The sequence below is a fragment of the Larus michahellis genome, chromosome 13, assembly GCF_964199755.1.
Source record: "Larus michahellis chromosome 13, bLarMic1.1, whole genome shotgun sequence".
Classification (NCBI taxonomy): domain Eukaryota; kingdom Metazoa; phylum Chordata; class Aves; order Charadriiformes; family Laridae; genus Larus; species Larus michahellis.
In genome coordinates, this window is record NC_133908.1 from 12,907,143 (window position 1) to 13,148,140 (window position 240,998).

Below are 240,998 nucleotides of genomic sequence, written 5' to 3' on the forward strand. Positions count from 1 at the left end.
TTCCCCTTCTGAGCAGCCCCATGATATTTTCCCTGTTGTTCCCTCCCCCAGCAAGGAGCCCACAGCCAGTGCCTCAGTTTCCCCTGCCAGATCTGGCTGGGAAAGACGGGAAAATGAAATCCTACGCTGAGCTTGCCCGACAGCAGAGAAAAAAGAGAGGAAAAGGGTCTGGAAGGAGGCGAGGGGCTGCCGGGCGCCATTTGGGACGTGTGCTGCCCTTGGCCTCCGCTTCCTGCTGTTCCCATGACCGGTGACTTGGCGGTGGCGGTTACGCAGCGGCGGGTGCTTGACGGCTCAGCGAGGTGAGCTGGGAGCTCTGAGTCACCGCCGCTGCTGGCTCCGCTCATGGAAATCTGGGGGTGCTGGGGGGGGGGAGGTACCGAGAGGCTCTGTGTGTCCCCAGCCAGCACAGGGAGGAGAAGGGTTGCGGGTCTCTGTCGCGAATTGTCCCCACATGGACCCAGCTGTGCCCGGGGTTCAAGGCGAACAAGTGGTGACACCACCACCCCACCCCCCCCGCCAGTGTGGGGCTGGCGCGACCCTCCACGGTGGCATTTCGGGGTGCGGGAACCCCTGTCCCGCCCCGGGCCCACGCAGGTCTCCAGCCCGAGGGTCGGGCACCGGGCGGGAGCGCGCTGCCCCCGCCGCCACCCCCCACGGCTGCGGAGCGGGGCCGGGAAGGGCCGGAGCCGGCTGCAGTGCGGAGGGTGCCCGGGAGAGGGCAGCTGGAGCCCGGCGACGGCTGCGGGACCGCTGCGGGCTCGGCGGGGCTGCGGGGGGGGGCAGCAGCCCGTGGGGCACCCCCTCCATCACCACCCAACCCACCGCCCACCCTGCCCTCTGAAGGGGCTGCGTGAAAGCCAGGCTGAGATTTCTGGGGGGCACTGCCAGCTCAGCACAGACCCCCCCCCCACCCCCCCGTAGCCGAGCATTTCCAGGTGTCACCCCCAGACCCCCTCCGGGCAGATGGAGGGGGGACCCTCATCTCACTGAGGTCACCCGCAGCCGATCGCATCCCACCCGTCGGGAAATGCCCATGTGCCGCTTCCAAACCACCCGCCGCACCCTGAAAACGAAGCGGGCCAGAGGGTGGGAGTTGAAGAGAGAAGTGGGAAGGATGGTTGGAAGCTGCGTAAGGCTTTTACAGGAGAAGAAAGCAGCAATGGTTAAAAGCTGAGCCCGGTGCAGAGCGGAAGGGAAGCGGGGAGCGTGTGTGTGTGTGTGTGTGTGTGTGTGTGTGTGTGTGTACAAGGGCATCTGCGCAGCTCTGCATAAACAAACAGAAAAAGCAGAAGTCAGTGGTAGTGAATTAGCAGTTAGGGACTGTAGAAAATCCATACAGGAAGTAAAACAAAAGAGAAATCTCAGGCCATGGGGGCTGAGGACGCTGAGAGGGCGCTTTTGAAATAGATGAAGCTCATGAAGAAAAGTGTGCAATAGCTGGGACAGCCGCCCGTGGGAAGGAGGGCAGGCACTGGGCTCCACCGACTGCTCGTCCATGCTCAGAAAAAAAAGGCAGAAAGTGCAATTATGCATAAAACAACAGAGGAAGGAATTAAAAAGCAGCTTTTAAGGTAAGATTTTATCACGTCAGCCACTCCCAGCCACTTCCCTGTGGGGTTTGGGGAGGGCTGGCTGGTTGCAGAGTCACCTAGACCCCTGGAGCAGGCGATGCCGAAGGGGAGTGAAGGGCTACAGCCCTGCAGGAAAGCTCAAATCTAGTCTGGGGCATTGTTGGGTCTGGAGCAGGGCAATGCGGCTGTGTCCACATTGGGAGCAGCCCACGGCTGTGGTCTGGGGATGGCCAGCCCTGAGCCCAGCACCAGCGGGGGATTCCGGTCTTTTCCTCATGAGAAGGGGATGGATTGGGAATGGATGGGGCGAGTGACTGGGGTGTACTTTAAAGCATCACCGAGGATGGAGCCAGCTGGTGGTGGCACACAGATGCCCCTTCACAAGCAGCTCAGCATGCCTCATCCCTCTCTCCAAGGGCAAATCCCGCAGCTTCTACCTTCCCAACACCCACAAATTGATCGTGTGGTGTCTGTAAAATCCCAACTGCCACTTCCCTGGGTTTCCCTGGCTTGGCATGCTAGGTGAGCACCAGCCCCCAGGGCAGTGCTGCTTTGCCGTGGCTCCTGCATGCCCGGTGTGAGTGGCACCTGTGTGGGGGTCTGTGGGGGAAGGAGAGCCCCTCCATCCCCTGTGCTGCTGCCGTTTGGGGAGGATAAAGCCCCAGAGGAGCCCTCGGGACAACCGGTGACGCAAGTGGGAGATGTTGATGGGTCAGACGTGACGGTACAGACCACAAACCAGACCTTTCCTGGAAAAAAAGGTGCAGTGAAGGTTTATTTTCCTCCCATGTCCCATGGCTCGCAGGGTGGGTGGCTGCAGCTGTGCCATGCTCCCCTGGGACGGGATGGCACCAGGATGGCAGCACGACGGCTGAGCCTGGCCTGTGTCCAAAGCCCTGCTTGGGACCGGAGGGACACTGCCACCACTCTGTCACGGCTGAAGCCCTCGTCTGTGGTGCAGGACAACTGCGGGTCCTGTGGCCTGATCCACTCCCGGCGGGCGTGGGCAGTGCCCCGTGGTGCCTTTCGCAGCAAAATAATTTCCTCGACCGAAAGGCAGAGAAAAATGATGAGAAATGGGGTTTGAGATGGTGTCTCGCCCACTGCTGCCACCGCAGAGGTCTCTTGGGTCCCAGTCTGCGGAGCCGTGGGAGGCCGCCACCAGGCAGGGACAGGAAAGCGGGGTGTTTTCCTGCACACGCCCCTCCGAGCCCCCAGACGACCTCGCACCCAGGCTCCCTCCTTCCCCCCGAAGGGCAGGGACCAGGCGGGGGCGGAGGCGGGGGGGGGGGCTGCAGTGCCCGGACACTCCCAAATCCACAGAGAAAAAATTGCAAAAGTCATTAAAACTAAAAAAAAAAAAATATATATATAATAAAATAAAACCAACCCCCACGAGCGCAGACGGGCTGTTTATGCCGCTGCCTCCGCGGGCGCGGATGCGATAAGATAAAGGCACCGGCGTGGAGGGGCGGCGCGGAGCGCTGCGCACCCGCGGAGCCGGGGCGGGCGGGCGGGCGGACGGACAGAGGAACGGACGGACGGACAGTCAGACGGCGCAGCCCCTCCGCTCCGCCCCCGCGCAGCCTCCGCCCTCGGCCGCGCCGCTCCGCTTTACATAACCCGCCCGGGGCCGGGGTCCGCGTTCACCCCCCGCCGCCGCGGCTCCGCTCGGCGGAAATGCGGAGCCGCCTGCCCCGGTTTCCTGCTTGAGCCGTGCCGTGCCGTGCCGTGCCGTGCCGTGCCGTGCCGTGCCGTGCCGTGCCGTGCCGTGCCGTGCCGTAACCGAGCTGCCCGCCCCGTCCCGCCCGCCCCGTCCCGTCCGGTTCCCGGGCGCTCCGCCGCGCTCCACCATGGGCGAGCGGCAGCCGGACGCCTTCTCCTGCAGGTAACGGCGGGCGCGCACCGGGACCGGGACGGGCTGGACCGGGACGGGCGGGACCGGGACGGGCTGCGAGGCGTCCCCGGGAAGCGGCCGCTGCAAAGCGAAAGTGGCGGCGGCGGCGGGGTCCGGCCGGGCCGGGGGAGGCAGCGCGGCAGCCGCTCCTCCTGCCGCTGCCTCCGGAGCTGCCCCGGGAGCGGATCCGCTCCCCCTCCGGCAGCGTGATCCCCACGTCTCTGCCAGCCCCGAGCCTCCGGACCTCTCCTCACCCCCCAGTACCCCTTTTCTGCTGGGTTCACGCTTATCCCGGTCCCCTTCCCCTTGTTCCCTCTGACCGGGGGCCACAGTCACCCTCGGGGACCCCTGTCCTCCCAGCACTAGTTTCCCCCGTGGGCACTCCTTATCCCAGGGGCTGTTCCCCCAATTCTGGGGACCCCCATATCTCCAGCACCCCTTTACCTTAGAGCACTCCCTCTTCTGGGGTCCCTGTCCGCCTCAAGGTCCCCCCATTTCCCAGCACCCCTATCCTGGGGGGCCCTGATCCAGGGGTGCAGCAGGCACGGAGCCAGCCCTGACCCTCTCCTCTGCCTGCCCCCAGACCCCTCCAGCTCCTGCCATGGGGGTGTCCCCCTTCTGGAGGGCACGGGACCCTGCGGGGTGATGCCCACCTGCCCCAGCCACCGTTGCGGGGTGTTGCCCTGCCCGGGGGGGCCGTGCCCTGCCTGCCCGCCCCGCTGCCCCCTTCTCCTCTGCCCCCGTGCCCGCTGCGAGTGCCAAGCGGAGGTGCCAGCCGGAGCCTGCCAAGTGGCTCCTCTGGCTTTCTGCTCCCTGCGGACTTCGCTGGCTCGCAGGCACTGCCTGGCTTGGCAGGCACAGGGGCTCGGAGCACAACGCCATGCACCGGCGGGCAGTGTCCTGGTGGCCTCCCCATGCCCTGCCGGCATGCCCAGTCCTGCTTGTGCCAAGCCCCGGCGGGGTCACCCGCAGAGAGCCCGGACCCGCTGGCTCCGACAGCGGCAATAACACGGTCATTGCTGCCGGGGCTGGGATTTACTGTCAAGGAAACCGGGACGAGTTGTCGAGCTGCGATTTCGATATTGTTGTTGCAAATTGATTCAAGATGTTGCTGGAGTTGTGGGCTGGTGGCCCGGGGACTTTTCGAGTTGCTGTGCTTAGGTAGGAAAAGCAGGCGGAGGAAGAGGTTTTTGGCGTGGGGACCCGACGCTGCCGGCTCTCGCATGTCCCCGTCTGCCATTGGGCTGTGCTGGCAGGTTACGGGATTGGAGTTTAAAGGCCTGTGAAATTACTGGCAGGTTTCACTTTGACTTTTGGGACTAGATCAACGCCTCGGATTTCTTTTTAACTTGCATTTGGTGCAGGAAAGCCTTGTTCCCGTTCATTCCCCCCGCCCCCGAAACTGCTTTTATTTTCTCCTTTGCCTTTATGTATTTATTGCCTCTGAAAAGATCCGTTTTGGTTTCACTGGAGCCTGCGGGGCCGCGGCTCTGCCAGCATCGTGCATCGTGACAGAGAGATTTGGGTGCAAGTGCCAGTGGCTTTTGAGGGGTCTTACCTCTTTGTCACCCAGGGCAAACCCTCCCCACCCACGCACCCGTGGGGCTGCCGGGGAGGGAGCCTGGCGCTGCAAAGACGTCGGGACAAATCCCAGTGGGTGAGACGAAGCGCACGAGCTCGGCGCTGGCGGGGTTTGTGGTACCACCAGCGCTGCCGCAGCTCGGCAAGGAGGAAGAGCCGAATCCTGGGGGAGACCGCTGCGGTGGGGGGAGAGCGCCGAGTCGATGGGGGGACGCTGAGCTGCCGACTGCTCCCCCCTGTCCCCGTGGGCGAAGCCGGGGACCCCCAGCTGGCCGCTCCCCCGGGAGAGCTCCCTGCCCCTGGCTTCTCCCACGCCTACACCGCAGCGATTCATTTCGTGCTACAAAACAAACCCTGTCGAAAGAGGCCACACCGCTGCCGGGCTTTTCCCCACAGGCAGTGGGTGTAGGAGAGCGTGATGATGTAAATCGGTCTGCAGGGTGCCAGACACCGCGGTGATGGGCACGCGGGTGAATGGAAGCAGGCAGGTCTTTGGGGAACTGGGCTGGCCACAGTGGCTCGTCCCGGTGAGCTCCTGCAGGCCAAGCAACACTGGAGCTTGCGTTTGACCCGAGATGGGTTTGGGGTGGGCTGTCTCCATCCCAGCTGTCCCGGTGGAGCAATCAGGGGAAAGCAAACGGGTGGATTTCCCCTGGATTTAAAGTGCCATAACATCAGCCATGTCCCCAGAGGTCTGCAGCGCAGCTCAGCCCACGCACAGCCGTAGATTAAGGCCAGCTCTGGCCTTTAATATAGCGAGTTGTGTAGTGCCAGGTGGTCAAATAAGGAAGGGGGGTGTGTGTCCTGTGAGAAACTGGGGATAGGACAGGAAAATCAACTGCCCCCCTCCCAGCCCCAACCTTCTGGCTTTTAACTCAATTTCCTAAGAAAACAGCCTACGTCAGCGTGCAGTGGGGTCTCTCTGACCTGCTCCTCTGTCGCTTTTGAGTTTGTCGGTTCAGTTCAGCTGAAGGAGAGGGAGGGGAAGGTCCCGAGACCCCCTGGGACCCTCCAGCTTGCGTGGAAACAGCCGGCAGGTCGCGGGGAGCGGCGGTGCTGTGCCGTCACCTTCTACAAGACCCCAGAGAATCCACACCGCTGCAGGGGGCTGCTCTCAGAGAGTAGAGCAGGACGGTGCCGGGCAGTTTCTGCCGTGGGTTGTGCTGGCCTGATTCACAAATCGCCTCTGCTCTTCTATAGTGATGCTGTAAATACGTGGGTGCTGTTTTGGGGGGGTGATAGGGGCCCTGTCACCCTCCTTGCCTCCCACGCAGTCTCCATGCTGCCCTGGGTGCGTGGGCTGGGGCCTTCTGTTCTGGTTAGGGGTAAATCAGCAATATTTACCCCCCTGGTGAAAGCGGGCTGGTGGAAGGGAGAAGAGGCTTGGCTGAAGGGCAGCGTTAAAACTTTGTGGGGTTTTCCATGAGCGTGGAGTCGGGGCTGCTTTCCACGGCTGCGCTCGCCCTGCGGTGAGTGCCCAGGGCAGGGGACGTGCCGTGGACACGTCGCGTTGTGACCCACCTCCGAGGAGGGTGTGGAATCGGGGTTGCTCCCATCCATCACCCCTGCGTATCCCGCATCGGGAGGCTGCCAGCCGGACCTTTTCCCACCTCTCCCCCTGCACCAGCCCCTCCTCCCTCGCTGAGCAGCTGCGTCTCCGTGTCCATCCCCAAATGGCCGCACCGCCCCGTGCTCTCGACCCAGGGTTGCATCCAGATGATCCTCCAGCATCCACCGGGGGATCGGGATGCAGAGAGGGTCTATGGGCCTGCACTGGCACCATCCCAGGGGGATGCTCCACACCACCCCAGCTCTTGTGAGCCCACCCCCGGTGTGCTGCACCCCCCCCCCCCCCCAACCCCTGCCCACGGGGACCCTTATCCCCCTGAACTCCCCCGGGGACCCGCATCCCCCCGAGCCCCCCGCACCGGATGCTCTCCCATTGAAAAGTGCTGTTCATTGTAACCCGGCCTTTTATAGCCGCCTCGCGAGCGGGCTGCGGGGCCGTGCCAAGAAAGGCTGCTGCCGGCTCAGAATAGCTCTTTTCATGGAGGACATCCTGGGAAGGAACAATGTTCCCGCTCTTGGGATTGTGGGAACTTTGTATTTTTGCCACTCGGGAAGCCGGGAGCTGCGGGGCTGGCGAGGGCGTCTCCCAGCCCCTCGCCTCGCTCCCTCCTGAAAATAGTCCTTCGGGGTGAATTTTGAATAGCGTCGTGCTTATAAAAAGGAGCCGAAAATGCCGCCGGCTGCTTTTCCTCCGGTTGGGGAACAGTTGTTTCTGGGAGAGCCAACACATAAATCAAATTTCCTATTTACATTGCTGGCGTGCATTTTCCTGGCATGGAGAGCAAGCGGCGAGGAGTCGGGGCCGGTTTCATTTTCGATCGCGGCGCGCTGGCTGCGCTGCACATGCTCCGGGGCAGCCGGTGCATGCAGGCGTGTGTCAGCAGGGCTCGCTCGGCACCGGGCACGGCCACGCGCTTTCTGCTTCCTAACATTCCCCTTCCAGGCTGGATTTGCAGCGCTGGCTGCTGGGGGGTGCCCTGCCAGCCCCTCCGCAGCCCCCTGCGTGGCTCTTTGGTGGGAAGGCGTCCATGCAGCCCCTCCGTGGCATGGAAAACTGCTCATCCTCCAGGAGCGGGCGGGAGAACTGTGGCGCTGGCTCCCGGCGCTGCTCGGTGCTGCCGTCTCCTCTGGGTGCAATTAAACAACAAATGCATCTACTGGGATTTTTGCTACCACGAAGGCGTAAATAACCCATTGCCGGATCCAAGCCATGGGTTATCGTCCCGGCCGGTGCCAGCACCCACTGCTGCAGCAACACTCACCAGGTTGGGCAAGAGTTTAATGAAATCTCCCGGGGGCGGCTCGGCTGCAGGGCTGGATCCTGTGCAAGCCGGGGCTTGCCGCCCCAGCCCGCATCAAAGCCAGCCCATGGCCGGTTGGTCCCATCCTGCTCTTCCTTGAGGTCCCAACCCAGCACCCCAAAACAGCCTTGAGACAGGGCAGGCTGGGTGGCATACAGCTCTTCCAGTGGCTGGGGGGGCATGTTAGCCCCCATCCCAGCCAGCCCGTGGTGTGTCCGAGGGTGGGCTGGATTGGCCGTTCAATTCAAATTAAAGCAATTAGCTGTTTTGACGAATCCTTTGGCTCAGCGGTGACCTGCAGGATGGCCAGGAGCCCCTCATACGGACACATGGAGTATAAGGGATGTGGATGTAAAGTCTGCCTTAAAGCCCGTGGCTGATGAATTCCAGCATCGTGCAGCGTGACGGGCTGGAGCAGGGAGAAGCCCACGCGGCAGCGGGCGCTTGCATCTCTGCGGCATGTCCCTGCCGAGACCTGGGGCCAGGTGGAGGAGTGGGATGCTGCTGCGGTAGCTCAAGCATGGATTCAGCCAGGATAGCCGGAATAGCCATTTCCATGTGAGAAGTGTGCCGGGCAGGAGCAGGGAGGACAGCATCACGGTTTGTACCGGTGCCGGCAGGAGGAAGCGCTGGGGGTGTATTTCCCATCATCGTGCCGGTTGGAAAAAGCATGTTGCTGCCGGAGGTGGCCTTTGGCTGCTTCCCGCCGCGTGGCACAGGCGAAGCCCAGTTTTTCCCACGCCGCAAACCTCTCCCGAAGCTGCCGTGAAGGGAGCCTGAAAACTTGGAAGGCAAATTCCCTATTCTGGGAATCTCCCGCCCTCCTGATGAGCCGTCCGTGTGGGCGTCCCTGCTGCCTTCTGCATTTTGAGGGAGCATCCTGCCGAGCGTGCCGGCGGTGCTGGCAGCTGCGGCGGCGATTCCCGGGTGCTGGAGGAAGCCGGGAGCTCAGGGGAGGATGCTGAGTCACGGGCAGGCTGGCGGCGCTGATAGACGGCCGGGCGCGGGGCCCCGCCGGGGGGTTCGGCCAGGCCATGGGCAAGCGCACGCCCGGCATCGCCACAGCGCCGGCCGGCCCCGAGCCTCGGGCGGCTCTTCTGAGAAGCCGGGCCCCGGCGAGGCTGGCGGGGGACAGATAACATCTCCCCTGGCCTAGAAGCTTCGCAGGACGTACTAGGAAGGGCGGCGGGTGGGCAGAGATAGAGGTCCGCTTCCCGGCGTTATCGCCTCCCTGGCTGCAAACCAGATCCGCTGCGCCGGCACGTTCCGCATTGCCCTGCTCCCTTCCTCCCAGCCCCTCGTATTTTTTTTTTATTTTTTTTTTTTTTTTAAATTTTTCCTCCCCCTGACCAATGCAATCACTTTTCCTCCCCTCCCGGCTGCCGGGGCGCTGCCGCTGGGCAACCGGAGTTTCGGGGAGGCGGCGGTGCCCGTGCCGGCGCGGCAGGATCCGGGTGGGTTGGCCGATGTTTCCTGCCTGAGCGGAGTGCACGGCCCCGATAAGTGCCGCGGGCGAGCACGAGGTTCGGCGGTAAGCAGCGGGGTGCAACCGGGCCAGCCATGGGGAACGCTGCTGCCGGGCATGCCAGGACGGCTGCACGCCGGCCATGGGTGCCATCAGATTGGCCTCGCAGCGAAATCTGCTCGGGGCAGAGATACGGCGTGGTTTGCCAGAGCCCAACGGCCCCTCGGTCCCGCAGGCGGCAGAGCATCCCCCTGGGGATGTGTGCTCACCCCTGGCCATGCCAGCGGCGCGGCCACATCTCCCCGGGCTGGTGGGGCCGGCTGGATCTGGCAGGCAAGACAGCTCCGTCCCTGGATTTCTCCAGCTTTTCATGTCGTTTCCTCCTCCTCCCGCCCCCACTCCGGTTTTATCAGCTCTGTTGAAATAGGTCCCTGGAGGGAAACCCGTCGGCGGGGCGAAGCTTTGGCAGGAGGCGAGCGGATGCGGGCTGGCCGGGCGTCCCCGCGGGGCGGCGGGCAGCTGCGCTGGCAGGAAGCCCCAGAGACGCCCCGCGCCGGGACCTGCCGGCACCCCACCTTGCAGGTGGGGAAACTGAGGCACGGCCCTGCAAGGTGGGGATGGGGATGCAAGGTGCTGCGGCGGGGCTGGGCGCTCAGTGGCTTGCACAGCCATTGCCCCTGCCACGGTGGGGGGTCACGGGCTGTAGCGGTTGCGCGTGGGGCCGTGCCGCTCACCAGGGAGCCGGCTGACCTCGGGCCAGCTGCAGCGTGTGTCCCCATGCTCTACCCAGGTGGATGAAGTATCTTTGATGGGGGCCAAGCTATGCACAGCAAGCCTCGGGCTGCTTGCCCTGTGGGTATGGATCTGGAGCGGTGTGCGGCCGCGCTGGCCGGGGGCTCTCGGGGTAGAGGGGGAGGTATCGGGGCATTGGGGCCACCCTGACGCCGCGGGTGTGCTCTGTCTTGCAGTGCGGCCGCCTCACTGGAGCCACGGCAATGAATGGGCACGCTCTGCCGGCCGGCACGCCAGTGCATCCCCGGGGCTGGCATGAGTTCTGTGAGCTGCACGCCATCAGCACCGCCAAGGAGCTGGCACGGCACTACCTGCGCTTCGCCACCGAGCACCCACACCATGACCTCCTGGCCGCCGAGAACTTCTCGGTGCAGTTCACTGACCTCTTCCAGCAGTACTTCTGCCACGAGGTGAAGGAGGGCTTCGCCATGAACCAGCTCCGCATCCTGCCCGCCGGGCCAGCACGGGATTACCGGGACACGCACCGGCGGCACATGGACGTCTCCTTGGGCACGGTGGCCACCAAAGCCGAGACGGAGCCGGGCGCCCGCCCTGAGCAGCCCGGCCGAGCCCCCGAGGCTGCCCCGATGGGGCTGCGCAAGTCCTGGAGCTCGGAGGAGCTGGCGGGGCCGGCGCGGCGGCCCTTCTCGCTCAGCCAGCTGCGCAGGAGCTGGCGCAGCCTCTTCCGACGCCGTTCCTCGGACACCCTCCCCGGGGACGGGGACGGGGAGGCAGCGGCGGAGGTGGCTCTCAAGCCGGGACTGGGCAAGCGCATCCTGCCGTGGGGGCTGTCGCGGGAGCAGCCCCCCGAGGTGCGCAAGGAGGGGCTCCTCAAGTACGGGCTGTTGGACGAGACCTCCCTGGACAGCGGGACGCGCTGGCAGCGCTGCCGCCTGGTGCTGCGGCGAGCGGGGACGCCCGACGGCGAGGAGTACGTGCTGGAGCTCTTCGACCCCCCCAAGGTAAGAACCTGCCGGCTCTTGCCTGTTTCAGCCAGGGTGATGCTGCGGGTCCATTAGCAGCGCGTTGGGATGCCGGCACATCCCGCCGGGAGGAGCGGGGCCGTGGTGCATCCCTGGTTGCAAGGGTCTCTCACCGTGGGCAATGTCCGGGCCGTGGAGACTGCACCCTCTTTATTTGAGACCTCTGAGAAGGAGAGCAGTGGGCTCGCGTTTGGGGGGGCGAAAGATGCTGTCAGCATGTGCCAAGGGTGGCACAAATGCTAATTGTTGCAGTCACCCAAGATGCAATTGCATTTCTTCCCCCTGGCTTTTCTGGCTAGAAGCAGAGCGCCCGCCTTGCCCTCAGTGCGGAACTGAGGATAAGGGGCTGGTGGCCTCCACACCGCTCGTCCCCGGCCTCACGGACCCGTCCTGGCAAGGCAGGGGGTCGCTGGGTCTGGCGAACCCCAAATTCACCCTGTCCCCGCTGTGCCATGGCTTCAGCAGCCACGGCATCTGCTCGCCTGGGCAGGCTGGGAAAGGAAAGGGAAAATAGAAATTAGGCTTTGTGCCTTCCTCTGTCCCCCGTGGGACCTGTAAGGGAGTTTAATTTTATTTTTTTGTAAGTACTTTTGTGGCTAGAAATTCAGATCCCGGCTACCCCGGGGAGCTCCCGTGGTGCTTAGACGCCGGCTGGAGCGGAGATGATGCAGGATGTGAGTGACCGGGGAGCGATGTGTGTGTGGGGGTGAGCCGTGGTGTTTAATCTTTAAAAAGACAGTTCCTCCACATGGCAGGTCTTACGCAAGCATTATGGGCTGGGTTTTCTCTTTCTTTTTCCTTTTTTTTTTTTTTTTATTTTTTTTTGGTGCTTGTTTAACTTTGATGACCAACCTGTACTTCAGAAGGAGGGAGGCTCGGTAAAGCCGGAGCCTTGCCCCTGCCTTTGGGCTGCGTTTGCCGCTCACGGCAGCGACAGGGCCGGGGGGCAGCTGGCTAAATTCCCGCTACTTCTGTTAAACCACTCCAATATTGAATTTTTTTTTTTTTTTTTTAAAAAAAAACCCCAACCCTAAAAACCCAAAACAACACCAGAATTGTCAAAAAAGTAAAAGCCGGTTTTGCTCCGTTGTGTCAGGGCTTGCAGTTGTTTGTCCCCGTGGGAGCGCCTGTCCCTGTCCCGGGGCACGGGGAGGTCTGACTCCAAACGGCACCGTTTTGGGGCTCTTTGAGGGTGGTCGCAGCAGCCGGGCAGGGCGCTGGCGTGGTCTGGGCCCCAGCTCACCCCCATGGCATTGGGCACGTCGGACCCGGCGGTGGAGAGGGAGGCGTTGGGCTGGTGTTCTCTGAGACCCCGCTCTGCACCCTCGGTGGCATTTGCCCAGACCTCCCCCTCGGGGCTTTGCAAATACAAGCCAACCAAAAATAGAAGCGAAGCGAGGGCGATGCCATCCCGGGGGTGGCTGTGCTCCCTGGTGCGGGGGGGATTTTGGTGGTTGCATCTGAGGGTGCCTCTCTGTGTTCACCCACCTGTGCCCCCCGCCACCCGGGCACCAAGCTCCTGCGCATTTTCCCCCCCCGCCCCGACCATGCACATCAGGCTGCAGGGGATTCGGCCGCCTCCACGCCAGGTGGAATCCCCGGTGACCCGGCACAGCCGTGGGGGGAGCTGAGCCGTCCTTTCTGCCGAACCTTTTGCCCCAAAGGGCACAGCGCGGGCAGCGGAGCCGTCACACCCCGGGCACTCGCGCGCCGCAGCAGCGTCCTTGTCCTGCAGGACAAGCTCTGGGATGGGACCCCGCTGGGTGCTGCCTGCTCCTGGGACCTGGCGCTTGCAAACGCTGCTTTTTCCCTTTTTTTTCTTTTCTCTTTTTTTTTTTTCTTTTCTCTTTATTTCCCCCCCCACCCTCCGTTTGGGAAGCAAGCCCAGTGCACAGCACATTCTTCCTCTCCCCGCAGCCCCTGGCCGGCTTTGACCCAGGGGCGGGAGGCATTTCAAACAGGACATTTTGCGAGTTCCCCCGGCGCTCGGCAGCGTTATTCCTCGCCGTTTGCAACAAATCTCCGTCCCACGGAGATTTACCCGTGCATCCCGGTCGCCGTGAAGGCTGGGGACCCTGCGGTCCCCGAGCAGAAGGGTTTCTCCGCCAGGTCCGCGGAAGGCGGGGGGATGTTCCTCGCTGGATTTCACGAGTCTCCCCAGTAAATTGCTTCCTGTGCAAATATTCTCAGGGCGGGTCCTTCCTTTCTAATTAACTGGGCCGAGGCCAGATCGTGTCTCCGTTACAGCAGAATCAATCCAGCCCCTTTCCCAGTAACTGCGGTCGAATTCCAAGGGTGCTGGAAAACCCCCCATGGTGCTGGTGGGTCCCGCTCCCCAAACCCAGCAAGGAGCAAACCTTGGAGTGGTGGGAACAGAACAGCTTGTTGGTGGTTATCTTTTTCTTTTTCTTTTTTTTTTTTTCCTTTAAAATAACTAAATAATAACCAATAACTTCTCAGGGAAGGCTACACGGAGCCCCCTCCCCTCCATCGTCCAGCCCCGGGATGCTCACAGGGCTTTGCTGCTGCCTTCTCCCCTGTGTGGTGGATCTGCTCCTGATTTAAAGATGCCATTGATCATCATGAAAGATTAATGTTTTTAAATAGGCGACTGTAAAAACAGTCCCTGGGGGCTTTCATCCCTGGCTGGTCTCCCCAGAAGCGCCCTCCCCTTCTCCCTTTCTACAAATTAAATACTATGATGTAAATCGAAATTCAGCTCAGCCTCCCAGCTTTGCAGCATCAAGCCAAGCCCCCAGATATATTCAGCACCTTGCCATGACCTTGGAAGCGCCGGGTCTGTGGGGAATAGAGGGGGTGGCCCCACGCGTGCCCCACCATGGCTCGGCTGCTGCTCCCTCGCTCTGCTTCTGGCAGCTTTTATCTTCTTTTCCCCCAGCGCGCTCCGACGGGGCCTCTCAGCCTAATCCCGTAACGTGCCCGGCATCAAAGGGAGCAGGGCGCTTTGAAGAGCCCTAATCCCATTTACTGCTTGGGTGCCTGCGGCCCGCGCTGTGCCGGGCGAAGGGGTGAGTGCCGGCAAGCCGTGCCGGAGCCGCCGGTGATCCCCGCGGCACTGCCCGACATGGGCATCCCGTCCCCCAGGGATGGGCCGTTCTTGCGTGAGCTTCGGCCGGATGAGATGGGGCTTCCCATCCTTGCAGCTGCTGCTGGGTTGGTTTTGGCATCGCTCCTTCCTCCCTCGAGCGCTGGAAAAACGATGTTGCGAAGGAGGGGTTTGGAGGCGACGGGATCCGGGGCTCTCCCGGGAGAGGGTCACAGCCTCCCGCAGGGCAACGGTGGGCTCAGGGCACCTGACGCAGGGTGGGGGGCACCCGGACCCCCACCCTGGGGAGATGCTGGAGGGTGCTGGCGTGCTGGGGAGAGGAGGGGAGCGAGGATGCCGTGCCACCGATGCTCTGGGCTGGACTCCGCGCTGTGGTGGGGGCATCCTGACGCGCAGAGCGCCTGGAGCAGGGGCATATCGGGGTATCTATAATACCTGTACGTATGGGTGTATAAATACATGTGCCCAGGAAAACCAGTGAAACCCTGGGTATGGTCCCAGGCATGCGGACCACGTGGATTCTCTGATGTCTAGTAGGAGGGCGATGCTCACAAGTCCTCCCTGCTTTCCATGGAGGCGCTAACGGCTTTCTCCCTTTTCTACCGTCTCATATAATTTGTAGGATCGGGGTAGCTCTGAGGCCCCTCCACCTTCATAAATTTAAGCCAAAGCTGGCAAAACAGGTTTGCATGTTTTAGGGAAGTCCTGCGGAGTTTCGGGGCTGTTCATCAGCTGAGCCCCAGCCCTGAGTGCCTCTTACATGGCCAAGTCCTAAACTCCGTGAAAACTGTGATTTGCAACGGAAATGTCCCAGGCTGTTTCTGTTGACCAGATGTTTTTACAGGAAGGGGAAGGGAAATGGGATTTGCATTTGTGCTGGATTCTTTATAGCATTTTAATGAAATCCAGTGCATCCCGTAAATTGATGGCATGCCGAGACAAGCCAGGAAGACTCCTTCCGCTGAAAACCCGTGGTGCCTGTGTCATATAGCTCGTACGTCTTCAGCCGTGGCCGCAGGAGGAGCAGTATTTTTATCTCTGCTCGGCGTGAGACTGCTTTGACTTCCTTTTTTTCTTTTCTTTTTTTTTTTTTTTTTTTTCTTCCCCCTTCCTTTCACCTGAAGCTGGTTTCTGAGAACTGCCACCTCCTGAGCAAGCAGGTCCTGCGCCGCTGGGGCTCCGATTTTCAGCGCCTGGGGCTCTGCGCAGAAGCCGGCCGGGCATCGTGGTCCCCATCCCTGGCTCCTCCCGGAGCTGCTTTGTGCCTCCAGGAGCAACTGGGGCTGCTCCGACGTGACCTCGAGTGACTCAACCGAGGATATATGGAGAGGCAGTGGCGGAGGAGGAGCTGCCGCCCGTTCCTGCCCGCAGGGATGGAGAGGCCATATTTTGGGAAGCCTTGACCCCAGCAGCAGCTGTGTTTGCATCCCTATCCCAGGCAGGGACTTGAGCAAACCCTCCCCCCCGCCCCCCCCCCCCGTCTTTTGCAGCTTTGCTTCCGATCTGAACCACCTTTCCTCTTACTAGTGACCTATAATTATCCTTAAAAACTGGATGCGCCAAGTGGGATGCATAAATGCCCTTCTCCCTGCTGCAGCCCCATGAGCTCCTCTGTTCCTCTCTCCATTCCTGCAAAAAAAAAACCTGATGCAAAATGGTCTTTTCCTCCCAGGGCCACCATGAGCGGGGCAACCGCTGCCCGTGGGCTCCGGCAAACCCCTCTGGGGTTTGCCGGAGCCCACGGGCAACGGTTGCCCCGCGAGAAGGGATTTGCTGGTGATGGGAAGCATCTCAATGTCCCGTCGTTGTCCTGGCCCGGGGAAAGGCACCCTTGTGTCAATCTGGATCCCATTTGGTATCCTCCATCCTGCGAGCCAGAGCGGGCTGGACCACGTGTGCTCCTGCCCCGGTCCCCGTTGTTTGCCCAGGGGCCAGCTGGCTCGCACCACTTTTTTTTTTTTGATTTTTTTTTTTTTTTTTTCTCTCTTTGTTGCAATTAAAAAAAAAAAAAAAGTTAAACAATCCCAGGCTAGCAGGGGTTGCTGCCTTGATCCTCCAGCCAAGAGCGACCCTGTAGGATCATCCCTTAGTGGCTGGACAGTACATGTCTGGAGAGCTGCATCCCTCTCCGGGCATCCCCAGGGACCACATCCCTCTCCGGGCATCCCCAGGGGCTGCATCCCTCACCTGGCATCCTATTCCTGGCATCTGCAGGGGCTGCATCCCTCTCCTGGCATCCTTCTCCTGGCAACCCCAGGGATCACACCCTTCTGGCATCTCCGGGGACTGCATCCCTCACCTGGTGTCCTTCTCCTGGCAACCCCAGGGACCACATCCTTCTCCTGGCATCTCCAGGGGCTGCATCCCTCTCCTGGCATCCTTCTCCTGGTATCTCCAGGGGCTGCATCCCTCTCCTGGCATCCTACTCCTGGTATCTCCAGGGGCTGCATCCCTCTCCTGGCATCCTTCTCCTGGCAACCCCAGGGACCACATCCCTCTCCAGGCATCTCCAGGGACTGCATCCTTCTCCTGGCAACCCCAGGGACCACATCCTTCTCCTGGCATCTCCAGGGGCTGCATCCCTCTCCTGGCATCCTTCTCCTGGTATCTCCAGGGGCTGCATCCCTCTCCTGGCATCCTACTCCTGGTATCTCCAGGGGCTGCATCCCTCTCCTGGCATCCTTCTCCTGGCAACCCCAGGGACCACATCCCTCTCCAGGCATCTCCAGGGACTGCATCCTTCTCCTGGCAACCTCAGGGACCACATCCTTCTCCTGGCATCCCCAGGGGCTGCATCTCTCCCCCAGGGACCGCATCCCTCTCCCAGCAGCCCCAGGGACCACATCCTTCTCCTGGCATCCCCAGGGCAGGAGCTGGGAAACCTGCCATGGGGTAAGAGCCGGAGAGGTTTGAGTGTGCTGCGATTCCCTCGGGAGAGGCGAAACTGCACCCAAGGGTGCTGGGAGCTGCACCGAAACCCGCCCGCAGACTTTCACCGCTGAGCGGAGCGGGCGGCGCATCCCCTCGCTGCTTCGCTTTCGGCGCTGCGCCACTCGCTGTTCTTCGAAGGCACGCGGGGCTGGGCGTCCTTTTGGCTTTTTGAGATTTTGGTGGTGAATTTTTAAATATTCTCCCCCCCCCCCGCCTTTTTTTTTTTTTTGGTATCGGAGGGTGAGGGCACGCAGGGGGAGGGCGATGAGACAAAAGGTTATTTGTCATTTATTAACCACAACTTTTTCCATCCTTGGTCATGCACGGAAAAAACACTTCTAGCAGCGTAACCACAGCCCCGGCGTTAATTGCTGAAGAGCAGAGTTTCTTATTTTGGAAACCGTGTTGCTGGGATGGAGCTCGCCGGGGCTCGATTGGGTTGCGAGGGGAAGGGCGCGGGACGGAGCCCCAGGCTGCCGCTTCCCCCGGCGCTGGGGTTATGGGGCTTTGCAGGAGAGGGGCTCGGGGGGTTTCCTCCCTTTTGAACCCCATCCTTTAAAATCCACCCTGCTGTTGCTGCAGTGGGACTGGGGGGGGATTGCCCCACTGCTCTGACCTCCCCCCCCCGGCCCGGCTCATGCTGGTGGCTGCTCGCGGTCGGGGCCGTGTCCGTTGCAGGGATGCTGCAGAGCTGCTCGGGTAGGAAAGCACCGTGTGTGAGCTGAGAAGTGAGCAAAAAATGGAGATATTAAGTAAATCACAGGAAAAGGGACTGGGGAAGCGCTGAAGGACCGTGCTGCTTCCCCACCAGTCTCCCGCAGCTGGGGGCGTGATGGGCCACGGGGTGCCGGGGGGTGCTGGGTCCCACTCAGCCCGGGTGTGAGATGCCCGGTGGTGGTTTTTGGGTGGTTGTCTCTTTTTTTTTTTCTTTTTCTTTTTCTTTTCCTTTTCCTTTTCCTTTTTTTTTTTTTTTTTTTTTTTTTTTTTTACGGCCCAGGATGTGGTTGTTTCGAGGCTGAGTGCCGCTTCTTTCAAAGGTAAATATTTATGAGAGGCTGCGCAGGCAGCGTGGGGTCTGGAAGGATTCATCCCGGCGGAGGGGGCTCGGCTGGGGATGGGACTCCCCAGGACTCCTCCCTGCCGGGCAGCCGCTCCCAGCTCTCGTGATGGGTGTCGTGACGTTCATCGTCGTCTTGAGATTATGGTAAAAACGAAGCATTTTGGGCAAGATCTCCTTCCTTTGGCCGGGCAGGGACCAGCGCCAGGCAAGGTCCTGCTTTGGGACCAAAGTACCCACCCGGGGGGGGGCGGGGGGGGAGCGAATGCTCCTCCTTGGGCTCTCAAAGCCCTTCCATGGTCCTGGGTGGTGCAAAATCCCGGGACATCCTGGGGACCCTGCGGGGTCCGTGCTGGATGCCCCCCATCCCTGCGGGGCCAGGCTTTGGGGTGACTCAGTCCCCGGCTGCGGCCGGCTCCCGCTCGCACGCAGACACCTTGTTTACTTTCCACGCTTGTTATTTATTCCAGGAAATTATTAAAGCAGCCCACGCTGGAAGCGAGTTTGGCTTAAAATAAATTAAAAAAAAAAACTAAAAAAAAAAAAACTAAAGGGGCTGGCGAATGCTGCCTGTTTACAGATCCTGTTTATAGCCCCCGTCTTCCCTATCCCTGCTGTGACCGTGAGCCGCTGGGCTCTCTGCTTTTTTGGGGTGGTTTGCAGGGTTTTGGGGAGGGAAGGTCGCCTCGTTTGTGCGGATCTGGCGGCCGCTGAGGTTTATCAGTGCACAAAGAGGGGCAGTCAGCCCCGAGGATGGGGTGGGGGTTTCTAGCTGGACCCCCCCCCCCCCCAGATCCCTCCCCACAGGTATGGATTTACCCAGCGGCTCTGGGGGTTGCGTTTTATGGCACCCTGGGTTTAATTTAATAAGAAATATGGGCTCGGTGGGTCGGTGGGGATCCGGGCTGTGTTTTCTTGTGTTGCCTTTCGCCGGCGCTCAGCAGCCGCTCGGGATGGGAACAGAAGGAGCTTTGTGCCCCAGCCGCCCCCGAGCCAGCGCTTCAGGCCGGCACAACGGTGCCTCTTGTCACCGCTGAGCCTGGTCCCCTCGGGGATGGCTCTGTCCCCCACCCGCGGGCTTTGGGGATGCCTCGAGACGGGGTGTCTTGGAAGCTCTTTTGTGCCTCCGGTGTCGGTGGGTTGAAGATGCTGGCTGGGGTTTGGGGTGGGCAGAGAGGGGGTTTTGACGAGGTGATAGCCGGGGTCTTGGCGGGGGGGGGGATCACCTCTCATGGGCAGAGGTGGCACCTCCTATGCCCAGCACCCCAAGCCCAGAACAGAGAACCCCATGATGGCACTCACTGCTGTCAGTAGGTTTCAGAGTGAACAGCCTCCGCATGCAGGCAGAGAGGCTGGAGTATGCCACCAAAGGGTCCTCTCCGGTGAGCTTTGAGGGGGTGAGCTGGGCTGGGGGGCCCTGCAGTGGACGTGGGGTGCAGAAGGCGTATGAGAGGCCGGGGCTGTGCAGGGAAACGGCCCAAATCAGTGGGATCCCAGCCCCTGTCCCCAACACCAGCGTTGGCATGGCGCTGCCTGGGGCAGACCTGTCCCCTTGGGATCAGCCGTGGTGCAAACGCCCAAGGAGGAGCATCGGGATTAGCTGTGCTACCAACCCCCCGGAGCGCTGGGATTAGCTGCCGGAGGACAGATGTTGGGAATAGCTGTGCTGCAAACCTGCGAGGCTGAGCGCCGGGATTAGCCGTGGCGCAAATCCCCGAGGATGAACGCCGGGATTAGCTGTGGTGCAAACACCCAAGGACACATGCTGGGATTATCTGTGGTGCAAAGTCCTCGAGGAGGAGTGTTGGGTTTAACCGTGGTGAAACCTCCCAAGGGCGAACGCTGGGATTATCTGTGATGCAAAGTCCCCGAGGACGAACGCTGGGATTACCCGTGGTGCAAATCCCCGAGGACGATTGCCGGTGCAGCAGACACCTTGCGCCCTCCAGCACCACCCTCGGTGCCCATCCCAGCCCCGCAGGACCCCCGGTGCCACCCCACTGCCCGGCGCTGGGACAATGAGATGTTATTTCCCCTCCAGTTGGCCCGGCATCCCCCCGGGACGGGGCTGCGTGTCTCCGTGCTCCTGGGAAACTCCACAAAACTCCCCAGGGCTGTGGGCACGGGATGTGGTTTTACATCGGCATAACCCGGCACTCGCACGGCTGCAGATTTCGGTGGCTGGCTGGCTGTCCATCCATCCGCCTGTCCGTCCACCGGCAGGGCCGGGCTGGGCTGGGCTATGCTGCAGCTCCGGCTGAGGTTTGTGCCTTGCCGAAGGGGTACAGGGCGGGCTCCGTGATTTACAAGAAGCAACAAATCTCGCCTGTATCCGTCGGGGACTTTGCACAAGGGCTCGTGGCGCTTCCCCGCCTCCCGCGGCGTGACTCAGAGTGGAAGCGAAAGAGCCGGCGCGGGGAAATCCCTGACACGTGGAGGGGCCGGTGACAGCGACCGTCGCTCTCGAAGGATTTTCCCTCTGCCCCGCACGGTCTCGGCCTGCCGGCCCCATCACCGTGGCTGTCATCCCCATGCCACCACCATCATTCTGTGCCACCACCGTCACCCCCACGCCACTGCCATCATCCCCAGGCCACTACCGTCATTGCTGTGCCACCGCCGTTATCACCATGCCACCAGTCACCACCTTCATCACTGTGCCACTGCTGTCATTGCTGTGCCACGGCCATCATCACCATGCCACTGCCGTCATTGCCGTGCCACCACTGTCATCCCCGTGTCACTGCCGCCTTTGCCAGCCGGGGACTGGGTACTGGCCAAATCCGCTGGGAAGGGTGGGTGGCTCCGGCTTCCTCCTGTGTAAACCAGCATTGCAGGCGCTGGCAGGGTTTTGGGGACCCGGCAGAAATGGGCTGAGCCCGAGGGTGTCTGGGTGGGCGGTGGGTGCTGGTACCAGTTGAGCCTAGAGGTGCCCATGGCTCTCCTGGCCATGGGCAGCGTGGCGGTGTGATTGCGCTCTCGTTCTTGGAAAGCTGGCTGCCTTCCTCTTTCCCCAGCCCAAAAAAAGCTCTCCCACCATCTGCCGTGTCCACTGCGCATCCATGCAGGTCGTGCTCCGTACGGCAGCGACTCAGAGCATCGCGGTGAGAGCTTTCCTGGCATGTTTGGGCAGGTTGGGAGGAGTTTTGGTTCAAAAAAGAAAAAAAAAAAAAAAAAATTAAAAAAAATCCCAAATATTCTGGTTGGAGAGGGACCCGTTGTGCCGAGCCAGCCCTCCTGGGTGGTGGTTTCCCCACCGCCGCTCACACGTGCGAGCGGCAGAGGCGGGCGGAAAGGTGCGCTGCGAGGGCTGCCGGAGGGAGGAGCGCGCCGAAAGCAGCCGGCGGCGCCCGGCGGCATGGGCAGCCCGCGGCAGCACGGCGTGCCCCGGCCTGGCGTAAACACGGGGAGTAAAGAAAGTGGCGGGCGAAGGAGCTGCGGCGAGGGCTGTTACCGGGGGGTTTGCAAGGCGGAAACGCAGCAGCTTCTCTCCGCGCCTGCAGCTCCTGAGTGCAGCCGTGACCTTGGCCTGACCTTCAGCGCTCGCGCTCCCGGCACGACCACAGTGCCGAGCTGGCGTCGGGCTCCTTCCTATATTTGGCAGATGCTGGCAAACCCCACTTTCTCCCGGCCGCCCTGCCCTCCCCAGGTGCGTGGTGGCCACGGATGCCATGCTGGCACTCCTCGTGCCGTGCCAGTTCTCCCAGTGCCATGCTGGTGCTCCCCATGACATCCCCCCCCACCAGTGTCGGGGGTGCGGGGACACAGGACAGGGGGTGCAGTGGGGTGTCCCCCGCCCGGGTTGAGCGTTGGGCTCTGGCGGGATGCTCTGGGCTGGGAGCAGCCATCTTCCATCTTCCTCCATCTTCCAGTTTGCCACATGTCCCCTGACAGTGGGGACAGCTCTGGCCTGGCTGGAGCTTTGTATTTTTAAACTCTAGAAAAAAATCCTCTGCAAAGAGCAAAAATACAAATAGTGGGGGTCAGGAGACCGCAGGTGGGAGGACACTGCTCTCGAGCACTAAATTTAAGTAGGCGCTGAGAGCCGTGTGGCTTTTGTCATGTGTCCCCATGGGTGACTCGATGTCCCCAGCAATGCCTGGCCACTGTCAGTCCCTGCAGGGAGAAGGGATCTGGGGGAGCCGGGCTGGATCCTGCTGCCGTCAGCCCTGTGAGCCGGACGTCACCCGTGTCACAGCCCAGGATGGCCGATTTTGCGTGCCAGGTGTCAGGACCGGGGATGCCACAGCTATGGCACGGTGGGGGCTGTGTTCTGGGGGCTTGGGAGTGCAGCTTTGTGGGACATCGTGTCCCCAGGTGATGTTGGGGGACGTGTTCAACCTTGTGCTGGGGTGTCCCCCATGTGCACAGGATCCTTCGGGAAGCAGTGGGGTGAAGTCTCTGGGGTGGGAGCTGGTGCTGGTTGGGCTGCGGGGCTGAGCTGGGGCAGCAAGCTGAGCATCCCATCCCATCCTGAGCATCTCATCCCATCCCTTCCCATCCCGAGCATCCCTGCCCATCCTAAGCATCCCTTCCCATCCGGAGCATGCCATCCTGAGCATCTCTTCCCATGCTAAGCATCCCTTCCCATCCGGAGCATCCCATCCCATCCTGAGCATCCCATCCCAAGCATCCCATCCCATTCCAAGAATCCCGAGCATCCCTGTCCATCCTAAGCATCCTGACCATCCCGAGCATTCTATCCCATCCTAAGCATCCCTTCCCATCCCGAGCATCCCATCCCAAGCATCCCATCCCATCCTGAGCATCCCGAGCATCCTATCCCATCCTAAGCATCCCTTCCCATCCTGAGCGTCCTATCCCGAGCATCCCATCCCATCCTGAGCATCCCGAGCATCCCAAGCCCAGCCGGCAGCAGGGGATACCCAGCCCCACGATGCTGCCGTGGCACCTCTCTTGCCGAGAAGGAGCCCGTGGGCGCCGGGTGAACGCGCAGCCTGTTGAGTATGCAGTTTTGGTTACCGAGAAATCCCTTTCTCGGTACGGGCTGCCATCGAGCAGGGCATCTTGTGGTCAGGTGTGGTGGTTCGGGGGGGGAGCGGGGGCACCGTGCCTGCGGTAGGCACTTCTCCGAAGCCAGACTCATTTTTCGGGCACCGTATCTCTCTGCTGCATCATTTCCTTCTCCCTTCACGCTCCCCGTCTGTGCTTTTTCCCGGGGAGGGAAGCAGGGCGGGGGGGGGCTTCGCCGAACTCCCTCTTTCCTGGAATTTCCCCCTTCCTAGGAAAGCGGGAGGGCCGACCCCGACGCTGTGCTCGGGATGGGTGCCGATAAAACCCGCCACGCCAGCGAGCCCGGGGGACGTGCCGGGCGTCACAACCCACGTACGGGAAAGCAGCCAGGATGGGCCAAAAACCCCTTGGGCTTTCTCCCCGCAGGACTTTGCACAGGACGGGGGTTATCTTCCGAGGATGGCCAAAAAAAAAAAAAGGATAAAAATCCTTCGGGATAAAGCACCGGCGGCTCGCGGCACCCCCGGGCCCATCGGCGACAGTGATTGCAGCTGTAGCTGCAATCACTGTCGCCGATGGGCCCGGGGGTGCCGCGAGCCGCCGCGGTAGCGCCCAACCCTGTTGCACGATGCCGTTCGGTGAGCGACTTCTAAGAACTTTCTTTTCGGCGCAGCTCGGCGCTGATAAGGGCTGATCCCTCTCGCGCTGCGTTTCCGGCCCCGAAAGTACACCGAGTCCTCGGTCGAGAGTGTCGAGGGAGGGAGGGAGGGAGGAAGGAGGGGGGGGATGGAAAAAAAAAAAAAAAAAAAAAAAAGAAAAAAGCAAAAAGCAAATAAAGACAGTTTGGTTGGGTGACCGTGGAGAGGGACGGGTCCCCCAGCGCCTGGTGGGGACCCCCCTTGGGGTTGTGGAGGTGGCTGGGGACATGGCAGGGGTGGCTTTGCTGCCGGCGTCGCAAGCTCGGAGCACAATTAATGTGCTTCGGTTGGCAAACACCATCGTGACTGGCGTCCCCGCAGGGACGGTGGCCGTGGATCGTCAAGGCGGGGAGCGGGGGGAATGCCGGGGCTGGCGCAGGGTGCAGCAGCTCAGCCTGTGGGATGCTGAAGCCACCACCGCGTGAATCACAGCCAGCCAAAATTTTGTCGTACCGTGCTGGCAGCAAGCCCAGCACCGGGGCGGGGGGACACGAGCTTGCCAGGCACATACCAGCGCTGGCTGGGCTTTGCTGGGTTGCACGGGGCGGCTCGCTAGCCACACGCTTGGCTCCGGCCATGTGGATGAGCATGGAGGGATCAGCTCCATCGTCCAGGACCGATGCAGGGGTCCCCCAGGGGCATTTCGCATCCAAGGAGGGTCCCTGGCACCCCGGATACAGCCCAGTCCCGGCGGTGGCCGGGTGGCTGCCATATGCCGCACGCAGCCTCGCGGCGGTCAGCGGCTCGCTTGCCAGCGCACGGGGCACGCTGGGCGGCGGCGGAACCGAAAGCTGCGGGGAGGGGTATTATTAGTCTTTCTGGAAGTGTTTGCTCAGCTTTTTGTCATGTGCCTGTGTCAGCGCCAGACCGGCCGGGTGGGCGCGGGGAGCTCTTGGCACGCCAACCCCTGAGCGCGCTGCCGACCCCCCCCAGCCCTGCGCCCACAACCGGGGTGCTCCCTGCCCGCACCCCAGTTTCCCCAGCGGTGCACACAGTCTCCCCAGCACACGCTGCCACGCTGGGAACCCCCTTCTCCCTCCTCTCCTCCACCCATCCCTCCGCTGCCAGGTCCTTGGGGGGGCCACCAAGGTGGGTCCCCACTCCGGGCACCACTCAGCCCCCCCCCAACAGTGCCCTGACAGTGCCCCGACAATGGCCGGGTAGCGCCGTGCAGGGTATTTCCTTGCCACATGGGGTATTTCCTTGCCGGTGGGGTATTTCCCTGCAGAGCGGGGTATTTCCTCGCTGGCTGCCATGCCTCGGGTGGCTCCCGGCAGGCTCAGCCCCATCCCGGCAGAGCAGCGGGACGTGGGGTGACATTTTGGGGTGCAGGGGTGTTGGGGCTGAGCTCAGCCGCCGTGTTCCCCTCCGCAGGGCTCCAAGCCGAAGCTGCACGCCGCCTGCTCCGCCATCCAGGAGGTGCGGAGGTGCACGCGCCTCGAGATGCCCGATAACCTCCACACCTTCGTCCTCAAGGTAGGGCCCGGCCGAGGGGGTCCGCAGCCGGTCCCGAGGCCTTTCCCACCCTCCGGGGCGCACGTGGCTGCCGAAATCTCCCGTGCCAAATTTCGGTTCCTCTTCCCAACTAGGGACAGGGTGCACGGGAGGATGCGGCATTCGGGTGGGGGATGCTCTGCCCCGGCCGGGGTCAGGGTCGGTCCCCAAGTGCAGGTGGGTGGGAGGGGGATGCAGATCTCTTTCTCTCTCTGAAGCCTCCTTGTCCCTCTCTCATGTCCCCCCAGGTCGCCAACGCCACCGATGTCGTGTTCGAGGCCGGGGACGAGCAGCAGCTCAGCTCCTGGACGGCCGAGATCCGGGAGTGTGCACACAGGGGGTGAGCGCCCGGCGGGTGTCCCCGAGCCTGGGGATGGGGACAGCCACTCCGTGTCCCCCAGCACCATTCCTGTCACCCACCGCCGGTGCTCAGCCTGGCTTCTCTTGTCCCCCGGCAGGTCTGACATGGGCGACCCTGAGCTCCTGGCGTGCCGGCACCCCGACCCTGCGGCCACCAGCCCCGCTACCAACACCGACAACCTCAGCCAAGGTGAGCAGCAGGGACGCCCGGGGGACCCTGGGGACAGGGCAGAGGTGCAGGGGACATCCCTCGCTGGGGGGGATCCCTGCCATGGCATCCCCGAATTGTACAGCAGGGGGGCAGAGCCAGAGGGGAGGGGACCGGGGGTGGTGGGCAGGGGTCCCCTTGTCCCTGGGGCACTCATCCCTGTGCCATGGCAGGGGCGACGCCAGGGGGCCCGGGGGAGGCGGCGGGACCGAAGATGGAGCAGTTCCTCTCCTCCTGCCCCTGGTTCCACGGGCCCATCTCCCGCGTGAAGGCGGCTCATCTGGTGCAGCTGGGGGGGCTGGAGGGCCACGGCGTCTTCCTGGTGCGGCAGAGCGAGACGCGCCGCGGCGAGTACGTGCTCACCTTCAACTTCCAGGGCAGAGCAAAGGTACGGGCGGGAGAAGGGGCTGGGGCAGGGGGGGGCGGAAATCTCGCAGGAGTCCCTCGGGCAACCTCCCCACCGCAGTGTGGTCCCTGTCCCATCCCACCCCGTGGAGATGCTCTCCTTGCCTGGTGGTCACAGCGGGCTGGTGGCCCCGTCCCCGCTCCTGGCGGGGCAAAACACCCTGCAACGAGCAGGGCACCGCGGGCTGGGGGTGCAGCACGTCATGCTAAGGCCATTTGTCCCTTCCCCACCCCAAATATCCCTGTGTCCCCCCATCATCTCCTCCAGCAAAGGAGCCGGTGGAAGGGTAACAGGTCCGTGCTCCTCCCCGCAGCACCTGCGGCTGGCGCTGACGGAGCGGGGCCAGTGCCGTGTCCAGCACCTCCGCTTCTCCTCCATCGTGGAGATGCTGCACCACTTCCATCGCTACCCCATCCCGCTGGAGTGCGGCACAGCCTGCGACGTCCGTCTGTCCAGCTACGTCGTTGTCCTGCCCCAGCCACAAGGTAGGCGGGCAGGGAGGGATGGGGACGTTCCCGGGGGGTGCAGGGATGGAGGGGGTGTCCCGGCAGGAGGGTCCCTGGGATGGATGCGGATGTCCCAGAGATGGGCCCTTTGGCTGCACGTGGCTGGGGAGGCCGGGAGACGGGGGGAAGCGGAAGCATCCGGGCAGTGGCACAAAAGGTGACTCCCGAGCTCCCGGCTTCCTCTTTCCAAAAAGGAGAAGCTGCCCTAAATCGCCGGCTGCTCCCCGCTGCGGCCAGGGCGGGTGCAGAATGCGCCCCGGACCCCCACCCTGGTACCCGCAGCGGGGGGCGATGGGGCAGGAGCATCCCACCCACCCGCCGTCTCTCCCCTCCGCCCGCAGCTCCCGGCTCCGGCAGCACCGTCCCCCTCTCCCTGCGCGTTCCCAGCTGGAGCCCCGAATTCAGCCTCGCCCCCGCCGGCTCCTCCTGCCCCCGCGGCCCCGACGAGACCCCCCCGGGCCCCCCGCCGGAGCAGATCTTCCACCTGGTGCCGCCGCCGGCCGAGCTGGCGCAGAGCCTGCGCCCCAGCGGGGCAGCCACGGCCCCCGGCCCCCGGCACCGCGATTCGGACTACGAGGTGGAGGCACCAGGCCGGGGCCACGTCCGCGCCATCGACAACCAGTACACGCCGCTCTGACGGGTGCCGGGATGCACTTTCGGGTGGAGAAATCCTAGAGACCTTCTGGGAACGCCAGAAAGAATGTACTTCGTTTCTTCCTTCTGGTTAGGGATGATTATTATATTTTTTGTAAGGAAGGGGGTAATTTTTCACTCCAGTACGGGTGTGCTCCCTCTCTTTGGCCTGTTAAAGGGCCTTTTATTTTTATTTTTTGTTGTTATTATGAAAGCTTTCTCATTACTGTTTACACACGCCGCTCCTGCCTGCCTCCCTGCGTCCCGAGCATCGTGCCATCAGGCTCGGTCTCCCGCCTGTCCCTGACACGACAGTGCCAGGAGGAGCCGGGGTCTTGCGTTACACCCCTATAATTGGAGAAAGGAAAGGGAAAAAAAAAAAAAAAGGGGGCGGGGGGGGTGGTGGGAAAAAAAGTGGATTCTAAATTCATCGACCAGTTGCTGCTCCGGGCTGCGCAACCCGCTGCCGTTGCCAAACCCTCCAGCAAAGCCCGACCTGCCGGAGCTGAGCTCCCGCGTCGGGCGAAGATGACGATCGCGATCAGAGCCGGGGCTTCATTTTTTTTTTTTTTTTAAGATAAGGCAAAAACAGGCTTTTCTTGCTCTTTTTTTTTTTTTTTTAACCTAGCGCAGTTGCAGTTGCTCCCCGCACCAGCCAGACGAATACTTAGCCATTCGCCTTGCTAATCAAGACGTGAACACTAACTGCTCCCTCATTAATAAAGTCACTAGCTGAGAACTAACGCAGAGACTGACAGCAGGCGGCTCCTCCTGGTGATGAAGGTGCTTTATCCCGGTGGTGGAGGCATCTTATCCCAGCGATAGAAGCATTTTAGGCACAAATCTAAATCAGTTTTTCCCCCAAGTACTTTTTTACCTCGCCAGCACAGGTGGCTGCCCCCCCCCCCGCCGCTCTCGCTTGCCTCTTTTCCCGCCCCCCCCCCACCAAACACTGTGTGACCAAGAGTTTGGTGGTATTTAAAGCTCTGCAGCGGCCTTCTGCGGGCAAGGGGGTGCCGTCGGCGTACGCTTCCCTGCCTGGAGAAGCTTTTTCCCAGCCAAATCCCCCTCCCCGAGCCCGCCGAGGGGCTGCACCCCCGCGATGTGCCTTAGGTGGGTCAGTACCCCAACCTCCGCTGCCGTTTCCAGGCTGTGTGCCCCCCCCTGAGCCCCGGTGCCCTTTACCTGGGGCAGCTGGGGCGGCCGCGCCGGGAGAGGAACCGCTTCTTAGAAGCTGCCGTTATTTTAAGAATAAGGAAGGGGCCGGAGCCGTTGCGACAGGCGGGAGGGGATGTTCGCCCCACTCCACTTCCAGATTTCTCAGCGCAGCCCGCGTGGCCTTCCCCGGGATTTCGGATGCAAAACTTGCCTTGAAACGGCCTTACAGGAAAAAAGACTTTAATTATTTTTATATTAATTTTTTTTTTTTTGAAGTGGAGATGCCCTCAGGAGCTCATTTAGGAATGAATTGCAAAGCAAGCAAACAAAAAGCCTCGTGGGGTCGAGTTGGGGTGTTTTGCAAACATCTAAGCCCCTCGGCAGGGCTTTGCCGGAGCCGGTGTGCGGTGAGCCCGGTTGGTTGGCAGCCGCAGCCCGAGGAGCCGAACTCTGCTCAAGGGCAGGAATCGAAGGGGACGATCACGGTGCTGGGGCAGAAAGGGCAGACGTAGCGCAGGCAGGAGCCAGGGGCAGACAGGGCCAAAATAACTGGGGCCAAACGCAGGCGAGGGACCGGCCGTGAGAGCAAATCTGGTTTTGTAAGTCGTAGTCAAAGGATGGAGAAAGCGGACACCATCAACTAGAGAAACAACTTAGGATTTCCATTTTGTGCCTCCCCGTCGCTCTCTCCCAGGCGCTCTCTGTACATTCAGAACAGGCAAGGTCTTTTTTTTCCCCCTTTCCCTTTTCCCCTTCCCTTTTCCCCCTTCAACAAGCTGAAAACGGGCGCACGGGGAGCATTCCCATATTCCGGCAGGGCCCGGCGTTTCCCGGCGCTCAGCGCACACCGTCGCGCTCGCTCTTGAAAGCGGAGGGTGAAGAGCAAACGGCAGCTCCGGCGCTGCCGAAGCCGGACAGGCTGCTGGAGAAACAAAGGCAGCCCTGTCCTCGGCTGGAGCTTCTCCGCCGTATCCACATCCCATTTTCCTTCCCGGACCAGCAAAAAGGCTGCACCGAATGGCAGGAACATATAGCCGGGGCTGGTTTGTGGCCGGCAAGGCGCTCCCTTCGTCGCTAATAACTAATTGCCCCCGGTCTTGCATTTCTAGGGATGAAGAAGGGAAGGGGAGGAAGCGTAGCGCAAGTTGTTGGCTCCTTCAGCTGCTTGCTGCGTGGCTCCCGGGGCACGCGTGCCTCGGAAAAACCCACACGCTAAATCTTACGAAGGTTCAAAGAGCTGATTTTTTTTTTTTATTTTTTTTTTTTTTTTTTGTCCTGCTGAGCTCCAGGCAGTCCCATTCAAAGGGTTCTTTCCCCAAAGGACGAGGTGACCTCACCCAAATCACCCCAGAGCGTCCGCAAGAAGGAACGGGCTGGGAAAAGGGGTTGGAAAAGGAATCGCTATTCATGGCCGGCACAGCCTGTGCCAGATAAATCAGACGCTGCTGCCGCCGGGATGGGTTGTTTTGGTGCGCCGGGGCTTATTGTTCGAGCGCCAACAACTAAACATGCATGCGCATGTGGTATTTTTAACCTGCCGTTTTAATTGCAAAGGGGTTTCTCCGTAGTTTAGATGGAAATCGCTGCGCTTGATTAGCAGAATATACATGGAGTTCATTATCGCCCCGTCAGCCGCTTCCCCTCTGCAAACAAAACTCCGGCGGACGCGAGCTCCCGTTCTCCCCAGCGAGCACTGGGGAAGTGGCTCTGATAAATTATTTAATAAGAGTTATTTCCTTCTCGGACCTCACCACCAAGGTAGCCAAGGGCCGTTCCACCACCCAGCCGCTCCCTGCCAAGGGGCTCGTTTGGTTTAAGCTAATTTAGCCAAGCCCAGAGCTGCTGCTCTCCCTCTCCAGCCGCCCAGCTCGGTCCCCCCCACCCAACCCCAGCTGCACCAGGACCCGTGGCACGGATTCCGGGGCTATTTGCCCAGCTCCTGAAGGGCTGAGTTCGAAATCCCATTTCTCCTAGAAACCATCTGGCTTGTGACCCAGGTGAGAGCCTGACGCGCAGCCCTTCCTCCGCTCCTGCCAGCACCCATCAATCCAGGTCCTCCTCTTTATTACAGCAGCGGGAAAAGGGCATGAAACCATTCCATTATATGGAATATAAGCAACCTGAAGGAATTTTTATATTCTAAACTTAGGAAAGGAGCCTAGGACTCAGCAGGTTTAGTTCCCTGGCCCACGTGGGCTCTTATCGGCTTTATGAAGTAGCAGCATCGAGTTTTGGGAGGAGGGGAAGCCATGGGGAAAGCCCCCGCAGGGCTGCAGGTACAGCCATCTCCTGGGCTCCCACGGAGGAGAAAGAGCCTTTTCCTGGAGCTGAAATAAAGTGGGATGTGACCGCTGAGGGCTCAGCTTGGTCCTGGAGATGGACACATGCAACACGTTTGGAGCCAAGGCGACAAAGCCATGACCCAAGCCCAGCTCTCGGTGCCTTTGGCTGGAGCCTTTGCCCGGTGCCCGTTGGTGTCGCTCCCCGAGGGGAGGCCCAGCAGGGAGGGAAGCCCCATTTCAGCCGGCTACTCAGGACAGTTGTTTTTAGCAATAAAGATGCAAAACGGGCAGTGCCTTCGCTCTCTAGGACAGCAGGGACCTGGTTTAGTCCATAACCTGAGTCCAGCCAGATATGGAAACCACCCTCCCTATCGGTGGCTTTTGTGTGTCCCTACGGATGACGGGTTCTGAAGAAGTTCCTGACGTGAACCAGTATTTCATGTCTTCGTCCATCCCTCCCTCCCTCCCGCAACCCAGCCCTGAGATACGGCACCAGCAATCCACAGGAGGTCACCAAACACTGACACCCCCATTCCCTCACCGATGGCTTTTGCGTCAAAACTATTTTGGGGCAAAGCTTCTAAGAAGAGGTCCAGGTCCGGGGTGAGGCCAAAGCTCCTCATTTCTTAGTCTCCAGCATACAGAACACTGCTGTCATCCAACCAACACAGTTTTACTCTAACAAGCCTACAAAGCCTTAAAATCTTGACTAACAGGTTTGAGTACAATATTCCAAATTTTAATTTAAGCTTGTTCAATCTGAACAGCCCCCGACCTTCACCAGCGACTACCAGAGGTGGGGGAGGCGACTGTGCATTCTCCGCCTTTAGCAGGATAATTAAAGCCAACAGTTTGTTGGATGAAAAGCAGATTGATCCGAGAGTTTTACTTTTCACCTGCACAATTCTTGTATAGTAGGTTTTTCTATATATTGTTTCTGTATGTACTGTACAAGTAACTTATTCTTGAATAATGCAGTTTTGACATAATATAAAAAAAAAAAATCTGCTCTTAATAAACTGTTTTTAGAACTTGTTTCTCACTTTGAATCTTTAGTCTGATTCTCTGTAGGTGCCTGGATATTATTTTAACAGATACTGAATTAATGGCTGCTAAAAGACAGAAACCCTCCCTTAGAAAGGTAAAGAAAGCGATAACCTGCGCGAGGAGCCGTTTCTTCTCAGAAGACTCCTTCCAGGAGTCCTGCCCCACGTCACCATCACGGTCCGTGACGGTCTCATGCCCCCTGCTGCCCACCTCAACACGAATTCACGACATTTTACTGCGCTGCTGGAAGGATTAAGGACCTGGAAGGATTAAGACAGAAGCTGCAGCGGTATTTGTTTTCCCGTGTGTTTTTCACCAAGCCACGCTGGCACGTTAACTCTGCCCGTGAAAGGCTGCACGCACCACGGCTTACTCGTCCTGCCTCTGAAACGCCAACACAGCATAATCCAGTTTAACCAGCATCACCGTTTGGTCAGCCGGTGCGGGATGCCTGCACCGTACAGCACGCTGCGGAAGACCGCAGCACTTCATAGTCAATTATCTTCTCCTATCCTTTTTCCCCATCTTTTTAGCAGTCATTTTGCTAAGGAATGCTTACCCCGGTTCCTTCCCTTCCTTCTCCAGCGGCACCACGTTGTCTACAGTTTTGTCACCTTAAGCCTGGGGGCCCAGCTGTGACGCCTTCGGCGCCACCAGCCAGACCCGTGTAAGGCTGAGGCACCAGGGAACAGATCTGAACACAAGAAATTCTTTTAAAACCTCTACCGAACTCCTCATCTTGAAAGCCTTTGACTTGTTTTTTTCAACAGCCCTGCAAGTCAAACACGAGGGATGTGGTGTCGTGGGACACACGCACACGCGCACGGCAGAGACACACCGCAAAGCTTACCTGGCGCTAAGTCAAACACTCGCTCCCATTCGGAGCGGAAGCTGGAGCACACGTTAAAATAAAATACTGGTAAAACAAGACGCAAACACTAAGTAGGTCAGTTTTTAAAACTTTTTTTATTTTTTAATTTTTTTTTAAGTTTTTATTTTATATTATCTACAAAGTAAAAGTTTTCTTAACTTAAAAGTTACATCACTGTCTCACGATAGTGATTATCTCATCAAACGTGATTTATAAATAATAATTCATCAGTTTGACGATTAGAATTTTTTTTTTTTTTTACTGAACCTGTTTCAAGTTTAGTTAGAAGTAAAAGGGATCTCCAAGTCTTGATTTTTAGTGATAATAGCAGCAAGAATCACTCTTGTTACTTCTTTTGCTAGCTGATGAGTTCATAACTTTGAAGGGTCATTAAAAAATAAATAACTTCCAGTTTTCAGCAAGCAGAGTTGGGGCACTTGCAGGACTCAGATACAGTGCATGGAATTATGGAATAGCCCACAAGTTCCTAAATGCCTCTACTCAGTCCGAATCTCTCCCACTGCAAGATGAACTGTTAGCATTCCTAGTGGATGTTACAAGAAATCAATTTTTTTTTTTTTTTTAAACAAAATAAAATGAAATTCTAGTTTTCTGTGCTTCCAGTTGGCAGAAGCAGTAGAAGGAGGGTATTTGGCCTACAAAAGGTATCCAGCCTTTCAGTTATTCCAGATGAGCCTTACAACTGCTGTTGGTGGTGGGCTTGTACTGTAAAAAAAAAGTTCAAATGTAAATAATAAATTGGCAAGCCACACAACAGTTTGCTAGTAAAGTGGTCACAGGACAACTACTGAGCTGAACTTTTCTTTTTTTTTTTATTTTTCTTTTTCTTTCCTTTTTTTTTTTTTTTTAATAATGAACAAAACAAAACCCTGCATATCAAGATGTCCTTTGGATGGTTTTTTTCCCCTACCTAAACCCTCACAAAGCAGCCTTGTTCTGCTCACACATTCCCCCAGAAACAAAATCAAGGTAACTAGTTCAACTACAAAAGTTTAGAAGCTGTTTGGAAATGAATAATAAAGAAACCTAGGTACGGTTAAATTTAAAGCAGAAAGAAGTCATACAGCACCTACTTTTGCCAAAAAGTAAAGCTGCAGAATGTTACTCTGAATTAAAGATTAGACTTCAGTTGTCACTTTACTTCAGTCATTAGAAGTCTAACAGCCCTACCCCCAAGCAACATTTTCACTCCTATCCTCAAGACCGATCACTTTAAATTTAATAAACCCCCCGAGATCATTATAAACAGGCTACGCAGACAGTCCATCCCCCACAGCAAAACCACAGCAAAACCTGGAAGAACACAGTCCCACAGTGCCAGAGTCTGCACAGTTATCCATTTCTCTACTTCAGCTAGAGACAAGCAAAGTCTTTGCTAAATTAGCTAAATCTCATACGCTTATCTAAGCTCGCATTTGGGCTGGCAACGTATAAATGCGAAATGCAGCAACACTTTGCCTTCAGCAGCCTGCCACTACAAGGACATCTTAAGGTTGTTTTTCTTTTTTTTTTTCTTTTTTTTTTTTTTTGTTGTTCTTTTCCCCAAATCTGGTTCATAACAGTTCTCGCTACTACGACCTGGCTCAGTTACGGTGCAGGTCTCCCGGGCACACACTCCTCACCTGAAGGGTGCGTCATATAGGGGAAATGTGTTGTTGTCGAGACTGGAATGGGCTGTAGTGCACTTTGAGCGATGGCGGCTTGGGGACCACCAGGTGGCTGTGTCGTCATTAGCATCATTGGAGCATGGGCAGTTGGGTGAGAAGGAACCATTCCTGACTGTACATGAGCCTGAAACAAAGAGCTCTTTAGTATAATGGTCACAAGGAGGCATCACTCCTGGCCACATGACTGTCAAGTTTTCTCCAGCTGTACCAGTAAATCCAGAGATTTACTCCATTTTAACTAGATTAGCTACAGGGATTAAGTCAGAGATCTTAACACAAAAAATAATAACTAAAAAAAAAAAAAAACCCCAAACAAAAAAAGGGCTCAAATCCTTACTGCTGGCTCCGAGTCACATTCTCAATTTTAGCCATTTGGACAGTGAGTGCTGGGAGAAACTGCCAGCATTAAACAGTGGAATATTTAAAAAACAAAACAAAACAAAACAAAAAACCCTCAGCATCAGATCTTCAAAACATTACTGTTAGTAACCTAGATCAAAGCACTTCCTATGCAGAAAATGCGGCGGCTACAGATACAAACTTCACAGGCGCTGGGAGTCTGGCACCCCTTCCCCAGCTGCTCATGACACAACTCCACGTTCTTTCATGGCTCCCTGGGCTAGAAACCACTCTCTCCAGTGACCTGTGCCCACATTATCGCTCGTCTAAGCAGTCACCCCTTTACACTGTTAGGTCGGCTTTGTTCTGTTTCCAGTTAAGCTCATCACAGTTAAGGTCCTTGTGTAATCTAAGCAATCATCGTTAAGTCTCAGCGGAAAAAGGAGATTAATCTTTACGATGGCTGATCACCCTCTGGCAAACTTGTCAGTCGGCGTCTTTAGCTCAGAGCAGTTCACGACTCTAGAGGTCATCAATTTTCTGGTTTAAAAAGCTAGTAAACACTAGTTTCTTAAAAGCACAAAACATTAAGGAAATCTTAGGAGCTCTCGGTGGGTTTCTCTTGGGGGGGGCGGGGGGGGAAAGCATTTGTATCTAAGGTTTGCTTTGTCCTTCTACCATATCCCATGTTCAGAGCGCTACGGTGCAATAATCACAGCCTCCCAAGTTTCACATGCCAGTAAAGACAGATCGCAGGTAGTGGCTACAATTTTATTTCTTAAAGACAAAAAGGTTACTCGACTCATCACAGACATTCCTCAAACTCTTTATCAGACTTGCACTGTATTAGGAGCACTCAAGAAGCCTTTAAAGGCAGGAACTGCAATTCAAATCTCACTCTTGCTCTAAAAAAAGGCTTAGAAGATAAGGCTGTGAAACAGAAATACCTTTCAGGATCAGCACCATTTTCACTTTGACAAACATGCTGTTATAGCAGCCATCATTATGAAGCAGATATTCATACAGCAGCTGTATTCGATACACACATTGGATAAAAATTTCTGCTGTGGCTCAAATGCTTTGCAAATTGGCAGCTGACAGTACTCCGTAATGAATTTTGAAGTACTGTTTCTCAAGTGAGATATCTAACAGCTCAAGTTTCATCTGATAACCTAAAGGGAAATGCAGCTGAACCCCTGTGTTAGCCTAACTGAAATTCCTACTACGTGGTAGTTCAGAATTGTGTTCAGAAGCTGGAAATGAGGCTGCTAAGAAACTCTTAAATCCAGCGATTAGTTTCCCCACAATGGAATAATTACATGCGTTTAAAATTTCTTACAGACCTGTAGTTATTCCTTCATTAGAGATTTTTGAGGGAACTACTTCATTTTGAAAAGTCAGTTAGTTTGGTGTAAGTGTCACAGAGTACAGATTGTAGTTTTCATCCTAAAAAATTACAGCAGAAGAGACTGCGTAGGTCAAAAATCAAGGGGAAAACAAGCTTTGCCTGTGATTGCCAAAAAAATCCTGACTAAGCAGTCAGTTCTGACTAAAAGTTGCGTCTGATTTGCTTTAGCAGAGTTTGCTAATTAAGTGCTTGGCACACAGAAAGGAAGGCAACGGTTGCACCCTATAGCACAGGCGCAGGCCTGGCCGTGACGTGTACAGCACAACTCATGTACGGTTTTGCCTTTATGGAGGCCTTGAAACAAACACGTTTCCCGTTCCAAGGCACGGCACTGCTTGCAGCAAGGCCCAAGGGTTGCATGTAAGGCACCCTGAGAAGCTCTACAACCTAGGCATTCACACCGGTGCCATGACAGCAGAGCAGAGCAAGTATCTCATTTCTGGCAGAAACCAGAGCCTGGGAGGACGTTGCAAGACGCCACAGCAGTAGGCAAGTTTGGACATCCTCTCCTTATCCTCCCACAGTACAAAAGCAGAGAAATTAAAAGCCTAAAGGAATTAAAAAGCTGAAAACTCAACATCAGTAAAACAATCCCTAAATTACTATTAATTCAGTGGCTTAACTGACTGTCCCAGGGACCAAAGCAAAGATTTTATCAGAATTCTGCAAGGGACTGGACAGCTATTATACTAACCTCCCTAATTACAGTTATGATATCCCAAACTATTGGCAACCTGTATGAGAAGGCGTAAGCCAGACACCAAGTTCTTGGACTGAAGAAGAAATTGTGCAGGCAAACTACTGATGAATTGTCTGTTCCTTGACAGAGCTCACTAAATCCATGAGATTTAGTAAACATCAAAAAAATCTTTGTAGCACTGCTTTACGCAGAGCGCTTGATTAATCCATCGTGTGCTTCCCTACCCAAAATCCTTTTTTTCGGTGAGTCGACCACAAGAGAGCAGTTAAGAGAAGTCGGTTTCTGATCCTGAAGCAAGGACTGTTGTTAAGTTGCCCAACAATCATCGGGAATCTTCTGTATAAGCAGTTCATTTTGAACCACACACACACACGCACACATGGTTTTCTCTTTCGGCAAGGATTGTCTTGCAGTCATCTGAACTGAATCTCACCTATCTCCTATCGCAGTGCCTGGCTACTCCCTAGTCATCTGGTGTAATATTCTTTACTGGATGTACTTGTATAAATTTGACTGCAATGCAGAACCTAAAACTGCCACCAAAAGCAGCAATTCAGCCTTCCTCCACTCAGCTCTCACCTCCAACCTTTCTGTATGCCAGCTCTTCCTGTGATCATGCAGTGAACCTGAGTAGTGAACTGATTGACTGAGCAATAGCCTAAAATGGGGGTACAGGAGGCACACTTCAGCTGAATCATGTCCCCAGTCTGGTTTGCTGCATGGCCAAACAGTTCTGTGAGCAGAATGGTGGGGCAGGACAAGGGTGGGAGCCGGGAACTGGGAAGAGAGCTCAATTTCTTTCAGTAGCAGTGCCAGCTTAAGATGTCTTCATTAAACTACAGTTGTAGATGCACTGGGTGTTGGAAGCTGAGGTCCAAATATCTTGTAAAATTCTAAATAAAGGCAATGTACAGACAGAAACCTAAATAACACAACAGGTAGTCTGCACTGAGAGGTGACAGAATGGAAATCACTTCAGCAGGCCCGACTGTCCTAACTTTGTGGCATTAAGACATTTAGTCTTGAAGGTTGTTAAACTGTGTTTACCTGGGGGACATGGGCCATGTGTGGCGGATTGGTATATGCAGGTTGAACATGGGAGGGATGAATGGTGAAGACTGTTTGTTGTGCTGTAGGAAAACTATTTTGTGGAGACTGCGTATTGGAGCCTGGCGTCATGGAAGGTGGGGTTGGAGCTAGACCTGCGTGGTAAATTGCCGACTGCTGTTGTGGGTTTGCCAGGTGGAGTGCCTGAGCAGCCTGGTGCTGATGATGCTGCAAAAAAAAAAAAAAAAAAAAAAAGAGAGAGAAGATCATTTAGGTCATGGCCAAGAAGCAAAGACATGTTTGTTCTGTAAACTAGCGTAAGAAACATTTGCAAAACCGCTCTCAATAGTGAATCTTTTAAATGGCAGATCCAAGGATCACTACACCTATGGCCATGAGGAAACTCATTTCAGTTCCACCTGGCTCATCTTCTCCTTGCACTAGGAAGTCATGTGGAGCGGGAGTCTGGAAAATTGAACATAGGCTGCCAGGTGAAAATAAGGAGAACCTGCAACCATGGAGCTGGGTATATGCCACAGTTGCGCTTAGCAGCCCAAAGTTATTACCGGTAGGGAACTAAGGCATGCAGCACTATCATGAGGCCTATTTTGTTTTCGGCTGCTTGTCTTTGACAAAATACAATCAAATACTTCTCAGCATTTATCTGCTATTTCCAGTTGTAGCTCCACTCATACTAAAGCCCCGCCAAAATTATGATCCTTCCTCAATTGTTACACGGAAACAAGCTATACCTCATCCCATGATGAGCGAGAAATGAGTGGCTGGACTCTGATATTGGTCCTTACTAAGGAAAAGGGACTGCAACAAGTTTCCCTGCTAGCTTATCTAACAAACTATGTCATAAGCCTACCACCTTTTGAGTCCTAGCCACAGTAAGCAGAGAAAAATTAAATTATATAGCTCTACTTCCTTCCTTCCTTCCAGAAAACAGGGGGGCATCTAGGCAAATACTGCACGGTATCTGTCACATGTAGTTTGTTTGGGTAACTGCTCCATCCTACCATTTTTCCTCTCAAGGAAACCAATATATTGATGTCAAGCATCAGAGAGATGCAATACCTTCCAGCAGAGCAGATTAAATACAATTTAAAGACGTTCCTTCACCCCCTTGAGTTCTGTTACCTGCACGGGGCTAGGAGCAGGGTGGCTTCCAGCATGTTGGCTTTGCTGCTGGCCAGTTGGTGTGGCAGAAGGCTGAGGATGCGGAGGATGCGGATGCAGGGTAGCATTAGGGTGGGCATACTGCTGAGCAAGTGAGCCAGTGGAAACTAGGATGAAAAAGAATAATATTTAACAACAGATACAGAACACGCATCTCATCAAGTCACCACCTGCACTTGAAGATTTCACTGTATCTCAAACATACTGTAAATATATTCCCTCCCCCTTCTAAAAAATATTTATCTTGCAAATAGCTGAGTATCTTACCTTGCTTTTGTGTAGTTTGGTTTTGCAGGAAAAGTCTATAAATAACCATAATTAGACAGTTCATCTTCCCTAGTTTGACAATGTAACAGATACTACATAGAAAAAAAGCAGTATTTCATCTTTTGTTTTGTCAAACAGACCAGTTTAAAATACCAAATTTATCATTTTCATACAATTTAGTTTTTCCTGAAATATACTTTTCAAAGGTGTTACAAGCCATTTTTATTTCCACCATCCAAAAAATTCTTTGGCCTTATACCTGGCTAACCTCACCATGCTACTCTTCTGGAAATTGCTCACAGTACAGTCAGTGTAAAGTATATACGCTGCACGTATGCTTAAGAGCTGGAGGGACACACAGGATATACGTAACAGCTGAGAAACTGAGGCTGCTTGAGCATCAAATTTTTGCTGAAGCCAGTATCTTGTGCTAAAATAACGTATCTTGCCTCTCCCCTCAGGGCCAATTAGAGAGTCTGTTCTGGATCACCACCATTCCGTGAGCTTCTCAACATTGCCATGAAATTCTTAATTCCTTGAAACAGTAGCGAATAAGGTACACAATTCCAAAAAAGGAAAAAAAACTTAACAACATAAAACTTTCACACCAGTGAAACCACATCTGTTGCTACAGCCATACCAGTCTCCAACAACAAACTAACATCAACAAGTCCTTCCTTGAGGAGCCCTGCTCTGTTCTGCTTCAAAAAGCACCACATCATTTTATTATTTTTTTTTTTTTTTTTACTTCTGATGGAATCCACGAAACTACGTAAAGCCATAGTGATAGCAAGTCTTCCTTTACACACAGAGCGTACAACCGCAAACAAGACCCTAAGAAAATGAAGACGCTTCGCCTATTCCCCTCTATCGCTTTTAGATGTTGTGCAACAACCAGTCCACAGTTTGCCACTACATTCTGCACGTGACAAAGTGCACTTACTCGCCCCAATATTAAGCTTGTCAAGACCAAGGCTAGTTTCGCTGACAATAGCGCTAAAACACAAAACAGACAAAGCAAACTATCAACTTGCTCCTCAATCCTCCCTACAGCCGTTCGCCTAATTGGTCTGGTACCTGTTTGTTGTTCCCACGGAAGTTAATTACTGCTTACCATCTATCCGGTTACAGCTTTTATAATGGGGTTTGTGCCATATGAGGACTTGATGGCCTGCCTGCCGCGTATCTTTAGAAGCTACGGATTTTTCTAGCGCCCTAGTAAACAAACCTGAAAAGCAGAGCACAGGGAGACACTTCGAGTGCAACAGTTGAGCTGGAATCACCTGCCCCCTGTATTCATGGCTGGTGAGGTCTGTCATCTCACTTCAGCAAGTAACTGTTTGCTGCAGCTTCTGAAGAATTCCACTGTGCTGGGCTCTAAGTTCATGAATACACAGAACTGCCCGAGTGTATGTAAAGGATGAAAGAGAAGATGGGTGGAGAAATGGACAAAAACGTACCAGCATCTGAAAGCACAATAGTATTCAGCAAAAGCTAGTCTCAGAAAGACAGCAACCCTACTGTGCTCTGTTAACCAGCCCTGACACACTGCTACCCTGTGCAAATACTTGTTTTCCTCCAGTCTAGCTTGCTATAAAGCCTACAAAGAATAGTTCTAACGTATTCAAACTCACTAGAATACATACAGACAGTATCTTTTTGCCTAATGGAGATCCTTCCCCCCTGCACAGGCCGCTACGAAGGTCTTCTCCTTTAGAAAATAACTGTCTGCCACATTTCACTTAATCCCTCCCTGCTGTCTTGAAAGCTCGATTAAATCTTCACTGAGCAAATGCTCCAACAGTGATGTGCGCTACAGATTCAGGCTATTAATGCAGATGAAATTCATATACCTTTGTAATCCTAAATTCCTGCACTCTGAGTTGATCCTAACATAGTTATCCATGAGCATGTAAGTGTATTCAAGCACGAGTGTACAAGCACACCCATATACTATCAGCGTTTTTGATTGAGAGGGGCTTTGAAAACACCTCAATATTTTCAATGCACACTGTCAAAACTACCAGTATCTTCTACCACAGCACTTCATTAAGCTTTGAAATGCAAGAAAAGCCTTTTTTTTTCCATATCACTACTAAAATTGATTTTGCAGCAGCATCCCCGCCACACTCCTATTTGACTTTCAAACATCGCTCCTTCTTACAACAACTACGTGAAAATTATCGGTGGAAACACTGATCGTTTTTACAGTATGAAATTTACAGCTTCCTACAGTAGGAAAATTTCTCAATCTCATTATTATACACACTCTGAAGAAGGCCAAAAAGTTATTATCTCTGTCAAAGCAACAGAAATAAATGCATAGAGGGATTGACTTGCTTGCCAAAGGGCATGCTACCAGAAACCCCCCTGAGCTCTCATCCCACTGCCTCAGCCACAGAGCTGGCAACGCCTGACTACAAATTAACTTCAACTCCATTCAAGAGGTTTTAAAATGTATATGAAAATTCATTCCGAGTTGTAAGATATTCAAGGCTTCCCACATCCTGCCACACTACTTGTTAAGTGCCCCTAAAATAATGTGGTACTCCGTTAAACCATTTGTGCAATTCATCTTTCATTTCTTTATAGCCAAGAGAATAATAAACTAAGTTATTCTGAAGCAGATATATGGTACAATAAAACTTTACAATGAAGAATTTCTCTCTTAAGAAACCAGTTAAACCGAGGAACAGTTAGATACAGAAGCGGGGGGAGGATCAAGTTTTTGTCTAGTAGCAGCTCTTCCATAACCTTTTAGTATCTTCTATCCATAGCTTTGCATTTAAACTGCCAGATTTTTTATATTGAAGAATTTTTATTTGCCTAGCTTCTCCTCTCCCCCATTTTGTCTTTAACAAATTACTCTAATAAGATCTACAAGTTTGGTTAAAACTAGTTCAGATGCTGCTGCAAATTACATTTTAATAGTAATATTAAAAGTGCCTTTCAAAAAAAACGTTATTTGGACACTTATCTAAATCCTTGTACAGATACCCCATACAAATCAAGAACGGTTCAAGACGAGTGGCAGCCAGTCTGAAATACGTGCACAGATCTTTTTTAGTTCAAAACTGGAGTTCAAACTTCAACTCTGGAAACGTATACGGTTTTCCATGTTCAGCTAGTGCAATTAATAGTTTGCGACAAGCCAAAGAAATCTATGAGACCAGCAAGCCTGTGAAAGCAGTCTGGCAAAACAGTCATGAGAAATTCAGCTGCTTAGCCGCAACTAAAGCACTTTCACTGTGACTTTTTCAAGAACTTTTGCCTGTTCATCAAAACAGCTCACTACACGTACCAAACAGCAAACAAGATAAGACAAGGGGTGAAAAAAAAAGAAAAAAAAAATCACCAATTATCCAACATTTTCCCCCAGTTGTCAGTACTCTAGAGATTTTCCAAATAGCCATCTAGTATCCAAGAAAGTGCTGAGAAAGCTCCAGGAAAGGACGAAACAGCTCTGCGTATATCCCTGCTGCAAGAAACCTCAGCTCATTCCAGCACAAATACACTGTTTTTCTCACCCTTTATGACTCAAGTTGTTTTCCTCCAAAAATACTCCCTGGACCAACCTGCTTCACTTCAGCATCTTTTTGATCAAGTCAGTTCCTAACGTGAAATATTTAACTGCACCAACCTTGCAGGGATACCCAGTGAAGACAAGTGATTCGGTAATGAAGTGAGCAAAAATATCAGATGGATTGAATTACTGAATTCAACTCTACAAAAAGTGCAACCCATTTTTCTGAGAGGCAAACAAGTAGCGGTCAGCCACCAAAGCCACAGAAGGAGCTGAAATCAAAAGAGGTCAGAGCAGCAGAAATCAAGCAGAACTCCCAGCTACAAGGGTATATGCAAAAAACATATAACGTAATTTCATATTTTCCCTGGTAGGAATTTCAGTGCTGCCAATGGTGGTCATCGTTGGTCATTGTCCAAAGATGCACTGAAGAGACTACTTTCAAGAACTGACCAGTGAACAAACTTCAAAACTATTGCCAGACCCAGTAAGATGGTGAGGATAACTACATTTAAAAGACCTGAATGGTAGGAAGCAAAGAAATAGCAAATGTTTCTTTCATAATACAAACATTTAAAGAAGTCATTTTACACAGGTAGAGTGGACTTCACTTAAAAGATTATCCATGAAAGGAACGAGCTTATTAAAGTTATTTCAGTGCACCAAACCAAGACGCATGAAAACAGGACAGGTCAGCATCCTACACCACTAGTTCATGCAGAACCATGTCTGTACAAGAAACACAGGAAGTCTCTTCCAGAAGAGATTTTTGGAGAACAAGTGGTATTTCTCACATCCCTTTTGCATGAGCTAACTGAAAAAACCCAGAAGAGTGCCTGGCATAGGCTGCACGGACTTGGAGACAGACACAGCAACAAGTCTCACTGCAGGACAGGAGCAAGTACAAAAGTACCCTGAAACTGCAAGTCCTCCTTTCCCATGTCTTGGGTGACAGCTCCAGTTCATCCTGCAACCACACCCCCTAAAAACCAGCTTCTTTAAAGCGCTATGATGAACATACAAGGCAGTATTTTTAAGTTATTCGCCTTTCCCAGTACATGTACACAAATGAAGTTTGCATTAGCTGTTGTGTACGGAGAGCAAGGAGAACATCAGCCCCTCTCCCACCGCTTACACTGATGTAGCACACCAGCAAACCCACTCGGGAGCATCGGAGCCAGATCACGTAACTGATAACGTTCAGCTGCCAAGGAGGAAGCATCCGATGCTACACACCGGCAAGGAGCCCTTGTCACTCTCATTAGAGTACCATCAAAGTTCACTGTTCACAGCACTCCTTCAGTGGCACCAAAGTAACTCTACAGAAAGCTTCCTTTGCCTCAGCTGCAACTCAAAGTTATTTCCTCCCAGGGGCTCAGAACTTGAGCCACAGCTTTTTAAAGAGATCAGGCACAACATACTTCTCCTTTTAGGAAGCCAAGTTTTAAAGATCCTGTTTGGACCATGAAGGAAAAGCAGCGAGGCAGTTCAGCTAGGTTTTAAGCAGAGGCTATCCACATGCAGCACTCACTTCTGGTTGCAGACTGAAAGACTGGGTAGTAAAGTCACAAATTATTTGACATGCAAAATACATTTTAAAAAACTGACAAATCAGCTTCCTGTGGTCATACAAATCTGTTCAACAGCTTCACCCCCCCCCCCATCCATTGAAAGGAACCTTCCTGCGTTTTCCACATACTGGTTTGGTGCAAGGAAACTTGTTCCCTCAACACGTCCCATTCCTTTAACATCTGTTCTTTAGAAAGTGCTTTTCTGTACAATCAAAATTAGTACAAAAAACCCAACTCACTGGCAAAGTAGAAAGAAGGGCCTGTCTCCTTGCTGTATGGTATTTTGGGACATGCTGAATTTGGGAAATAGAAAGGTAAATTAGCCTCTTGCCACGTGCATACTTCCCGTCTTCTGGAAAGGTCAGCATCTTTTTTTTTTTTCCTTTTTTCCTTTTTTTTTTTCTTTTTTTAAGATTGTAGAACCATGCAGATATTTTTATTTACTTAGGTGCTATTAGAGCTGGATATTTAGTTTTACAAATGAATGGAGATGAAACAACAAGTCTCGAGTAAGCCTTCCTTCTTAACTGTGACACTGAGGTCTTCAGTTCTTAATTAACACAAAAACAAACTTTATGTCAATTAATGGTCTATTACAGTCGACTGTAATAAGAAGGTTAAAATGTAATTACACTAAAACAGAAATTGGTCCCTTGCTTTTTTAAGCTATATCACTGTCATTCTTAACAGTTCCAAGACACCTTTGGTGACTGGTTCACTCTTAGTCCCTGGAGAATCCTCTGAAGTTTATATTATATCCACCATTGTACTATCAGGGTAATAGAATTTACTCTACTGCTGAGACAGAAACCAGATAAAGTTAGAGACAACACCAGACCAGTAAAACATATGCAGAAGGGGAAAGGGGAAGGGAGAATGGGGACAGGAATGAGAGCACAAAAAACAGGAAATGCATCTGTATAAAACCAAGGTCTGGTTTTACACAAGTTTCTTTTTAAACACAAAAGTTAAGTTTTTCGGAGGACTCCAGTTATCTGAAAACACAGGCAATTCAGCTACACAAGTTCATTGTCACAGGAATGCATATATCCACCCTCTAGTTAGAAAGCCAAATTTTCTACTAACAGCACAAGACAAGTTTGGGTCTTTGTGCGACAGACCAAGCAGTCAAAGCGTGGCCAGCAAACTCTACCAGCCCAGTAACATTGGTATCAGGGAGATCACACAGAGCCAACACTTTTGAGACAGACAGTACATTCGGAAACCAACGTGCAGTTTAGCAGGGTAAGAACGACAACTCCGCGTTCAGGGATGTGCATGTGGCAGTTAGAGGTGTGTGTACTGCTCTGCTTCAGCACTGCCTGCGTTTCAAACTCTCCTTGACAAGAACATCTAAGTGGCTCTCACGTCTCCAGAAGTTACGAGCTGAAGTGTGTAATGGACATTTTTATCGTCTGGCTGGTAGATGGGAAGAAAGATAGTTGCTTGAACATTGTCCTTCCCAATTGTGTTTTCAGCGGAAAAAACCCCATGATTTTAACACTCCTCCTTCATACGTTTAGATGGGTCTACTGGTGACCATGCAGCTCAGCTGCTCGGCTTCTCTTGAGCTCTTGTCAACAGCACGTTGTGAAACAGAAGCAGGACACTGTAACGACTGGCAAAGAAATCCCAGAAGCTCAGAAATATCCCGTTAAACAGCATTAGACAAAAATACTTTTCTTTAAACTGGAAGAGTGCTTATCAAAAAGTGTAGGTCACTGTATGTATTTTGGATTCAGCTGTCTCTTCCCGAGACAGGAAGGAAAACAACCCCCAAACTTTTGGCAGTGAGGGTCGTTCGCTTAACAGACCAACAGGCATTTCTCTTCGCTGGCAGGCAGTTGCTACTTGCCATGGACTTTCAACTCATCCCAAGCCATTAGGGAAGATGGAGTTTCAGATCTCACCAGAAAACATTTCACACCTTAAGAATACTTCATAAGCAGCGCCCCCCAGCCCCCACGTCTCAGTGCAGTTGTCCTTGCAGACATCTTCTTTCTACCACATGCGCAGAAAAAAAATTGTGTGAATTTTGCAAGAATTATCTCAAAGAAAGCACTAGTACCTTGAAGGACAGAAGGGCACTATAGCCCACTGCATCCTGATATCAATGGGGGGAAAAAAATAAATGAAAAAAATAATATAAAAACCAGACAGCAATTTTAAAGAGACAAAAGGAAGTTGTTTGAGCAAGTGCTCCAGAAATCAAAAGCAGCAGTGGTTGCTGTTTCTCAGGAGGTTGTTATTCTGTACTTTCAAATTAGTTTTAAAAGAGGACCAGAATCAATGTGCATTGGTATATTTAGTTCAAAGATACTGTGGGTAAACTTAAGATTCCCAAAATACAGAACGTAAGTTACGGATACTTTCTTATAGTCACTCAATCAGTTGTGAATGATTCCAGCACGTTGTTCGTTAGCAGTGTACTCCATAAGCAGTATATATTTATCACCTTAGGCATATCTATATTTTTCCCAAACGTTCCCGTATCGATAAATGGAAGCTGAAGTGAACACATTACAGATGGACACATTTTGAGGAAACACAATCCATCTAGAGGCAACGTCTTCAAGTACTCAGCACATGGAGGACTTGCAAAAATCTGAATTGAGATAGTGCTGCACTACATCAGAAGTCATTTCGTGTGCAGCTGACTGTAAACTTTGTAGGTTACGGGTACATTTCAGCCAATTCACGTTCACTAGGCAATAAACACATCTGCACAAAAGTGTCTCATATGGAGTTCACGATCCAGTTGGGTTGAACGGTTTCAATAACAAGAATTTCAAGCACTTGATCGTTTACTGGGAAGGCAGGAGAATGTTTAGAAGAGTCCCCAAGTAGCTACTTGAAAAAGCACGGGAGGACATACAATTTCTGGCAAATCAGGTGCTCTTGGAAAAGTTATGTTTAATTACATGGCAGGAAATACCAAAGAATTCTCAACTTTGACCCAACTTAGTTGCTTGCACTGGTAGGTAGTCACATACCTACAACACACAAGCTGCAAAACCAACACAGAATGAGATCTAACGCTTGTAATTTAGAATATCAGTGAAAAAACTACACAGACATCTGATGAAAGCCAACCAAGGGAACAGGCTTGTACTTCAATGCTGTAGAACCCACCGGTTACAGAAGATAAGGATGGTGCACAATGGGAAATTGCTAGGAAGTCACATGCAACCATTCTGAATCAAATCTCAGATTATCTCATGTTTGGTTTTATTTTAATTAGGATTTGAGAGGAGAGTTTTCACCAATAAAGGTCTGAAAGCCTTTGATCGTTCACTTTATCGGAATTCTATTTAATCTAATGAAAAAGCAAACAGAAGATCTGTTTACATGGACACCTCAAGCACAAGAGTTGAAAAGATCAAAGTAATACAATTAGCAAGGACCTGTGAGGGAAAGACTTAATCTCTACAAGTAACTTCCACTTCAGCTTCAGGACAAATGAGCTGAAGTGTTCTTCCTCCAAGCGTCAAAAAAGGTGTCTCTCTATTATTTTTGTTTCTTAGCTATGTCACCATACCACTGCAGAGATCTGACAGGATGTTTTCAGATGGGTAAGACACAGGCTTTTAAAAATCAGAATTAATTTCACACTAAACTTCAGATTCTTAGTCTTTTAAGTTTTCATGACACATCATGGACTTCCATTAAGTAGCAGTGTAAAACTAAGTACCGGAAAACATACAAAGATGTCTAAAGGTAGAGAAAATCTTTTATTAGAATCTAAGTCAATAATATACGTGACCCAATAAAAGTCTTCCTCAGATGCTATAACAAGTATTGAAATGCCACGTTTTCAAGAGACCATCTGCTGTTTTGACATTTTATGACAATTTCCAAGCCTTCTAGCAACCTTGATTCTACCTCCTTCAATAGCAGGTTTTGCAGTGAGTTTTCTTCCTCTGAACTGGGCATTGATTTATCATACATTTATAACGCTTTAGTTGTTCTTTCACATTTTACTTTGTAACAAGGTAACCCACATTTTCAGCACTTCACTGTAAGTGAAATATGCCCATCTGATAATGCTGGAGACCTACTGTCAAAAGTCAGAGCAATACATGAGCTGTTTCATATACTTATTCTTGACTTACCAAAAAAGAAAGGTAAGCAACACAAGTTTTATTTTAACAGCAGTGTTCATACTGTTAATAATGCTAGTAGTATCATAAAGACAGCATTTCACTAGTTGTCAGAACTAAAGTCAAGTTTTGAAACTGAGGTCTTAGCCTTGCAATAAAACAAGTCCTAATTATAATCAAGAAACAATCAAGGGATGTTGTGTCAAGAGCATCAAGAGAACTTGAACAAACTTCTTTCAGCAGATATTCTTTAGCAGCTCCCAGGTTGAAAATTCATCTTGGTCACTGGCATCCTACTGAAATCAGCATACTTGAGTTTTCATTTTAACCAGGTGGCTCAGTTTTCAATGCTCTGCTCATCATCTTACGAAATATAAACCACATTTACTGGTGTAATCTGAGTGATACCCATGTTTGAAGCTTGAGATTAAATACATCCCTGCACAACGTAAGAACTTAAAAAGTTACATATAACACAAAACGTTTCCTACCATACATAGCATGCGTCTGTTCATGCGCACCATACTGTGTTGCAGAAGAAGATACTAAACCAGGCTGTGCGTGTGTTGGTGGTGCCATCATTCTAGCGTTGCCCTGTATTACAGGGCTATAAACATGAGGATGCTGCATTCAAGAAAAATAAGAAAACAGGCAGTTAACTGGAGGACCACCACAAAGAAACTAGTCTCATCTAAACAACAATTATGTATTTACAAACAGTAACAGCTTGGCCTCACTAAAGTGCAGAGCAAACTAAACATTTCATACTATCACAATTATCCTAATTGCTTCTAAAGATTTAAGGACATTTTTTGCAGTAGGCTAGAAACTGAGAAAAACCACTGGCATATCTAATTTCTGCCACTCTAATAACGTAGAAAACTTACGTATGTAATAACATATTTATACAATTACACATGTATATTTAAAAGACTTTGAAGTAAGAGGAGTACAACAAATAGTTTATACTCAGAATATGTAAGTAGGAGATGCCCATGACCCGAAAGGAGTTCTTTAAAGAGCTAAAAAGGTAGTATCCGTAAAAAATGCCAACTTCAAAACTGCCCTTAAAATCTGTTACAGGCTTTGAAGCACATTACACCGCCACCAGGCATGCTCCAGAACACACAAACTGTTCAGAGTGAATTCTTATGACTGGAGACAACAGGGCATTTAGGACTGAGCCACTTACTTATTTCTGGTTTGACTTACCACGTACGCCAAAAGGACTCTTACCTGAGACTGGTAGTGTGGCACATGCTGCACAAGAGGCTGATTAGGAAACTGCTGGGGACTATATGCAACATATTGTGTTGAATAAGCAGGTGGCGTAGCTACAATTGGAGGGCCTGCTGCTGAGGCAGGATGCATCATGGTGCTCTGATGATGTTGGTCTTGCCGTTGCTGCGGCATATTTGGTACTACAAAGTAAAGAGTGCCTCACATTAGAAACACAGGACGAAGAACAACCATTTTCCTGAGAGGTTTTACATTGCAGTGTCACTGCGACCAAGTGAAATACCTCACCCCTCACCTTTAACCACGTATTAGAGCTCTATCAAAAAGGAACAGCATGAAAAGGAGTTCCTCCAAGAAACATTTGGTTTTCATCACTGCCTTTGAGCCATGTATATGGCCACAAACCCAGGCCTGCTTTTTTTGTGAAGGAAGGAAGAAAGGTGGAGGGAGAGAAAGACTGACAAGAATCAGTAACAGAAGAGAAAGGTTATATCAGGATACCTACATTAATCAGATTTGATCCTGTCCCCTTCAAAAGGCTTAATTCACCCTCTATGGGAACTACTCAGTAACTGTTCCATCAACTGGAAAGCTGAGTCTGTTAGAATTACTTGTGCTTATGGCTGAGGAGAGCAGAATAAAGGTCTCCATACAGCCGTAATTTAAGGTATTCGCATCTTTTAAGCTCTGTGCTACCCCTCAGGATAGCAGAAAGCAACTTTTAGGTCCCAGTCCACACTGAAGGGGACAAGTCAACCTATAAGAAGAGGAGGAGGAGGAGTAAGTAGAAGGATGAAAGATTAAGAGAGCAGAGCACTGTAGTGTGGGACTACCTGAGCTATCCTGGTAAGACGACCAACAGAACCACAGCAGCAAGGCACTCAGAACAAACTAATTCAGCCTACTAAGCAACAGGGCATGAGAGTTCAAGGTGAGCTCCAGCTTGCTGCAGTGAGACTGCGACTAAGAACTATGCTAACTCAAGCACCTGTAAACTCCACTGCCGTGTGCAATGTAGACAGACCCCTTAGAGAGAGGAAAGGAGGGAAATGTTGAAGATGTCAGTAAATTCACTCAATTATAATTGTATTTACACTGCAAATCACCAATAGAAAAAAGTAAATACAGGACCTAACTTGAACAGCACAAAGGCACTGAACTTTAACCCATGAAGCTCCTTCAGGACTATGCTGCACACAGAATGGATACGCAGAAAACAAGGAAACGTAACAAAGGAATTCAGAATGGGAGAGTGGCCTCCCACAGCAAGTGAGTCCACAGCAATATATTTCTGATTAAAACAACCAGTGTTACCAACCAGAAGATTTCATGGGTCAGGCCACAGTGAAGTTAGTGTGTTTTAAAACAGAAATACATTGCAGGTTTTTGTCTTCCCTACATTCGTAAAGGCTACTTGTTTATTTCTAAACAGCAGAACTGCTCTTTTAAACAATTTCCTCCTGCAGTGACTGGAGCTGCAGCACTGGAACCTATCCTCATGAACCGCTGAATAAAATCGCAAGAAAGCATGCACTGTGTAGAATTAGAGCATTATCTGAAACGTGACTATAAAAACAAGACCATCATTTTTCTGCTCCTTCGCTGCACTGCACAGAAGAGAGTGCATCTCGCCACACATGTTCTTGTCTCCACAGCCACAGGTGTCACTTGTTAAAAACATGGTATTGTTAGTCCAGCTGTTCAGTTACTGTTGCAGAAGGAATGCAAAATAAACTGGAACCAGCAGCAAGTTCCTTTCAGAAGAGTCGCATAGCATACTCCTTCTGAAGAAATAGCGATTTTGCTTGTTGACAAAAACACCCTTCTATTAAAGCACCACTCAGGGCTCTGCTGTAAACCAGTACAGAAAACCACTACAGAAAGTTCCCTTTAAACAAACCTGTAACATTTATGAAATGTAGAAGATGATCAGCTTACCCTAATGTTCCAAGTAACAGAGATGTTTTCCCATCTGTCAAATCACATTCCAAACCAAGCAACTCCCCATTAACTCAAACTTATCATGTTTTGTCTGAATTAGTTCATCTAGAAGTGCGTTAGTATTTCCACTTACTTCCCCTCATGAAAAACAGCATTTAAAATATCAATCGAAAACAAATTAATGTGGATTAGAAAATACACAAACATTCGTAATTTATTCATGCTGCATGCAGACTAAGAACCAAACAGGCAGTATTATTCTCACCTTTACCTGCTCTATATGTCTTGGCTTGGTTCACTGGCATGGGCGTCATGGGAATAGGATACAAAGGCTGAAAGAGAAGGAGGAGTTGAAGCCATGATATTCCTTTATAAAGCGAGTGTGCGTCTGGGTGGGGGCCCCACTCAGCTTTGATGTGTTTTACTCTGTTATGTTACATGGTTTAGTGAACTCTGCCTAACCTATGATATTTTCTTGGATGACTATGATTAAGACTGCATGTACAAACAACTAAGACCATATGGTTTGCAACAACCAGTCAAGTAACGATACTGCAGCTGCTTCAAGCAATGTACTAAATCAGACGGCTTTATAACAGTTAGATTTGAAATCCTAATTCCAACAACGACCAGAAACTAGTGGGATACAGCTGGAAGCTAAGGACGAAGAAACAGTTGCTTAAAACTTAAGAGAGTAAGACTATGCTTGGAGGACTAGGGAGGAATTCTGGGCAAATTAACAATAAATGTGACTAAGAACTGCTGGAATTTACAAGTGTTTGAGAGTATTAGAACATCTAGTTTGAGGGACCACTGGGTAAAGTCAGCTATGTAAATACTAAAACTTAACGACAATGTAACTGTGCCCATATTTACAACAGTAACATTTCACTGTTTTAACTCAGATCTCCCAAGCCTCCTCAACTTGCTGACAATCATCTGAAAAGTCTTAACAAGTGTGCAGCATACGCTGAGCTTTACCTGCACGCCTGGACTCACTGGAACCGGGTACATCATATTTGGTGCAAAACAAACAGGCTGAGTGTACACTGGGGTTGGCTGCTGATGACCCACCATGGAGGGGCTGGGTTGAGCTTGCGGACGAGGGGAGGTTGGTGTAGTAGAAGGTTTCGGCTACAAACAGAGTTCAGCAATGCACATGCAAGATTAGCTTGATTATCCTCCAAGTAAAAGGTTTGCTTATAAAGATCTACTCAAAGGCAACGTTAAACAGCATCAAATAACTTACTTGAGCAAAAGATCGAGGGTTGAACTCTTTTGCATTAGGATTAAGTGTTGATTTTCTAACTTGCCTAAACAAAGAACAAAAAATTGTATTCAGCATTATTCTTTTACAAGTGTATCGGCAGAACTCCCTAACAATTAAAATTTTAAAGAGATGAAATACCTCATTTCCATCTGTGAGTCAGATTTTTGAGAACTCAAACAACACATGGCATGCAAAAAGCCACTCTTACTATACTTGTCCATAAAAAAGTTTTCCAGTTGTTGTTACTACAGCTCACGCGAGCCAGGGAAACATTTAAATAAGCATTTATGCATGGATTAGGCATCAACAGGACCAGAGTTCTATATGCAGCTTTGCCGCTGACTCATGAGATGACTTTCAGTACCGTCACTTCACCTCTTGTTTTCTCCGCGTAACAGAGAGAACTTCTATCGGCCATATAAACAGTAAGATATTACACATTCAGAATAGCTTTTTCTACAAATGGCTAAATGCTAATAACAAACGTGCTTATTCTAAAAGGCATAATTACTCACTCAGAAGTATCTTTCTTCTCCTCTTTATCCTCTTTATCTTGTTTACTTCCAGGCCCAGATGTCTGTACACCTTGTGAAGTTACCTCAGGCCCTCGCTTTTGCTCAGAACTATTACTTATTGAAGGAGAAATACTTGGACTATTAGGTTTGCTACTGCCACCATTAGAGTTAGTATTACTGCCAGTTTCTATGATAGATTCTTTAGGGGTTGATTCTGTCTTTTCTTTAACTACATCTCTTGATTTTTCACCTTCTCGGGTTTTGTTTAGCAGCTGATCCACTGCATCTGAAGAAGAACTTGACTGTAACTGAAAAAAACCCAAGGAATATATTCAGTAAATTGATATACAGAACTAGGGAAAGAATCTAATGCTATCACATACACAGAGTAAAATACATTCCCACAGGCCTCAATATCTGGAAAACTACTTTGTAAAACACACATTTCCATTTCTACTAGAAAATAAATCTATGAACATTGACAATGTTTCAAGCCTACACTGTGAAAGAAGCTATTTAGCGACTCAACTGACCTATATGTTGATTAGAAAGTGACAGGAAAGCTTAAGACAACCCTCTCGACTCATCCCCCTGTGTGATTTAACAGTAACGCTTGAAAAGCTAACGTGATTTAATAAACCATTGTAACTAGGAAATAAGTAATATGAATTCATCTTCGATTTTCCTCCACAAAACCCCTTAGTTAATTTTGAAACAGCTCTTCCATACGGAGTGTGTAAATGTGATAATAATTTGTACCTAATGATCAGGAAGGTTTCAAGTACTATTTTCAGTGTACAGTCAATATGCACATTTACACGTATTAGGCAATTGTACTAGTAAGAGTCAGCATTGATTTTATAATATCTAGCACGAATTCTTATAGATATTTTCATAAATTAAGCACGAGTAGCAAGGACCTGTTTTTGTGTTAACATATGCAGTGTATTCAATTCATTAAAATAATCTGGATGCACGCGAGAACTATGATACCATTAAGTTAACATTCCAAGAAACTTACCCTAAAGTCATTCTTAAATTTCTTTAAATCATCGATCTGTTTTCTATGTTCTGAAACAATTGGAGATACACCTGCCAAATATAAGACCAACGTTGTCCAAGCATTTCTAATACAAGTTTTATATACAACCTCTACACATTACTGAGTTGGAAAAAAGTTAACGTTTGCATATCCAAAAATGAAATACTGTGATGTTTCAGCTGTAACGTGGTATAATTTCATGAACTACGTGCACGAGCACACAAAAATACTCTGTGAAACCACAGCATTACATAACTGACATGTCTATAGCTCTAACGCATCGTAGCAAGACAGAAGCCCTGAGGTGCAGGGACTGCAGAACTCAGCTGAACACAAAGGAGCATGCAACAAAACCCTCAAAACGTAATGTGCCAGCATTTCAAGACACAGCAAGCAAAGGTGAAACACTGACCAAGGTTAGGTTTACGGTTGGACTTGACGATCTTAAAGGCCTTTTCCAACCTAAATGATTCTATGATTTTAAGTTCAACAACATGAAAAGATTTTTTTTGAGAACTGAATGACAAACAATGCTGCAGAGAAAGCCAGATTTAAGGCATAATACGAAGAAGTACAGTTACAAAAAACTATGCCGATCACAATGCTCAGAAGTATTGTGAGCGTAGCTCTAAGTAAAAACACCCATTCCGTCCAAAGACAGCTGAAAAACAGCTTTGTGAGCAGGGAAAAGAAAAAAAAAAAAAGAAAAAACCCCACATGAAAATAAATCACACCATCCACATGAGCATCTCTACACATTTGGTTGATGAAACGAGTCAAGAAATCCATTTAAAATTCGCAACTGCATGACCAAATTTTCGCTGTAGAACACCCAAGCCAGACTGTCTCCAAGTCTTACTTAAAATGCTAACTAAAGCAGTCATTATAGCAGGTTTAGTGCTTGGAATTCCTACATTACTCAAGTACATATGAAAAGTTTTCAATACAAACCTTTGTTTTCAGGTTTGGGAAAACTAGGAGAAGTCTCACTTGGCTTTATATTCTCCTTGTTTCCGGTTGCAGAATTTTGCCTCTGGTCCTGAAGCCTAGTATCTTTAGCTAGAAAAGAAATTGCCAAAGTTATTCTCTTCTCAAACTGACCAAAGGGAGAGTGCAAGACAGAAACAGAAGAAAGATTTAACCATGTTTAGCTTACGAAAGAAAAACTGTTAAGTTACACATTTTGCGCTACCTAGTTAGGGCCTGGAGGGTTATCCTTCCCCATTCCCCACCAAATGAAAACGTCCCAGTCAAACACAGAACCTCAGCCAGGCTGAAATAAATATAAACTGAGAGCAAATTACCTTCAATAGTCCAAGCTCTTGATACAGAATGCTACAAAGATTTAGAGAGTTCTTAGACATTTCACTGTGCTCTTGAATGTTTTTCCACCCCCCGCTTCCTTTCACTATGGTCAAATATCCTTTGAAACCAGTAGGCTACGTTTCTTTAAATCAGAAAACAGCCAGGAACTCAGTTTGAAAAAAATCCTCAATTAAGTCAAACACCTAAAAGCCCATACTCTTTGAAGTGCATAAAAAATTAAGCACACAGAGTTATCAAAAAGCATCTCCAACCTTAGTGTAACACTAGCATCATGAGAAAAGGGGAATTCACTACACAGTAAAATTAAATGCATCGGAAGTTTTCCCATCATTTAGAAAGCAGCTTTGCTCTTCTACAGGCTTATTCATTGTGAGAGATTAGTGAAAGGGAGCATTTCCAAGCTAGCAAAGGGTACTTACCTTCGCTGGAAGGGGTGACTGCTCTGTTGGATGCAGGGCTGGCAGGTGTAGGAGAGGCAGCTGGAACAGGCATGGCAACAGATTCAGTGGGAATAGTACCAGGCTGAGGAGAAGGCAGAGCTGGTCCCGTGGGAGTGCTGCTCTGCCTTGGAGACCTAGGCCTGTGTGTTTTAGGGGATAATCTCGGAACTAGAAACAAAGAGGAAAAAATAGTTATAGGATAAGTTTCCTCAGCTGCTCAGCAGTTTGCTTATTTTTAAAATGACTAAAAACATGCTTTAAAATACTTAGTGGAACATTATATAGTAATTGAAAACCTGTTTACCTTTCAGGTACATCTCCTAGTTCCTTACAATGCAGCATTTCACATAAGTGGTGTGATTTTTCTGCAGATTGTCCCCTAATATACACCACTGCCCTGCAGTCCCACCATGAAACTGCAATATGCTCCCCAGCCCCCCAGAAGTACAACTACAACAGCTCACATTAACACAGTTTCAGGCAGAACAGAAAAGGTGGCCAGGTCTCCATACAAACAGATGTAAAACATTTTTAAAAGGGCTGAAAAAACACATCCATTTTACAGCGTCCTCTTTTGGAGGTTTGCCAGCTGAAAAAAAAACAACATATCCTATTGAAAGAGGATTATTTGATGTATATTTTTGCCTCTGTGTTAAAGCAGCAAGGAAAGTTGTATATTCTTTAAACGGTAAGTTGTACCTCCTGCTTCCTGCTCATCCCACTGTGGCTAGTTTGTTGCTTTACATTTTATATTAACTTCAAGTGAGCAAGGAGAAAGAGGGCTAAGTCATTTAACAGTCCTACTTGCATGATAATAATATATAAAGTGGGGGATGGAGAGCAAAGATGAATCAGAGATAATGCCAGAACAGAAGAGTTGAAATCTTTTCCACAAGGCAATGGGTCTAGGGGGGGGTCTAATTCATACCTTCCTTCAGAAAAATGCATTCCCACTACACTCTTCTAGAATTCTAGCCCTGTTAAAGAGTACCAGACTCTGAACTGTCACTCACTTCCCCTTCAGTTCAAAAAAGCACCCAGCTGCTGTCAACTCACTGGAACATGGTCCCAACTACAAAAGCTCAAGACTAGGGCCTGTGTCACAAGACTGAGCTTTAAATTTCAAGTCAAATATTAAAAAAAATAAGTTAACTGATTCAAAAAAGAAGAGACACTGACTATATCCGCTACTACAGTACTTAGACAAACACAAAATGACCACTTAAAACCTGCATCATCTTAAAAGGAAAAATACATCCAACTTAACTTGAATATCATTTCATCTTCTCTATTAACACCAACATTCCTCTACCCAAACACCTCCTTCATTTGTAAACCACAACCCAGTTACGCTGCCATTAACCAAGTTCAGTGATGCAATGGAAAATATATAGCTTTCCTTCCTTTCAATAACTTTCCTGAAAATAACTTCTTTCAACAACTAATTCCACATCTTCCCTTCCTTTCTCTTCACACACCATCTGACTTAACTTCTCTGCAGTTAAGACAATATTGCACTTGAAGGACCAACTCACCAACTACTTTACTAAGCTATCTGGGTACATCCTTCTCCCACTTCATTTAAGCAAGCTAAGTTAGCAGACCAGTGTTTATTCAGAGCCTGAATTGTCTAGAAATGCAGTATTCTGCTTAACATTCACACTCTAAAGTAGCCCTGGCAAGCCATCTGCAATAAGCCAAGCTTTACCTACCCCCACTGACAACTGATGACCACGTCCCACCTGAAGGGCTGCCTCGTGCCACTGCAGTAGTAGATGCTTCCCCTGGTGCATTATGAGATACAAATTCTAAGCCACTTGAAATTGTACCCCTACCAGTAGAGACTCTGTGACCTCGAGGGTGCCGTTGTGCCTTAGGAGACATCCGTGGAGGCCCTGAGAAAAAGAAGACAACCCCACACAATAAGTACTTAATGTCCATCACTATCAGTACCCAAACATACCGTTTTTAAAACTGGATTTAATCTATTAACTCTCAATAACGTAGTAATACAGTCAAGCCATTTACACTGACATCGACTAGAACCAGGATCCCCAAGACTAAAAAGGCCAAGCCATTGGTCCAGCCAGAGTACCAACACACTCATCGCTTCGAGTGAGCTGAGCTGTGAGCTGTGACAGCTCATATTCATTGTTAATTAGAAGCTTTATCAGAATTGAAACAGGTATGCAAGTCCTGGATCTAAAATATTTGCATCCAAGCATCCAATATTGCTTACTGCAAGACAAGCCAAAAAGGGTAGTGGCCCGGTTCCCTCCGGATAAGCACAGTTCCAGGCTATCAAACATTCTCCAGAAAAGAAAAAAATTTCATCCCTTTTGTCAGGTGGTCAGTGACACCAAACGTGTATTTACAGAGTAGTCACCACTGGCTGACCAATGCTCTTGGGGAATTTCAGCAGAGCTTTCTGCATCAAGGCTGAATTGCCTGCAGCAGGTCACAATTCATTTACAAGTCAGCAAAACTGCAACTAAACAAGTTACTGTTATCCCAAGGTTCAAGTCATGCATATTTAACACCAGAAGCTAAAGTCATAAGTGAATACAGTAATTCTGAACAGCTTCTACAGCTGCCACAGAACAGTAATGCTCAAGTCTAAGCAGCAATACAGTCTGTACAACCTAACAAACTTTTTCTTTACAAGACCAGACTCAAATGTTGGTATTTCAAAAGGAAAAACTGTGTATGAACAGAAGATAATCTGGCTGATTACAGTTCATTTTTAATGTAGGTCAATAATAGAGATCAGTTCAGATAATGGCTTTCTGGTTTCAGATAAGGTTCTAAACCATCAAGCACCTCTTCTGGTTACATAAATCTTTATAAATGTCAGCCTCTATTTCAACCATGAATCTAAAGTACACTTCAATCCAAATTACATACAGGCAAGTATTTTAAAGAATACACACTTTCCAGCAATCCTCTTCTAGTAGCAGAAATTAAACGTTGCAGTAAGCAGCAGTTCACTGCATGCCTGACAAATCAATCGCAAGCGCTAAAAAATAACTGAATTTGCATGTGGATTCTCAATATCTTACTACATAAAGAAAAGCTCACATCATTGATAAATTGACAGTAGCACGCCACACAGACATGCCTACTACCATCCACTTTCTGGTTATGGACCATCTCGAGCATTTATCAGGCAAGCTGTGGAACAGCGTTACTGATTCAATTAGCGGGACGACTGTTCTCTCCCCCGTGGCTCCAGTGGAGCCAGCTCCAGCAGAGACTGCAAGTTTCCAGTGAGTTTAGTATAACCGGTTTGCATTTTGCCAGGCTTGCTAGACCGTGCTGTGCAGGACAGTTTTTAAGTGCACTTAAATAAAATAAAAATTTTAAAATGTGTTCCTTAGTGTACCCTCAGAGGACAAATAAATTTAGTTCAGATACTTCTGCAGACAGCTACCGAAGCCTCACGGGTTAGCCTTTCTCTGCGTATTATTGACCGCCAGGGAGCTGACTTACTGCCCTGCCTCAATGCAAACAGATCTAACGTTTTCTACAGATTCGCCTTTGAAACAGTTTATCCTACCCCATGCCACAGTGCACTTCTCTGAATACAGCATTTTTAATTTTTATAATTATTATTATTGGCTTTTTACAAAAGGTAATTAAATTATTTAGTTAAATTTGAAACTGCTTTTTGTGAAACTGTATTAAAATATTTGGTATTTTATATAAATTTATATTCCTAAAAATGCCCTCTAAAGTTATCAGGTCCTGCATGTTGCTGTTGGTTAAGTTAAGACACTGAGCAGCGTTTACAAAGCTGAGTTTATTTCGTACCAACTTGGGCAATTTCACAGCTTTATTTTGTTTTTGTAAAGTTCTTCAAATAAAAAGGTTAATAGAAATAGTCTGATAAACTAAAGTTAAACACAAATTATAGGTTAAGTAATGAAGAGGAAAAACAATTTTGTAATTAAACTCACAAAGGAGTTAAACAAAGACAAACAAAAACATGAACAAATCGTGGTATTGTACCTTCTGAAGACATGCGTTTAGGCATAGTAGAGACAGGAGCTGGAGAACCATGAGCAGAGGGGTGAGACGGGGGCCTGGAGGGCCGCGAGGGGGGCCTGGAGGGCGGCCGTGTAGGGGTGGCTGCCCGAGGTGGAAGAGAGTTGGGACCTGACTGGTAGCGAGAAGGTGGGCGAGAGGAAGGAGATGGGCAAGGCGATGGCCAGGGAACACCTGACAGAACAAATGATATGAAGGAAAGTATAAAAACTAAAGAAAAATTATGGGGAAAAAGGTCAACAGAAAAAAAAAGTAAAATATGACAAAATGATTTTTCATGTTTAACCCTTTGGGGATAGATTCGTTTATTTCTGCAACCAATAAAATAGCCTCTGCAAGGTTATTTCCTCCACTTCGGGTCAAATTTAACATCTGAATGTCACAAACTCCCCAAAGGGTTAATTAGAATCTACAAATACTACTAAGGAATAGACAGTAAAGTTTGATCTGTTAGCCTATTATATATATGTTCTACAGTATGCATCACTCTTGACAAGGTCTTTAAATAGCTACCAGAGGTTCTCAAACAGTGGTTCACATATAGTATTCGCTACACAAACTGCTACTTTCAAACCAAATGATGAGCAATATCAATTCTAGGAACTGTATCTTTACAAAAAACAGCGGTGTTCAGTGTCTGAAGCCTGACATTTATGCCTTTATCAGTTATCTGAAGTATTAATGTAGTATTTTAATCTAGGATATAGGGTTCTTTGTTTCCAAAACAAAGAAATTGAATTCACAAGCCATTCTGAATATTTTGTGTATATGATGTTCATTCAGCAGAGTAATAGGATGACAGAAACCACAAATACTACAAACAAATTTCAAGGTTAGCATTGTTTGGGCAAGACTCAGCTGTACACCCTTTATACAGCTGACTCCGTATTTAAAGAGGAAGTCTCACTTACCTTTAGATGTTTCTCAGACTTCCTCTCCAGATAGAGGCACTTGAGTATTACACATTTCTCATTTATTTGCAGCAATCTCATACTACAGCGTTTTTAACTTATAAAAATAATGCCTCAAGGACAGGCTACTGCTGAAATCCATCTCAAAAAACGGTGTTTGGTTTATGAAACACCGACTCCTGCTATACAGTGCCCAGTGATGTCTGTTTATAAATATTACCCATGTGTATAGCAGAAAATACTCAAATAGCTATTTGGAGAGAAGGCTTTTGATTCCTTTTCCCCTAACACTTCTCTTATTTTTCCAACAATTATTTTTCTCCCCACACACATCACTGTAAAGTCAGCAAGTTGCTTTTTTCTTTTTCATGGGAAACAGAATTGATCCATGCAGCAGAAAGGAAGAGTGATGCTTCCGCGGCTGCCACCTCCCTTTCACTAGGTGTCAGCATTGCTACTCCTCCACACGGAGCTTAGCAGAAGTAACGCATAAAGAAATTTTTAATCTTTAAAACTGCATATTGCACCATCATCCGAGACAAAGGTGTTTGAGAAGGAAAACGAGGGACATTTCTGCTCCGCAAAGCTACATACAGTGCAGTCAAATGTGTGTTCCATTATGAGGAAGTTAAGCCCAAAATCAAAATCACAACCTCTGTCTTAAATGATGAATGCTAACCTAGCTTATGAAATACATCTCCTAAGACCACATTCATATGCAGTTTCAACATAATTGACTGCAATTTTATAAGGCACATTCATTTAGACCTCAGATACTTACCTCCGTTAACTACTCTTTGATCTGCTCCAGAGTTAGGATTGAATTCTGAAGTGTGGGATCCAGACCTTGAAATTGGTGGGCCCGATCCAGACTGGCCCATCCTTGGTGAGTTTTGTCTTCCACTTCCCCAGGACAGGACATCTCTATTCCTCTGTCCAGGTGGAATGTATTTATTTTCTCTGAAACACAGCAAATTTCTATCAGTGTTAAGACAGGACTGAAAGACAATGAAAAGTACCTGATCAAGTGCTCTGCCGATATTTTCTATCTTTCTCAAATCAAGCTAAAGGAAAATCCTAAATACTATCAGATGTTGACCTAACATTCACCTCATGAATTGGCTTTTGATACTGACCACACAGTCCACGTTCTATGAGCCCACAGACACTGAATGATTTAGTACTAATGCCTGAAATTCTCCGTGACATACTGAAACCACTGCCCTTTCCTGTAATTTGGTATGAATTCACCACAGTGACATATCAAAATGGGGAAGTCTGTTTCACTACAGAGATAATACAGGGCCAGGCGGAGGTGTACACGTTCACATGAGTGCCAAAAACAGCACATGATTGTTTACCCAAGGTTCCTAACCTAATGAGCCCTGCTGAAAAAGCACAGTTTCAATGAGTAAATTGCTACTGTACCAAAATATGCACATCATTTAAATAAAAATACTATTCACAGTATATGCAAGTACCTAGTGTTCACACCATGTCCTTCTCGTTCATTAGCATTTCTCTGAACAGCAGTATATTTTTCTTCTTCTGTTCTTTCATCATTTTCCAAGGCAACCCGAGCTTTGTATTGGGCACTTGATTCAATTTCCTCTGCTAATTGAGTTGCTCTGGCTTCCCGTTTTAAAAACTCTTCTGAATTATCTCTTTCTAATGGCACCCTAAAAGACAATGGAAAGGAAAAGAATCTCTGAAATGCATTCAAAAGCACAAAGGAGCTACAAAAATTACATAGTGTTAATTCTAACCAAGTCAGAGTAAAAAAACTTGCTTTTAAGTCAGCAGACTCACTGACTCGCTGTAAGTATGTCAGTATTCCTGAACTGGTTTGATATTATATGCAAATTTAGTGTCATTTACCTGCCTGGAGAGGTCAGGGTGCAGAGCTTTTCCATAGGACTTGCAAAATCCCCAGTCCCTAAAGCCATGCAAAGGCTCCAACTTTTAACACAGTTGAGTATATTCATAATAAAAAGCCTTAGTCTGTTGCTTAGATAGGAAGCTACCGTAAAAGACCAAGTTTGAATTTCTTTAGCTATTTACACACTCCGAACAGACAGAAGAGTCCCCAATCCTACTGAAATTAGAGAGTTACATGCTTAATTCTTTGATAATTCCAGCCGTAGAATTTCAGCTCTTGCTGTTATGAATAACTGCAGGAAAGGTGAATGCAGTACATGAGAGCACGGGATGAGAAACCCATGACTTATTTGCCACGTCCAAGGACCTCAAAACCATCCATTCCATGTATCTATATGAGGTAATAGCATATCACAAAAAGCATATGTAGCTCCCTTAGGAAAGCCACCAAGTAGGAATTCAATACATTAGCAATGAACTACTGAAAGAGATAACTAGAGATGGACATCGCACCTGGCACTTCCTTCTGTCCACCCACGTTTTTGGTTTTCACCTGTTCTAATTTTTGTTGAAGTACAGGTTTTATAAAACAACTTTGCGCTTTGTCTTTGATTCTAATTTTGAGTTCCAAGAGTTGTTTCATCCAACCTTACTTCAGAATAAACTACATAAAAATACAGAACACAGTTGAAGCTGGACCACACTACGCTGGGCATTATATAATCACTACTGCACATATTTTGAATAATATAAAAATGAAGAACAAAGAAAGTGGGTGGAGATACAAGCCAAGCATGAAATAATATATGCAAGATTACTCAAGTGTTGGGTCACAGAAGTAGGAAAACAAGTGGCTTTGCCAAATTCCAAGCCAGTGCTCAGCTACTGCATCACAAGTTTTTCCCCCCACATACATTTTTGGACAGCTGGAACATTTAGCAGGACATCTACCTTAACAATGGTAACTGTGAGGACACTAAATAAAAACCTTACCCTTCAGCGTAAAGCTTTGGCTCAAATAAGATACGCATACAAACCTCGCTCGCCCTGTATTGAGCACACAGACAAGAGAGAACACCCAACACATCCTAATTTATTTAAAGTGACTGAAAAAAATGAAGGGATGTATGCAGTAGGACTGATGGCAATCTAATTAAGCAAAAGAATGATTGTACATTTTCTAACAGGGAAAGGGCCCTTAAAGAAGAAACACAGGGCTGGGCAAGATGACATTGTTCAGAACCCTGTTGATGGGAGAAGCAGGTACAGCAGCTGATGAACATACTAATGCAGTACGCTGCTAGAACACAAACCTGTACCCTTGTGCAGTTTGACAAACGGTACCTGCTAACACTTAGCTCCAGGAAGAGAAAACAATCAACCAATAAATCCTTTACAATCCTTCAGCTGCAGATATAAGCAGTTAGCTACACTGCTGCTCGTCACATACTTGGAGAATCAGGAAAAGAGTTTCCCAGTTTAGCAGACTGATACGCCAAGAAGCTGCTTGACTAGGAAACAAGGGAATTTGTCTCTGGCAATTTAAAGCCACCTTCATGTTTTTAATCTGTTTCCATTAATATCCATGAAGCAGAAAGATGGAAGACTAAAGTTCAAAAGTACAAAAAGTACTTAGAGCAGTGAACTATACGAAAGAACAGCTTCCCCAGGATTCAAATATAAGCCGATTAAACCACTTTGATTATCACCATGTTACAGGTCTATTTTAACAAAATAGTAAAAATAAGATCGTTGAACCAGAGACCTGTAGACAAGTGCTCCAATTCTACATAAAAATCAAAATATTCACTGCAATTCCTGGATGTTCAAAAATTAGTTTACGCTTTGGGGGTTAAAAGAGCGGGAAAACATAAAAAACATTTCACAATGGCTGTTGAACATCTGCAATTAATTTGTTTTGCAGTTGCAGTTAACATTATAGCTGCAGACTACTGGGAACAGGTCCACACTGCCAAAATAGCCAGAGCAAGCTTTATACTACTTCTATCTTCAGGTTACTACTACACTGTAACTGAAACTTTAGTTTAGATCTGGAAAAGTCTGTTAAACAAGTTATCCACAGCACACAAGTCCCCCTCAAATATCAACCTTTCAACATTCCAGTAACAATCAGATCAATTGACTCAATAAAATTAGGGTTAGTCAAACTGTTGCGCTAGGTTAAACACAAACTACAGGTATAGCAGCCATGTAGAGACAGATTATAGTTTCACAATTTGGTATTTTCCATCTTATTCATAAAAGATTTTCTAAGAAATAACCATTATTGCATGCCTAAATTCAGAAAATATTGCAATGGGAATGAACTGTGCCCATTTAAGGGAATATATAACGGTTACTACATCTAACTATTCACAGAACGCTGGCAAGATTTCTTAAGCACTATTCATTCATTGCTTTTTCAGTTATTCGATTCCACAACTTCAGAAAGCATGTAAAATTATCTTCAGAATATAAAGTTTGTCAAGCCAGGGAGAACATTAAATACAAATCTAGTAACAAAATATTTTGGAACTTACGTATAAGAAGATAAACTGCTGTCATAAGTTGATACTACACCATAATTTTCTTCATTGTAACGAAACATGTCATTGGGATCCCATCCATTAGACTAGAAGAAAATGATGCTTGTTTTTCAAAATGACACTGGAAACACATTCCCTTAAAATTAAGGGCTGATGGCAGAAGTTAAACCTCTTGCCCTTTTTCCTGGGCCTATGAATTCACTGTCCAGATTATAATAAAGTTATTAAAGCCACAATTTATTTCAGGGAACTTTGTCCGTCAGATGCACAGATTTTTACCTTCAAAAGCCAGTTTGTTGTGTGGTGGTGGTGTTTTGAGTACCATGCCCACCCTGTACTAGAAGATTACTGGCTAGCAAGAAATAAAATACATGAATGCCTTTTCCAGAAAGTGCAAATTGACACTTCTGAACATTTTAAGTGTCCCTCGCTGTGGCAAGTGCTGAACCTTTCCAAATGCACTAATGCAATTATCTGAGACACACACACCACAGGCAGAAGACCCCTGTTGATCTGCACAACTTCCCCACTTTAGTGAAATTGCTATTACAGCACTCAAGCACAACGATAAATGTTTTGAATGTTCTATAAAAGCACTGACAGTATTAAGTATTCTAATAATCTCAGCTGTACAATATGTACACTAAAATTGACAGGATAACTGTTCTACCTAAAGTTAATACGCTCCACAGTAACATGACTAGATTCTCCTCTAATCGGTAATATTATCTTCTTTCTTTAACATACTGCAGTCTGAATACCTTGCTAAAAAGAATTCATGGTTGAGTAAAAGCTGACTTGCTACGATATATCAGGAAATGTCATTTAAGGCCATGTTCCTCATCTAACGATTCATAACCATGTAACTGTGCTTATTAAGTCATGGGTCAGACTTCCATTAATTTCCTTCATCTTAGCTCAGAGACAGTTAGCTAAGCACAATTTCGCCATAATTTCCAAATGCAATGATAGTCAGACAGGAATGCTCTGATTAAACGTAAATCACTTCAGAGTATTGCTGAATTTGGAGTCCGTGAGTCAAACAAGTCCCTTACCACAGCAGCTGCCATTTGTCAACATTTGCCAAAAGCGGCATTTCAAATCCAGCTATTCTTATTCAAATTGTAAAAAAAGTACTGTGGCAGCTGCTAGCAAAGGCTGAACATATATCCATACAATGTAGCCCAGCAATTTTAGTCAAACGTTCATTACTAGATTAAAATTAAGGAATCGTTGCAAGGCATGTCCAGAGAAATCGCTTATTTTCTATAGACTGCCACAGATGATAAAAAAGCGTTACTTACAACATCTGTCTCTAATGCCTCAAGCTCCTCAGTAGCGGTGGTCTCTCCTCCATCCCATGGTTCAAGATCCTTCTCCTTGTGTTCACCATTTACTTTAGCACTGATGGCTGAATCAGTAAAAGCATCTACAAGGGAGTGGGGAGGGATGGGGGTGAAATCAATTTGGTTAAGCACAGAAGACATTGTACACGCTAGTTTACCTGAGGAACAACCCAATACAGCTGAATCGCAGGCACGTTAAATATCATTCACCTTCTCTTGTAGTTGCTGTATTCAACAGGACTGCGTTGGAAAGGTGCCTAGTTCATACTTAGGATAACTATGGAAGTACAGACTAACTTCTAATATACCAAAGAATAGCAGTAATTACTTTCAGTTATTTCAAAATATTTTACACAAACTACATGGATGTTTTTGAAAAACAAACAAATAAAAAACCCCGACTACCTGAGGATCCCCATTCCTCTAGAAAACCCCAGACTTGTATAATATGCTTTTCCAAACAGCCCAGGCAACTGCACGCTAACATATTATGCAAATATCAAAAAAGCATGAATGTAACCCAATCCCATTCCCTAAATAAATGGGCAGAATGAAAGTTTCCCTTCAAATACCCGAGTTTCTTCTCTTTCCACAACTCTTCAGCACACCAGCATGCACGCACACGCTTTTACTCCCTTTGTAGCGTAACTCAATTATCCGTTAGCTTGGTGCACCCGCTCACTGCGAGATGAACAGAGATGTCCTCTTTCCGGCAAGAGCTATTCAAGAAGCAGCTCACCCAAATCGCACAGCGAGATTCTGAAACTCTCTACCTCTTGTTCTCAACAACATATGAAAATAAATACACCATTAGGTGCATTAAGCAGTAAGGGTCTGCTATTTTTTATATAAATTATAAAAAAGTCTATAAAAAAAATAAAGATCATGAGCTTTTATTTTCACTTGTTCATGTTTCATTCAAACCAGACTCAAGAAGGAATAATACTAGAATGTTAAAATGCTGTTAAAAAAAAAAATAATGTACAAAGCCATTCATCAAGGAAGCCAAGCTTTTACATTTGTAAGCAACTAAATCTCAGAGCTGCCTGCAAATTCTTACATTGCTTAAACAGAAGGAACTTTAAAAAAATAAAATAAGCTTGTTATAAGCTTATAAATAAATAAATAAGCCTAAAATAAAAAAGCCTTCAATCTAGAATTTCCTATTATCATTCTACTGATAAAATAAGGAGCAAACATTTCAGGCTTTAGAAAAGATGAGAGGAAACCACCAGGCAGTGCCAGATATGGAAGAATGTGGCTTAAATTAACTTTTGGCAAGATCTGAAATCTTACTAAGAAAAATGAACTTTAAAGCCATCGTGAAAAGAATTCACAACGTATAAAGTTGGCCACTGATGTTACAGGTTTTAAACATTTTTTAAAGGAGACTGCTGACATTGCTTGTTACTCCTGTTTTACCCAATTTCACAGTGAATTTTGCACATATATTGGTATGATCCATCCTGAAAGTTAACTGTGCATAGTCTGTCTAGTAATATGCAGCACTATCTCATGAAATGCTCGCTCAACTCATACACAAAGACCAAAGGAACTATGGGTAAGCAATTAAGCATTGTTAATAAGCTTATATGAAACAAAACATTATAGAAAATGTATGAAAAATAAGATCTTATTAGCTAAACATTCATTTCAAATACAAAAGAATCAGTAAAATAAGAAAAGAAAGCCAAATGAAAGAAAGACACCTAACCAGGCACACCGCTGTTAGGGCTCGTGTGAAATTGCAAAAACCTGCGTCAATCACCTTGCGAGATGTCACAGTCTGCCAACCCAAGCTGTGACAATACCTACACAGCTGGAGGTTAACACTGGAAAGTGAGATTATATTTTAGCTCCTCACTAAATGCAATGCCTTTAGCAGGCACGTTCTGGGATTACTCGTAAATTCTCCTGAAACAGAGCCGTCGTTATCACGGTACTACCTACGTGCTGATGCAAAATTTCAATCGTTGCATTTTCAACTGTTCAGAATAGGTAAAAATCAAGGGTGAGAACAGAAGTCACCAACTAACTGCAAGATAGTCTAAATGATTCTGTGAAGTTACGCATGCATGTTTTATAGTGCCATAAATGTGCGAGCAAAGATATTAAGTTTCCGTTATATATTATGGTAACAAAAGCATTATGAAAGGCAAGATGCAGAGACAGAGAGTGACTGCCAAAAAAGTTACCTGTTTCTGAAGGAACTACAACAGATATGGAGAGAGAAAAAATTGGAAGACGTCAGATATAAATACAGGTGGATTTTTTCACATTATATGGCTGAATTCAGGCAAAGCTTTGAGTCGCTCTCACAGACATATTCAACCTGATTATACATCTCCCACCTCGCAAAGATCATTTTCATAGTAAAACTTCAGGAATGTTCCCACCCATTAACAGCCCAATGCATTTCCCCATTTCGCTTCACAAAAAAACCCCTCCAAATAGCCTGTAGATGTCTAAGGTATACCAACTTCACAGAAAACGTCTCTGTTTCCCTTCACACAAACAGCTTTTAAGATATACTATAAAAACAGAAGATATATTTAAATTTCATCTGAAACTACATAGTAACACAGTTCTACCTCAATCCACAGTTAAGTAGTAACAAAACAGAACATTTAACAGCGAGGCAAGAGTAAAGCACTTGTATTTGGAAACTCTACATTTACCGTACCCAGACCCTGTAGCTCACACTGCCATAACCCAGACAGACCAGTGCTGCTTCTGTGCTTAACATCATTAATTCAGTGTTTCATGTCTGATCCTCTCAGATTTTACACCACATGCAAGCTGGAGGCTGCTTATGTCAGTTAGGAAACTGAAATTTGCCTCTACGCTACTTCATTGGAGAAGAGTTCCCTCTACTGCCAGTGAGATTAGATAAATATGAGTTAGGAGGACTGATAACAGCACCTGGTGGAGGTAATCTTCTGTGTTTCTATTAATTTCTATTAAATTACTTCAGACAAACTCCATACACTACTGGGCTATTTCAGATACCATGAATAAAATACTCAGTTAAGACTCATCTATTCAACCCACTGATTTTCTTATTTAAAAAGCCACATAAACATTCAGCAGGGTTCTTTTAAAAATTATAATGATAAAGATGAACTGGGGGGAAGAAAAACAAGTCAAAACAAAATCTCCACTACCTAATGAAGGCTACAGATCTGAGTAAAGCGTGAACAGTCAATGCTAAGTTTCCCAGTAGGATCCAGTATACCATGGGGCACAGCAAGCTTCACTGCTCTTCCTTTCTCTCTCACTTTAGAATGAAAGTCACAAGTGAGACTGCAACATCAGTTTAACCTCTACAACTCAAAGAAAATCCACTTCGGAGAAATTCAAGTGATAAAGGCAGACTTCTAGTCAGACAATATGGTCTCATGAGCATCCAGGCAAAGTTTAAATGTAGCAGAAGGGTACCTCAAGGCACACATCGCTATTTTCCTGGAACAAACAGCTAGGCAGGCATGTGGCACACCAAGATTAAAAATGCGGCAAGTCAAATAAGACTTTACCAACATTAGCGAGCAAGAAAAGTGAGAACATTTGTAAAAAATAAATTCACCTAATTCCAAAAAAATACTGCTCTTAAGATTATTAGTAAAGTAGCAGCTAAAACATGAAGTGCTGCCACGAGTGCCGACTGGCAGTAATAACAGACAAGATACTGACTGCCCAGGCTCTGCCTCCCCTTTATCTGGTGCCTCATATCTCTGAGCTGTTGAATGAGCAATTCACATGACACCTTGACACAGCCAAATTTTTAATCAATTCCTTTTCTACGTGGTAAAACCCAAGTTAAAGATCAAATGAAAACTGGTCAAACAAAGAGCTTGAGCTGTAACACTCAATTAGCCCCCACTGCCTCTGTACCTGCTTAATGTGACATCTCCTAAGCAAGGAAGTTTAGACATCAAAGACCTTGCTTCTTGTTTTAAAGCCTGTTAACTGGAAAAAAAAAAATCCCAAGGACAATTCTATGCAACAGAAATTCACATTAAGTAAAGGCAAATTAAAAAAACACTGAGAAAAACTCAGTTTAGGCAAATTCTTCAAGTATGTGCTATTAAATGAGTTAAAGAAAAAAATGCCAGAATAGAGCAATTAAGAGACCAGGTTTAATTAATTTCAGTGTTTAACATGTTTGTTTTCGCAAACATATTTTGAGCTACTACTGGTGAAGAGCACAAATATGCAATTAAGTAAAACTCTGCAGTTCAAATGCTATTAAACCAATCGGCGTTACGTGCCAAAGGTGCCCGTGCTGCACACTGCGAGCTTTAATAAGGTTTAGCGTGGCCCATAGTAAACTGAGGTTTCATCTTAAAGGTTTCAACAGTAAACTCTCATTTGTTTTGTAACTACTTACTACTGATTTGAAACATTAAAACCAGTTACAACCAGCTTTGCAGAGCCAACATTTCCTTCCTTTGTTCATAATATGCCTACTGCTATTCCCCTTGCAACACTTTCTCTGGAAGGATGCCACTTTCAGTGCTAATTCAAGGAAAAACTGAAATAGCCAATTCTCTTCTGCCTGTTTTTTCACTGGATTTTAGTATTTTTCTCAGAGTGCAGCAATGGTGCCAAAAACACAATAAAAACATCGTAGAAGCCTTTTACTTTAACAGTAGTTATGATGTTGAATTGTCTTGTCTTTAAAGAGAAGCCAAGAAGGCAATTCTGAAGCCTTACTCAAATTTGAATCATATGCAAACAGGGACTCTCCACTGATCAGTGCTTAGGACTAGAGGAAACACTGCTGGAAGCTTGTTCGGTAGAACACGGGAGAAATATACCCTGTTTCAATCATGCAGCACAAGTAATCTGGCAACTAGGAGATCTAGGCACTTCACATGCTAATGTACAGCCAAGGATTTCAATATGCACATTCGAGTGGATTTTTAGCAGTCGATTCCCACTACCGCAGGCAGAAGACAGTGCCTGTCCCTCTTTAAATGCAGACCGAATAGTCTGAAAGGGGGATGATGGGTATAATACAATTTCACCTGAGCCTTCCAATGCATGTTTCATTCATCAGCCTGCCTGTAATGCAGAAAGCCCCAATCCCACAGTGAGAGACCCTCGGGTGACTCCTTTCCATTTGTTTTGAAGCCTAACAGGAATCTAGATGAGCACAAAGTCTATGCAGACTGACAGAGTTGCAAATAAGGGCCCAGGAAGTAGGGACAGATTGATTTATTAAACATAAACTGTTAGAACGTCCCTATCCATGCGGACATAGTATTTTTTCTCCCAAGCCTTCCAATTTCTACAATCTGGGCAGGCAGCACGCTTTCTCCACTGGTGCGTTTAAAGGTGCCATGTCACACTTGGCACAAGCAAATCTAAGACCGCTGCTTCCAAACGGGGTGGTTTCACCCACCCTGAGCCCAGACGATCGTTACTTCTCCCCTGCACTCGCACCACTGACGTAGCTGCAGGACGAATTATCAGCTCACTGCTCCAAAGCTGCACAAGCCTGATAGCAATGGAAGATGCTTGGCAGGCTATTTCAGATGGTTCTTTCAGAGACAACTGTATTTTCCACTCCTCCCATTCCCTTTCTCCCCACCTGCTGCTCTTTTCCTGTACTCTTCCAGTCTCTCCTGTCTGACTTGGTCAGGCAGGCAGACAATGCAGCTAACACCTCTGCTATTCACGTCTGAGGGCAAGTCAGAAGACCAAGACCCACAGTCAGGAGCACCCTTTGTCCACACTCCTCCAGCTCAGCAGAGAAGCGAATGCCAGAATAAAAATCCATAGAACTCCAGATACTTATTCTGAACCAGGAAATCAGGGTGCACTAAAATTTCCAAAAGAGTATCTTTTGCAGAAATTATGTTTACTTCAAGGCCTCCTCAAGTCTAGTAATCTCCCAAGGGGTAGGAGAAACTATATACAGAGACCCCAACAAATCCTACTGCAGGTGAGCATCTCCTATGGCAAGAGTGCTTGGGAAGTGCCCTTTTGTTTGACTACATTTTTAAGGAAGTAAGAGCAAGATGCCTTTCCAACCAAGTATGTCCAAATTACCTACGAACTTATCTGTGAAAGCAAAAACCCATTGATTTTAAATGCCAATTTAAATGGCAATATGGCAATTTTAAATGGCAATTTTTAAATGGCAATTTTAAATGGCAATTTTAAAATATTTGCTCCTGGGTAAGTGCAACACTGTCAAAATTCTCTGGGCACCAAACAGTAGGCATTCCCAGTACAAACACGGCAAGGAGCACAATCTCCTCACCTAGGAGTTTAGACTCAGCTTTTACTATGAATCACGCAGGTTTATGAGACTCGGAACGATGAAGATTAGGGTTTATTTATAAGAACAAAAGGCTGGCAGCTCCTGCATGCATGTTCATACACTTCCATTCTTTTGAATCCTTGCTTATTTAATTTCCCAAGAAGCAAAGGGCCCTTCATTCCTCTAACTTCCAGGTGTGATCAGAGACTGACTTAACACTTTCAAGTGTCATTTCAAGATATTACATTTTTGAGACAAAATGGAAAGCAGATTAATTTACCCACTACAAGTTATCAAATTTTGCAGCCTTCCAGTTTATCTTGCTCCAAGTCTCTACAGCTTTATTTCAGCTCTCCTCTCCAGCTACTTAAGAGATTTAGCTTCGAAGACATTCCACCTAATAAAGCAAACCGAGAGACTGTTCAACCTGAAGCAGTAATTTTCTTCTAGAAGACTTCCATTGAGTAATTATTCCTAGAAGTAGTAGTATATTCTTCACCCTGTCTGCTCAAAATCTTTAAAGATTGGGTAATGGAGGCCCCAGTTTGCATTTACATTGAAGTGACGTTCATAGCAGACCCATTATAAAACAATTCTCGTGTAATTTAAATTCAAAGTCCCAACCAGAACCCGGAACTTATCTGCATTTCAATGCTACATTCACTCTGACATTATGCATCTTCTTCTGGGAAAAGCAAATTCCTTGAAACAACAAGCCTCTCATTCCTCAGCTTTAAATCAGGCAAGAACATATGCACGTACAAACACAAGGTGAAGAGAGAAAGAGCTCATTAAATGTCCACCAGCCCCTACGCATCTCTAAGTCACCGCTACATGGGAATAAAGCACATGCGTTATAATAATCACAGCTCCCAGTGACTGTCATTGATCAACCTGGAAACGTACACATATGCAATTTCGCTCTGTGGCACAGAAAGCTATGTATTCACTTTTATTCCTTAAATATCCTTAAAAATCCTTAAAAACTCCAGCAAGTCAGGAACCTAAGTATGAAAACCCTTGAGATTTGCCACCCAAAAAATACTAACAATAAAAAAAAAAAATCTGCAGAGGAACTAGAGTTGTCTTGACTTATGAGCCTTTTAGGTTCCAGAAAAATAATTAGGGTCTTGAAGATTAGACATTAAAACGAAAAAGTACGAAGACTGCCTGTAAAATAGTTTAATTCTGACAGTTTCAAGTCATGTCTTCAAGATTTTAAGACCACTTGCCTGACACCTAAGTTGTTCTGTATTTTGGAGAGCCTTACCTATAGATCTACAACGAGTAAAGTAGAAATTAAAAACACAAATAGTGGATTTTCCTAAAGAATTTTTAGCTGTTTGCAGTACTATTTTTAGAGTATTTATATGAATGCATGTTTAGAGACAAGTTACTTAACTAAATATAGACTTCATATATATACCAACTCTGAACAATAACTTTTTTATAAAGCATGTGTGTATTCATAGCTTCTCATATAACATTTAATAGACTAATTTAGAAAGACAATTACAAAAAAAAAAAAATCTCCCACAAAATTCTGTAAAATGTTTTATACCACCACTAAGGATTTGCTTTCCGGACACCTAGAACAGCCGTTCAAAGCGGTGCGCCCTCACAGAGGTTCTGCAATCCATTTTTTGATAAATTACTAATTTTGGGAGGTACTGAGCACCTGCTCTTTCCATTGACTTTAACAGGGTATTTGGGTTCTCCATGCTCATTAAGAATTAACAGTCTAAATGTGAACTTCAGGTTTTGGATTCTAAAACATTTACTTTGAAAATCTTGACTTACGATCTTAAGACATAGAAAACTTTAAAAACAAGTATACCTCTTCTCGCATAATTGGTATCCATATCCTTAAAATGCACCATAACAAAATCTGAAGACTTGAACAAGATACTCTCTAGTATGTCTTCGCGTTTTGGCCCCAAACTGGATTCTGCAGTTTTCCGATGAGCAGCATCAAGCACTAAATCACACTATTAGAGATATAAAAAGAATACGCTACCTTAATGCAGAATAAGCTACTCCATAACTTCACGTACTTACAAAAAACAGACATTTACAATAGTTTGCAAAAATGAATCTGCTTGTGTAAACCTAGACAGGAATAGTCAAAATAATTCATAATACATATCCAGATTTTAATCAAACATTGGTTATTCAGTATCAGGATATTTTAAAATAGAGAACAGCCAAAATGAAAAAAATTACCTTAGGACTGTAGGTTTTAAAAACTCCTTCATATATACCACCATTTTTCACCTGTACTTCACATTTGGATCCCTAAAATGCAAGAAAAATGAAAATACAGCTTTCTACCAGCCTGACAAATGACATTTGAGTGATTTTCTCAAAGATATATCTTTTACGTAAGTACAATGTGTCAAAATACAGCTCAGTTTTTAGTCAAATCTACTCATTGAGTATTTGCCCATTTATAAATACACCACTGTGTTCAGCAGATGCAAACAGCTGGGTGTGTACCAAAATTTGTTCTGAAGGGATTTAAAGATACTCACAGAAGCATATTTGGTACTCACAAGACTCTTGACCAGTTATGCATACAAACAAGTCCTTGTGCAAAAACAAAATCTGTGTATGTGTTGGTACAAATAAGGATGAAGGCTTATCCTGGACTCTAGCAGATGTGGGACGGTCTCTATTACTTCATTTTGGCATCTCAGGACTTCCCTTAAAATTTGGGGGAGAGAGGCTTCCATTCCCTGTACAAAGACTCATTTTATTTATCCATAACCTCTCTGAAGACAGAAAATTCAAAGTAAGACCAGTGTATGTAAGGAATTTGCCCTACCTCTGCAAATTGTATTTGAGCCTTTCCAAGCCGAAAATACAGAATAGCTAATACTGTGATTCTCTGAAGTCCAATCTTGGGCAAGATGCCTACCGTTAAAGTTTAATATTCACTCCATTATATTGCAATTAGTGGACTAGTTAACAATTTTATGTCACTATAGAAACTGTTTACCCTCCTTCCAAATATGAAGACTTACAACAACTGACGTAAGTATGTGAACCATTCTCATGTTTGCATAGATGCCATCAAAAGAAATCTGAAAAATAAAAAAGACACTGTCATGAATATAGGAGAAACGCTTCTAACAATTCAAAAAGTCAATGCTCCCAAAAATAACGCAGGCTTTCATCAGCACATACTAGTTCCTCGAAACACTGATCCAAAAACCTTACTCAGTCAACACACATAGAACTTAGGTCAGATGAGATTTCCAGAGGACCCTTAACCCCTTTTTCTGATCAGTTAAAAGACCGGAACTGCCTTTTAAACAAGACAAACATTACGGAGTGTCCCTAGTGTCACTCAGTAAGGACATTCTCTTGCTGGTTGGGTGAAGGTTGTATGCACAGACTCCTAACTGGAAAAGCTCTGCTAACACCCCTCTCTGGTTTAAGAACCATCAAGAGGATAAGGTACTCCAACTGCTGTAGAAGTAAAAAGGTGCTTTCAGGGCCTGCTGAACTACAGACCTGACTACGTGCATTAACAGAAGCTAAAGTCATCGAACCACAGAACGCCAGAGAGCTACAGAACCTGTCATAAAATTACTCAAAAGTACTTCACTGCAGTATCAGAACCGAGATCCTATCGAGGAGAGCTGACCTAGTATCACCCAGGTTCCAGATAACACGCTCACATAAGCACACATGAAGTGGCACAGATGTCTGTGTTTTGTTGCAAAATCTGGTATTTCTCCTTGTCAACTTCATGCTTGTGAAACAATAGATGCTGAAACATGCAAGGACTTCACCACATTTTGAGCTTTTTAACTGACAACATATCTTTTAAACTGTCAGCTACTTAATTCACTTACTCCTGCATGTTAACCATGCTCCCTGGCCTAAAAAGGCACGTTTAAGGACGTTCCTATGCTCAACACTCAGTATGGAGGATGTAAAAACTAACATTTTTAGGATGTTTAGTGTTTGCATGTGACCTTTTTCACCACTCTTCCTCAAAGCTTCTTTATTTCTACTGAAGTGTCTCGGTATCTTCAACAAACATTTATATAAGTAAACTGTAGTCCTTTTAAACCTTCCTACTTCTGCCCCATTCCCCAAAATTAGTTATCCTTGAAAATCAGGCCAATAACAAATTAGCAAATATTTGATTAGTGCAGTTCAAAGATTCACTCTTTAAATTGAGACCCACGTTGTTAGCTTTGATAAAATTATGTTCTACAAGTCAAGCCACACCTATACTACAACAATATATAGCCTCGATAATAACTAAAGCTGCACATTCAGGTTACTGATAACACTGGGTTAGCTATTTTATAGTAAAGCTAAACAAAATTGCTATTTTTATTTAATTGAATGCTGTCTTACTGTCATCTGTTTAAGGGAGAAGCCAATGTTAAGAGTCTTCAGATAGGAACTAATTCAAAAGCATTGCGTTAAGTTAAATCTTATCTACAACTGTAATTGCAAGAAAATGCAGAAGATTTATATTAATTTAGTCAAAAGTTTAACTGACCCTTCCCCTCTTCACCCTCCCAGGAGACTTAAATGAATGCGAGATGCTACATCTTCAGAAAAGTGTATCTCAGCCTAAAATATTCATCATGGTATCCAAAGGAAAAAATTGAGAGAATATTCCAGTATCTGCTACTCTTACATTGATACTTGAGTTCACTGTATGTAAATTGTTTCCTCGTATCTAGAAGTGGTACAATGAGGAAAAAAAACATACTTACCGTAGGCTGAGGCGGTCCTTTGCCACTGCTGCGACCTCTGAAATTAAATATATACATGGGATATGATTACAAGAATTGCCGAAACTGGTTAATTTCTTAACAAGTAGGAATTCAAAACCCCACCTTAATTTAGTGTCGAGAGTGGGATCAGACAACTACAGAACCCACAGCATTTACCCTCCGAACTACTGACCTTCAAGCAAGAAACATTGGTTAGTAGGCAAGAGAGTTACCTACAATACATTAAAGGACAAAATGAAGAAAATACTAAGCCGATGTCATTATAAAAATCCAAACATACTACCTTTTAAGCAGAATCCTGTAAGTAAAGCAAATTCCAAAACCAAAAACCACTTTCAGGCCCAATCCCTACTTAGCACAGAGTCCCTTCCCTAAGACGAAACACTCAGTATATCATCACCGTCCCTCTGATTAAGGGCCACCCAAATAACTGACCCATTCTGCAAGCTACAGAGGAGCCCTCATTGTCAGGCCCTGCCTACAGAGCTTGCTTGTAACTACCATCACAATCCAGCAAATGAAACTAATTAAGTCTGTCCATCCCCTCAAAAACATTAACTACTTTTAATGCAAATCTGTCAATGTGTAGCACTCAGGACACTTCAAAAAGCTTTTAAATTAACCTGTATGCTCTTAAATATCTTGCAAACTGCTATGTAACACTCTGTGCCCTCCACCTCAGTTCTTGCAGTCCCAGCAGCACCCCTGCAGCCAGAAAGTCCACAACAGCCACAATTCTTCAACTTCACTGGCATGCCTTATTTCAAAGTTACGTCCTTGCTTTAAATATTTCTCACAGTGATTTAGATTTGTATCACAACTTCAGGAGTGCACACTGTAATGGGAGGCAAAATTAAGCCTTCTGTTTTATTTTTAAAAAGTCAATTTTTTTAAATAGACCCACCTTACAGATGCACAACCATTTAATTAGAGAGCCAAAGAATCATGTCTACGTTTCAAAATATCCATTGAAATCTAACTGAATGCCAACTGCATTCAATTGCTTTTGAAAACACTATGCTGACGTTGAATACAACCTTGCTCTCAAAACAACATGTCCTTATAAATAGGGCTCTTCAGTTAGTCAAGAAATCAAAGGAACTTCTCCCAATGAACATAAATATCCCTCCAATAAATTCTGCAGAATTAAGCAAGTCCATCAGAGAACCATGAAAGGCCTTAATGAGGAAAAAATGAAAAACCACTAAACTATCACCTGACTCGTTTAAGAAAACAAGCTTCTGAAACAGAAATGTGGCCTCATACAGCGTCACGCATGCTGATGACATTTGCCGATTGGCAATAACTGCAGATTTCAGATGTCTAGCTGACATTTTCAGAATACTTGCAGAGTACTAATCTCACGAAAAAACCCTACTGCAAATAGCCTTTATTTAATTACCTATCAGCCTTAACTTTCCATACGGCAGCACCACAAGAAGACAAGGAGTCTCACCATTCACTAAGCCTGCCATTTAGCAAGTGGCTACCTACAGCACAGTGAGTCCTCCATGACCCTGGAACATAATTTTTGCATAATATTCAGAAAAATGATCCTCTTCCTTCTGAAAGTCATTTCACAGATGTGAAATACCCAAATGAAAGAGAGGTACAGTCCAGTTCTGATTTTTCCTTTTATTACAAGCAACAGCGTCAACAACATGGTCTTTCAAAGAACATGGCCAAAGTCAGTTCCCTCTGTTGGTCTCAAAGATTTTAGAAGATATTCCTTCCTACATCAGCTACAGAAATGGTCAAAAGTGAAAGGGTTTGCTGTCTTTGAAATAGAAAGCACTCCCATTTTTAGTGACAAGTATTCTTAGAACTTAAATAATTGGGTTGCTAGACTGGTCAGAAAGTTTGGAGTATTCCCTTTAAGCACCAACGTAAGTGTTTTAGATGTTCCATCTCCTACCACATTTCCAAAATTACTGTTCCTACCCACATTTCTTCAAGAAACAACCTGATTGTGTACATACACATTGGCAAGAGGTCCTAACTTCTACATCAGCCCAAGAATAAAGAAATTCTATATACTATTCTGATCTATTCTTTAGAGACCTGACCTCTTGTTTTCCAGCTACAACTGTTAAACACAAACCATTAGAAAAAAGCAAAGACGTTCACCAAGATGAAAAAAAGAGACATTCACCAATTCTGCCAATGCTACAATTCAATCAAAACTGTGTGTATCTTCAGCTAAAACCAAGGCCATCAACTTGAGATTTATATTCCAACGGGCGAAGAATCAAGCTCATACTACCCTTTCATCATACATCATACATCTTTGATGCATCATATGAAGAAAACTAGGACCTTTACAAAAGCAGGAAGTAGATGGTCTTTGCCAGAAATTTACCAAGATTTAAAACAGGAGAGTAACGCTAAGAAATGGGGGTGAGGGAAACTAGAATGGTCAGTAGCAATTTGGCACTGCTACCTAAAACCACATCTTGATTACAGTAAGTACAGTAAATTAAAAAAAAAATACATTTTTGTATTGCAGAAATGTGGTTAAAGGTAAGCCTGGAAGAAGGCACAGCAGCTTGGCAAATCCAACTTGTAAACCCTTTGCTTTGGGGTAGCAAAGCCACAAGTCAGAAAAATGCTGCACCAAAGTAACGACCAAGCAATTAAACTTAGTAGCCACCTCATCGCAGGCAGAGTTACACCTTAAGAGCGAAAGTCTCTGTAAGGGCTTAATCCCAAATGCTGCACAATAAACATTTTTCCCCAGCAGCAACTTGCAAATCTTTTTCTATTTTTATGAGCACTTACTATCCTATTCCTCAGCATCCCTCACCTCCCACCCTAATGTTTACATGCCAAGTAGAGCGTTTGTATAAGAAAAACAAGGTCACGCATTTATATTTTTCCAGTTAAGTGAAAACTAATGCAAGGGACACGAGTCCTTCCAGGATGTGAAAGTAAGTCTCGGGTTTTCTCTCCAGCAGCATCTTCACTTTGAGACTAAGGAACAAATGCAACCATACTGCAATCAATGTCTAGAGCAGAAGTGCAATTACAAAGACTTTAACAGAGTGAACAGATGTTTCTGGAGCACTGGCTGACATTAGTACAGCTTTGAAAACAAATTTACAGGATACTCTAAAGAACTTTCATTGCAAGTGCAGAGAGCTGGTAAAGCTTTCTTCTAAGGGAGAAATCAGAAGTACAAAGTTTCATTTAAGTGCAGTATTTGTCTATATAAATCAAATGAACTGAAACTGTCAAATTAAGATTATACAAGAAGTCCTGCAGCATTGTTTTCTGTAGTTTTTCCCCAATACTGGTATGAATAATGTCAACTCCTGTCTCTTTACAAGATGACAACCTCTGTAGAGTCCCAAGAGGTAAGTAACATGACGCAAGTCTGACCCAGTGCACATCCGTAGCCTGTGGATGGACTTAGTCACTGAAGAATCTTCTCCATGTACACTGCCATGAATCAGCTGTTAAATTAAAACTTAATCAAAAGCAGGTATATAATCTCATACTAGAGTGCATTAAGAGCGATAAGGAGAGAGACCTGCAGTTATCCATTCATTTTGCTCAGCAGTTTAGCACGGTTGCATTAAAACTGACACACACAAAGATGTTAGAACAAACTAGAAAAACTCTGAATGGCACATGTGATCAAACCTCCAGAACAGCCACTTCCATTATATCCGAGCGCCTCAGCACTCGACATTCCCAATTACTGCTGTCTGAACAGAATGGACACCTCTCTTCTGCCCTTTACTTAAGCCTTTAGTTAGACTAATAAAAAAGGATGTCAAGGAAAAAGGAGAAGAGTAGGCAAGAAGTGTTAAATCTCAAAAGCAAGCTACGCAGCATGGGATCATTTCAATTTTAACTCTTCAATGGGCAAAGCCATTTATAAAAGACAGTAACTTACAGTATTCTTAAAGGACTCCCAAGCCCAGTTAGGCAAAAAAGTTACCAAATAAAAAGGAAAAAGACCTTCTGTCACAATTGTAACTAGACATGTAACCATCCAAGACTTGAGTCTGAGGTGTTTTGCCTTCAGGTAAAATAATAATGGGGAAAAATTCATAACAAAAAAGGATGCAGGGCTTGAAAGAATGCTGGGAGGACAGATGCCACTTTCAATAACAGGACAGCTAACCTTCCTGTGCTTGCATAAGGGCAAAACTGAGCTAAACCACAAAAAGTAGATATTAGATAATGTTTTGACTAACACATCAGAGCAGGTTTGTGTACGAGGTCTACGTTTTCTCCAGTTACACTTCAACACGCTATTGGCATCCCCCTACAGCCCCATTTCCCATCTGCCATATTGCACATGCAGTTGCTATTAAACAAACATAGCATTTCACTTAGTGCCTCTTTATAAAAAAGGTATTAATCCTTATTGTTTGTTTTTCTTGAACATCTTTAAAGATACCTTAATTTGTGATTTTTCTCCTTACATAAAATAAATTAATATCATGAAGACAAATATGGGAACGTCTTATTTTTTCACACAAGATTTTACCTTTTCTAATATGAAATGCATCTATCCATCATTATGAAACCACGGAAACAAAGGTAGTGAGCAAAGCTGACCCTCTGCTCATTACCAGATGTAGAAGGACCAGGTGCTCAGCCCAATTAAGTCTTACAGTAATAAACACACAGCAGAAAATTAGGTCCAAGACAGTTAACCATCAATGAGACTTCTATCCAAATCTAAGCCTTTAAGAGCAACTTAGCCATGAAACGTAACATTCTTTTGCATCTCAAGAAGATAAGAAAGAGAATGCTAGTACTGCAGGGAAATGAGCTGCAGGAAGAAAGCTTGTCATAAACTGGAGATGTTTACGTTCCTGTTTAATATAATGCTTCAAACTGAAACCAAAATGCAGGCCAGCTAAAACAAAATTGGATTTTTCAAACAGAAAAGCCACTTAGCTTTTAATTTACATGAACAGGTTTGCAACATGAACCATCTTTGAATCTGCACTCCCAAAAGACAAGACTTTTCTTTAGGACAGCAATAGGAGTTCTCTGAAGGTGTTCCATGGGGCTCCATTAGCCTAGGGACTGTGATTTTGCAGACCTTTCATTCAGAAATAACTTGAAAATGTGATTAACAAAAAAAGAGAGCATGAACACCTCTGAGGGAGCACGCCGGTTGTTTTGCAGCCCTACTAGAACTTCCTAAGGACTTGTGAAGTGGAATTTATCCAACAAAACTAGAAAGGCAACACTGGTAGGAGAAACCCAGGGGCTTTAATCTTAGAACTTGAGAGAGGAATTGAAGCTCAGATCCCCTAATCTACGGAGAGAAGTGCTCACGATCATACTGAATTTAAAAAAAAAAAAAAAAAAAAAGGCAGCTCTAGGTTTTGTTGCCCTTCACGTTAACCTCTACGGTGCCACTGTGTGTTGGCAGGGATAACTGTTTAGCAAAGCACAGTAAACATCATGTTCCATCTCGACAGCCATATGTAAAAACTATTAAACTATTTCAATGTAGTATTGAGGTATTATTGTTGTTATTTAAGCTTACTTTGTGCTTTTCAACCCTACCAAAGCTTTTCCGCTTCCAGCTCCACAGACTGGTAACAAAGTAAAACCCTATTTCCAGCGAGGTCCAACAATGGGACAACTGTAAATTCTGTTTTATTGCCAAATGCACAAAACTAAGGAAGGATAAAAAGTCAAGTTAAAGAGCAAGATGAATAAAACTTGAAATGAAACTGCTGTGAGTGACTATGACCTTCAAAATTGTTACCATCCTGCTCTGATTGTTTGTTATGAGCCCCAAAGAACTGGAAAAATTCACAAGACTAGTAAGTGTATTTTTTTTTTTCCACCCTCCTCTCCCTTAAATACGTGTGAATTTTTATAGCTAAAGCTCTTTGAGCAGGAGCAGGATCAGTCTTCCAGAAGCAGTGTGAGGCACCAGGGCCTCTGCAGCGTGTGTGGGGAGGGGGGTGGGGACATGGGGAACCGGGGGGGGTGACACGGGGGAGGGACACGGGGAGGGGGACCCCAGGCTGCGGCAGAACCCCGACTCCTCGCCCCCCCGAGCTCTGAAGCAGCGAAGCCGCGCTCGGAACTACCATTCACCGCCAAGGCCAACTGGCGCTCCCGCGGCCTCCCTTCCCGCGAGAATTTTATTGCGATTTAAATAATAATAACAATAATAATACATATATTTTTAAAATAAATAAAAATCAAGCCGGTTACGCTGACTGTGCTCCACCGCAGGCGGGCCTGCACCAGGCAGGAGCGCTGCCCCCTCCCCCGCCCGGGACGGCCCCGCCGCCCCCCGGCCCCGAACCCGCCGCCATCGCGGCCGGCACCTTCCCGCCGCCGTCCCCCCGCGCACGTGCGGCCGCCGGCTACGGCGCCTCGCCCCCGCCGCCCCTCGCCTCCCCCCGCCACCGCCTCCTCAGCAGGCGGGTCACGTTGGCCCGGGGGAAGCGGCCGCCCCTCGCCCCCCACCGCAGGCCCCGCCAGGCCGCGGGGGGCTTCGCCCGCCGCGGAAAAATGGAGGTCCCGCCGTGCCCTCCGCCGTCCCCCCGGGCCGCCTGAAGGGCACCCGGGCCGCGGCCTGGCCTCGCGGCCTCGCCCCGGCGGCACTGCGGAACCGGCGGGCCCCTCGCCGGGCCTGCGTCCGCCCCGCCCGCCGCCATGCCCGGCTCCCGCCCCGCCGGGCGGAGCCCCCCGCGCCGGGCCGGGCCGCGTCCCCCCGCCATGCAGCAGGCCCCGCTCCCCCTCCCGGCCGCGCCGCCGCCGCCGCCCATGGAGGCCGGTGCAGGGGAAAAGGGGGGGGGGGAAGGAGGCGGCGGGGGAGGGGGAGCGGCGCCCGCGCCGGGCTCTCCGCGGCGGGGCCGGGGCCGCGGCCGCGCCCGCCGCCGCCACGCACCCACCTGCCCATGTTCTGCCTCCCGCCGCCCGCGGCTGACGGGAGGCCGGGGCCGCCGCCGCCGCCGCCGGGGGGCTTGCGGTTGTTGCCGGCGGCCTGCGCCGCCGCCGCCGTTTGCTTGAGAGACATGACGAGAGGGGAAGAGGGACCGGGGGTGCGCGCCGGGACTGGGCGAGGGCCGGGTCCGCGGGGCCTCGCTGCGCTGGCGGGGCCGGGGCGCCGCTGGCTCGGCCGGTTGCTCCCAAACAGTGCGAGCGGGGCGGAGGGAGCGGAGCGCGACGCGGAGGGATCCGCCTGAGGGAGGGGGGGGAAGGAGGGGGGAAGGCCGGACCGGGCCGGCGGGTGAAGGGAACGGCGAGCGAAGGGGCTCGGCGGTCACCCCCGCCGCCTCTCGGGTACCCCCGCGGCGGCAGCGGGGTGGCGGCGGGGCGGGGGGAGCGGCGGGGCGGCGGTGGCGGAGCGGGCGAGGGGGGCGGACTCTTTACGGGAAGTCGGAGGGCGCCGCGGCGGTGCTGCGGCAGGTGAAGGGGCGGAGGCGGGAGGCGGGGAGGGGAGGGGGACACGTGAGGCGGCGGCGCGGGACGGCGGCGGCTCCCGCCGCAGCCCCGGCCCCGCTGAGGGGACGGGCTGGGACCGGCGGTGCTGTGAGGCCGCCACGGGCGCAGCTTCCCCAGCCCTTACAGCCCGCGGTAGCCGCACGGGCAAACCCGAGCCGGTGCCAGCCGGGCGGACACCTCCGGCGAGCGCTGCGGGCGGGGACGGAGAGAGGGGGAAGGAAGGAGGGAGGGCGGCCCCGCAGGCCTCGGCCCCTGTGGGGAGCGCTCCCCCTCGCCCGGCTGCGCAGGGGCCTGGGTTGCGGCCTCCGCTCCGGGCCGGCCAGCAGGCTGAGGCCTGGCTGGGGCTGGCCCCGCCCGCCTTCCCCCCGCCGGGCCGCCATCCCCCCGCCGGGCCGCCATCGAGCAGGAGCGGGAAGGCGGCGGGTTGGGCCCGGCAGCGCATCGTTTAAAAGAAAGCGGTCATGGAGAGACAACAAAATTCCGGGGGGGGGGGCGGAAAATGGCCGAGCCACCAAGTAGCTGTGAAAGGCGAAATGGAGAACCCCAGCCCCCCCCCCACCCCCCGCCCTCGCTAGCAAAGCCGCAGACCGGCTCCTGCCTTTTAACCACAGAGATACCGAATTATCGCCACTGAACACATCCCATCGGCCTCCTGCTCGTGGAGCCAGCTGCAGGAAAGCAAGATGGGGCTGAAGGGATTGCCACATCCCTTGCTGGCAACCCCTCAGTATTACGGATTTCTGGGTTTGCTTCCTCACCCCCCAAATATTGCTGCAGTCCAGAGAAATTAAGTTCTGCGTTGCGCTGACAGACAGAGGATATTTAAGCCCAAGATGCCCGTTTCCCCATCGCTCTGTGTTGTTCCCCATCCACCATCACCGGGCTTCCTGCAGAAATTTAAGGTGCAGCGACTTGGTACCTGCCTTATGCAGAGCGGTGGTTTCCCCGACTGGTACCAATACATGAAAATAAAGTCTGGTCTGTCCTGTTAAAAAAAAAAAAAAAAATCCATGTATATCTAGGATTAGTAAGAGCAGATGTAACATGAAAACCAAGAGCTAAATTGATTTATAGCCATGGTTACTCAAAATGCTCTGAGTTTATTCATAGAAATGCTCTCGAAATCCCACAGGATTCAAATGTAATAAAAAGGAGCGGTGCTTTTAGGCAGGCATTATTTATACACCTTGCTCGTAAAGCAACAGTTTCCCATGCGGTTGGAAGAGTTGTGGGTGGCAACACACAATGGTAAAAAGATAACAAATATTTAACAGCTTTCTTAAATTAGCATTTTTCCCTACAGTTTTGACTGTTGAACTGCTTGCTTTGTTTTACCTTACAGGCCCAAATAACCTTGTGGTTAACGCGTTATTAGCTAGATGACAGATACCAGCCAAAATGGGCTCAGCACAAAGAATTTTTCCATTCAAAATACTTGCCCTAGACAGAGCCAGCGGTTTTAAAGAAAATACATTTTTCAATCACTTCAGTGGACTCACAAGACACTCTGTTATTTCACAGCCACGGAACCGAGAGGGAACAATACCGAGGATTTCTGCAGACCAAGAGTTTCTGTAGGAGACACGAGCAGCCGTGGAGCTGGAGGCAGATCACGCTACCACTGGCACAAATTTTAGGACCATTTACTGTAAAAGCAGAAGTCTGTTTGTCTGCGCGTGATGGGATAACTAACATTACCTAAGAGAAGCTAAGAAAAGACCTTTAAATATATATATACACGTGTAAAATCCACTAGCATAAAACCCCCCTGCATTTAACCGACCTTTAGGATACTGTTTTGTACATTTTCTGTATCTTTTGGTTGGTCCTACTGGACCTCAAGCAGAGGGTCTCCAAGTGCAACCACGCTAGGAGAAATGCAGCAGGGAAGGAACTTGAAGAGCCAAAATATGACTTGAAACTAACTCAAGTAAGCTACAGGCAGCAAAGATTACTTACTCGACAGCACGTGTCGTCAGTGCGCTTTGCATTTTAAAAGAAAGTTAGCGAGAAAAAGCACAAGGAAGTCTGGTAAGAGACTGAGTAGAACGTATCCAGGTCACTTAATAGCTGGGGTTTTTTAAAAGGACGTTACTTCAATGCTTTTTCAGCTAAGAATATTTACAGTGCACAGCAATTAGTCGCTATTTCTGTGGCTAAAGGTTAAGAACTATTAAAGAGCCTTCAGTATTTTGAAGTGGCAGCCGTGCTGTGGGGTCCTGCTGGCAAAGGTGGAGCCCTTCATATTCAAAGATGTCAAAGATACAGAAATAAGTTCCACGGGCAGAGACGGTTTCCAAGACATGATATCAACATACTAAATTATATTTTGGGGTGGCATGACATGCTTGGAAAGCAGTGTATGAATAAGACTTGTGTTTATGTCTGCAGTAATGACTCAAGTGCAGTTGCAGTTTGACTTGTTTTCTCCTTCAATGTAGTCTTTGTTTTGTTAAGCTCTGTTTGCCTGTCGTTGTGCCCTCCCTTTTTTGTTTGTTGAGCATCTTCGTAAAAAAAACACATTAAAGTAAATATGGAAGTGACCCAATATCAAATAGCTCTGGCAGAAGTGACCACCAGAGAACCTGCGGGTTGGTTTCCAGTAACAGCCGGCTTTTTCAGTGACCGCGGGCACAGACGCTGCTCCTCACCTTTCTGTTGTGAGCGCACATCTACAGTGGACTACCCAAATTTCCAGTGTAATGGGATTATACTGGCAATTAGGGCACATCATTCCCTTTACTTCTACCTGCACATGTTCTTCTTTGATAGCCCACCATTCCCAATATTCTGTATTTATTACTTTATAGTTTGATTCTCTCCATTCTCCCTTTTTTTGGCTATTCCCTACCATTATAGCTACTAGTTTGGCTGCAGATGAGGTTGTGACAAAGGACAGCCAGCAGTCGATGCAGTGGTCTAGCTGTAGAAACGTTCAGGATTCGGAATCACTTCCTCTGTGGTTAAGAAAGAAAAGCTACAACAATTTCTAAGGGAGAATCATGTTCTGTTTTGTGCTTTCTGTCCACGTTCCAGATTAGAGCTGCTCTTTTTCAAGACTACTATTTTCATTCAGATTTGTGACTACATGTGCAGGCTGGATTTGCATACGAAGATGAATGAGTCTGATAAGATCATAATTTACCAGGAAGTGCTACGTGATGTAACATTTCCTTGATCTAACCTGCTGTTAGGTGGTGTGCTCTCTTCCTTGAGCTACCCAGGGTGATCCTCAACAGCATTCAACAAGATGAAACACGCATGCCTTCGGAGGGACAACCGGCACGGGCACTCGGCATTTATTTTAAGCGAAAATCAGCTGCTCGAGAAGCTCACAGAACTGAGCATTTCTATACACGTGTTTTCTCTTCCCTGAAGATTTCTGTTATTTAGTCCCATTGTCCCTAACCCTGTTCTTGGAGGCTAAAGCTTTGTGAACAGTGCTATGGGCACAGGGGTCTCCGAACACTTGGAAAGACATTAGGAAAACACATCAGGTATTCTAACAAACGAGAAGCATTTCCCAGAGAGATATGATATTAGCTCGTCAGCAAAGCTGACATTAGTTTTAACTGATGAACGCACTACTGGCCGAAACAGAGGGAGATACATACATGACAAGGACCATAACCAAAGCCAGGTTACAAACCGAGCAGGCAGGACAACTGCTGCCTACCTCTGCCTTTCCTCCCCACCCTGGTGTCTTCTCATTGCCTGCAGCCCCTCAAACTCACAGCTCGGTTCCAAGCAGAGACCAGCTCCCATCGGATACAGTTTTTGATCCGCACTTGCACTTCTATCGTAGAATCACAGAATAGTTTGGGTGGGAAGGGACATTCAAAGGCCATCTAGTCCAACCTGCCTGCAATGAGCAGGGACATCTTCAACTAGATCAGGTTGCTCAGAGCCCCGACCAACCTGACCTTGAATGTTTCCAGGGATGGGGCATCCACCACCTCTCTGGGCAACCTGGGCCAGTGATTCACCACCCTCCATTGTAAAAAATTTCTTCCTTATATCTAGTGTAAATCTTCCCTCTTTTAGTTTAAAGCCATTCTCCCTTGTCCTATTTGCAATAGGCCCTGCTAAAAAGTCTGTCCCCATCTTTCCTATAGGCCCCCTTCAAGTACTAGAAGGCCACAATATGGTCTCCCCGGAGCCTTCTCTTCTCCAGGCTGAACCCCCCCAGCTCTCTCAGCCTGTCCCCACAGCAGAGGGGCTCCAGCCCTCCCAGCATCTCCGTGACCTCCTCTGGCCCCGCTCCAACAGCTCCATGTTTTTCCTGTGCTGAGGCCCCAGAGCCGGATGCAGGACTCCAGGTGGGGTCTCCCCCGAGCGGAGCAGAGGGGCAGAATCCCCCCCCTCGCCCTGCTGCCCACGCTGCTGGGGATGCAGCCCAGCATACGGTTGGCTTTCTGGGCTGCCAGCGCACATTGTCAGCTCGTGTCCAGCTTTTCATCCACCAACACCCCCAAGTCCTCGGCGGGGCTGCTCTCAGGCCCTTTTTGTGGCTATTTCTTCCTGGTTTCTCCCAGCCCACCAGCAGCCCCCTCCAGCTCAGTTCAGGCAGGGTGCGGGTGATGGACGTGCCTGCTGAGCCATGCGTGCCACCCGCTTCTCCCGCAAGCAACAGGAGAGGAAGGGAAATGCTGATGTCCACGGAGCTCAGGAGAGAGGTACAGAAGTGCCAGGGCTCCTTTTACCTATAACCACCATTTTAATGAACCTTGGTCTCAGTTTCCAGTGGCCTCGGACACTAAATAGGGGCATTTCCTTCCTCAGGCGGCAAAGCTCCAGGACCTGTACGGCGATGCTCCAGCTCCGTAGCAATCGTTTCGGGACAGAGCTGCAAACTGGGAGACACCAATTCTGCCCAGCAAACTGCCAGGCAATCCTCCACCAAGCACTTTCTGCTTTTCGATTTTGCATTTTTACAAAAAAAGGGGGGGGGGGGGGGGGGAGGGAGCACAGCCTAGCTCCTGCTCAGCGGCAGCACACAAAGCAATCGTTATGCCAAGATTTAGCTCTTAAATCCCTCAAGATCTGGTGCTCACGGAGCATAAACAGCCTTTGCCTCACAGCCTCCTCGAGCTCTACCTTCCATGTTTCCCGAGCGCAGCCACACAGACCTGCCGCTACCCACCCTCTCCCCGTCCCTTCGCCGAGACAGGCATGCCAACGAGAAAGCCAGTTGCCATGGCATTTTTTTTTCCCCCTACAGACAGATGTCCATTAAAAACCAAGTCAGCCTCAGGTTTGCTTCACGGAGCAGCTCTCGGTTATTATTACCAGCCCGCGAGGAATTTCCACTGTGCCCCTTCACCTCAGATGTTTCGATGCGCTTCAGTATTAATCCCCGGGGATTAGAAGGAAACTACTCCAGAACAGGCACAGGTACATTCAAAGGACAAATTTAGGATTGTGATCTTGTTTTATGTTTTTGGCAGATGACTACCACATGACCGCGTTTGGAAAGGGTTGGATTTTTTACCTCTGGCACTCTTTCCCTTGTTTGCTAAGACCCTGTGCTAAAATCATCAGGCAAATTGGAAGCGAGATGCCGAACTTTTTCCCCCTCCTCTGACACGTTACACCTGGGGCTCAGATCTGGGATTTTGGCTTCAGGAGAAACGTCCCTGCCCCAGCCAGGAGCATCATCCGAGCCTCCATCCACGGAGAAAGGACTGCCGCCCCTCCGCACGGCCACCCCGGCCTCCGCAAGCAGGGCTGAGCGCTTCCAGCAAACGCACGTGTGTCAAGGAGTGCTGTCTTCTTCCTTGGCTACAAGGCCGCGTTTTTATTTAAGATTGGAAAAAAAAGCTTAATGGATTCCATACTCCTCCTCAGCCCATCCTGCCTCTGGTGGGGGCCAAGGGCTCGTCCGAGGTGTCCCTAGGGAAAAGCAGGGGAGCTTCCTACTACAGTGCTGGCAGCACATCTCCAGCATCTCCGCGAGGGGAGATGTTCAGAGGGAACATCCCTCCTTCAGAGGGAACAGCTCCCCCTCCATCGTCGGTGGGGCATTTTTATTTGGCCGGTATTTTTATTTGGCCGGTAACAGCGCTGAATACGTGAGAATGAAATGCTTAAACTTAACTACACAGTGAAATTAGTTTTCCTTGCTAAAGCACCGCAGTGCTAAGACAACGGGTAAAGAAATCCTCTTAGTGATGTCCAGGGAGGGATCTCCCCTCTCACATCTGGGTCTGAACCTGGCGGAGCTTCAAACGTGTTCTTCCTTGAGGCTGTGGCACTTGGGAGACGTTGGCCTTCTGCGTGGGAGCTGACATTTTGGAGACGTTATTGCAGCTCGGAGCCCTGCATCTGGGCTGGCTCGCAGCGCGTTTTCCACAGGAGCCTGGGTCTTCCAGGGAGCCAAACGCCACCACTTGGGCTGTAGGAAGGACAAATCCTCGCAGCTCTGTCAAACCATCGGCGCTGAGCGCATACCCAGATGTGGGGTCCCGAGGGAACGCTCCTTTCCAGCCTCGGAGTCACTTCCCAAGACGAAGCGTTTAGATTTCTCCTCTCGGTTATGGCTAGCGCAGCTGCAAATATGATCAAAAATATCTAATCCTCTTAACTGCTTCTGCAGTTTGACTCCCGTCGCCGCAGAGGAAAATGCTGTGATTTCAGCACGCTGCCTGCAAACCTCGGCTTTTACACCCTTGTTCGTTCCTCCCCGTTGATTTCTTGGAAGGAGGAGTAGGTGTTTGGCGATGATGCTGCCGGGGTACGTTAGCAAGGGAAGGAGGCCAGGAGCTCCCGGGTCCCGGGGCTGTGCTCAGCTCTTGGTGCTCCTTCCCCGAACAGACAGGATCCAGTTGGGGTTTCTTCTTTGCTCCAGCGAAGCCGGAACATGTTCGAAAGCTGCCAAGAAGAACTGTTTGGAAAAAGACCTCTTTGCTCCTTATGCAACCTCTGCACTTGCAGAGGGAAACTCTTGGCACGGCTGTGCTTGGACAAGATGGGCTGGTTCCCCCTCCATCATCGCGGGGCCGTTGGCTGCAGCAGCATCCCCATCTCCTGAGGGCAACTCCAGCTCACCCATCTCGAGCTGCTGCATCTCCCGCTCAGCTCCTCCAGCCCTCACAGAAGGTTTTCCAACCAGGACTCCACATAAACCATGGATTCAAGCCAACGGCACTAGGAGTTTCTCCAGCCTACGTTAATTCTGCTTGGACTAAGATTACCAGTATCGTAGAGGGATTGTTCTCGGAGATCCAGTCACGTTTTACACGCTAAACAGATTTGCTGAGGTTTCACTTTAGGTTTACAGAGCTCAGACATGGAGACCATGAAGTTGCTCACACCTGTAGTGGGTGCCTCCCCGCGCCCCAGGGAGAAGGAGCCCACCAAGGTGGGTTTGTTCCATGTGCGCAAAGCCCTCTGTTTTACAGGGCAGGAGCATTCGTTTCGTCACCTAATGGCGTCACACATCAATACAGGGCACTAAATATCACAAAGTCACATATGAATAGAGACACGAGGGAAGGGGGAGGCTGGGAGGCAGAGGCATTGTAAACGGATGTCGAGAACATCATCTTTGCACCTTTCCATAGGACCCGGCAGAAAACCAAGGTGGGTCCTACGCTGACACTGTCCTCCAAGGCCAGCGCCAGCACATGGGGACACTGATAATAGGCAAGACAAACAGCCAAGCTGCAGCCTGCCTCCAGGAAAGGCCCTCCTTAAATGCATGAAGGCAGCCCGGCCGCTGGGGCTGGGGCAGCTGGGTGGGTTTTGGTGGATGTTTTGCAACCTCCCCTGGCATTAGGTGGAGCACCCGTAGCTCCCTGCCCAGCCCAGGCTCCCGCACACCCCCGGGCACAGGCACGGGGGCTCCACAGCTCAGTTTAAGCACTTGTGAGAGCACAACCCCTTCAGCAGCGCGCAGAAGAGAAGCGTGGCCGCTGAAGTGCCACCTTCAGCCGACAAGGAACGTGCAGGGCCCAGCCCCAGAGACCAGCGCAGCCCCGGGGATCTCAGGTTGGGAATAAGACACACACTTGGCACAAACAAGACAATGGCTCATCCTCCCCCCGCCGCCCCCAAGCCCACAAACCCAGGTAACCTGTACAACCACCAACCCATCCCACTGCTAACTCTGTGCAAAAGACCAAAACCTCAGTCTCCTGGGGAGCTCACAGGTCACGCCAGTGAGCAGCAAAGCTTTCCACTGCTTCCCAGCATCAGAGCCGCTCAGGAAACCCTCCCCCAAGGACCCCCACCTACCCCAGGGCAAGCTGAGCTCCAGCAAGGCAGGGGCCGCCCCAGGTGCAGCAGCTTTATAGGAGCTGTTGGCCCTGAAGGAGGTTCAACAGGGACCGGTTTCCTGGTGGGGAAGCAAACATCGCGCGCTCTGGGGTGTTGGATGTTTTTAACCGGCTTGGGATGGGAGGATTTTGACTCTCCAGCTCCCTGCGAGAAGGTGGAAGGAAACCATGTGAGCGTCTTGAGGTTTGTTGGCTAACTCAATTAACCAATTACTTCCAGGTCAAGAAGGGGCAAAGCTATAAATGCTGCTTGCTGCTATAAATAATGTTTGCTCAAGGGTGGTGCGGGAGCAGGAAGTGTTAGGTGTGGGGCTGTAACGTGGGCTTGAAATGAACGCAAATGTCACAAATTGCTTCCTCCTTCAAGCAAAGCTGTTGCTATTTTGCCGTTGCTCCTCGGAGGCTGAAGCGAACCAGCGCAGAGAGCTCTTGCCTTGGGAAACGTGGGCAGGAATTCAGGCTGGGGAATGGATACGCAAAAGTCCTTCCCCTGCTGCGAAACTCCCCTCCGAACACTGCTGACTGTGCTGGTGTAGGACCCGCTGCGGGGAGCTGCACCAGCCGGATGTGCCTGCCTTTAAAATGCAGTTATTAGACCAAAATGCTCACTTATGTAAAAAAAAAATCAAAAAAACCCAAAAAACCCACAGGGGGTGGGGGAAGGAAGCCCAGGAGAAATTGATGTGAATTTCTCAGCGCTCAAACAAGAACAGACAAGTCGGTTGGTGCAAATCAAGGCAGGAATTTTCCACGGGGGCCTTAGGGAATCGGGCTGCGGTGAAAAGGTAAAGGGAGGGGAGAGCAGGCGGTTGGGACGGCAGCGGGCCCCGCAGGGAGCGCAGCATGGCCAGGGGTGCTCCAGCTCCTCGGGTGGACAGACAGGCACCCGCGGACCTCTGCCGTTGGGGTGATTCCGTGTTTGCTAGTGGCACCACGGAAAAATTCTTCTAGGGCACTAACCAGAGAGACGGCACCTCACCTGGGTCCTCAGGTCCTACAAGAGCAGAACCCGTGTGACGGAGGGGATTAATTGGTGCTGAGGGACAGGCTCTTCCCAAGAGGCAAATTAGCCCACCAAAAAATTAATGAGTCCCTGGAACCATGTGAAACAGAGCGATGTCAGCCAGGCGTCTCACCCCCAGCTGCGGTACCCGTGGCCAGTGGGGCTGCGCTGGGGGGGTTCTGCAGGCTGCTGCTGGGCTGATCCCGAAGGGGCTCATGGAAACCCACCAGCAGGGAAACCGAGGGCTTCTGGAGCTCAGGTGGCGGCGGGTCTCATGGGCCACGAGTTCCTCCCCCACCCCAGCAGATCCTGCTCGGAGCTTGGGGGCGTACCCTGAGGGTGCTGGAGGTGGCGGGGGGGAAGCCCACCTCGCTGTTGAGTCCCACCTCGCAGCGCTGCTAATCTGGACCTGGTTATTTGCTTGTGGGGAACTTCCCAAGGCACGAAGCAACGACAGCTGAGCCCTGGGCCCCGGCTCACCCCGAGCTGCCCTACAGTTCCCTCCCAGGGAGGGGGACACGGTCCTTTCTGTCCCTGCCGTCCCTCCGGCTGCGGGCGCTGCTTCTCCTGGCCGATGAGAAGCTGTGCTGACCCCTCACCCCGTCTTGCCGCCTCTCCCCTCGCTCGGGAACAGCTGCTGGAGTGAATCATTTCAGCATCCTCAAAGCGCGGAGGACTCTGCCAAGCTTCATGCGACTTCTGGCTGTCACTCTGCTCCATCTGTGTTTCTCCATGGCCATTTTAAATCCCACAGCCTTTCCTGCGGTCCCCGATGACCTCCTCGCATGAGCGGGTGGGTGCTCTCGCTACAGAGGTGCAGAGCTGCCGTCGGAGCTTTTTGGGTGTTTCTGTTACCGTCCTGCCCACGTGTGCAGAATCACGACTCGTTTTGCTGTCCCGTTCCCTCTCTGCCAGCCTGTGAATCATGGACCTTTCGTGGAGGGAACAGCAGGATCCAGTGAAGTTTACAGAACGTGCTGGCCACCAGCAGCCCTTTGGGGGACAGCAGGTTCCCCGTTTCTCGCTCCTGCTAGAACATCTCTCCATTACCACCACGTAGCCAGTGCCAAGGCAGGCTTTGTCCTAGAGCTCTCTTTGATACCACTCCAGCCACCCGACGCAGCACCGATGGAGACAGTAAAACCCCTTTGCTGTTCATTTGGGGGGGGTGTGCATGTTTCTTTCATGATTAAAAAAAAAAATAAATAATAAAATATTATAAGGAGCTTGGCCAATCTCAGCTGTCCAGTGCTTGGGGGAAGTTTTCTGCTGCTGCAACCCTCTACTGTGGTGACACTGAGTCATCAGCCACGAAGCTGACCTGCTGTTTGAGACACGGATGTCAAAACCTGATGACAGGCCGGAGCGGTCTGAGCACCGCTGCTTTTTCCAGGCAGTCGGGTGTCCGGGTGGTGGGTAAGGAAGAGTCACAGACCAGCCGTCGCTGGGACTTTTCCCTTCACCACAAGCCACGTGTGGGCTGAAGCCACATCAGCGCCGCTTCTGCCCTGCGGCCAGGTCCAGCGCGGTCCCTCCGCGGGGGAAGTCTCGCAGGGGAAGGTGCCCTCAGCCACCCCCAGCAGGAGCCCGGGGGGAGCCCGGTGCATCTCCAGCGGAGAATAAACACCCAGATGGACACTGGAGGGTGCTTTGCCACCTGGGATGATTTTAGGAGAAGCTGGAGGCGACTCAAGGACTGAGGGTAATTTGGTTGAACACAAAAGCATTCAACAACCCTTGTTTTTTCTGCATGAGCTGCCCCCTTCTCGTGAGCCAGAGAGAATTACCCTGCCTCCTCTGCTCATAGCGGCTCAGCTGAACCGAACCTCCCCCCAGCCCAAAGATGACAAAGAGCCCGTTTGGACAGCTTCGCCTTTGAGTGAAAAAGCAGACGACTTCAGAGAGAATAAGGCGCATGTTTTGTCGTTGTCCCTGCCATCTCCTCCCTCCACTTCCAGTTAAAGACACAAACAAAAATACCGCACGCTGTTTTAATTTTCAATCACATTTTTTGAAAACGAATTCCAAGATATAGTACAGCATCTTAGTGTTCTACACAAAGCAAGCTTTCAGCAAAAGGTCAGAGGATCTTAGATGGTGTAAAAATATATCTCAAATAAAATAGTTTCTATAGGAGAGCAAGCTGTGTTGTACATCTCTAGGTCCTTAGAATAATTTACAGAAGGCAGAGGCCTGGTTGTACAATCCACACACTAGAAAAGAGTTAGTGTACATTCATGCTACAAAGGTAGAAAAGGTCGAAGTTCCAGGCGATTGGGGCAGATCTCCAAACCCAAGCAGAGGATGCAACGAGTGCACGAACACGCGCCCTGTATTTCAAAGTGAGGAAGTTCAACGCTTCCAGTCCATAACGTCAGGAAGCAGATTTCAACGACTCACCTTCCAAGAATCATTCTATTTATTGTAACTCATTCCTTTCAACTGGCCGAAAAAGAACAACTTCTAGCAATAAAGGACTAGCTGGTTTATTTCTGTGTTGCGCTTTGGAGCTGGTAAGTCAGAGCAGTGTTTTCAGCACTACAGACCAAGATCACGGCTGTTCCTGCGGTTCGAACAACAGAAAAGGATCATACTATGGTCTGGAGAGACAACTGCGGGGCTCCCCAGCCCTTTTTAATAGAGAATCAGCCTTTAAACGCTCCGATTGCTGAGCGCAACACAACAACCAGGACAGGCACTTCTCCAGCCAGGGTAAAACTCTTCCCACCCCAGAGCATCACGCTTGATGTATATTCTAAAGTGAAAACCAACCAAAAAAAGCCACAAAACCACCCAGATTTGTCCTCAAATTTCCCTTACGGGATCTACATACCTTTGGGGCAAATAACATGAAAGTTTTGCCAGCCGAGATTTTGGGCAGAGCCACGTTTCGGAGCAGAACGGGCAGCGCGAAGTGATGGCAGTAACTGGATACAACAGCTGCATCTAGCGGCGAGGGTCCGGTCGTGGGGCAGCGCGCGCGGCTCGGCCGCAGAGCCAGCACAGCAGCTACTGCGAGGGCTGGGTACAGGCAGGGAGGAAGAGAGTTTTTAAAAACGCCGCGTTAGTCATTCCCCTCACCTCGCTCTGCGGAGAGCGGCACGGGAGCTTATGCCAACACATCCCTCCTGCAGCTCACGGAGGGAAGGCACACACGCCCCGCTCCGGGAGGATCAGGACACCGTGGCAGCCGTTAATACAGAACGTGTACCAGCCTTCGCAAAGATCGCTCTATTTCATTTGTAGAAACGCCTGTAAAATAACCACGTTATACAGTTTCCAGAATATAAAACTTTCACGCTTTCTGCCCCAAAGGCAGCAAGCACCGGCCTTCCACAGGCCATCTTTAAAATGAAGAAAGAGATAGTAGCAAAGTCCCTTAAAGCGTTTAATATCCTAGGTTACAAGCCTGGAGGACTCGTTCAGTTTCTTACGTCACTAAGATGGTTTGTTTTCCTTTTTGTTTCCAAACTACAGTTCTACTCCTGCACTAGCAGTTCTGCAGCATCAGGACTGCACATACTAAAAGGAGATGTATACGATCTAATTTACACTGTTTATTAAATAAAATCATTTCTTAGTTGAGAATACTTTCAATCCAGGAGAACTGGAGAAGCCTTACACGCTGGGCTTAGCCTACTCTACAGCATCCCCGTAGGGAATGCGATATTTAACATATACACACCCACCCCAAACAGTACACTCTCCAAGAAGAAAGTCAAACGCATGATGGGAGGGGCTTTGGAAAGGTAGGAAGGCAAAATGGTCATTAAGATCTGCCTAAAAATAGCTAAATAGTGCAGTGAAATGCTTTTAAATAACCACAGACACCTCCACTGACTGGCAGCCAGTTTTATGAGCAGCTCTGAAGACAATTTCTAGCTGAGCTTTAGTGAACTGGGTGTCCCCAGCTGGAGTCCCGAGGGTGAGCCTGGCCTACCACCAGCGCGGCCAGTTTCAGGATGGGAGCAGGGCATTCGGATTTTCATTTGCCCCTCTTGCCACGGCCTCTCCTGGAAGAAGGCTTGCCCGTGCTCCCCGCGGAGGAGCTGGCAGAAGACGCCACTGCAATGTTGATCTGTCCTTCCTGAATCTCCTGTCGGGTCTCAGCTGGGAGGTGATTGATTTTCTGTTGCGTCTCCAAGTAGAACATGACATCCCGCAACTGCTCCTGGATCTCAGAGATCTGCAGGTCCTTCTGTTCGCAGGTTTCCTTTAACACTCTCTCCTCCTCCTTTAGTTTGTTCTGAAGCAAGGCTTGATTCGCTCGCAAACACTTATTCAGTTCTTGCTCCTCCTTCAGCTCGTTGGAAAGTTTAGCCACTTTGTTATTCAGCTGAGAACACCTTACAAATAGAAGCACAAGTCAGGAAAGCAGCGCACGGTACCAAGATCAAACACCGCTGCATCCTTTATTTCCAATCCCTTTGGGCAACTGACCCCCAGCTCTCCTCAGCCCCACCAAGGCCACCTGGAACTTGGTTTTCTGGCAAAAGATGGGCAAGGGGGGCCAACACAAGAGGACTCTGAAATCCCCCCCCAGGATTTCCCACCCAGCTTAAGGTTTGTCCGTATGGCATTACCTGCACGTGGAATAGGATGTTGTGAAGCAGAATCCCTTCCTTTGTCCCTCAAACCGCATAACCCGGGAGAATCCCTTCCCTTGCAAGTTGGGCAATTCCATCTGGTACCAAAGGCCAACAGAGGCAACAGGCGGGGGGTGTGGGGGAGCACGGGACTGTAACCTTGAACACACGCTGCAATGCGTGTCACCGAGAAGGGCACAGAGATTACACGGGGTCCTTAGAGAGCTCAGGGCAGTCAGGGACTCCCAGATGCTGGCTCCCGCCACACCCCAAGTACAAGACCCTGAAGATACGACTTGACTGGGAAGCATGATGCTTCCAGAAGGATATCAGTAGCCTCCCGTTTCACAGACAGTGCTTCCCTGCTCCTAACAACCCAGTGCTTTTGCTCTCAAAGTTTGCTGGCATCGTACACAGCCCGGTTTCCACTCAGCCAGGCGAGCCGCGTGAACCACAGCTCACCAGCCCGCGCCTCCCTGCTCCAGGCAGGGCTGCCGGAGGGGCAGCGGTGCCAGGGGCCCGGTGGGCTGGGAGGAACAGGGCCGGCAGTCCCACCTAGGGAGCTGGAACGCGCTGATCTGCACAGCTCCCCACGCTTGACATCTTTCATCCAGGCACTTCCTAAGGTCTACGTTTTTCTCTGCGCTGGGTGAGATGCCTCTGCTGAGCTGCCTTTCTTCTCCTCAGACGTATCCGCCAATTGCAAACCAGACTGGCGTCTACTTCTGAGCAGGCAGAGGAAGGATTACTGAATGCTAAATATGCAGACCATGTAAAAGGAGCCAAGAGCCCGAAAGCTGCGTTCCGCTCAACAGGCACTTTCAATTTCTGAACACCTACAGAAATGAGAGCTTTTTTTAAAAATAAGCTGTGCTCTCAGTATACCAGTTTAAATAGCTCAAAATTGCCCCGAAATAGCAAGATTTTTTTTTTTTTTCCCTTTTTGGATGTCAGTGCGCCGAGTTTTAATGGCTGCATGGAACTAAACCTGGCAGCGGTACCCACTTCCTTTCGACAGACTGCTTTTCTTTGAGCAAGTCATTCAGCCTCTGTTCCAGACTGTCACACTTCTCAATGGTCTCTTTAAATTTGCTCTTCATGTTGTTAATCTGTAAAAACAAACACACAGGCATTTCAAAGAGATCAAAGTCCTCTGCGCTTTCATTATGACATTCAATTTTTCTGGAGTGGTTTCTAGACTTTGCCCAATTACTATATGCAGGTAAACAAAAAACCAACCAAACAAAAAAAAGGCTTAATTTTGATGAATTTTGATGCAGCCCCTCTGCACTACACCTCGCAGTACCCCAGCGAGGAACCACGTTGCCGTGGAAGCTGCTCACACAGAACAGCAACTCGGGCTGCAAATCTGTGCCAGGAGGCACTCCATTCACACGAAAGCTGCAACTTCTTCTTGACTGCAGTTAAGCATTCCTTTAGCCATTCTCTCAGACTTTTTTTGTATCTGTCAGCAAACTCGAATTTCCATCTTAAGGCTTTACAATGCTGGGCTTTTGCTCATTTTACATTAAACTTCAAATAAATATGGGCAAAGTCTGGAAATTAACATGCTACTTTGCTCAGCACTGACTCAGCAGCCTGCTGTCATAAGGCAGTGACCTACTGACACGAATATCTTACTCATGCTAAACGCCAACTGAAACACACGTACAGTGGCTTCCTCTTCCCCTCTGCTTCACGACTCAGCACTGCTACCGCTGAAAACACCCAAGCTCTCGTTCTCTAGGCACCGCACAGAACACGCCAAAACCTCTAACGTAAGACTTACAGGAGATTTATATGCAGAAATACTTGTTTCCTCTGTATTAGTGTCAAAAGCATGCTTGCATGTAGTGGAGGCAAGAATTTAAAGGAAAAATGCTTTCCTGGAGGAGCAATCTGGATAAATGTCAGTGTCAGCACACATGGTGCCTTCACTGATGCCAGAGTCAATGCAGAGCAGGTTTTAAGCCTTCCGGCCTTAATCACCGAATGTTTATGCAGCTGATGGTTAATTTGGGGAAGTAGCCTGAGCACTGATAATGGAATACACTGCATAGTGGCACCGATCCAGACAAGGCTTACATGGAGGGAATGCCGTGAATAAAATCGTAAGGATCTTTAAACATGAAACCACATTTGGGGCATGTATCAGAGTCGTTTCACTTTGAAGTTTTTTTCTGGATCGTGTTTCCTGGTCATGCGCAAGATGATTATTGCTATAGTTTTTCCTTTTATAGGGCCCTCCAGAAGATTTCTGGGACTGTTCTTTAGACCGAGGTCAACGACCACTATTTCAACAGTCCTGATTTCTACATTTACGATGCTACTTAACTGCAGATACTAAATGGTTAATTAAAAGTCATGCAGAAAGTTCAGTTAAGGACTCAACCCTAAATCCTGACTCACGTTAAACCTAGTTGAAAGGATCTATGTAGAGTGGAAAGCATTAAAATATTCTCAGTGGATTTTTGCTCGTGACATTTTGAAGCAGTCCTGCCTACAGAATGCTTTATAGGAGGAGACTCTGAACTTCTCCCAAAGGGTGATGAGGAGAGATGGGGGATCAAAAAGAAAGGGCAAATCAATATGCATTTGGAGCAGAAAGACAGCTTCCACTTTCTGCAGCCGAGCAAATTAAAGTCATATTGTCTATGCTACACTAACCATCCCTAGAGACAGACGTCAGTGCGAGACGGATGGCATCGGCAAGCAGGGATCCTGCAGCAGCACAGACTTGTTTTCACCACTGCTGCTGTTTCCTGAGCAGCACATTTAAATCAACCTTCAATCTAGGTGGCAATCTACCTACTTCTGCACCACTGAGCAGCAAATTGCTAGATCTGAGCATGGAGATAAGGGATACGTCTTGGAGCCAATTTTCTCAGCTGGTAGCGAAACAGGCTATGCGAGGCCACGTCACGCAACAGTCAGGCTGTACGAGAGGCTGACTCCATCTCCCATTTAACTGAACAGTGTCCAGGGGCCTGTTTCAGCAGAGTTTCACACAAGCCCACAGCAGAGCTCACCTCTTCCGCTGTATCCTTCTCTATACGGACAATCTTGTTTTCCCAATAGATGCGCTGCGACTCCAGCTGGCTTGTTAGCAAATACGAGTACTATAAACACAGAAGACATACACAGAACAGTCAGCTTTTCCATAAGGGTGGCTATGCTGATTAAGAAGCCCAAAGGACTCCAATATACAAATCAATTTAATGAGATGAAATTGAGCATACAGGACATTCTGAACATTCGTGCAAACTGCAGATCCAGCAGATGCGTTTCACCAATTTGATTTTAAAAATCAACATCCCTTGATTTTTTCTGAAGTCAAGAAAAGCCTTTAGAGCACAACAGCAAGGATCAAGTAAAAGTTCCGCCAAGCCATACCCAGTATCATGCCAAGAACTTTTTAAAGATGAGACAGATTTTTCATTGTAGTAGCAAAGCTCTACAAGTTTTACACTCCACAGGAAAAGGAAGCATCAACCATCCCTGTCACGAGAGTCTGAGATCCCAAAGGTTGCTGAGGTCCCCATTCACAGCCCAAAACCCAAGGCAGAAGGGTAAGTGCACATATCTAGCTTCACTGTAAGAACATCTCTGGGAAAACATCCTCAGCTATGTGTAACTATTCACAATTATTATTCTCCAAAAAGTACGGCCCATTCCAATGTTATTTTGGCATCTGAACAAGGATATATGCCTTACATCCCATCTTTTCCCTCCTGGTTCTGCAAATCAGTTACGAGAAGGTTGGAAAACGCGATCATTTCTTATCATCAGGCTAATAAGCACCAAATTAGGCATTCACTACAGAATTAGACATGTGCAAAAAGCCTTGAACAATCTCAGCAATATAAGTGCCAAAATACACTGATAAATTAATTCTGTCTAGAGACATTTGGATCTCATAAGCTAGAGAGGTCTCACACTGTTTAAGCACCAACCTCCCAGAAAAAAGGGTTAAAAATAGCTGTTCTAGCATCTAAGTCTTACTCAGAAAAATCACGGAAAAGCAACCAAATATTTATTTGAGCAATAAGCTCACGAAGTCTGGTCTCTATGGGCTGTTCCTCCTCAGATACCCTTGTGTCTAATGCGGCTGAAATCATGCTGCAGTGTATCTGCTCAGCGGAGCAGTAATTTTGAGTTTCTCTCCTTTACCCTTCTAGTTAGGATAGGAGAAGCTGGCCAACAGGTACAAAATAATCATTACCTGTTCAAGCGAAGGGAACAGAACAGGGCTGGTATCAGAGAAGCCTGTCAGCTTTCTTTGATAGCCAAGGTAAGCACACAGCCATGGATTCCTACGTACTTGCCCAGTTTACAAGCTAAACTACTCGAATTGACAGTTCCGTGCATGTCCTGGCTCCTAAACCACACTAGGAAGGGTCTGGTGAGTGAGTCCGGGCATTCTCAGGGGCATTTCTCTCTCCAGTGACCTGAGTGTTTGTAGCAGCGTAACCAGCTAATCTTCAATCTACTGGTGCACACAGGACGAAACTGCAGCCAGCTTACGCTTAGCTGCATTGGCTCTGCAGAGCCAAGGAGAGGGTGGGTTTTTTTTTTAAAAAAAAACCAACAAAAAAAACCAACAAAAAACCCCAACAAAAAGCACAGCAGTAAAAGCATCCTGCTTCTGCCTGAAGATGATTGCCTACACGCAGGGAGCAGGTCTGCTGCATAAGCTGATGTAATTTTCCCATAGTCATATCTGGATTTGAAACACTTCCACACAGCAGCACAATGCAGAGTCCAACAAGCCAAAATATTTACCTCTAATTGCAAGGCATCTATTTTCTCTTCCTGACACATATCTCCCTCGCACTCATACTGAACTATCTTCCCATCAGTTTTACTTGCAACCAGTCGATGGACGTAGTTATCTGAAAAGAGAAAATTCAACCACAGGGAGTTTTAGCTTCAGAACACCCAGGCTGACACCAGTGGAAATACTTTATGCAGCACAATTAACCATGCAGACTGCTGCAACAGCATATTAGCAAGGCAGAAAGCCAACAACAGATGTATTTGTTATTTAGCAGACTTCACACAGACACCTTACAGGATATTTATTACAACAGCCCATTCCCATACCTCAGGGCAAATTGATGGAAAGGGAGTAACAAACACATTCCACAGAGACTACAGGACCGCCCCGGTTCATTACAGAATCATGTTCTCCCTCCTCCATCTGCTACAGACTCACAAAAACTGCTATTAGAGAGGAGATAGATGTTCCCAAAAGACAAGGTATTAGTACAGATGCAAACCCCTTAATCTCCGAGCAAACTCTACCGCAAGTACTTACTGAAGGGTCCCGAAAGCTGTTTTACAAACAAGGTCATCCTACAAGAGAAGACGGAAAGCTTACCTCCGGCATAGTCCCAGACTCTGTGGTTGGTCAACTGCATTGCGTAGGTGTGCTGGGTCTCCTCAAAGTGTTTGTAAGCGTGCCGACTCACGTATCGGCCACAGCCTATGTGCCCACATATTAAGCAGATCCAAAGGTTCTGTCAACAGAATGAGAAAGCTCTGTACATACAACGCTGTCAAGCAGTGGTATCAGCACTTTGAGAAAGCGTGATCTAACACCGATGGCCTGCTGATGCTCTGCACATCCAGTCACTTCCTTAGAAACCAAGAAGTGTTTGCTTTTCTCCCTCCTTCTTTGAAGCCTTGCTCCGCTGAAAGGCTGAAGAGAAGGAGGTACCTGCTCATCCAAGCCAATTACAAGCCTGCAGGCGCTGGGTACACATGTGGGGCATGGATGGAAGAATGGCCTCGGCTAACAAACAAATGAGGCACCTCAGCAGGGCCACAAAAGCAAGTCTGAAGAGCACAGACTAGAAGGGACCACTGAGTTCAGTGTTGGTTTAGCTGCCTCCTATCATACTTATCACACACACTCTGATCAGCTTATGTGCTAATACTTCTTTCTAAGAATCAGAAACATTTGTCAGAACAGGAAACCTGGGAGACAAGATCCCTTCCCAGTACTGATTCCAACTCAAAAGGAAAGCAGATATACCACTGACTGGTAAAATCAGCCTGAAAGCAGCCACAGAATTAACCCCAAAAGCAACTAGAGCAGCTGCGCAGCCCGATCCAGTCTAGATCTCACTCACCATCCACCCACCTACTTACTTCTTGAACTCCACACTCAAAACACTTGTTCTCTTCCACTGGCTCGGGCGTTTGGCAGTATCTGCAGACAGGACACCTAGAGGGCAATAAGCATCATGATTAGACACAAGGAGCTCCATCTTAATATTATAGTAATTAAAAAGAGAGCCAGAGAGCTCAATGCCTTATGCAGTGAAACACTCCTTATGTGCACGCATCTCTCGGCTCACATTTACCCCACTCAAATTTGCCTCCGTTCCACACAAGGCTACTGTTTTTAAAGTCAGTAGGTGACAGAAGAACAAAGAACAGTTCTCCTGAAACCATTTCAGTCTCAGCTTGATCAGGTTTTGCTGCAGTCCAGGTGTAGAGAACATCTGCAACCAAAAGCCTCAGTGAGGCTGCCAGCAACCTCAGCCTCTGCCAGTAAGCAAAAAAGCCAAAACCGAGCTCTAGAAACACTTCCCTGCCTCAGCCATAAACATCGCAAGAAGCACTTGTATAGATGTGTTACACATCTCTAAACATTGCTCCTCCGGACTGCTGCCAAGTGACATCTTCAGTTCTCCATTACCTGCAGGGTTTTCTGCAGCAGGCACGCACTGCTGTGGGAGGATGCTGTAACTACACTGCTGAGGACAGCTGAGTAACAGAGGGAGGTACCGACGCTTTGTAAACATACCTTACTACTTAAAATGACCGTAAGGAGATGAGGAGATGTTTCCATCGCACCTCACCGCAACGGATTCAGTCTCAGCCCTTCGAGGAAGAACGTCCCATAACTGCACCCTTAAAGAATCAGTAGCAGCCCCCCCACTATCATTTCTTTTGAAACTATAGCACTGTGCTGCCAGAAAGACAGAAGACCCAAGACCAGAAGGAACCTTTGTCCAGACCCCAAGCACGAGAAGCTCAGTTAGGGAGCAGGGTAACTGAGGCCGTGCATCCTGTTGCCAAGACTGTTTATGTATTTTTCATTAGCTGCTGGATAAGCTACAGAAATATTCAAGGGAGGAGACAATTGGATTGCAGTCAGCTTTCTATACAAATTCAGGCACTTACAGCCTCCATGGCGCCTAAGCAAAGTGGACAGGGATTTTCTTTTATCGTTCCTCTAGACTGGGAACGTAAGTCCTGCTTAAATTGTATATTAGATATTCAAGTGCTATTTTGGATCTTGCTCCTACACTAGCTAAGCTCCACTGCTTCAAATTTAAACTGGTTTTGATTTATGGAGCAAAGCAGCCCATAAACTTGAATAGCTACAAATTTGATTAATCTTACCAAGGTTCTGTTACTTTGGCTTACAAATGATATACAGAGAGCTAAAATTTTCCTCACGTTCCATCATAGAGAGAGAATCAGACAATCAGAGGTACCAGTGACAGAGAAGAAAACACAGTGAAGATCAGCAGCCTTCTGCTGCAGTATCTATGGCTGCCTGATGTGCAGTAAAACAGCAAACAGTGTCCAGAAGAATGTAAAATACGCACAACTGAGAGCAGCACTTGGGTGCCAGCCGGGGGGCTCTGCAGTCTGGAGCTCAGACTCACCAAAACCCCCATGTACAGGGATGTGAAGGATGGTAAGAGCAAGAACAAGAAAGGGTTAGCAGTAGCAAAAAGAAGAGCTGCTTTAAGGACAGAGGCAGGTGTGACCCCCAGCACTGCCCAGTGCCACAAGAGGGTCTCCTTGAGCCAGGGACACAGCCTCCCATCACTCAGCCCATGCCCACCTTGAATAATACAGCCTGTATTATAGAGCTGCCTCCCCTTCCCCGTTTACTGAGTGATTTTGTCATTGTCCCTTCCTTCCCCACGTCCCTTCCATCTCACTTTCCAGTCCTGTCCCCCTGCACACCTGCTCCTGGCCAGCTCTTCTTCATCCTCTCCCAGCATCTAAGTAAGACAGCAAGACTGTAGGGCTCCCAAAAGGACTCCTAAGCTCCAGCCAGCTGTGCGCATCTGCCTACAGTGCACCACCAGCTATGCCAAGGGAATAAATGACCAAACAGACACACAAGACTGAGTGAAACAGGGCTGTGTGTGCATACAATACTGTTTACCCCAGTATTTTTATCCTGCAATATTTTAAAATAATCTGCATTACTCTACAACTCCCTTCCTGCCTCCGCAGTGAGGCTCACGGGAAACATTGTTCAATTACTTTTGGTGGGGAGATTTCTCTCTGGGAGTCACTTAATGGGAAAAAAGAGCATTAGAACTGGCAGTAATTCCTGCCCCCGCACTCTGATGAGCAGAACCAGTCTTGTCAGCATGTAACCACCACACTTGGAGTTTTAGATGTGGAAATAAAGAAAAGCCTCTTACGTGGTGTCCTCCCACCGCTGCAGACACTGGCTATGAAAGCTGTGGTTACACAGCGTGGTAAGGATCCCGTTCACGGACTCATCCATCCTCTCCAGGCACACTGTGCACTTTGGGAGCTCTGTCAGATCCATCACAGGCAGGCTGGCCCCCTTCAGAAGAACAAGCAGAGACAAATTGCTCAGCACCTTCCAATCATCATAAATTAAGCACCCACGTAAGAAAGTCAAACTTCTCTCATTAGTCCTGGCACTAGGGTACAAAAACACTACAAAGTAACCCTGTGAGATAACTACACGGAAGTTAGAATTTTATCAAAAAAGAAAGTGATCCACCACGACCATTAGACCACAACCAGGATCCTCATCGCAGCACAGGCTGCATCTGCCACCAGCCCCATTCTGTTTTCTGGATTCACTAGATCTACTACCCACGGCAGGTTTAGGTGAGACGCTGCAGTGGTGAGGCATGAAGCCCATGAAGTCACCAAATAAACTCTCCCAGGTAGAAACAGCACTGGAACGGGAAATGGGGTTTGGGCTGACAGAGTTAAGCAGCTCTTGCAGCGTTCTGCCCAGTCCAAATAATCCTGTTAAAAATCTCTGAAGCGCAAGGAAAACAAAACCAAACAAACTTACATCTTCTGATTTGAAGACTTCAGCCCTTTCCACGTACACCAGCTGGCAAACATCCTCCTCTATCGAGTTGAACTGCCGGCCATTGCATGCCATATAAAAGCTATCTGCATCAGCCTATGCGCAAAACAAAGGCAGCCAGTTAAAAAGAGAAAAACTCGCAGCTGATACAACAGAGGAAGAGGAGCAGAAATCTGCTGTATCGTCTCTTCTCCCCTCCACCAAGCCCTGTAATACCAGAGGAGATATTTCAGACAGTCAGCTCCTGCCAGCAGGCATCGCATCTTGGCACTGGGTTTGGCGTTACCACTTGAAGACAAGAAGTTAAGTTCGCAGCAGTGACAGCTACTCCGATATTTGAGCATGCAGCAGGAATAACGGATTTCCCTTCAGCATCTGTTTTGCTCTTTGTCAGCAATTTCAGTGCAATTTGCAAAGCAAATTGCAAACTGCAAAAATTTAAGAGGGCCACATTGCAGGACACTTGCGTTAGGGAAAGGAACAACAATTTAACTGCGGGAAAGGATCCATTTCACCGGTCACAATTGAGGCGTGCTCGGAACTGTGCCCGAGAGTCATTTGCAAAGAGGCAGAACCAAAACAAAACCTGATGATCAAATAGATCATCCATTTTCACTCAGTAACATCCCCAAACCCCTTTTCTCACAAACAATTGCACCAGATTGAGGCAAATTAGCTGAACGCCACCTTCCCATATCCCTGGTCACTCCTGCCAGGAGCATAAAGGCCCATGAGATCTGCTTTCGCTGCCTGTAGACACAGCCATTAGGGGTCACTGGGGAACAGGACTTTGGGGAATTTCCTCAGAAACAGGCATTTCAGGGTGAATTGAGTAAAAGTTTACAGATTTGCTGCAAGACTGCTTAGCACTAGATATTTGCCCATGTAATTTGATACAGCGATATACAAGATGCATCTTTGCAACTCCTGCAAATAGCACAGATGTTGTACAGATACTGCATCTGTACAACAGGCATGGGAAATATCTCACACAGCATTCACGGCTGGGGAAAACCTCTCTCCCAGCTCCAAAATAGGTCATTTCCAGTTCAGAGAAAAGAAGGTACCAGGGAGAGGGTCCACACAGGAATTGGAAGGGGGAATGCTCAAAGCTACACAGTGCAAGAAGACCCGTGAGCAGCAAACTGTTATCTGGTTACCAATTCATCCCCTAGACTCTCAGCTTTGCGGGCAACTGGCCTTTTCACACTGTGCTGGCTGTGGCTGGGAGACCACCCGGCTCCTTTGAAAAGCAGAACAAATCTTTCCTAAAATGCAAACAAAGCCCCACTGGCTTGGTCCTTTCTGTTCAGTGTAGTACAATGCACCACTCTCTTTTTGAATATGCTGAGATACAACCATATATCCTTAATATATTTTTTAAATACCCTGCCAACAAGAAACAGGATAACTAGAACGTGGCAGACACTTGCCTCCAGGTCAAGGTGTGGGACTCATTACAGTCAGCAGCCCCAGGAAAGCTCTGGGCCATAGGACAGGACTGTTTCTCCGAGGGTAAAGTGCAATCTTGGCTCCAGTGAAGCCAGACAGCACTCCTAAACAGCAGCTGTATGTGACAGTGCTGTCCCTTTGACAGCAAAGGGACTTCCAGCTCTTACCTGCGAGCTGAACTTTATCAGCACCATGTACTGGTTTGGAGTGGAATCTCGGATGATTTTCATGTGCTCAATTACTTCGTAGAAAGAAGCCACAAACTTCATCAGGTCATGGCTGGTCATCGTAGCAGGGACCGTGAGGATACACAGCATGGCGCTGCGCCTTACGTCTTCTTTTAAAGAGGTCATCTTGCTGATGAGACAACAGTGACACAACTTCATGTCATTTCAGACAAGACAAAGGCAGAGCTGGATACATCACCCTTCCAACAGCCACAGTTAAGAGAATAGCTTTGTTGTCAATCTTAACCCTCTTTTGCACAACTGTAAAGACTAAGAAAGAGAAACAAGGGGTTGTGGCAAGCGTCCAGGGTACCCACGTAAAACTATCACTCTTTGGCAAAGGATTAAACCGGGCAGCTCCAATAAACAGTGGTTTTGTCAGGAATAATTTAACATCTGTTTTTCTATAAAAACAGTTGTAAGTTGGCAAGCCCCAGACGCTCAGAACTATTCCTAGAACAAGTGAGCGATGTTTGTTACTATTTCAAATACCCATTTTATGTCTCCTGATAGCTTTCAGGAAGACCCAAAATGGAAGTTCTCACGCAATTATAGGAATGGCATGGAACTGTAATCCCTGAAATATGGGGTGAAACTTTCTGCCTCAGACAGCTCCTCAGGCCTGCCACCAAGACCCCAGAGATCACAATTTAATTGTGGGATCCCCTGAGAAGCTACTTTCAAACATCATTTTTGAGGATCCCACATTTGTCTTATGGTATTACAGCCCCTGGGACAAGCCCTCTCCACCTGGAGTGGCCTCACCCGCCGCTGGGAGACCTGGACCAGCCTCAAGCTCCACCGTTCAGGCATGGCACCGTCTGCCCTCCCAGGTGCGAGTCACCCTTCCTGTTTGTCCCAGCTCAGGAGCCACAGCCCCAGGGTGACCGACTCACCCTTCCGGCTGGCAGCATTATTCAGGCGCACTGTTCCCACTACAGCCGCAATTAGTGAAGCATTCTTACTTTGTTTTGTACAGATGCATAATGCCGTGAACGATTTCAACTGAGGGATTCCCGCTGAAGAAGGAAATCTGGTCAGGGAGCTGTTTTGAAGGCGAGTCTGGAGCAGTCTCACGCTCTTTACTTTGATCATCATGTTTATTTTTGTCCTCGGCAGATGCAGCCTCTGAAGATTTTCTTCCTTCCACGGCAGCTTTTGTTTCATCTTTTACAAATCAAAAGTTTCTACATTACTAATGGCGCACCAGAAATGTCTGCTGTTCCCTGAACACAGCCTGCATGTACACAACAGCACTCCGAAAAGTCAAATTACAATCCTGGAAAGCAGCAGAACGAATCACCTCTCATCTCTGCTGTTCCAGGGGAAACTCCAGAGCTGCCAGACACCCAGTGCGAACCCCTGGCAGACCCCAGTGCTGCGGATCAAGCTGTACTGTGCCAGGTGAAATCCCAACAGGCACCAGTACCAACACAAAGCAGCCGGGACAGGATTGCTGAGCAGAGGCAAGGAGGGGGCTGCTCCTCCTGCGCTGCTCTGATGGCAGCTTGGATGTTTGACAAGACCTGGTGTTCCCATCTTTAAAATTCCTCCCGATCAGGGAATTTAAACATCTACAGAGCTGAACGGTCCCACTGCTATGGGCCAGCAATACTAACAAGCAAAACACCGACAAGCCCGCGGCATAGCCCAAAATAAATTAATTCTTTATGTTTGCCAGCAATAATCAGCTCTCCTGTCCAGACCCCAACGCGCATTCCTCAGCTTCCCTACTTCTTTTCCAAACCACTCGACTGACTCAAAACTCGCAAACCCGGCAGCACCTCCACCAGCCCCACACGGACAGACAGTTGTCATCGGTGGGGCCAGCGCCTGGGAAGCCAGGGAAGGGGCCACCACACAAGCCGGGTGGTCGACAACCACAGACCCGAAAACCGGCGCTTCCTCCCCCCAGTGCCGGTACCTGGCCGCGGCTGGATGGTCTCAATGATCACGTCGGTCATCTCCCTGCGGCCGAGGTGCTGGTGGAGGATGGCCGCCCGCTCCCCGGGGCCTTTCCCCTCCAAACAGGCCGGCACAGCAGCCGGGGCCGCCCCGGTGCTCTCCGCAGCCATCTCCGGAGCTGCGCAGGAGAAAGGAGCCGTTGGCACGGGGGTGGTAGGAGCGGAGCCCCGGGACCGGGACCCACCGGCAGCACCGGGACGGCCCCCGGGCGCTCTGGGGACAGGGCACAGCTCCCTCCCCCGCCGCGGCGGAGAGGGCTGACCCGCACCCGATCCCTGTTCCCCCCTCAGTGCGGAGGGGACCGGACCCGGACCGGCGGGACTCACCAGCCGCGTTGTAAGCGAAGCCCGCGGGCAGCGGGGAGTGCTCGGCCAGCTCCAGCCGGATCACCACCAGGGACACGCTCATGGGCCCGGACACCGCGGGCCGCTGCCACCGCGCTCCGGGGAGGCCAACGGAGATGAAACACCGCTTCCGCCTCCCGCACCTTTCCCCTCTGACCCCGCCGGGGTCACGCCGGCGACGCGATGACGAAAGAGGCGGCGACAACGACGACGCGGCAACGACGGCGGCGGAGGAGGAGGACGGTGAGGGGGTCCGCGAGCGGCGCCCGGCTGCTTCTCGCGAGATTTCCGGGTGAGTTCTCGCGAGACTTGGGGGTGAAGCCTGCCCTCTTCCTGGCAAGGCCTGGCCTGGACTAGGCCTAGCGGGGGCCGGGGCGCGGACCGGGGGGCCCGGCCCTTCCGGCCCCCCCCCTCCGCGCCCCGAACCCCCTAAGGGTGACTTCAGGAGAGGTGGCACACTGGGGGTGGAAGTGAAGGGGGTGACAGTCCTGCCTGTGCAGGCCTGCCGCAGAGTCACAGGCCCTGTTACCATAGCAACGCAGCCAAGCCAGAGGGCCCAGGGCCCAGGCCCCATCCCTTTAGGCCAAAGCACCCTCCCCCCGCAAAAAAAAAAAAACAAACCAGACCAAAAACCTTTTCTTGTTTTTCTCTCACACCCACCATTCTGGTATTTTGCCGTTCAGGGTCGTGCCAGGCTTTGGGATTGTTCATGCTTAAGTAAAAGAAACTAAAGGACAACCCGGCCCTGGAAATAAAGGCTTTGCTTTATGGCTTAGAGCTGTCTGTGAAGGATAAAGGATACCCCTGCACAATCAGGATAACACCAGCATGCTACAGCCGCTCTAACGTGTCTTTGAAAGCCTCCCAGCATCGTCTGGCGTCATAGAAAATTAACTCTAGCAAGACTGACTGCAGGGACAGGCAAGCAACAAGAACATTGCAAAAACATGGTCGCTTTGCAAAGTTCTGCTGTGATTAGTAATCAGTAGTGTGGGTGTTTGTGATTAGTGAAATTGTGTTTTACCTAAACGTTTGGAGGGCGTGAGGACCCTGCGTAAAACCACCTTCAGGTGCCTCAATTTCAGGACACTTCATGTGCATGAATAAATATTTACTTTAATAAAGTAATTCTATACTTTGTGTCCCAGTCTCTCTCCTCTGTCAGCATGGGCCTGTTGCAAATTTTCTGCAGCATGTACCTGAGGGGCATTGCCCGCACCCCTTACCTGCTCTGTGCTGGGATCCGGCAGCACCCGCAGGGCTTAATCCGGCGGAGGCGATCTGGATGGTGCCATTATAAAGCTGTGATCTTTGACGCCAGCGGAGTGCTCCTCCCGTCCCCTTACAAGACAGCTGTGGGTGTGTATTCTCATTTCTCATTTGCTCCTCTTGTTTCTATGCATAGAAGGAAAATAAATGTCAGGTGTCCCTCCCAGCTGTCTCTGGTTCTGGTAAGATATTCAAGAACTTGCGAAGATGACAATGGTACCTTGTTGTGCCATCAGAAGTACTAGAACTGATAGCAACGGGCAAGGGCGCTGGCAGCTCCAGATCAGGGCCTGAACCCATCTCGTAATGAAACAGTCCTGTAATGGCACTGGCTGGTACCGCCCAACATTGGTATTGTCCTTCAGGACACTTTAAGAACTCGGTGTTTTCACCCCAAGTGCACCACACCAAATATAGAGGTGAGGTGCTTCATTTGGGGGAATGCCAAAACTTCTTTTCTTTGTGTCTGGGTCAATTACCCTAGTCCAACACGTCAGTTCTCATGAGTGCTGGTCGATGTATCAGACTTCAGAGGGATTTCAAGCTAGTTTCTCAGTTCTGATGATGCCATACATGCTCTCTCCTGGCTTTCTTACTTTTTTCTGTATAGACTGGGAGGCCCGGAATTGTATTCCAGCCGGCACCATCCAGCAAGCTATGCTCTCTGGAGGGGAAAGTAGTCCCTCTCTGAAGTACACAAGAGGAGAGCTGACGGCTGTGGAGTTTTTGCAGGAATTGGGACAGAAGTGCTTTGAGATTGTAAGCCACTTCCCTCTCCTCTCGTTGTGCTTCCTGACTGCAGGGAAATGGGACCCTGCAATGTGGGAACCTGGTGGTTCAGTGAGGAAAGAGGAGCTTTTTTAAAAGGAATCCTTTGATGGAAGGGTCTGGATTTACCGTCTAGGAAGCACTGCTGTCTGCTCAGGGCAGACTTTTCACTGCCATCATGACTCTGGTACACAAGCAGGATGGTCAGCTGAATTTGCCTTGACTTCCATGAGCCTCTTCCTGCTTATTTCATAACTTTTATTTCGATACACCTCTAGGATCAGCCAAGATGAGAAGTCAGAGAGTCAGAGACCATCTGAGAGGCTTTTGCTGCTCGTACATGGGCATGCTCAGTGGATGGAGGCCATGGTCTCCAGGGAGGGTTCTAAAGATCGGTAGATGCCCCTCCACCACAGCTCCAGGAACACAGTGCAAGAATCCTCTCTTGAATAAAGTCTTTTTTGAAACAGCTCAGTCTAAAATGCAGTTTCCTTTCCTGCCTGCTGAATGGTAAATCAGTATTTATTTCTAACCTGCCTTGATTTTATGGCAGGCACAGTCCTAGTGCATTTCTCTTTCCAAAAATCAGACTTTTATCACTGCTGCTGCTTCTGTAGAATTAGTAATGTGAGAACACTAGTTTATTTGGTCTGAGCAATTTAGCTGGAAGACTGCCTTGTGCTGCTAAAGGAAGTAGGACAGCAAGATAAGATGATCAGGCAACCTTCCTACCCAACCACTCTTATTTTCCTCTCTACTTAAAAACAATTTGTGGCTAATTATCCTTCTTGGGGGGGGGGGGGGGGGTTTCTCTGGTTTCTCAGGCAAATGTCTGTGTTCCAGTGGACTCTTTTCTCTTGGACTTAATCAGAAATGAGATGATAAAACAGCTCCCCATAATGGCAGAAGCAGTACAGTGTATCCGTGCAGAAGGTCTTAAGACAGCTCTTCTAAGCAACAGCTTCTGTCTGCTGAATGGAGAGAGCTTTCCGCTGCTGGACCGAAAGCACTTTGATGTGGTAAGCCCTGATGGATTCCAAAATGCATTTCTGTAGCTAGCTCTGTAGAAACCTGCAACTGAAGTTCTTTACGTGCAGGTACCAAATGAACAGCAACCAGCAGCACATATTAGTAGACATAAATGTAACAGTCTGTGAGAATGTTTAGTGGTATAATTCGTCGTAGTGATTCAGCCTTGAAGAGGGTCTCAGTGAGTGGCAGGTACTTGTGCATTTGAAAATTCATTGCAAAATGCCCACGCAGCCACAAGTCTACGTGTACCAATGTCGATAAAGGACTTGGAAGCTGGAACACTATACAAGAACTAAATGTTCTTACCCAGTGCTTGCTTTATATTCAGTCTTTACTCTTTTAAAGCTTGTTTCATCCCAAAGAATTGCAAAGCAGCCCCCATATTCAAAAAATCCCACTACCCCAACGTGCCGATCTGACCTGATGAGCAGGCAGAGACCCCTCTCCCAGCACGCTTTGCTTTTGCAAAGATGAAGCAGAAGATTAGCCTCAAAGCTGGTTCTTGTGGCTTCACTTGAACAGGCAGCTACGAGGACTCACCTCAGCATGGCAGAAAATTTGCTTTTTTGTGTGCCCCAACTCACATCTTTGAATTTCAGGAGTTTATTCGTGACTTAAGTTTGTTTTATAGCCTTGATTGAGACAACAAAATAGGCAAAGAATAATCGTATTGATACATTTAAAACCTGGGACTGCTTAAAGTCATCTTGTCAACATTATGTTATTATCAACTCGGCTTTCTGTGCATTATACTAGTGACACCAGTGCCTATGAAGTTCTCTTAGTGGAGCGATGCTCTGTGATACCTTTCATCCCAGACTGTTTCAAAGCACTTTAATAACCACGGCCTATCTGGTGTCATCATTCACGCGGTGTGGCTCTTCTATAACAGCAGGCAACAGGACTGCACAGTAATTAGTGGGAAAAAAATTAATTGAATGTGGATTTCCATTATCATTGGCTTTTATATCTCTCTAATAGATTAATTTCTATTCCTAGAGTGTCTTTCAGTGCAGGGGTGAATTACTGCTTGAATTTTTGATGGTTGTGAGGCAATGTGAGTATTCAGAGACTGTCTCAAGACTTCTTTGATGCAAAATTGGGCAGATGATTATGGTCAACATCTCTGCTGCTGTGAATATTGCTTTGGCGCGGTTGATAGGTGCGATGGTCAGGACATTGCTTTTCCAGACCATTTGGAAGGTGGTGCAATCCAAGGCTTTCTTGGACAGCATTGAGCAATTGGTTCAGCACAGTGTGGGATACCCAGTGAGTCTCCCACATCGTGACATCTCGTTGGATATCTTCCATCCAAGGACTGGCCAATCCTGTTTAGCTTATTTGAGCTGACAGAGCCACAGCCAAGCAATTGGCACCCACGCGGTCGCTTGAATCACATCCTATCCAGCTCTGTCAGCTCTCCATTCCCCGTGTCCCTTATTTCACATGTTAATTAGACTGTCAGTCTCTTTCCCACCCTGCCATCCTCCATTTCCAACACTGCACAGATGTTTGTGGTCACAGTAGGCTCATGCATAATCCATTTGTTGTTGCTGTAGGTTGAATCTTATCGGGAAGGAATGCACAAGCCAGATCCTCGTATCTACAAGCTGTGCTTGGAGCGGTTGGGCGTTCAGCCCCAGGAATCCATCTTCCTCGACAGCAGCAGCCAGAACCTAAAAGCAGCAGCCCAGCATGGCATTAAAACAGTCAAGGTACAAAGCAATGCAACCAAGGCAGGCTTCGTGTATGGTTTCTAAGTCCAGAAGCTGTGTTTGACTTGAATGGCTCAGGATTTTCAATCGCAGTGGCAGACTCGTGTTGCCAAGCCTTTTGTTTCAGCTTGTCCTTATTCCTACAGGATGTGGCTGGGCTAAAGGGGAGGGTTACTGGCAAAGGCTGCGCTGACCTGTTTCATTCATGGCTCTAAACCCTACAGCCAGTGTAACCTCAGAGAAGTTGCTTCTCCTTTATGCACCTCGGTTCCCTATTAGAGAAACAGCCCTAACCGTATGGTTGAGACAACCACATCCATCTGATGTGAGAAAATAAGACACACACTTAAGACATTTCTAGAAGCAGCTGTGAGGCTTCACGGGTCTTTCAGCTGGGGATTGGTTAACCCACAGGCTTTGGAGATAGTGAGCACAGGGGTTTTACTTCGGTGAGGGGACCACTGGGGGAAGGACAAGCATGGGACTGGTGGGAAGAGTGAACTCTACTCCCCTGGACTGCACACAGGGGATTCCAGCACTTAGCCCAGCCCAAGCTCACAGTGTCTGTGCCAGGCAATTTTATCTTCTGTCACCTGGTGTTTCTCCCTCCCTCCTGCTTTCAGGTCGATGATCCAGAAGTAGCATTCAAAGAGCTGGAAACCTATCTGGGTTTTCCTTTGCAAGGGTTTGTTCCAAATACTTGTTCAGTGAGACCAAGCATGGAAATCCCAAAAGATCGTCTGCAAAAGTACCTTGAAAATGTTCTCAGTGACCAAGCAACAGGTATCACAGTGCTTTTTGTTCTTCAGCCTGAAAGCTCACATATTCTGGAGCCATTGGCTCTTTCCATCATATGACAGATGGATTGAAAAATACTATTAATGACAGGCTCCTAATCTCCAAGCAAATGTTGCAGCCATTCAGGTTTCAGTGATCTGTCACTGTTTCCCAGAAATGGGAAACAACACTTCAGGACTTCCTCATTTGGGAGGGGCTGAGCACAAGTTGCCAAAGAGGTGCCAGGGATATTCCTGGCCTGTCAGCCATCTATGAGTGATTGCCATGTTCCCCAGGGGTTTGGGACACAGGAGCAAAGTGTAGGTTCGCGATTGCTGCAAGTGAGATCTCAGACCCAGGAGCAGGAAGGGGAAGTAAAACCTGGGGAAGTGGTGAGAAATAATCCCAGCTCATGCTTCTGTCTGCTGACCTGCTCTCAACTCTTCAGGCCCGCTAGCGTTACGGCAGTTTGGCCACGGACAGTCTACCCAGACCTATTATGTCAAGTTTGGAGATCGCTTGCTAGTGCTGAAGAAGGAGCCCTCTGACAGGCTGCATCCCTCGGGCTCTGCTGTCAGAAGGGAATACAGGTAAGAAGGAGCTGTGCTCCTCATGCCGGCTGAGCAGGGAAGACTCTCGTAGGAGATCCCAAACAACCCCCGTCCTAGGAACAGTGCTCATTCCAGCCTTGGCTGTTCTGTTCCACATCACACACACAGTCCACACACCCGCCTCCCACATTTTCCTCCCCTGTGTTTTGCACAGCTCCGTATCCCAGTCTGTGATCTGTCCGTTTGCTACAGCTTGGGTGAGTAGTGCTGGATTGAGATACGAGGCTGCGCTACCGCCCTGCAGCTGGTGGTGAGCGTGTAGTTAGGACCCTGTGCCTGTGAAAAACACTCTCCCCACTCCTGCGCTGTGATCCTTCCAATTCGCAGAGCACACCACAGCTCTCCCGGCACACCTCGGGAGACGCAGGATCTCACTGTCGCGTCTGGCACCTTGGGTGGGAGAGAGATTGCAGCACAACACTGCAGCTGAGCAGCGAGGAGCCCCGCCAAGGGCTAGCCCCGTGCTGGAAGGGTCATGCTGTGCCAGAGATCTCTGCCTCGGCAGCAGAGCAGCAGGACACTTGTGGGGGGGACAGTTGTGATCTCCCCTTGGTTTTTCAGAGTGTGTTAGTCTCAGAGCCCTGGAACATACAAAGATTTTGGTGTGCTGCTTTCCCCTGCCCCCAGCCATGTTATTTTAGCGTGTTTAAAACTGAGCACAGGACTCTTTTTTTTTTTTTTTTTTTATATTGTGCGTCTGCCTAGCAACAATGCAGTTCTAGTATTGATTCCCTAATGCCTTTCTCTGCTGACACGGCTCTCTGGCTCGCCCTGGCAGGGTACTGAAGGCACTCTATGAGGCTGGTGTTCCTGTTCCCACCGTACTTGCTGTCTGCGAGGACAGAAGGTAATCTTGTCCCTCAGTTTTCACTCTGTGCTTGACAACTTCAGCCAGATTCCCCCAAAGACCAGGAGAGAAGGGATATAAGGAGCCAGACCTCACAAAGTACACCGGTCTAATTAGTGTTTGCCCAGTCTTGGGCTAGAGGAGCCTCTAGAAGTTCAAAGGACAGTAACACTTTCATTTGGCTTGTTTGAGGTGTGTCTTTATTTTAGCAATTAATCAAAATGCTGTCTTCCTTTGAAAAGCTGCTGTAAAACAGTGTTGTATGGCTCCCTGCTGACTCAATATGCTTAGGTTTCCAATAAGGAGGAGGTTTTTCTAACTGCCAGACGTCAGGCTTGCCCCAAGATCTACAGCCGCGATAGAAGCAAGTCTGCAACCAGGCCACCCTGTGTTGCCTGTAGTAGCACGGCTACGCTCAGAGCTCTGCTGGCTGCAGTAATAACGTCTCTGCACTGCAGTTAAATGCGTGTCCGCTGTTCGTGTTGTTCGCATGCAGTCTGACAGCCCGGCTGCAGAGCCCACTGCAGGGGAGGCAGGGAGATGGTTGGTGCTGTAGCCCAGCCCTAAGCTCAGGTTCCTGGGCTGGAGGGAACAGGGCTGGTCATGCCACAGCCGTGTGCCACTGGCTGGCAGCCTGAGCTGGGCTTGAGCCCGGGCCACAGCTGGGCATGGAGCTGTGCTGTTGAGGCTGCTCCTCACCTTGCCATGTGGGTGAGGCCTGGGGGCATGTTGAAGGTGCAGGTGAGATCTGAGGGATGGTAGGTAGCAGGATTAACCTCAGACCCACCAGTTCCACCTTGCTTCCCCAGCACTCTTGGCACACCTTTCTACCTGATGGAGCACTGTGCTGGCCACGTCTTCAGGGACATCTCCCTCCCCACACTGCAGCCTAGCCAGCGGAGAGCTATTTATGCTGCCATGAGTCAAGTCCTCTCCAAGATCCACAGTGTAGACCTCAGAGCAGCCAAACTGGAGGACCTTGGGGAGCATGGTGAGAGAAGGCTATGTATCCTCTATCACTGTTTTCTTCTCCCGTGTGTCAGCGTTTGAAAGGATAGGCTTGGGTACAGGACTTGGGCCAAGCTTGGGGGCAGCTGGGAAAGCGAAGATGAGTAGCAGGGTGTCTGAATCCCTAGGCATGGTGGGAAGGTGTGGAGAGCTGCTTCAGATCCTCCAGGTCTGTGTTTACTGTTAGTAGTCCCCAGAGCTTCCTGCCATGAGCAATTGCCGCACTGTGGGTGCAGGATTAACTTGTTTGCTGCCATCTCTGACCAAACTTCCTCGGCTCCTCCAGTGTCTCTGCAGGGCTGTTCCAGCTTTTTGGAGTTGGTGGATAAGTTACATTTTTGTCCAGGATCTGGTTATTTCTGCCAGAATATCAAATCCAGTGCCAGTTAAGAATGTATGAGAACCCTGGAAATCACAGTTAAACTCTTGGAGCTTACCTCAGGGTGCTGGACTGAGATCTGCTTGACTGTTTGACTTTTTCTGCATGCACCTTTCGTGCATCTCTTTTGAAGCTTCTTTGTGCCCGTCCTTTTCCCTGAGAGCCTTCATTCCCTTTTTGCAGCTAATTACATTCAGCGACAAGTTGAGACCTGGACAAAGCAGTATCGAGCCATGGAAACTCATGTTATCCCAGCCATGGAGAGGCTCATCGAGTGGCTGCCTCTGCATTTTCCTGAATCTCAGAAGACGACAGTTGTGCATGGTGATTTCAGGTACTGCTTGGCTGACACCAATTCCCTGGAGCACATCCCAGACAGCAGAGAGGGAGAGAGGGTGTAAAACAATACGCAGACTGCAAAGAGGTGATGAGTTGGGCTGGCACAGCAGCTTCAGAGCAGTCTGAAAGCTGGGCTCTGGGTCGTGTTGAGCATCCCCCAGGTAACAAGATCTAGATGGCCACAAACCCTTTGCATCTGTCATGAGAAGCATATCCCGAGAGCTCTGACTGGTTCTGTCTTGCACCCAGAGCTCTCGTATTTTCCCCAGTGTTTATCTGCGTAGTGATCTGTGGAAGTTTAAAAACAGTCCCCATTTGAGAGCAAGGAAGCTGGGGACAGGAACTGAAAGCCTGCACTCCTGATGTCCGATTCCAATCCTGCTGCTTCATTGGTGTTTCAGAGTTTCTTCACCCAGCCACTGCAAACACTGGGGTATCATCAGCTGTTTCTGCAAGACTCAGAAATCAGTTGTGGTGCACGTTGCTAATGATATTTGGTGCTTAAAGAGTTTGGGTGGCTGGTGAGATGCTGCAGGATGTATGGCAAAACCTGCCAGTGTTACAGGTGAAGTCATGCCGGAGTGTGATGGCTGGGGGCAGAGGTGAGGGATGCTGAGATCACCTTCTGTGTTGTCAGACCCTGTCTGCCAGGACTGTGCAGCTGCAGTGTAGCTGTGTGCCAACTCTGGGCCAAGGCTCCTTCCCGCAAGGTTTGTCACACACAGTCCCAGTGTGACTGGAAGCTGGTGAGCTCTCTGCACCCTGGCAGGATGGCTGCCCTCTCTGTTTCCTCCTCAGTAGGCTGCTGCCCTCTTCTGGGGCTCAAACGGGTGAAGGCTGTACTACCCATAATCTACAGCACATGACAACGCAGGGCCTGGAGTTATTGTGTGCTTTTGAAATGACCCCCTGGACAGTGACTTCCCTGCTTCACTTTTTGGCTAGCCTGTCCTGTAACATCTGTTCATGATCTGGGGCTCTGAATAACTTGGTTTCATTCTTCAAAGCACAGTTCAGTTCATCGTTAACCAGAGAGTTCATTATTGAGTAATCTCCGTCCTCCCTGTCCTATGCTTGCAGAAATTAATCTTTCACTTGTGCAGCCTCCCAAAGGACTCAGCAATTTTTGAAGAGAGTGAAGAGCACTGGAAAGCACCTGCTGCTGCTGAGCACTGGGATTTTTTCCCCTCTTGAGACTTTGCTGATCTCTTTTTCCCTCTGATACAGGATGGACAACCTGGTCTTTCATCCAGACAGGCCAGAAGTCCTTGCTGTCCTTGGCTGGAAGCTTTCAACTCTAGGAGATCCCATCTCTGATTTGGCGAATAACTGTATGGCCTACTTCCTGCCACCTCACTTTAATGCACTGAGAGGTACAGAGAGGGGCAAAGTCACGTTTTACACACGGAGAGAGGAACCAGAGTTCAGAAACAGATTAGCTCCTGCCCAGAGAGCTCAGCCGGCAGTTGGGCTCATTGCAGCTGGGAAGGGCTGTGGGTCTCGCACCATATTCCCAGCTCTGCCCTTTCTCCCCTCCCTCCAGGACGGAAAGTGCAGTGATCACTGTGCCATGGTCACCCCATCCCCAGCTTGTCACATATTTGCCACCCATTTGGCAGATACTCTGCCGTGCGCTCCCTGTCCTGGTTGGTACCATCACCCTGTTCCTGCGCGTGGATCTGTTAACAGTCGTGTCAGGGATGGCCCCGGAGAGGAGGGCCCTGCTTCACAGCTTGCAAAACTGCATTTAAAAATTTGTTTGGATTATTTTCCCTCTCACTTCAGCTGTAAAGCTGGGGAACTCTTTTGGGTGGGAAAGCTGTGAACCAGGCCAGCGCAGAAGGTGTTTTTCCACAAAGTTATACACTCGTTGAAAAGAACAGTATAGGTGTAAACAGAGAGGAAAATCACTCTGTTGTTTAGGAAGAAGATCCATCAGTCATTGCTTTCACAATTTCACCCCAGTGAAGTAAACTGCCCTGTATGCATTTCACCTATGTGGGTTGGTGCCAAACCCCCGTTGTTATATATGGAAACAGCGTGGCAGGAGTGCAGGTGTTGGATGGGTGCAGGTGTCTCTGCTGCTCCGCAGCTGCGTGGCTCAGCCACAAGCCTCACGGCATCCCTAGAAAGCTCTGAGCTCCTCGCTGTCTGCTGTTTCACTGTTGCCTCTTCACGTCTTCCAGGCTTGAGGAAGTGTGATTTGGGACACCTGGGAATCCCTACAGCAGAGGAGTATTCCCAGATGTACTGTGACCACATGGGAGTGGAGCACCCTGAGAACTGGAATTTCTACATGGCCTTTGCCTTTTTCCGACTGGCTGCAACGCTGCAGGGACTCTACAAACGCTCTCTGGCAGGTGAGGAACGCAACCACCCCGGCCCTGTGCTGCACAAGCCTCCAGCCAGAGCACAGACACAGGAGCACTGGTGTGGGGGGAGCTGGAGCGCTCTCACACTGAGCCGGGGGAGGTCAGACCAGCAGCATGTGCTGCAGGGTTCAGGCACTCCTGGCCGTGCACCCTGAGAGTTCCAAAATTCCAGGGGGTAGAGCAAAGCGTGGCATTTCTGGCAGTCTTGTGCTTTCAGCATAGAGTTCCCATGGGAAACACGGGCTCAAAACAAGAGATTCACCTCTTTGTTTGGAGATGAGTGACCTGGGAGTAATCATGCATCAAGTTATTGCTGCATGTAGACAAGAGGTATGCGAATAGTGTCCTGTAAAGCACAGAGCTCCCTCCCTGCTCCAGCACAGGCTCTGGAGGGTGTAAGGCTGCTGTAACCTCTCAGGCAGGCTATGTTGTGTAGTCAGGATGTGTCCTGCAACCAAAAAAAAGGGCCAAAGGGCTACACACACAGGGCGTTTTCCCAGCGGCTGCTTTTTGCTGGATGCAAGGTCTGGTCTGTTCCTGTTTGCTGCTTGTGGCGATGGGACGTTGCTGTGTGATCACTTTTCTTTCATGGGAGAAGTGAGCAGAGGCCAGAGTTCAGAGCTCAGAGCCGTGTCCTACAGGTGGAGCTCTCAGACCTTCAAACTAAGCAGCACCTTCGAAGAGAGACTCCAGGGAGGTGGTGTGAATTCTCGGTGCTGTTTATCTGCAGACATCAGATCTGGCCCGGGAGTCTTTATCAGAGAGAACCAAGATGTTATTTTCGTATTCCATAGAGAGGAGTCTCTCCGAGTCCTGCTGGGCTGGCCCAGACCAGGGCACATGGTGCTGTTTGGGACGTGACTGCATAACACTGGCTCTTTCAAACAAAGGTGTCCTGTTCCTCTCTTGTCCCCAGGGAGGCCAGCTCCAGGTGAAGGCAGCCCAGAGGATGCAGAGTTTGTGGCCAACCTGGCTTGGGATTTCGCCATAAAAGAAGGATTCCGTGTCTTTGACAGCCTCCCCACCACAAAGCCTCTCGCACGTTGTTACAGCACCTTGGCCAGTCGAGGGCTGTTCCTCCGCAGGAGCTATGGTACCTGGCCACGGCCTGGGGCAGATCTTGAGCCCAGAGTTGCCCTGGTCACACCCCCCACCAGCCTGCTGGGGATGGCCCCGGGTCTTTCCTGCAAACTGGAAAAGATCATGGGTGTCCAATGGAGTTTTCTGATTTCCCAGCTCAGATGGACTCCACGTCCTCTTCTAGAGTTGAAGGTGAGACACCTTCCTCCCTAAAGCAGCTTTGCTTTGCTGTGCCTGCACGGGGGTGGGGGATTGTGGCATGCCTCTGAGCACTCTTGCTTTCCTGATCGCATTTGACACTTGGCACTCCTAGAGTCCAATGGCTTGGAGAAAGGGAAAGGGGGCTGGGTTGCCAGTGCTGGCTGCATTCGAATAACACAGTTCATATTCTGGGAAATAGCAATTTCAGAAGCCGGCACTCCCTTCAAAGATGAGCAGATTAACGCCAGCCCAGCTGTCATCGCTGGTGCTGCTCCACCAAGGTCCTGCCGTCAATGCTGATGGAGTCCCCAGAGCTTGGCTGGGCTTGGGCTTTTCAATGCCTGACAGTCCATTGCTTGTTCGTTCCCTGGAATGGGAAAAGCCTCACTGCTACCTCAGTGTGGGAAAGGCTAAGTTAATTCTCTTTGCAAGACTCCCTCCCGCTGCTTCCTTGGAAGGTCCCTCAGATAGGGCAGGGAGCTGCCTGCACCTCCACAGCTTCATTTCCTCCTTTGTGTTCTCTTATCCTGCCTTCCCTGGCAGGGGCTGTCCCTGCAGACCTCCCTGTCAGCAGACAGCCGCCTGCCCAGTGATAAGCCAAGCATGTTCTGCAGTGCAGGCTCTGAGATGCCACTTGGACTTTGGCCCTGCCACCGCCCTGGGCTCTCCTGTGCAGAGCAGGTGCCGCTGCAGCCCTGGAACCCTCAAAACGGAGGGACATTGGTCATTCCTGGTATGGTGGTGAGGAAGCAGAAACAAGCTACCAAACTGACTTGCCCGTGGTCATGTGGTGGGTCAGTGGCAGAGATGGGAGTAGCATCAGGTCTCAAACTGTAGAGTTTTAATTACATGTCTCTTCTTTCTGCCAGTGCAAGGCAGGTCAGGTCAATACGCAGGTGTCAGCACAACTGGGTCCCCTGCCCGGGCTCTCCAAACTGTCTGGTTTCTCTGTGCTTCCACTTCCCAGTGCTGCTTGTGGCCACGGTGTGGCTCAGTGTGCTCGTGGCTCTGGGATGGCTCCTGCTGCAAATAGATTTGCTGGGAACGGTGTCAGAAGTAATCATTCACAGAGTGCGTCATGAAAGCAAACATCTCTATCCTTGGGTTGCTACCGAGATTATATTCTTAATGTATTCTAGGGACATTATAAAATTCTAGTGGGTTACTTAACCGCCTTTTAGCTGCCAAAAAAAAATAATAATCCCATCTGTTGTTCAGCCCTTCAGAAGCATTTCCTTGTGCTCTGGCAGAAACCAGCAAACCCCAACATTTCAGGGTGCTTAGCAGCTGCTCCCCTGAAAAGTTGGGAAAGGAGGGAAAGCAGCAGCTTTGGGGAATTTGGAAGTGCTGAGATGGGCAGATCTCCTTGCCCTTCTTCCAAACACTCATCTTCAGAACTGGGAGAGTCACCAAGTCTCCAAACATCAGGACTGCCATGCTCTCCCTATTCCATGCCCTGGGCTTGTGGTGGAGATGCTGCTCTGTGTCTGAGGGACCAGAGAACCCCCTCATCCCTGCCATCTCCCCATTTATCCCACTGTTCTTTCCCTTGCCATTGGCCCTACACTGTCAACGTTTGCTGTGGAAGCGTGGTGTGAAAGCCAGGGGAGGAGTCTTGCTGCCCGCGGCAGGAAGATAATGCAGTGGAGTGTTAAACAGCCAAACAGTCCTGGCCTGGGAGTGTCAGGGCGCTCATAAGCTGGGCAAGGGACAAGGGAAGGGGCAAGCCTGCCTCGTGCCAGCTGGCACCGCAGGGGTGGAGGTTTGTCCCAGCGAGCTTGGCAGCCACATGCCCTTGGCTGAGGCACCCTCAGCTGAACAGGGCAGCGTCTCGGCTGATCCTGCCACGTCCCACGTAGGGAGCCAGCAGACTTTGCACGCTGGTCCCAAAGGCTGCCTGTCCCCGCAGTTCTCTGGGAAGATCCTCTACAAGGGAGCAGAGCAAAGCTCAGTTTCTCTCTCAGTGAGCATAAGCACATCTGGCCAAAGCACCTGGCACACAGTTGCACTTCCAGCATCATGCCTGGGAGGGCCAGCACCAGGGAAGGGGGATGTAGGAAGATGTAATGTGTCCTATCCTCTTCCATCAGGCAGAGAGTGCCAGGACCAAAGCAGCGGCTCTGATGAAGACTGTACAGGCTATGGATGAGGATAGCCAGGTGAGCAGAGACATGCACCTAATATTTAACCCTTCTCTGGCCCAAATAAAGCAACACAGGGTCACCTCCCTTCTGGGGCCTCCTCCACAGAAGGAACGAGGCATTGCAGTATGGGGCTCACGAGGGGTGATTTGTCCTGTCTGTTGTGGGATCCCAGGTGAGGATATTTCCCCAGCACTGTGTTCCCCAGGGCATTTGGAAGGGGCTGGGGCATTTGCTGCTGTTTTTCCCTGGTCCTGCAGCCCCTTACTTGCCCTGCGTGGGCTTTGATCTCGCTCTCGTGCAGGTCTCTGGAGCAGAACATCTCAGCGGTGCAGACCCCAGCCTGGTGCTTCACTTGGACCTGAGCTCCATGTCTGGCTGAAGGTCCTGCGTGGTTCACAGGACAGCACTCTCCAAACCGGAGCTGAACCACTAGCCACAGCGCTGGGGAGCCTCGGATGCGAGAACAAACCAGCCGCTTTGGCATGGGAGAGGTCATGCTAACAGCAGCCTGGGACCTTCTGAATTTCAGCAAACTGTTATCTCCTGTCTGGGCTCAGTGCCTTTATTGCCAGGCTCAGTAGAGAATGGGGCAAAATCCACCCCTGGATCATGCGGCTGCAGGCAGTCACTTGCAGGGGGATGGAGCTGGTCAGGAATGACCGGGTGGGGGTGCAAGACTTGGTTTTGGGAATAAAGAGAATGGAGCAGTGTGTCTCTCCTTCTTCAGCACAACACCTTCAGCTGCCTGCAGGTGCTCGAAGGACTCCAGTCACTGGTGGGGGGAACTGAATCGGGTGCTCGAGGACTCTGACCTCAGGGGAGGCTCCAGGGCTGAGGCAGTGCCTGCCCCTGGAGCTGGGAGGAACTGGGAGGACTCCATTATTCCATGGCTTAGTGGATCTCTCAGAGTTTCTTTGGGCACCACGGAGGATGGAGACTGGAAAAATGGGGTCTTTCAGTGCTTCACAGAGGCCAGCAACAAGGGGATAACTGTGGGAACAATCATGGTAATTCCTGGGCTCTTTATGTGTAGTCTAATATTAATTCAGTATTAAAGTGATGGGCACACTTCTTTGAATTCTTCAGCTTCTCCAGCGTGGGCGCAGCCTCACGGCCCACTTGCACAAGGCCACATCCGTCTGCCCAGGGTCACCACCACATCGCTGCTCTCAGGGACACAAGGGGTGCTGCGGAGGAGCCCTGGGGCAGCCGCGCTGGCTGCTCAGCACCAGCTGTGGGGAAGCCTCGTAACCTGAGCTTTCGTTTCTTGCAAGCTCCAGGGTGAAATTCTACCTCAACCCCAGGCACTTGGCTCTGCTGTGGGAGAGGGAGGGAGCCTGTATCTGCCCAGCCCCGGCAGTTGGGATGATTTCCGAGCAGGCACCTGGCCTTTGCGCTCCCACCATCTTGTCTTTCAGGCAGGCTCAATCCCAGCCGGCTATTGCTGGGCTGAGAGCTTGAGGCTGAGAGCTGGGGCTGCCGTGGAAGTGTTTCCTCCATTGCATGTGGTTTTAATCCTTCTGGGTTTATCTGCTAAGGCCCAGGGAAGGGAAGGGTCCTGCTCAAGAGAAGCAAAAGCATTAACACATGGCTAATGCCCGATGTCATTGGTTGTCCATCCAGGTATCAGCAGAAGACACAGAGGAGCTTAGCCCTGAGCGAGGCTTGGCTGGAGCTCAGCTCTGAGAAGTGCCCTGTGGACATGCAGCCTGACCCGGTCCCTCTGGGAGAGGCAGAGTGCACACAGACATGTCTCTACGGGTAAAACAGGTCTTTCTGGCATCTCCCAAAAGTGTTTTAATGCATGTGGGTCTGCAACAGGAGGAAGAACATGTTGGAACAAACGGTCTTCAGGAGTGCCACCTTCTAAAGGGCTGCCCAGGACCCACAGGGGAATCAGCCACCCTTCGGGGGGTATGGGCAGCCAAGGACGAGAGAGGCTGAAAGCCAGCGCAAGAGGATTTCTTTCAGCTGATCTAGGAAGCCCACAGCCTAATCTGAGTCCTGCTGGATAACCTTGGGCAGCGTTTTGCCTCTCTGTGTTTAGTGGTTCCTCCTGCAAAACAGGGCTGATAAAGCCCTCCTGAGCGACATGCCGGAGACCTGCAGAAGCAGGAACTACCACCAAGACTTTCAGTGACCTGGGTCTTCCAGGACAGTAGGCTAAACTGTTTCTGAATTGACATATTCTACAATTTTTCTGGCCCTTTTAAGAAACCGGAGCCATCCACCCCCGTGACTCTTCACTGACCCCTCACTAAAGAAGCCAAAGAGATGCTGTCAGATACGGGGTAATTACCACAGGTTTATTTTGGAGATTAAAAGCTCTTTGTATTTTTAGTCTGTGGATTCCTTAGTGATGGCGGTGATAGCTTGAGAACATCTCTGCTCCCTGCATGTGAATCTGCACTTTGTCACCCTGATGTGGCACGAGGCATCTTAAGCAAACAAGCAGAAAAGGCCTTTAGCTGTTGTGGGGAGAAATTTTACAAAGCCTCTCATTTGCATGCACCCAGTAGTGTCCTGTTGAGAGCACTTTGCTGGCGTCGTTCCATGTCCCCTGCACACAGTAGTTTTGTTTTTTTGATTCCTGTGCACACGCTGACAGCGGCGTGTCCAGGTAACCAGGAGTCCCCAACCATTTACCTCCTCACACCACCTTCCCAAAAAACTAACCAGCGCAACAGAGATGTTTCTGGTTTTCTGCTGCCTTTCTCCTCCTTGTTGCCTGCACAAAGTTCCCTGGGCACAGACACGGACAGGGACAGTCAGTGCTGGTGCTGGTGCACCAAAACCAAGCCATGCCAGTGTGATTTGATCTGAGCTGGGCTGGCCAGCAGGTCGAGGGAGGTGATTCTCCCCCTCTAATGGTCACTCATGAGACCCCACCTGGAGTACCGTGTCCAGCTCTGGAGTCCTCAGCACAAGAAAGACATGGACCTGTTGGAGCAGGGCCAGAGGAGGGCCATGAAGATGCTGGGAGGGCTGGAGCCCCTCTGCTGTGAGGACAGGCTGAGAAAGTTAGTGGTGTTCAGTCTGGGGAAGAGAAAGCTCCAGGGAGGCCTTATAGCAGCCTTCCAGTATCTGAAGGGGGGGCCTGCAAGAAAGCTGGAGAGGGACTTTTTAGAAGGGCATGTAGTGATAGGATGAGGGGTGATAGCTTCAAACTGGAAGAGGGCAGATTTAGATTAGATATCAGGAAGAAATTTTGCACTAAGATGGTGGTAAGACATGTGAACAGGTTGCCCAGAGAAGCTGTGGGTGCCCCATCCCTGGAGGTGTTCAAGGCCAGGCTGGATGGGGTTTTGAGCAACCTGCTCTAGTGGGAGGTGTCCCTGCCCATGACAGGGGGTTTGGAATGAGATGATCTTTAAGGTCGCTTCCAACTCAAACCATTCGGTGATTCCATGAATGTGGCCAAACTGAGCTGTGCCAGGCTGAGCCATGCCAGGCTGATCCCAGCAGCACCCAGCTGATCCAAACCGCGCTGCCCGAACCAAGCTGAGCCCACCCAATTCCACCAGAACCGAGTCGTATCCACTCGTTTCCCCTTGGGCCGTGCCGATGCGGGCAGAACGGAGCCGGGCCGTGCCGAACCGAGCCCAGCCGGGCCCCGCCGCGCCCAGGCGGGCGGAGCGGGGGCGGTGCGGGGGCGGTGCGGGGCCGCCCCGGAGGAGCCGGGGCCGCTCCGTCTGCCCGGCCCAGCGCAGCGCAGCATGTTGCGGGCGGCGGTGAACGTCTCCCGGCTGTGCCGCGGCCCGGCCCGGCTCGGTGCGCCCTTCTCGGCCACCGCCGCCGCCTCCCCCATCCCGGCGCCCAACCCGCGCCCCGACATCGCCTGCAACAAGGTAGGGCCGCGGCGGGGACCGGACGGGGGGCGGCAGCAGTAGCTTCCCCCGCAGCGAGCTGGGCTGGGACGGGGAGGGGCTGGGGCTCCCCGGCTCGGCCGCACCGGGGTGCGAGCCCGGTTTGGGGCGGGGGACAGCCCCGGAGGCCCCGGAGCAGCCGGAGGTTTGGGCCCAAAGCCTTGCGTTGGCAGGAAATCTTGTTGTGAAATAAAGCAACTCAGGGCGCAGCAGCTGCCGGGGGGCAGAAGGTCGTGTGTCCTGCTTTGTCCCTGTCCCCGCGGTTGTTGCAGCTGACCGCTGCCATCGGCGCAAACAGCCGAAGGAGAAAACCGTGCGAGAGGGCGTGCGGAGGGAGGGGAAGGTGCCTGGCTTGGTGGTGGGTATCTGGGTAGACGAGAGCCCCGCTCCTTGCTCGATGCCCTGGGGAAAGCACCGTCCCGTCACCTGAGCGAGGCACTGGTGGAGGGCGAGCGTTCGTTCTCCTCCCCAGCCGCTCCTGCCCGCCATGGTGACAAGGCCCTCGGCCGTTGGCGGAGAGTTCAGCAAGTTCTCGGTGAGCACCACGATCTTTGCACTGACGCTCTCTTGCCATGGAGCTGAAAAAAACAAATTCAGCCTTACTGAGGACAAAAGAGTTGGATAAGCTGCTTGTGCGCCTGGTTCACTTTCAGAACGGTACACGGGGAACCTAAAATCAGCTAATCAGGGAAGTGCTGCCAAAAGCTCTAGTGCTGTTTACAAAATCAACTGTATCATCCCTGCCTGAAGCATTTTCCCAGTGTTCAGTCTCCTGAGCCTCCCGGTGTCCCTGCGCAGCTCCAGCCAGGCTTCCGGGGCTTGCAGGGACCTACTGAGACGGGAACCGCTTCCAATTCACGTGCTGTTTGCTGAGATGTGAATTCTTTTTATGAACTTGAGGCTGTGTCTGTTGCTGTGTACTTTTAGGCTAAAATATCTCCTTCATATTGGCGTGGTTTTGGAGCCCACACAAGTTGAGTCTCTTTTAATTAAACAGCCTGCTAAGATGCCATCAGACAACTAAAGCTCTTAGCCATTTCACCTAGGTCTGGCTCCAAGGCTTAACACTGCTTTGCTTTCTTCATTGCAGATTTTCATAAATAATGAGTGGCATGATGCAGTCAGTAAGAAAACCTTCCCTACTATCAATCCAGCAACAGGAGAAGTCATCTGCCAGGTTGCTGAGGGCGATAAGGTAAGTGTTCTCTTGATGAGATTGGTTTGTTTTCCGCGTGAGCAGGTATATGGGGATTGCAGAGGAAGACACTAACTCATCTCTCACCGAGGCAGCTCCACCAAGTGCTGTGTTCGCAGTACTGCCTGACCTGTACAAATACCACGTCGAGTGCTGCTTGTGTTCTTCCTCGGCTACCGCTTTCAACAAAAACCCTCTGGCTTTGTCTCTTAGCAGTGGCAAGCCGGGACTGGAAAGGGCAGAGAGGAATAGATGTGGGGAGGCTGGGGAGCAGTTGCGGGTGGAGGTTGCTGGGGCAGGCAGGGATGAAGGCAGGTACCTTTGCAGTCCCATGGGTGCTGTGCTGGCGGTGTGACCCAGAGTCATGGGAGCAGAGGAGACAAAAGGTCAGCATTCACCTGAAGAGCCCCTTCTGCTGTACACACGCAGTGGGAGACTGTCCCTAGCCCTAGGAAATTAAAAAAAAGAGAGAGCGATGGTGGGGAATAGAGTCATGTAGTCATCCCGTGCCTTATGCAAGGCCCTTCTAGGAGTCTGTGGCAGAGCTGAGGTGGTGTTTCCCAGCAATTTTGGGTTCTTTCTACAGTCTGGAAACTTGTCTGTATTCCCCAAGGGACGGGTGAGTGAGGGAAACCCTTTGTTGTTTGCTTGTCTGTGGTAGACTGGCTTGTCCTGGCGTGACCATTACAGCAAGCCAGAACAGAGAACCAACTAGAAACAAGTTAATGCCCTGACAGGACAAAATGATGGATTAGAGATATTTGATCAAGAAAAAAAGTTCTTTAGACTGTGTTGGTGAAATCAAAGCCTGAAAAAGTATCAAAACCACACTTCTGGAGCTTTTTCCATGCCTTGTTCTAGGATACAAATATTAACCCAGCAGATGACTTTGCGGAAATACCTTGACAATATTTGTGCTCCACAGAGCTGAAATAACAGAGAGTGGGAGAGCAGGCAGAGGTGGTGGCTGCGCGGCTGTTACACCCTCTGTTTCACTGCCACATCTGCTCCCTCCTCCCCGCGGATGCAGACTGGGAGAGAAAGCTGCCTCTGGTCCGGCAGCAGTGTTTGTGCTGAGGCTGTGCTGCTGTGCCTGGGTTGGTGCTTGTGGGGCAAGGGGGGGTTCAGGGGCTGCAGCCTGTGCGCTCCCCTGCCCTGGGACCAATGAGTGTCTTGCAGTGAGGCGTCTGTCAAGGCTGCAAGTTCTTGCCCCTAAAACCATGGCACTAGCGGTCGCTTATGCTGTCTGGCTGGAGGCTGTTTTCTCTTGGAGACCAGGGAGGGCTTGAGCTGTGTTTTGAGAGAGTGAGTGGGGGCTGGTTACTCCTTTCTCACCCTCTTGCCGGGACTCCTCTGCAGGCAGATGTGGACAAGGCCGTTAAGGCAGCCAAGGCAGCTTTCCAGCTGGGCTCGCCTTGGAGGAGGATGGATGCTTCTCATCGGGGGAAGCTGCTGAATCGTCTTGCTGACCTGATCGAGAGGGACCGGGCTTACCTGGCGGTGTGTATCGTGCTCTGTGGCTGAGCTCCCACTGCGATCCCTAACTATGGGGAGAGGGAGGCAGAAATGGGTGGTTTGTGCCCAAGGGGTATGATGGGGATTTTGGCTATTGCTAAAACTGTGAGAGAGAGCTGCAAAGGATGGGGAAGTAGTTTTGGGAAGCTGAAAGCAAAAAGGCCAACATGCAGAACTGACCTGAATTGCAACTGAGAATCAAATCTAAATCTATATGCCTGACTTTCCCCACCTCACTCTTCAGGCAATCTCATTGGTTTTTGCAGGCGCTGGAGACTCTGGATAATGGGAAACCATACTCCATCTCCTACCTGGTGGATCTGGACATGGTAGTCAAATGTCTCAGGTAGGCATGGAGGCTAGAGCAACAGCACAGGAACTCTTCATGCTCCACGCTTGTGCTCAGCTGGCCCGTGGTAGTTGAACCTCTGCTCGTGCAGAGAGTAGATGCTTCTGAGGAGGAAAGCAAGTGGCTGGAGGAAGTGTCTCTTATTTTCTTTTGATGGGAGACTTGTTATTCTAAATTCAGTAACCAAAACTTTATTGTTGCTAGATACTTTGCAGGTTGGTCGGATAAATTCCATGGCAAAACCATCCCGTTAGATGGAGATTTCTTCTGTTACACAAGACTCGAGCCAGTGGGAGTTTGTGGACAGATTATCCCGGTAAGTGAAATGTATCAGTAGTTCCCGTAACATGTCAAGAATTCAGTGTTACCATGAAGAGTTGTCTTAAAATGCAAGTTATTATCTGTTGCGAACTACTGCTTCCTCCAGTGGTAAGGAAATTATGCTTGCACCAGCTGGGAGGGCTGTTACTTTGCTCTGGCAGTAGAGAACTACCTGTTGATTTCATGGACTCTGAGAGAGATTTACTTTGTATCTGCTGAAAAAAGATTAAAATAATTTAATCCCCTCTATAGGAGTTATCTGGCTCAGAACCACAATTAGGATTAAATTACTACCTAGCATTAAAACCAAAAATTCTGTGTGATAAGGAAATAGAGAACTAGCATGCAAAATTCAGCTTTTATTACCTGATCTTATTTCTGTAACCGGTAGCAAGCCTAGCAAGGTGGTTTGTCAACAACAAAGCCATATTTACACAATGGTCTGTGGATAGTGTTACCTCTTTATAGGAGTAGCCAGATTCTGCTTGTTGCATATTGTATTTGCATGTTTTTCATATTTGCATTGAGCAAGAACTGAATGTAAACGCCTCACCGGTCTGCACTGCCCTGTCATCACAAACAGAATTTCTTTCAAAATGCCTCAAAAGAGGTTAAACTGACAGTAAAGATTAATTCCCCAAAAGTTAGGGTTTTGCAGCGGTACTGAGAGACCTCATACTTCAGAGTACACTTTTCCTGGACAAATAGAAGGCAGCGCTTGAAAAGGAGCCAAGCGTTGAGGAGCAGCTAAGGAAGGATCAAAGACTGCTTCCATAAGTGCTGCAGCTGATTTGAACGAAGCTCACTGGCAATTTACTGATTAATTGGAAACTTTCAAGTTCAGACCAGCAAACACCTCCTTGTTTTTCAGTGGAACTTCCCGCTGTTGATGCAAGCATGGAAACTTGGGCCTGCCCTGGCTACTGGGAATGTGGTTGTGATGAAGGTGGCGGAGCAAACTCCCCTGAGTGCTCTCTACGTGGCTAATCTGATCAAAGAGGTGAGCGAAAAGGCTGGGTTTCCATCTGCTGCCTCGCTGTCGCTGCTGGAGCGCGGTGTGATACGGCCAAACTGGTGAGCTGTGGGGGGCATGTGACAGGAACAGAGAGGGGCTGTCTGATCCGAAGAAAGGCTGGATTGTCTTGGGTATCTTAGCATTTGATTTAGCAAAAAAAACCCCACACTTGTCCTTAAAAATGCATATGCAGAGGACATAAATCTTGATTAGGGAAGGACGCTTTAAGGTTCAGTTAAACAACAAACTTCAGGGCGATTAGAAAGCTAACGTATATAGCTCCAAACTACGCTTAGGATGTGGGGCAGGGAGTTGTCCTGGTTCTTGCAAACTGAACATTAAAGACCTAGGGAATTAAAGTGAAGGCTCTGTTCTTTGTGGGATGCCTCCTGAATTGTTTGTAACAGAGGAGGGTAGGTGAAATCCTTGATTTGTAAAAGGAGTAACATTGCTCTCTCCTGCTCTGATCGGGCAGGCTGGATTCCCACCAGGCGTGGTGAACATCATCCCTGGCTATGGGCCCACTGCAGGGGCTGCCATCTCCTCCCACATGGACATAGATAAAGTGGCCTTCACTGGCTCTACAGAGGTAAGGGAGTACCTGAACCTTTAAGCCCTTGGGATACAGAGGTTATCTCATTGCTCTAATACCCTTTCTGTATAACATACTGGAGGTGCCTTGCCTTCTACACCTTGTTTCTAAAAATACAGCTGACTTCAGAGTGTGATACTTATTTTTACTTTACATAAGACTCTTTTTAGGTGCCTTCTTTAGAATACTTCCTGTTGTTTCCCTTGAGCTCCTTCTTACTAGCGGAGAAACTCTAGGCAGTCTTCAGTTGTTCCTGTAAAGCCCTGACAATGAGGGGATTATTATTAAACTGCTGACTGAGATCTAAAACCAGCCGCCGTGCCAGGTGTCGCTGTCTGTAGGAGCGAACTCCTAATACCTGTTCTCACGATGCAGGTTGGACATCTGATCCAGAAGGCTGCAGCAGAGAGTAACCTAAAGAGGGTGACACTGGAGCTTGGAGGAAAAAGTCCCAACATAATCATGTCTGACGCAGACGGTAAGCACCTGCTAGCGTAATATTTGGTCTGTACCTTTTACGTGGGCTTTCTGCAAGCAGAGCTGGAGGTGAAAGGAGACCTCTCTTGTGTTGTACGAGTCTCCGTCTCTGACACCACCTGCCTGTTCTCACCCTGTCTCCGTGCCTCCAGCTGTAGCTGCTGTATTTCTGTATCAGCAATTCTTCACTCCCACTTCTTTCTCAGGGCTGTGAAGAAGTTCAGTTATCAACAAATAAGAATTGTTTCAGTATCTTCCCTCAGTCTTAGTTCCATTTTTGTTTTCATTGCTTTCTCTTTCTCTTAGTGCGTACTGCTTTTTTCTAGTCTTGTGAAGTTCTGGTTCCCTCATCTCTTGCATATAGACTTGGAAGGAAATTCTTCTAGATCTAAAATAACTTGTCCTTACTACCTGATAATTTCAAATGCGAACTCTAATCTCCTTCAGATGAGATTTTTTTCCCTAGTATGGGGGCTTTAATAGACCCTCATACTAATTAAATCTGTATGTAACTTCTGCCCTCCCAGAGCATGGAAAATACCTGTCAACTGAAAGGACTTTGTATCACTGATACTCCAGCAGTCTGCATGATAATTGTTCAAAAGAAGTTACTTACTGACTCTGGTTGATTTTGTTTGCTTATTGGTTTTCTTTCCTCTCCCCAATATTAGTGGACTGGGCTGTGGATCAAGCCCATTTTGCCCTCTTCTTCAACCAAGGGCAGTGCTGCTGTGCTGGATCTCGAACATATGTCCAGGAAGATATATATCATGAGTTTGTGGAGAGGAGTGTTGAGAAGGCCAAGTCCAGGGTGGTTGGAAACCCGTTTGACTTTAAAACGGAACAGGGGCCTCAGGTGAGAGCAGGAAATGTCCTGAACTGTTATCTTATGAAATAGTCCCAATCTTCAGTCGTTGTGCATCAGGAGATTAGAATGAAAGGTATCCTTTGGTCTCTTGATTAATCTCCTTTGAACTGTGCCAATTATCTCCTTGTGCAGGAGAGAGAAGTTAATTAACTGATCTGATTATTCCAAAACCTCCACTTGACACTGGCATTTAAAAATTATCGTCTCCCTTTGAAGCTGGCTCGGCAGTCTGTTGAAATGAGGAATTGCTAGAGCACAGTCACATGCACAGCAGGTTGTAGTCAAATCTTTTTTTTACCACCAGTAAAGGTGAAGCTGATCTGTCTGTCCTCATGGCTCCTAGGTAGATGAAGAGCAGTTTAAGAAGATCCTCGGTTACATTAGTACTGGGAAGCGTGAAGGAGCCAAACTGCTGTGTGGTGGGAACCCCGCTGCAGACAGAGGCTATTTCATCCAGCCAACTGTGTTTGGCGAGGTGCAGGACAACATGACGATTGCCAGAGAGGAGGTGAGACCCACAGCGCCTTTCTTTTCTGTCTGTCCGCTTTGCACTTCCTTGTCATTTTGCCCCCTCTGATGCAAAAAACCACAGGTCTACAAGCACTGGACATTCATGAACTGCAAAACTTGATGATTCTTAGAAAGTTACCGTGTTAAACTTCCCTCCAGGTTACATCCTGGGCACTTTGTAATATGGGAAGTGATACTTGATGTCCTGTGTGACTTCTAGGACGCATGCATAACTCCAGCATCGGCCACAGCCTCCCCCGTGATCAATTTATACAGATTTTCACCTGCTCTGTTTGGATTTTGCAGATATTTGGGCCGGTCATGCAGATTCTGAAATTCAAAACCATTGAGGAAGTCATTGAGAGAGCAAATGACTCCAAGTACGGCCTAGCAGCAGCAGTCTTTACAAAGGATATTGACAAGGCAAACTATGTGTCACAGGGCCTGCGAGCTGGAACAGTTTGGTGAGCCTTGGCACTTCCTTCTCCCTAAACTGCTGGAAGCTTCCTTATGTGCTGCCATTTCTCATTAAGTTTGCTCTTTGATAGCCTGTCTCTACTTTGGATCCAATTTGACGTGTACATCACTGAATGTAATGTCAGACCTCCAACTGTAATGCTAACTGTTGGTAAAATTTAGGTATATTAAGCTTCCATGCTCCCACTGCGAATTAATGAATGGGATGGGGGGAAGCGAAATCCAGTCCTGCAGCTGGCAGTGAGAGCAGCTGCTGCAGGGCTCTGAGTGCGAGCAGGGATTAGATCACCCAGCACGTCCGCGCGGTCCTGGCTGCGCGGTGGCTGTTCCTCTGTGTTCTGAGGCTGTGCTGAAGACTTTGCCAAAGTCAGTACTTCGACGCCAGTTTACTGTTCTAGCACAAGAGATTTTGGAGATCCAATATTTCACTGTTGTACTTTTTTTTAATGGTGCTGAGTGAACAGATGCTTTTGATATCTGTCCTCTGAAGGAGGTGTGGGTGGCAACCTGGAGGTTTGGTCCTGTGATAATGGGACGTGAACTGATTTAATGATCTTCTGTTTCCTGGTTGATGAAGATAAGGTTTCAGTATTGATTAATTATGTTGGCTGAGAGAACTGACAAATACGGAAATTCTGCCTAGAAATTCAGACGTCCCTCTGTTGTAAACGGCCAAGGCGTCTCTTTGCTACAAACGGGCTCTTCCATTAAGCAGTTCTGAAACTGCAGGTGCTTAATTCTTGTTTTCCATTTCAGGGTAAACTGCTACAATGTGTTTGGTGCGCAAGCCCCATTTGGCGGCTACAAAGCTTCTGGGACTGGGCGAGAGCTGGGAGAATATGGTCTGGAGGCATATGTGGAGGTGAAAAATGTGAGTATGCCTGTATCCAAGGTCTTCCCAACCCTCTGCCACAGCTCCAAATCGTATTTGTGCCTGCTGGTGTAGGCTGGCCTGAGAGTTGCAATTCTTCCTTCTAATGCTTGAATCAAAACTGGAACTGGGCTTCTGAAGTAACCGCAAACGCAACTCCATGTAACTGTATTTAAAACAGAAAGCTAGCCTTGCTTTATACTGCTGAGGAAAATAAGGATAGGTGACCGAATAGATTCCCAATTGCCTGCATCACTTGGCACTATTTAGCTCTTTCTCACTGTAAAGAACACGAGTATATGGGATTCCCCATGAGTTTATTTTGTGGAGAACAGGAAGAGCATGTGCTGGGGGTGCGTGCCAGATGGATGGAAGCTTCTGCAGGTACGGACTGGCAGATGAACGCTGGGCACTCGTCAGTCAAGAGGGGGAACCTGAGCAGTGACCAGTACTCGATGCCGCTCCCTTGAGTCTATGTGGGAGATGGAGGTTCCTGGTGTTAGGCAACCCCCTTGCCTCAGGCTGAGTAATTTCCTGTAAGACAAGGAGAAAGGCTGTCAGGCTGTCTACTTGCAGCTGCAATGTCTAAAGGGTGACGAAGCTCTTGGGCAGAGCCCACGCCCCCAGAGTTACAGTACAGCAAAGTGGATAATGGTTGAGGGCCTCCAGCTGGTGACTGGCAGGGGACTGGTCTGGTACAGGAGCTGCACAAACAAATGTGCCACTCCCACCTCTCAAAGAGCAGTGGCATCTCTGGAGAGATGCTGTGACCCAGCCTTCGAGCTTCTTCCTCTCTTCGAGCCTTCCAGTCTGGTCTCCAGACCAAGGTGATCCCAGTCACTGACTGGGATATACTGTCCTCTGGTTCTGGTATTGCCTCTTGGCCTTCAAATGAATATAACTGACCACTGTCTTCAGGAAAATAACTTGTGACTTTTTTTTTTTTTTCCTAGGTGACCATGAAAATTCCACAGAAAAACTCCTAAAGGACAGCAGCCTCCCCATGCGTTCGGAAACACCTATGCAGCTTCATGAGATACAAAGCAAGGAAACCTCTTCTTAACACGCACAGAACTTAGGTGGAAAATATGTAACTCTGCGTTAAGAAATGTTTCTTTAAAACGTACCTGAAGGAGCTTTTGTTAAAAAATGTTACTTGGCTTTATCTTTCTAAAATACCAAATACAGTTGAGTACTAATGCATTACATGGGTGTATGCTTGTTGCATCTGTATCTGATGAATATGCTTTTTTTCAATAAATCGTTTAAATGCTTGTCTAGTCTGGAGGAGGTTTTATAATAATTCTTTGTTGGTTTACACAGGGAGCTCTATACTCCTTGCCCTAAACACCTAACACGTACGTCTCCCTTCTGTAAGCAAAGCGAACTGAGGCCGAGTTGCGTAACCCAGCAGGAGAGCAACCCCTCAGCGTGAATCTGTGAGGTGAAAGTTTGTTCCGGCTGCTCCCATTGTACCTACTCACAATAAATGTTTTTGTATTAGCGAGGTTAACCCTGCCTTTGTCGGAGCAGTTTGTCTCGGTGAGCTGAGCGGGAGCTCAAGCGCGCGCACAAATGCAAGACAAGAGGGAACGGCCTCAAGTTGTGCCAGGGGAGGTTTAGGATGGTTATTAGGAAGAATTTCTCCACCGAAAGGGTTGTCAAACATCACAACAGGCTGCCCAGGGCAGCGGTGGAGTTGCCACCTCGGGAGGCATTTAGAAGCCGGGCAGACGTGGTGCTGAGGGATGTGGGTTAGTGGTGGCTTTTGTCAGCGTTAGGTTGATGGTGGATTGGGTGATCTGAAAGGTCCCTTCCAACCTAGACAATTCTGTGATTCTAAATTTGTATTTTCTTCCACACGTCAATCACCCCTTGCCTTAAGCAATTTTTAACTTTCTGTGAAACGTTAAAGCCAGCCCTACATCTGGTAACTCTGCCCAGCAAAGCAAGCACAAGAGCTGACCGTGCCAGAACAAAGCAGGGGGTCTGCGCCTCAGTGAGGGCGTTGGGGCTGCGGTGGGAGACCCCTCTATCGTGTAATCCTTAGAGTGAGCCCTGCGCTGGGGGGCTGGTGCGCTGTGAGGGGGAGACGAGCCCGTGGAGGGCACGAGGCGAAGGCGGAGAGAGGTTTCTTCGCCCCCGTCCGCCCTGTCCCCTCAGCCGCCGCCCGGCCGCTTCCCCTCAGCCCAGAGGGCGGCCGCTCGCGCCGAGATCTCGCGATGCTTCGGTCCCCGAGATCTCGTGAGGCTTCGCGTCGTTCCGCCCCCTCTCGCGGCGCTCCCGCCCGGGGGCGGGGACTCGCGCCCGCGGGGCGGGGCCGGCGCGCAAGGCTTCGCCCCGCCCCTCTGGTCGTCGTTACGTCATCACAAGGCACCCGGCTGCTCGAAGGCCCCGCGGGGGCTTCGATGGCGGCGTCGCGCTTTTAGGGCTGCCGGCGGCCGCCTGTAAACTGCGCCACCGCCGTGGCGGAGGCTCCTAAAATTCCCCGGTGGGCGCGGAGAGGAAGCGGGGGGTGCGCGTTGGCCTCCCTTGCGGGGAGCGGCGGGGGCTGGTAGGGCCTCGGTGGGTCGCGCCGCCCGGCGGGCGTGCCCGGCTCAGGGTGCCGGCAATGCCTGGCTCCCGGGCGGCGGCGGCGCCTCGGCGGCGGCGGCTCCCGGGCTGAGCGGCGGCTCCGGGCCCGCCCGCACCCTCCCCGCGGCGCTCCCCCGCCTCCCCGCGGGGCCCCGGACCCCCCCCTCGGCCCGCCCGGCCGGGGATGAGGCGGTGCGGCGGTGGCACAAAGGCTCCTCCGGGGCTGCCCGTCGCTTAGCGCGGCCCAGCGCCCCCGGACCGGCCCCGCCGCCGCCCCCGGCGCCCCTCGCCGCCTCCCTCCCTTCTGCCTCGGCCTCCGCTCTCCCTCGCTGGGGACGGGCCGGCGGCTCCCGCTCCCCTCCCAGCCACCCGTAGCCCCGCGGGAGGATGTCGGAGGATCCCGAGATGGACAAGATGATCAAGGTAGGCGGGAGGCAGCGGGTCCCCTGCCTGGCCAGGGGAGGTGGCAGCCCGGGCAGGGCCCTGAGGCCCGGCGGGGCCAGGTCCCCCCTTCTCGGGCTGAGGCTCTACTCGCTGCCCCTCCGCCGGGACGCGGCTGCCTTCGGGCTCCGGTGTGGAGCGCCAGGCACCGGGCAGGGAAATGGGAGCTGCAGGCAGACGGGCTTCCACGGGATCCGGCCTCGGGGGATCGGTGCTGAGACTCTGGGGAGCAGAACCGGGGCGGCCGGGAGCCGGGGTCTCTGCTTCACAGCAGTCCCTGGCTGTGGAGGCAATGCTGTCGCCTCAGTCCATCTCAGAGTTCCTGTTCGGATGCTGTCATGAAAACAAATCTGGCGTGTGGGATGTTTGTGTTTTGAGTGGTGGTGGAGGAGCTGAACAGATTCAGGATTTCTTTTTTTACAACGGCAATCAGTGTGTGAGCTTAGCGCTTCCCGGTGAATCCTGCTGTGACCTGGCTGAGCGGATTTCCCGAAGAAGCTGGGGAAACCCTTTTGGGATAAATTGCAAAGCATTTGCTGTCACAGACTCTGGATGCCTTCAAAAATGCTTACTTTAAAAAGATGAGTGGATTTCTTAAGGATGTAGGTAAAATGACCATGTATGTATCTTGGCATTTGCCACCTTTCCTTGGCCCTGCTGTCTACCGCTGTGGGATTTGTCTTTACAAAGCTCATTGGGGGCAAAAATCAATGCAAGAGAAGTAGCAACGCAGTCTTGTGTTGTTGAAATCTGGATTGATTTAAAATATGTGGGTCTTGCCTTTTGAACTAAAAAAGCCCAAAGTAGAAGGAAATCTAAGCACTGTGTTCCGGCAACTCAGGTTGTAATTAAGCTGCGAGATCAAGTATCGAAATTGTATACTGTCTCTTCCTGCTTCATTATCAGGCTTTGTAGGTGAAGTAGCTATCCAGGAAGCTGTCAAAGAGGTTTTTCAAGTATTTCTGTGGTATTTCTTGTGAAGGTGAAGATCTACATCAGAGCTCTTGGGGGTTAAAAACAAAGCAAAAAAGCCGAAGCAGTTGTGTAAGTGTAGGGACAGTCCCGTATCTGCTCCTGCCCCTCAGAACCACACCCCTTGGAGTGGTTCTGACTGAGAATGGATTCTGGGCAAATCTTTTAGGTTATAGGCATTGTCTGAATCGAGAATACAATTTAGTACTTTTATATATTATGCTGATTTTTCTGATACTCAAATACTTAGTTATTGTTCAAGTTTGATTGGTTTTCACCTGCGTCTGCAGGTTTAAGGTCTGTGATTCAAGATAGCAATCGCTGTTTGAGGCAAACTAGCTGGGGCTGAAAGGCTGTGTGTTGGAGCAGTGGTGGTGAAGTAACGCTGGTTGTTGGCATTTGACTTGCTGAATACGTGGAGTTTGTCCAAGCAGCAGTCTGGATACTTGTAATTGACTGTAGTGAGTATGCATCACTCTTAAAATACCTTCTTTCAAACCTTTTCCCGTTGGTATTCAGTGGAAACTGAGAAGCGCCCGAGCTTTCCCGCGTGCAGTCCTGATGCATGTCTAACTCCGTCTGAAAGCAGTTTGCTGGAGATCAAACTAGGAGAAGTCTCAGAGTGCCGCGTAGCAGGCTGTCAGCGTCCCAGACTGGTGACTGCATGGGAGGGTGCTCCAACTGTTGTTTTAGGTACCCCGAGCTTGCTGAAAGCGAATTGTGCTGTTGAAGAGAACTCAACTCTCAAAGTTTGTGTGAAACTTCTTTGTCATTGAATACATTTCAGATTAGTTTAATCCCTTTGCCCCCTGGAAATTAATATAAGGAGTGATCAGAAGTTTAAAGCTCCTTTCACAGTAGGAACAAAAAGGTTTACTGTAAGAAATTGCACCACTGCAGTTTTGAGTTTTGGTTTGGTGGTGGTTTTTTTTTTATTTTTTTTAAAGCGCTCTGTCTGGCACTCTTCTGCCTCCTCTGTTCCCAGACGCAGCAAATCAGTTCCAGCTGACCCGTCAGCCAGTCTACAAGTTCAGTGCTGTGCAGCAGAGCTACTGTAAGGCATTTTATTCTCCAGATGTGGGGCTAAGTACAGGATACCGTACCCTCTGCTGCCTGCATCCACAGCACCTTAATCTAAATGAAGAGGCAAGGCATTTAGGCTCACCAGTTGAAATAGATTTTGATATTTTCAGAGTGCAGTATTATATCTGTACATTTTAAATATTTCACGCTGTTTGAGTGTTTTAAACTCCTGTTGATTTGCAGCTATGTAGTCTTGGTGCTAGATTTGGAGCTCCTGTTTCTGAACTAGGAGGTGTAAGCAATTTTGTACATTGATGGACATCAAAATTCTCAAATACTGTATTTCATATCATTTGGAAATGGTGAATAGTGTTTCTCGATCGCTAGATTATTAATTTTTACTTCTAAGTTGTAAAGCTGCTTTGGAATGAAGATTGGAATCCAAATAAAAATGCAGAAAACAAAAATGTTGGCTTTTTATTTAAAGCACTGGCAAATATGCAGAATATGAAAGAGGAACTTAATTTTTATTAAAAAAGGACTTATTTGTAGTTGTTGACCTTGTCTGTCAGGAGTTGAGAACTATCAGATCTTATTCTCACTTCATTTGATTCATAGATCACAGGCTTTCCAATTCCTAATCAGCTTCTCATTTCCACTCATTCAGCTGGAACGGAGCAAGCTGTCTCTGCGCCACCGCAGAAGTGGCACGAGGCAGCAGAAACCGTTTAGTCAAGACTGTGCTTGTATGTGGAGACAGCATCTCTTTTTACACCAACCTGTGCCGTTGAAAGGGTGGGGTAAGCGTTGAGCCAGCCAGGCCCTTCTTTGGTTTTGGAACAGGAGCAGCAGACTTCAAAGCTCTATAAAAAAAAAAAAATAACGAAGAATTGCTATCACTTAATCACGAAGTTGCTCCAGAGTATTTTGGCATTTGCTTCTCCAGTTCGGTGGTTTGACTTTCTTCAAAACACTAAGCGTGATCCTGAAGGTGTGCTGAGGAGGTACTTGCCAGTTCACAGAAACGCTTTCTCTGCTCATTAATCCTCCTCTAAAATTGTGTTTTCATTCCAACTATGATGCCTTCGATTCTCGGTATCTGAATATCAGGCAAATTAAATTAGTTTTTCCCTAATACACTTCTCACACGTGAAATTTATGTTAGTTGAATTGATAAGGAAGTTTTTTTGTCCTTCTACTTGAAAACAACAAACCGTGCGTGATCCACTATGCTTTTCTTCCCTTTTCGTTTGAAACCCTTCATAAAACTTCTCGTTAACTGTAACTTTTTCCTTTACAGCTTTCACGCTAGTCACTTATGATTTATGTCATACCCGCTCCAGACTCCGTTAAAAAGCAATTTTTCCTTTCATGTCTGTCTTTTTGCGCTCTCTAATCCCTTAAATATCAGCTTTCCTCCCTTGCTTTGTTTTCTGTTCCTGTGGCTTGGGGTCTGGCTCCAGCCTGGCAAGAGCGTTAATCCATGGCTATTGTCGCAGGGGCTGACAGCCAGGTTAGGGGCTGCCCTTTTCAATACCTTGGTTGAGAGCACGAGTGTTCTCAGTTTTCTCATGGTTTGTAGCGTGAGCCATTCCTGAAATGCTGTGTGTTTTGAATCAAAGTTAACAGAAGGGGAAAATCTGGTCAGAATAAAGTCGCTTTGCGAGCGGTGCGCTCCTCCATTTGTTTTCGGTGTATTTGGGAAGTATTTTACCTCCTTGCTTGCGCTTCTCCGCTGCTAGGTTTTGTTACCACCTCCTTTTCTTGCAGTTTATCAGAAAGCGGGGCTTTCTGAAGGATTAACATAGGTAGCAGCATTCATAAAAGAACAAAGGCAGGTTTTCATGGCGTGTTTTACTTTGGCTTGTATTTGCCCACAGCATTTTCACCGTGCAGCCCTGCTCTGTCGTTAGGTCACTGTCTGTGGAGCAGCACGTGGCAGCGGCGTTAATCAAGATGCTGCGCGCTGAAGCTTCGTTTGCATCCCGCCTTGTGACATGTTTAAGCATGATAGCACCCAAGCTGTGTCATAACACAACCAAACCCTGTTTGTATGGATTTGGACAAAGGGATTATAAACACGAGCCTGGTTCATTATCAGACAAGCTAAAACTAGTCATGCAGGGATTAATTTACAGGGTAATGGTTCCAAAGGTTTCAAAACCCTAAGAAAGCAGCAAAATAATTTTCCATTGTAGTGTATGACCAATACTTACATAATAACGTTGAAATTGGGCTCTTGTGTTCAATTGTGTTTGATCATTTATAGGTAGGAAGCTGGATTTTAAAGTCAGGGGAAAAATGCCCTTGATACACTTTCTGTATTAAAGGTGCAAGACCTCATTTACTGTTCTCAATAATCCTGTTTCAAAATGTGGGGGTGAGCAGTCTCAGCTGCACATAAACCATTTTAAATTGAGATATATTATTATGTCAGCATTTGTATTTATGTTTAATTTTCCTAGGTGAAGCAAAACTCCAAACCCCGACTCTCTCTGCTCAGGTATCTTGCAAATCAGGTCTGCTGAGCTGGTTTTTTTGGAAGGGATGTAGTGATTAATTATATACTTTTTTTTTTTTACTCTCTTTTCCCTCCCCCTGCTCCTTCTTGAATAGGAAACCTCCATTTTAGAGGAGTACAACATTAACTGGACTCAGAAGCTGGGAGCTGGGATCAGTGGTCCTGTTAGGTAAGACAATACACCTGGGGATTTGTATGTAATCTCAGCCTGTTTCATTAGCTGTGGAGAAGTGAGTATGTATTGTCATTGTGATGTGATACGTGGAAGCCTCTCTTTATAAACAAATAAATGTCTCTGTACTCCCTGCGGGTGGCAGCTGATGTGCGAGAGAGGTATTGTCATTTATGGGATATGTTTGAAGTAAAAACTCTCCTCGCCTCTCTGCCTTGTCTTGTCTCACTGCCGGATTCCCCAAGCAAAGCAGGAACGGGGGGTGGTTGTGAAATGGTGGCAGCAGAAAATTCTACTGGGACACCTTTGTCCTTTTGATACTAGTAGTGTCAGTGCGGTGCAAAGGTCGCTGCTCCCGTCTACGGTATCATCACTTGGGGCATCAGCACTGTGCGGCCGTTAGCTATTTTTACCAGCTATTTTTTCACATCATCATGTGAGGCCAAAGCAGATAGCGCCACGAGCGCTGCATCTCATACCAGACTTGCCCATTGTGAATTTCTAACCCCTGCAGGAACCGGACGCTTTCTGTAAAACAAAACATACGTTCCCTTTTCAACTAGAACTCTCCCTTCTGGGACCAGGAATTTTCACAAGCGCTGGAAACAAATGTCTGTGCCTCTCTGTTTCTGGACGCTTGGCAGGACGATTGTCTATCGCCACCATTTATCTTCCTGTCCAAGCAATTGTTTCTCCTCATTCATTTGCTGTTGCTGTGTTGCCTCTGATCTTTATTTAAATATCCCTTTGTCTTTTTATTCTTCTAGCTGCCTGTTAATATGTGGGCCCTTCCCTCTGACGCAGTTCAATTGTTAATGTTAAATGGGGGAAGAAGAGAAAAAAACATGTGCGGCACAGTTGGTGGCCTTGCTAAAACAAGGCTTTCCATTCAGAAACGCTTTATTTATTGCAGGCTCCACCCTCCGTTGGAGATATTCAGACTGCCACTGTGTGGTTTGGGTTTTTTTCATCAGAAGTCTCTCTTCAGGCCGAATGTCCAGAGTGCATTCGGCTTGTCTGCAGTAACCCATTGCTCTGAAGTACTTTTTCTGCATTGCTGAAAATATAACTTTGTGTTAGATGTTTCCGCATAACGTGTTAGATTGTTGTGGAAGGCTGAAAACTGAGGCCTTCAAGCTGGGACGTGGTGACAGGTGCCCAGTATATTCCAGCTTGCGGGCATTCCTGTTCATTCCCATGTGGAGAGCAAACTCGTAACTACAGATCAATTGCTTGAAGTGTCTCTTTAACATTCTTGCTGACTGAATAATTTTATTGCTGTAATACTAGAGTCTGCGTGAAAAAATCCTCTCAAGAACGCTTTGCACTGAAAATTCTTCTTGATCGTCCAAAAGCTAGAAATGAGGTATAGTTCCTGTTTATACTGTCTGCCTTCTGACACACCGCAAAGTCTTGCCCTTTTGGTGAATCGTTGTAATGTTTTTTAATTAAAAAAAAAAAAGAGAGTGTTCCGCAGGTCTTGCTGGGCAAGATTCCTTGGGTTTGATCCTCTAGCCTTGCTGTGCTCGGCTTCTAGAGGATGAGGTGGTGGGTGAAACAGGGTCTTCCAAACACTGAGTTTACTGTAGGTGTTAGCTGTGTATGTACAAGTGTGATTTATAGAGATATAACGTTCTCCCTATGTCCCGTATAACGTAACATGAATAGATGAGAACCGATTTTGTTTCCATACATCTCACTCTTGGATGTCACTACTCTAAGAATGCTTCAAGTTGCACTCTAAATGGTATGGGTTTGTCTGTGCACAAGAAACTCGATAAGCTCACTGATGCCGTTTGTGACTTACTGTGGGTGGCAAGAGCGTGCCAAGGTACCAAACTGTCAGTCTGTTGAAAATGATGGGCAGTCATTCAAGTTGTCATGAAAGTGAAAGAAGCGATAATTGTCCTCAAGGCTGAGGCAACTTCCATTTCTTCTTGAAGAGTAAATGTTAATGAGCAAATTCTCATTTAAAATTCCCAGCGGGGGAAAAAAAATATACAGAGAGCATCAAGCCTTGACTTGATTTAGCAGTCCAGGTAGCTTTAAACTGGGGAAAATTCCTTAGGTTCCTGGTTCAGAAAGTCGGAACAGGAGATGAGGCTTCACATCTTTTGAGTGCTAGATCTTGAGGCCGTAAAAGGAGCCAAATTATGGCATTTCAAGTTTTATTCATGAATTTTCGGTTTCAATCATATCTCAATTGCAGCTTGAAAGCTAGTTCTAGCTTTAAATATATTTTAAAATCCCAAAGAAATTAAAGATTGGGCTTTTTCTGGAACTGTGCTGGGTTTGATTCCATGGTTTGTAACAAGCAGATTGGCAATGTGTGATCATTTTGTCCTGCACGGTCCAAGTAGTGTAATGGCTCTTGGTCACTCACATAAACGCTTGTAGGCATTTCTTATTTTTTGACTAGTTAAAGTGGCACGGGATGGGCGCTGAGCACAGCTGGCAGCGCAGGGGTTCGTGCGTGCCGTAGTTTTGGGGGCAGAGGGAGGAGCAGAACCGGTCAGGTGCGTGTCACTGTGTACAGTAACGTTTCTTCCCTTCTCTTCAAGGTACGTCTGCACATGATGTGTGCAACACATCCAAATATTGTTCAAATTATTGAAGTTTATGCTAACAGTGTGCAGTTCCCACATGAATCCAGCCCAAGGTAAGATTACATAGGGTGATTCATTCCCACAGCTTGCTTTCCATGTTTAGGCCAAGGTATAGTGGAGTTTGCTTTTTTTTTTTTTTAATCACAGCTTGACCAAAATGAATATTTATAGGGTGTTCCAGATATGATATTTATACTTCAGACTAAGCAACGCTTGCTTTTTCCCCCGTCAGTGCCAAGACCTTTGCATATTTAAATGAATTTGCGTCCTTCACTACTGGTCTTGAATACATCTTCATTTCTTAGGTTTTTTTTATTGGTTCAGTCTGTGATACCTGCATTGTCTGAGAGAGTGTATTAGCTTCTAGCTACTGTCCTGCTTTGATATTGCTTTATTGCCTTGAATTGTAACCGCCGAGCCTCCTTCTGCTTTCAAAGCACTGTTAAAGCAGGATTGGAGCTGTGACTTTTGTTGCAACCTAGAAGTGAGATTGTTTTACGTGTCGGTGGTGCCTGTGAGCCACTGGGAAACTCAGAGTTCCAGTCTTCACTGGGCGGGGGCGGGGGGAGGGGGAAGAAGGAAGAGAAAATTGTTTCTAAAAATACTAGCTTCTGCCCTGTAAACTCTCAGTACATTGTCCTGCTGAAAATGAACACAGCAAAACATGAAGCAGACGTCTTATTTTTCATATATTAATATTGCTTGGGATAAAAACGTTGTCTTCAAATTGGATATTAGTTGAGGAAAAAAAATCAGAGCTGGGAGAATTAGAGAGCTGAGACCTGTCTTAGTCTCAGATGTATCTGATTTTGCTGTGTGGCGAGAAGAACTAGAAGTTAGTTTCTTGAGGCTCTAGCAGTCCTGATCTCCACACTTCCTATTCGTTGTCCTTCATAATTATGTCAATAAACCTGTAAATTAAAACAACGAGGTAGAGTATCCAGACTCAAAAGCATTAAAGATAATTCCTCAACCTTCTGCTTCTAAGTTCCCATGAACATCTTTAGCGCCGAGGCAGATCGGCACGTCTACAAGGATGGGCGCAGACCAGTGTGCGCTCTGCTTTACGCCAGCTCCAGCCTGGAAGCTCTTTAGCCCGTTTAATGCAAGACTCTACCTGCTGTGTTATTCTTTGAGGGCAGAGTTATACATGGATGCATCTAAATGGCTTCCAGGTCCAAACTGGCTTGCTGATGGAAAGCGTGGGTGGAGCTTGCCTGTGTCTGTCTGAATGCACCCATGTAGACATGTCCATGGTGTTTGTTCCAGCTGGATGTGGGAGCCCAACGTCAAGAGCAAACGGTAGATTCCTGGCTGACAGTGAGTCAGGTTGTGCTGGGAGCCAGAAAATCCTGCAGCTTATGTGCTTAAAGTCAAAATTACGGAACCAAAATAGCTAGAACAACTGTAGAAGATGCAAGTACATGTCTCTCTTCTGGCCTGCGTCAGTAGATATGAAGTATGCATTATTAGCTTAGCAATTCTGTTATTTTTTTATTATTTTTAATATAACAAAATGAAATGCTTTTGAACAGGGCTCGGCTCCTAATTGTAATGGAGATGATGGAAGGGGGAGAGCTATTTCACAGAATCAGCCAGCACCGGCACTTTACTGAGAAGCAAGCAAGCCAAGTAACAAAGCAGGCAAGTTAACACCCATGTATAAGCAAATCCGTGAATGACAATGGCTAAAGTATTTAACAATTTCTTGGGGTGGGGGGGTGGGAAAAAAGGAAGCTAAAATAATCCTCAGTTCTGATCCAATGATCATTGCCTGCTTTGTTATAACCTGACAATGCCGAAGTTTTTTAATAGAAGCAAAGAATTGGAAGGTGTGGGCTAGTTCTGGGTTGGGACCCTGGTGTCTCTGCTGTCAGTAGTGATGGTTTTCCTAACCTGGTCTACAGAACACGTCACCAAAGAGAGCTCTCTTCTTGCACAATCCTCCTGCTGTGTCCCTCACTGTTGTTCTAAAAGTGTTACCTCCAACAGTCCACAGGCTCTCACCAGACCACGCGAGGCTCCTGAGCTCCAGTCTGAGAATCGCTCTTGGCCGTGACACAGACTTGGCGTTTCTCTCGCCTCTTGGGCTGGGTAGCAGACGATAACATACATGTGTCCTGGGCCAGTGGTTTTCAAGCTGGGTTCTGTTATTTGGTTTTATGAAAGTCCTGCCTATCATGGAAGAGAACAAGAGGAATGTACCACTAGAGTGCATGTGTTCTGTGCTGTTTGTTCTGATGTCACTTTTCCCTCACTATTTCTCTAGCCAGCTCAGTCTTGAATGTTGTGCTTTACAGCCTTCACGATATTTATTACTAGAGATTTTGGTGTCCATCAGGCTCTTTGTTGCTTAGCAGTGCATCTGGTGTGCCTAGCTTATATCCTGCTAGAGTGGGCAGGATGACGAAGTAGAAGGGCCTCCATGGGATCCAGTGCGGAGATCCCCAGTGTCAGGTCCTCTCAGTTCTGGGGTGAACTTTTTCCCTTTCACTGTCAAGCTGTTGGATGACTTGTGGTGCCCAGTCAGGAAGCTTGGATTAATGGGGAGGTTGCAGGAAGGAGAATATGGCTCTATGTTGGGATAGCCTTTCTAGGGAGCTGCAGCATGGGACCAGCAGGTTCCTGTTAAGGAACCACAACCCAGAAGAACCTTGCTGTCAGAATGGCTGAGCTCTTCTGCAGGGCAAATGGCATCATGGCATGAAGCCAAGGGCTGGAGTTGCCTTCGTTTGCTTCTTGCAGAGGTTATATTGGCATTCCAAATGAAAGATACGTGAACTGTAGGTGAGAGGCTACACTAGAGATACTAACAGTAAATGTCCTGCTCCCACACCAGTGATCGCTGCAGTGAATAAAGGAAAGAAAACATGAGACAAGAAATTACAGCGTTTGTTGTAGATTGACATGACTTTATGAATATATCCATATCCCGATCACTTGCTTCCCCTGAAGCTGGGGAGATAGTGTCTGGTACTGAGCAAAAACGAGGGCCAAATCATTTAATCTTAATTATCTGTCTTGTGCTTTGACTTGTTTCTAATTAAATGGTGATTGTGTTGTTACCTTTTTGGCTCCATCCAGCAAAGAAATTAGGTGGAAGTATACAATTATTCTTGACGGTTTGTTTTCACGTCCTTTGGGCCATTTGATTTTTGTCAATGCAAAGCATTCTCCAGGATTAACATGTTAGGGAAGTCTTTAGAAAATATACCAAAGACAAGACTTTGAATTGGATTCTGACTTTGTGTACACTTAAGTTATTCATGTGTCAAGTAACTCTTTAATGTTTATACAGATGAACTTTGAAAGCAATGCTAAAGTCTTATTCTTCCCTCTGGTGGTTCTTCATCACTGTCGAATTAAGGGTCTTAGTTCCTTGTCCCCAGTAATAGTTAAAACCTTGTGACAAAGCTGCCCCGTTTTATCTGGGAATGTGTTTGTATTTGTTTCTGAGCTAAGTTAACACTGAAGTTGTCTTGTCACAGTAATTTGCATCTTATAAGGACTCAGCGCTTCACCCAGGGTAGGGTTTGGGGTAGGATCCTACAGAAGCCAATGGGAATACTTTCAAATAAAGGGCCGTGTGGCTCTGCCTTACTTTTGTTGCAGTAATGCTGTTGAAGTAGTTATGTTTTGGTTTTCTTTAAATGAATTGCACTTTCAAATGTACACTCTGAGCTTTCATGGCTGGGTTACTGGTTTCTAAACCACAGCAGGGTAAGAACCTGTCTTTGAAAGAATCAAGTAACGCATTTCTGTGTAGTATCATATGAAATGAGTAAATTGCCGACAATACCACCAAGAATTAAAGAATAAAACTGCCTGAATGTTGACTCTTAAGTCGGTAACAAGTGCAATAAAATATTCACTGGAATATTGAAGCAGGAACTCACTGTTGAGCACTAAACGGAAGGTAATTGCTGGAGTGCGTGCAAGCAAGTTGAGTTACCCGGTAGGCCTAGCACAGCATGTGAAAGGACACTGTCGTGATCTGTTTCACTTCTGGAGGCGTTAATAATGCCCTGACTTAGTCAAACTGAAATGGTTGGGAAGCCCAGTACAACTTAGCTTTTATTTTCTCTTTGCCTCGAGTGAAAAGAAAACAATAGGTTGGTGGGTTCCATTTCCCGATGGTTGCTTCGCAGCGCTATTGCACAGTATGGCCTGGCTTGTCTTAACTCAGAATTCTACACAAGTGGATTTAAAATATTTGGGGTCTAAGCTATGTTGGCAATGTCCTTTTTAAAGCTAATATAACTGTCCAGCCTAAAGGAGGAGTTCTGTAATTGTAGTTGATTTATTGTGCCCTTTTTCAGATAGCTTTGGCTTTGCAGCATTGCCACTCACTAAACATTGCACATAGAGACCTCAAGCCTGAGAATCTCCTCTTCAAGGATAACTCTCTGGTAAGATGAAGACTTGGTGTTCTTTGTTTACTGCTGAATTCTGTAAAATGGCCCAATGATGATTTTCAGAATAGCTGTAAAATGACATTAATGCAGTGTTTTGGTGACAAAAATTGATGACCTTTTTTGGCTTCGTGCTTTTCCATACTCTGATCTGCTTGGAGTGCGGGCTGTCCGTGTTGCTGCTGTTAAATATGGGTCAGGGACTCCACCTCAACATAGAATCCTGCCCCGTTTCCTCCCCATGCGTCATCACGATGTTTTAACATGCAGTACAGGTTCTTTGACCGACATCTGTAGCACTTGCCTGTTTCTTTCTTCTCCTGCTCTTAACCACCCTGCATATGCAGTGGCCTCCCTACAATGTGCTTGGTGCTTCCCAAAGCTTAGAGGAGGACTGCTTTTGACCCAGAGCACCCAGGAAAACAAAAATGATGGTTTCAAAGATCACTTTATGACCTTTTAACTGCTTTGTGGAATGGTAAGGGTTTAAATACAAAAGAGGAATAAGTGTGGCAAAGGTAAGATGAGTACAAGGCAAGAAGGATGTATTAGAAAACTTGATACAATGAGATTTTGTAATGAAACCTCTTCTCGTCATTTTAGGATGCGCCTGTTAAATTGTGTGACTTTGGATTTGCCAAAGTAGACCAAGGTGACTTGATGACACCGCAGTTCACTCCATATTACGTAGCACCTCAGGTAACGAACGATTACAGTTCTAGGCTAAAGGGCAATAATTATCTTTATTGCCTGTGCCTCCATAACCATGTCATTTTAAAAGCCGTTGCTGTCCTACTGAGTACTTCTGTGTGCAGAAATCTTGAGTATAGTAGCCACCTTTCAAGATGGAGTGCCACTGTGATTAGAGCAATGTAGATAAATCATGAGACAAATTTCCCAGACTGTGTTCATAGCCCTGACTTATTGCTGAAGCCTCCTGACTCTCCCAGGCTTGACTCCCACTGGTGAGATGACTCCAGGATTTTGACAATTGGCCTTTAACCGTATTAAAGCGGTTGGTTTGGAAAAGCTCCTGCTTTGCAATCCTTCTTCCAGCTCAGGCTCATTCAAGATGACGTTAAAAAGGGCTATGCTGAAACAATAAGGTTCTGTAAAGGCAATTACTCGGAAGGAGGGTGGTGCCGGTGGGTGATCTGTTCACCTTGGCCTGGCCCCTGTGTCAAGACATAACCTATAGTTACGGACAGGCTGTTTTTTGTAGTGCTGCTTTCCCTGCTCTCTTTTGTGCTTTGTGTTGGAGTCTTGAAGGAAATTAAAAGAAAACTTCAGGTAGATACTTAATTGCAGAACTGGGCATGTCGGCAGCCTTTAATGACTAGAAAGAGCAATTGCAGAGATCAGACCATGCAGCCACAGTCGAGTGCCCTCAAAATGCCTCCTTAGCTGGAGCCTGCTGGTGAAGGGCCATGTGCATTCCAGACAGGGCTTTTTAAAACAAGTGAACTACTAAACCTGTAAAAAGCTTTTCTTGAGCGTATTTAAACTGAGATTTTTGTAAGAACCCAGATTTTTGTAAGAACCCAGGAACACAGATTTGATCAGTGAGGGACAAGTTTGATTTGATTTGCTCATGGGAGAGGCTTTGGAGCTAGGGTTACACCCCAAACACAGTTTAAGTTCTAGTTGCAAAGCATGGAAGTGTTAGAGTTTCTTAACAGGTGTGAGCTATTGATTGAATTCAGGCAAAACGGGAGTTTTCATCCAGAGCAGCAAAATGGTTAAGCTGAAATTTTCCCCCATGTAGAAAGTTCCACTCTTAGGAAGAATTGTTTGAATTTGGCAAAGTCTTCAGTAGCTGGAATAAGTCCACTGAATGGAAAAGCATCAGGCATCTTTGGCATAGGTATTGCTGTTTGTGGTGCCAGTAAATGGGATGTATTTTGCCTTTTTTTTTTTTTTTTTGTTCCCCCCTCTCATCGCAACAGGTATTGGAGGCACAAAGACGACATCAGAAAGAAAAATCTGGTATTATCCCCACCTCTCCAACACCTTACACTTATAACAAGGTAAGTTATGAAATAGTCCACGAGTCAGTATCTTTAAAGCACAGCGTCTTCCCCACCCTCGCCCCTCGGTGTGTCTGCTGTAGAAGTAGTCTATAGATGAAGTTAATCACCTAAGGCAATAAAACTTATTGCCCTGAAATTACATGCTTATGGCCAGGAGCAATGAAGTTGTTCTGATCTCTGTGATGGGAATACGTCTGGCTAGCCAAATATCTAACACTGAGTAAAAGCAAGATCTACAGAAAGAAGTAGGAAAGCTCCTGTTGCTTGCTGTTTTGGGTACACGTGTATTTTCAGCTGTAAGGAAGTAGTGTCTTTGGGGCTGTATTTCTTATAAGTGTGATTCATTCAGCTTTTCTAAAAGAGAGTGACCAGATAGACAGTGGTATTTCTCCTCTAAAATGTATCGGGTTCAGATCAGGTTTCATTCAGTTGAACTGGGAAACTAGAAGATAACAATCTGTGCAGGTCGCTGTGTTTCTCGGTTTAGAAGTGACACGCTGAAAGGTGCTGCTGGCTCTGCATTCTTTCTGATGGAGCGGATAAAGAAATGCACACTTGGTCCAAGCCTAATTAATGATCCTCTAATTAAAGGAAAAATATAACAAACACTGTTAAGGGGAGCACTAAATATTGATTTTGGAGAGAGTGGAATGATTCTGCTGCAGTGTGACCGTGTGGGAAGTTCTTTCACTTCCACAGGAGGCTGGTTCAAAGGAATCCCCTTTTCTGCTGTCAGCCGGAGTTTCTGGATATGCAAAGCCCTATTTAGGCTGTCTTCTTCAGGCAGCTGTGACGGTGCCTTGTCTGTATCGGGGGATCTCCTGCAAGATGGCCAATGGTGTATTGTGTGGTCCATAGCAGTAGCCGATGGCAATAACAACTGCTGCTGGAGTCTTGGCAAAGTTACAACTGAAAGTGCCCTTGAAAGGTTGTAATGCTTTTTGGTCATTCCAAAACATTTTCCTGCGTATCATTATCACCGTCGCCTGCCAGCTTAGCAGTGTTTGAACCACTGAGTGTTTTTCTTTCAGCGTGGCAATTTTGGTTAAACTTAGCTGGTTTCTGATGGCAGTGCTAAGTATCTACGCTGATTCCAGCTTCGAGGATGGTTGTTTAACCCACCACGTGCTAGAGGGAGTAGTTCGATATATAGTGTTAGGTTTTAGTAGCCTTCTATAGAGACTAAAGCAAAGACAGAGATAACTTTCACTGAATAGTCCACGTGGGTTTCCTAATCACGAATCTGCTGCCTTCAGGGTTGTGATTGTCTCTTCTCCATCCTGAAGAAACAGCCTGATGATTGAAGCCAGGCATTTCTTATAAACAGAGTTCTTGGACAGGTGCCAATGGTCTTTTCAACACAGAGTTTCTTCTGCCTTCTCTCGTGTGAACCCCAGTCACAGGGAGAGTTGTTTTTAATAAATTTTGAAAGTCTCACAGTGCTCAAGAGCTCCACTTCTGTGGATTGAAGCAGATTTACTCTCCAGTAACAGCCCCCTCCAAGGGACCTCCCTCTCTTTTGTTGTAAGAGGGTAGATGCAGTTCCGGAGACACCTGGAAGTGGTTGCTCATGCTCAGTGTTGTTCTTTTTGGTAACAGTTTGGCAGCTGTTTTGTTCTTTAATGAAACAAAGAGCCATGGCAACTGTAGCAAAATATGGGCCATATTCTTGTAGAGAATGGTAGAACCTTGAAAACAGATGCCAACTGGAGTAACTCACATACCAACAAGGTTCAGCTGCCTTGATCTTCTGGGATTTACAGTGTGATACAGTGATTTTCTTTTCATGTTTCGTTTAAAGAACTGATCGGTCACTCTGAAGTGCTTTCGGTCATGGTGGTACTAACTGGAAAGGCTGCTGAAAGAAGCAGCCTCATCCTTACGTTGCCAAGTGTGACTCACTGCAAAACCAGCATCTGGCATACGCCTGGTTCCCCGAAATAGACTGTGATAAACTCGCAGGTACGCTGTCCTTCCACAGCAGGTCAGAGCCTGAGTGGAAATGCCTGTGATCCACCTTCATGAACAGCAGCTCTATCCCACAGACTTAAATTGGAGGAAAAAACACATCTTTGATTCCCTGAGTATTTTTATTAAGCTGTGTGTGTATGGGATCAACTGGAAGTGTGTATGTCATGGCTGGAGGGGGTTGACTCTTGAGAAACAGAATCTGGCAGCCATATCCACAAGGAGTTTAGACACCTGTTTCCTACTTACGTGCCTAAAGTCCCATTGATTTCATTAGAAATTCTCTCCGGTCACCAGAAAAATTATAAGAATTTAGGTACCTAAATTGAAATTTAGATGTCTAGAACCATCTGAGATTGGCTTAAACAACTTGCCAAAAAGCATCCATACGTGGGGTAAATCCTTGGAGTTTCTTTTGTTACAAGCATCCACATCTTTTGTAGAAGCCACAGGTATGACTCAATGATCAGTATGAGCTGAGCTCAGTGTGTTCCCTCCAGAAGGAAGCAGTCTCGCCTTTGAGGGGCCCCTTCCTGGGTCAGTGTTTATCCAGTCAAAAAACAGTTACTGGGGTCAGGGATTCTCTCTTTGCTGAGTTTGTCTGTGCAGCTTCGTGAACACCGGTGCTGTCCCAGAGTAGGCGGTGGAATATACAGCCTGGGGCAGACAAGGTGGTGCTGAGGTTGCTTCAGTTGGCAGCTGCGCAGACTTCTGGCTGTGTAAAAGGATTGCAGAACCTCCCCTGTTCCCCAAATCTGCCCTTGTGGGTTTTTTTTTCCACAGTCACCTGAACCTGGCTGGAGTTCAGGCTTCTGCTTACACTTAGCTGTGTGTTCCTGTCCATCCTTGTGCTGGCGTCAACCTTTGGGAGTCCCCTGGAGGACTGATAGGGCTGGAAACCAAGCCAGTAAAAATAAATAATTAGCTTTACAAATGCTAGCGTTGGCACAAAAGAAACATTGGGAATGGATGGTCAGGGTCAGAGCAGGTCCTGCCAGCCCTAGCCTGCACCATACCATAACCAAGTGATAACAGAGCTGTGTCCTTACGGATGTGGTCCAACAGAAGCTTGAATTGCAGTCTAGGCTGTTACGGTCCTCTTCACTTCTTCCGAGTAGGCTCTATGTTGTGTGACTGCACAGAGATCCAGATGGGGAATAGATTTGGCATTCACCTTCTTTACTGAGCTGGTTTTTGGCTGGATGCATCTCCTGAACGAACTTGTTCTGTATCACACGGGAGCTAACACTCGTGCGAGGGCTGGGGTGGGAGGGCAGGAGGGAGTGCAGCGTGAGCAGCCCTGAAATGCTGCTCCTGGCTTTCTGAAGCTTCTTCATCTGCCTGACTTTCAGGACATGAGTTTTTCATTACAGACCTCTCTGATTAAACATCTCTGCTAGTGCGTTTGTTTGATGGTGTTTCTTTTTTTAGTCTCACATTCTAAAAGATGACTGTATTCTGTTTTATGTTGTGATATTGAGAGACTAGGAATCAAGTACGCTGAGAGATGTAATAAATGCGCAGCTCGCTCACGCCTCTGATGCACTGGCTGTTTCCAAACAATTTACCACTGCGGAGCACAGACGTACAGGAGCACTTTCTGTGAACAAGCTGCTTTTGGCTACTTGAAGTAGTCTAGCGTGGCAACATGGAGTTATCTTGTGCATACATATTTGCCGTATTTATCCATGAAGGTCTTCAGATGGACCTTTAGGAGGGGGCTGAGCTGTGTTTCTGTTTTCTTAGGGAATCGCATAGAACTTTTAACATAGCTACACCACCGCTTGCTGCAAATTGCGCCCCAAAGTGATCGTTTCCTTGCTTTCAGAGCTGTGACTTGTGGTCCCTGGGTGTCATTATTTACGTGATGCTGTGTGGATACCCTCCGTTTTACTCCAAACACCATAGTCGGACAATTCCAAAGGACATGCGGAAAAAGATCATGACAGGAAGTTTTGAATTTCCAGAGGAAGAGTGGAGCCAGATCTCAGAAATGGCGAAAGACATTGTGCGAAAGTGAGTCAGTTGAGGAGAATGTTGTATTGCTCTTTGCTTATATTAAGAAATTGGGAAGTCACTTGAAAGTGCCTTGTCACAAAGGCCTTATTTTTCCAAAAGCGGGGGGAATTTTCTATCACATTCAGCACAAATGAAGTCTCATAAATGTTTTTCTTTCCCTCTCTTTTTATTTTTTTTTTTTCCTCCCCAACTGTTGTGTTCAATTTTTGATGTCTCCTGTCTCTGAAGTTGCTCGAGTGCATTGTGCATTTAGTCCTAATTGGGAACGGGTTCGCTACCTTGCTGCAGAGCAATATAGACAACTGGCTGCCGCATCTGCAAGTGCTCTCTAGACACGTATCTCCTATGATAATGTTTAAACCCCTGTTCAAATCGGGGGACATCTAGGTAGTGTAATAGGATCTGGTAGATCTGTCCATTAAAGCCCCGTGCACGTCATACACAGTCTAAAAGGGGTCAGGAGAGGCCTGGAAAGGGAGGTTAAGATCTGTCACAAGGTGTCAGACTATGAGATAAGGTTTTGCATTGATATTTTATTCTAAACGCTAATGGAAACTGTTTTCCGTGCAGTGCACATCGCTCAATTGCAAATGTTTCAAAGACGGGGATCCCTCAGTCCCGTTTGAAAGCAAGAATGTGGCACTGATGAGGTCCTGACCTCACTTATTTTTTTAAAATGTGAGAGGGACTTACTGCTGTTGATTGTGTCACCAGAGGAACTGGAAGAATAATAACAGCATAAATAGAAAAAAAAAATCAAATCAGTTAAATAATTTTAAACTGTCATGGTCTCCTCTGACGTGCTGTAAAATCTCCACGGACTTAACATTGTTTGGGAAGGGTGCCGGGACCTGTTTATAGCAGTGCAGGAGAGCCCACAACCTTTCACCAAATAAACTGTAGATTATGTTGCAGTGAAACTTCTGCTTATACCAAGGTCGACTCTTTATTTTCACTCAGAAGCTTCACAGTCAAAAGATTTCATTGTCTTTTAAATGGCCATGAAACTCGGCTCACAGAAGGTTGTTACTTGGATTCAGTTGACTTCACCTAATTCTCTCACTAATGTTATCAGGACTCCCTTTCCTGCTTGTCTTTTCCAGCCAGTGAGCCCGAATCTGCGTTTATGGTGGAGGAATACACTTAGACTTTATAGAATTCTAGATAAGTTTACATTTTATTTATGTGGACAGCTATTCATATGCGGTCTTGCCTCTGGAGGTCATATTTTGCATTCAAGCAGCTGCTTCCTTGCGAGCATGTCGAGCTGATTTCTGACCTCAAGCTTTATGAGCTGGAGCGCTTGATAATAGGTTAGGGCTTTGAAAACCTACGGGAAGGGAATGCAGGGATCTTGGGTCTAGCATCAAAACAGAACTTACGCGTTTGGCAGCATGGCCTCGCAAGTGAAATTTATGAGCCAGCCTGTGGTCCTGCTGACATTTTGTGCAAGTTATTTCCACTTTCTTGGTACATTAAATGATTCTGCTTTGCAGCCAGGGAGCTGATTTAGAGTATTGTCTAAGAAAGTGTGACAAACTCATCAAGTCGTTCTGTTTCTAAATTAGACTCATGGGATAACTTGCCAGCACTTTGTGTGAAATTTTACTTTTTTTATTAAACAGTTGTGATTATCATGACAAGATGAGTTTGTCTGCAAAATCCCTTTCCAGGGTTTCATTCTAGTAAAATTTAAACCCATGGAGTTTTCAGATATCTCAGAATAAAGTTCCTTCTCGCTTTGAGGTGCTGTAGCCTGCCAAAGTGTCCGTTACTTGATGCTTTTGCAGGGGGAGGAAAGCTAAGGAGTTGCATGGAGTTAATTCATCAAGCAGGTTTCCAACTTTGAAACTTTGCCTTACTTCACCATGCCCAGAGTCCTTGGTTTGAGCATAGACTATTACGTGGATGAGCTCTAGATGTGCATTTCCAGAGAGTGTCGGTCTGGATCACTTCCAGTCCATCTGGAAGATAATTTCCCAGCTGGGAGGATGTGAATGTAGAGTTCAGCAGACACAAGTATTACTAAAATGGCCGTCAGCACCTTTCTGTTACACTGAGTTGCTGAGCATAACTGAACGAGCTGTGATAGCATTAAAATATCACTGCAGCAAGGGTCAGTGAAGCTGGTAGAAAGTCAGACTGCCTTTGGGTCAGCTTAGTGTTTCAGATGTTAGGAGGAGTTTCTTTTTTGGCCCCTCTAATGCTTAGAGATTGCGAAGTGCTCTGATCCCAGATGGAGCAGCACACTGTAAATCAACAAAGACCTCTTTATGGACTGATTGATTCCTCTCCCAGGCTGCTGAAGGTCAAACCTGAGGAACGGCTGACCATTGAAGGTGTGCTGGACCATCCCTGGCTCAACTCCACCGAGGCACTTGATAACATCCTACCCTCTGCCCAGCTGATGATGGACAAGGTCTAAACCTTTTGTTTGATCAAGAATGTTGCATAGGAGAGCTGGGTAGCTCTTGGGTGGTTTGAGTGTTTTCTTTCATATGATAGACATGATCCTTTGTCCTGTTCAGCCCTTGTGAGGTCGGCATGTGTTGTCCCACAGTCGATGGCTGTACTTCCAATCATATCTTGCATAAGGCAAACCGGATTTTTGTTATGCACTACTGAAATAAATAGGATTTTGTTTTGTCCATGGCTAACATTGTCCATATATTGTTCTTTGCTTCACATGAAGCTAATTAAAACATCGAGTGCAATTCTTTTCATTCCAGGCAATGGTTGCAGGGATACAACAGGCTCATGCAGAACAGCTTGCGAACATGAGAATCCAAGACCTCAAAGTCAGTCTCAAACCCCTTCACTCTGTCAACAACCCAATCCTGCGCAAAAGGAAATTACTGGGGTAACTCTAAAGCTATTTCTGAAAGATCGAAGTGTAGGCAGCCGTGATGCACGGAGAATGACTTTAAGCATGTTACAAGTTGACTTGATTGTACCCATGCTCCTGAATTTCTGATTTGGTTGACACACTCTTCGTGCTGACGTGGGTAATACACGCTGAAGTCAAGTGATACTTGCATAATATGTTGTGCCTTCCGAGATGTGCCAGTGAGGGCAGGAAGGAATTATACAGGTAGAGGAACAGGTCTGTTATGAGAAGATGGGTCACATGTTGAGTAAGGTAGGGCAAACTGGGAGAAAGAATTCCAATATTTTTTTCTGATCCTGACATCTATTTACTGAAAAAGTCAGGTAATCTCTCTTTGTTCGGGTTACCTATCTGAAAAATAGGATAATGCATTTTAGGATTACCTTTACTTGAATTAATTTGAAGGAATGTTTATTTTTCTTCGTATTTAAAGTGGTCTCATAATGCAGGACGTTGTTATAATGAATGCTAAATCTAGCTCCCAGTGCCAGCTTTCCAGAGAGTGAAAGAGAGCATTATACTGATGTAGTTCTGCAACGAGTAACGGACTTGAGCTGCATTCCGATTGTAATTGTTTCCTCCTTGTTTTGCAGCACTAAGCCAAAGGATGGTGTTTACATCCATGACCCTGAGAATGGAAGTAACGATTCCAACGTGGCTCTGGAAAAGCTCAGAGATGTGATTGCTCAGTGCATTCTACCACAGGCTGGTAAAGGTTGCCACTTTTAAGAAAGTTACATTCCCAAACGTGCAAGGCACTGACGTTTTACTGTGCCTCAAGATCAGTCCCTGTCAGTAGTGAGGAAGGATAAAGAAAACTCCTGTTGTCCTAGTCAGTCTCAAGAGGAAAGCATTGTCTGTGGACTGTAATTTTGGTGCATGCCTAATATTGGCGTCAACAGTGACATGTAAAGCTGTTAAAGTAACGTTTGAACAGGAGTGTCTGCTTTCAAACAGATTTCCTAGTTTGCGTGAGGCGAGGAATAACTGCATGAACTGTTTACTGAAGCTCTGAATGTTGCTGCGAGGCAGAATGACAAACTGCCTGTTTATCTTTGTTCTCCTAAATAGGAGAGAATGAAGACGAGAAGCTGAATGAAGTGATGCAGGAGGCGTGGAAGTATAATAGAGAGTGTAAGCTGCTGCGAGACACTCTTCAGAGCTTCAGCTGGAATGGTGAGGAACTCTTTTTCTTCCATGGGGAATGGTGCTAATGCTGGGTGAAAGAGGGGAAGCAGGGACCTTTTTGTATGGAAAGAAAAACAAATTTCTTGAGTTTGTGTCAGACTGATTTAGATTTTGACACTGTTTAAGCCCATCTGCCAGTATGGGTACTCTAGAAATACCTAGAGGTATTTAAGGAACGTCTAGATTTGACACTTCAGGGCATGCTGTAGTGGCAGAAATTGTAGGTTGGTTGTTTGTGGGGTTTTTTGTTGGTTTGTTTTTTTTGTTTGTTTGGTTGCTTGGTTTTTTGTTTGTGTTTTTTTGTGTTTTTTTTTTTTTGTTTTGTTATTTTGGTGTGTGTATGGTTGGACTCGATGATTTCAAAAGTCTTTTCCAACCATGAAGATTCTATGAGGTTGAAATTTCTGCTTAAAATGTCTATTTGAGGCTCAGGGTAGAGTTTTCGAAGGCACCAAGCCACGGAGGAACGTAACAGCACAGATGGATCTTTAGAAACCACTGTAGCTGTTCTGAGCTGGTTTCCTTCCAGCTGCTTATTACCCTCTTTCTGCTGGAGGCTGCTGCCCTCATCCGTGTCAGCGCGACACCTTTTCTGCCCAGTTTGTATAGGGATGGCATTAAAGTAGGCCAGCTGCCGTGAGGCTGTTCAGATGGCTCCGTGACAAAACAAGGTGGCAGAGGGGTCAGCCCCCAGGAGCAGATGCTGATAAATATAAGGGGACCGGGGCATCAGCCAGGTTCACAAGGGCTTGGCTGTGCCTCTTCCCTCATTCTGTTTTTTGTTTGGTTGGTTTTAATTTATGTTTTTAAGTGCTCAATTTTTTTTTTTTTTTAATGGGACTAGAGGCCATAACTCTTTTTGGTTCCCTTGCAAATGTTGTCCTACATTTCTGTGTGAAGTGTTGTTTTGTGTTCAGTCAGTGTATGACTCCAGCCGTGATTGCTTTCCTCCTTGTGCCCAGCTGACTACTTACTCTTCTCTTTTCAGGCAGAGGATTCACAGATAAAGTGGATCGACTAAAACTGGCAGAAATAGTAAAACAAGTTATCGAAGAGCAGACAAACTCCCATGACTCTCAATAGCTGGAGCTTCTTAATCTTATTTTTTTTACCATTTAAGATTTATTCTTTAACTGTAAAAAGTATTTTTATGTAAATTAATAAATCATAATTATTTCATTAAATTTCCATACTGCTTGAAAATGCTGTATAGTTGTAGATACAAAAAAAAAAATCATTGGTACTGTAATATTTTTTTAAAACTCAGTTCCTCGAGGTATATATGATCACTTATGTACTGTTAATCATGAGTCCCCCAGAATGGGGCAAATTATATTGTTAAAGACCATTCTTTTTCTTAATAACCAGTTGCAGACGCTGCCTTCCATCTGCTATACGTACAGCCAGCTGCAATGACTATGTATGTGAACAAGACAGCCACAGTTTCCCAACACCCTGCTCAGTGAGTACTTGAAGCAAGTGCTGTGAAGCACAAACTTCATAGCTACCCTTTGCGCCTAAACTCTGAGTCTTTATGTAGAGGCAACTGAATAGCCTTCTGTTTCACTAGATGACCCAGGAGCCACGCTTGGCCTTGACAAGGGCACCAAAGTCCATACGCTTGCTGTATTTTTTCAGTTCGAATCAATAGCCCTCTTTTTTTCTTCTTCCCCATCTTCCTCGGACCTTCGTTAAGGCTTAGCCCTCTTTCTTCTTCCCCATCTTCCTCAGACCTTTTTTAAGGCTGAATTGGCCATTCAGCATAAAACTCTTCTTTTTTTTATCATATTGTTCCACGGCAGAATAGAAGAATGTTCCAGTTACTTATGTACAAGTTATTTTTATTTTCATGGTGGGATCTTCTACAGACAACAATAAGGTCCATTTGCTTTGACCCCAGGTCAGCAGTCGTGTGTGTTCCACCCATGTACTCTGTTCTTTCCTTTCTAGAAGATCCAACACTTGGTTTCAAACTTGTCCTCTTGTTTGAAAGAGGTCATCCTGGCAAGGGTCATAGTGCTGCTGTGTGAATCCACTGGTGATCCTTCTCTTGTGTCACCCTCTGGAGTCCAAGCTCCTCGTCTCTTCGATGCCTTTGAGCCCCTCTGGGGGAGCAACAGATGCAGGGCTGCTCCTTGACACACGTCCTTATGCTGCCTGGACCATCTGCCCAGGGCAGATTCTTACACTAGTCTGGAACATTGGCTCCAAAAGCTGCTTTTTTTAATTTTAATTAAACAAACAAGTGAAAAGAATCTGTACATATTTCTAGTTTTCTACCTTCTGACGCTTTTCTTTCTTTTGAGACTGGTTGAAGGCTTTTTATAGAGATATTTTGGTACCAAACCCGTGCAGACGTTGAATGAGTTTGGTCTGCAGACTGAAGTGCCAATTCAGGGCTATTAGTAATGACTCTTGAACATTATTGTTGTATTTCATAGCTCATTAATTTTGGGTTTACGTTTACAAACCTGAGCCATGAACCTCCCAATTTACTCTTACGGCAGTCCAGCCTTGTTCTTTTTTTGTCTTTTTTCTATACCAGACTTCCTCGCAACCTTTAGCTTGGATGGCAAACCAGCGTCTGACTCTTTCTATAAAATTTTGTAAGCAGTGATTTCGTTTTTCTACATGAAGGAGATACTTCATTTCCCATCCTTCCTCAGCACCGTGTCAGCTTTCTCGTGACCCTCTTGACAGTTTTCCAATGCCTGATTTATTGCAGAGTGAGAACCGCAGTCCCTACTTGACCATCACTTTCTCTGATGGAAACAGGGAGTTTTTGTGTAGGCCAGAGTTGTACCTCTGACACTACGTGGAATATTTGTGCACTGACATGTATCGATGACAACTGATTTAGCAAGAGACAAGAGTATTTGTAATTTCTTGATAGTATCAGCAAGTTGGCAGGCCTGATCATATGCATTTTTGTCCTTGCCCTAAATTCTAGGTCATGTCAACATCCACACAATCTTTAAACATGATAGATCATTTTCTATTTACCTTGAAATCCATGGGGTTTTTTTCTGGGAAATCTCATTGGTTTGGAACCTTTAAGTGTGGCAAATATAGAGCAATAAACAAGGATATCACCTTTGTTTGAATGGAAGTGTGAAAAATTCCCCCACGAAAGCTTTTTGTAACTCTGCCTCCGAGGAGGAAGGCACTTGGGCAGTTTCTTGGGAGCCAGAACTTCTTAGCAAAAAATGGATCAGATTGTAGCTACTTCCATAGTCAACGCAGAGCGCAGTCGGCAGGGACTACTGCCACGCCATGGCCTGATGTGATCCAAGCACCTTGTGAGCAACATGGGGTGTAACACGCTGGGAGCTATTTTTTCCTCTGGCAGGTTGCTGTAGTGTTAAGGATGAGAGTAGTGAGGGTTTTATGCTGCTGTGTGAGGTCTCCAGGAAATGGTTTCAGCCTGTTTCTGCAGTACCAGTGTGCGTTTGGTACGGTGGGGAGCATCTTGGGGTGCGAGAGCAACTGCTGCTCGCCGACATCCAGGGCAGGTCGGAAATAAGCAGAGGAGATGGATCTGATTTCGTTAGAGGGTCCCTTCTCTCTTCATCCTCCCGTAACTTACGCAACAGAATAATTTCAAGCTGTTACTGGTAGTGAGGTGGGTCCATCTGACCGTGAAGTGTTTTGGTGTCTGGAGCGAAGTCGAATTTCTAAAGGCTTTTGTGAATAAGGAACTGCTTTTTATGGATTTACTATAGATTTTTATTGTCTGTGGTTAATAAGAATGGCCTGATCCAAAACAGAGGTAGGGAGGGACAGATGAAGAAAACACAATTTGAAGATTCAAGGTCAAATGGTTTTATTTCTATGAGAAAGTTGGTTGTTTTACTCTTTAAAAAGTTATGTTTTAGATCTCAAAATTAAATACACTTTAATGGATTCACTTACATATTTTAAAGTAGTATTTTACTTTCTCCTTCCTGTGTTTTTAATTTTTCAGTTGACATAAATGCAAGATACCTTGTCTTGATTATATAAGGTTTTACTTGGTGATAAATCTACTGATCCTTTATAGCAGACTGTGAATATTGTAAATATCTTGAGATGGAAGGGTCGTGTGGGATCAAAGATGACATTCTTTGTATGAACACTAAAGGGGTATGAGAAAGCTCTGTAGGGTTTTTGTTTGTTTTTTTTAGAATTTTATCTGAAATCATTTGACCTTTTCAAAATTTTATGTATATCTGACTTCTCCTGTGACTTGATTATTTTAAGCTCTATATATATATTAAAAAGTTAGAAGGACTTGACTAGGTGAAAGAGTTTTCGATTGGAAATAGCAACGTGTCAAAGTCTTGCTGTCATTACTTCAGGTTTTTCTTTTGGAAATCTGAGTCTGTCCTCATACGCCATGTTTAACTTCTCTGTATTAAAAACGTTTTCATTTCTTCTTTTCAGTGTTACCTGTAATATGTTAGTTTATTTTGGATCAGTATTATATTGTAAATATTACCCATCGGTGTATATAAATGATTTTACTAAACTTAAAAGTTACTGGCTGCTTTTGTTTGGGTCCCAAGTCCCTGTAGTACAGAAGCGGGGGAGGACGGCTGTGACCTGGAGGGCTTCTCCTGCCACCCCCGGACCTCTCCTGCCCTGCTCAGTCCTCCGTCCCGTCTCCCTTTACAGATGTGAGTAAGCACTCTGCTTTGTATTTTGCAGGAATGCCGTGAGGCTTTGCGATGAAAGAAGGGCTGACAGGATAGGCTGGATAAAGCCCTAGAAAATCCTGTGCTCTGCCTGGCGACGTGTACCCTGAAATTGCCTCTTTCAAATGCTGCTCTCCATTAGATGGCAGCAGTACGTGCCCAGTGCCACAGGTTAAACCCCCCCAGCTCTATAGGATTTTTCTTGTAGCTGTGACTTTGTGCTGTCAGGGAAGGGGGGGGATGAGTTGTTCTGTGTTCAGCGTTCGACATTTCCCCTGTCAGATAGAACAACTCCGTTCTGCCAGGCGTGTTCCTTGGGGCAGCCCTGGGAACCAGTATCTTTAGCGTGTTGGCCCTTGCAGGGCGCTGTGCTTTGCTGAAGGTGGCTGAAGCGGGAGCCCTGCGGGGACTTGTGGCCGGACTGGCAACCTGGGAGGTGCCGGTAGATGAGGAAGGGGTTGGCTGTCGTTCAGGCTGGCAGTGCGCTTTGCCGGGGAGCCCTGGAGTGCTTCTCCACGCCTCTTGGGCAGTCAGCCCTTCTGAACACAGGGTAGCGCTCTCAAGTATGGCACTGGTACGCTTCCTGGCTCTGGAAATAGCTTTATTATCCTTGAGCATGGTTTGGCTGGCTTGTGGACAGCAACCATGTAGACGCTTGTCACACGAGCATTTCAGAACAAAAGTGGCACGAGAAGAGGCAGGGGGACAGCTGTGGGTACCTGTGTGCACCGGGCCACCTTGTTTGTAAGAGTTAACGTACATCTGTTTGGTACCTCTGGGGAGTTAATAGTGCGTTGGGTAGTGAGTGACTGTCAGAGCATCCATAGCATTAGGAAAGGGAGAGAGAGAACAATTTCCAAGCATCCTGGGAGTATCTAAGGCAGCCAAACCAGCTGCCAACGCTCTATAGAAAGTGGCACATGAAAAGACTCTCCCCTACTCAGGGAGGATGTGTGACCCAAAAAACGCTTCTCCCTTTCCGGGAAGAAAACTCCCCTCAAATAGTTAAAACATGCAGTGACATGTGTGAGGAGCCCTGCAAGGACATCTGTCAACAGGCACGGAAGGCTCTCACCGCGGCAACCAACCATTGTTTCCCTGCGATGTTGCTTTCCACTTATGAAGGCTTAATCCCCTTTTAAACAAATTGCTGCGGCAGCAGTGGCTCCTCACGCTCTCAGCAAACGGGGTCAGCTCAAGCAGGGTGCAGCAGGCTCTCAGCCATGAGATAAGGGGTATTTAACATGCCTGGGGTGTGGGTCCCACCATCCCCGTGGAATGTTTGTGTTTGAAGTGGGGCTGGAGAAACTGTTGCCCCACAGGCCCCTCCGTTCCAGCCCCAAGAGCAGCTCCCTCCCCGGCTTCCCAGCCCACGCCACAGCTTTCCCTGCGCTGCTTTGCTCCGTTGCAGTTGGACATCAGGCTGGCTGGTGTGTCCTACCTCCCTGGTGAGAGGTAGCCGAGGAAGAGCTAAGAGAAGGCACGTTGGAGGAAGGCAGCAGGCGGCTTGAACCTGTCTGTGGGCTGAGCAGGGAGAAGAGGACAGACTCTGGCCGTGAGAAGGGAACTTTGCTGCTGAGTTCCAGGCAGCTTTTCTGATGTCTCCTTGCCCGTGTTTTCCTCTTGTTCCTCCAGCCTGGGAGGCAGTGACCCTGGGTCCAAGCTGGACACAGCCAAGGTGCACCCTGACGGGCCGTGGGGTTCTCCTCCTCGCCCTGGGACTCTCTTTCCTGCTGTGGGGAGTCCTGCTGCCTTGCACAGACTGCAGCCCCCAGCACTCTCGGGGCTACACAGCGTACGAGATAGTTGTTCCAAGGAAACTTGGCCCCAGGGCAGGGAAAGCCAGCCAGAAGTTAGTGTCCTACATCATCAGCATTCAGGGGTTGAATTACACGATTCACCTCAGGCAGAAAGACTTCATAATAAAAAAATTCCCTATACTTACTCGTGACTCCCAAGGAGAAATCGTGGTCGAACAGCCCCGTGTGCCAACAGATTGCTATTACCACGGCTACGTGGAAGGCGTCCCAGACTCCGCGGTGTCTCTGACTACCTGCTCTGGGCTCAGAGGACTGCTGCAGATTGGAAACTCAAGCTACAGCATCGAGCCCCTGGCGGGTTCCACCATGGCTGAGCATCTTCTGTTGCTGAGGGAGGAGGTGGTTCCTGGAACAGTGATGTACAAAATGCCCAAGAAAGGCAAACAATTTCCAGGTCCTGGTACAGCGACAGGACCGTTCCAGCCCCGGAGGCACACGCGGTATTTGGAGCTCCTCGTCGTGGTGGACAAAGAAGGTTTTGATGCCTTTGGCAGAAGTATAACTAATGTGACACTGGAAGTTACTGAAATAATCAATCTGGTGGATGGACTGTTCCATTCTTTCCACCTTCGTGTTGTGGTAACTGCACTAGAGGTCTGGGCGGAGAAGAACCCTATCAGTGTTACTGCAAACATAACCGAGGTCCTTCATAATTTCAATCTTTGGCGGAAGCAGCAAAGCCTTACGCATGATGTGGGGTGTCTGTTTGCCTCGATGGTCTTTGACGACGGTAAGAGAGCATCGCATGTGGATGGCAAATCCAACTTCGCCAGTGCCTGTGATAGACAACGCGCCTCTGCTGTTGTATCGTTTGCAAAAGAGCCTTACATGGACACGGCTGTCCACGTCGCTCGTGCGTTAGGGTATGTCCTTGGTATGGAGCACAATGACAGAGACTGCAGATGTGGAAACACATCGAAATGCATCATGAGCCCAAATGGCACAGTCAACTATCAGTTCAGCAACTGCAGCAAAAAGCACTATTTTGATTTTATAGCTTCAGGGCAAGGATCCTGCCTTAATAACATCCCAGAATCGGTCATGACACTTGCACTGCAGCGCTGCGGGAATGGCATCCTGGAGGCTGGGGAAGAGTGCGACTGCGGCTCAGAAGTACAGTGTAAGTTGGACCTTTGTTGTGACGATACCTGTCACAAAAAAAAGGGAGCTATTTGCACTTCTGGTGGCTGCTGTAAGAACTGCAAGCCCCTTCCAGAAGGACACGTGTGTAGGGAGAGTGCTGGTCCGTGTGACTTGCCGGAGTATTGCAACGGGATATCTGAGCATTGCCCGGTGGATGTGGCCAAGCAAGATGGGACTGTGTGCGCTGAGGATGGGTACTGTTATTCAGGCAAATGCCAATCTCGCACATTACAGTGTATGAGCATCTTTGGCAAGGAAGCAAAGCCTGCTCCGCTAACGTGTTTCCAGGAGGTGAACACGAAAGGGGATCGGTTTGGCAATTGCAGGGGAGATGGGCTAGATGTCGGCTTTCAGAAATGTAAGGTAGAAGACGTCCTGTGTGGGAGGGTGCAGTGTGTGAATGTTAGACGTCTACCTAAGCTGGAAGATCACACAACCATCATTCAAACCCTGTTGGGCGATACCTGGTGCTGGGGCACAGACTACCATTTGGGTGTAGATGTTCTGGATGTTGGCGCCATTAAGGATGGCACGCAGTGCGGGGAGAAGAAGATCTGCGTTAATCGCACGTGTGTACCCGAGGAGAAGTACTTGACATCCCGCTGCTCTGCCAAGAGAACGTGCAGAGGAAAAGGTGTCTGCAACACTAGAGGAAACTGCCACTGTGACAACGGCTGGGCACCCCCCTACTGCGAATTTACTGGCTTTGGAGGAAGCGTTGACAGTGGGCCTGCCTTGGTCACTACAAAGGGGCTTTTTAGCTTCATCATTGAGATTATTGTAATAATGGTGCTCGTAGGACTTGCCACTGGGCACGTGAGAAAGCTCAGAGTAAGCCAAGGATTGAACAGACTCGTCAGATGCTTTCGGGCTAGAGACCAGGCTCCTGAGGAGGATGCGAAGGACCAGACAGAAGAAGACAGCTCAAAACCAGCTGAGGGTAAAAACCCGCCCGAGTAGGACTTCACATGGCAGCGGTGGAAAGCTGGACCCAGTCAGTCACTAGATTCAGACTCCAGCTGCGGTGGACTCATTTAAAATTGATCCAGCTGCAAGTGTAGAGTTAGGGGACCTCGTTTTTATTTGGTAGGATAGAATAGATTAGCAAATATAAAATAGGAAAATTAAATTGTTTTACTCGTTCTGTAGAAGGAAAAAAAAAAAAAGTCATTGACAAAAATGACAGAAGCGCTCTGGTTAATTTGCAATCTGCCTGCTGGTTCACGCTGACAGACACAAGGAGGATCCCGCGGCGGCTGAGGCAGAGCCTTTTGCAAGGCAAGAGCAGCGGCCAACTCTCGGCCCAGAGCACGGGGGGCTGCAGCAGCGAGTCCCCCCCTCTGCTAATCCCCTAGTCCCCAAAGGACACCTGCTCTTCCCTCGGAGCAAAGAAACTTCTGGGTCACCGAAGGGGTGCGAACTGTCTGCCATCAGTGTGTAGGACTGTCCCCACAGCCTATGGCCACCTCCACTGACGCCGGGGTCCCAGGCAGAGCCCCACCTTCGAGCCCAACCAGGCACCGGAGCCCAGGAGCAGACACAAAAAACATCAGGCGGTGTTTAAGTAGGAGACAGGAGGAGGGGGAAAAGAAGGGTTGGGAGGCTTATTACAGGACAAAAAGATGTGGAATGGATCTGAAAGGAAAGAAGGAGGGGGGGGGAAAAATCATTACTGCTCCTATCTGTGGCATCTGTGAAAAGCACAAAGCCGGTGGGATCGTTTGAACAGGAGCTTTCAAGGAAGGCTTTAAGCAAGTAAAGAAACTACTGGCAGCACCCGACCCCTGCCAGGCTGAGCTGGCAAAAAGGCCAGGCGGCCACAGGGGTGTCAGTGCAAGCCAGGAGCAGCACTGAATAGAACGGGGACGGTGCAAAAAAAAAATTAAATAAAATCACTTCAGCACATCCCAAAGCAGCAGATGAACACGGGGGAGCAGCAGCCCTTTGTGCTAGAAGAGGGGAATGTGCCCCACTGGAATGGGCTATTGCTCACCTCCAGGTAGACCTGGTTAATGATAAATTCAGAGCCGTGGCGGCGGCGGCTGCTGCCCGTGCTCACGTGTACGTACCTATGAAACGTGTTTTTCTGTGTACAACAGGTGCCTGGCACAGGCCGGGCGTGCGGGGCAACCACTGACCGATGGCTGCCCTGTGGGTGGTGTTTACAGCAGGAGTCTCCAGAGAAAATATCAGAGCTATAGGCATATAATTTATAAATAAATAAACATACGTATATTGGGGGTGCATGCTGAGAAAAACTTTACTGATGGGGGGTGTGATTAAGAAAAATAGCTGGAGCCCACTGGTTTACAGACTGGCAGACGAGGCGAGGCGGGGGCCAAGGGGCATCGCCATTTGTAAAGTTAATTTGCTGCGAGGAGTGTTACGGTGGTTAATTCTCGAATTCACAATCCACAGGCCCTCGTAGGGCAGGGATCGCCCTTGGGGAGGAGAAGGGGGTGGTGAGGGACGTCTGGCTCCCCCCATCTCACTGAGGAGCAGGGGAGTCATTCCGAACATCGACTGCAGCTCCCTGGCTGTGATGGCCGCCCCACGGTGCCCCGGTGAGGGAAGGACAGCAGGGATGGGTGCCTTTCACCCCTGTCACCTCACACGAGCACCCACAGCCCCCATGCCACGGCCTCGCTCCACCCCAGCCTCGTGTCACAGCCGGCTGGCAGCATGGCAGCTGGGAGAGACGGCAGCGCTTCCAGAACCTTCTCAAGGGGAATGGCCGCCCCTCAGGGCAGCAGGGTGCCACAAACCCTCATCGGGTCTGGGAACAGCTCCATCACAGCCACCACCTGAGCACCTCAAGGGAGAGAGGGTCAAGATGTCTATGCGAGGGTTGGCAGGACCCTCCCTGAGGTGTCTTACTGCCATTTTGAAGGTGTTGGCAATGAGATGGCTCCAGGCACATCATGGCGGCTGGGGGAAAGCCCTTTTCCTTAGGCCGGGGGTCTGGGCAGTGCTGGTGGCATCTCTCCTCCCCAGGGCAGGCAGCCATCACCTGCCGCCAGGCTATGCTGTCCATGAGATAGTCCGGCCGAGGAACCTGGCCCTCGGGGTGGGAAAAGCCACAAGGGGAGAAGTGTCCTCAGGGTGGAAGGAGAGAACTGCATCATCCACCTCACGCAGAAGAGAGGACTTCTTGTGACAAACCTGCCGGTCATCTCATAGAGCCTCAAGGGGACAAGGGTGGTGGAGCAGCCCCATGTCCCTGAGGAGTGCTACTACCTGGGCTACGTGGAGGGCGGCTCTGGCTCCCTCATCATGCTGAGCAGCACCTGCCCGGGTCTGGAGATCGGGAACCTAAGCTATGGCATCAAACCTGTGCCTGGGTCCCTCATCTTCCAGCACGTTCTCTATCAGCAAGAGGAGACCCAGAACAAGCCCTTGATGCGCAGATTGATGGATGAGATGATCCAAAACCAACCAGGTGGGACAGGAGCTAAAACATCCTTAGGAAAGCATGACTTCTCTCAGAGACTGAAGCACACCAAGTACGTTGAGATATTTGTTTCGGTGAACCACTATCTGTTTTCCTTCCAAAGGAGCAACAAGATCTCCGTGCTGCTTCTGGTTACAGACACGATCAATTTATCCAAAACATACTCTTATCCTCTGAAGATTCACATCTCCCTGATCAGGCTGGAGATCTGGATGCACAGCAACTTCATCAGGTACAGCCAGGATATAGAAGTTGTTTTTAAAAATTTTAACAAGTGGGGAAATAGGGATCTTTCTCAGAGGATGGAATACGACATTGCACATTTATTTACTTACACGGACTTTGGACTAACTGTTTGGCTGGCATATGTAAGTAGCATCTGCCACCCTGGTTATCAGTCGAGCGTTGTCTCACGCATACGGAGAGATTTCATAAGCTTTGCAATTATTTTTACCCACGAGCTGGGTCACAACCTGGTAATGGAGCACGTGTGCGGAGAAGCCACCAAGTGCTTCATGATGGGGGACTCACTCGATGGCACCAAGCCTTTCAGCAACTGCAGCCGGCAGAGATACTCAGAGCTGATCGGCAGAGGGGACGGTAACTGCTTGTGCAACATCCCAGAGCCCCACAGACTCCTCCATTTTAAATACTGTGGCAACAAGGTGATTGATGAGGGAGAGCAGTGTGACCGGGGGGGGTGGCAGGACTGCCAAGGCCACAGAGAGAAGCAAGACTCCTGCAGATGAGAAGCAGAGTATGGAACAAGAAGAAGTTGTTTAAAATAACGTGAAAGTAGCGGGAAACCCACCAGATGAGGTTTGGAAAGGACTCCAGGCCCCCTGAAGCTGGACTGCTAGTCCCAGGAGATTTTCCACAAAGTGATTTACACAATGTAACTGTGTAAACTGTACGAAAGTTAATTACACAAAGCTGGAGTATTTCCTCTTCTTGTATTACCTACTATGTAAATAAATTGGGGTTGGACCCAAAAAGTGAAGCTGTTAGAAAACAGGGTGTAAAAGTTAGAGAGTTGCTTTCAATGCGGCCAAAGATCTGGTTTATTTTCTATAGAACGGTGGGACCCTAGTGAATAATTCACTTGCACATCTAGAAGACTATAGACAGATTCATGCAAAGTCCTGCTCATCTGGTTCACGAGAGATGCTCCACTGTGTTGAAGAAGCTTATTTTTGTGTGTATCTTAGCTGGGCAGGAGTTGGCATGAAGAACAGAAGGGAAATGTGCAAAAAGTCAAGGCATGGAAGTGAGCACTGATTTTTTGATGCTACTTTACAATTTTTCACTCCTTGCAGTTGACTATTAGTATGGTACCCGTTCTTATTTTTACAGTGAATTAAAAGTCAGAGATTGAAAAATATTCACTTTTGCTTTACTGTTAATTTGTAATAGCATATTACTGAAATACTTAGAGAAGTAAAATATCCTTTGACCTCAAAGGAGCTGTACCAGATCTCTGAGCTGTTACATATAATTTGCTGCACTTCTAGAGCTATTTCCATAAGGACAAAGTCTGTACTAAAGACTTACCACGTTTAAAGAATCCATTTACAGTCCATACAAACCTGAAAAATAAATAGCTATCTTCACGGAAGTGTCTGTCCCTGACTGGTCTGTCCCTGACTGATCTGCCCAGGCTCCTCCAGCACTACAGCTAACTTTGCTGCTGGCAAGACAGTTCACAGCAGACAGCCCGATATCGGGTCTGGCTGACACTGCTAAAACATAAGGAGGTCTCGTTAGGACGCTGCCTGTTCTCCTTCGACGGAGGGATTCATCAGAGCAGGGTGGACGTGGACCCCTCTGTGTCCGGCGGGCTGGCGGGGAGCGTGCTGGCGTAGAACTTCTTCTGGGAGCGCAGGAGAGGAGTCTGAGTGTCAACGTCCCGGCAGGCGTTGCGTTTGAGGGAGAGGAAGACGTGCTGTGTCCAGCCGTACACGATGCAGTTCAGAAGCCCCTGGGAAGCTGCTGTCAGAGCCTGAGAGAGACCGGAGGGGAGATCAGGGCTCTCCTGCCAGCCAGCACGGCACGGCACTCCGCGGCTCCCTGCCAGGCTGTCAGACCCGTCGTGTTATGCCAAGCCTCCCACTTCCAGCATGATTTTATCTATGTGCATCCCCATGTGATACAGGAATCTCGCGGTTATTTTAATAATCTTTGCTAAATGCTGCCTCAGGCACGGCAAGGAGCCGGACAAGTGTTGGGGAGGAATTGCATTTGGAGACTTTCATAGAAAGGGAAAAAACCTGACTCCTGGGGATCCTTTCTAGTCCCGTTTTCTACAGTTTCCATGATGCTGTGATTTTGGTTGCCAAGACCTTTTCAAGCCTGTGAAAAACATAAACCAGCTAACAAAGATCTCTGCCAACCAAAAGCATAAACCCATCAGACTTATGACCTTTGTGGCTGCAAACATGCTTTGTCTAGCAGAGATCAGAAACAGGCAAACGCTCATTTTCCTCTTCAAGCAGAGAAGGCAAGACATAGATCACAGAGAAAGATATTTACCTGTAGAATTAGAAGAGCCATGTAGATTTTGCTGTTGGTTGAAACAGTCAGCTTCAGTATTCCAAGGAGGACAGCTGTGAAAAGGGATGGACAAGAGGGTACTGCTTTAACCCCGCTTCTTCCGAGTTTCATTGCCGGGCACTACGTCCTAGGGGAGTATTGTGAGAGTAACTCAGCTCTCTGCTAACCTGGGGCCCAGCAGCAGAAGAATGCGACGGGGTAAAAAACCACACGTTGTTCTACCATCTTAATCATGGCCCACTGCTGATCCCCCAGGAATCCCGTGGAGTTTACAAACCTTTTGTACAAGCCTCGGGCTTGACTGAGTATAACCTGAAAAAGAAGAAGCATCCATCATTGTTTGTACTTTGTGCACATGCTCTGAGCTGGCTTCATCTAGGACAGAGTACCCCATTTCAATCTATCTAACCTTCTCTCGCCACAGCGTGCTCCCTGGGGGAGAGCAGTTGCTTTGCACGGGACCTTTTCTGAACTGAAGGCTCTGAATTGTTTTGGGCTCTCGTTGACTCATGCAGTAGGTGATCTCTGCAGCCACGCGCTGAGCCTCCCCTACCTGCTAAATCCTTTTTGGGATGGGTTGACAGAACACAGGACTCCAGATGGATTTATATGGAGGCACCATGGTATTTTCTCTCCCTGACCGCCCCTTCCAAAAGTGAAGCAGCACCACACAGTTCTTCCCCTGACATTTCCTGGCCTCTGGTAGCACACAAGCAAACTCGTAAAGACGAAAAGAGGAAAATTTTCTCACTCCGATCATCTGAGTGCAACGACTACCGCGCAAGGACTGAGTTCCTTACCAGAATGGCTATGAAGCTGATCAGAAAGGAAATGAGGAAGACCCCAATGCCATAGAAATGCATCGCACGGCAGACAGAGCCACTCAGGGTTTGTGGCTCGTTGCTGGGCACGGCTATTTCTGTGTGCATCAAGAGACACCTGCGGGGAGAAAGGGAACAGCCTGAGCTCCTGCCATCATTCATAGGCAGGGGGGCTGTTTCAGAGATGCGTGAAGCTTACCCGTGCTTCTGGCTGAAGTTCTGGTAGCAATTACTGCTGTTGCCCAGGTGAAACACAGGCACCATGAGAAGGAAAGGGATCAGGCTAAGAGGAGAAAGGACAACAACCGTTATTAGTTACTGCGTTGCACTGCGCCCATCCCCAACTAAACACTACTTGGTTTTTCTCCTGTCACTATAGAGGACTTAAAAATTGCTTTTATCGACACTGCTCTGGAAGAGCATTTTACCAGCTTTACTGACTTCTGCACTTTCATTCACGCAGGCAATATATTGGTAAAGGGAGTGCTTTCTAGAAAACTACACATAGTTAATATAGTTGTAACTAACTTGGTTAGAGAAAGGCCCTTACATCTGAGGCATAGAATCATAGAATGGTTCGGGTTAGAAGGGACCTTAAAGCTCACTCAGTGGCACCCCCTGCCCTGGGCAGGGACACCTCCCACCAGCCCAGGTTGCTCCAAGCCCCGTCCAACCTGGCCTTGAACCCCTCCAGGGATGGGGCAGCCACAGCTTCTCTGGGCAACCTGGGCCAGGGGCTCACTGCCCTCAGAGTGAAAAATTTCTTCCTAATATCTAATCTAAATCTCCCCTCTTTCACTTTAAAACCATCACCCCTCAAGGATCTTGCTCTGAGTTTGTTCGGTCACTCTGCTGTCCCTGATGAGCACCCTGGCAAACGCAGGTTTTAGTAAAAGTCGCTTCAGAATAAGTAGGAAGCAGAGATCAGCACGCTACTGTTTACCAAAACCACATAATTCTGCCAGAGAGAATTAAATCTTACCTGGACGAGATCGTTGCTATTCGGCCAATGCAACTGGCATAATCTCCAATCTGCAAAGTCCAAAGAGCTTAATTAAACGATGGTTTCCATACAGCCACTGTTCACAGGAGCCAGGTCTCAGGGAGCACTTCAGCAGCTGAGGGTTCTTCAAATGCTGATTAATCCCCAGACCAAGTACAAAAGTTTGCTTCCACTTTGCCCTGAATCAACACCCACAAATTCAGTCTGTGCTGATTTGCAGCAGAACCAAACAATGCTTCCACCTGCGAATTGGCTTGTTCTCCTTCAGGACTAGAGGATTTGAGAAGAGAACGTGGAACTGGACAAGGAGCAGACTCTTGATGAGCTCCCTGGTGTAACTTACTCATTTTTTGTACTGTTCCTCCACTTAACCTGGCCCTGTTCCTCAGAAACGTCATGTTCTGATGAAGAAACCAGTGTACTTTGGCAGCTGGAATCCACACACCAGCTACGACAACACAACGTGGGCACAGCTGTAGTGGTGGGGAGCTTACAGTAGGTGCTGTGTTTTGAATGGGGGTCTGGCAAGAAGAAAACCAGTCCTACGCGTGGATCCAAACCCTATGGACAAGAGCAATTGAAATATAGAGTGATCTGCCCAGCCTGCTGCTCCCGAACCAACACACGGAATAACTGGGATACAAGGTTTGCTGTGCATGGAAAGTTTCTGGGAAAGAGAAAGGCTACATAAGGAAATGGGGCTGATGGGTTCAATGGGAAGAGCTGCATAAGGAATCTGTCGTCTCGCAGCAATACAGGAGCAACAGGTCGCTTACAGCGATGACGGTGCCTCACTGTTTAGCCAGGTGTGAGGAATGAAACAACTGCAAGGAGAGATTTTGGTCATGCGGTAACGTGAAGTGTTTGTTTAGCCTCCAACGTAGAGAGTATTTTTCTGAGTACCATGTCCTTGTTCCTCGGTTCCCAGCGATTATACCGGTTCCCCAAAGGGCTTTTGTAAAGGCCAGCGATGATGAAGTGAGGACTGGCCACCGTTCCCAGAGCCAACTGGTCTTTTTATCACTAGCTCACTTCCGTCACACCTCCTATCTCAAATTCCTAAAATACTTTACTGACGCTCTCAAACACTGTATGACACCTGAGGAGGGCAGAAATTGTCAGTACTCGGTTCCAGGCTGTCCAGGCACCCTCTGCTTTCCTGTCCCTCTGCCGTGCACTGGCAGAAGGCAGTGACAGCACCAAACCGCTCAGCTGGTGCCAACTGCTCTTCTTCTAACTGCAGAAGAACTTCACCCATACCCAGTCCTGAGCTTTCTTTGCTGGGATGGACACTGCCATTGGCCTTTGTCTGCTTTAGTCTTGCAAACCTAATTCCCACTGAGACGCTACAGCAGACCCAGCAGTAACTCTGCTGACCTCAGCGGGCAAGATACGTCAATTCACACAGCCGTGGGGCAGAAGGGCCTTCAAATCCCTTGTGGTGAGATACACTGTTACGTGTGCACATCCTAAACCCCACCACAACCCCACAGTTAGACCTTGGTACCCAACAGTTGCTGCACTTCAGTCTTACTCACCTGGGGGGGCATCCTGAAAAGGTTCTGGTTGTATTTCATCTTTAGGTCCATGTACAGATGCCAGGTGTAGTTGACAGTGTATAGAAAAGAGGCCACGTAGAATACCTGAGGAATACAAACAGATAGTGTTTCAGTCCTACAATAATAGTTCCTGTAGCGCTGATGAACTCAAAGCCCGCGGGCCAGGGGCAGGATGCTAAACGGCCTAGCGGACTGCCAGAGGTGAGGTCCCTGCACAGCCCCTGTGCTCATGTCTACTGGGTTGCAGTGGGACACCAACTGGGAGGAGCCAGGTAGAGGAGGGGTTCCCACCTTAGACCACACAAAGGTACCTTCACTTTGGCCTCAAACAGGGGCCAGGAGAATGAATGACAGCAAGACTGCCTTAAAAATACACATCTTTATGACTCAGCTCATTTTTTTGGCCCAAATCGTGGCAACAAAGGGTTCAAAGGCACTTGATCCTTCTCTGTGCTACATCCATTAGGAAACACAACACAGATGTGGCATTTAGATTTGCTTCTCGCATAACAAGCTCACTACACAGTGAATTGACGGAAACAGAAAACAATAGTATATTTAAAGAGAAAAGTGAGGGCAGAAAATATCTGCACTAAGCCTGAGTTAACTTCCCAAGAGCCCTTTTCTCTCCATGGGGAAAAGGAGAAAAGAAAAGATACAGAACACTGCTTCACAGCCCTCGATTCCAACTTGAGGTGATACCAAATATGTAAAATCTCCTGTAAAAAACCCATAAATCTTTCTTGCGTTTGTTTCTGAATCCATGGTTGCTCCAGGCAGTCAAGTATAAACAGTGCTGCCTAATCACACTATATATATGCGTGTGCTGGGTTTGTTTCAGGAAACACATGCTTCAGTGGCAAAAGCAAAGAGGAAGGGCTGGACAAGTGATTTTTTTCCTGTGGATTTGCTATCCTTTGCCAAAGAGGCAAGGAGCACAGGTTTGCCACCCTGGTATCATCTAAGTCCAGGAAAGTAGGCACTAAACAAGCTCGGTCTTCTTCACCGAGGTTGCAAACACTCTTGGCTGATTCTGAAGAGGCTGGAGTCCAAAGGGCTGCTACATTGCAGCAGGAACATTACAGTGACTTTCCAGCTCATTAGACGAGGTTTAATGAGGGTTTGTTGCCCTTCAGTTCCTTCCAGGGAAGGTCATCAAAACAGTCCACAAAGATCGTTCTCTTGCACTTCAAAATGCCTTAGAGAGGCTCACAAAATGTCAGCACTGCCTTCTTTTTTGGAAGAGGGAACCAAAAGCCACTTGTGAAGTTGCCAGCAGAAAGCGAAGGGAGTTCTGCTCTCCTGAGTCCCAGCTTCGGCGCCCTGGACAGCCCTGCAGCGCTCACCACGAGGAGATAAAGCAGGGGCTGGGATACATGAGAGCCCCTCATTGTAACACTTCTGCGGCTCCCCATTGTGCTCACCAGCGTGAGCGGAGCCTGCCAGGACTTTATTAGGCCACTGGAACTGAACTGGAAGAATGTGGAGGAATTGTGCAATTATAACCACAATCTCTATTCTGGACTTTATTATTATAATGCAAAGGCAAGGCAGGGAGGCGGAGAGAACAACGTCAAGGGACAGCAGAAAAGAGCAGTATTTACACTTAATATCAACCAGGAGTCTGGGGCTGAAACAGGGAAAGCCCAAGAAACAGAGCAATCTCCTCCTTTACGACATGGTATGGATGCTAGGGGAGTCCCATCTCCTGTAACGTCAGCCCTTGGTGATAAAGTGACGGTAAACAGGCTGAATAAGTCAAAATATTGTCCTGCTCCTAAGGCAATACCTTGAGACAACCACATCACACGGACTGTGGCGTGAGTCTCTCCAAGGGCTGCCATCTGCAAACACCACTGCTGAGTGGTCTTCGGCCTGTCCCCACCCTCGTCATTCAGTGCATTTTACATCTTCTAGGTGTTTGCGTGCAAAGAAGCCGTGTGTGTTTATGAGACACCCAGGAATGCAACCCTTGTGAGACTTCTCCGCTCAGTGCGGGCAGAATGGGGCCAGGAGACATTTACTCCTTTCGGTCGGTTACAGATCACTTATGCTCTGCAGAAGCTGCTGGCTAAACCTGTTACTGGCTCCTACTTACGCACAAGGTGTTCCCACCACGCAAGAGCATTGCTGGGGTGTTTAGTAAGGAGGTGTCCTGCACCGTGTGACGTGCACCGTGCGGGCACGGTTGCTATGGCAAGTGCTCCGTTTGTTTTAATTTCTTCCCGAGCAAACAGCAGTGACAGCTCTTGCCAGACGCAAGCCAGCTCTGCCACCCTGGCAGTCCTCCGGAGGTGGTCTGCTGGCGGCATGCAGGAGAGAAGACCTATGCCGAGGTCGGGATGTGGCAGGCCCCCTGCCCACCCCACCACAGCACCCTGACTGTCCCCCGTGGGGCGCAGGCAATGACAAGCCCTGCAAGGACTCACCCAAGGCCAGCTCTGCCCACCCACGCTGCCTTCCCCAGTGTGGACGTAAAGCTCCCGCCTTGCCCCCATCCTTTGCTGGTGTCCCTGAGAAGCGTGGCCACGGGCTGGAAAAGCAAGGACAAAAAAAGAGCCAGGAATGCATGGGAGCATAGCATGCTCCCAGTGCCTCTGCTGGGACATGACGGCGTACTGTCTACATCCAACCTATATCCTCTAGCAGTGCAGCCTCTCTTCTCCAGGCCATAAAAACATCACACCAGCATTAAGAAATGCTCCCCGGGCAAAGCTGCAAGGGAAACAACTCAGAAATGCCTTCGGTCCTGCGTGCTCCTTCCACCTTCTGGCTCTGAAAAGCCTCTCCCAAGCTCTTCTCATTTTCCCCTGTGCCATCATCTAAAAAACATCTTTGATATTGTTCTGTGTCATTCCCAAGTGGCCAAGTTGCCCCCCCCCCCGCACTGTTTCCTCTCTCGACATGAACATATCGCGGTGCTTACACGGCGGCACAGGGGAGCTAGAGAAACCAGAGATAAGCCAGGAGTGGAACAGCTGCTCTCGCCATCATGAGTATTACAGTTTTATCCACAAGAACAGCTGCTGAAACAACCCTGGGCACCCATGCCCAGACACACAACAGCGTGAACACTTCCATACCGCACACGCAGCTACTTCTCTGCCCTCTCCGAGGTTCGTGGAGAAGCTCTCCAGATCCACATGCTGCCGCTCAGCGAGGACAGGTCCCATCTGTGGGTACCACCACGCTCCCAGGCAGCTGCCTGAGCCCACACAACACACACCACGGCTCCCGACAGCCACATTTTTGTGGGTCCTTCAAAAGGAACCTGTTAAGCCCAGAGATCACCACTTGTGAACCACCGCTCTGGCCCAAGCTTGGCCGTATCCCACAGAGTTTTTTGAGAGCAGTGATTTGCGAAGCCTAACGCTGAAATGGGAACTCGGTGAGACAAAAGCAAACTGTCAGGAAAACGGCATTTCACTCACTCCACTCCAATTAGTCTCCGGCACATGGAATCAGCTGGAAAGCAGCCGAATCGCTGGGGCACGGGGCTGAGCTTGTGCTGATGGATCCCCTGAGCATCCTTGGGATTGTTTGAGAGAGGATAGGGCCAGGTCAGCAAAACCAGGGCTGTTTATATGAGTCATGTTGTGAGTCTGAGCTCAAGCGAATCGCAGAATGTGTCTGTTCCTGCCCAGGATGGAGGAAACATGAAGAGGAATAGAAAAGCAGCCATGTGAGAGGCACAGAGACCATCCTCGGCACGGGTCCAACAGGAAATAGATTAAGACCCATCTACTCACTTTACACAAGCAACCCAAACGCAGCAACCACAAAATCCCATGCTCTCTTTGCCTTCCTCATTGCCTCTCACAAACCAGAAGTACCTCAAACCAAGCACCGTTATCTCCAGTTTACACACAAGGTGACGAGATCTGATAAGTCAAGTTCACACGGGGAGCCGCTGCCAAAGCCTGTCTAGAAACAGCCCCCCCGCCGCCACGCACTGATTACTAGCGAGGCTAATTAGGGAATGGGTGCAAAGTAACAGCATGAATGGGGATGTCAAGGCTACTCACTTGTCCCGTCGCTTGCAGGTTGTAGCAGATGAGATCCTGCTTGGAGGTTGGTGTGCTATAGAGAAGCGCCCCAGCGAGCCAGCACATGCCCAGCAATAGGTCAGAGAGGCTCAGGTAGAAAAGAGGACGAACCTGGGAAAAGTGAAATTGGTCAGCAGGTCTGAGCAATGGTCACAACACTCCCACGACCACCTACAGCAGCAGCTTTACCCCCTCGACTAGATATGCCTTGGTCCTCCAGCTCTTCTGGCAGGGCAGCTCTCCTCGCACGCAAAATCCACGCTGACTCTTGCTCTCAGGAGCTGTTTCAATGCCAATACCCAGCTTTAACTGCCCTTTCTCCCACTAGCAATGCCCCAGGATCCAAGAGCAGCATCAAATCTTACAGAAAATATCTCAAAGGTCCAGAATGTCACAATTTTGCGGAACGGGGCAGGTTGACAGGAAGAAGCGATGTTATTTCTTAAATCAACTGATAGAGAAATCAAACTTTTGATAAACACGAAACCTTCTGCAGGTCTGAAATCACTTGAAACAGACATTTTTCCTATGTGTTTCATGTCGTCTCAGTTGGTGACTAAGGCTGAATCTATTTTACATGCTGGATTAATTTTCACTGTGAGAGCCACTCTGCCGCACTCTGCATCTTGCTGGAACAGAGTCGCATCTCCTCTAATGGCAGTTTCCAGCCTGTTTCCAGTTTGCATGCGCTGGCCAAAAGGACTGTAAACAATGTAGGAAAACATTTGTGCAAAATTCTGGCCAACATTTTTGTTGTTAGTGGGAAAGCAGACACTCTGGAAAAGCAGCCTAATTATCTGGATTCTTAATTGTAGTCTTTGGTACCTAATTTTCAGCATCCTGGAGAGAAAATGATGGCTTTTTTTTCCCCCCTACAGAAGATAATAATGCTAAATGCAGCATGGAAATATATCAAGAGGCCTTGATTTTAAGAAGATTTTTTTCATGGAACTGAGTTTTTGGTGAGATTTGCTTCCATATTGTCCTTTAAGTAGAAGTTTGCCACCCGTCGTGTTATGTGATACTTGTCTTGTTCCCGTGAGCAACGAGGAAGAGCTAAGTAAGACCGATAAGCAGTAAGGTAGATCTGATCGAACCAGATGTGTCCTTATGGCATAGTTTGAGGGAGATCTGCCTGGTGTCTTCCTGGTCCCCGCACTGCCATGCAGCAGCGTGGCAGGTCCTCTGCCTTCTGCAGGGTTCATCTCCTCAAACAGCCTTGCCTCCCCACTTACATATTTGTACCATCCAACCCAGCAACACGGCAAATCAAACTGCTATTGCTAACTACATATCTGAAGCTAGTTAGTACATCGTTGCATTTACAAATGCCTTTTTTTAACCAGGTTTTTCCTTGCTGGTGCAGAATTGGAGCCCCAGCAGGCAGTCACAGGCAGGAGAGGCTGGGGATATCATCCAGTTTGCGAGCACAGCAGGTTAAAAACGAAGCAGCTCCCAAATAAGCAAAGCAGCAACTTTTGCAATCGAGCAGGTGACCCCTTTCTCTAGCAACAAGTGTCCTTGGAGCAAGGCACCTCTGTTTGGTTGAGGAGTTATTTTGGCACAGACCTAAATAAAGAAGGAGGTGACATAGCGGCAAGGGAAAGGCAGCATGGCTCTTACTTGCAAAACAAAAAAGAAAAAAACAAATGGTATTTATAAAATAGAGGAAGGGAATGTAAAGACGTAATGATTCAGATGAGCTGCCATGCCGGAGCATACATGTTGATTTAGCTCTGTCTGGCCATTGCCCAGGGACATCTGCCTGCACAGAACACGTTGACATGACAGAGGAAATTCTCTGTTGCTTGCCATCATCTCTTCTGAATGATTTAGCTCAGGCTGAAGAGTTTTATTGACCCCATAGAGACAGAAAACAAGCTTCAAGAATGCAATATTTGATTTCCTAGGCTGGGGGCAGGAGGGGAAGTGTTTGTAACATTGTTCTCCTCCCAGCCCCCGGAGCCGTTTATTTTCAAACATTTCACTCTGGAGCCTCATGACTCAGGGAATAAGCTGTTTGTGGCAAGCTTTGATATAGATCTCTTCCAGCCCCTTTGTTTACAAATTTCCACTTAAGGCCAGAAATATGGGGACAAGGCGATGGGGAAGTTACTGAAGATTTTGCTGCTTTTGAAACACCAGCAACAGATCTCCCCTGGCAGCAGAACAAGAGCCTGGAAGCCCGATGCACACGAGTTGCTCCAGCTGGTATCCATCCCTCCTATCCGGATTTGCAGTAATAATCTGAGCAGAAACATCTGGACTGCCTCGAGCAGGAAAGGTCCATCTGTGACCTGGAGCCACGCGTGTGGTTCACAAGCAGCTAGAGGATGGCTCCCACGCCACAGCCACATCATATGACTAATAGCACAAGGGCTCCTGAGTAATGCAGGCTGCTAGCCATGGAAGTAAACGGGACGAAGCTGCTGAGTCACACCGGGACATCTCCCAAACCCAGCTCCATATCATACCAGAGTGGAGGACCCCAGGAGAGAAACCTGTCTGGAGCTCTCCAGGTGCAGGAGATGTGGTAGAGGGAGACTTTGATATGCCCCTTGTGCAGCACAAGCTTGGGAAGGGTTTCCACCCCAGCACTAAGGTGAAGTCCCAGCCTTCATTCTTCCCTGGGATGCACGGAGATCTCAGCAGCTCATTATCAATGTGCTGGGCTGAGCATTTCCAGGAGGCTGGCTGCAGCAGCAAGACTGCCCTGCATGCTCTAAGCAGTGCAAATTTGCCCTGCAAACCTGGACGGATGTTCTCCTCCCCACCCTGCCTCATCCAACAAAGTGTCAGTCGTTAGCTTGACTGCATGCCTTCCTTCTCTGAGGATAACTCACTGAATTCCCTGGAAGTCTTGTTCTCTGGGCTGTGGATCAAACCCTCGATGTACAAAGAACATTGAAGATGAAGGAAGTACAACTACAGCATTGTTACCACATGGCTACTACTGTCCTACTGCTCTTAGCAGTAACCTGTTATCTGCATGGTCCACAGACTGGGCTGCCAGACATCTGCAAATCCTGGACAACAAACCCCACAGATCAGCTCTGTGCAACTGCCCCCAGTAAGTCCTGGACAGACAGAGGGACTTCGTGTGGACAGCAAAAGCCTGGCAGGCTTGGGATGGAGGTCTACGGTTACTGCGCAGGTGCCAGCCACCCGCTCAGCATGTCCAGTACCTCCCAGACACGTGGGGTTCCCTGCACACATGACCTGCACGTGTGATGCTCTCGGGATGTGCCGGGCACCGCATCCATGTCAGACCTGCAGTGCATGTGTTGACGGTCCCACCGTGAAGGAAGTTTGCATCCTGCGAACTGCACCTGATTCAGCATTAGAAATGTTCATGGCTCCTGCCACGTCCAGTGTGAATCCTCCAAAGCCCCACTGCGGAGCCAAGTTCAACAAACAGCTTTTCAGCCTGCCGCCTTTTTGTCTGAACTTTGCAGCATCTTTGAGTTGTATCGGCTTTAGTAGTGCACCTGCCTGGAAAAACTACTCAGAGATACCCAGAGACGGACACTCATAAATGCATTTCCAACCGGGGCATCTCCAATTTGCACTTCAGCAGCTTTGTACACAGCTCCTCAGCCCTCCAGGCGTTTTCCCCTACAGAGGGGGACACACTAACAAATCCGCATTCCCAGGAATGACTGGAGGACAGAAAGCGTGGGGCTAAGGAACCTGCTTCTCCCTGCGTGGCTGGCAGGTCAAGGTTAGTCATATCACGGATGAAAGGCCAAACGCTTGGAAAGCCCTTTGCCTCCCTCCCAGCTGTTAAATGAGGTTTAAACACAAAAACCTGAGACCTGCAGTTGCACCCAGCAGGGTGCCTGACCCACCCGGGTCCGTGCAACCCACCTGCAAGGAACTGACACCCCGATTTAGGGAGGGAAAAGGATGCCCCGTCCTTACCTCAGGGGACCGCACTGCATTTTGAAAGATGGCATAGGCAATAATTGAGCTGGAACCTATAACACTGAGAAAACAAAGCACAGGTTGGAAGTGGGGCACATCTGCCTCGCCGTTTGCCTTTTTCCGGAGAAAATTGTCGTCGCAACAGTAACTCCATCCCGGGGACGCGGGTTTAGCAGCGCGTTGTACCTGAGCATGGCCATGGTGAACTGTATCCACTGGAGAGCCGAGTAGACCTGGGGAGAAGGAGGGGTGCCCGCTCAGCACGACACGCCGGGGAGCGCCCCGCAGACCGGGGAGCCGCCGACCGGGGGGTGCCGGGGGCCGGACCCAGCCCGCAGCCCCCGCAGAGGAGCGGGCAGGGCTGCCGGTGCCGCAGGGCACGGAGCGGGGCTGGCCGGGAGGGGACGGTGGCGAAGGGGCGCTCACGGAGGGGACGGGCAGGGTCCCCGGAGAAGGGACAGCCGCTGCCCCCGGGGGTCCCGGTGCCGGCGGGGCTCGCTCACCTCCTGCCAGCCCCCGTCCAGCCGGGCCGCCTCCGCCGGGAGGGCCATGGGGACCCTCCGCCGCCGCCGCCACAACGCTCCCGGGGCTGCGGGCACCGCCCGCGCTCCGCCCCGGAGCCACCCCGCGCCCGGCCCGCCCCGGGCCCGGCCCCCGCCGTCGGGGCCGGCGACGGGCAGCACTTGGTCTCAGAGAGGGGCTGAAGAGGGCCGGAGCCCCGGGGGAAGAGCGGGACCGGGGATCCCCGCCTCCGCCGCCGTTCATCCCTACCGGGATGCAGAGCCCGACCCGGCCCTGGTGGGGGGGCTCACCGGGGTGGAGCAAACACACGGGGGTCCTGCATCCCCGGTCGCCCCTCCAGGGGCCGACCCGAGGCGACCCTGCTTAGCTTCCCCCGCACGGTAAGTTGGCATGGGGACTCCCCATCGCACCGCCCCTCAGCGGCGTCACGAGCGGGCGGGGGCGGCGGAGCTGCTTGAAGGGGCGCGCGAACGCCTCTGAGGGGGCGCGCGAGGCCCGCGGCGGCTCCTGTCTCCTCAGGAGCCCAGCGAGGAGCGTCCTCACGCAGGTGAACCTCTAACGAGCTTATAGATGGCCCAGCCGAAGCCCACCCTGCTTGGGGTCCTTCTTCCTCCCCTCCTAAGGGGCGAGAGGGCGCCAGGCCCGGGGGACACCCTCCCACCACTTCATGTAAACCCCTCATCTCCGGGGCGTTCCTTTCGCTTCTAGGTGGCATCATCGGCCTTTGCCTTCCCCTCCAACTGAAAAATCGGCAGCAGTTTCTCTACAAAGCAATTTAAGAAGCAGCTATTAACTGGAACCATTTTTTTTATTATAGCATTATTAATACATTTTATCTTGCAGCAATATCTGCTCTGCCTACCCACCCCAGGATTCAAAAGGCAGCAAAGCTCCCACAGAAATCAGTTTTGCTTAGCTTAGTGTAGCCTTAAGGTAAAACACACAGGTGTTAAATCTTCTCAACGCTCTATAACCCTGATGAGGAGTACAGCGTCTTCCAGTGGCCATCTGAACTCCACACAGCGTGAACAGCACATGCAGTATCAAGTTTTAAGGACTGACTTGATCTATGGGCCAGGTGTCTCCATTAAAGTTGTACAGAGGGGGCTTCTAAGGGCACAAATAGTGCTTCCTGTTACAAGACCTCATTTTCAAATATTTAAAACTACCAAATGCTGAGGAAGCTTTAGTTTGACGGTGTCAATCGCTTCTGAAGATGAGGCTGGAGAAGATATTTTGTTTGTGTTAACTATGGCTTGAGACTTTCATATGTCCTTACTGGTCTCACCCCCCCTTATTTTGAACCTGGGAAATGAAGCTTGGATGGGAACGACAGGCAAAACACACAGCCATTGCACGTGCTCTTCAGCTGTAAGAAAACTCACACAAATTTACCTCTGAAAAAAGACGTTTTTGCACAAACTGGCGAGTCTAAGTGTAATAGCACCTCAAGGAGACTCTGCCCTTGCTCAGAGCTCAAATCACTCGCTCTGTCAGGGTATCACAAAGGATTTCAGGAGAGTGTTTGCTGAGATGGCTGCTCCGGCCAGGAGATGAGGGGCAAGTTGTGATACGCGGAGAACCTGTCTTGACTATGCCTGCCAGCATTTGGCCGGTACCCAAGCCAAACAGAGACAGGAGCCACTGAAGGAGAAGGCAGAAAGAGGAAACTCTGGGTCTCTCAGTCAACAACAGGTAAGGAGAACAAGACTCGGGAAAAGGAGCCCTATTGGGAAAACAAAAGGTAGAAGGTGGGGTAGATTAAAGAGCATAAAACCCAAGGACACTAAGAACACGGAAAGGTGGGGATGCGAGGGGCACCCAATCTGTACCTTTTACATCATGTAAGATGGAATGCGAGACTGAATTTTGTTATTTGTTTGCCAGGGAATAGCTGTAAAAACCACCAGGAATGTGCTTCAGGCCAATTTAGTATTTTTTTTTTTTGGGGGTCTACTTTAACACTGTTATTGAATAGTATTACACAATACTGGCATCTTGCTTTAAGATGATTTTCCCAACATTTAGAATACTGTGGTTTTAAGGAATATCTTCCTCTCGATCTTCTAAACTAAGAATACCAGAAGGAAATCTGCTGCTCTCTTGAAGTCAGCGGGAAGTTTGCTTGCATAAGGAGAACTGGTTAGGACTCTTGACAGTGTTTCACAGCTTGTACAAAGTTCTCCAACATATTAGAGCTCATCTTTTTCATTATTCTTCTTCAGGAAAGAAGCAAGGATATTGAGGCTTTTCTGGAGCTCCTCCTTTTTTCCATCACTCATTTTGTTCTTCTCGATCAGTTTTGTGATTCGGACGACTTCGTTAGCAGCAAACTCTTCTCCCTGCTCCAGTATCTTGCTCATAATTTTCAAGTATTGCTCAGCTGACTTCTTCTCGGTTTCTTTTGTTTTTTCTAAACTCTCTTGCCCCTTTTTCAGGAGGGACTGGCGTTCCGATTTCTCAGTGGTGCTCACAAACTTGCTGGCCAGCATGTCGTACTCTTTGAGGCAGCCTGGCATCCCCAGGTAGATGCCGTTACTCTTCAGCCAGCGCTGAATAGCCCCGGCCTTGATATGGCCGCTGTAAGGTAAGGGATTGTCAAAGTCACCATCCTGGAACAAGTAAAAAATAGGGAACTTTTCCTTATCCAGCTTGTACTTTTCTCCCAGCTCAGTGTTCAGTTTATCACCGTAATCTGTCAAAAGAAAACAAAAGACACGAAAGCACAGTACGTTAATTAAAAGCAAAAATTCATTTAGGATTCTCTCCTACACAAACTGATAAATATTTGTCTCCAGAGTTTCAACATGTCCTAATAACCTCTAAAAACACCTCAGAAAATCATCTGTGGAAGGCAAACCATCACTAGGTTTTCCAGAGAAAAATACAAGACTCTAATGGCGCTTTGCTGTCACAGCATAAGACATTGGCAGGACCTCTACGTACAAACCCTGTCCCTCCTTTTGGGAGACTAATAGCCATTTTTTCCCTTGTTTTGCTCTATCCATTGATTTTATTTGATTTTACAGTTAAATGGATTTTTTTCCTGATCTACGTGCGAGAGTGTACACTCGGATGCTTTAGTTCTGACAGCATGCCGAGCTACAAGATGTTTTCTCATCTTACATAAACTGCATTTATTTTTGAGGACAGAAAACATAACTTAAAGACATTTCAACTATGCCACTTAGCTAAATCCATGTGTGTTTAGAGACATCAGTGTGGGTGAAACTTCCCAACTTCACAATTCCTGTACGCTTAAATTCATAATTCTACCTATAAAGCAAGAGTGAGTAAAGTGACAGTGATCCATTCCCCACTACTTTTCTCACAAAACCAATTACAAGAACATGAAGTTACACCAGCCATAGCACAACAGCCACCTTCTGTGCTTTACCAGCGATAAACAGAGAGTTTGCTACAATTAATCAATCATACATTTGCTTTGTTTGACCGGGCTTGTGGCTAAAGCATGACTCTTGTAATGCCTAGAAATGGATGAAAAGGTTCCTCCCAGCACGGAAATGATATTAAAAAAGACAAAAAGTGCTACGAATGAGGGGGGTGGCATCCAGTTTAGCAGCGTGGGCTGACTTGCTTCATTACCCAGGAGATAAGCAGCACTCCTACGCTCCTGGCGGGAGGCAGAGCTCAGCGACCAGCCGGAGCAGGTGCTTTGCTCTGACAGGGCCCGGCCCGTCTCATTTCTCACTACTGGAATTACCTCAGAGTCTGCTTTCATCGGAAATCGCAGTGAATTTTATTTCCTCCACACCAGTCTGTTCAGCGTTCCTCACCTGATATTCCCACTTCAGCCACCAGAAGATCCTCACTGGAGCCTGAGCTCTCTGCCAGCTTTTTAAACTCATCTTGTTTCTCACCGTAAGGATATTGTGTGTCGAATTTCACAAGGACAAACTTATGCTTTGGAATGACCTAAAACAAGAAGAATAAGGGGAAAAAAAAGCCAAAACTTTAATGTTTCAGGTTTGAGTAATCTACGCGTCACCTAAGGTTGCTTTAGCTTGTTCTTTTCCCGTGCAACGAGTAGATGCAGAGGGAGAATGGGAATTCTCTAATTACGGCCTTTCAAAAATGACTCACTGCAGTGTGGAGAAAAGACTGAGCTTTGGGTGTAGGTAGTCCTACACCAGATGATAAAGATGGTAAGTCGTAGGTTTGGGGGATCTGATACTGCCTTTAATTATACATGATTTGCTTTTTGTAAATCTGATTAGCATCTTGGAAGGAAGTCAGCCAAACAACTTCCAGTGGGACATTAAGAGGATAGAGGCCAAATCTAATGTCATTCTGAAGCGTCCCAGCATGAGAGCTGAGCTCTTAGCTAAGAGCGGATGCGCTGGGAGGGAGCAGAGGCACTGGAGGTGCGCTGCTGGTTCAGTAAACCGAGAATTCGTGTTTTAATTGATTCCTCTTCTCTTGTGCTGCTGCTTTTGAATTTTGCTCTGCTCGGATGACGCCCTTTCAAAATGAGCTTGGAAATGGATCTGCCACCCGATTTGGGATTCCTTTCTCCCTCCAGCAGAAGACCTTGCAAAATCTTCTTTTCTAGCCAAGAGGGTCAGATTGCAACACAGGTCCCCACCTACAAAGCGCACTGCGAGTGCTGCTTGGGCACTGACTGCTGCAATCGGGAACGACAGCCTTCAGCCCTGGGCCCGCCGATCACTCTATTTACTGTCCTGGCGAGAGGCGAGCATGGCGGGTGTCACCGCTCTGGCATTTCTGCTGGTCCCTCTTGCAGCCAATTACCTCAAATTCTTCTCATTGTAGAAGAGCTGGAAGCTGCTACGATTTGTGGAATGCCGTAGCATTAGAACACCAAAAATGGTTTGTCACAGCAGAAAAATCATGACATGTGGCAAGAAGTACTTGCTCACGCCTGGGCAGTTTTGCTTAGGGCAGATACTTTTCCATCAGCTCAGCTGGCTGTCGTCCCCTCAGCTCTCCCTGCTGCAGCACACACTTTAATCCCGCCACACAACGGTTCCTTTCGGTCAGGGTCTCGCCATCTGGCCTGAGCTGGGCCCGCGGCACCTGCCACAGCTCTGGTGTCTTCCGAAATGACAGTTCTGCCAGGCTCTAGGATAGTACCTTCACTTCAACGTGATTTAGCGGAGAAAAAAAAAACCCGTGCAAGACCTCAGTCTGGTAGAAGCCTGTTGCATTCATTCTCTTTCATGAACGAACAAGAAATGAAACCGGCCCGAGCAGAGCGCGCTCACGGCCCCGACTCGCTCACCGGCGCGGTCCTGCCCATGGTCACCGGCACGGGCAGTGCAGAAGCCAGCCGACAGCGGCTCTTCTGCTCCCCGACCGGGGGCGCGGGGAGCCGGCCCGAGCGCCGCCGGTGCCGCCGGTCGGTCCGGTCCGGTCCGAGCCCTCCGCGCCCCCGGCCGCGGCGCAGCCCTGGCGGCCCGGGTCCACTTGGACCGCGCCGATTGGCTGCCGGCTGCGGCTGCCGCTCTCCTATTGGCTGCGCCGCGGCGGGCCCGCCGCCTCGGCCGTTCCGCCAGCCCCCGGCGCTCCCCCGCGCCGCCGCCGGCCGCGGTGGGGGGGCGGCCCCGCGGCGGCCCCGCACCCGCAGCCCGCTCCGCACCCCAGGCCCCCCCACACCGCCTCCCCGTCCCTCCGGTGCCGCTCGCCTGTTGCTATGGCCGCCGCCACGGCGCACATGGCCGCTGCGCTGCCAGAGAAGCCACCCGCCCCCTTCCGAGCACTCTGCCGGGCCCGGCAGCGCCCGCCGGGCGGGCCGTACCTTGTAAAAGGTGATGGTGTCGAGGGGCACGGAGCCCTTGGTGTGCAGCGCGCTGCCGCCGGGCAGCGCCAGGCCGAGCAGGCAGAGGAGCAGGGAGCCGGCGGCGGCCGCCGCAGCCATGGTGGAGCGCAGAGGGAGCGAGGTTGCCGGGGCCACGTGACCGCGCGGAGCTCCGGCCGCCGCCGGGGGTCGCCCCGCCCCGCCAGCCCCGGGGCCAACCGGGGACCGGCAGCGCTCCGGGGCCGGACGCAGGCCGCGGAGCAGGGGTCTAAGCGGTGCCCGTTCCACGCCGGGCAGCCCCTTCCGTCGGCGGGCAGCGCGCGGTGGTGATGCGGCTGCTGCCAGAAAAATAACTACGATGGGGCACCTTCCAGCAGCATATGCATGTAAAATGAAGGCAGGTTGCAAAATCTGGCCTTGCAGGACAGGCTGCAGCGCTACAGCCACTCAGAGATTAGCAGGGACAACCGGGGACTAGAGAGCAGCTGGTGGTGCATAATATATTTATATGCAGCAGCAGGCCAGCATCACCACAGCCCGTTGAAGCACTTTTTTTGTGCTACTAGAGGAGATATCTCATGCACTTTCCTTATCACTGAAAGCCAGGATGAAGTACAAGCAAGCAATGCAGAAAGCCTCAGCAGCAGATTGACAGGTGATCCTGTCAGAGAACAGACACATCCAAACTCCCCCCCAGCAGTCATCATTCTGAACCCCGTCTGCAGGTGGAAAGCAATAAGCATCCCCTCCCCCCCCGCCTCTTTCCAACCTCCGTCTTTGCAGGTAACTTGATTTTCTGCTTCCCATGCACCAGGATAATCTGGCTTCACCATGGGGCTGACAAAGTTAGGTAGGCAAGCACTTCAGTTGCTTCCAGACCATCTAGGCAGAAAAATGAAAGAGGCAGCAATACTGATTTGTAACGAAACCGACTTTTATATAAATTATAAACCCATCCAGTTTAAAGCAGATCATTTGCAGTTGTGTCACTTAAGTCTGTAGAAGGCTGAGGCATACATATCTTCTACAGTCATAAATTAACAATGAATAATCAAGGAAGAGAACGTTCAGATAAGGCTGCAGATACATCAACAAAAAACAAACCCTCTAAAATTACTAGCGGTTAAAATAAAGTCATGATTATCCATGATTGCAAAATATAAATGCAATTTTTGAACAGTTAAAAAGTACAAAAATGATGGGCAACACAAACAGGCATTGTACATTTTGTCCTGTATGTAGACAAAGCAGTGTAGGACTTCTGACCTTAATCTACATCAGATACTCATTTTAAGCAAAGAGGAGTTAAGGAAATCTGTAAAAGGATCATGGCTCATGATCCCAGTAGTATAAAAGCAGTATTTTTTCAGTCTGTAAACAGTAGTCTTGGTAGCTTCTTCTAGGTATGTTTTTCAATTCATCACAAAAAAAAAAAAAATCCAAAACAAACAAAAACAAATCCCAAGAGTTGAAAAGGGGCAACAGCAGCAATGGGTTATAGCTTGAATTTCTTAACAGGTCACTGTGGGACATATTCTGGAGGGGAAACACTCTTTTGTAAGAAATATATAATATATTTAACTTTACACAATTTATAGGAGGAGAGAAATTCTCCCTCTCCCTCAACCAAGCCCCCAGTCAGTACATAGTCATTTTTGTACGTCGTCTCCTATAGAGAAACTACAGCTTGTGAAAAGATGGCACCCGGTTTTATAAAACACTGAGTAATCTAAAAATTGTTATTTGTTTGACAAACCTATGGTTCACCAGTGACTGCAACTGAAAACAGGACAGCAGCTAACAGCGAGAAGCAGTCAGTATTCACCCTGTGCTGGCACGGGGGTGGTCTGAGTGACCAGCTGACACTGGGCCTGTGCCATGCCAAATGCTGTGATGGGAAGCGAGAGTGAGCCATGGTTCCATCTCTTCTCAGACTTTGCTTCACATCACACATGTCCCCATCCAACCCTCAATCAGTTTCAATTCTGCTTTTAAGAGAGCTGATGCAGAAAACCTTTTTTTAAAGGAAGTTCTGCTTTCAGGCACATGGGAGGATTTTGAAAGCTTGGTTATATTAACCTTACACTTCACTTACATTTTCACCATTGCTTATTGATACGAGTACTTGAATTCAACCTGTTGTAGCAGCAATGAAAGGAAACTCCAGCAAAAATCAGCCCCTGGACTATCCCCTCTGGATGAGGGTGCTGTGTCAACTTCGCATTCAATGCTGGTGCTTGCACAAAGCCCTCTCTAGTTAGCGCTGCCACGGGGGAGAGCAGGGACAGGAACATCAGCAACAGCAATTTGCCTCCTTGAATGAAGAGGGGCAGTGCAGATTTCTGGCTCAGTGCTTCTCTATGAATTGCACCATGTCAGCAGTGGGACTGTTTCCACTTATCCTACACATTTCAAAGCATCAACTTCGGTCATCAGTCTTGATTTAATTTAAGGAGCACACCCTTCTTTCCAAAAAAGGTTCTATGCAACATATAAGAGTTCAGTTGTGGGTTGTTTTTTTTTTTTTCCAGGAAAAGAACTACTATAAAACAGACTTAACACATTTTGGTATTCCTCCAGCCCAGAGCACTTACCAGACATTGCAATTAGAACATCAGGACATCCATTACAATTTAGACAACCTGCAGACATTCTTCTTTCCCTTTCAGGATGGGGCAAAGCAAAACTAAATCCAGCAACAGCAGCAATGTGATTTTTTTTTTTTTTACATGGGATTTATTTTAAAAAAATACTCTCATCAACATTCTAGCATTACTAACAAAACATACTCAGAAGAGATGACAAAGGTAGGATTGTCAGCTCTCTTAAAACTTTAAATATAGACTTCAGATACTAGCTGCTTTAAATCAGAAGATGAGGAATCTGTAAAGTCTGACCTCTCCCTTGTATTGCAAGTACACGTAACTTTTTTTTGCCTACCAATTTTAGGCTGCATTACTCCTTTAAAATGAAAAAAAAAAAAACAAAACCAAAAAACAAACCAGCAGAAATGCAGATTCAGTGGGAGCAGATGATGCAACTGCACTTTCTAAGAGACTGCCTAATGAGCTAGTACTTGAATAAACAAAGATCAACTGCAAAAAGCAAGCATACAGTTACAAAAAGTATTCTCAGCCTCATACCACAGCGGAAGCAAAAGTTACCTCTGCCAACTTAAAACCAAAGCCAATAGGATTTAATTTCTATTAAAATATTAAAGTCTTAAAGTTTCAGTAATCTAAATACACTTCTTAAAAGTCATCATGATGATTGCTGTTTTACATTAAACTGACATGAAATCAGACCGCAGTGTCAGACTTCACTGCGGCTATTATATACAAGGTCTCTGGTTTTGTCTTTTTTGCTGAAACACTGATTCCCATCTTTCTCTCTAAAGCTTAACGGCCAAGATTGCTCCTCATCAGGTTTGCTATTTTTCCAAGTGTGAAAACAACCTGTGCATACGCTGCTTCCCTCCAGCAGTTCTCTCCTTAGAGAAACCTGCCTCGCCACCAGGCATGGCTTACTCCCGCCCTGTGACAGAGGGCTGGGCGCTGCTGGAAAGCTGCATGCCGACGGTGTCCCTCCAGCGCAGCCTCACCTCTCTCTGCTGGACCAACACATTGAATTAATTCAGTAGGACCCAGGTGGCTTGCAGACAAAATAGGCAGCTCCAAAACAGGCTCATTTCATTGGTGGCAGCTGAATGTGGGCATCTACAACTTCTGCATTTCTAAGGCAAGGACCATACAAAAATTATAAACACTGTATGGTGATGAAAATACAACTTCTTTGAGATATATGCTTTACACTGGATTTCTATTGCTGCTTCTAAAGACCATCTCCAGTTGTTTCTAGAGATCAAAAGGGAAGAAAGTTAATTTTCTCCTGTTGCAATATGCTTATGAACATGTATAAAAAGTGGTCAAACCCCAATAAGGGTCCCTGCTTCTCATTTATGTACAATAATTTAAATCAGCTCAATACATCTGTAATACCTAAAAAAATTGTTTTATGATTTTAAGTCCTTCATGCATTATGAGGAAGTTCTGGATTAAAGTGATGGTATATTGGATGTTGCTTCTGTCTGGGACTCTGGTGTCACTCCCCTGTGGAGTCTGTCAAGGATGCATTCCTCAAATCTTTAGTTTTTTAATGGTATCGAGTCTCTTTTTCAGCAGCTCTCCAATTTCCTGAACTGAATGATGGTAACTGCTCTGGACCTTCCCTTGCACAGTCTTTGTAAACTTTTTTTCTTCCTGCAAAATGCAAAAAGAGAAATAATTCACTCCACAGCAACTGGTTATTTAAATCCTCCTGTTAAACTTCCCCCACCATCTCAAACACTGATAAGAAATTCATGAGGACCACAGTGTATGTTTACAAAGGGAATGTCATCAGCACAGAATAAGCTGCACCTGCTCATCAGCAGTAATTCCTGCAGACAATGGTATTGCCCAGACAGGGCTGGTAACACATCAATGTTTCTTCAAAACTTCTGGAAACATCCTTGTGCAAAGTATTTGTGGCTAAATTTGAGAGCGCATGTAGCATTTTATTTCAGTCAGCATTTATTAAAATATAGAATTTCTTATACAGAAAAGTGAAGTCAAACAGCAAATGAATGCTGAACAGCTAAGAGACTCTTACATCAAATTCCAAAGCATAGTGACCTGCAGTGCCTGGGACAGGTTTAGATGTCGCTAATTCAGCAACACTGGTACTTAGCTTTCCCAAAGGGATTAGATTCCCTTTAACGTGCAGTTTTCTAAAACCCCCATGCTAAAAGGCTTTTAAGGAGGAGGACCACCATCATGGAACATTGTTGGCATTGCTCCTGCAGGTGGAGTGAGGTTAGCACAGACCTATCATGACCAATGCTGTATTTCTGTATGCAGAAAGAGCAAATGCTGATACCCAACACAGCAGCCATAACCACTGTTCTGTCAAGAGGTGACTTGCTATCAGGATGCCTTTTGCAGGCACTCGTACAGGTAACAGCAGTAAAGCTTGTGAGGTACAGCCTGAATGAACCAATCCAATGTGGGAAAATCTCACATCAGTGGCAAGGTTCAGCTGACACATTGCCAGCATCACTCCATTCACACCAGAATTTTCACCAATACCTGAACACGAGGACTTTTTCAAAAGCACCTTTTAGCTCTCTAAACATACAGAGCTGCAAACATAGCTCCAGGTCTGAGTAGAGCTATACAGGCTGCGTTTATCAGGATTTACTGCCACAATGTCAAACAACAAACAGAATAGCAAACACGGTGAACAAACACAGGAAAAGCTGCAGACGCCCACAGATGCTTCTGCTCAAATCCATGTGAATCTAACAGTTGGGTTTTGCAGATCTGCTTTGTGTAGTAACTGGATGCTCTGGGGATTTGCTGACTCAGCAAGGAACCAGAAAAATGAAAGATCAACAGTTATCTGAAAATGTCTTATTCCTTTGAAGTGAAGATTCTTTGATGATATTAGGAAAATTTACTTTTTTGGTTTTATTCAAATTTGCACTAAATACAGTCTAAGGGATTCCCTTCCTTTCTATCAGTTTTTGCAGGGTTTTGTTTTATATACAAATATATATTTGAGATACTTCTACATCAGCCTCATACAGCAACAAGAAATGGGGTATTTTAAGTAACATGCTATGAAATAAACAGGACGATGTAACTGAAAAAACAAAAGCTGGCTAACAGCAGCTTAGGTGGACAGACATGCAATTCTGAAACAGAATGCGTGCAGCTTTTAACTCCTCCCCAATTCAGATCTCCCATCTAGACAAACATTAACGCCAATGCCCTGTAAGCCAAGTTTCCCTTTTTAGATAAACATATCAGAGACCTGGTTTTGTCTTAAGTGATGATTCCTGATGAGTTTGTGGGGGTGATAGATAACACGACTTCTGCCTGTGCTTTCTTGAATCAGTCTCTCCCAACCCCCCCAAACTAGTACCAGTGAGGAGATGACTCCCCTCTCCAACCTTTCTCCTGGAATCTGCAATCCTTCTCTGACACCACTCCCCCAGCCCCTCTCCCCTGTGTATCAGAAGATGATGCCTATTCCACCACTTTGTTACATTGCACCTTTTATCTCCACCTGTGTTTCAAGAGCACCATATAAGAAATTCCAGTGCTATGCTTTCAAGTCACCTGTAGGCTTTTCAGCTGGACTCTTGACACTGTTTTCAGGATCTCCACCACTGTTTTAAACAAATACACTCATACTAACTATTGAACTGTTAGAAGATTCTTTACAACAGTAACACTAACTTGTCTGTCAAAGTTTAACTCATCTGATTGCCATGGCTTAAACAGCCAAGCTTCCTCATTAGGCCCATGCTTCACATGTCTAAATTGGGAATGAGGTTTGGCACGCGTAGTAGTGCCTATTACTCCTGGCTTTGGTTTTCCCGATATAGCTGGGGGGGGTTGCCAGTTGTTTTTCTTTAAAGATTAAGTAATTTTTTCCAGGGAAGTGACTAATCAGCAGTAGGTGAATCGCAAATGTTCCCTGGAATAAGTGTTTTGCATCCATTATGGCATGCTAAAATACAGATAAGAGAGTAAGTCATATCACAGACAACAAACTAATGTTAAAACCATACATTTTCCTTCACTAACATACCACACAAAATGAAAGCATTTTCAAATTCCTATGTTTAAACCTCATTTTTTGAGATTTTTTGCAGTGAGCTAGAGCTGATCAGATGAGGCAAAGTCCATGTCACTATTAAAAAAAACCAACCCAACACTGTCACTATAAAAAGACCTAACTCACCACTCTAAAACTAATCAGTCTGGTCCCTAACCTCTGGTTAAGAGCCACTGAGTCAATCATAACAAGTGGGTTTCCCCCCCCTGCTCCCAGTAAAACATTTTGAGGAAGAGAAGCTTTCAACAAAGTTATCCCATAGGCACATATACACAGGTTATTATCAATCACACACAAACGTATAGAGCACACAAATAAAAATGCAAGTTCTTACCTGTAAAAGCAGCGTGTCCTTGAGGGACAGCTCTTCAAGTTTTAGTGCAGTCAGAATTAATTCAAGCCCTTTGATGTGATCTATTACATTGGAAGTTAATGTCTGTAGTTCAGTAACATAATCCAGAAAATGTGTAAATACAGGTGGCTATAAAAACAAATACATTTATAAACACATATTAATGCCTATTCACACGACTACTTTATATGACAACTCACTTTGTAACATCTATCATTCTATTCTTTCCCCCCCAATCTAAACTGTAATCTACCTACCCAGACAAATACTAGCAGTTAACTAGTTTACTGAGCGCATTCAAGGCAGAAAGGCCTGTGACACTCTAAACTGTGTTTCCTATTAAAAAGCTCTCATGTGATGTCAGAGATGTTGGATGTCACCATTTGATTTTAAATACAAAAAGTGTGTTAAAAATCAGTACTGAGTAATTCCTAACCTACATAAGCCTCTACAAGGTAAAGTTTATGAAAAACAGTTTATTAACATGTCATCTATGCTGATTTTTCTTTCAGTATAATTACGCTGTGGGATTGGGGGTGAAGGGAGAAAAGAAAGGATTATTGTTTACCATAGCTACACTGCTTTCCTTTTTTTTCTTCTTCTTTTTTTGCAGGTTGGATTTAAAAGGTCGGAGGACACTGTCACAGTAACTTGATACCCACAGGGCAATGGAGATCGTCTGGAAAAAAGGTACAAATACACTACAAGTTGCATTTACAGGAGGCTTCTAAACTCATTTTAGTGTTCCTACTGATAAGACTCAGAGTAGTTAGAATATGCAACAAAAATTCTGCTTTCACAAGTGACCGAGATCAAAGAGGTTTCACTGTGTTTCAGTCCCAACATTTCTACTTTAAAGTACTCCAAAATTTCTGGATTCCAAAGGAAAAAAAAATACCTCAACAAAGAAGACTAGGTTTTCTAACAGGTTTGGATGAGTTTTCAAGGTGCCATCTCTGACTTCAATCAAATCACCTTTACATTTATTGAACAAGTCTGAAAAGAAAAAGGGAAAAGCCTTATTCAGGACATTTAGATCAACTTAAAAGCATTTTTTCTGTACAGTCAGTATCTCAGCGCAGTGTGCAAAGCTGTCAGAGGACTGACCATTAAGCAGCTAATGACAAATTTGGCCAAAGGCTCTCGAGAAGGTCCAGCTCTCAAGTTTCCTCTGAACTGCATTTCATTACAAACAGTATCTCCACTCCGTTTACTAGCATACCTGGACCAAGTACCAGGGAGACAACAGTTGCTAGGACTAGTCTGGAAGGTAGCGAAATGATAGGAGAAACCAACATTCTGTGGCATGCAACAGCTTCACGATCAGACAAGCCAACGGGAATCTCAACCTTGTTCTCAAGTATCTTTCAAAGGGGTCTGCAGACGCATTAACACACTTCCCCATAATTGCAGCACACTCAGCAGCACGTCCTCAGAGCACCACGAAGCACTACCGTAGATACCAGTGAGTTACCATTTACCTGTTAGTCGTTCTACTAAAGACTTGAAACTATTCCCTATCCTCTCCTGGATTTCTGCTGAATCTTCTGAAAGAAAAAGAAAGTAGTTATAAACTATGAGTTTGTGTATTTTCTGCTCCCAGAAAACCAAGAGGCATTTAAGTGTAATTTAGTGTTAGCAGTCAAAAGCAAATACAACGCTTTTAAAGAGGATTGAGTACTACATCAACATATACTGTACAACAATGAAGACTCACATAAAACATTAAGGTGTTGTCTCCCAGATAACTTAGTGTCATTCAAAAAATTAACACACAATTAACAGTTTGGGTCCACATCATCCAATGACTAGTAGTTTTCAAACTAAATGGAAACACATCTAGATCCCTCCCACCACACATCGTGCCAATCTGATTAAACCCCTGCCCCTCAAACACTTACCTAAGCCATTGGTATCTAGTTCATAAATATCACTAACAAGATAAAACAAGCTAGTCTGGCATTGACAGCTGCCATTACTGAAGAAGCCAGCCATTCGGGTAGGAGGAGGGCCAAGGACAGGATACTAGGCAAGAAGCAAAGAAAAAGATAAAGGTGTTGCAGCTTTTCCTTATCCAGAACACAGTGTTTGTCTCTGGCACATCTCTCAGTCAGATTCATACACTACAAACTCAGGGTCAGTTAAGTGCATTCTGCAGCCTGCCGGACGTTACAAGATGCATTCAGTTTCTCTGCTTGCATTCACGTTCATTTAATATTTGGGGATAGCTTTTTCCTTAATGGGTACCTGAATTTTTTGTTCTAGAAACTTCTTCCCTGAATCCACTGCCGCTTCCAGCTGCTGAAGGAGGGATCGAATTGTATCGATCTTGGATGAGACGCCGTTCTCTGCAGTCTTTTCAGAGTTCTTTGGTTGAATAGTGTGACTAAGAGTTGGGAGTCCACTTACTAGCCTTAAAGTTAAAGACCGGATTCGCAACCACATGGTTTCTTCCTCCAGTGACAGTTTCTTATGTTCTTCAGAAATGTCCCTAGAGAAAGGCACCAAATGTTTTCAGGCAAATGCTTAAATTTTGCAAAGTAGCAAGCTTTACTCAGGTACAAAAGTCTACCCAAAGTTTTTGAATGCTGTACGAAAAGGAAGGAGTGGTCAGAAATTCAGAAAACTGTATTAATATGTAAAAAGGCAGCACTGCTAAAAGCAATGAATGATGTTTGTTAAGTTTGCAGTTAGCCAGCCTAGAGAACATTTAAATATGGCAATTTCCCTGAAAGGATCTTCTTTGCTATGCGTGCTGTAAGGAAAAGGTGTGACCCTACAGTTGAGGATACTCCTATTCACCTGTCTTTTGGATCCCAGTTAAACAAGACTGTCAGGTCTCTGTTGTCACGCAGATCTTTCCATGGAATGTCATCCTCCTCTGGGCTCAGACTCATGGACTTTATACTTTCTTCTAAACTGGTTGATCTGTACATAAGAATAAGCAACATTAAATCAAACATTTGATCACTGGAAAAAGAAATATTACACATACGTAGTACTGACAAGGACGCTGAAGGGGAGAGCAAATTACAAGTAGAGAAGTATCTCACAGGTTTTTGCCAAAGAGCTGCAAATGCAACTCACAAAGGTCTCACTTTGCCAGTGTTCTGCCTGTGCACAAGTCTCCAGTCTTTTCACATGCAAGATACTGCACTTATCACTGCTGTACTTACATATTTGCTTCAAGTAAGAGGTCTAACAACATCCGTTCTGTGCGAACTTGAGCAAAGTGAAGGGAAGAGTTCAGCCTATTTCTAAATGCAATGAATTCTGGGATCTTCTCAAATGCACCGTACTTGTAGGCTTGAATGATATATTCCGAGGTCTGGAAGAAAACACACACCATCTCTGTATTAGTTACTTCCATAAATTCAGAACAACCAGAGTTTAACAAGGTCACTGTCAAGAAATTGCTTTTCTGTGGTTTTCGTTAAGCCAGAAGTACAGAATCTGGCAGATACTCAAGCCCTGGGAGAAGCTCGCACTTTTGCTTGTCCAAGTCACCCCAGCAATTTTTTGCTACTTTAATTTGAGAACGCCCAGATGCTCCACTGGGCAGTGTGATTTAATAACCAAACTAACACTAAGAAACATCATGTTGCTGTCACCACTGAGACTGAAAAATACTTAAAGGGGGGGAGCGATGATTTTGGAAGGCTTTTTTTTTTTTTTTGAGGGGGGGAAATGCATTATTCAAATCATTGTTTCATTGTGAGAAGTGCTTTCAGACAAAATAAATATATCCCAGATTTTCTGGAACTGACTTGGATGTGCATCACATATTACCACAACATAGATTAAAAAAAATTACTCACACATTTTTTTATTTTTTTTATTAGATTTTTGAATACAGCATCACAAGATAATACCACGCAGTGTATACACATTACAATACAATCTAAACACCAAAAGAAACAGTCAGGGTCCATGGGGTAGTTTGCTTCCCCTCTGAAGAAATGCAGCAATACAAGGCACGCAACTAATATTTCACATCAGTCCAAGTAATCTCCAGAAGGAGATTTATATGACGAAGGAGCCCCAAACAAGCACTGCATTTTAATGAAAATTTCTAACGGTAGAGACAGAGTGAAAAATTTATGCTCCCAGTAAAGACAGATGGCTGTATTTCTTACATCAGAATTACTCCACAAGTGAGAAAGTCTGGCAAATCAAATATTTTCTTCTAAACAAGATTATGAAATGCACTGAAGATCAGACGTACCAAAAAGGCCCCTGGTTCACTGAACTTTATATGGTACTAACAGACTCAACCTGTCTGGAAGGCTCTGAGAGACTAGAAGCTAGTACGAACAGATGAAAGCCACCTTTTTTTTTCCCCCTTTAAAATAAGAAATGTCCTCTAGGTAGCTCTGGCTTTTTTTTTTCCCCCTAAGGAATTTGGTTATTTGCACTGTATGAAAAAAATATGCCAAATATTCAACAACATACCCTCTGATAAACAGCCTTGTAGAGTTCATTGTCAGGCTGCGGGATTGCGCTATGGGCGCTAATTCAACTGCATCGACGTGGTTTTTAAATCCCCATAGGATACGTTGGTGTTCTGTTTGCCTGCAGTATCTGGAGAAATTAAAGACGGACGGACACAAGAAAATTAGAGAGATTACTTGTGATTCTGCGTATTTAAAGGAGGACTATCTTGATAAGGATAAAGTTGCCTTTTTAGTTGTAGCCAAATATAGCAATACTGCCTTCTATTCTCCTCCCTGTCCTTGGCATGCTCTCCCAGAGCAGAAATATTATGTCAGGACTGCACAGCATCCTAGATGGCTGTTACTCATGGGACCCACTCTTAAACAGCATTCACTTCAGGCTGTTAAGTTCAGCAAGTCAGAAGGAAAATCATACTTATCCAAAACAACCAGTTTGAATCAGTAGCTATATTTTTATGCTAGATCACTTCGTTTATATCCCACACTTCTGTTCTAAGCAGAGTCCCACGCACAGCGTGCTGCAGGACACATTCTCTATGCTGGAGCAGACATTCCAGCTATCTTGAGTGAGTTACCTCCTCCTCAACCTAGAGAGGAGCAGGCAGTATCTGAAATCATGTAAAAAGGTAACTTTTAAAGGATAGTCCTCCTTTAACATTGCAGTCAGATGCTGTTATGGGACTCAAGTGGGAAGCTGATATCAGGACCCTGAGTATGAAAAGGGCAACCCCAGCAGAACCACAGCAGCACAGAAACTTGTAGCAGATTCTGACCTTGTGATACCTGGGACGTGACTTATGGTAAGGAATCCCTTTTTTCATCTCCGCTCTTGTCATACCATCATCTTAGGTGATCAGTACCCTGAATTGAGCCTTCATCTCCTGCAATTTGCACCTTATGGTTGGTTTAAAGGACACTTGCTATTTGCAAATTAGTACAGCTTTTGATGCACTTCCCAACGAAAAGGATCTTAAGGTGATAACCACTGGAAGTGTCCAGAACACACGAGAGATTTGGCTAGCTCATGGTCCTTTGGTCGCAATACTCTGTCTCCAAGACAAGACATGATGCAAGTGGGTTCCAGAGTCACATCCGTATCTTGTAGGATGAAGAATTCTATAATGCTGATTGCATCACTTTCACCCATCTTCCAGTCTCAACCATTTAAGATGTGGTAGTGAGGCAGGTTGAACCATTCAGGCACTGCCTTTTCAGGATTTCTGGGAACACGAGTTGAGTAGCATTTTCCTGGAAACAGAACTTAGAACGTGGCCATCTTCATCTGTGTACAGATATTAAGCTATTGGAGACAGTCAGCTCTTCTCTGCTGCAAGCACCTTCACCATCCATGCCAAAGAGAATAACCTTCTTCCAAGATAACCACACTTCAGATTGTTTTCCCAGGGAAAGATGATTTCTTGATGCTTTACAACACAGCGTTCCCAAGCAGACAAAATGACAGGCAATAGTTTTTTCAGTTTATTTTTTTCACTTGGCACCCAGCAGTCATGTGTTTTATTCAGACAGTTGGTTCCAGGTATGCTTTTCATTAACATCCACAGAGTGACTTTTGAACAGGACTAAACAAGTTACTCTTCATTAAAAAAAAAAAAAAAAAAAGAGAGAGAAAAAAGCCACCACTACCAACAACAGACATGTAGGAGAAAGCTGTCTGGATCCAGGGCTTCACTGCAGCACTAAACCACTAAACATTGCACCCAGGAACCCAAAGACTCTTAGCAAGTAGAATCAGTGCTTAAACAATGAGCAACTGAGAGAAGCAGATGAGAGCAAGCTTCCATCGTACAATCTACATGCTCCTCTGTGCATCCCGTTCCCTCCAGTGAAATTTCTGTGTCAGACACAGGTCACAGGAACTCAGCATTTACTTTCCAGCCACAGGCAAATGTCAACTGGTATCTTGTACACAGGAATAACCTGTCCTGCCAACAGAGCAAGGGTACTCTTCTGAGGGGTTACTGTGTGAGCATCTTCACTATTCAGTACAGGCAAGTCTTCCGTTTCTATCGATTTCTGGGATGGTGGGAAAGCAAGTTGTAAGAGTGCAGAGCCTTTGGAGCCAGCTTAGCCCGTGTCTGACGGGAAGAGTTACAATTGGATTGCACCTTCGTTTCTTACAAAGTAAAAATTATTTTCTTCACCTACCTTTCAACAGTGATCAAACTGTAAAACATAAATATACAGGATATATTCCCACTACTCAGAATGGAACTGCCTTCTGGCATGCATATACTTCCCTACCACAGTTCTGGACTATTTCTGTTCCTATTTGCCCAATATATTTCCACCAAGACTTCAAGAATGTGTTTTTCTACCATTCTCCTACCTAACCCATTTTTCATGTATTACATGGGAATTCTGAAACAGAATTAATATTTTCCCTGTGAACATACCAGAATGTACCTCAGAGTGTACTTTCCAAGTAAGATTACTGACAAGTACACTTACTAACCAGCCAGCAACAAGCACGATAGATGCCTTGGGCATGGTGTGCATTTTAGGAAGCACCTGATTTCTTTGGAGGAATTCAGCTACTCTTTCCTCACTATCTCCTCCATTCCAGTCCCAAGGTTCTCATTCAAGACAACTTTCTTTTCATTCACACTACTTTTTGGGGTGAATGGAATAAAGCCGGTAGTTCCCATTAGCACAAGACCAGGTTTTGCAATTTCATCCTACTGTTTCACAATAACGTGGTTAGTCATGGGCTCTGCTCCGCCTTCAGTGAAGCTGAGATTTCAAGAGTTAGATTTTCCCTTCTGAAATCCTCCCATGCCTCATTCCTTGCACCTTCCTACCTTTTAAAGTGATGTGCATTCCCAACCATCCCTGTGTGCCCGGGATAGCCATCACTAAAACGCGCTGCTTCAGTGACTGCCATAAAGGATTCATGAGTACACCATCCGCATCTTGACCCACCATCCATTTGACTTTTCAAAATGCTAGAAGTTATGCGACACCAGGATACATTTGCCACATAACATTCCATTTAAATTCTTGCATATTACAACCCATTCATTTAAAAGTAATCATACCTGGCTTTGAGGAGTATTTAAACTGGCTTTTATAAATAGAAAGATAAAGCAAAACCCCACGTAACAGCAAGTTACAAATTCTTGAAAACACAGGCTGAGGCAACATTTACTATAACCACCAAGTTGGACTTATTATTCCTCTTTGTTATCAACCACTACATTTCTGTAAACCCTTACACAGGGCACAGACTTCTGTAAGGCATCTTGACATAACTGCTCTGTTACATGACGCAGAGGTTTCTTTCAACTTACATCTTTCTGGTTGGAGTGGAAAAACCTGAGTGCAAAATTGCAGGATTGGGATGCAGCAGTGTAATGGCCCAGTGCCTCTGCATAGCGGGTCAGAAGATAGCTGCAACACAACACAGCACAAGTCAAATGTCAGCACACAACCCTGGGGAAACATGAATTTCAAACACAGCTCTGAACAGCGAACTGCAGCACAGTCCAGCTTTAATGAAAAGTCTGGAGATTTAACATACGGTAATCACAACATACATATTAAAGTTTAAGCTTTTAAAGAAATTCCTAATTTAAAAAAAACAAAACAAAAACAAAACAGTATGCAGGGGCTTGGAGTTCCTCTTCTGCCTTGCTAAGTGCACAAGAGCTTTACTTAATTATACACCCACAAACACACTAACCAAGGCATGGCCCTTTGGTATGTTTGTTTTAACTATCACTCCCAAGTTTTGCTGAGCAATGACACAAGCCAGAACACCAAACCATGACTGGCATCAAGATATACATTTCACAAATTTCTTTCACGTTCCCTTTAGATAATACTCCAAAAATCCAAAACTGATAAAAATCACACAGGAAAGATACTCCATGAGAAGGGGAGTTTACTTCAGTAGATGTGTCTCGTAATTCCAGAACACTTTTACACACCACCATATGAAAATCTGACAATTTGCTAACTTTCAGTAGCAAAGGAAACTGAAGATCCCAGAACTGGTTACTGGAGGGTCACCATCACCAATTATTCTCAGTATATACTACCCACCCGATGGTGTCATGCTGTATGTGTTTTGCATCAAGGCTGGAATAGAGCTCTGCAACAGGTTCGAATGCACCAAGCCTGCAGTAGATTCGAATGAGCAGCAATTTAAACTGAGCATTAGAAGGACTATGAGATAACCCTTCTTCTAAGAGAGTTAGGCACTGCCACACAGCCGTCTCTTCACCTGGTGACAAAGACAAAACACCCAGACAGGCGTGATCAGAGAGGGGCACTGAACACCAACAGCACAGTTCGCTTTGGCATTGACGTTCCTTCCTCAGGTTACACACCTCTTAAAACGCTCCAATGCATTTAAACATGCAGATGGCATTCATCAGCCGCGCTACTGCCCTTAAAACATAACACCCACCCCAGCGTTACAGCTGCTGACAGAAAGGTGGAGGAATAGTTCCTCACAGGGAATATATCTAGTTCACATTGGTACAGAGCAAAGCGCTCACACAGGGGCTCACTGCAGAAGTGACTTTCCCTGATGAGTTCTGGGTTGTTCAGGATTTCTAGCTTATACCTACAGAGCACTCCCAAGCATTATGCAAGAGAGCAGCAAAGAGTGAGGAATTCAAGAGCCCATGTTCCACCGGTGACCTGCCAGGAACCTGACAATGGATTTACTCAGGTTAAAGACTAAATCTTCCTTGGGGAAGACAAAGACATAGTGACGGCTACGCTGAAGGGCAGGAATATAAACAGTGCCCAAGGACAGCCACCACTGCGGACAGACTGTGTGGGATTAGGAGACTAACAGGCAGAGCTGATGTGGAACTCCTGTACAGGGCAACAGGTCTCAGCAGAAGGTCTAGAAGCAGGGGATCCAAAAGACAAAGTATGTCAGGGAGGGAAAGAAATACTCTCAAAACACCTCTGATATCAGAAGGGAACTGTCATCAGAACTTGTGCAAAGAGAGAGCAAACATTATGTATACAGGGAACTCGGAACAAGCTTCTGAAGACAGCCAGCTTTGAGCTGCAAGAGAATTCTCTGCCAGAATTACACGAATTAATCAGAAAAATTAAATCCCTTTAGAGGTCAGTGAGATTCAGATCAAACACCAACTGAATAGACACCCCTGAAATGCCTCATATTGAGAAAAAAATGCTAGAAAGCTATGGGCCTAACAAGCCATGCCAGGTACACAATGGACACGGGGGACAGAGTTTCCCTAATACAACCATCCAGGGTGGTATTAAGCAAGACAATTTTAGGAACATACCTTCTAGCCACAGATCGAGCAGCAGGTGAACTGCAAGTAGGCAGTAATAATCTGAAAACTGCAATTCAGTTTTCAAACAAGATTTCCCTAAAATGAAAAAAAAAAAAAAGAGTTACCCTTGAATTACTACAGTGCTGTCAGCTGCTTCTCCCATTGTCAGCATTATCAAATGACACCGCTATCTGACAGACAATAACCACAGCTTAGTTTATAAAATCCAGAGTTGTCTTAAAAACTGAAACAGTTGCATACATGCTGCATTAGTTTATCACACAAGTGGACTTTGGGCCACTTCATACGTCATCTGCTAGAAGAAGAGATTCTCTTGCAACTGCAAGATTTAAAGATTAATATTCCTGCCCATGTATTTGTTCTGTGTACACCAGTGATAAAGCCTGGCTTTGCTTAAAGGCCCAGGCAATTTTGCAAACATACAAATGTATCATGTGAACTACGCAGGAACATCTCGTTTATCTTTAAGATACACAACTGAAAAAAAAAAAAAGGAAACAGATAATTCAGGTACGCCCAAGGATATAATCACAAAGGAGAAAGCAAAGTATTATCTAGTGGCACAATGGGTACTGTTCCATCCTCCTGAAAAGCTTTGAACTTTTGCTCATAAAAAGCCCAGAATGAACTGCAACATTAGTTTCAAGATTTTTCTCACCAAACTCCAATCCATGGCGGTATCTTAACATCAACTCCTGGACCACAATCAGCTTTTCCTTCTTATCCATGGCATGATAGATACCGAGCAATCTTGAGAGCTGCACCACACACAAGTGTTGTTGCAGTGCTTTGATATCGGCTGGCAGTGCGATTTCATTCTCTGCTGCTGCCGACAGAGGGATTACTTCCAGCAGTTGACTGATGAACTGAAAGAGAAAAAAAACACTGCTGTTAAACTCTGCAGGGCATCTGGGACCGCATGAACGGAAAGCATCATTTCCTCCCTCAAATCAAGCAAAAAAAGCAAGGTGGAAATGTCAGTGTCAACCCTGATGTCACACTGAAATCAGTGGTTAAAGAGCTGGCTTCAATTTTTTTTTTTTTTTTTGTGAAAGGCGGTGAGCACACAGTTCTGGTTGCACCCAATAGCTTTTAGTAAGTTTCATCACACAGATGGAGGAAAAAAAATAATTCAGAGACAAGTTTCCAATACATTCACACACAAGGGAGTTCAAGCACCTGTTAACACTCACAGTAATAACATATGAAATTAGTATAATTAGTTACTGAAAGGCTTCACAGCACACTTCCAGGAAACAGTGGTTTTGTACTAGCTATTAGATTTTCTCTTAACTCTGAAGTAATGCACTGTACTGAGTGAAGTCGTCATCTTTGATTAATGACTTCTATTTTGAATTAAGTTGTAATAAAAGCAGCCTCTCATTGTTTACAAACTTAATAGGAGACAGCAGACTTCTCATAACATGCAGTCAGGGCTGGACAGTGGTTTTTTGTTGCCCTAAAATCCAGCAGTGCTCACACACTTAAAACTGAGTTAAAGCCAATGAATTCAGCTTTACTGCATTTGGTCTTGAAACACAAGAACTGCATCAAATGCACACCCAAGGAAAGAAGCATGACAGCTAGATAGGAGGAACATGTGGCACCATGCACACAAATTCTAGTTTTCTCATGGACTTTGATGAAGACTGTGTTGACAAATCTTTTTCAGTTTGAGATTTTGCCAAGCTGAGCAAGGTCAACCAAATCACTCAGCGGCATACTCCAATTTATGCCTCTAGGAACTCAAGATTGATGTCGTGATGATTATTTCTGGAATATTTTGCATGTCTATTGGCCCAGCAAGATCACCACATTCTCAGCTACTGAACTGTAACGCTATTCATAATTCTTAAAAAAAATAAAAATCCCCCCCAGTTGTGTATAGCCTCAGTGTGACCCTGCAACTTTACCTAGACTACAACAACCTTCAGCATCTTTTGCTGTGAAAGAAGAAAAATTTAAGACAATCCGTAAATATTTTAAAGTCATTTAAACTTCGAGATTTCAAAAACTCATCAGCACTTCAGCACCACTAACCCTCCTCAGCTACACGTCTCCTTGACCGAGTTAAACTGCTGCAGACGCATGCTTCAGAGACATGACAACCAGAAGACAGGCATACACCGGGAAAGACCTTCTAATATTTCATTAGGACATAATATGATATACTCACTAAATCAGCAGCCGTTTTAAGGCCAACCAGAAAATTTTAGAGAATTTATTCAAAGTCATGGTTTTACAAGCACCGCAGCAAAACTGTAGCCTAAACTATCATTTTTAAATACCGTTTCCCCCGCTCCAGGTTTAGAATTTGTTTCCTGGAAAGTTAGGATTAAATTTGTTCAGTGCTTCAGTATTTCAGGGTCACCTTGCAATGGCATCACCATTTCCAGAATTGTGAGTTAAATATCCTACTGACCAAATCTCTTGCCAGTGGAGTAAAAACACACCTTTTAAGATAGAACATCAGCAACAACCCATACATGCCAGCGCCACAATTCTCCTTATTAGTGACACTGTGGGAATAGCTCACAAAGTAAAAAAATATTTTAATAAACTAAGAAAACACAACCACTATCTACACTTTGTTTACAAACATTTTATCAACAGCCTCTGGCTGATCCAGGATTCTCTGTCTAGAGCTCCCCAGCTCTGATAATTTTACACAATGGCTTAGAAAAACAATGGGGTGAGTGACAGGATTCCCAGCTGCTGAAGTCATTCAACAAGCTGCTCATGACTCTGCACAAATAGTCTTTTCAGTTAAAAAGAGCTTGTTTCAGAAAGAGATTCTGGAAAAGTTGCCATAGGTCTCTTGGTCCCCCCTTGATCAGTATCAATGTGTCCATTCTCTAGTACTGCAGCAGAGCCAAGCAAAACATCGATGTGACACCCTACCTGCATCGGATGAGGGAGCAGATTTTTCCCATTAAACATAGAACTTTAATGGGAAAAACAAGTGATGAGTGGGAAGGGAAACAGTAGGATGTTCTTGTAAAATAAAAGTTACGGTACACAGCAATGAGAACTGCAAATGAACAAACAGGGGGGTGTTTATCTTTCCTGTTTTCACATTACTCCATTTTTTTAAGCTGTGAACTATAAACAAAGGTGACGAGAGATTACTCATTTAAAAATGAGCTCATTGGGTAGCTTATCAATTGAACTACAATACCTAAGGAGCTTTTAATTACAAGATATGAGCTCATATCTTGCAATTTTCATCAGCATTACGAGCTTTTCATTTTTGATACAAGAATTCAACCAAGACCATCTCAAAGCACCCTGACACCTTAAAATGGTAGTAAAAAAACCAAATGAAAACTACATCTGGGCCTGAGAATCTGCAGGATCAAACTTAGCTTTTAGTCTCCAGTAAGAATGCTCTGAATGAAATTGCTGGGTGTAGTCAGATGTTCATTATATTTTCTGCAGTGGAAAGAGTTTTCTGAATTTCAAACAGAAGGTAAAAATTTGATGTTTCCAGTCTTTCAAAATGATCCACAGGTATTTTAAGATAAAAGGACCAGAGTGCGAACAAGTGCTGCAGTTCCTGCCACCACTACTTTATCTTTTCTTACCTTTGTATATTGGCTGGATGGGAGGAGATCCACAAACACTTTGAGATCAGTGAAACAGCAGGGTTTGTCCCCAAATTTTCTGAAGTATTGGAACATTAGTTCTTCTGGATCACCTAGGAAAAAGGCCCGTTCATCTTTTTAATATGCTCCATTAAAAGTTGAATCTGTAAAAATGACTACGAGAAATCTTTGTTAACGATTTCCCTCCCCCCCTTCAAGATTACACAGCGATTTAGAAAATGGATAGCTGCACTACTGCAGATTTTAACAGAGGCTCAATGTCTTTGGTAACCAAGGACACATTAAAAAAAAAAACCAACCCAAGAGCTTCATTCAAGCTACTTTGGCAGATAAGAGCTCAGCATAACAGGCATGCATACACAGCCTCCACTTATCTAACAGTAACTTATTTTTCAATGGAAATACAAAAGTAAGCAGCACAGATGTTGCTCTAATCACGTTCTCTCCTTCACCGATTCCCTAAACGTGATTTTTAAATGCAAGCTTTTAAAAAGCAAAACCTGATACTACTGCCAAAAAACCTAAATGAAAAACCACCCAGAGATTACAGCATAACAGCAGGACTTTCTACAAAAGCAGTGCATCAGGAATGTACTTTTCATTACAACGTCAGTGATCGTGTGCTCCTAGATCCCATAGGTCCTTTTGAAAGTTTCCATGCTTGCTTTTACAAGCCCTGGAGCAGTCTGGAACTACTTGCCTTTCTTCAGTGCTCATCTTCTACTGCTTTCAAAATGCTTTACATACAGACAACAGAACATACATTTTGATAACATGCATTGTATTTAACTCAATGATTTAGCAAAGAGCTTGTTCCAAGTTTGTGCTCTCTCTGAAAGATTAATTTATCATCCAGTTAGTGGCTCTTACCGAGTTTATATTCATCATTACAACCTCTGTATCGCAAACGTCTAATCAGCTCCAGTTTAGCTAAATATGGTCCCCGAAGCGGCCGAGCGTTCTTAGATTCTTCTGTTATCCTCTCTTCTATAAACTTCACAGCTTGCTCTATAGAATAGTGTACCTCTCCTTCCAACGAGCTGTGCAATTAAAGAGAAAAAAGGTTCTTTGATTTTTCCCATTGCTAGGGCATTGATAACATATGCTCAGCATATTCCCAGGATACTCTTAAGGAAATCTGGCCTGACAGATTCTCTAACTCAATCACCATGAAAAATATGAAGTGGAAGAGTCCTATAGTGTACAAACCACTATTTATACAGCTTCTTCCAATAAACTATTGCCAGCCTGCAAAACAAAGTAGGGAGAAAACACCATTTGGGTCTGATGTCAAGAAGTCACCCAAAGATGCAGACAGCACTGTACTGAATGTATGAATGCAAACAATTTGCTGTAGCACAAAGGAAAAACAAATCCAGGGCAAAACTGTTAACTTACTGCTCGTCTTCTGGTGGAGGTGTCCAGGATTCATCAATGAGTTGAAACACTGAATCAAAGTAAGTTATATAAAACTGCCAATCATCTGAGCTGAAACAAAAATCAGGCACAGAACAAAGTTTAGGGAATTGCCAAAACAGTAACTCACTTCTAAAACTGCATTCCTTGCAAAAGCTGAATTTAAAGAATAGCACATATTCATATTACAGAAAAAACAACTGTAATAAGAATCATTTTTCCTTGATAAGGTCTCACATCTTAAGAATGCTATCATCCTGAACCTCTTGAAGCATATTAAAGGAAACAATTTCAAGACAGAATTGAGGCAAGCTACAAATTCCCCTCTGAACATTTACATTTCAATCAGAGCTCATGAATATCCCCACAAAACTCTAAGGCAGAAATTTCTCCTACCCATGTTCAGAGCAATTTAAGAGTACAGGAAAGGAGATGCCAAATACAAAGAGGTAAAGCTGAAAATGTCCTTATATTAGTTCTACACATTGTCAGTGTTGTGTTCAAGTGTCCTGTAAAGCTGATGCTTATTTTCTCCACTTTTTCCCACTGCTAACATACTTAACAAATATGAAATACCAAGAACAACTTCTCTAGAGAAGAAACATTTTGCTGTTCCCACGGGCAGTGGATGCAGACAGAATCTCCTAATCTTCAGGCCTCTGTATTTAACTTATACTTAAGATTAAGGCACAGCTAAATACAAAAAGCAGACAACAAATCTCTCTCGACGGTTCCAAGAGACAGATTTGATCATACTGGTATGCTCTCTCCTGATGCATCTGTTCAAAGCATTACATGTATTTCCCAGTATGAAGTCTGGCAAAGTGTGAGAAATAAAGTTCCAGAAAATTAAATATAAATGCAGTTCTCCTCCTCTCCCACCATGAAAGTTAGAGCTGAACAACCAGCACAGCCTTTAGAAATCACAAGGTAAACAAAATTTTATTGCATTAATGTGTCACTAAAGTCAGCCTTCAAAAAGAAGCAACTACAGTCCTGACACTGACTCTCCCTGTGACCTTCACCATATTACAAAAGCCACTAAACAAGGCAATTCACAACTAGCCCGTAAATTTTCTTCAGTTTTTTAGTAGGACTGTAGAAATGTCATCTCACTTTTTCAGTAGCAGCCTTCTTGACAGCGCATTGCACTCCGGCCACCTACACAGCTTCTTGTACATTGCCATACACTTGTTCTCGCGGCTCTGGAGCTCACTTGTCAGCTTCTCTAAATTAAAAACAGAAGGGAAAATTTATTTAATCGATGCATTTCCTTCTCCACTTCCTGCACAAAGCTGCTTTTTATAGCCAAAGATGCAAAACAGTAAGAGAACAGAAGAGGGGCCCTTGAAGGATAGAAAGGACAGATTTGCTATGGAAACCTTCATATCCCAATTCCTTAAAACTGCAAGTGCATTTTAATCACCAGAAGTCGTCCACAAAAATGTAGGATACTCAGAACTTCTTTCTTTTTTGTGTTTTGTTGGTGTTATTTTAAGATGGCAGCTACAACAAACTTACATGCTACCAATTTACTACCACTAAACATGCTGCTGCAAAGTTCATCACTGAATAACACTTAAATACCATAAGCAGCTGGATGAAACCAGCTTGCACAAGAACATCTCCAGTTTGCATCAATGTCTGTAACTGGTGCTAAGAGTCAGGCTTCTTACAGCCTTTTTTTTGGTAACCAGAGGACAAGTCTGAAGCAAAGGAGAACCGCTGTTCCTTCACACAACTGTGATTATTAACTGACAGAGTAAATTACCTCCTAGTTTTCCTCTCACAACATCCAAGGCTTCCTTATACTTCTCCAACCGTTCCAGAATCATGTAGTACAGCTCAACCTTAAAAGAAAGATTAGACTGCAATGAAATTTGCTAGTAAAACAATATACAGGTGTGCCAAGAAATAAAGTGGCTTGTGTTACTGTCATTAGAAGTAGGAGATAGCCAGGACTGCAAAGCTATCTTTAGCATTCCAGAGGGTGGAGTGTTCAGGAATTTAGGTCTTTTTTCCATTCTCAGTCCTGAAGTTTCTCTTGGGGCCTTCCCAGGGAGCAAACCCAAGTACTTCATCAGGCAACCAAAAAAAATTTCCTTGGCCATGCTCTTCTGATTCTTCTCAACCCTCTGCTCTTAAGTTTTCCTTCAGTCCCACTACATTCACATTTACTTCCAGAACACTACTGATTATTATCTTGGAAAACTGTTAAAATAATCAGCTTCTTTTAACAGTGTATTTCTTGTCTCAATAATGTTCAAATTAAGCTGAAAGTATCTGCAAGTCTTACTTCAGCTTCAGCTTCAATCTTATCCTCTTTCACCATTTTTTCCACCATTCTCTCAGCTAGTGGCAAAAACATCGTCTTTGAGAGGTTTTCATCCTGTGCTGAAATAGACTAAGGAAGAGAAAAATGATCGTAACAGCTCATCAACTTCTTGTGTTGTTCCACCCACTGCTTTTTCCCCCATAAGAAGAAGAAAAAAAAAAAAAATAACAACCAGGTGCTTCCATTTCCCCCCACCAAAACCACGCATCCAGAGCTGCCATCTGCCACATGCAGAGCACAACTGCACTGTTAAAAGGCAGCAATAAAACTAGTGATATACTGAAAAGCTTAACTCTTGATGACATTGTCCAGAGGCTCATACATCTAGGCACACAATACCCACGACAAACACGTACCAAGAACACATTTGTGTTTTCCATGGCACGGTATTTTAGAGAATGTGATTAATGCCTCCATGCTTATTTTTTGCTTGGCTGACACTGTCAGATTGTTTGGTAAGTGCCTGAATCTGTTATCTCAACTACCAGCAGCACAGCTGATCTGCCATCTATTCCTGCAGACCTTCTGCAGTCTTAAAGACATGCTAAGTCCAGAGCTCTCATTTATCTCCTCCTAGAGCCTTTATAACCTAGTTACAGAGAGGAACAGTTGTGCCTAAGGAGCTGCAGATGTTTGAGGATTTATTCATTAGCTCTCTAACTAAAGACAGCAGGATACTAGTCCAGATAAGAGAATAATTCAAGTTGTATAAATGTGGTAAGGCAGACAAGTTAAGCCACATTATAAAGACACTACAACGTTCATTTTGAACCTCATCAATAATGCTGCTTAAGGAGGGCTCCGTTCTTCTTCCAGTATCACACAGGAATAGTTCAAACACACGTTTTACTTAAAATAATCTCTAATATTTTCACTCGGAACATTTCTATATTTGCACTATACCTGCAGCAAAAGTCAAACTAATTTGAAACACTGTACACACCTGCATAATCAGGCTCATCACAGACCAAAAATAGTAAGGATTTTTGGGTACAATCTTATAAAGTGCCATTCCAGCCTGAAAAATATAAGACAAAGTTTTATCATTCCTCAAATGTATCTGACAACACAAGCTAAGCAGCAATGATGGCAGCAGACAACACAGAATCAGCAACTAGATGGGAGGACTTTTACAACCCAGGAGCCTTTCCATCCTAACACACAACACTAAAGAAGAAGAAAACAGAGGGCGAATATGTTTCAAAGGTGAAGTACTTCATGTAGGTCTGACAAGGAATGGCAACGAGCATGTGCATGTATGATTGCCTAAACAGATGAGAGCTTTAATTAGAAGTGGTAACTACATGAAGAAGCAGAAGACTCACTCTTTAGGAGTGAGGAGGATACTTCCAGTGCTGATTTTTACCAGTACGCTTAGTAAGTGCTACAAGGCACACGAAAGCACATGCCTCCTTCATGTAAGCCACTGCCCTTCAACACTCATTTCATACATACACACACTCAGATACCTGAAACATGAGGTCACCTGTACATGAAAAGCAGTGATTAAGCAAGGGTCGAGCTGAAAGCTTGGCTATATCAAAGCAGAGACAAAGTATTCAAGATTCTCTAGCCTAACACAGAAACTGTTATTCACACATTTCTCCTGCAGATTGCCAGGGTCTGTATATAACAAACATTTTTACCTGTATGTAATCTGTAATTAATTTTAGGAAATTACATATAATACAGTCTATTACTAAAGATGAACTTTTGTGCCTTTTTCCTGACTGCAGTCTCAGTTTGCATTTTCCAGTACTTTCAGCTGAAATACCCCAGAGCACAGGATGCCGAGGTTTATTTTCACTCTCCAACCAGTTAGCATCTGCACACTCTTTGCATCTCTAAGTCCTGAGGCTGAATGCAGAGGCTGATTTGGAACATCCTACACTCACCAATGTCTGAATAACTTAATTAGGAACATGTTTGTATGACATCTTACACATACAAAAAGTCAAAATGTTAAATATTGTTATCTGTGTAAGACTGGCATTTTTTCCACTTGTGGTTGTAAATAGGAGTACAATTAACATGCAGTCACGTCTCTTGAAGTTTAGATTGTCATAAGGTTTGTAATTTCATGTACATTAATAACTTAGCCCCTAGCTAGAGCTGGAACTCAAACAGCATACAAGCTGGCCTACAATGGAGGATAACACTTCTGCTCAATATATTCTTTTAGTTACTTAAACCAAACTTGTGCGAAAATTCAAGTCACCTTAACACAGTGGGAATGAGAAGGAGCTTAGGACTCATTTACTTGGCTCTCTGTGCTTTTTTATACAGAAGAGAGAGCGCGCATGCTTTGAAAAAAATCTTCCATTTATAGGCATTCTCCAGGCACCTAATTTGGAAGGGATGAAAACAAAACTAACCAGCATGACACTGTTCTGCCAACAGAGAAGTAAGATGTACTTAAAGGAAGTGCTTTTTACTTTTTCTTTACTGAACTACAACCAATACAAATCCAGTTACATGTGTGATTCTGGAGGTAAGAGCATGGGCAAAGACAACAGCAAACTAAAAAGTAAATCAAGTCTGAAAACATGGATCAGAAAATCTTGCTAGATCTTTTTCTATCTATTCCAGAATTCCTCATACACAGCCACCATACTGTTTGCAACAGACTGAGAAAAATCTCCCAAAATAACCAACATATTCTATCAGACCACATATGCACACAAAAGGCACAGCTGTCTTACCCCACGTAAGAAGAAGAAAGCATTTGTCCAGATAACCCATCCCCTAAATAATGGTATTTTAAGCCTTTCTGCAAAAACTAACATAGAGTATAACTTCTGTATTAACACAGCTTAGCTTTCTGGAAGGTTACTTATGATATGAAAAGGCATTGACAGCAAGACAGAAAAAGACATCTTAAAATAATCAGAACACAGGTTGTTGACTGTACCTGTTGCATCTTCTTGTATTCTCCAACCCTGGCATAGGCCATGAAGAGATGAGAGTGATACTCTTCACTGTTGGGAACCTTCTTTACAGCTGCCTCATAAAGTTTAGTTACCAGTTCCGCTAAACCAAAACCAGATGCTTGAGTTAAGACAAATTTGGGAATAATTTTAAAGCACAGCTACCTAAAGATAGCATCAGTGATATTCTGAACAGTAATCTAATTACGCTCATCAACCACAGAAATGGTACTCCCTCCCCCTAGATCCCAAGCACTATAAACAGTAGTCAAAAGAGGAAAGTGCTTAAGAAAACAAACAAACCAACCTCCAAATAGAGTTAACAGCAACAACTGAACTGCTCAGAAGCACTTAAGTCTTTTTCTTAAGCAAGTTTATCTATTTTGGAGCATTAAACTGAATGAAGATTTCTACTCCTGGCAGAATGACTGCTCCACATGAATTATGTATCAAAACACAGAACATTTTCAGAGTCTAATATCAAATCAGTTACTCCTATCGCAGGTTTGCTTATATTAGTCATATCCTGTTATTTCCCAATTGCCTATTTTAGTGCCCTTACCAAGTAAAATAATTCACGCTATACTTTTTAATAATTGATCTATCATGACTAAATACTTATAATAAGCAAAACTTTCTTACATTTTCACCCTTTCAGATTTTTTTTCCTTACACATACCATCACATCTCAGTGTAGCATTAGAAAACCAGATGCACTTTATCTTTTGCATAATTTCCCTATTCTTGACACACATACCTAAAACACCTAGGTACAATTTTCTTCCAGGACCAAAAGTGGAAGTGCCTAAGACCCACTCTTTCCTTTCTGAGTTATAAACCTAAAAGTTAGAAACCTGAGCATAACGCTTACACAAGTTGTTTAGAATCACAGAAAGGCTCCTCACATTTTCAGGGGTTTGTGTATGTTGAAGTCACACACACACACATAAATTTCGTATTATGCAAGAAATTACACTTGAACTCCACATATACATACACACAGAGAAAGAAATAAACTGTGAGAGCATAAGGAATTGCTGTATTGCAGATTGACGCCAGGTATGTATTTCTACAAAAGTTGTTTCACCCCGTTGTCATTGCTCCAGCAATTCAACAGCAAACGCTCCTACCACCACCAAGAACCACAAGAAGCCACCAGAAACAACAACTGTTTAGAGCTGGAGATAAGCAGTATTTACGGTCTGGCGTCTTTCATAAAACCACATGCAATTTTACTCCGTCACTCAAGTACTCACGATTTAGTATTTTTAAAATACCTTATCACTACAAGGAACTGTACTGAAAAAGCTAATGCGGTTAAATTGAGAGGCCAGGACTTCCCTTCTGTTTGTCGTACAGCTTCTCGAGGCCTGAACCCCTCCACTCCGGTCTCACAGCATTAAGCATGCTCCAAACCACAGACTGTATGATTTGTCATCTCTACCACATATACTGACAACAAATACCAGTAGCTTTCATTAAAAAACAAGTGATCATGATGGATGATTATTAGCATGCCACTCACACCCCCCATGGCAGGGGGGTTAGAACTAGATGATCTTTAAGGTCCTTCCAACCTAAACCATTCTATGACTTAGGAACTGTGTACTCAATACTGTTAATGAGAGAAGCCTAAACAAGATTCTTCGGTTTATGGTGATCACTAGAGCCTCAGAGGCATTTATGACAGGTGTCATTTACGTTCCCTGAGTCTCTTAATAACACGCCTATACATGAACCCTGCACCTGGCATGTTTCCCATGAAGCTGTGGGTCACATGTACTTCTGGAAGAACATAAAGAATTATGATTTTTAAGAGAGGCAAAGGAAAAAGCTTACGTCTATGCATTTCCCGGTAGAGAATAGTTAGTGCTTGCAAGGAATTATCATCTGTGGGTTCAAGTGCTGCCACTTCTTGTGCCAAAGCATACGCTTCATCTTGCTTGCCCGTTCTCTGCAAGCCAATTGCCTTTAGAACCTATTGACGCAACACAGAGGCAGCTGTTAGAAACAGTCAGCAGTTACCAGTGAAAATCCTCTCATTCCTGGTGAGGAGAGGCTTTGCCCAACCACCTCATTACTTCTACAGAACTTCAGGTTTTATTAAGCTTCTAATCCATATGGCTGTAGAGGAAAACTACCAAACGTAAGCTGCATCAAACACAGTGGCTTTGCATTTCTCAACAAACACACAGGCCACTCTAAGGCATTCAGCCACCACTCAGTTTTCCCTACCTGCCGGCTGAAAACTGACCAGTCCTGCCAATTCTCAGTTTTAATTTTGATAACTGGACAGAGAGAAGTGACATAAATGAGATTCAGGTCAATGACATGCGCTTCAGCTTGGGAAGCTTTCAAAATGTAGAAGTGGTATGAACTGTAGAGGAAAAACCCACAGGGAAAAGAGGAAAGTAGAAAGACAGCCATATGTTCAGAAAACTGAGGAACAGAACCCCTTTACCCTTCAACAGGGTCACAGCGGGGAGGGCAGCGAAAAGGCGATGGAAGAACAAATGCCTCCAAAATCACCTTGTTGCATTTTACTAAAGACTACATGACACAAGTACATGTTTTGGTTCAAACTACTACAGATAGGTATCTCAACCTAAGGTGTAAAAGAGGCATTTTTAAGGCACAGCCCATGTGCCAAGGTTGCTCGCAGTAGCTCTAACAAAGGCTCAACAATTAGCTCAGGTGTAACCAATTACACTCCAGTCATTAGAAGCACTTCACCAAGAGGATCTGTGCAAGTTTTCAGGCAAACACTTGTGTGAATTAGAACGGGCCAACATGTTCCAGAGAGTCCAGAAGATGCTGTGGTCCCTGGAAGATCACAGGCGCTGCTCGAAAGGCCCAGCGAAACACCCCAAGTCTCAGAGCTACACTCCAAACGAGGTCAGAGCACCGCAATCACACTCACCTTTGCACAGTGAAGATCCTTGTGTTTTTTGAGCAGTTTATCCGCTTGCTGGATTGCCATTTTATTATTGCCATTATCGAGATAATCTGCACAAGAACAACATATATAGCATTATACCAGAACACAAGACCATTCCAGAAAGCTATCTCTAATTTTACTGTGGAGTATGCGCCGTTAGGCCAGTAGCGCAAACCGCATTTTCCTTGTACAATTACTACTAAGCCAAATGTTCAGGAAACATGTTATTTTGTAGATGAAGTATTCATCTCACTGTACTAGTTTTAGTCATTCAAACAAACAAGCTTTTGTCATTACTCCACCTAGATCATTACAGCAACAAGAGATGTATACCAGAGCGGGTTCTGCAGCAACAGCTCTTTGCTACCAATGGAGCTTAGGCTCTTTGCGTCAGTAAAAGTAGAAATTAATTTGGTGTGCCTTTGGGAGACTTTCAATGACTTTTAACAGGCAGTAAGTTTGAAACTAAGCACTCACAATCTATCAAAGTATTAAGCGAGAAGACCTACTTGTCCATGCGATCCATGCTTCAGGCAGAGCAAACCTGTCCCCGAACAGAGTATCACTATGCTGTCACCAGACTGGTTTTAAAGACAAAAATTTCCTAGGGGGATATTCCACTATCTAGTAAAATTTCAGCAGAAAACCCCTGCCTTGAGACTGTTTTCTCCCTTTTTCAGCTCGGTATTATAATTTTTGGCTTCACCTACAGGGCATCATCATGTTATTAGACAACTAAAACCACGCAATTTTAGATTAGAACACGACCCCTATGTGCTTCCCCTCCCTCAAAAATTAATACTTACTAACCAAAACCTAACGGAAAAGCTTAGTTGCACCCGACGTGCCAACCGGGAAGGGTCTGCTTACACTGTTCTGGCCTCTCCCCTACCAAACTGCGAACAGAGCTAGTGCCAGCTAATTGAAATTACATTACACACCTTTTTCTCGTCAAGACTGTAGTTCTCATTATGAGAGAGAACTCTTTTACCAAGTAGAGAGGTGACCTTTAGTAATTCCTTGGTATATGGTACAAAGTGTGCATCTATACTAATGAGATTTATATTCGGCAGCTTTAACATTTGCTTCCACGGCCAAGTAAGTGCTACAGATTTAAAGTAGAGCTAATTGGGCTCCTGAGACCATCCAGACAAAGCCTCAAATGAGGCAGCCTGCCCACACTAACCAAAACAAGACGTTGCTGCATAAAATATAGTTTGAAACTGTAATAAATTGTCTTTACCTGGGTTAGATGGCCATTTTAACTTATGAAAACCTCTGCTTCACCTTTAAACTTAAAGCTTAAGCACAGACTTCTCAGTGAAGAGGTTTCAAAACTGTGGAACAGAACATCCTGGTGATCTCCTCATACACCAGCAGAGACTTCTTGATTTAAGGACCGCTTACACGCGAATTATCTGCCACACTGCACTGCCTGTCTGGGATTGTTAAACAACTGCACCGATAAGATCTCCACTTTAGCTCTCCTAAAGTAAATCAAATAAACCACAAACCTCTCAAACTGCAGCAGAATAAAAAGATTGTATTTTGCTAACAACAAGTAGGTTTGTTGGAAGCCAAAGTAGCTGGCAACTTCCAAAGGAATTCAAGCTAAAGGAAAATAAACTTAAGCCTACGTTAGTTGCAAGTCTGTAGGTGGAGATGTTCGGTGGCTGGAAATGCAACACGTGAACCTTCAGGTGAAGGGAGAACACACCAAGATGAAAGATAAACCTGGCTGTCAAGGAACCCCGAGTAACCAGGGCACACAGTGCGAACTGGAAAGCACTGTTTTAAGTCAAGAATCAGACCTCTGACCTCCTGCTGCACATCTCCAGTTTATGACTTTTATGAAGTTGTGTATTTACCTCTTTAACGACGTACACTTTATTTCTGGTTCTGCAGCACCACAGCCCCAATTCAAATCTTGCACTGCAGATAATCCTTTCTAGAACTAGCAGAAAGCAATTTTAAAGCGCTCTCCCTAATAGCTATATTCTCTGAAATGAACACAGTGAAATACACCTCAAACATCATCTGCTTTAGTATTGGCTGAATTTACCAAGCTTTTTCTTTTAAGAACATCTGAGATGTTACACAGGTTATAACACACATATTGCACGTAAATAAAAATGCCAATCACAGCATGCACAGAAAATGAAGGAAAAAAACTTAAAATTGTTACATAAAGACAAGCTGCACAGCTGCACATAATTATGCAATGAACTTTAAGACAGCTGTGTGTTTACATTTTTAATCAAACAAAACTATTTTCCTCCATTTCTCTGGAACCCATCATGGATGCCAGTCTATACCGCACTGTCCTCCCTGCCCAAGCGCCACAGGACATTCCAAAAGCATGTCCCTCCATCCCCAAATGAGGGCAGCTCACCGCATCTTTGTAGGGAGAGATTTTTTTATCCTGGCATTGAAAAAGCTGAGAACATCCTCCAAAATCTCTACCCAATCTTCAGTTTTCGGGAAGAAACGATACTGTAGCCTGGGGAAGCACTTTTCTTTTCTCTTTCTCTATATTTGCATAAACAGAGACAAGCTTGTCTGCAATCTCTTAAGCAATCCCAACTGCATGTAATACCCTTGGAAATATTTGGGGACTGCTTAATACAAGAAGTTTCTTGAAAAGACCGTCTCATTCCAACTACTTCACTCTTGTCTCCCAATTAATTTTTGCAACACCCTAATTAGTCTGTGCCACAACACCTCAACAGACAACTTTAAGGTTCCCGTAATTGCACTTGTTCCTTTCATGAATTAATCCGTTTCCAGCTTCTCTGCAGCAGAAAACAGACACCGACCGAAGTTACCATGACCGAGAGACACAGAACATTGCTCCCCCACCACCCCAACCCTCGTGAGCGGGCCCTGATCCCCCCCACGCCTCCTCCAGACACGGGTGGGGGGTTCCCGAGCGGGGAGACCCCCGGCCCGGCAGCGGAGGGGAGAAAGCTCAGCGAAAAGCACCCGCTGCCTGGCGGGAACGGAGCCCGGGTAACCCCCGGACCCGGCCAAACTCCCGCTTCCAGCCCCGGGCGGGCGGGAGCCGGGTCTGGGCTCCGTCGGCCGCCGCGGGAGGAAGGACGGGGCCGCGGGAGGCTGAGAGCCTCCCCCGGGGGGGACGGCCGGGCTCGGGGCCGCGCTCCCCCTCACCCCCGGAGAGGGCTGCCCCGGCTCCCCCGCCGCCGGGGCCCGCCGGGCGGCCCGGCCCGGCCAGGGCTGGCTGCTTGGCTCCTGCGGCGGGCCCCTCCGCGCCGTCTCCGGGCGCCGCCGGGTGGGACGGGGTAACCCCGCCGGGCCGGGAGAGCGGGGCCGGGGGTCGGTGGGGTCCGTACCGTAGATGGGCCGCAGGCGCCGGTCGTTGGGGTCCTGCACATGGCCCCGCGCCGCCATGATGAGAGCGCAGAACCGCAGTGCGCAGCCGCCGGCCGGGCCGGCCCGGGGGCGGGGGTGAAGGGGCCGGTAGGAAGCGCGGGGCGGGGCCGGGCCCGGTGCTGCGATCGCCGGGTGTCGGGGCAGCGGGGCCGGCGCTTCGCTTTCTCCGGGCTGGGTCCGTCCCCTCCCGCTGCCGGCGGTGCCTCCTCCCCCCCGAGGCGCGGGTGCCCCCCGCCCTCGCCCCCGGCGCAGCGCAGGGAGCGGCCGCCCGCCCGCCCGCCGCGCCCCCGGCCCCCGCCCGGAGGGAGCCCGGAGGTCCGCTCCCCGCGGGGACGTGCCGGTGTCCCCAGGGGCCGAGGGAAAGCGATTGCCGGTCCACCAACCCCGGGCAACACCATGGCCATTGCAGTCACCGGGGAGGAGACCCGGCTCTGCGGGAACTGGTAAGAAACGAAACCGAGCGCTGGGCGGGGGCGGCTCGGCGGCGGTGCCGCTCCCGAGGGCAGGCGGGGTCAGGGATTAAATGAGTCAACACCCTGAGCGTGGTGAGGCACGGAACAGGGTGCCCAGAGAAGCTGTGTCTGCCCCATCCCTGGGGGGGTTCAAGGCCAGGTTGGACGGGGCTTGGAGCAACCTGGGCTGGTGGGAGGTGTCCCTGCCCAGGGCAGGGGGTGGCACTGGGTGGGCTTTAAGGTCCCTTCCAACCCAAACTATTCCGTGATTCTATATTCCCTTGAAACGCTATTAAATACTGGAAGGTGCAAATTACTATCTTTTTAGAAATGTTTGGGTTTTGGTTTTACCATGCATTAATGTCTTATAAAGTAATTTCCCCAACCATTACTCAAGTTTCTGACTTAACTAGACAGAAACCAAAGTATTCAAATAGAAATGAATCCCAGATTGGCAGGGGTTGGAAGGGACCTCTGGAGACCATCTCGTCCAACCCCCCCTGCCAAAACAGGGTCACCCAGAGCAGGTTGGACAGGAACGCGTCCAGGCAGGGTTTGAATATCTCCAGAGAAGGAGATATTGAATTGATTTTCAGTGAGGTAGACGTGAAGTATATGATCGCAAGTTTTTCTTTAGCAGCTGCGTGGCTCAGAAGCAGAGATATAAAAATAGAATCAATAGGCACATATTGTTGCGGCACTTGTTTCTCTTTGATAACAGGTCTCTTTCTTTAGAAGCTCCAGTGTTGATACTACGTTTTCCAATGATGGTGTAAGCTCAGAAGTTGCACCTTGAATACAAGCGACTAAAGAAATTAACTTTTTTTTTTTTTTTTTTTTCTCTCAAGGAGGCACTGGAATCCAAACAGTTTCTTGTACCATCCTAGTTTGTTTGCAAGCAGTCAGTATGGGCAGTTTAGACACCGCTGTTGAACTTTGTTGCTTTGCAGACTGTTGGCTGCTGGGGACCTGGCAGGGGAGAAAACTGAACAGCTGTAGTGTTTTTGCACTAAGCAATAGGTTATAATGTTAATTTTGGTGTTTTGAAGGCTGATTTCTTGCGTGCAGGGGGGCAATGATACATCCATCTAGAAATGACGCTACATGTTTGAGGCAGGAATAAGGGCTAAGCTCCTGGTGCCTCAGTTCTTTTTGCCCCTTTTGTGTTTGTGAGCCTGGCAATCCTCCTCAAAAAAGGAAAACACGTATTTTAGAAATGAGGTGATGGGGGATTTTGGCTACAAAGTAATATGGTTACTGCTGTCAGTCCCTGAACAGAGCTGGCCTGCCAGGATCTGTTATTTATTTTTTGCAAGCAGAGCACTGTTTGACCTCTCATAGCCAAGATATTTTCAGGAAGAAACTTTTATCTTCTCAGATTAGTTTATTAACTTGAACCTGGTGATAACTTGTTTATGTTGCAAAATTTGTCTTTCATATAGGGAAATAAATCCACCTCGATTTTATCTTAATGCAGTTTGAAAACTGTGACCTTTGTGTGCTATATACATTACTATCCCAACTATAAAGGAACATGGAGGCCTAGTTGGGCTTGTCTTTCAGTTCTCTAAACCATGAATTCATAGAAAGCTTTCTTAGGATTTTTTTTGTTACGAAGAACTGCTTGAAATTGTTGTCAGTGTATTTTCTGAAAAGTAACCTCTGTGACTTTCCCATAGCACAAAGGATATTCCTGTTGCTAATTTCATCATGCATGAAATCCACTGTAGCAGAAATATTGAAGTATGTCGCTACTGCAGTGAATCAGTCCCAAAGTCTGAAATGAAGAACCACATGGAATCTGAACACGGGCAGGTGAGAAACAAATTTCTCCTCGAAAATTGCTGACTTCTGTGGCAATGAATCTAACGAGATCTGTTTATTGTAGGTTACCTGCAAGTGTAGGATGAAGATAGAAAGAAGTCTCTTGAAGGATCATGAGGTTGGTGGACTTTATATTATTAGATGCTTGGAAGGTACTCTGTGGTGTTTCCAAGCACTGATTCTGGAGCCTTTCTGTCAGCCGAGATCTGGATTCCAACCTGTGATTTACGCCTCCTTTTTATTGAACCATGCTTTCTAAATTCACACTCTCTGAGAGAAGGTGGTTGGAAACTGCCGTTAAGTGGTGGAGCCTGCTCAAGTCTTCATGTCAAAGGGGTATCTGTGATAATTGCTGATTTTGCCCTTAATAGCGATTAAGATGAAAAATGGTACGCTATTTCAAAAGTACATTATATGATTAACTTGACTTTTTTTCATTCCTTTAACATTACACGTTTCTGACTCTGCTGTGTGTTTTAATAACTCATCATATCCAAACAGACTTTATAAATGGCTTGTAAAATAAACTAAAATAGGGCACAGTGGGATTTTCTGAGTTTCTGAACCCAGTTGGCTGCTGTCACAGGCAATCTTGTCATAAATGTCAGTACCTTCCCTTCCCATGGGCTCATTTAAAGACAGCTCTGGAAGGGCCACCTAATTCTGCTTATTGCAGAGGAAAAAAGGATTTTCTTTGAAGATAGGTCCGGTTCAAAACGCTGGAAGTAGTTTATCCTGCACGTTTGTGTGTAGCGCTTTTAGTCTTGTTAGTAAAGCAAGCAAACAATGATGTATTATTGCAGCATCTGCAATTACAACATGTATTTCACCTATGTTTAACCCCTTTTGAATGACTTACCTGTCATTCAGTGTAGGGTAAAGAACACATGCAAACAATTCTTGTTGAGTAGTAATTGTGCTGCAAATCTATTCCCTAATAGAACGCGCACTAACACGTACTCAAACAAAATGCGATTAGTACTGGATGTCAAGACCATATCTAAAAGCTAACTTCAAAAAGCACTACGTGAATCTGTTGTCCAGGTGTTACAGATTTAAAAAAAAACATTTTGAGTTTTCAGAGTGCTTCAGCTGGCATGTTTCTGACTACACAGGTTCTACAACACATTGTTCTTACATTTCTCACGTAGTATCTTATTGCAGGCTATTCTTCAGCGTAGCTCTGGATCTGTCTAAAGAAACAATAGACGTCTCAACTCTTAAGCAAACCGAGAACCTCCCTCCACCTTTGCCTCTGTCTTCCATATGTGAAGAATAATCCCTCTTTCTTTTTTTCAGGCGTCAGCCTGCCCTCTGCGTCCTGCCCTCTGCCAGTACTGTGACTTACAGCTCGCTTTCAGCAAGCTCCAGGACCATGAAATTTACTGCGGAGCTAGGACTGAGAGATGTGGTGGGTGCGGTCGTAACATCATGATGAAAGATCTGAAAGAGCATCCTCAAGTCTGTGGGCAAGAGGTGAAACAAGTGAGGGGAAGCAGAACAGCACCTCGCTTTGAGGATGAGGATGCAGATCTCCATGCCCTTCGAGACATTAGAAACCGGCTGAGATCAGGTAACTCTGCTGGGCCTTTGTGGAGAATGCCCAGGGTGCTAGAAAAGCAGATTTGTATCAGCTGTGTAGGAGACAAAACACTTTAAGGACATTAAGAGAAGAAATGTTTCAGCAGCACAAAGAAATCAAAATCGAGGCAAGGTGCAGAGAAGAGTAATAATTGGCTTCTAATTTGACATTTGGCAGCTGATCCAAGTATAAGGTTTTGTAATTGCTTTACGTGAAAATAGTGAATAATGAAAGCTCCAGAGGCACTGTAAAGTGGGACTGTATTGCCATGGAATAGAACTGCAAAGGTATAAGCCGGCTAAATACAGGATTGCTGAGGTACCTGGTGTGAAAGCCCGGTTCACTGCCGGTTCCTTTCTCTCAAAGCATCTAGCTTAAAAATGAAATCTGAGTTGTTTGCTCACTGCAAATTCTGTCCATTTTTGTTTAGCATCTGCATTCCTCTCTAAGTAGAAGGGTAGGTAGGATCTGGGTGTAGGTAGGATCGCCTATGGAGTGCTGCGCATTTCTGCAGTAGCATCCTGTTTGGACATAGCTGAGGCCGTTATCAATGCCTCTGCTCTTTCCTAAGCCTCTGATCTCTTACCTCCACGTGCAGGGGGTCATGTCACACTTAAGACATAGCCTTTCCATGAGCTCTCGGATGAATCTGTGCTCTGCTTTTTGCTGGGGGCTACTCAGAGGATTTAACACTGCAGAATATTAAATTACAGTCTTTGCTGCTGAAGGCTGCCTGGCTCATAGAAATAACTTCAGGCCTTAGTTAATAAAGCTGAATAATCTGGAGAGCTGTAACTTCCAAAGAGTGTTCACAAATAGTATTTTTATGCACGTGTAAGATTTGTTTAAAATTCTCGTGTAATCAGTAAAAGTGAACTACCCAAGAGATTTGAAATAGGCCAGCATGGGTGAGGAGCACTTAGCCTGTCTTCAGGCACCATCAGCTGAGTTTCGGGCGCCGTTCTGGAGCCCTGGTTTTCTTTTCAGTGTAGCTCTCCTACCAGAAAACAATTCATGGTTTTCTCCTGTACTTGTATAATTCCCATTCTTGTCAAATGGAATATCATTAAAAGGAATTTGTTTTCCATTGATATACTGAAAAAACAAAGCTGAAATATTTCAGCCTTGTAAAAGGGCCAATATTACAGTATTTTAATTGGAACTTGTTCACAGCGTAGGTCACAGAAGGTTCCTCAGTGACTTTGTAAAGCTCCCAAGAAGCTTAAGTTCAAGGTTTTGGAGTAAGAGGAACAACTTTCTTCTTTTTTTTTTTCCTTTTTTCTTGTTAAAAACAAAAATAGGATGGCTATTTTCCTTCTTCCTCCTGAATTCGATACAGGTGTCCTTCTATGCTTTGAAATGCTGACCTCCATCCATGAGTGTCCTGATGTCCACGTGTGAAACCCTCATGGTTGAGCAGAGGTGAGCTGCTTGTTGCGGGTTTAATGTATCTCAAATTTATGATTTTTTTTTTTTTGAAGAGAACGAACTGGAGCAGTTGGTGAGAAATGAAAACACTCATTCTTCACTTTACGAAGAGTGGAACGCCGATTTAGACTACGTGTTGGCTCTTAGCCTACAAAATGAGAATAATCCTCACAACAAGACCGCAGCTGAGATTCCCAGTGACTTCTGGGAAAATTACTACACCAAAGAGTCTGTGCCATTGGCCTGTCTTAATGGACCAGACAAGTCAAATGTCTTCTCCTATGACTCCTTACTGTCTTTTAGCACATCTAACCACATGAAAAGTAAGTATAAACTCTGTTGTGGTTGGGTTTTTTTCCTCAAAGCTTGAGGGAAGGGAGAAGGAAAAAGGATTCTTGGATTGGGAATGTCAAAGTTTATCTAGGTATTTTTAAATGTCAAAGCGTGTCTCTCTGAGACTCCCTCTAAATCACTTTTAGATAATTGATACACAGGAGATTACACTCTTCGTCAGTACCGTTTTTCCTTCCTTTCTGAAATGTTATCTTCTGCTCCCTCAAAACTTAGCAATGTTAGTTTAAAATCGTTTCTTTTGAAGAGGTATTACTAAAGCAAGACAGCAAGGGAAGAAGAAATAAAAGCTATAGTGAGTGTCTGACATTTGTCTGTGCTGGGAGCTTTGTAACAACTTTCTTCTTGAAGTAAACAGGACGGGAGGATCTGGGGGAGACCTGAAGAGACAGCTTATTTTGAAAGGAGAAGTGGTACTAAAGGATTTATTGAAGGCAGGAATAGACTTTCTGACCAGCCCATTGGATATATCTTTGACCCCAAAACATTGCTCTCACTCTGGGTGATGTGATTTTGCTTACGAGAAATTCGGCAAGTGGGGCTAGGGTAACTGTTTCCGGAGCGTTTGCTCTGGTTGCTGTCCTGTGGTGCGGAACGGGGGGCTGGTGCTTAGGAATTTTGCAGATGAGTCGATCCAACTGCACCAGACTTCTCTGTGGGAGAGGATGTAACCGTTACTTACTTTGCAGGCGACGAGGTCACCATGTTGCCGTGTGAATTTTGTGAGGAGCTCTACCCTGCTGAAGATCTGATTCTTCACCAGGTTTAGTACTTCTATTGCATTATCTAGGGGGGGTGCAGTAAAGACTTTTTTGTGCTAGCGGGACTGAACAAGGGTGCGGTCTCCGCTCAGTGATACTGAGAGCTCTAGCAATTTTGTCTTTGCAAAGCATGGTTTCTGAAGTCCGTCTGTGCTCAACAGGACAGCTAATTTTTCCATGTTTCTTGCATAACAGACAGGTTGTAACCCAGCAAGTGCCTTTGCCTCATTCAGTAAAAGAAGTTCTTCTCCAAATCCACGAGAATACGGTGGTCTGCGTGCTATGGGGTCCAAAAGCTGTAGGTCTCTCTCTTCATCTCAGCCCCAAGGTGTCCAGGCAGAAGGAGACATCATGATCCCATGTGAATTTTGTGGCATCCAGCTAGAAGAGGAGACAGTCTTTCATCATCAGGTACAAACCAGAACTTGACCTGTTGTATCGCATCCAGTTGTTCAAGATCCTGCAGCCGCTTGTTGTGGCACGTTTCAGGAATCCAAGTCACTGTCCTCTGTGTCAGATCTTCCCAAACAAAACCTCTCAGGTCCCACCTGAAATGTTGTGGCTCTTACTGAAAAATAACCATTGTTTTTGAAAGCCCTTGTAACAAAAGCTAAACAAAAGGCCCTGAAATTGCACAATATAAGTGTTTGACTTACACATAAAAGTTATGTTGAAACCAGGATGTATGAATCACAGCTAAGGTGGGAGAGGAACACAAGCGTATGACCTCTGTAAGAGGGGAAGTAGACAGCTCGGACTACAAATCTGGGAGAGGGAGGAATGTCTCAGAGGGTAGATGTAAAGAGAGAGGAAGGGTAAGAGCACGAATGTATCGCGGCCTTGGCCTAAGGGGGAAGTGGTGGGTTTATGAAGTGTTGGGTGCTGCAGACGGCTCACCAGGGTATTCCCGTTCTTCTGCACATCACTGTCTGACGCTGCTGCTATTGAGCGAACACCAGGTCGTGGTACTGCTGAAGCTGTTCCTGCTGTCAGAACGCAGGGCGGACACCAGCTCGACCGCTTGGTGCTGTACTGCTCCTGCACGCCTCGAGAGCGGATCTGGGGAGCGGTGCGTGTGTGGAAGAGATGGTCCTCTGGAATTTGCTGCTGTTACAGACGAGTTATGAAAACGCTGAGCTTGCTCATTTTCTGTTTCATGGCTGAAAGAATGGGGAAGTTAACAGTTCTTACGTCCCAACTAACAAACTAGTGAAGCTGTATTTTGTTTGTTTCTTTTTCCGGTCCTTTCCTCTCCTAGGTGACAGTAAAATCAGTATTAATAGAAATGAGATCTGATAAAATTCCGTAGCTTATCCTTTGCCAAATAGTTATGCTTGACACTAAGGAGAAGTCCCATCCGCTTCCTATTACAGTTGGCTGTTGGAAGACTTTTCTTTTTTCCCCTCACCCTGTCTAACTATTTTGGAAACGCAGAACGCTAAGACTGCTTTCTCTACCAGCTTCTACTATTTTTGGTGAAGTTTGTGTACAATAATCAGGACTTGTTAAGAATTAAGTGACAGGAGCTGAGTTGCAACAATATAGTTTGTTTGCAAACCACGAAAAGGACACCCTGTATTTAAAGTTTTGCGTTCCAGGTAGCGTTCCTGGCATCTACCAAAGGAAACAAATGTTCTCCTTTCTAGTTCATATTTTTATTTTGTATCCTGTCGGTTTCTGTCATCTTGTTTGTTTCTTGATGAATTTTCTTTCTTAATTAACTTGCAGAAAAACATGACTTTAAAACCAGGATAGCCATCAGGGGCACTTCTGTGGGCAGCATGACTTGGAAATCACTTTTAACTTGATTTGTGTCCTTGGATTTGGTTTTTTGATGACACGATACCAGGTCGGTATCAGGAACTTGATCAGAATTACAGTGACAGAACTCCGGGGCTGCTTTCCCCGTGCTCGGGCCTGGCTGTGCAGGCTGGTTTTTGGGCGTGAGATGCTGAAGGAGGGAGCGTCTGGCTGTCGGCTGGGTGGCAGCGAGGCCCCAGGTACAGGCTGGGTCTGGTCAGCAGCGCTGGCTCACGCTGCCACTTCCATTTCTGCTTGGGCCCTGCGGTGGCTCCTGATTGTTCTCTTGACAATGGGAGTGTCGACAAGCCAATACCTGCCTCTTCCTAAACACAATTTCCTGCTAACCTGAACCTGTCTGAGGGGTGATGCTCTGCAGTCTTTTTACAGGAGTAAGTTCGTATGAGCTGTCATTTCAACACTCAAACCTATGTTTTGCTTTAGCACCATTGCGACCTGCGCCCGGCCAGCCCAGCAGCCGCCTCTCCACCCCAGCAGCTGCTGCCTCCGCAAGCCAACAGAGAGAGACGAGACTCGCCAGAGCTGGCTCGGAGACGAATCAGGCATCAAGGTGCGGGCAAAGCGCAGATTTTCACACGCTCTTTTCCTTTACATTTGCTGGAACACCGTGCATGTTCCAAGCTGAATAGATGCTGTTACCCTGTCCTGTCTCTGAAATTTAAAAATCTTCCATCCTCTACCGTTGGTCTAGTTTTTGGAAAAAAGATTACATCACTGAAATTCGATATCCTCAAAGATCTTGGTTACGAAGCCCCATGCTGCAGTTACCATCCCTATTAAGCGCTGTATTCTTGTCCTCGCAGGAGATGTTTCTCCTCAGTGCATAGAGGCCTTTGGGCAGCAGAGGCTCAGCTGTCCTGCAGGAGGGACCAAGTCACTGAATAATACGGCAAATGCCAGGAACGCGCCATTGTCCTCTTCAGCCAGAGCCAGCGATGGTCCCGATGTGAGAGGGAAGCCCAGGAAGGTGACTGGCAGTGAGGGGAGACCGAAGAACAGAGGTACCAGTGAATCTGCAGGTGGGACAACGCCACGTGGGAGACCTACCCAGAACTTCCATTCAGAAGCCTTCACATCCAGCTTCTCGAGAACTTCTCCGACCCAACCAAGGTAACACCTTTCTCTTCCGTTTCCAGCAGCTGCACTGGGGCTGCCCTGAAGCGTAAGGGAGCAGGGGCACCGCAGGGGTTTTGCTCTGCTGGAAGGGGGGGCGCAGCCATTGGCCTGGCGCGTTCTGATTGTCAGATGGCAGCAACCCAACAGCAGCGGCAGTGACACATCCATTCCAGCCCTCTGCCTCGTTTCCTTATGATGCAGCTCTGGATTCCCTCCTATTTGCCTGGGGCTGAAAGGGTTCCACTCAACTTAATTTGGCTGCTGCTTTCAAACAGCAAACTTAGGCTTTTATATCAAAATAGAAGGGACAAAATGGTCACTGGGAAAACATGTAGGGTAATGCCTTGTTATCTGTCCATTGGAGCGCTCTCATCTCAGCTTTTCTCTTTGCTCTTTGCACGGGATCTCGTTCTGCTATGAAAATAACTGGGTCAGGTTTCAGGAGAAGACGGAGGGGCTTTTCCTAGACCTTCTAGAGTCTCCCTGGTGGGAAGGACCCAGGTTTGTTCAGCAGGAAGAGCACTGACATCGGTACGTTGCTTCCTCTGACAGTGTCCCTGTTCTTCTACAGTGCCACCAACGCAGGAGGAAGGAGCCGCGGGATGTCGGACGTTCCCATCGGCTTCAGGCGCAGGAGCACAAAGGTAGGGCAGGAGAGCAACGGGGCTTCGCTCTGTCGGGGGGGGACCAGGCACCTCTGTTTTGGAAAGGGCAGTGCTGGCTGTTACCCCTCGCGTTTGCCAGGATGATGAGCCTGTTTTAACAGTCCTTCCTGCTCCAGGGAGGTTTTCATCAAGCACTCTTTGAAAACAGCACTTTTACTACTTCTTCCCCTTCCCTTTAGGCAAAAGCCCAGAGCCCAGCATCGGATTATCCGGAGGAAAAGTGATCCACCGCTTCGAAAAAACCATGTTGAGCACTCTACGCACTATTACTCTGCACTCTAGTACTTACTGATCAGAGTGCAAGGGAATGCCTGTATCTCCATGGCATTGAAAACTTTCTATGAATTCAACTTTTTATAAGCAGTGATCATTCTCTATCTACACATTTATGTATTTTTAACTTGTGAGAGTATACTACAGGTTTTTACTTCTGTGATCTCTGCTAGCGACATCCCAAGACAGCAAATACGCTTCTGCCTCGGGCACCACCTGGGTTCTTTCTGTACCGGCTCTTTGTGACACCCGGTGACAGGGACGTGTTTGACATACGTGGTGTGTCTCACCGGGGCGATGCCGCGTGTCCCTCGGGGGGGGCTGGGGGGAGCTGCACCTTGAGCTGCTCGTCACCGGGTGTTCCCAGCCTTGCCCAGGACGCAGATGGGGGATTATCGTTGTCAGTGGATAAGCCCTGAGCCTGTGGCTCGCCTGTTAAATGCTTTTTAATGCAGTATTAGTCCAGGCTTTTTAAATTCCTTGTAATAAAATTTATCTAATGATGTCCCAAACTGATGTGCAGTAAAAATCTGTTACATGAAGTGATGTGGGGCGACAGATGCTCTCTGAGGGTACATCTACCACCCCACCCTCGCGCTGGCCCCTTCAGAGTCAGGGGCAGGGGGCTCCCTTAATTTGTGGTCTGCTGTTACTGCCCGCATTAGATCTTTGTTAATTTGCTCTATGAGAGCCGTGAGCATCCCTTGTGCTTTGGGAGCTGGTAATGCAAAAGCTGGAGCAGGCAGCTCTTAGATAATGACTGTGGGCATCAGCCTAATTAACTGGGTACAGCAGATGGTATTAGCAGGGATAATTAGCCAGTCACCCTTCTAGGGCAAGGCTGCTGCTGGAGGCCTCGGCTCTGCCGCAGCACGGAAGAGCAGAGAGGGCTGAAAGGAGCTTTTGGGTTTAAAATAAAGACATTTTACAGAGGCTTCCACCAACTGTAAGCATTTATTTGTACAAGAACAGCAGAATAAAGGTATTTAAAAACAGGTGGCAACCAGCCTTGGGCTGGCATTTCTGGGGAAAGCAGCTCAGGCAAGAGCAGGGAATCGTGGCTGGTTGGGAAGGGGAGCAGGAGGCCTCCTTCAGAGAGCATTAGTAGGGAAAATAACGACCGCCTAACGACCTAACACCCTAACAACTGCCCTCAGTGGCTTAGCCTGCATTATTCTTCATAATGCCCTTTCTCCCTTAAATATTAGCAGTCCTTGTGCTTGCTTTCCCTTTTGTACAAAATATTTATGTTTCTGGGCCAAGTAAATACAAACTATAGTGTATTAACCCATAAAAGTGGGATTTTAAAGCCGAGACCCTGCAACTTCATTTCTAGCCGTTCCAACCCTCTCAGCAACGCGGGAATTTTTTTTCAAATTCTTTCCAGCCCCAAATAAGGACACAGAACGGCTGAAGGGATGTTGAGAATCTCCTTTATGCAAGTGTACACGGTATGGCCAAGAGCACTTGACAGGTTAATGCTGTGTACGGAACCAAGATGGACACACACCAAGCTAGAACTAACACCCAGCTCCAGAGTTTTGCCATTGTTTAGTATAATTTTACATTCTGAATGAATATATATCTTTAAAAAAAAAAAAAAAAATCACAAATCAATCTTTGCTTTGACAAACAAGCCTATTACAGACAATGTCAAGTTCATTTAAAGCACGAGGAAGTGATGATGATTAGAAAAGCTTTAATTAAAAGGCCATTTGAGCTACAGTTAAACCACTGCAGCACTTCCTTCTTAATAACGTGAAAAAAAACCCAACCAACACAAAAAAGCCAAAAAACCCCCACCACAACTCATTCTCTTGCAGGGCTCATACCATTCTCCAGAAGAAAACCAAAGCCAGTGAAGGTTATTTATTGGTGTGACATTTTTTCCTGTATAAGAAGCTTCTTTTACACAGCAAGGTGTAAACAGTATTGACTAAAAGTTTGTTATTTGTAATCATAAATAATTAATTGTAATAAATACGTGTCAAGTCACTTTACAGCACGCTTCTCAGGGCCAGGATGCA

The 240,998-nt window shown here is 47.5% G+C and overlaps 11 protein-coding genes and 1 pseudogene across 53 annotated transcripts; 7 read left to right on the top strand and 5 right to left on the bottom strand.

The window, feature by feature from the left end:
* Positions 1-1,442: 1,442 nt before the first annotated feature.
* Positions 1,443-27,729, top strand: SH2B3 (SH2B adaptor protein 3). Of its 3 annotated transcripts, none has more exons than XM_074606644.1 (8): positions 1,443-1,574; positions 10,356-11,141; positions 25,264-25,365; positions 25,632-25,723; positions 25,842-25,933; positions 26,125-26,339; positions 26,671-26,842; positions 27,205-27,729. In XM_074606644.1, exons 2-8 carry the CDS (start codon positions 10,383-10,385, stop codon positions 27,498-27,500), a joined length of 1,728 nt encoding a protein of 575 aa, XP_074462745.1. In that variant the 5' UTR covers positions 1,443-1,574; positions 10,356-10,382; the 3' UTR covers positions 27,501-27,729. The 3 variants fall into 3 exon arrangements, with proteins under 3 accessions (XP_074462745.1, XP_074462747.1, XP_074462746.1); XM_074606646.1 differs by lacking the exon at positions 1,443-1,574 and adding an exon at positions 3,040-3,462; XM_074606645.1 differs by lacking the exon at positions 1,443-1,574 and adding an exon at positions 9,318-9,453.
* A 5,201-nt stretch (positions 27,730-32,930) lies between these two features.
* Positions 32,931-85,359, bottom strand: ATXN2 (ataxin 2). Of its 31 annotated transcripts, XM_074606611.1 has the most exons (26): positions 85,093-85,359; positions 78,188-78,224; positions 76,469-76,528; positions 75,669-75,740; positions 75,283-75,433; positions 69,373-69,387; positions 67,136-67,260; positions 65,826-65,917; positions 62,889-63,086; positions 62,189-62,367; positions 60,461-60,670; positions 58,165-58,347; positions 56,432-56,620; positions 55,638-55,745; positions 54,666-54,736; positions 53,645-53,952; positions 53,109-53,172; positions 52,841-52,993; positions 52,125-52,191; positions 49,916-50,100; positions 49,171-49,303; positions 44,819-44,872; positions 39,180-39,325; positions 38,037-38,264; positions 34,498-34,666; positions 32,931-33,580 (listed from the first exon to the last, which is right to left on the bottom strand). In XM_074606611.1, the coding sequence occupies exons 1-26, from the start codon at positions 85,215-85,217 to the stop codon at positions 33,552-33,554; spliced, it is 3,351 nt and encodes a 1,116-aa protein (XP_074462712.1). In that variant the 5' UTR covers positions 85,218-85,359; the 3' UTR covers positions 32,931-33,551. The 31 variants fall into 31 exon arrangements, with proteins under 31 accessions (XP_074462712.1, XP_074462718.1, XP_074462715.1 ...); XM_074606617.1 differs by lacking the exon at positions 69,373-69,387 and having other exon boundaries at positions 52,131-52,191; XM_074606614.1 differs by lacking the exon at positions 69,373-69,387.
* Positions 85,360-96,900: 11,541 nt separating this feature from the next.
* BRAP (BRCA1 associated protein) lies at positions 96,901-112,761 on the bottom strand. Of its 2 annotated transcripts, XR_012589818.1 has the most exons (13): positions 112,596-112,761; positions 112,229-112,387; positions 111,270-111,471; positions 110,245-110,434; positions 108,608-108,721; positions 107,973-108,121; positions 105,664-105,739; positions 104,891-105,029; positions 104,293-104,402; positions 102,540-102,629; positions 100,516-100,619; positions 97,758-99,270; positions 96,901-97,487 (listed from the first exon to the last, which is right to left on the bottom strand). XR_012589818.1 is itself a non-coding variant. In XM_074606814.1 (12 exons), the coding sequence occupies exons 1-12, from the start codon at positions 112,675-112,677 to the stop codon at positions 98,910-98,912; spliced, it is 1,776 nt and encodes a 591-aa protein (XP_074462915.1). In that variant the 5' UTR covers positions 112,678-112,761; the 3' UTR covers positions 96,901-98,909. The 2 variants fall into 2 exon arrangements, 1 of the variants encoding a protein (XP_074462915.1); XM_074606814.1 differs by having other exon boundaries at positions 96,901-99,270.
* Positions 112,676-129,494, top strand: ACAD10 (acyl-CoA dehydrogenase family member 10). Of its 8 annotated transcripts, none has more exons than XR_012589816.1 (16): positions 112,676-112,905; positions 113,806-113,972; positions 114,493-114,641; positions 115,475-115,669; positions 117,242-117,397; positions 118,021-118,180; positions 118,623-118,764; positions 119,564-119,632; positions 120,442-120,623; positions 121,203-121,353; positions 122,586-122,731; positions 123,545-123,718; positions 124,647-125,002; positions 127,102-127,170; positions 127,457-128,162; positions 128,779-129,494. XR_012589816.1 is itself a non-coding variant. In XM_074606808.1 (16 exons), exons 1-16 carry the CDS (start codon positions 112,676-112,678, stop codon positions 127,654-127,656), a joined length of 2,613 nt encoding a protein of 870 aa, XP_074462909.1. In that variant the 3' UTR covers positions 127,657-127,801. The 8 variants fall into 8 exon arrangements, 6 of the variants coding, with proteins under 6 accessions (XP_074462909.1, XP_074462910.1, XP_074462912.1 ...); XM_074606808.1 differs by lacking the exon at positions 128,779-129,494 and adding an exon at positions 127,261-127,327 and having other exon boundaries at positions 127,457-127,801; XR_012589817.1 differs by having other exon boundaries at positions 112,791-112,905; positions 113,762-113,972.
* Positions 129,495-130,788: 1,294 nt separating this feature from the next.
* On the top strand, positions 130,789-140,485 carry ALDH2 (aldehyde dehydrogenase 2 family member). The gene is made up of 13 exons (XM_074606815.1): positions 130,789-131,003; positions 132,112-132,216; positions 133,576-133,716; positions 133,998-134,077; positions 134,285-134,396; positions 135,273-135,401; positions 135,892-136,005; positions 136,384-136,486; positions 137,157-137,341; positions 137,697-137,861; positions 138,170-138,327; positions 139,097-139,211; positions 140,165-140,485. Exons 1-13 carry the CDS (start codon positions 130,872-130,874, stop codon positions 140,195-140,197), a joined length of 1,572 nt encoding a protein of 523 aa, XP_074462916.1. The 5' UTR covers positions 130,789-130,871; the 3' UTR covers positions 140,198-140,485.
* Positions 140,486-141,957: 1,472 nt separating this feature from the next.
* On the top strand, positions 141,958-165,253 carry MAPKAPK5 (MAPK activated protein kinase 5). Of its 2 annotated transcripts, none has more exons than XM_074605971.1 (14): positions 141,958-142,208; positions 146,838-146,911; positions 148,205-148,280; positions 149,476-149,573; positions 151,056-151,164; positions 153,840-153,929; positions 154,536-154,631; positions 155,879-155,959; positions 159,759-159,946; positions 162,248-162,368; positions 162,679-162,809; positions 163,430-163,545; positions 163,908-164,012; positions 165,013-165,253. In XM_074605971.1, the coding sequence occupies exons 1-14, from the start codon at positions 142,173-142,175 to the stop codon at positions 165,105-165,107; spliced, it is 1,416 nt and encodes a 471-aa protein (XP_074462072.1). In that variant the 5' UTR covers positions 141,958-142,172; the 3' UTR covers positions 165,108-165,253. The 2 variants fall into 2 exon arrangements, with proteins under 2 accessions (XP_074462072.1, XP_074462071.1); XM_074605970.1 differs by having other exon boundaries at positions 141,968-142,208; positions 163,430-163,551.
* A 4,919-nt stretch (positions 165,254-170,172) lies between these two features.
* On the top strand, positions 170,173-172,807 carry LOC141750591 (disintegrin and metalloproteinase domain-containing protein 21-like). Its single transcript, XM_074605969.1, has one exon. It carries the CDS (start codon positions 170,296-170,298, stop codon positions 172,618-172,620), a length of 2,325 nt encoding a protein of 774 aa, XP_074462070.1. The 5' UTR covers positions 170,173-170,295; the 3' UTR covers positions 172,621-172,807.
* Positions 172,808-174,090: 1,283 nt separating this feature from the next.
* LOC141750592 (disintegrin and metalloproteinase domain-containing protein 20-like) lies at positions 174,091-176,718 on the top strand (annotated as a pseudogene).
* TMEM116 (transmembrane protein 116) lies at positions 176,483-189,634 on the bottom strand. The gene is made up of 11 exons (XM_074605972.1): positions 189,518-189,634; positions 189,201-189,247; positions 189,012-189,075; positions 185,070-185,201; positions 181,024-181,128; positions 179,465-179,514; positions 178,682-178,765; positions 178,462-178,600; positions 177,829-177,973; positions 177,641-177,714; positions 176,483-177,110 (listed from the first exon to the last, which is right to left on the bottom strand). Exons 1-11 carry the CDS (start codon positions 189,563-189,565, stop codon positions 176,910-176,912), a joined length of 1,089 nt encoding a protein of 362 aa, XP_074462073.1. The 5' UTR covers positions 189,566-189,634; the 3' UTR covers positions 176,483-176,909.
* Positions 189,635-190,325: 691 nt separating this feature from the next.
* On the bottom strand, positions 190,326-195,827 carry ERP29 (endoplasmic reticulum protein 29). The gene is made up of 3 exons (XM_074606745.1): positions 195,316-195,827; positions 193,334-193,472; positions 190,326-192,231 (listed from the first exon to the last, which is right to left on the bottom strand). The coding sequence occupies exons 1-3, from the start codon at positions 195,433-195,435 to the stop codon at positions 191,729-191,731; spliced, it is 762 nt and encodes a 253-aa protein (XP_074462846.1). The 5' UTR covers positions 195,436-195,827; the 3' UTR covers positions 190,326-191,728.
* A 3,424-nt stretch (positions 195,828-199,251) lies between these two features.
* Positions 199,252-228,893, bottom strand: NAA25 (N-alpha-acetyltransferase 25, NatB auxiliary subunit). 2 transcript variants are annotated; one of them, XM_074606489.1, is made up of 24 exons: positions 228,659-228,893; positions 225,291-225,376; positions 224,210-224,348; positions 222,355-222,473; positions 220,387-220,461; positions 219,405-219,512; positions 218,880-218,958; positions 218,225-218,336; positions 217,091-217,180; positions 216,563-216,732; positions 215,672-215,784; positions 212,746-212,953; positions 212,076-212,162; positions 210,847-211,027; positions 210,093-210,192; positions 205,507-205,658; positions 205,133-205,258; positions 204,578-204,821; positions 204,232-204,355; positions 203,812-203,877; positions 203,229-203,326; positions 202,899-203,009; positions 202,313-202,459; positions 199,252-199,574 (listed from the first exon to the last, which is right to left on the bottom strand). In XM_074606489.1, exons 1-24 carry the CDS (start codon positions 228,714-228,716, stop codon positions 199,452-199,454), a joined length of 2,916 nt encoding a protein of 971 aa, XP_074462590.1. In that variant the 5' UTR covers positions 228,717-228,893; the 3' UTR covers positions 199,252-199,451. The 2 variants fall into 2 exon arrangements, 1 of the variants encoding a protein (XP_074462590.1); XR_012589770.1 differs by lacking the exons at positions 199,252-199,574; positions 202,313-202,459 and having other exon boundaries at positions 202,940-203,009; positions 203,553-203,877; positions 228,659-228,770.
* Positions 228,801-239,483, top strand: TRAFD1 (TRAF-type zinc finger domain containing 1). Its single transcript, XM_074606490.1, has 11 exons — positions 228,801-229,141; positions 230,830-230,965; positions 231,039-231,092; positions 232,274-232,547; positions 234,038-234,307; positions 235,025-235,098; positions 235,292-235,507; positions 237,341-237,467; positions 237,721-238,027; positions 238,605-238,677; positions 238,878-239,483. The coding sequence occupies exons 1-11, from the start codon at positions 229,095-229,097 to the stop codon at positions 238,920-238,922; spliced, it is 1,623 nt and encodes a 540-aa protein (XP_074462591.1). The 5' UTR covers positions 228,801-229,094; the 3' UTR covers positions 238,923-239,483.
* Positions 239,484-240,998: the final 1,515 nt, after the last annotated feature.

What these genes read in the sequence shown, in the direction of transcription:
- MAPKAPK5 (XM_074605970.1), top strand. Translation starts at nt 142,173, where the DNA reads ATGTCGGAGGATCCCGAGATGGACAAGATGATCAAG. An exon ending in CCCAGCTGATGATGGACAAG is followed by an intron (nt 162,369 to 162,678) that starts GTCTAAACCTTT and finishes TTTTCATTCCAG; the next exon opens with GCAATGGTTGCAGGGATACA. An exon ending in TCTACCACAGGCTGGTAAAG is followed by an intron (nt 163,552 to 163,907) that starts GTTGCCACTTTT and finishes TCTCCTAAATAG; the next exon opens with GAGAGAATGAAGACGAGAAG.
- ERP29 (XM_074606745.1), bottom strand. Translation starts at nt 195,435, where the DNA reads ATGGCTGCGGCGGCCGCCGCCGGCTCCCTGCTCCTCTGCCTGCTCGGC. An exon ending in ACACCATCACCTTTTACAAG is followed by an intron (nt 193,473 to 195,315) that starts GTACGGCCCGCC and finishes TTCTTGTTTTAG; the next exon opens with GTCATTCCAAAGCATAAGTT. An exon ending in GGCTGAAGTGGGAATATCAG is followed by an intron (nt 192,232 to 193,333) that starts GTGAGGAACGCT and finishes TTCTTTTGACAG; the next exon opens with ATTACGGTGATAAACTGAAC.
- ATXN2 (XM_074606610.1), bottom strand. Translation starts at nt 85,217, where the DNA reads ATGTCTCTCAAGCAAACGGCGGCGGCGGCGCAGGCCGCCGGCAACAAC. An exon ending in AAGGACCGCCTCAGCCTACG is followed by an intron (nt 76,529 to 78,187) that starts GTAAGTATGTTT and finishes TTTATTTTTCAG; the next exon opens with ATTTCTTTTGATGGCATCTA. An exon ending in TCAAAGAGTAGTTAACGGAG is followed by an intron (nt 60,671 to 62,188) that starts GTAAGTATCTGA and finishes TTGTTCTGTCAG; the next exon opens with GTGTTCCCTGGCCATCGCCT.
- BRAP (XM_074606814.1), bottom strand. Translation starts at nt 112,677, where the DNA reads ATGAGCGTGTCCCTGGTGGTGATCCGGCTGGAGCTGGCCGAGCACTCC. An exon ending in CAGCGGTGGGAGGACACCAC is followed by an intron (nt 105,740 to 107,972) that starts GTAAGAGGCTTT and finishes ATTGCCCTCTAG; the next exon opens with GTGTCCTGTCTGCAGATACT. An exon ending in AAGCAGTCTGTCGAAAGGAA is followed by an intron (nt 99,271 to 100,515) that starts GTGGGTACCGCT and finishes TCTATTTGTAAG; the next exon opens with GTGTTCTCAGCTGAATAACA.
- TRAFD1 (XM_074606490.1), top strand. Translation starts at nt 229,095, where the DNA reads ATGGCCATTGCAGTCACCGGGGAGGAGACCCGGCTCTGCGGGAACTG. An exon ending in ACCCGGCTCTGCGGGAACTG is followed by an intron (nt 229,142 to 230,829) that starts GTAAGAAACGAA and finishes ACTTTCCCATAG; the next exon opens with CACAAAGGATATTCCTGTTG. An exon ending in TCAGGCGCAGGAGCACAAAG is followed by an intron (nt 238,678 to 238,877) that starts GTAGGGCAGGAG and finishes CCTTCCCTTTAG; the next exon opens with GCAAAAGCCCAGAGCCCAGC.
- TMEM116 (XM_074605972.1), bottom strand. Translation starts at nt 189,565, where the DNA reads ATGGCCCTCCCGGCGGAGGCGGCCCGGCTGGACGGGGGCTGGCAGGAG. An exon ending in TTCACCATGGCCATGCTCAG is followed by an intron (nt 189,076 to 189,200) that starts GTACAACGCGCT and finishes TTGTTTTCTCAG; the next exon opens with TGTTATAGGTTCCAGCTCAA. An exon ending in AACTTCAGCCAGAAGCACGG is followed by an intron (nt 178,601 to 178,681) that starts GTAAGCTTCACG and finishes TTCTCCCCGCAG; the next exon opens with GTGTCTCTTGATGCACACAG.
- SH2B3 (XM_074606644.1), top strand. Translation starts at nt 10,383, where the DNA reads ATGAATGGGCACGCTCTGCCGGCCGGCACGCCAGTGCATCCCCGGGGC. An exon ending in AGCTCTTCGACCCCCCCAAG is followed by an intron (nt 11,142 to 25,263) that starts GTAAGAACCTGC and finishes TCCCCTCCGCAG; the next exon opens with GGCTCCAAGCCGAAGCTGCA. An exon ending in TGTCCTGCCCCAGCCACAAG is followed by an intron (nt 26,843 to 27,204) that starts GTAGGCGGGCAG and finishes CTCCGCCCGCAG; the next exon opens with CTCCCGGCTCCGGCAGCACC.
- ALDH2 (XM_074606815.1), top strand. Translation starts at nt 130,872, where the DNA reads ATGTTGCGGGCGGCGGTGAACGTCTCCCGGCTGTGCCGCGGCCCGGCC. An exon ending in AGGTTGCTGAGGGCGATAAG is followed by an intron (nt 132,217 to 133,575) that starts GTAAGTGTTCTC and finishes ACTCCTCTGCAG; the next exon opens with GCAGATGTGGACAAGGCCGT. An exon ending in AATCATGTCTGACGCAGACG is followed by an intron (nt 136,487 to 137,156) that starts GTAAGCACCTGC and finishes CCCCAATATTAG; the next exon opens with TGGACTGGGCTGTGGATCAA.
- ACAD10 (XM_074606808.1), top strand. Translation starts at nt 112,676, where the DNA reads ATGGGCCCGGACACCGCGGGCCGCTGCCACCGCGCTCCGGGGAGGCCA. An exon ending in GTCCTCTTCTAGAGTTGAAG is followed by an intron (nt 125,003 to 127,101) that starts GTGAGACACCTT and finishes CTCTTCCATCAG; the next exon opens with GCAGAGAGTGCCAGGACCAA. An exon ending in CTATGGATGAGGATAGCCAG is followed by an intron (nt 127,171 to 127,260) that starts GTGAGCAGAGAC and finishes CCTCCTCCACAG; the next exon opens with AAGGAACGAGGCATTGCAGT.
- NAA25 (XM_074606489.1), bottom strand. Translation starts at nt 228,716, where the DNA reads ATGGCGGCGCGGGGCCATGTGCAGGACCCCAACGACCGGCGCCTGCGG. An exon ending in GCGCCTGCGGCCCATCTACG is followed by an intron (nt 225,377 to 228,658) that starts GTACGGACCCCA and finishes GTTCTTGTGCAG; the next exon opens with ATTATCTCGATAATGGCAAT. An exon ending in AGATTGAAGCTGAAGCTGAA is followed by an intron (nt 218,959 to 219,404) that starts GTAAGACTTGCA and finishes CTTTCTTTTAAG; the next exon opens with GTTGAGCTGTACTACATGAT.
- LOC141750591 (XM_074605969.1), top strand. Translation starts at nt 170,296, where the DNA reads ATGTCTCCTTGCCCGTGTTTTCCTCTTGTTCCTCCAGCCTGGGAGGCA.